Genomic DNA, 270030 nt, shown 5'->3' with positions numbered 1-270030 from the left:
CCCTTTAACTTGTCAGTGCCCCAGCTCAGTACATTTTTATTTACAAACCGTTACAGTTCTCTCACGTTTCTTAGAGAGAGTTGATCGGCGATGGCACCTTTTTTTGGGTTTTACAACTGGATTCTAACACTACACATACCAGCTAGATCTTGCAGTGTTTCTATCTGGTCATTGTTTTGCCGAAAAGTGACCGCATCGGGGTCTCGTGAGAGGGGCGGTAAAACTTTGCATTCAGCACTAAATGTTTTCCTTTGTTTATTTAGATCCCAATACATTTAACATGTGCCTGCAGGACCAATTATTCAGTAGATTTATGGCATCCAGGAGTTAATTTCTAGAAAAGTGACTTTTTTGCTATTCCACCAATTAGGCCAGTTTTGTGGTGTGCTTGGGAGATTGTGACATAGAAGCGAACCTCTCTTAGACAGATTCACCTACTCCTTATAGCACTTTCCTGATCTTAATAATCATGAGTGCGTTCCAAAGTATATTCCAGGCCTAAAATTATTTTCCACAGCCTTTTTTTGGAGTTTGAATGCTCCTTAATGCTCATGGTTGAGTTGCCACCTCATTCATCTCCGTAGATGTAGGCTGATTGGTTTAATATGATTTTGACAGTAATTGGTCACACCTGAGCTGGTCTACAGTCATCGCTACGAGGGGGCAGGGTGTCTTCTTGTCAAAGCTACTTCAGTTTTTAAGTTAGAAATAATGTTCAAAAAGATTCCCGGATGCATTTATATTTCAACGCACTTTAATTCTAGGCTAATATGGTGAAAATATGAGAATATATATATTTTGGTTTAGTTCTGTCACATTCGTCTTTTTCATTTATGCTGGCAAAGTCTCCAGTTGCATCAGTGACATTTGAAAATGAGCATTTTCTGGGAAATGAAGATGAGAAGAAAAGGTGTAGATGATTCTAATTAGCATATAAATACCGACATAAATGGCTAGATTCATAAATTCTGCATGTGTCAGGCCGAGAGAAAAATACATGTAGTGAAAAAGGGAACCGTTCACATTCACACACACTTAATCGAAACAAGGCAGCAGTGGTCACAGCAGGACAGGACAGAGCGAACTGAAATGTGGCAAAAGCCTGGTATGTAGTTTAAACCTTATATTCGAAGCTCTGTCTAATGTTATCTGTGTTCAGTTATTTCATGTGGAGGATTTCCATCACATTTTGCTGTAATGCCAGACCGCTGCAGTAAATGGCAGCTAGGAAAACTTTAAACTAACAAGGGTTCAATGAAGAGCAGAAGTGCGATCTTCAAAGCGAATATCAAATGAGCACATCTGACCCTTTTAAGGTGATGATTAAAAATACCACAACGCTACGTTGAGTGAATCTTGGAGAATAGTGGTAGTGCTGTTGAGGTGAATAGTGGGTTATGAATCTCTGTGATTAAATATGATCCACATGGCAAAATGACATCTTAAAATAAATACCTCGTCATATTCATATGGCATTGGCCTTGGGCTTCCAAATATATTGTGCAGGCCACAGACAAAAGAGTCCAATTTTCCATGGCTCAGACTGGAAAACAAAAATAGCCATTTCATTTGTCAGCAGGAAAATGAATATTTGAGAAGCACTTGCAGGGAATACTGTCAAGTCCACACATTTCATATATTAAGCATGCGTTACGGAGCCTAACTAGAAATGAAAATCCTTGTTCAGACCACATCCTTACAAGTGATTCTGCAACTGATTAGTCACTCTCTGTAGCCTTATATGAGATTACATTGGTTGCCATTGCATAACCAGTCAGTGATCCAGTAACCACGATGGAAATGCAATGTTGGTTTAGTACTATCCTCTTGTGTATTTATTTTTTTCCACAGTAAATGCAGTACTCTACATTTGTGTCAGTAGAACTAGGATTTCCCCAGGAGCAGAAACACTGAGGTGTCCTAGAGGAATACAGAGGAGAGGAAAACTGGAAACATGTCGACATTGCATATAAATATTGACATAAATGGCAAAAAGGCTTAGTGAAAAGTGCATTCAGCTTAAATGAACTGTCTGAACATCCCTGAGTGATGTGGATATCGTATTGGGCCACAGTGGTGATGGAAATACGAGGCGGCAAGGACAACAACAGAAAAATAATGATATAAAAATAGGGGACAGGACATTTACATCAGGAGATCCAGGACCAGAGCATTCAGGATGGGCAGGGACTGTGAAATCAGGCAAACATCTTAGGAGTATTATGGTCAAAACATAGACTCAGAAGGAGCTTCTATCCTCAGGCCATAAGACTTCTTTACCAGAAGAACTCCATTCTAGTTCATCCCAAAGGTGTTCACAAGGGTTGAGGTCAGGAGTCTATTCAAGCCAGTGAAGTTCTTCCACACCAAACTCGACCAACCATGTCTTCATGGACCTTGCTTTGTGCACTGGGGCACGGTCATGCTGGAACAGAAAAGGGCCTTCCCCAAACCGTTCCCACACAATTAGAAGCATTGCATTGTTCAAAATGTCTTGGTATCCTGAAGTACTAAGATTTCCTCTCACTAGAATCAAGCAGCCTAGCCCGATCATGGCTGGACATCATGGCCGGCCTATACACTGGTACAGTGAGTGCTGTGCAGAGTGGAGGGAGAACCTCTGCGTTCTTCCCAGTTGATTCTGGAGTTCGCCAAGGGTGTGTTTTTGCTCCTACTCTGTTCAATGCTTGTATGGACTGTGTGTGGGCCAGGGTCATGGGGTCCAGCAGCTGTGGGGCATCCGTTGGTGAAGAAAGATTGACTGATCTTGACTTTCGCCGACAATGCTGTGATCTTAGCGGAGTCAATGGAGGCTCTGATCGGGGCTCTCGAGAGACTGAGCGAGGAGTCTGAGTGTCTGGGATTGCGGGTGTCCTGGATAAAGATCAAGATTCTTCTTGGGCACAGCCATCAGTAGTGTGTCTGTCTGCGGGGAGAATTTCGACCTTGTCAAGAGATTTACCAACTTTGGCAGCGACATTCATGTCTCTGGTGACTCTTCCTGTGAAGTCAGTAGATGGCTTGGAAGAGCATGGAGGGTTATGAGGTCGCTGGAAAGGGGTGTGTGGTGTTCCTGATATCTTTGCAAGAGGATGAAGGTCTAAGTCTTTAGAGTCCTGGTGCTCCCTGTCTTGCTGTACAGCTGTGAGACATGGACGCTATCTAGTGACCTGAGACGAAGACTGGACTCCTTCAGTACAGTGTCTTTTCAGAGAATCCTTGGGTACCGCTGGTTTGACTTTGTGTCGAATAAGTGGCTGCTCAGGGAGTCCCGAATGAGGCACATTACCTGCATTGTGAGGGAGCGTCAGTTACGGCACTACGGCCATGTGGCACGATTCCCTGAGGGTGATCTGGCTCGCAGGATCCTCATTGCTGAGGACCCAAGTGGCTGGACCAGGCCAAGGGGATGCCCACGTAGCACCTGGCTGTGGCAGTTGGATGGCCATTTCCGGAGGGTGGGACTGGACCGTGTATCTGCCTGGGGGATCGCTGGCTGGGATCCCGAGGAGTTTCGCTGTGTAGTGGGTACGGCAACGTGCTGCACCAGCGCATGCTCCCCACCCTGACCTGACATGACCTGATCTGCCTTATCCCTGAAAAACAACCCCATACCATTATCCCTCCTCCAGCAAACTTTACAGTTGGTACAATGCAGTGAGGCAGGTAACATTCTCCTGGAATCTGCCAAACCCAGACTCATCCATCAGACAGAGAAGCATGACTCATCATTCCACAGAATTCCACACTACTCCATAGTCCAGTGACTGCGTGCTTTACACCACTCCACGTGATGCATTGCGCTTGGTGATAGGAAGCTTGCCTGCAGCTGCTCAGCCATGGAAGCCCATTCCGTGAAGCTCCCAATACGCAGTTTTTGTGCTGGGGTTAATGCCAGAGGCAGTTTGGAACTCTGCAGTTATTGAGTCACCAGAGTACTGGTGTCTTTTACACACTATGTTCCTCAGCACTTGGCAACCCTGTTCTGTTACTTTAAGTGGTCTGACTGAGTTTCTGTTGTTCCTAAACAGTTCCACTTTGCAATATTACCACTTTACATATCTAGCAGAGAAGAAATTTCACAAAGTGACTTACTGCAAACGTGGCATCCCATGACAGTACCATGCTTGAATTCACTGAGCTCTTCAGAATGACCCATTCTGTCATAAATGTTCGTAATCCTGACTGCATGGCTAGGTGCTTGATTTTATACCCCTAAGGCTATGGGTCTGAATGAAACATCTTAATTCAATGAATAAGAGGTGTATCCCAATAGTTTTATATGTGTGTGTGTGTGTGTGTGTGTGTGTGTGTGTGTGTGTGTGTGTGTGTGTGTGTGTGTGTATATGTATATACACATACACATACACACAATGTACAATATAAATAAATAAATATATATATATATATATATATATATATATATATATATATATATATATATATATACTTTACTGTATATATATATACTTTACTTTTTTTCTCCTTTTATATCTAATACATTTCTTAATTTACGTAACATTCTTGCACAGCCTCAGGAGTATCCAGGTTTACATTTCACTACATGTTGTACTTCTATAACTATATACATGACAAATGATCTTGAATCTTGAAATACAAATTGCCATTTGTCTGCCTAGAACTGAACAGCTGAATTTTGCCTCCTAGGGTAGAGAAGCCTGCAGTTCATAATTATTGTTCAAAGGCAGATGCTTTGGCCTGGATTTAATGTTAAACAGTGACGTGATCAATGTTTAAGACACCATGGGTCCACACCCTAGCTCTGACTGTAACCTTTTCCACCTTGCAGGGTTTCCCAGTTCCGGTCCAGGAGGGCCAGTTTGCAAAGCAGCTTGCAGATTTTGCTGCTCAGAAAATGTTGTAGACTGGCCCTCCAAGGCCAGACCTGGGGGACCTGGTTTTGTGTTTCTCCAATTGCAATGCAATCCAGACCAAAATGTTCCTGTAGAAAATGTCAAAATAATAATAAAAGCGTAATTAAAGAAGCCACGAATGGTGACGTTTTAGATGTAGTATTAATGCCAATGCCTCAAGCTTCTTATGCGGAGGAAGTAAGACCCCTTGAAGGACTGATAGAACATTGCAGCCAGTTTTTTTTTCAGCAGGAACTTGTTCAACTCACCGTGAACTTGTCCCGTCCTCTACGGACCTCACTGTGCATGAGGACTGTTATTACCTCCTACCCTAAAAACATAACTCTTGAAGAAATTGTTTTCCTAGCGCTGGGATGATTTTCCAAGTAACACAGTTTCTGAAAGAACCGCATGCTGCGCTTTGCAGTTTTTGTTGTACTACAGTATTTTTATGGACTCCCCATGGGAAAGAATCACTGTATTTGCACTGACTGTGATAGAACTTCTTACTGTGAAAGGCAAGTTCTTATGCAATTTAAGACCAGAAAAAATACAATACAAAGTACAATAGTTATAAGAGTGTACTATAAACTAGTTAATAGCTGTGCTGCATGAATTACTTAGCTAATACATATAGATAAAGTAGTTACATATTGTCTAATTAACAAGTTAACAGGTCAGCCTGATGAAATTGATTAATTACTTTATAGCTCTGTGGTAATGCATTACTGTTTGTCCTTCTTCTTTGTAGGTGTTCTTTAATGTAAGACTTGGGTTTTAAAACCTGTCGTCTGCTGACAATACCACTGGATATCGGGGTGCTTGTTGAGGGTGCTTCAGCACCTCCTCTGGTTGTTGAAGGTAATGCAGTGTCAGAATACTGTAGGGCAGTGTACCTATGTGTATAGTTATGTAAAAAAAATCATTTTATTTTATATTTCTCCAAAAGCCACCAAACCACTTCCAAAAAGAGTCTATTGGCTGTTCCGAGATCTGGCATTTTATTAACAAATATAGGGTAGTCGGGAGCCTATAGAGTGGGGGCCTATCCTGGTCAGCACAGGGTACAGGGCAGGGGGACACCCAGGATGGGATGCCAGTCATATGCATAAAATGTTCAGTTTTTGAATATTTCAGCAATTATCACTGAATTCCTGCAGCCTGTGAACATTTGTGATGATTGCTCTAAATATTGCAGTAAACAGCACAGGGGTTTTCCCATCATCTTAATATTTTTATTGTCCATTATTCAAATCTGCTTATGATAAGTCCTAGTAACTATGAGAGATTTAAGACCTCTGAGCTAATATTATATTATGACTCATTTCATCTTTTAGTTTTGTGTAATGTTGGCAAACACTGTTAAAGTGGCCAAAAATATCTTTAGTCACAGAAGCCAAACAAGCACATCGCATGTTCAAAATCTCATAAGCAGCAAAGGCTTATATCATGAAGCAGGATTTCTTGAATCCGCCATAGTAAGGTTGCCATAGTTCTGAGTGTGGTAAATAGTCAATGATTACTCTACATGCATCACTAAGACTTGTTTTAATTTAATTCGTGTTCCCTGAAAGTCACATAGGGTCTAGGCGAGGGATCACCAACATGGTGCCCGCGGGCACCAGGATGCCCCCAAGGACCACATGAGTCACCCGGGGACCTGTTCTAAAAATAGCACAACTCACCAGTGAGCAGCATCTAAAATTTAATTTTATCCTGTTACTATTCTTCTTTAATCACGTTTGCATTTATATAGATTTGAAAATGACAGTATCTTAAAAAAGCATGTTTATTATACATGAAGATTAGATAAGTTTAGGAGGGCGTTTCAAACTGGTAGCCCTTCGTATGGCTCAGTACCCGTGAAGTAGCTCTCAGCTCCAAAAGGGTTGGTGACCCCTGGTCTAGGCAAAGGTGAAGTGAACAAACACATTTGACACCCGGCTTCATTCCAGTCTTACTTAAGTAAATGGCATGATTGCTATTTTTGGCACCTGTTTGTGTTACATTTTTACTTTATACTGTAAATGTCATTGTTAATTAGCTTATTTGGGCCGAGGTAAATCACCAAGAGTTTTGTTCAAATCTTTGGAGAATTTTTTATTCTCAAAAAATTGAAATCAGCCGCAAAGTCAGCAATCAACAGTTTGTCTTTTCTTCTCTCTTTTGCTCCAGGGCACAGACTCGCTTGGACCTAGTAGGAAGTCGAGGTGCTTGATAGACATTTAAAGTAGGAAAAGAAGCATAATGCCATAATAAAATACCTGAGCCAGGCCTGAATTTCTCCAGCATAACACAGATATTCTCATCCTTTATATTTCTGGTGAAATAAAAATTGTAATAAAGTGATCTATAATTGCTGGTTAGCCACAAGGATAGAGACTGAAGTTTTAATCTAAAACAGATACAAACTTTGATTTTATATATTTCATTATATACAGTATTTATTGTACACTGTCTGGAACGTTGTTTGATGAAAACTGTTGGTAATGCTGATAATATTAAGACTACCTCTATTGACAGTACTTGCAGTGAATGGCTATAAGTAAACAAACACCAGAAACTCTTAATAAAAACTCCTTTTGTAACATAGAGCCCATTACTCTACAGAAGGTAAAAATAGTTCCCATGGCAACCCTAAAGCAGATGGCATAGTTTATTATAATTTAGCTTGGTTTTACCAAATAAGTTTGGATTAAGTAGACAGTAATAACACTGTTTAATCATTGCTGTTTTTATAATGAAACAATTTTGTTGCACAAAAACTGTTGTACATTCATGTATATGTGGGGGACTACATGGCTGTGGATTCATATTCCACTTGTCACATGTATATATGCAATTTTGAGGCATAAAACCAAACGAGGAGGATGTTTTTGAAGAATAAACATGTGAATCAGGAAGGTTGCTACTGTAGACGGCAATTAGCTCGTGAAATAATGACTGTTTTTCTGGTGCTGTGTGTCCCAATCAGTTTCTTATCTTCACACATAGGACAAAACCTGACTGGGAAGCTGCTGGTCAGAGCTGAACTTACATCCTTTCTCACTGTAGACTTGTATGTGTCAGTGGCATTTCCCTTAAAATGAAGTTACAGACATAAATTTCATTATATTTAACTTACATGTCTGAAATGAATGACAATGGGATGCAAGTCCTAAACTGTATATATGCATAACAGGTTTTTATCATATTGTGGGACACACACACACACACACACACACACACACACACACACACGCACACGCACACAAACACACACACGTTTGTAATTATACCTTTGTGGGGACTCTCCATTCATTTCTATGGGGAAAACTCTAATCCCAATATGACAATCTTAACCCCTACCCAGCCCTGACCTTAACCATAAGTAACCAAACAAAATATGAGACTTCTGGCATTTTTAGTTTTTTGATTGCATTCACATATTTTTGTGACACGCACACATACACACACACATACACACACACACGCACACACACACACACACACGCACACACACACATACACACACACGCACACGCACACACATGCACGCACACACGCGCACGCACACAGTGTGGGCATGTGTCCGGGAAGATGACAAAGGTGTTGAGATATTTTAGAACGACATTTATGCTCATTATTACATCCAACTACCATCCACAATTTAAAAGGTAGAATAAATGTTCACCACAAATCAAAATGAGACAGACGTGTCCAGTAATACAACAATGTCCTCACGGGGTCAAAATGACAGGTTTTCAACACAATGCAGGGGCACAGACAGCTGGAGCAGAGTTCAAACATTTCCACATATATTAAAACGTGCCCCACACTTAATAATAACCAGCATACGTTACCAATTTTATTTTGAAACAAAATAACATGCAACTGCTACATCTATGAGCAAATGACATGACTTGAAATGAAAAATTGCAACTGTGAGTACAGCCATTTTCAGCATAGTATACAGGGAAAATATGTCTGCATGGTATTAGAAGCTTCTTGGCATGATAAGTCCATGATTATTGTTACTGTTCTGTCATGCTATTGTCTTATGGTGACTGAGGCAGAACAAGACACCATGTCAGGCTCTGCTCGCCCGAGGCGGGAGGCTTGGGGGGCAGGGGTCACCTCAGGAAAATGTGTGTGATCATCAATGATGAAACAGGGGCACTCAGTTATTAACCTTGCCAACCTGGGGGGTAAATCGGGCAAATCTTGCCCGATTGTTGGTGATCAAAAAAGGGGCACTCAGATCTTAGAAAGAAGCAGGTGCTCAGCGGGCATACACCTCCCGCGACCCCCCCCCCCACACACATCTATGCACCATCCACTCTTATTTTTACATCATCATACCAGTCCATACATACAAAACCTCCTTAGAATCTGTGTAAGGGATCTATAACAGAGGATTTTCTGCATCACCTCAGCTACGCTTACAAGATTAATGTGCATTGCACAGTAACAATGCACCTAAACCATTACTGCAGTGTTCAAACTTTCTTTTACTATAAAAATGAGCTATATTTAAACATTTGCAAATAATTACATATTGTCACATTGCTGAGGTGTCAAGGCCATATTCAGGTATCGTGGTTGATATGCGTCAAAGCCTTTATCGATACATTTTACATGCACCATTTTCAGTCAGTCACACTGACAATTATTTTTCCATCTTACTCTTATGTAAAAAAATGGAGCATAAGTAATTATTTTAGCTATGACTGAAATGGACCATGTGTCATTTGGATACCTGCGACAGAAAACTATTATTTTCAATTGTGGGACAACGATGAAAAATGTCAATTGTTTTTTTTTTTCCATTCTGAAGTCATTTGCCAAGCCATTAAACTGGCTGCTGTTAAGCAGCTTCCCTGTTAAGGTTTACAATGGTGTTCCAGCTTCATATTACAAAACCGGTAAAATGTAATGCATCAATTAAATATGTTCTTCAAGTTTCAATATTTGAAATTGCAAATAATATATTTAGTTATTTAAAATATAGAATATTTACATAATGCTAGGTACTGAGTAATAACAGATCTTTAAGTCATGACAATAAGACTTAAAGTATGGTTGCATGCAGGAATGGGTGAGGCATTACCTGAGTTGGCTGGAACCCATTCAAGCTGGTCAGCTCACAGTTAAAGTAACCCTAACAGGTCAGGAGCGGCCCGGTAGGGTTAACTGGATTATGCTGCCTATGAGATTCAGCTGGGTACCCTGATTCTGCAGAGATTTGTCTCCGTATGGTCACTGCCATAATGTTCACTGAAAGGGCCAAGCTGATGTCAGTGGTGACAGCCAGACTGTTAATAGAGGAATTAAATGAATACTAAATGAATTTTGTAACAATGCTGAAAACTAATCAGATAATGGAAATAGCAGAGGAAAATAAAATCACAACGGGTTTGCACTGCGGATCAAATTTATTTTTCTTAGCCACAAATAAACTGCTGAGTTGTCATGATGAATTTTCATGTATCGGCTCTCACAATAAAATCTAACACCTTTTATAAGACCACTTAAAGCCCCTGTAAAAGAATATTGTGCACCAGGTCACTGGATGTGTGGATTTTCTATTGTTCCTAGAGACGGAACTGCATGAACACAGTAAAGCTGCTTAAATCAGTTTTATGCATTATATATATTTGATTATGAAAAAGAAAAAGCATACAAGTGAACAACGCATCACATATGTATTGTTTAGTAAGCTTCAAACAGGGAACATAAGCCCATTACGTTAATAACTGAGGGCTGATAATTCTCAGACTTCGAAATCTGAGATTTGCCATGCATACAAAACTGTTCTGCAAAGCTGATAATACAAGCATGCAATCATTTTAAATGCATCAGTAAAGGTACATTAAGCTTCCCCTAACTACATCACATTTAACTGGAAATAGCCCCTTTGACGAGGAAAACTGGTACAACAATGATATTTAAGTAAATGGACCATCACCACCCCGCGACCTGGTAGGATAAGCGGTTTGGAAAATGGATGGATGGATGGATGGACCATCACCAATAGCAAATTATGTTTACCCTAGAATGGTCTTTTTTTTTTTTTTAAGCACATTGCCAAACTCCCATTTTGGTTACACCAGGAAAACAGGGTAGGAGAAACTCATTCAGTGCTGGCAGCTATCTAGATGGACTACAGTAGTACTAATCTACAGTATATTGTAACACTAACTTAGAAATCTGTGGGTAACTGTGTAGCATCCTGAGGAAAAAAAATTAATTAAAAATACCACGGATGACAGGACAAGTCTAAACGATCATCTAGTTCAGGTCGTTCACTTCTGTGGTTTCTGTCACTCAGCTTTATGGCTTCCTGTGATGCCTGGAAACATTTCTGTAAAGGCCAAAAAAATCCAGCACAATGAATATGGACTGAAATTTGAGTCAAGAATGAGGAAACAGACTTACTGATTACTTTGGGGAAGACAGTAGAGAGCTCGCATGCGAATTAAGATTAAAATGGATGGGGCGGTACTTTGGAGGGCAATATGATACTGGAGTATTTGCAAAAATATGATGTAAATATGAGCATAAACATAAATATAGAGCATGTTACTGCAAACTTTTCAAATTAACATGGATGCTAGAGCAAACACATGTGGAGCCGCCAAAATCGACAAAGCTACGAAAGCGCAGTTAGAAATGAACTAAATTGAACTTCTCTGTTACAGGAGCTATTGGTATCACTGCCTGAATTAAATGAATATTTTGCACAGCTCACAACTCCCGCCCCAGCATGAGATCATGCTAATAAATTCAATTATATTCAATTAGTGCTTATCACAGAAGTGACACGTCCAAGTGTGACGGGACAGACTGTGTGCGGCGCCGGTACCACAGCAGCTCAGGCAGAGCGACGCGGTGGCCGGCTGACCCACGTCAGGGATTCTCTGGCAGAGGCCTTCGGAAAACAATTTCCATTCTGTCTCCCCACACAGTTTCACTGACGCGTTACTTTCAGTTTTTTGATTCTTTTAGACCGAAAACCTCTTGAATCATTTCAAATAGTTGAATTTATAGAAGACATTTTAAATGATATATTCCTGAAGATCTACATATCCAGAGACTAGTAAGTAGAATGTTTTCCTTAATTTATGGAATTCTAGTTTTCCCAGTCTATATAACAATATTCACAATTATAAATAATAGGAATATGTGTGAAATTGACGGTAGGAAAGTAGGTTCCCAGAGATAAAATTAAATAGTGTAGAAGTGGAGAAGCTGTTTGAGAACAACATGATTTTTCCAGTGATTGAGTTAATAGGATAAGCTGTTGCAGAATATGGATGGATGGATGGATGGATGGATGGATGGATGGACAGTGATTGAGGTAAAGTAGCATGGCTCGCTTATTCATTTCATGTTGTCTTAAACTCGTGTTTATTGAAATCATAATCCATTCAGCAGACATGGATTCCTATCACAAATCCCCATATCAATCCAAGAACAAACATGTTAAATCGATGGGATAAGGAAGTTCTCTTTGAACCGGGAAAACACATTTTCCCAGCGCCCATTCATCGGGAATTGGAATCTTGAGGGTGTTCACCTGAATATGGAACATCTTTTTATATTGGTCTGATTTCCCTTAATGCAGACCCTGCTAAAATAATGATAGCAGCAGTGAGAGGAAGGCGCCCAGTGTTTTTATCCTTTATTGTGGAAGGAGATATTCTGATTTATGGTTGACTCCACACATAGGGAGAAACAGCATAGTTTGTTCTTGTGCACATTTAAGTGGCCATCCATCCATCCATCCATCCATCCATCCATCTTCTATCCCGTTATCCTGTTCAGGGTCATAGGATGCCTAGAACCTATCCTAGGTAGCACAGGACACAAATTTGGGGTACACCCTGGAGAGGATGACTGTCCATCACAATTGTTGGTTGTCAGGAACTACTAAAGGTCGGTGCTAATCAAAGATAAGTAAAAACAGCTGAAGAAACCAACAAAAAAAACCATCAGCCCAGCTCTCAGAAAAACACTCACAAAACCCCTCTTTCCCAGAAGTGAAATGGACGGTCTGAGCAACTCAAATTAGTTGTTTGTTTTATCTTGCTGAAAGAGGAGCCGCCGCCATTAATCAGTGCTGTTCCTGAATAATCACTGAGGTCACTGCCAGTCAGTGACTGCAGCGCATTCGCCCGCTTCCTTCTAATGGAGTGGCTTGACTGAGCGGCCCGGTCACGCTCTCCAGGATGCTGGCCCTCATAGAACCCCCCCCAGGCCTGGCTGCCCCCTGTCACATGGCAGCAGGGCGACGTGATCTACGGCTTCAGAGCTCAATCAGCAGACTCTTTGTTACTCTCCGAGCTTTAGAATATGATACATTTTCACACGTGTAATCGCAGCACTTGAATTCCAAGCCAGACCTCACATTTTACTCCATTTTTTACGTGTTTTCTCGGCACACTCCAAAATTATAAAAAGTATGTAGCCGAGATGCCCAGTTTATCTTAAAGTTCTGATTCATGAGTGCGTATAGGAAAGGGTAATGGACAATTTTTCATATTTAGTTAACAGACTTCAATAAAAATGGAAATAAAACTAATATGCATGCCGGGTCTACAATGGAGTATTTCATTTTTATTTCATGGGGCAGCAGGACAAGACGCGGACGATGAAGGGAACATTCTCTGGCGTTCCCTGCCTTCTTACAATCAGTCACAAGGCAGCAGTGAGTGAGGCCATTCCTGACACTGACTCCCATCCTCTGCCCCCCCCCCCCCAGACACACACACACAGAGTCCCAGAACAGGTGATGCAGAGAGAATGAAACTGGCCACGTCTTTGTCCCTTACTGGGTCAGGCTCCACTCGGTGGGCTGCTTTGTTCTCATGAAGAATGAATGCTCCTGAAAGGGGGCAGCACAGGTCCTATGCTTCACAGTTCATCACATCAATGACCCCCCCCCCCCCAGAAAAGTGATAAACATCCAGCTCCAACAACCCCTTGATCTGTTTTTGTGAATTTCAGACCCCACGCACCCCCCAGCTGGGCTTTGGTTCTTCTGGACATGCTGAAAATAATGGTCAGGGGGGTCATGTCTGGAAAAGAAAATGACTGACACACATTTTACTGCCGTGGATGTTTTTTTATTGCTGACACATTTCACAGGGCCAGTCTCACATGGCCAGTCTCACATGGCCAGTCTCACACCAGCAGCAGGCAAAGGATCTATTTAGTACCTTTGCCTTTCAGTTTCTCAGTCTGCAGCCGTTTGGATCTGCTGAGAATCGATTTGGAGGGAAGTTCCACAGGACAGGGAGACTGGAATTCGGTAGTGTTTACGGGGAACACATCTTATGCTTGTCAAACTCATTATGAACACAGTCTTTCTCCTACTCGTGTTATTATATGCTCACGGTAATCTCCTGCGACAAGAAACAATTTTCTGAAATTAGGTTGGAATGAAGATAGTGCTATTCAAGGAGAGAAATAATTTAAAATGTCAGTTTATATTTTTTTTTCACAAACCATTTTTCCCTGCAATTATCTCTTCAATCAGGGAGCCACTTTATGGAACCCATTTATGGCAATGCCAGAGAAAAGTATCGACCATAAACCCAGTTTCTTCTTCACACATTGGTGATCATGACTTTTTCATGTTTTTAATTTTCCTAATTCTTGCTCTAGCACTAGATGACATTGGTTAAATCTCTTCTGCCTTGCCAATATGCCATTTCTTCATACTATAATTATACTTCATATTAGTTTAACACATACAACTGAACTACTGAGGCTATCTTTACTTACAGTGCAAACAATTTAAGACTAAATCCAAATTAACACAGGGATTAGAAGAGTGATACTTTATTAATCCCTGTGGGGAAATTCTCTTTTGCCTCACCCTGCCGTCCGTACAGGTGAGAGCAAGTTTGGGGGTCGCAGTGAAAGGGGGCAGCCAGCAGGCATCACCCATGGAGCTGGAGATTAAAGGCCTCGCTTAAGGGTCCAGAGACATGTGACTATTCTGCCCAGGCTGGCCTCGATTCAGCAGCCTGCTGAACCTCTCACCACCAAAACTGCCAGTTTGATTTCTTACCTTGAATTCTTAATCTCCCCATAGGACTAACCTTAAATTTAACTTATCTTCTCTCTCCGAAAGACGATAATCTCCTCCCTCGCCCCCTGCACTCTCACTACCTTCTCTGACCTTACTTTTCTTAATTCGTTTATGCAGCTTTGCCTCAACTTTCTGTTCCTCAAATATTAAATTAAGAAGCATCCATCCATCCAAATTAAGCAATGACCTCATGTAACTGGCACCATAACTGATTGCCTGTCAGCATCGATGCATTCGCCAGAGGTCCGTGTTTTTCCCAGGGCGACGTATTATTGAAAGCTAGCTACAAATTGTTTTAATTCAAAGCATTTGTTATGGAGGACATTGCTTATATAGAGTGCTACTTGTTTTATTAATAACAATAATGATATCCATTTTACAATTAGGCCTTCATGGCCACATACTGCCCAACAAATGGCGTGAACGACTGCTGTACAGGATAAAGTCCAATCATTTGTGGGCAGCATTGGCAAGAACTGCATATTAATTCTATCTTACACTATAAATTAACTTCAACAATGTATATCATATTAAGGGCTTTAGATATAAAAGTCAGTTTATAAAAATGGATTGTTTAAGGGAGTGTTGTGCTAGCGCATGAATCTCCCATAGAGTGTAGGACTTCTGGTTAGGGGATCTAAAAGAATCCTGGATCAGATCTCTCCATGCCGCCTACTTCCGGCTACTGATGCTGAGATCCAGCGACTTGGCATGCATCAGTTCATCCTCTGACAAGCTGATGTGGAGACAGGTCTTGTGAGCTAAGGAATAGAGAGACGATGGGCTTGCTGGGCCTCCAGGGGTGACGACAGGACTTGGGGGAAGAAGGGGAACTGAGGCACTCCTAAAGGCAGCAGGGTCTTCTAGCCGGCCGCTGCAGCTGCTGGCGGCAGACAGGCACGGCCCCTGGTTCTCAAAGGGCCCCTCGTGTTGGGGCGAGTGGGGGCACTTCTCGCTCCTCACCACCCCAGAATCCTCGCTGGTTGAGCAGGATTCGCTCTCGCTGTTGCCGAGGGAGGAGGCATCACAGGGCTTGATGTCCTGCAGGTGTACCCTCTCCTCCATTTCGATGGCTACAGTCTTGGAATTAGATTTGGTTCGGCCCAAAAAGTTTAATTTGTTTGCCCGCTTGCGGTTCATGATGGGGGGAGGAGGATTCAGCTTAGGGACAGTGTGATGAAACCTAAAAAAATAAAACAGAGAAACGACACTGACATATAGTGCATTACAGTGGATATGTCAGCACCAATGTTGCTGGGTTGTCCTTGAAGTTCGCAGGTCTTCCACATCTCCAGAGCTCCCCGTGAGCCAGCACAGCTGCTTACTGCAAACAAGTATTTTCAGAAACATACCTCTTCAAGAACATTTCTATATCACTCCACTGCATATGTCTAATACATATTTTGAAAAACTTATTTTCTATTATTTATGCTTATACCTATAGCCATGGGTGCCATTGGGTCCGATCACTCTGGGCTGTAGCCCCCAGTATTTTAGCCCTGATGCCAATCCAGATAAACTTGACTTAACCCCCCACCTTTTCGATAGCTAGAAACACCCCTACCTACAACACATTTGTATAAACACACATGCATATATGTATACACAGTTTTTTCTTATCTCTATAGGTTTGTGGCTGTCAAAAGGCTGCAATTGGAAATTCAAAGCACGCGCCCTTAGAGGCAGCACCTAAACCTGCACATACTCACACCATCACGCACAAGACACAGGGCAGAGGTGGACACTTTAGGTCCAGAAAGTAAAAATCCAGGCCAAGACTTTGTTTCAACCACCTAGTTGAGTATAAAGAGTCACAGACACAGAGCACTCAACATGTTGGTTGAAACAAAATCTTGGCCTGGATTTTTACTTTCTGGGACTGAAATTTCCACTTCTGATACAGGGTCACTAGTTCACCTGACCCGCATTCTAAAACATAGAAGGACGGTGACGGGATCATTAGTAAACAAAACAGAAGCTAAAATGTTGGTAGCTGGTGTGTGAACCAATGTCATGTGGCTCTTCAGGATCCTGTGCCCAATGGATCCTGGGATAGACTCCAGGCTCTGTGTGACACTGTACTGGATAAGTGGTGGGATGTATAACAACCGTTAATTAGGAATGATTGCATATGTGTGCCTTTGTGTATGTTAATAAACAGCCGTTTTCAATATAAGTAGACAATGGGATGAGTTGTTGTGGATATACACAACATTTTAACCCACTGGACTTCAGCCCTCTTTTAGAAATAGTTGAAAATGGCTTGAAATGGGTTGGAAGCAAAGAGGAATCAATAACTGAAATATGATTCTGTCAAGACACATCATTCCCATTGTTTGTCTGCTTCATTTCCTTCTGCTATAGCAGCTTTTTATCACAAGGATCACTGACAAACAATATCTGAGGAAAAACATCTTTTTTTCCATAAAAGGCACAAATTAAGATTTTACGACCTTTTTTGCAAGACAAATTAAATTATTCGAACAGAATATGAAAACAAAATACTTTAGGGGACAATGGTGGAAAGCCTGTTCATTTTCTCGGATTTTAGCCTGATTTTTAAATCCAAGTTCAGACATTTGCAATTCCACAGCAGATCTGAGAGTCTCTGCCATGCTCTGCATCGTTCGCTGCCAAGCTGACTTAGTTCTTTCTGCAGTTCAGGAAATTTTAAAAAGTTATTGTTCCCTAAATATCACAGGACACCCCATCCTAAGAGCTCTCCAATTTTTTTTCCAGAATTATAATTTAAAAAAAATCTACCCCAAATCACACTTCTCATTTAAAAAAAACAATCTTAGGACAGACAATGACAGTTGCACATGTCTCCCAGCTGAGCATGTGCCACAAAGCCTGCCAGCAAATATGAAGGAGCACAAAAACACAGCACTAATGAGATTCCAAAGACTCTCCAAAGCCCCTTTTCTTGATTACTGGCTCTCGGGCTGGCATTCTTAATGCCTTTCCTAGTGCGGTGTCCCAAAGATCACATTGTACCAAATTAATCCACTGTTATATTGGCAAGAAATCAAATTGTCAAAACGACCCTAGTGAACTTTTTGCCAAAACAACTGTGATGACCTTAATGATAAACATATAAAATAAAAACATACATGAACAAACAGAAGATTACACCATGGGCAATTTCCAAAGGCAAATTAGCCTGATCCTCTCAGCTCACTGTGGAACTGGTTAGATGATGGCCACAACCTTCAGAAGACTAACAAAAAGGCAGAATGATGGAGCCTGCAGCCAGCTTGCAGGACGTATGGGCTCTTGGCTGTTCCTTGTATCAGTATGTCCTCCACGGCTCTGCTCCTGCCTTGTCCTGCCAGAGATTGACTAACATTTGGTCTGTCCTCCATGCTAAGGCTGGAACAAATGCCTCCTTTTGGGTGAAAGCCACCCCTATGCATGTACTGTATGTCACATTGCATAACTGACCTCCACAAAGATTCATCCATGCATTTATCGATCTTCCACAGTTGCCTATTCAGCATAGGGTCACAATGGACCCCCCCCAAAAAATAAATAAATAAATAAATAAATAAGGATAAGCAATGAAAAATGGACGGCTGGATGGATGGATAGATAGATATCTGTTATAGTATAATACAGTATAATTCTTTTCTTACGATAAGTAGATATGCAAACATGGCCAGTAAGTTACACACTTGCATGTCCATTGGAGAATATTATTTTGCTGTAGCATGATGTCACTTTAAAGGAGAAATACTACAGGGCAACATTTAAGACTGTAAAATCTGTGCCCAGAAGGTCGTGGGTTTAATCCTATGAATCACCGCAACTCTGTTATATGCTGCCCTCTTACAGTATGTGATCTGGCGAAAAATGTCTATATTTGTTCATAGTCACATGGATGGAAATCAGGGGAGACAAGTTGCACTCTGGGATGAAATGTACAAAGAAATACAAATGCATTACTAGGAAAACTGATTTTTGTGCAGCGAAGCCAGATTTCCCTGTATCACATGGGAGGACGAGGAGAGCCTGGGAGCTCACTCTGCTTCATCTACATTCTGATCCGCATCAGACATCTGGTTGGTTACTTTGGCAGCTGTGACTAAGACCTGGGCCAACCAGGAGCCAGTGGGTGGGACCCCGCCTTAAATCTGGCTATTTATTTTTAAGATAGAAGGCAGCTCCCCAGTTCAGTCTACTTTTGGCAGATTTACTGGCTGAGCCCATGAGCTGGCTGGAGCAGGTCCAGTTACCTTGGGGCGACCCTTTAACACATGAGCAGATAAGGAGCACCTTGGGCCAGAGAGAGGTGTGAGTGTTGTGGACAGCTGTGGCGCCGCACGCTTTCGGATCCCGCGGACATGGAAACACAAACCGGCCCGTGGGAGTGGGAGGCTGGATGTGGCTTGATTTCATGGGTTCTGCTCAGAGGACACAGCTGGGATCAGTTAGTGAACCTGTTCGTCCTCCATTCTCCTTACGGTGCGAGTACAGGGCACTCCGCAAAGGTAGAACCATAGGACAGACTGGGCCACCCCTCCACTGCACAGGAATTTAAATGCTGGAATGTACACATACTAGGCCCCGCCCCACTTGTTTTTGAGGCAATGAAAACCTAGACTACTACTGTATGTTTTCACTTCCGTTTCATTACGCAGAACGTTTGGGGCTCAGTTCATTTCAGCTGTAATGGAAAGGGAAGAGTGATACTTTATTAATCTCTATGCGGAAATTCTTTTTGCCCCATCTTGCTATCCATACAGGTGAGAACAAGCTTAGGGGGGGGTCACAACAAAAAGGCAGTCACCATACAGTACCTGGGGAGCTGGGGGTTAAAGGGGCAGGTCGCCCCAAAACTGAAAAAGATACTGTATGTGTTAGGGTGGCTTTAGAGCTATATATCCATCCCCTCTAAAACATACAGTTAGGGCCATATATATTTGGACACTGACACAAGTTTTACTATTTTACCTGTTTACTGAAATATATTCCAGTTGAAGTTATACAATGGTCATGGACATAAAGTGCAGACTCTCAGATTTCATTTCAGGGTATCCACATTCAAATTGGATGAAGGGTTTAGGAGTTTCAGCTCGTTAACATGTACCACCCACTTTTTAAAGGGGCCAAAAGTAATTGGACAATTCACTTAAAAGCTATTTCATGGACAGGTGTGGGCAATTCCTTCGTTCTTTCATTATCAATTAAGCAGATAAAAGGCCTGGAGTTGATTTGAGGTGTCTTGTTATATTATTTTGTCCAATTATGAGTCCCTGAAAGGGGGGGATTGCGTTAAAAAATTACTTTAGTTTCCCCACATTTTTATGCAATGTTTTTGTTTTACCCCCTGAATTAAAGGTGAAAGTCTGCGATTCAACTGCATCTGACTTGTTCCTTTTAAAATGTATTGTGGTGATGTACAGAACTTCAAAATTCAAAAACTTTGTCTCTGTCCAAATGTTTATGGTCTTGACTGTATATTCTTTCTGTTTTGGAGTGAAATGCCCCACGAAGGTCCTTGTGCAAGGGCCTACAGACACACGACTATTCTGCCAAGGGCAGGTTTGAACTGGTACCCTTCTGCTTACAGACACAAAGGCTTAGCCCACTTAGCCGTACACCACCCCCAAGAGCTGGCTGCTGCTCCAGTACGCAAACAACAGTAATGACTAACAACCTAGTGTATAGAGAAACTGACATGCTGTGTCATAGTGATTAAGATTAGCCTCTATGACCATGAGTGATGAGTGAGTGGTGGGAGAGAGAAAGATGAGGGAAGAAAGACTAGAAGACACCCTGCCTTCCTGTCTTTCATCTAAGGCTGATGAGGAAACCAATATAGCTGGATCCCTTGTGTTTTTAATTCCCAAGCAAAGCTCACCCAGAAAGTAAGCCGACAGCATTTTATAGCTCGTGTAACACCATAAACGCCTAGTTTGTGTCTGACCACATAGAGTGCTCAGAAAAGGTGTAATTTAATTACAAAAGTTTGACATAAGACTAGCTGTTGTTTCTCTCTTCATTCTGCCAGTCAGCTGTGACATTGCTTATAGGAAACCTCACAAACAGCAGGCAGAGTCTCTTACCATTCAGTCACTCGTCTAATGGTGCGGGAGTTAATCCGCACCGTCTCATTTCCGGCGACGCCAGGGGTAACTTTGTCCTGCCTTCCCCCCGATCCCACCGGCCCGGTGTCTGCTCTCCTGGCCTCCGTCTGGGCCTCGTTCTCCAGACTGAGGAGACTGAGGTAGGACTCTGCCAGGGCCGCTGGTGCTGAGGGGCTTGTGGGGTCCTCCGCCAGGCCGGTGGAGGGGACGGCCTCGTCGTTCTCTAGGCCGTGGTTTCTTAGGATGAGAGACCCTGCAGACCCCCATCTGGAGATCCCCCCATCTGATGACAGACAGCCCAAGGCACAGTCACGCTAATGGCCCAAACATCAGCAAGCCAGCAGCCTCAGGTGAGAGCCCAATGAAGGCGGGACTCACCCTGGATGGTACCGGGGACTCTGCTTTCCAGGTCTCTGAGCTGCTTGACCAACAGTGCCACATGCTGGAGCAGCTCCCTGTTATGGAGCTGAAGCTGCTGTATCTGGCTTTCAGCCTCCAGCCGGGCAGCGGCCTCAGCAGCCAGCTGTCCTTGGAGGAGCTGCACCTGTGGAGGAGACAGAGTGTGCTGTGGGAGCCAATCACTGGCCGTATTAGTGTGCAGAGTGTGCTGTGGGAGCCAATCACTGGCCGTATTAGTGTGCGGCGTGTACTGTGGAAGCCAATCACCAGCTGTATTAGTGTGCAGAGTGTACTGTGGGAGCCAATCACCAGCTGTATTAGCGTGCATGTGACAGCTGCGGGGGATATTCGCCTGACAGACTCCGGATTGAATGTGACAGCCACATCTGAATGTCCCTATTATTGTTATACAAAATGAAATGCACACTTTTGTCCTCTTTGATGTTATTGGGTGCAACAGAACAAAAGGTAGTGACCTTTTCTACATCTAGCCATAGCACAAACAACCTGAGGAGAGTCACTCGCTAAATCATTTGACCATTAAAAGAATACAATTACAAACACTATCCAGAGAATAGCATGTCTGAATATTACAGGAGACACAGTCATGTTTTCCTCAACTTATCCAGCTTTTTCCAATGGCACCCTTTGAGGTAAGTGCTCCCTCTACTGGCAGTCAGTGATCACCGTCTGAAACCTCACAAACAGCTGAACGCGTGTAATTTTTGGATGTACATCAGGTGACGGCCAGCTCCACACAGTAGATTGATCTGGCTAATATCACTCGGTCTCTCATTTGCCTACTGCAGCATGGATCTGGTCCGGTTAATTTTGTATGTTGATTTAAGACATATGGAATTACTTAAACAGTGCCAGAACAAAACACTTTTAAAACAATATAATGATAATAATAACCACCTATCCAGAGTCATCAGGGTGCGGAGCTTATCCTGGAAATGACAGGCAGAAGACAGGAAATAACCCAGGACAGGACACCAATCCATCTCAGGGCACATGCGTACGCATACATACACACACACACACACACTTTGGCAACTCCAATCAGCCTCAGCATGTTTTTGGACAGTAGATGGAGCCAGAGAAAACCCCCCAATAACACAGAGAGAACATACAAACTCACGCATGCAGAATCAGGGCGGAGATTCGAACCCGAGTCCCAGAGGTGTGAGTACTCACCACTGTGCCGCCCCCAAAAAACTAGTAACGCTACTACTACTAATAATAATGGTTTTGAAATCTCTAAAATGCTCAAACATTAATTTGCAAGATTTATATAGTTTTTTGTCATGTGAAAGTCACATTCAAAGGTCACAAGTTATTACTTTTTAGAACCGTTATATACCAAATTTACAGAAGACAGGCAAGTTAAATGGCTATTATGCACCTAATCCAAGCGTACCGCACACGGTCACAATCAGTGCCATAATCATTTATTAGATTATCAGCTCATACATACCATTACGACACTTATGGAACGTGCAGACATGAGAAGACCGATAACAGTAAGCCTCGTTTCAGCTCCAACAAACAACACCTCCACAGGCACCATGTGATTCACGCGGCCCTTCAGCCAGTTCATTTTTTTCATCTACCTGGGCGAGGGCCACATGCGTCTGAGTTTGCTGCTGGAGGAGCTGGTGCTGGAGAAGGTGCAGGTGGTGCTGGTTGGACAGCGAAAGGTGAGTGGAGGCTGCAGGGTCCCTGGGAGGCAGGGAACACAGGGCCCCCTCCACGCTCAGCAGATCCTGCTCGCCATCCTGAAGGCCACAAATCTGACAATAATTTTAAATCAAATGAAACAAAACAGATTTCCTGCAGCGGCCGCTCCGACACAAGTGATATGGAAAGCAGTCGGTTTGAATGCCCCCTCTCCTGCTGTGTGAAAGAATCAATGAAACACAGACAAGTAGTATACAGCATTAAAGGTGTGCTAATGCGATACGGGCCGGCGAATGGTGGACTGTGGATGTGGCAGTGAGGATTCACAGGGTCTGAGTCAGCCAGCCGCGTCTGCGGGATGACAGGTCATCTCTGCCTGTACTGTAACAGCGATGTTCCCCAGCACACTGGGGTTTTCTCTCAGTGGATTTTTTTGTGTCTCTAAGTATTTGACAGAGTGTGTGAAGCAGTAGTTTTTTTCTTTTCTTTTTTTTCCCCCCAGAGGATCTAAGAACCAAATCATACCACCTCTCATGCTAAAAATATTACCTGCTGACTTGTTATGAAATGCCTGGGTTTCAGAGGCGAATGATAATTGCAGGAAACACTGAGATGACCCTGTACTGGGTGTAGCTGCTCATATCCCTCATTGTTACACTTCATAATTTAGAAGCTAAACTTGCAAATACAACAAATATATTCACAATAACAACTCCCTGAATACAATGACTGATGTTGTACATCTACTACATCCTTGAATATCAAACATCATTACACTTACTATTGCTTTGAAACTGTAAAAATTGTCAGATCTGTAACTACAGCAAACAGATCTATGTCACACAAGGCTTAAAAGAACATGTTAAAAGTTTAAGAAGTAAACACACCTCCAAAACTCTCCTTCCCAAAAGACAAGAACCTGTTTTATTCCATTCGCTCATCCTAAATCATCACAGGTCAATGGTCATTAACCAGTAACCAACAACTATTAATTAGCAATGACCGGCTTACAGTTGAAGGGCAGACTTGACCCGGAACTCCAGTTCGCCCTGTGACATCCTCACCCTCCGCACGGCTTACAGACATGACCTAAGCATTGTCCTCTGACACACCCATTGTATTTTTTGTACGGTAACAGACGATGGGCTACCAGTGCACTGACCCCCATCGGCCTCCCCACAGCCTGATCAGCACGATGATCTGGGGGTCACCAGTGGTCATGGTCACCTCGTTCACAAACTCCTTGCAGGGCCTTACTGCTTCCGCAGTTGTGCACCAAAAAGAAGGGGGCAAACTGCCTATGTTTTTGCTTTCTGCTACTCTGGCATTTTTCAGCTCTCCTCAGCAGGGAGACGGAGAAACGACGGATGAGCTGAAAGCAGTAAAGTGTTAATGAGTGGGGTCAGCGGGGTTCTCAGGCAGCATCAGCATTTTTCATAGTGGTGGGCATCTCTGCTCCATGCCAAGACAATGCAGTCTGCTAAGCTCGCCAGGGCTGTGTGCCTGAAGCATGGTGCAGAACTAGGCAGGGCTCAGACCTGGAGTAAAGGTCAGGTATAGTTTAATTAATCTCTAGTCGTGAGAAAATATGGGTCAGTTTAACAGAATGGCATGTCTGACAGCATGCATTTTCCCCTGCAGTCTCAGGTGCAAAACTCCCATAGTAGGTAAATAACAGTCAGTGTTACAAGAGTCTTTCCTGTCGCTTCATACCTCTAGGGCCCTAGCTCCATCTGTGAGGCTGTTTTTGCAGTAAGAACCCCTCTTTCTGTTTCCATCCCACAGCCCATCATGCTGAAAATGTTCACATGCGCCCTCTGCTGGTCGAGGTGGGGACTGCTGGGTAGGAACTATGTGCATCTGTGTATGACATATAGTTAGGCAAACTAGTGTCTCAGAATTGCTCTTAGTGCATTACAGTATGTGCGTGACCAGTGATATTCATTGCGGAATGCTTCTTTGGATTGGCTCCCTGTGACAATGTACTGGAAAAAGGGTTATGGAAGATGGCTGGTTGGGTGGATATTGCACCACATAAATTCAGAATGGATATATGACAGAGGAAATTCTGCACGGGATGCCAGTAGCACAGCAATATTCATCCATCTTTCTTACTGCGCGTCAGTACAGGATCATGGAGTCATAACCACTTATCCAATAGATGGTTCCAGGCCAGTTGTGACCCATTACAACAACAATATACTCTTGTGAAAATTGTACCATTAGTAAGATGCAAGATTGACCGTAGTTCACGAACTGTGCTTGCTGTAATGAGCCAGCAGATGGCGCTGTAACATTGTACCTAATCCTAATGTTGCACCACTGAGCCAGCATTATACAGAGAATCCGCCATTGGGCACAAAAGAAGGAAGGGAAAAGAGACAGATGGTTTTAGACTTCATAACAGGTATCAAAAAATGAGGGGCAAAGTGTCCTGCCGTAAAAGGTCAGGGATGCTGGCTGAATACAGGGATCTCAACCTGAATCAGCACTCAACTCTTGGACTAATACTGCCCCAACTGCCAGATGAGCGATTCAACTGTATCATGCAATTCAATTTACTTTACGAGAGTGAAGGAAGGCTGATCACTGTCCAAACTGGGTGCCAGATTCACTGAGGGTGGGCACCTCCACAGGGATCCATCAAAGCACACAATGCCTGGAAGTTTCACAGCTACTTTAAGCAAATGTAAACTGACACATGGGCCATTTTCACAGGGCTCTCTAGGTCACTCACCAGTAGACACATAACGATGAATCGCGAATCGGTTAAAAATTGATGTAAATGTATGACGATTTAAACCGGTTGATGTGGAAAATGAATGGCTACTTTAGGAGAACTTCAACTTATTACATTTGATCTCATGATCCCAGTTCAACGTCAGACGTCACTTCGTACTTTTTGGTTTTGACCGAACGCGAGATGGCGAGCGAATTTGAAATTGTGGACACCCCCCCCCCTCGATCTTAAATCGGCGGTGTGGCAGCATTTTAGCTTTCCGATAATCACAAACGAAAACGGCGAGAAAAGCACAGACAAGACACAAACTGCGTGCAAACATTGTAAAAGACCGATAACATACACAAATAGGACAACGAACATGCTTCACATGTCCACCGGCACCACAGTGAGCTCAGTTCACCACCACCAGAGCGAAGATTATTAAAATGGCAAACCACGCTAAAAAGCTGCACATGCAAGCCTAAGTTTAGTTGGTAATGCTTTATATTAAGGGCACCTTCATAATGCATTCATAGAACATTCATGAGCAGCATGCAAGTATACTTTAACATCCTAACATCCCTTAACAGCTTTAATATTCATTAATAACAAACATTATATGATTATACAATTTTACTGTTTGTTATTATTATATGTTTGTTATTAATGTATATTACATGATGTTTATGAATGTTTTATGAATACTTAATGAATACATTATGAAGGTGTGCTGAACGTTTTATGAATGCAACATAAAAGCATTATGAAGGTATCGTGAACTCAGAATCATCGAACCATGAGTTGAGTGTATCGTTACATCCCTACTCACCATCAACCCTGAGTACTTCCCATATATACCAGCTTTATTGTGAGGGAATTTGAGGAGAACCTCAAAACAAAGATGTTTGTTACGAGATAATATACATGTGATTCTGCAGGAGCACCACTGGAATAAAAAGGCCTGAAAAAAAGGTGCAGTGCAGCACCATAAGTATCCCTAATGTTCCTTAGATTCAAATGTTATTGTCAGGTTGTGTTTAATGGGATTTCAGGTAATCCCAGCTTGTTACCCGTAACACCCTCCTCCAGTCAGCTCTCCCTGCAACCACACGCAGCCGACCACACCCCGCCTCTCCGGAATGATAAATACACATGTTGCACATTTAATAATTAACAAGAGGCAGGCCTTAGGATTAATTCTGACAAAGGCTCTTTGTGAGGTATCAAGTCTTCTGTTGTCTTGTTTTTCCTGAATTGTACCTGCTTCACTTGATTTGTATTTGGTATCCATTTTGCTCTGGACTGGCTTTGCACGATGATCCCTAGATTACAATTTGGTGCTTATTGTTCCCTGTTGTGAATCATTGGAACTGGATCTCAGAGCTACAACTAGATCTCTTTTGTATTTTGTATTACCATTGGTATGTGCTAACAGAAGAGGCCTCACCTGTAAATCCCAGTCTTTAAGGACATAGCTAGACTCCAGGATCCCGGGAACTTCTCCAATAAGCCCTTTAAGAAGCTTCTTCTCTGTTCCGTTTTTTTCATCATTTTCCCCTCCAGTCCACTGATGACCTTTGACCCAGAGTAATATCTCTGTAAGAATCTCCTGTATTTAACTTGATAGCTTTTCTCAAAGAATATTTTACATTCATTTAAGAGAAAACAATGAATAAAGGAACTATAATTTCAAAAGAGTCCATAAGAACCTGCTCTGTATCGTATCACTTTGACTATCAGTTCCTAGGATCGTTCCTAGCTGTACTCCTTTCTAATAGGCACTGGAATGTTCTTACAGCAGGAGGGAGGAAAAGTGGAGAAAGCCCCCTCACCCTCTGTGGACGCCTCGCCGCTCTCCCCGTCAGCCTGGTTCTCGCCCTGCTGCTGGGCTCGCTGCAGACTCAGCTGGTGACAAACCTCGAAGGCTTGGCCCAGCGTCCGCACGATGCACACTGCCTGGGCCTAGGGGTGACACAAGCACACACACGAGTGTCATCCTCACCTGTGCGCTCCAGGCCAAAGGAGACTGCGTCTAGCTGTCGCAGCAAGTGTGCAAGCCCTTACCTTCTTCTTGGTTTTGAACACGTTGCATCGGAAGGAGCTGCTGGATCCATCCCGGGCAATGTAGCTGAAGATCTTCAGCTCACGGGAGTCATGGGACACATAGAAAATCCTATAAAGGGTTTTAAGAAATCTCTGCAACTGTATTTAATTTGCTGAGCACATTTCCATAATACCATAATACAACCCGCATGGATAAGAATGCCCACCCCTGGTTTATATAATACAATGTATGCACTCCCAAATGACATGGTATTAAGTAAAAAAACTGCAACCTGCAGCACTATGATCTTATGTTTTTCTCTCATACTTTCCACTAGGGGGCAGACTAGCTTAGAGGGTCAGTGTGTCACACGCAAGAAACAAGAAAATTCAGTTGCCTTTTGTCAGGGTCTCTTTACCCTGTTCAGTTCTGGTAGAGAGCATCCCCCATAAAACCTGCCATCCAACACATATCCAGTGTGTGAAATAAAAGCTTACGATAAGCCCCATTACAGCTTACTGAATCACATGACCACGCTCAAAATCTCACTTTGCCAATATCTGACAAAAATATAGACAACATGCCAGAACAGACCATCCCACCCTTGCTGCCAGGTTGGCCAACCAATGGTTCCTCATTCCATGGACTGAAAGCCATAGGAAGAAGACAAATGCTAGGACTCGGGCCTGCTGACTGCACCAGCGGCTCCAGACAGAGAAACGAAAAAGGAGAACTCGGTGTGGAGGATTAGAAAAGCCCAGGGACCAGAACCAGGAGATAGAAGAAAATTACAAACCCAGGAATGAGACCCTAGAGGAGAAGAACTGTTGTCTGCAAATGGGATACAAAATGGCAAAATAAAAACCTGGAGAGGAGTATTAGGTCTGCTCAGGTTATATCAGGGGTGGGCAATCTTATCCGCAAAGGGCCGGTCTGTATGCGGGTGTTTGGGATAACCTTTAGGTCAGCTGTTCACAGACAGGTGTGGGGACTCTTCAGCCAATCAATCCTCTAATTAGTAATCTAATTAGGGAGTTGCAGCGAAAACCTGCATATACAATGACCCTTCCTGGATAAGATTGCCCACCTCTGGTTTATATGAAGCCCTGAATCACACTTCCCGTTCAGAATAAGGCCACAAGGCAGACCACCAAATTCCCAGTAATAATCATCACACCAAATGTGATGCCATGCAGTCTTACCGAAGGCTGTTTTCCAGTAACTCCACCGACTCACCTGTATACTGGGTCATGCATCACCAGCATCTTGGCCTCGTCCCAAGTCCACTCCTTCCTCTATGAAGACAGAGTGGTGTTAATGGCGTAGGGAAATAAACATCAGAAGCCTTCGACAACGTATGCTTTCCAATTTTAACCAGGCAACAGAAGGCAAATTATTCTCTGATACAGGTGCTCCCCAACTTACGAACAAGTCAAATTCGCAGGTAAGTCGGAAAAATAATACAATGCATAATAACGATAATAATTATGCAGTAATAATAAAAGCTGCTATATACGGTACTGTACTGTACCTTGAGCTGGTGAACAACTGAAGCTGCGCAAAGTACTGCATGTGTTTGCTATAAATCGACAAATTGCAAACGTTATCTGTCATCGAGACCCTTCCCGCGATTCTGACCACATAAAAGATTATGGGCCATTACACCATTACATTCTTACCACCTGACTGGCGAGACCATACCTTCTGTTTCTTCCAAAGAACTACCTTCACTCCATCCACAGATATGACAATGTTCACCTTCTTCTTCTTAATGCACTTTGCTTTGAATTCATTCTAGGAGAAAAACACACCGAGGAATTTGCTCTATTTGAAGATGTAGCAGATGGTCTGCAAGAAGGACATGTCCGGTACACCAGTGACATACATGGGGTGTTTCTCAATACCAACAATGCAAAGTACTTGTAGTCTTAGCAACTTGATAGCTTGTCTGGTAAGAGAGAACATGGGATGCAAGGAATCATGGGATTTGTCTCATTTGGCAAGCAATCAATGTATCTTTGATATTTGGAGGCGGGGCAAGAAGAACATTATGGATTTTTACCATCCCCTGTACTTTTGTTCTTGAGTATTGGAACTGGTCTTCAGCAATGGAAGATGATGTAAAACACGCATATTGAGATTCACCCATGATGTGACCGGGTTCATAATGGGAAGCAGAGATTCTGTTGTCACCTGCTTGGTTCCTCTGATCTCTCAGCTTCATCTTTAAGGTTTAAAGGCATCAAAGCAACTTACTTGCTTTTCCCAGCAAACTGAGAACAATTCTGCTTGTCTGCCATTTAAATTTTCCTTTTAGCCGATCGTTTCAGACAAGTCATATTTCAATACGTTTCCGGAAGTTGTGTGTGTCAATTAGTGTAAATTATGTATGTGTGTGTGTGTGTATGTATCTCAAAAGCAACAGCACTATGTTTTTCAGTTCTGTGTGGATCATCTTGAATATTATTTTTTATTGCTCGGTTCAATTCACTAATGAATTCACCGGCAAGTCACTGAGGTGAGCACAGCCTTGTGGGATGCTGGCAGTACAGAAGCACTGAGGCCATAAATGGGAGCTGCCAGGCGATTTACTGAATTAGTGCAGCTGAAAAGAACGCGGCGGACTGCAGCTGCCAAAGTCACAGCGTCTCACAAACAGTCAAGGGCTGGCTTTCAATTCGGTGTCATCTAGTTTATATACTGTAGTGAAAGTGAGATTTCATCTGTAAATCAACAAGAAACCAGGTTTTAAATTCATAATGTAACTACTGTTGTACGTAAAAGTATATATAAAATCAACGCAAAATCTTGTTAGTCCATGCAAGTTATTAACTAATTCAGTATAGAATTAAATACAGTTGAAATACAGTTGGTCATCACTGCACGCCTCCCGAGCTGAGGGTTTGAATCCCACCCTTTCTGCAGTGTGAAGTTTAAGTTGTTCTCTGCCCTGTGATTGGTTTCCCCCAAAATATTTGCAGCTAGGTAAAGTGCTACCTATAGATTACCCATAGTTTGTGTTTGATGGACTGTTATGTTTTCCAGGGCTTACTGCTTGTGATAGCCTCCCTGTGACCTTGTCCTGCATTGGCAACTGGAAGATGGATACATATTATTTCTGTTAACCTAAAAGGCATAATAATTTATTTATGTCAGCACATTTTCTTAAGACACGACAATATTAATCCAAGGTCTTAATGGACCTAATGTATTGCCTGTCCTGTCATTTCAACACCAGTAGCTGGTAAAACACTGAAGGATCAGGAGGGTAAGTGATTCTGGTCGTCACCTGCCTCAGGACTCCCAGAGAACAAGCAAGTGAGGTGTGCGTTGCTATTTCCAGAAATATCCAACAACCACGCAAAAAAAAGGAAAAAACACACACAAGTATGCTAAGTACAGTACTGTGAGGGACGTTGATGATGGTCATCTGAGCATATACTGATCCGCAAGAATAAGCCGGGGAAAAATCTCTGGGCAGTCATCATCCCGATGTGGAGAACTGGAGGCTGTCGATATGGCCGTGGATGTTTTCAGAGGCAGTGCACGAGGACTAGGCAACAGCCATTGGCACAGCGGTCACTGGCTGAGGAGGGCGGACAAAAGGAAGCTGGACGGGGCTCAGATTCAAATTGTGCTGGCGCTGGTACAGCTGGGGGCAGGGCTGGGGCTTGGCGGATGGGGGCTCTGCAAATCTCAGTCGAAAAAGACCCCTAAACTGTGCTGCAGCTGATCCCGCGTCCCTTAACAAGGGCAAACACAGTAACTACTTTCATCACATGAATTAACTGCAGAGGAAAAATACTGACACCAAAGAATGGGAAATATTTACTGAGCTATGATAATCAATAAAGAAATAAAACTATAACTGCAGAATACATCTTTTTTAGGCTCTGCTGGATTGTATAGTAGACATGGCATAGATGACATACACTGGATGGCCTGCAAGATGAAGACGGTATCTCGGTGTGCATGACTGTCAGCACACAGCACTGGCAATGCGCACTGGGAACGAACAGAACATAAAGCTAGCTGCCTCTAAAATGCCTTTAATGCCAGTTGTGTCATAAATCTACAGGGGGACAATAATCTCAGTTAGGGGGCTGTTCTCAGCAGAGAAGGATATTGTTCGTGTTGCATCCTGCATGTAGCATTTCCCATCTAGGGACACTTTACTGGAAACACTTCAGACGATGTGCTGGATCTTGATGAGAGACCGTGTGTGTGTGTATGTGCGTGGGCATGTGTGAATTCCTAGTTTGTACTCCCCCCCCCCCCATTTTCCAGCTAGGCATAATAAAGGAGCATAGACTATGCTAAGACCACTCCTTCATGTGCAAGATTCAATCTCATTAAAATCAGTGGGGCTCCTTCTGGGTATGGAGGAGGCCACCGTGCTTGGAATGGCAAACAGCGGCTCCTGAAAATAAACTAATGTCCTGTACCATGGTACCTTACAAATAACACAATACTTTATTAAAGCAGAGCAGTTTTAGTGAAATTAAATCTATTTATCTTTCCACGTGGCTTAAATATGAATTTCTCTATTTTGGAATTTGGTCAAAATAATCAAACATTGTAGACACATCAGTATGTTCAAGTAATCAATGCATCCACCTTCGAAACACTCCAGTATCAGGTCGTGGTAAAGTAAGACCCTATCCCAGGCAGTGAAACAAGCTGCAAGCAATATTTTAGATAAATGTGGGTTATCTTCCGTCGTTATTCAGAAATGACACCGGTGTGATATTACGCAATTTACTTAAACTTCCAATACATCGCAATGGACCGGTAAAATTGCATGGAGAGTGGATGAAATGGTAGTTGGTACACCTGTAGCGAGGGTCTTTGCGGGTGGGACTGCGCTTACCCTGATCCTCCGCATAGCCGCCACGATCTCCACGCGGCTGCCGGGCCTCGGCATGTTCAGGCTGCCCACGTACTGCAGAGCGAAAGGGGGAGATCGAGGGCTGCACACAGCAAGCACACAATCCACTACGGTGTGGCGGTGGGCACATGCAGCCTGACCTCAAACACATTTTATAACACCAAATACTTCAGCCAACAAGACGCACAAATATTTCTGTAAGTGTTAAAGAAATGGTGCACCATCTGGTCGCTCTTATACTCGACAAAGATATCATGTCTGGGCATCCTCTGAGTTATCACAGTCACAATGCATGGAACATTAAGGGCTGGGAAACCTTAAGAGGTTTTTTAATCTACGCCTTTCTATTGAAAAAACAGTTTTGATTATATGTATACTGGAACCCAGTATCTGCGGTTTTCGTGATTGTGGTGTCAGTTATCCGAAATAAATGGGAAAATTCCATAAATGAACGGTTCATAAGTTCACGGCAAACGAGTACACCCAGTAATATGGTCAAATCCTCAGCCTTCTTGAGAATTAGGCTAAAGAGAGAATACAGTGCTGTACAGTACATTAGGCCTATAATAATGTTTTATTAATACAGTATTTGACGTTGATAACGTCTTGTTGTGTGTAATTTACCAACTAAACTATATTATACGTTTATGTACACGAAAATCACATGCGCGATACGTGTTTCATATACATAGCAGCCGCGGATTGTTACAAAGTTACAGTACTTGGAGCTGCTCGGAGAGCCTTATACGGCTCAGTGGGAAAAGCCTGCTGTCTATTCAGTTAGCTACTGGTTCGAATCCCATCCTCGGCTCCAATGGTCCTTTAAACCTCTATAATGTGATTGACTTAAACTTAAATAATGGTTCAAATGACATTTATCCCTTCATAAATGGCAGTATGCGCCGTATGGTTACTTACGTGCGGTACACCCGTATTTTGGTGCCTCTCAGTCCAAACTGTGTATCTAGCCTCAAACCTCACACATAAATTGATAGGAGAATACGCAGCTGCGCGCTTTCTCTGCTTAAGTGCATGGGAGAATAGATAACCAGCCGTTTATTAATTTGTATTTGCAAAATTCTTGGGAACCTATGGGTTGACTGTCAAATTAACTTTACTTTGTTTTGAATGTTTATAATAATGGCCACTGCAAAGACCGAATTTGGTTTTAGATGTTTTTCCTTTCATTACTCTACTGCCCATAATTCAAAAATCTAAACTAATAACCAGATTTTTCTGTTAACTTGACGGTAAATATCCCGACAAATTGTTGTGCAATATTTGACACTTTTTTCGCCTAGGCGACTATATTATTCCGCTTTGCAAATTCGACACTGTAAAAATCAAATTCATAATTACTTCCCAAGCAAAAAACTAAATTAAAAGGGTGTGGTGGTGCAGGGTTTAAGTTACATGCAGTCAGATACACTCATTAATAGGCCTATGCCAGTGTTTTATATTTACACTTCAACGTTTCTACCGTCATCGCGATATGCCTGTTTCTGCCTCTTTTACATTTACCCTTAAATCAAACTCACCAAATAACTATATTCATACTGAACACCGTGTATATGCATACCCGTTTAATCTGCAAGCAGTATTAAAACCGATGCTTTCGTCTATTCAATCCTAGTGCAACCAGCATTTAAAAATCAATCGAAACTGATCAATGCTTTTTACAGTTACTGCAAATCAGTCTATACTGTTCGTGTTGGATGTGACAGGTTTCGTTAAAGAATACATTTTATGAAAAGGCACCAGTACAGGATAACATATGGGAAGCTCACCTTGGCTTGAAAGTGAATGCCATGCTGGAAAGCCTCTTCATTGTGAACAGGTACTTGCGAGTCCCCTATGTCATCCACAAGGTTGTATCCGTTACGCACCGGCATAGTTTCTCTTATGAGCTGGCACCTGTATCATCACTGGCAGTTCGGTAATAATCAGCAAAGCACAAGCGCAATTACCGACGCTTTATTATAGGGTGATGCAGCACTGTGGCCGGCAGCTCCAAAACGGAAATGCAGATCTCAAATAGAAAGCAAAACGCGTCCATCAGGGCGTCACGATCGCCTTGTTTAACTGATCCCCGTTTACTTATTGATCTTACATTTCAGCAAAGCGAAACAGCGCGATCCATACCCGCAGACGTGTCCGCGGAACCCGGAAACTACTAATCTTACATTAGTTAAATGCTTAGTGGAGTTTAATAACGACAGAATTAGGCATGTTCCGCTCTCACGGACCAGTCTCTTGAATCACATGATGATAAGGAAAAAAAGATATGAATGTAAGCGAAGACTCATTTTACACTTTGTTGATATCATTATGCCAAAAGACGCTCATTAATAATTTGATGCTTTTGAGAGTAACTATACAGTATTTCGACATTAAGCCTTAGCGATTAGGCTTGCTTGCTATTTTATATAATGATTATTTATTTTGTTTATCGTGTCTCCTTGTGTTCATTTAATGCATTTAGAATTTCCTAAAGGGCAATACTACAATACAAAACATTTATTGTACATATAGTGTTGCTTATAATATAGTATGGGCTATGATGTAATAACCTTTACGTAATTTTCAGTAAGCGCTCCCCCTGTTGGTTAAAACTTACCACCCCTCCGTGCTGTGCCGGTCAATCAGTCACTCAAACGGCCATATTAAAAACCACCGGTAAAATTCTGGCCCGACGTGTGACCCAAACTCTGCAGTTATTTGGTTGAATTCTTTTCTATATGTAAATAAAGTTTACAAATTTGGACTTTGTAGTAAACATCCATCCATCCATTTTCCAAACCGCTTATCCTACTGAGTTGCGGGGTGTCCGGAGCCTATCCTGGAAGCAATGGGCACGAGGCAGGGAACAACCCAGGATGGGGGGCCAGCCCATCGCAGGGCACACTCACACACCATTCACTCCTACGGGTAATTCAGCAAGTCCAATTAGCCTCAGCATGTTTTTGGACTGTGGGGGGAAACCGGAGTACCCAGAGGAAACCCCACGACGACATGGGGAGAACATGCAAACTCCACACACATGTGACCCAGGCGGAGACTCAAACCCGGGTCCCAGAGGTGTGAGGCAACAGTGCTAACCACTGCACCACCATGCCGCCCCATACAGTGCTAACCACTGCACCACCATGCCGCCCCGTAGTAAACATCATTTCTGAAAATTCTCTTTTTAAAAAAGTGGATCCTTCTTTGAAATGGCAAGAAATCAAACAACCAGATTGCAACTAGAATGTCTCACTGAATTTCATAGCTCACTGCTGTTGAACTTGTCAGTGGGGGGAGGGTTGGAAAGAGGAGAGGTGTGGTGGCGGTTTGCACCGGATCGGGTGCATCTGATACAGTCTGCATGCCCTCGGATATATTGTGGTCACCACCTTGCATAATGCCTGAACCGGATAATTACCAATGAATATCAATGCTAAAAAATATCACTGAAAAAATATATAATTATATAATTTTATTTTGACAACAATAAACTGCATACCATTACAGGGCATCCTTAACATGGATACTGTTCATCTTTCGGACACATCCGATGACTGCTACTTCCTGGGTAGGGCTGTGCTGGTACACATATTTGCCATATACCATTCAATCACATAATTTTCCATCTGGAACGCACAACGAAACAAATTAAATGCATTTCTTGACATGAGCAGAACCTAAATTCATAAGCAAACGTTCAACACTGAAAACATTATGGTAATTGTGACTGTGAGTTGGTTACAGCTATTGCTGGTTACAGCCAGTCATAATCAGCAATTTGGGAACATTTTGCTTTTCTCAATAAATTACACCAGCACTGGAAAGAGAGCAGTTGGGAAGACCAAGACTGTCTGTCGGCTCTGCGATACCAAACTCAGATATGTTGCTGGAAACACATCCAATATGCTCACTTAGATGAGATGACACAATTCCGAGTGTTTGTATGACCGGAGCAAGGCAGAAACCCCGTGACATTTAAAGTGTTTTGCCGGGAAATTCAGACTGGGATAAAAAAAATTTAATTATTATGGTTATCAGGGTATTTATCAATACAGATTACTGTGACTGCTAATATCTGCTAGGTAGAAAATTTATTTTAGAAATTGACCTCAATGCACTCACCTGGATTCACATCATGAAAGATCCACAATGTTTGGGTTACGAAATGGTCTCTTGCATTGCAACCGTTTCACTTCCACATCCAGCAAAATGTAGGACAGAAAAACATAATGGCTGATTATCTTTCACGATTTCCCACCTTGTGTTGTCCAGGAGAGATGGGGGGGGGGTGGGACAGAACAGGTCAACAATACACAACATCACCATAACAAAATCACACTGCCAGGTTAATCTCACCTCCCAGTTCTGTCCCTGCAATAGCTCCCCAAGTAGTTTGTGTGTTTTGGTTTCTCCAGCCTATATTTTCATACTACAGCAATTTGCTTGCAGTCAGCCCAAATAGCCTGCCAGATTATGCACTTTACTCATTATAACTAATTAGAATAAAGATGACACCAGACACATTTATTTTCTCATTGCAATTTAAGCACTTTTTCGACACATTCTGCTGTTCCCTGGGTGGGGTCAGGATCCTAAGGACTCAAGGGACCTATTTGGGTGGCCTAAATACTGCCTGGAGCAGGCCAGCCAAACTACTTGTGGGGGGGGGGGGGGGGGGGGGCTTCTTTAGATGTTGTTATTCTTAGTATTATGTTTGGCATATGGGACACGATCTCTGGTGGTTAACATAACCTTTTGCATTGTGTGGGAAGTTGGATTTTAAACATGGTTGTTTTATTTATTTGTTTGTTTGATTGTTTGTCTATGAAGTTGTATAACTGTTCTCCCCCTTTTCCCAAATAATGGGAATTTTCTCTGTCTCAGGAGTCTGAGGAAGAGTATGTGACTAAAGGGGTCAGGCTGAGGATGCAGCGGGATCCTGCTGACAAGCCAGCGAAACCTTCTGGAGGTTGTATGAAGATCTTGCCCCCATGATACCAGACACCAAAGATGTTATCCAGATGTTGGAGATATATTAAAGGAAGGTGGGTGCATTTTTCAAAAAGTTCCTCATATAGATGTTTGAATATGCTGGGGCAGTTTTTTTTGCCGAGTACCCTACCCTTTGTGTTTGTATTGCTAGATTTTAGAGCTGTTCTCTGTGATACTTTGTTTTTGTGGGTTTACAGTTTGTATGACTCTTCTGTCCTCTTTGATCAGCTCCACCATCACACTTGTGATCTGGTTGCTTTGTGGTTTTCAGGTCGGTTTCACCATGAATGGAGTGTGTGTGTGTTCCTCTCCCTCAAAAAGGCTGCTAGTTTTAGCCTTTGGTGGTAGGCCTGTAATTCTTGTCATCCATTTCATTTGTTTTTGTTATTCCTGCCATGGGTATAACAAATTATAATATATTAGAGGGCTGCAGGGGAACTGGGAAAGCAATAATACCACGGATATCCATGGTAAGGTGAACTTCCTTTGTTATCAAGGTGGTGTAACCACCGTTCAAAAATAATATCAGAGATAAAACCCTGATGACTCTAACTGTCGCTTGCCAAGACTAGTAACTCTCTTCAAAATAGCAGATAATTTGGCATTTTTAGGGTATGGTCCGGTACTTTATGCTTAGGGTTACGTTTGACCCCAGGAAAACATTCTGTCTGTCTGTGTCTGCTTGTATGCGCTTGTCTACTGTATGTTCTATTGCAGTGTAATAACATGTTTTTAATCCATTTTTACATAATTTGATTATTTAGAAAGTACTTGTCCTGCTCAATCTTACAAAAAACACATACAGTTTAGAGATAATTCTAATAAAATCTGTTTTTATGTGATATTTTAAAGGAATCATTTTTATGAGTACTTGTATGGACTCTAGTGCCTAAATATTTAATATTTCTCATTCTTCTATGGTGACACCATTTGACATTTTCAAGCACATTCACTCTTTTATTAAAAAAGGGTGCAAATGTCATGAATCATGATTTCAAAATGTGCATTTAAAAAGAAAATTGATGCATGCTTTCAAAATAAGTTTGTGAACGATTTTTGAATTGCTTATGTTACTACTGCATGCACTGTTTTGGATCTATTATTAAAAATGCAAAATTACACGCAGTGAAAAGTTTTAAAGATACTGCAAGAAACATGAGATTCCATGGTCACAAAGACATGAGTGAAGCTGGTTGCTGATATATAACTGTGTGGCATACCCAAGCCAAGACTTTTAAGAGCAACAAAATAGCATGCACTTACACTAACAAATATTTTAAAACAATTTTCAGTATTGTTTTTGGTTTATGCATCATGTTCACATTTCTGCAATCTTACAGCAAGCTCCAAAACCATTCACGTTTATTCACGTTCACGGCCAACTGACAAATAACTGAAATTGTGAATGTCAAGACCACAAATCTGATGGGGTTGTCGTAGTAGCTTTGGAAGCTGCTTTAAACATTCCATCATGCATCACACCTGAAAATGAAATGAAATTATTTTGGCTAAGATTTGTCTGTGAGCCAATATCTGTTGATTTTGTATTGTTTTGAACCGAAGAATAAGTAATGGGCAGTATCTGCACCAGAAGAAACCTGACAGGTGGGCCGGGGATTTTAACAGAGGGGTGCGTGGAGGGGAGGGGGTTGGAGAGTAGTTAGAATCGGATTCCTGACATCAGAAATTGGTATTTTAACTAGGGCGAATTCCAAGTCACTTTGAAATAAATGAGAAAAACATTTCATCTCACTAGTAAAACAGAATTTCTGATATGAAGAATTGGCATTATAACCAGTTACAAATGAATTTCTCATATCAATAATCTGGATTAGAGCTAAATTTGTGATATCCTCTAGGAATCAAATAAAGCTAAAACCGCTTGCCCTAGCTGTCTAAAGTCATTTGTTTGTTTCATTTCTTGCCACAATTGCAGACTTTTGTTGCTGCTGTTGGTATTTCTGTCCTGTGGGCAGCTAAATAAATAAAATTGTGTCATTATATGTTATTGTATTGTCGTTTTCCTCACTTAAGACAGTAGTAGCCTGATGTTGGAGGTTTCACCTTTCACGATCTCATGGCACAGTTGGGAAAAAGGCGACAATCCACTTGTAGGTCTGAGACAAACAAGAGTTTATTGAATTAAACAGATTGTGCAAGGGAAACGTACTAATTAAAGGGACTATAAGGGGTGAAAAGTAATGGGGAAAATAATAAGAACCAAATAAAGAAACAATAAAACACCAGGGAAGAGAGCAAGACTAAGAAATGAGCAGAACTCCTAACACACAGTGGAATGAGTATGAACACAGACAGACACAGAGAACAGAGCAGGCACAGGGACTTAAATACACACAGACAAGCAAGGCAAACAAGGGCCAGTGGTACACGATAATGAATTAACCAATCAGAGGCATGGGGCAACAAACAAGCATCAGGTGAAACAAATTAACAATAATATGCCCAGAAACAAAGGAACTAAACAAACAACAGAACTAGGCAACATAACCATTACTTGGGAATACAACACTAAGATAATAAACATGGAACAGAAATACAAAACAAACCCAGAACAGAATACAAGCAGGACAATCTTTCAAAAGGAGGCACATTAGAACACAGGGGAACAGAAACCCATTAATTGCAAATAAACAGATGAGGCTCATCAGAGACAAACCTTGACCCCATGACTCAGAGTTGTAGTCTTTGGCACACACTCAGCCCAATGAGCCACGCAGCACTCCAGGGGGCAGTAGAAACACACAATAGTAGAAAAGGCAAAGTGACCTGCAATGCCTGCTGGCCAAAGGGGAAACCGGAAGGTTCTTGAAGCCACACACTCATCCCCTTGAGCAGTGCAGGGAAGGGAAAATGCAGAATGGCCTGGAATGCGTGCTGACCAAAATGGAGAGGAGGGGGATAGGATCAGATGGGAACTGTCCGTGACAGTTAAATGCCAGGTGAACCTTTTATTAACTTGACAATCGGAAGGGTTTTTACAGTAAAAGATTCACTGTCTATCTATCAAAAATTGATTGACTGTATGATTAATAGTTTTGTCTCTCAATTTTTCTAATGCTTTTTATGTTCCGTAATTTGATATTATTTAGCTCAGGGGTCTTACCCGCAAAGGGCCACTGTGTGTGCAGGTTTTCGCTGCAACTCCCTAATTAGATTACTGATTAGAGGACTGATTGGCTGAAGAGTCCTCACACCTGGGTGTGAACAGCTGACCTAAAGGTTACCCGAAAAACCTGCATACACACCGGCCATTTGCAGATAAGATTGCCCACCCCTGCTTTAGATCGTGGAATTTTGAATAAGCTATAAAAGAAAAACTTTCATCTTGAACTTGTGAGTACGAATATTTTCCAAGGTAACAAACTTAAATTCCACAAATGTTGCTACCAAAACATTGGGCTGGTTCCCACAGAAACACATGAAAGACAGGAGTGTAACACGTTACATGAGCCAAATTGTTTATCTTTAGGTATGCTTGATGATTCCCATCAATTCCCATCTATTTTCCCATATTATGGGAACAGTGTGTGGCTCAGCAGGTTAGGATGCTGTAACTTTAGTTGCTGGTTTGAATATCAGGGTTTTCAGAGTGATGTCACCACTGAGCCTGTGGTCAAGGCCCTTGACTTACGCCAGGAACTTTCTGAATAAAAGTATCAGCTAAATAAATGAAAAGTAAGGACAGGGCAAAGGATATCAGGCCTTTTGTGCAAAACAAACAAAAAAAGTTGATCAAAGGGGACACAAGCTGAGTGTGTTATGTGGTTAATTATGTGGGGAGAGTCTCACAGTAGAACATAAAAATGTACTGATGACACCCAACCATCCATCTTATGCATATGTAACCTACCTCATTCAGCACAGGAGAGGGGTCTCCAACTCCGGACCTGGAGAGCTACTATCCAGTAAATCTTCCATTCTACCAGGGTTCTGATGAGCCACACTTCCTGGTTCCTGGTATTTACCTGAGAACAGGTGTGGTTCGTCAGAAGTCAGGTTGGATAGAAAACCTACTGGACAGTAGCTCCAAGAGGGTTGGAACCCCTGGCATAGGATGTTGGACGGGGGTGCATCCTGGATCCTGGATCAGATGCCAGTCTATGGCCAACATCACAAATTCATAAGAACTGCATATGTCCTTGTATTTTGAGGGGATACACTCAAAAAAAACGGAACATATAAACCATGCACAAAAAATCTGCATGTGATCTCGCAGTCCAGGACATGCCAGTTAACGGTGCTACTTCTTGAGCCACTCTATCACGTCCCCTAGTTAATAACCATTCCTGCCATTAGATGGCAGTATAAATACAGTGATGCATCTCCCTCACCCATAAACGATCATTTAGAAATATGGAAATCGAAGAAACAAAAAGGCCCAGAAAAAGGTGAGCTTCATTTTCTTCTCCATGCGCCAAAGTATTTGTGCAAGAATTAGATTGCTTTATTCAGACCTCAGTTTCTTTCCTGCCATAAGCTATTGACTGCCTGCTTATATACAGAGCCAAAATTATAGTGTTCAGTGGCCACTTCCGGAAAATAAATGCTGGACACGATTAATCTTTTGAAAAATGTATAAAAATGTGCATTGAAAATGTAAAATTTATGGGATTTCAAAATGTAGTTCCAGCAAAATTCAGATCATCTAGAGCAGGGGTAGGGATCCTGATCCATGGAGAGCCGGTGCGGGTTTTTGGGATGGCCTCTCAATCAGCCAATAACAGTGGATTTCAAGGACTGGAGTTGAGAATCGCTGCTTTATTATTGGCTGATTGAGAGGCCATCCCAAAAACCCACACCGGCTCTCCATGGATCAGGTTCCCTACCCCTGATCTAGAGCAACATCTCTGAGTCAATAGTTATTTGTTTACACAGTGTAACAGATAATTAAGGCATGAGACACATGTGGTGGCAATTGAACAGTGGTGGTGATTGAAGTTAAACTATTGAAAATCTGGAGGATAGTTAGATGCTAGTGGACAGTGTTTAGTCAGCAAAGTACATTGCAGAGGGTAGCCTAGTAAGGATTTAACTAACTTTGAAATATCCAAATAATAGTTGAGTGAAATTTATTTTCTTGTTTCTAGCCTCAGTGTGGCCTGTTTGTGTCTGTGCCCCTATATAAAGGCTCCCCCACGTTTACCACCTGCAGTGACCAGCAGCAAACAGGGCTGATTAAGATGCTGCCATAATTTGAAATTGCAATGAATGAAGCGAAGGGTCACTTATGGAGCAATCTGTGATGGAGTTCATAGGCGATTCTAGGCTTTTCTCCGAGAGCATGCAAGGCGGGAGATCCACTCAGTCATTCATGCAGATAAATAATTCAGAAAAAAAATGAAATACTGTACATTTACAATAAATTATTATCACACATGGATATGACTAACACAAGCCATACATAAAATTTTACAATATTATTTTACTTTTTTTCACTTAATGTGTTCATGTTCATCTGACGATTAGTGGGTGGGTGCAATACCCACTACACCCCCTGGAAAAATCACCCATGATAGTTTTATTTTACCAAAAGCCACTTGTAGCCATTAAATGGGCAAAATCCTCAGAAAATCAAACCAAGACAGAACCCAGCGCAGAATTGTAATCCAAAGATATAAAGATGGGCAAACTGGCAAAATGCCAAATAACTTGGGTAATAAAAACAGAATTAATCACAGAGGGAAACTTATATCCCACACTTTGCTGTACTGTTGTGCATTTGATAAATAAACCTTGATGTGAGAATGCTCAGTACGGACTAGATCTCACGGTACCGCACAATGAACTAATGGAAACAAGGAGTATTTAACTAGTTTAGTAAATAGCAAACAGGCAAAATCACTATCACTGCAGAAGACAGAGAGTAAGTAGCAGGTTGTACGGAAGATCTGGGCTGGCTCACAGATCCTGGAGTCAGACACCTAGTAGAAAAACAGCACAGTGGGGAGCGCTGTTTCCTGGGGGGAAACTATTCACAGCCGGAGGGTGGGGGGGGGTGGCCTGGACACTTACTTTACAGCATAACACACGTCCTGCCAGTGCCGCCTTTATGTAGCATGTCGTCATACAGGTATATCAGCGACACCTCGCAATTACGAATTGCTAGATTAAAAGCAGGTCACCTTGCCTGGAGACACCCAGCAGTCAGGATTAGTCACTGGGTGTTCTGCTTTTCATCTGACTCCCCCAGAATGCTGATCAGAGAATAAGGTGACGAAATGCTTCCACGTCTCATTAAATTCATCCTGTGTCAGCAGGGAAGTAGGCACTACCAGTGTCTAAGTGGCAATAGATCCTGCGGTCATTTATACAGAGTCTGCTGTAGAGCCAGGGACGCCAGTGAATGGCAAAGGGCTGTTATACACCTTCCATGAGAAGCGGCTGACATGCCTAAGCTTGTATCTGAAGGATACTGGGAAGTCTAGTATTGGTGGTTCTATGAGTCAAAGATCAGTTCTTTGTTCTGACCCCCTGTATTCCCAAGTCTGATGTTGTTATAGGAAAATGTCAGTATAAAATGACTTTACTGAAAATGAGGGCAGTTCGTACATGAAGCAGAAATACTGGAAATGCTCCTTGGCTAATGGACTCATGCGTCTGTTTTTTTTTTTTTTTTTGGTACATTTGGAGTCTTCAGACCAAGCCGAGGAAGTGAAAAGAGGTGTTTGATCATAATTGCCCCGGTACTTGGGCAGGGTAACAGGCTGAACATTAGTCATGCTACTGTAAATATGCTGGATATGCTATGTTGGCAGGTGACCTTCTTATAGCCTACAAATGCTTAGGACTAGTTGTGTGCAGAGGGCTATGATGGACGCTCTTGTGGCCGCCCAACCTTCTGCTTGACTTGCAAGGCCCTCATCCATCATCAGGCTACCACAACTGTGCTACCCGACAGGGACGACTCACTTTCCTCCACGAAGTTTAATAATGCATGACCGGGTTCTTTCTCATTAGTCTGTTAAATGGAAAATTAAACTCCTGAAATACTGTCTTGGAATTTCACAGGTGACAGTCTGACACTTAAATCACTCCACTGGCTTTGCGACAATGCGATATTTTGGTGCCAAGAGGAAGGGTAATACTGTCCCAACCCACTAATGCTGTGAGAGCTCTCTATCCTTCTTAGATATGTATCCCAAGCTTTTATTATTGTGGTCAAATGTTTTTCTGATAGTTTCAGCAAATTCTTGTGCCATATGATCTAACTGCCAAAATAACAATAATGCACTTTATGTACTTTTTAATGGGACTTGCAATGACGCAAGAAATTCAGATTTAAAAAGTTAACATATAGATGGAAATATATAGATGAATATGGTTATAATTTTGATTTGTGTGATCGTAATTAATGATTTCTTTCATTGCAGTGTTGATTTATACCGTAAACTCACTGTGGCAGGTATGATAAGTCTGTTATGAAGATGCATGTGATCAAAGTCCTGTGCAAGATATGCTGTCTTGGTCTAACTCTAATTTCATGCTAAACAATGAAATTAATAAGGCTCTATTTGAAATGCAGTAGTCATTATGAAATTCATCAGTAAGACCAATGGGTGTGCATTGTCTTTAATTTATGTAAATCTTTCTCCATTGCTCATCTGGGAAATGGTATTAAGTAATGTCATAGGGGAATTCATATACTTGTAGGAATGTATCATTTTCTAGTCTTTCTTCCCCCTAAAATACGTCAAGCATGATTCATTACAATTCTGTTTTGATATAAGGAAAATGTGTTGATGTGTTATACACATGCGTTTTCCCAGAAGCCCAGTGCCAGCCTTACTGAAATGCTTCACTTAAAAATACCCACATTTTGTATGAAGATGAATGTGTATAGTTACAATGTGCAGTACAGATGTTAGTGCGTTGTATCAGTTATTAGTTTTGGTTAAAAATGTCACTGCTCCCTTGTGGGGACTGAATCTGTTGTCCTGGCTTCAGGTCGACTTCCCAGAATACATTTCTCTTTCATGCCACGGTTTGCCATATGGAGTCATGGAAGGTTGACAGATCATGTCAGGATGATGGCTTGGGCCAAGGGAGCTGGAGCAAGCTGAGTATGATCTGCTATTGCTCTGGAACTCCACACAGGAAATGAAGCGGCAAGTGATATATTAAGTCCGTCTCAGCAGATGCACCTCGGTTTCATGACAGGCTTGTGTTGGTCTGCTTGGGCTTCTCATTGGTCTGAGTTGGAAAGGTACCACTAAACAACACTATTATTTCCCTCTACACTATTATTCTCAACAAGTAAGCTTTTCGTTTTTGTGTCTCTTCACAGACAGGGTGCTGGACTTATTTCAATGGCTCGTTTAATTAAAGCCATGTTAGTTGTCAAAAGGCCTGCATGGTACAGATGAGACCGGGGAGGGACGCAGGTTCTCAGTGAAGACGTATCTGTCTGGCCTGTAGGTACCTGTGTTCTTCACACCCAGGAGCTCAATTAAGAAAATGCATAATGCAAATCAGGCTAACCAGATGCAATGTGTTGCTGATGATGATGGCTCAGAGATGCAGACGAGCGCACAATTAATATTTCATTTTTCACATATATTAATTGTTGCCATCACCCATTCTGAGCAGAAACAGCTGTGCCTGAAAGATTCAATGGCTGCTGGTGAGGATTAGTAATTTCATCATTGTCGTGTAATTTCTTCTGAATTAATGTTTGCTGTATCAATTATCATTAAATATCACAAACTGCATCGGGCTTTATTTTTTAACAACATAAACAAGGAAACATGCTAATATTCAAGCCACAATACTATTTTGAACTATTTGCATAAGTGTATCCATTTTAAGAAATTGCAAATATTGAAAAAAAGTCACATGGCTGCATAGGACCAGTTTAAAAACACACCTTCACTGACAAGTATGTCTCCTGCGTTTATGGGTTTAGCTTTAAATGGCAGGTTAAAGCATATTTCATATTGACTTATCCTTTTCTTAAGGCCTTTGACTTGAATGTCAGGCAGTAGCCATTTCCTTGCCTTCCACATATCGCGTTAGCGATTAGCGTGAAATCTGCTGTTGCTGCGAGAACGAAGGCCATCAGTGTCGCTAATGTCGGTTAAAATGATACAAGCAGAAAATGAGCATTAATTAATTTCATCTGTTGCTCTGCATGCCGTGTTCTTTGGGGTCGTGATTATAGCTCTGATACCAAAGTCACTGCTATAGCTTCATCAAACTCAGAGATAGCGAAGATGGCCGGCGTACAAATGTTATTTGACTTGCTGGTAATCGACTCAAAATTAGAATAAATGAAGCTGAGAAAAACGATTAGAGCTTTGGGATGCATCATTTCAGCCCCTTATTACCGGGGAAAAAAATTAACAAATCGGACGTGAAATAGCTCATTAATTTATTTGCGCACGCAAGGCGCGACTCTGGGTGGGATGTAATCGGTGACTCATTGCAAGCCGGAATTCATCTTCGCTTTCATGTTGTTAAAATCCTCTGTTTACGTTAAAAGCTGTATGGTGATATATCTCACGGACTCTTTGAGCCAAATTCATGTTGCCATGCCGTCTGAGCACCTACAGCCAGAGGTAGACTTTAGGAAAGAGACATGGCAAACAACTACCCTGTGATGGACTTAAATCCCATCCTGTGCTGCCTGGAATAGGAACAAAACATACTGTGACACCACATTGGGTGGTTTTGTGAATAGATGGGTCAACTTGGCTAGAGTTCTATCTCAATAAATAAAAATTGCACACTCAAGAACAATGGTGTCACCGAAGCTAGCTTTTCCTAATAATGATATGTATATAAGAACATAAGAAATTTACAAACTATAGGAGGCCATTCGGCCCATCAAGCTTGTTTGGGGAGAACTTAACTAGTAGCTCAGAGTTGTTAAAATCTTATCTATAGTAGCTCTGATTTAAAACTGGCGCTGCACTAGTTCTAGTATTTCAACTAATATTGAAGTCGCCATTTGACTGAACAGCATCCAGACCTGCTAGAATCTTATATACCTGGATCATGTCCCCCCTTAGTCTCCTTTGCTCGAGGCTGAACAGATTCAGCTCAGCTAACCTCTCCTCATAAGACATTCCTCTAAGACCAGGAATCGTTCTTGTCGCCCTATGTTGCACCCTTTCCAAGGCAGCAATGTCCTTCTTAAGGTATGGTGACCAAACCTGCACACAATATTCTAGGTGGGGTCTTACCAAGGAATTATATAATCATGACATCTCCTCCCTTGACTTAAACTCCACACACCTAAAGATGTAACCCAACATCCTACTGGCCTTTTTTATTGCTTCCCCACACTGGGGAGAGTGGGACATGGAAGCATCAACATACACACCGAGGTCTTTCTCATAATCAGCTACCTTTATTTCAGTGGAACCCATAAAATAAATGTACTTTATATTTCTGCTCCCTGCATGGATTGCCTTACATTTATTTATGTTAAATTTAATCTGCCAGGCATTAGCCCAGTCACTAATTAAATCAAGATCCCATTGTAGCCTCTGTGCTGCTAGATCAGCATCTGCTACACCACCCACCTTGGTGTCTTCTGCAAATTTAAACAGTTTACTGTATGTATTGGTGTCAATATCATTAATGTAAATTAGGAACAATAGTGGTCCTAAAATTAAACCCTGCGGTACCCCACTATGAATGCAGGCCCACTGTGACATTGTGCCTCTAATAACTACTCGCTGCTTCTTGTCTGTTAACCAGTTTTCGATCCAAGCTATAGTTCCTAAAATCCCTACAGCTTTGAGCTTAAGCAAGAGCCATTTGTGGGGGACAATATCAAAGGCCTTCTGGAAATCTAAGTAGATCACATAGTAGGCCTTTTTGTGATCAATTTCTCTTGTAGCTTCCTCAAAGAACATAAGTAAATTACTGTAGTTAAACAGGATCTGACTTTCATAAATCTATCTCTCAGAATGTTATTTGAATCCAGGTAATATTCAATTTTCACTTGGATTATTGCTTCCATTACTTTTCTAGTTATGCAATTTAAACTGATTGGCCTATAGTTTCCTTGGATTAATTATAACCCCTTTTTTGACTGTGGGCGTTATATTTGCATGCTTCCAATCAGAAGGTACCACACCAGCAGACAATAATTTCTGGAATAGTAAAGTTAAAGGTTGGCTGAGAATATCTCTCATCTCTTTTAAAACTATAGGTAAGATGCCATCAGGGCCCTGCGATTTATTTATTTTGAGCTTAGCTAGGCTTAGAACCACATATATTGGTCATAGAGGACGCTGTATTCATACTAAATGTTGGTAAGTTACTCGTGTTCTCTACTGTGAACACCCATGTAAAATAATCATTAAACTCATTTACTATATCGATTTCATTTTCAATTACAAGATCCTTACTATCCTGCAAATTAGTGATTTCAGCCTTTAGAGCTCTTTTGGAGTTGAAGTATTGGAAGAAGCTTTTAATGTCATCCTTAGCCTCCAATGCAATCTTCGTTTCGTCTCCTCTTGGAGAGTCTAATGTTATTTTTTAACTCAACCTGTAGACTTAGATACTTCTGCTTTATTTTGAAATTATTAGTTATTTTCCATTTGTGGAGCAGGGGCCTTTTCCTCCTGACTTTATTCTTAATCTCCGTAGTAAACCACTCTGGTTGCAGTTTCCTAGATTTAGTTTTGCTGGAAACAGGTATGAAGTCCTCTTGCACTTGCAACAATGTGCTTTTAATAAATTCCCATTTCTCTTCAGCCGTTTTGCTGTTTAACTCCATCCAGTTTACAGTTTCTATTTTCAGTTTCATACCATTAAAGTTAGCCTTCCTAACACTGTATATTTTTGTTTTGGACTCTGCTCTTCAGACACTAATATTAATCTCAAATTTAACCATATTATGATCACTACTGTCCAGTGGTACTAAAACCTCTAATTTTCCAATTCTATCCTGGTTATTAGAGAAAACAAGATCAAGAAGGGCTTCTCCCCTGGTAGGGATATTAACAAACTGAGTAACAAAACATTCCTGTACTAATTCCACCATCTCGCGTTCATTTACAGAAGAGCCAGAGACTATGTCCACAGTATCCCAGGTAAATTAAAATCATCCATAATCACCACATCATTTTTATCACTCATAATCCTGATATCGTCATGTAGCATTCTGCTTTCCTCTGCAGCTACATTAGATGCTCTATAACAAACACTGACAATTAGGCCATTTGAGATTTTAGCATCTAGTTTTGCCCTTACAGCTTCTGTACTTTTATTTTTATCAGTGAGCTCCCTTACCTGCAAGTTTTCTTTTCCGTATACTGCAACACCACCTCCCTTCCTGCCTATCTGGTCTCTACGGATCAACGTGTAACCATCCATATTATATTCTTTTATCCATCATTGTCACTCATCCATGTTTCTGTTATTCCTATAATGTGTCTCATGAAATTAAAGCCTGTAAATCATGAATTTTGTTTCTAATACTCCTCACGTTTAAATACAGGCCTCAAAGGGTAGGTCTATTACAGTGCCCACTTTTAATATTAATTGGGGCTTTTCGTCTCTCCCCACCTATATTCTTAACTAACCTCCCAGCCCCCCCAGTCCCTAGTTTAAACATTCCTCAACTACTCTACACATAAGCCTCTCCAATACACTGGATCCCCTCTGATTCAGATGCAACCCATCTGGCTTGAACAGGTCCAACCCGTTCCAGAAGTTCTTTCAGTGCCCAGAGAATACCACCGTAGATGCTCTGCTTCTAAGCTTATCCGCGACTTCTTTAAATTTATCCAGCAGAACAGCCCTCCTACCCTATCCTATGTCGTTGGTGCCAACATGCACCACGACCACTGGATCCACCCCGGCTGGGGCCAAAAGCCTGTCCACCCGATTTGGAAGGTCCCCTACCTGGGCACCAGGCAGGCAAGACACCGTACAGGGCCCTCTATCACGGGTGCACACATAACTATCTACACCTCTAATAATTGAATCCCCTACTACCACAACCTCCCTCCTCCTGGGTATAGGGGGCTCCTGAGTGCCCAAGGGCCCACCTCCCCAGCCTCTTCCGGCTCTAAAGCTGGAAGCACCTGAAAGCGGTTAGACACCGTCACGTCAGGTGATGCCATCTCTGTGAACTGTGTACGCCATGTTCTACGTCTATGACCTGCGTTCGCCCAGCTCTCTCAACATATCTGTTCTTCATTCTCCTCCCTCCCCGCTTCTGACGTACACACCGTCTCCCTAAAAGGCATATTAACTCTCTCCTATAACTCCTTGTTGTGTCGCATGAGAGTCAGTTGCTCCTCGAGGTCACGAACCTTGACCATGAGTGAGTCCACTAGCTTACATCGCTCGCAGATTAAGTCCGACTGGACGCAAACATCCAGAAGGGCAAACATCTTGCAAACACAACACTGAGCTGACCGCATAATTACCTAACTCACTATGACCCCGTCCTTTACTACCAGCCCAGTATAATAATATAGCGCATTTAACTTTTAGTTAATCTATAGTTAAAACAATAAAGGGCCAAGGACAATAAAACACTAAATTAACACTTGCGTTAAAAGGGAACTTTTTTAATTATCCGACAGCGTCAGAGATAACAGCCTTTGAAATTAAACTTTTAAAATAACCAAAATAATAACCAAATTATCAATTACCTACGCAAGACTAACTTCCTGCTGAACCACGTTTAACTGAAATAAAGCAAAGTTTCTCCAAGGAGGCCGAAAAACCACAGAAAAACCCTCTCAAAGCATGCTGCTGCCGGAGTGGGAAAAAAAGTGGAAAATGTCCTCCCAGCCCCGACTGGCGACCGAGCAAAGCACAGGAGCAACTGTCCTTTTCCGAGTTAATGTTACCGACGTTAGATAGTATTACGCCGCGTGTGTTTGTTGCGAAGGCACGCAGACAGAAACGCCCCTCGCGCGACACCCACAGCCGTATATACATGTTAATTACATCCACGTAACAGTAATGCAGACAGTGGTCCTTCAGGAGAAGGGCCTTTTGAGAAAGTAGCACACAGAAGTAAGGAATGTTTGCCCTGTTTAAACAGCCTTTTTTTCAATCAAAATCTTTTTAATGAAGCTTTATAAGCGTGGCATACAGAAAGTTAGAAGGGTACACAGAGGGAAAGTATGAGCGATCATTGGGTAAGTCTCTTATAATGCCTTATATACAAAATCGGAAATAAGAGAAAATGATTTTAAAAAAGTAAAAAGAAAAAAAATAGAACAAAACCCAACCCCCCCATTATCACTGCCAGTAGATTGTATACAGAGCAACCCATCTATTACTGTCAACAGATTATACACAGAGCTATCTATCCGTCACCTCTGTAACCCGCATTACATTGGTAGGTAACATACATAAACAGATCTTAATAGTCGCATCTTCATAAGCTCTGGAATTTATTCAAACAGGGACACCATACTGTATTAAAAAAAAAATTCACTTGAGTGTTGGCGTGAGTATCTGATTTTCTCTAGTTTTATGCAGGACATAATGCCTGTTAGCCACTGAGCATTAGTGGGTGGGGCAACATCCTTCCATTTCAACAGGAAAGGCCGTCAGGCTAGGAGGCAAACAAAAGATGGGGCACGACGTTTTTCTGGAGTCAGTTGTACCTCCTATAAACCGCAAGATGGCAAACAGAGGGTCTGGCTTCAAAGTTACACCAAAAATCTGAGACAGGGTGCAAAGGATCTTCAACCAGAATTTGTGGAGACAGGGGCAAAACATATGAACAAGGGAAGCTTCATTAATTCTACATTTATCGCAGTAGGGACTGACCTTTTCATATGATACATATGAGATAATCTGACTTTGGAGACTTGAGCCCTGTCTACCACTTTGAACTGAATCAGACAGTGATGAGCGCATAAAGAAGTTGAATTGACTAGCTTAAGTATAGAATTCACCTTGTGTCATCTGGTACTAAAACCTAAGTTTCACAATTGCCTAAGCCTGTCCACAGGTATATGTCTCAAACCCATGACCACCCCATATACTGTATGGGGATGAGATAAGTCTTTGGGTCTAAGGAAAGGATAGTGTCAACGATTGTGTCCGTTGGTACAGACAAGGTGGGTAATACAGAAAGGATTATAGCCTTATCTGTTGATACCTTAAAAACAGGCTCCTGGGTGGATGGTTTAAACAAATGATTTGATTCGATAGGGGTGGAAAAGGAAAAGTCACATAGTCCAAAGCATTTCCTGAATTGAGCCAATATTCTTATGGCATGTTTGACCACTGGCTTTTTAATAGAGTTCAAATAAGGAAGGGATAGTTGGATTTAGTTAGACGCCCAAACCGATTAAGCAGTGAGAGGGCGTAAGGCAATGATGTGGTAGGGTTGGAAATAAAGGGCAGTAGGTCATCAGCATATCATCAAAATTTGTGCTCCACATTGTTCCTACAGACACCAGTTATGTCTTTAGTTACGAAGGGCTATGACGAGTGGTTCAATAGCCAAATCATAAAGTAACGGGCTCAGTGGACACCCCTGACGGGTACCCCGGTATAGATGGAATGGTCTGGATTGCTGAGCATTAGTACGGACTGCGGCAGATGGATGCGTATGGAGTAATTTGATCCATGAAATTAACTTTGGACCAAAGCCAAAGCGATCCAGGACAGAAAATAGATAATTCCATTCAATGTGATCGAAGGCTTTCTCCGCGTCGAGAGATACAACACATTCAGGGACTTTCTCAACAGGTGAGTAAATGATATTAAATAAGAGTCATATTAAAATAGGAGTGTCTGATTTTAATAAAGCCAGTTTGGTCTTTGGATATGACAGTGGGGAGAACGTGTTCTAAACTACAATTCAGGACCTATGCTAGGATCTGAGTGTCCGTGTTTAACAGAGCCTTAAGTAAAATGCAACATAACATGTTGAGGGATGCCCTGCAGCATTCACCAGCATGAGTCTCACACAGACGTGGTTTTAGGGAGTGACGTAAGACCTGACATCATCTCAAAAAACGATCAGTTACTCACAAAGGTTGAGCGGAGTTTTCTCAAAATTCCGGTCAGAGGCTGAAGGAAGCTGTGCATGGAAAAGAAAATTGTAGCCAAATGCCAAGTATGACAGAAAATAGCAGAAGTGGTGCAACCCTTGGGACACTCTGCACCCAGACCAGATGGTGTCCCACTGGTGGTCCTTAAAGCAGATTCAAGCATGACTGCTGACATTCGTGTGACATCTGGGACAATGTGGAGCCGGAAAAGGAATGGATGAAAGGGCTAATTATAAACCCCCCCAAAGGGGAAGTCCTGTATATGGACAATAGATGCATCGTGTTGCTATTTTTGTCAAGAGGAAACGCTCTGAATCACAGACAAGATGTGGGATGTCCTAGACAAAACTCCCCATAATACTAACCAGCCATTCAGCTGCACACAGAGTGATTTATTTCAGGTCTAAACATCTTTCATTTAAGCTTCCTCATTTTAAGTGATACTGTGAAGGTGCAGTCTTCATATAGCATAATTCTTCCTTTCAGTGACTGGCTGTCAAACTCAACCCAATCTTGTTAGCAGTAGTCATCTCTGTCAGCTTTATTCAGCCTGACTCTAGGCTGTAGTGAACCTGTGTGTGGGTCAGTCTGTGGCATTTGAAGTTATGTTCATAGAAAGAATTTTAGCCTAAATAGACTTTATTTATACTTTTACAGCTTATGCAGTACAAATCTATCCATCCATCCATCCATCAATCCATCCATCCATCCATCTTCCAAAACCTGCAAAGCTGTGTTTATTAATCCAGTCCTCGGAGACCCAGAGACAGTCCACATTTTTGCTCCTGAGCTGTGAGGGAGCAAAAGTGTGGACTGTCTGGCAGGGAACTCAGAGGGAGCAAAAACATGGACTAACCTTGGGTCCCAAGGACTGGATTGGGAAACACTGCTGCAAAGGCTCACGGAGCCTGGAGCCCATCACAGGAAGCACAAGGGGGGGTCATTGATAGAATTCCAGTCTCTCGCAGTTGTAGTTCACTATATTCACAATACTTAAAAATTTCATTCAGAATTAATTGTCAACATCAGACCAGAAAACTGCTCCATGCTTCCTGGAAGGGTACATACAGGTATGTCTGCTTTTCTTTTTCAAATCCAGTTGTACTGAGGAGGCTTTGTCTATGTTCAGTGCTGTCAGGGCTTCTGTTTCTCCATAGTGTAGTCGAATATCACGCCGGCTGATTTGTAGAGCTTCAGGGAGCAGAAAGACAGTGCACAAGGACGGAAGAAAGGCGGATGCAGCGGGTCTATTAGGTTTGGATAAATGTCAGCTGAGCACTGGGCCAGCAGTAATTGGGAAAAGGTGCTGTGTGAATCAGACGAGGGATCTGCATCGTCGCCGTGATGCAGGGAGGCGCCAAGCCAGGCTTTAATCATCACGGCGACAGAATGTCATCGCTAAGGTCGGCCATCAGATCGCTAACTGCACCCGACAGGCGTGGCGGCGTTAGTGTGGAAGTTATGAGCTGCAAGAGGGCCCTCACGGAAACGGGAGCCAGTTATGCCATGATTAATTCATGAGGACATGGATTTGCTCCTGGTTACAGGGCACAGAAGAGCGCTGCAGTTTGGGATATTTACATCACGTTCCCACTGAGCACCTGGTCCACTCAATTTACATTCATGTCTCTTCTGACAAAACTTAAATAGAGTGAGATTTTTTTGTTAATCTTTTTCTGCCAGCCAGAAGGAGAAGTGTAGAGAACACACGAAATGCCATTCTTCAAGGTATTTGTAGAAAGGTTACTAAAAATAATGGAAAGATTATTACGAAAAATAAGGTGTTTAATTCTGATTTATTGTCTGATTGCATTAGAGAGTCATGCAGTTTAGAAAAGGTTTCATTTCAGACTAAGTCTGGGGAGGCCAGGATCATTATGTAATTGTGGCAAGATTAATTTTGGCCCTTTAGATGAAAGGTGGTCAGATGTTGAGCTTGATTAAGTGTTTATCGGTGATCATCTCAGCAGCTCCAATTTTTCAAGCTCCCTAGGTACTGCTCCCCTGTGCTCTCCCATCTGGACTTTGGTATTCAATAAACATGTTGGATGTTAATTCATATTCCTTAACAGACATACTTGGATGAATCAGCATCGGATTCCAGACTCGGTGAGGCTGGCCACTTCCTGATCTCGTGTGTCCAAATGTATCCCATTCAAATATTCGCTTATCACACGTCTCCATACAGACTAACATATGTGTTTTTTAGCTACTTATGGAGCACAGGGTCACGGGGGGTGGGGGGGGGGGGGGAAGGTGCTCAGAGACCACGACTGGCACAAAACAGGGGACTCCCTGTATACGATGCCAGTCCTTCGTAAGGTTCAAACAATCGCTCACTATGGGCAATTTAAAGAGAATAGTTAGCCTGTGGGAGAAAATCCATGCAGCACATGTGAATTCCACTCACCGAAAGCAGGGGCGCGATTCAATAGCATAACCCAGGATATGTCAGGTAATAGTTATACTCACCGGGTCACCATGTTCCCAAAAGCATCAAAAGTAGCCTTTGTCAATGCACCCCCCCCCACACACACACACACTTGAATGCCAGATGGGTTAGCTGGGCACTCCTTCAGCAAGCATTCAGTCAGCCTGACAGCCACCCCTTTGTACACTGCAGTTCACTCAGCTCTGTAGAAGGACAGTACAGAGCTAAGCCAGTGACACCATTCAAGCCCAAGCTGAGCTTTGAACTCTGGATGCGTGTTTTTTCAGGCAGGCCTCCCCCAAGCCACTTAGAAGCTCCTGGAAGTTCTCATCGTACATGCAGTATTGTTAGCTAAAGTCACAGCCCAGTAAGTTAATATGGCTGATCGATTGTCTGTAGTAAGCACTACATAGTAGTCTGCAGATATCTGAGCAGTGATGCACAGTAAGGAATCTGACTCATGTTCTCTCTTAAGCCAAGCATCTATAGGTCCATGACATATCTCACATTTCAATATGCAGCTTGTATGCATCTTTGTGGCCATAATCTGCGCTGAGAAACCCCTGTGCACCCACGCTGCAGTCAAGTGAGGTTTCACCTTCGGCATGAGAGAGAGCGAAACCCGATAAGACGCTGGCATGAAATAAGAAAAACATTTTTGGTTCCTTGAATCACTTAGTGCTATAGATATGTCTGTCTTATTAAAAGTAATGAACCCATGTTAAATGTGCCTCCCCAAGACTTTATCTGAGTTGGGGGTGTAAATGGAAAGGCAGGCATTGTGCTGTACATCTTTACTTCTCGTGATTTGACGGAAGTTGATGCAGTGGCAGATGGGCCCCGGTTAGACATTAGACATTAAGACTGTGACATTTTTTATGTTTCTTGGGGTCTCCATTAAAGTTTCCCTGCCCTACTTACACCTGGGTTTTCCATCATTTCCAGTAGTTACATAAATCTACCAGCGAACCAACTAGCACTGAATCATTCCAGTAAAAAAAAAATCCACTTTCTTTATTTTTTCCTTTAAAATGAATAAGCTTCCCCCTTGGCGTCGGCTGTCACTTTCAATTTTTCCAGCTCTTGAAAGGACCTTTACTCACAGTGTACTATTCTCTGCTGACTGCTTGATTGCTCTGGGAATGTAGGATCTTTTCAAATGATTATTTTTTTTCCTCTTCATTCCATTCCTTATGTTATAGCGAATTACTTTCGCATGCTAATTGTCAGGCTCCTTAAGGATCTGGCCCACATGCTTTAGGAAGATGCTTCTGGCAAAATCCGGGTCAGAAGGTATTTGTTGCAAGTCCCACAATCCGCCTGAGACTTACCATAGAATAGAAAAAAAATGGTAAAAGGAGTACTGCCCTGACGATGGATGGAAATAATTCAAAGTCACTTTATGCAAAAAAATAGAGACAGAAAATGCTTTGGTGAGAGTATTGAAGTCAAATGAAATTTACCTAGAATCCTATCATGGGTGATTGACCACTGCTAGAATGTGAAATAGGGCACAAAGCCAGAGTTGACTGAGGTGGCCTTGCAAATAAGTTGATGTGTATGTGTGACTTGACAGAGAGTGAGAAATCCTGATTCAGCAGTTTGGCAGTTTGTAAGTGACTCTTTATCTCAGCCCTCGCCTGTGCATCTCCATCTCTCTTCTCCACTCTTTCCACTTCTGCCGCTCGCTGTTTCTCTGCCTGTGCTTGACGTACATCACCTGCAGAATCTGTTGAATCTGATCTGTACTATCTTTCCTCACCTCCGTCTTTAGAATTTTTGGCCCCATGGGATGTCTTTGAGCCGACACAAAATTAGCAAGAATGGATTTTCAGACCGCTGACGTTGATATGACGCACTGTCATTGCATAATGAGGCTCAAGAAATGGACAATACTAATATTCCAAAAATGAGATGTCTCTCTTTATGAGATTTCGGGCTACCTTGAGTTTCAGGTTCAGTCACTGTTGTAAATGCACTCTGTGAATCACCCGTTGCTGCTCCAAAAAAAATTATAAAAATTATAATATATAATATAATACTGTCAGCATACTCCCAAAAACTTGAGAGCTGCTATCATGGAAAACAACACGCGCAGTATGTGGCAGGGAATCCAATGTGTCACCAACTACAAAAATAAAACCAACAAAGATGAAACCCAACACACCACTCTTCCGGACAACCTTAATGCATTCTACACCAGATTCGACAGAATGAACAGAGACACCCCCTCAAAATTCCCCAGTAATCAGGCCGAGACTGACCAAGTGAGACACGCAAAGGTTCTTAGAGCTCTGAAGATGGTAAACCCCCCCCCCCCCCCACAAAGCAGCGGGACCGGGCGGAGTGTCTCCGAGAGTTCTGAAAGCCTGCGCGGAACAGTTAGCTGGTGTCACGATCGGGTTGGTAAAAGCGGGCGATCGCGCTGGCAGGCGTACAGGCGAGCAGGCAAAGTACGGGGACGCCAACTAACATCAATGACAGACAATGAACTCAGGCAAGACATGGACTGAAATAGACAGGACTGGGCGAAAATAAGTGGACACAGCTGGGTACGATCGGGGAAGCACATGTGGGTAATCAGGGGGGCGTGGCACACACGAGGAGCCGGGCATGACAGCTGGAGTGTACATGGACATTTTTAACTACTCTCTCTCACAGGAAATAGTCCCATGGTCCTTCAAGTCCTCTGTTATAGTATCAGTCCCTAAAAAACCTAACGTCTCCACAATGAATGACTTCAGGCCAGTGGCGCTCACTTCAGTTGCCATGAAGTGCCTGGAAAAACTGGTGTTAAGTTCTATAAACTCTGTCATCCCAGACACAGCTGACCCCCTGCAGTTTGCCCACCACCCAAACAGATCAGTGTATGATACGGTGGCCCTGGCACTTCATTACACACCTCAACACTTGGATGGAAACAGAACATATGTGCACGTGCTCTTCTTAGATTACAGTTACACCTTTAATCCAATCAGGCGAATGAAGCTGATTGCTAAGCTGGCAGACCTGCGAGCACCAACACCCACCTGTAACTGGATATTGAACTTCCTTACAGGCAGACCACAGGTGGTGAGGATGGGAAATAAGGTCTCGGCTGAGCTCACAGTCAGCACAGGAACCCCTCAAGGCTGTTGGCTGAGCCCAAAACTCTTCTCACTATACACATATGATTGTGTCTCAAATCAGGACAGCAATATAATAATCAAATACGTGGATAACACGAGTCGTCTTTCAGGGAAATGGTGAACAGAATTATTGTTATGGTGAGGACAACGAACTTGTGCTTAACAGAGATAAAACCAAGGAACTGATTCTGGACTTCAGGAAGGCATCTCCCCTGCATTCTCTTACCAGCAAGGGGACTAATGTGCAGCGGACTGACGATTATAAGTTTCTAGACCTTCACATTTCTGAAAATCTAAGTTGGGCTAAAAACACTATGACAATTCTGAAGAAGGCACAGCAGCGGCTGTACTTCATCAGGCTGCTGAAGAAGACCGGACTCAGATGTCAGCCCCTCACACAGGCCTATAGAGGACTCCTTGAAAGTATCCTTACCAGCGGCATCACTGTCTGGTTTGGAAATACCACACAGGCTGAGAGGAAATCTCTTCAACAAGCTGTAAAAACTGCAGAGAGGATCATAGGCTCCGATCTCCTCTTTTTGGACACATTACACGCTCAGCGCTGTAGGAGGAAAGTTTAAGACATACTCAGTGATCAGCATCACCCAGCATTCTGCCTGTTCAGGAGGAAGAACTTAGGATACAACCTAAGACACCACAGGCCAGAGAGCATCACCACCTACAAAGCAGGATTCTACAGCAGCTTTTTCCCAGCCACAGTTAGACTGATGGCTAAGGACATTAAGATGGGTAAGAAATACAGCCCCCCCACTTCCCCTATGGACATTACCTGGACAGTTAGCACTCCAAAGAGGCAATCAGACACATCAGAGGACTACAACCTCACTCTCATTCTCTGTCTTCCTCTTAGGTAGTCAAATAACTCTTTTTCAATGCAATACCCTAACAGACATGCAATATTCCACTTTTGTGTGCAATATACTGTCTTGATATTATTTCTGTGAAATAATTCACTCATCCACCCAGGCCATGCACTCTGTATCCTGTATCTGCATCTGTACACAGTGTGTATCCGCTTACCTCGTCCTACAATTAGTGTGTTTGCTGCTCTTATTTTATTTTATTTTATTTAATTGTCTATTCTCCCATGTCTATCTATAAAAATGAGTCTGGGAGATACACTCAAGAATTCCAATGTACTTGTACTGACCTGTACCTGTGCAAATGGCAATAAAGATTATCTATCTATCTATCTATCTATCTATCTATCTATCTATCTATCTATCTATCTATCTATCTATCTATCTATCTATCTATCTATCTATCTATCTATCCATCTATCTGTCTATCTATCTGTCTGTCTGTCTGTCTGTCTGTCTGTCTGTCTAATCTGCTTTGAACCCGGCACTTCAGCGTGAAGAAGCAACCTTTTATTTGCGGAAGGCCTACTCAGGATTTATGAAGTATTCATCAGGACGCAGTGACTCTATAATGCACAGCCACTGATCCTTGTATGCGCTGCATACATCTTACCAGGAAAGCCATGACTAGGGAGGGAAATAACTGAAATTTTTGCCTTACTCAGCATTCAGGTAGCTTATTTGGTTTGGTCTTACTTATACAGGAAAGCAGAGAATAGATTTCACAAACTTATTAATTAATGCAAAGGATGTCTGCAAGATTGATAGATGATAAATGTGGAAAAAATGACATGCACCATATTTGTGAAAACCACATTAATTCAGAGAAATAATTATGCAGATCTATTCCTTATTGCGTGAAACAACGACAGGATATATATAACTTTAACATTTTTCTCTTCAGGGTTTGATATGGATCAGTGACGCCAATTCCTTCAGCTGCCCTGTAACTAACCACCTGACTCAAAGCTGTGGCAGCTGTCTTTGGGAGATAAAATACTGGATCCACCGCTGTCCCACCTCACCAGCCACGAGATACCCAGTGAATTCTGAGTGTGCTGCAGGTCTTACCATGTCCTGTCCAATCATCGTCGTATGTCAATGCCTGTCCTGTTTTTCTGACCCAGTTTTTAATCAAAGGATTTCATATCCCAGATACTAATGGTTGTATTTTGTTGTATCTCCAAAACGTCTGTATTGTGGAGGAGCCGCAGGACAGTTGAACGCTGACTGACACACTCATGGCTTGAAGCTCACACTGAAGGGAAACATTACAGAGAGCTGGTCACTGTCCAGATGGATCCAGTGCTACTAACTAATAGTACTGCAAAGTTTGCCAAACAAAGCAGACAGGCTCTCACCCAGGAAAACACTAATATTCCTAAAGGTTATACTAACAAACAATAAAATTCAGCCCAAATATTACTGATAGGGATTCGAAGAAGTTCTTTGTTTCATAGGGCTTAATGTTTATTTTGATTTGAATTGTAGACAATATATATTATGTAATATCCATGCTTCTATCCATGCATCTTCCAATTTCATCGGTTGCTGGGGGTCCTGGGGGTCTGAAGCCAAGAAGAACAGGCTGCAAGGAAGGCGGCACAATGCAATGGGTGCTGGTCGATTGTCGGGCACACACACACACACACACACACACACACGCACACACACACACACACACACACACACACACACACACACACACACACACACACACACACACGCACGCACGCACGCACACACACACACACACACACACACACACACACACACACACACACAGGTTTGTAATTATATCATGGTAAAACCTCCCCATTCATTTCTATGGGGAAATCTCGAATCACAGCATGAGGACCTTAACCCCCACCCAGGCCTTACCTTAACCATAAGTAACCAAACAAAATACGAGACCTTTGGCAGTTTTAGTTTTTTGATTGCATTCACAGATCTTTGTGGGGACCTGAAAATTATCCCCAAAATGTCAAAATAACAGGTTTTTATGACATCGTTGGGGAATTTGGTCCCCACAATGTAATATAAACATAATTTACACACACATACACACTTGATATTTATATTCCATTTTCTCTATGTTTGATGCAGACTGCTAATTTTGTGATATTAGTATTGCTTATTCGGTATAAATATATTTTCTACTCAGACACAGTGAAAATGTAACTTTTATCAGGAAAGCATGGTATTTTCAAGCACTTAAACTGTTATGTTAATGACATTGCAATTTCAATATACGGATCATTAAATCTCATAATCTTTCAGTGTCAGAAGTAAATTCAGAATTAAGGTAAAGTAAGGTAAGATATACTTTATTACCTGAAGGAAGCCACTGCATCACACGGCACACTTGTGGATGAAGTCATAACTGACAAGCATGCAAGCACATAGATCATACATTCAAACTCATACAAAAACGTGCTTAATTTCACATATTAAGTGCAGTGCCACCTTCATCTTTTAAACACAATTAAACAGAATAAAAAAAACTCTGGAACATAATATGACACATAGCTATTCTAGTTTCTGTCGTTAGAGTCTGTCTACGCAATATAGCCAACTTGAACAAGTATAAGTACCTTCACTCTCTATATAATGGCCTTCCCCATTTTTCCTTTTCCCTAACATCTCCTTATAATCTAAATGTGTTCCAAATGTTGACAGACACAATCCCCACTTAGCCTCCCTCCAAAGTAACATTTGAGGCTTGTCCTGAACTCCGGGTGTCCCCTCTTCTTCTGTGCTCTCAGATGAATCCCCATCTCACGTAAAGTGCAGCTCCCCTCTTTGAAGCACACCATGTAGGCTACCTGGTCCACAGAGCCCTCGTGGGTGGCAGTCCCTGGCACGTTCCGAAGAACCCGCACACTTGCCAGGTCTGCTGCGGGTTTATCGCTGACATGCAGGCAGTCAAATATGGAGTCCAAAGGTCACCGTGTCCACCTTGGAGAAATTCTTCATTTGCTCTGTACAGAGTTTTCGTGGCCCTGGAGTCCAGTTTCCTGTCAGGAGCAGGAGAAAAATCCTCAATCTCTCAGATAGAACAGTCGACATGGAGCTGACACTCTTTGTGCAGTTGTCAGGGCACATGGGGTGATTTATGGCTTTTCAAGTGGATGGCAACTGTTCAGAGAGCAGCGGAAACAGCAGAAGGGAGACCGTACTGAGGATGAGAGCCGGGCACTTGTGTATAGCAGTAAGGAGGATGCAAAAGCAGGAGCTCAGCTATCATAATGGCGACATTTTTAAAAGGGGATTTGTTCACATGTCAGTAATGGTTATACCGTACGCCTCTGATGTGAAAAGATTTACAAAGTAAAGCCAAACCCTGGTCATGTTTTGATTTTTAAAAAATATAAGCAACTACAGTATATATAATATAATATAATATACTTTGTAATATAATATAATATAATGCATGATAGATTGTTTAAAAATCGGCTGTTGATATTGTGACTCTTGATTTGGCTTATAAATATTTGAAAATGGTTTTGAATACCGTGTCAGAATTGGCTGAGTATGACTGGATACAAGTGTCATTGTTTGAAGAACATGTGCGACATTGTAAAATAGTCTCTTAATTGGTTTGCAACAAACTACAATGATGTACAATGTGGTACAATGAGACTAACACACTCTGAAATACCTTTAATAAATTTTTGCGCACCTAAACAAAATACTTTTGGCCAAATAATGTACTTTTACGAACCAGCATTAACAATACAGGATGTCAATATTGGAATCCACAGCTAGATTAATGGGCTAGCATGTGTAGAATATAAAAATTCGGGAAATTACTTGGGAATTCTGGAAGAGCAATTCAGTGACCGGGTTGAATGCAGCGTGAGTAGCACCTGTGAAAAATGCAACCTGTCACAGAGACAGGAAATTAAAATAATTTAAGGTGCTCAAACAGAGCAATCGCTGGAAAATGAGCAGACCTTGGGAAGGTCAGGTGATATCTGCAATGCAGAACCGAAGATAGCAGGTGAAGATTGCCAGTGTGAGTGATTTGTTTGTGAAATAACTGGGCAGTTGGTAACAGCTTTAAGGTTTGAAAGGGGAATAAGTATGCAACCATCTCATGCTTTGATGTTTCGTAGTTACGTTTTTCATGCAAGTCAACAGAACTACTGCAACGTCTAATTTTTGAGTTGCTGATATGCATACTGTATGCTTCTTGGGATTAACAGATTTTGATACAGGTATGATTTGTAGCAGGATCCAATACTAACACTGTAAAATTGACCAACTGAGGGTAAATTTGATCCCAGATGGCTCAAAACTGGCTCGGTGTCAGCATAGTGTGGCGAATATATATGGATCAAACCTGACTATTTAAAGAGGTGTTGGCAACCTCATACTTTGACATCAGGCCTGGAGAGCACTGCAGAGCAAACCTGAGGCCTGTTTCATGAAGCAGGATTTCTTCCTTTGCTACATAACTTGTAGGTTTTAAGGTAACTTAGTTTACAGTAAATAGGTTTTATCTTAGTTCACTTACATTTCACCCAGACTACCTTAAATCCAACAAGTTATCTTGTTATGCAAGAAATCCTGTTTTGTGAAACAGGACCCTGGTCTTAGAAGTTATGTTCATGAAGCATAGTGCCAAAAATAGCCAATTTTTAAGCTGACATTGAAATGTTGAATTCCTCATTCCTGGCTTTATTTGTCCCAAATGTGCAAATTGTTCCATTTTTATAATTACTTTTTATGTAGGATAATACAAATTTGATTCAGTGTGCAGGTTTCTCTTTAATTTCATGACTGACAATTTAAATCAAAGGTCCCATCCAACTAAATTCTGCAAATGTCTGAAAAAGTCACGATTTGGCTTTACAGTTCTTTCTTGAGTAATGCATGTAGCTCATATAAATGGAACCACAACAATTTGAGGTAGGATCAGGACATTAGAGACGTCCATCCATTTTCCAAACCACTTATCCTACTGGGTCACGGGGGTTCCCAGGGTCTATCCTGGAAGCAAAGGGCACGAGGCAGGGAACAACCCAGGATGGGGGGCCAGCCCATCGCAGGGCACACTCACACATCATTCACTCACACATGCACACCTACAGGTAATTTAGCAACTCGAATCAGCCTCAGCATGTTTTTGGACTGTGGGGGGAAACCGGAGGAAACCCCACAACGACATGGGGAGAACATGCAAACTCCACACACATGTGACCCAGGCGGAGACTCGAACCCGGGTCCCAGAGGTGTGAGGCAACAGTGCTAACCACTGCACCACCATGCCGCCCCATACTAAACATCATTTAAGATACAAACCCAGGCTGGGTTATTTTAGTTTTCTTGTTCCATAAAGAGATACTGTATTTTAATTAAATTTTTACTTAATTAATGAGAAAAGATCTTCTGGCTGACATATAACAAAGATGCATGTATCTTCTAAGCAACTGAAGCCACATTTCAAATCCCCATGAAGAAAAGAGAAAAAAAACTCTGAAGTGAATTATTTTCTCTTCGTTAGAGCAGTTAAGAACAGTTTGGCTAATACCTAATCCCAACAAGCTTATAATTAGCGTTCTACTACTTCAAACTGTTGTTAACAAAGGGCATCCCATTCAGGTCATCCCAGGCCTTTTGCTCTCCATGTCATAGGTTCTCGGTCCCCTCGTGACCTGAATAAGGAAGCGTGGAAGATGGATTGATGCGTATTAGTTATAAAGATGTTTTCTGAAATACATTAGAGTATATCTTGGTGGACTTCGCAATGGCAGTGTATTAAAAAACATATAATATGTAACCTTGACAGACCAAAGTGAATAAACCTCAGCTCCATCCTCTTTACAACATTTTTAGCAATAATATCCATTAAGGATGTGAAACTGATATGCTTACAGATAAGGACTATTTCCTTTATATAGGATTTCACTGGAAGCCAATGCAGAGAGAAAAGTAGAGGACAATTACATACTACAAGTAGAGGAAGTTCACATATTTGTATTTTAATAAATACCTTCCAGCTGCAATCTGTACCAGCTCCGCACATTAAGGCAGGAAGCACTTCACAGCCCGTTTACAATAACCTAGAAGCTATGAACAGGACCTTCTAGTATTTTATAGAAATAGAATCTCTCAGACTTTGGTGGTATTCTGTAGGTGAAAGAAAGACAATCTAGGCTATGAGCTTTTGTCTTTGAGAGTCTCAAGCTGTGCTGGTCTGGCTCTTCTCTAAAGGCCTCTGGACCTCAGACGTCAAGGAGAGGAGGTAGATAGCTCTGCTCTCAATGCATATCTAGTTAAACAATGTATCGAATGCCTTCCTGTCAATCACACAGTGCATGCTTTGGTCCAAAGTAAGAAACAGTTGATGAAGGGGTTGGAGTGCTGGGACAGCCAGCATCCCTGGAGCAGTCAGGGTTAAGGGCCTCGGTCAAGGGCTCAACGCCGATACAGTACAATTACTCTGACAGCCACGGGATTTGAAACCACAAGCATCCACACACCACCCATAGTAGATCACAAAGCATTCAGAAGCTAATAATTTACTTGACATTGCTCTGATGGGTATGTTTACAACCAAAAGGACACCTATTTACACAGACCAGCAAAATTTTATACTCTGTCCATGACAATATATTGATCTATAGCTTGAGAAAATGTACATAAAATACCGACACCAGAGCAAAGCTCTGCCAGAGTCCCTCATAGAAAGGGATCTTAATCCATAATTTAATATGAGCCTGTAGCAAGAAAATTAGGATCCAGATTAAGCTGGGCTTAATTACCGTTTATCTGACATGGGAACATACAATATGGAATATTAATTTATAGTAACATAGGCTTGCTCATTCACTACATTTGAGGGCATTGAGTGAAGAGGCAAAATATTTAAAAGTACAGTTGAACCTCGTTACTACGTACAAGACGGGATATCAAAAACATGTACGTTATAAACATAGAACGTTGTAGCCACTTAGTGCAAGATGGATGAAAGAACTCACGAAATATCCATGTAAATGATAAAACTTTAATAGAACAGACCCTTAAATTGACTACAAAACAAACAAACACATTATTACTTGTTAAATAATTCGACAAAGCTCATTTGGATCCTTGAAATTTTCCTTAAATTACTCACGATTATTTAGTGCTGGCCGGCGATAAACGGCAACGAAAATACACAACGGCTGGTCAAAATGGATTTTTAAAATAAACATTCGCATCCAAATTGGCATTTGGCCTGAAAATATTAATGAAATATTGGTCAAATTAAATAATAAAATCTTTTACTTCCTTTATTATTCTGAATTCACAATTACCGGCATTTCACAAGGTTTAATAAACAAAGAATACGCACACACTTAAGCTGTATGTTGTAACGATGGTTAGTTTTCGTATTTTCTCTAGAAATTTGGATGTTGTATCAAAGTTTACGCTGTAAGGGTGTACGCTGTAAACAATGACTGCTATTGAAATAATACATAGGCTAAAAACGGGAATTAGAAACCTGTACGTTGAAAAGGTGAAAACGTTGTATCCGGGGTACGTAGTAACGAGGATAGTAACTGTAGTAACTAATGTAGCTGATTCATGGGGTGTGATAAGCTAATGAATTGAGAAAGTCAATAAGTCTCCCAATAACATCAAAATGGGATTCTTTGATTGGCTGCCTTGTGATAACTAGCTCAGCAACTATACTGACGAGACTTAAGACTGATTTAAGGTTGTTCTTGTTCAATGAGGTTAGTGAAATATTTCAGCTAATGGAGGTTCTGTTTCTCCAGGCTGAGAAAATGAAAGACAAGTTCTACTTTCTAACCTAGAGTGAGCCTTCTGTAACTCCTTGTGATGGCTACAGCCACACAGAGTAAGATCTCAAACATTATCTCACCTTCTTAGTTGATTACTTGTATACAGTATTTTCTTTAACCAAACTGCTTTATTTAGAATGACATAGTTTACAGACTTTGTGCTTTACACCATCGATTCCAACGCTTTGCATTGAACTTGGTGATTCAAGGCTGGGATGCAGCTGCTCGGCCATGGAAACACATTTCATGAAGTTCTCTATGCATGTTCTTGAGCTAATCTGTAGGCAACACGAAGTCTGGAGGTCTGTAGCTATTGACTCTGCAGGCAGTTGGCAACTTCTGCACATTTGGGCATGCGTTGTACCCGCTCTGTGATTTTACATGGCTTCGTGGCTGAGTTGCTGTTGTTCCCAATTGCTTTTTGTTATAATGCCATGAACAGTTGACCATGGAATATTTAGCAGCGAGGAAATTTCACGAATGGATTTATTGCACAGGTAGCATCCTATCACAGTACCAAGCTTGAAGTCAGGGAGCTCCAGAGAGCGACCCATTCTTTTGCAATGTTTGTAGAAGCTGCCTGCATGCCTAGGTGCTTGATTTTATACACCTGTGGCTATGAAAGTGATTGGATCACCTGAATTCAATGATTTGGAGGGATGTCCGAATATTTTTGGCAATATAGTGTATGTCGCATATACATTATTGAATGTAAAAGTAAAGTAATAATGATCTGTGTGTGAGAACAGCAGCAGTCAAAATGTATCCAAAAGATATTAATTTTGTGTACGCTGAACAGGGATGCCCTAGTTAAAGACAATATCTGGAATACAACTACAAAAGTATTGGGGAAAATCATGACAGTTTGCCAGTGTATAACAAGTATGAAAGAAACCTGTAAACAGAACTTTCTGTTGCTTTAGATCGGAGCGATGCACAACTCAAGCATCACAAGCAAGTTGGAGTAACATTTCAGTCATAGTCCAAATTTTAAGTGGAACCTGCATTCTGCGGGATTTTCATGGAGAGGGTGCATAAGTATCAGCTGTTCTTTATAGATAAAGCAAAAGGAGAAGAAGCAGGAACTGAACAGTGAAAGCGGTAGGCAGCTTTTTGCTGGTATCCAGCTGGGGACATTGAAACATTATAAGCACCGGGTCAGCTGCTGTAGACTGTGATTACAGCTGGTGATGTGCCACCCACATCCGGATCGGGAAAGAGCAGAGCAGACTTTCTTATGTTCTTCCAAGGTTTTATGAGAATTGTTTATTTTCTAGATTTATTTGGCAGTTAAAATCAGTTAAATATATTTCAGGTCCAGAGAGTACAAATCCAAACCACGATATTGTTTCAACCAACCAGTTGAATATAAAGAGTCACAGTCACAGAGGACTCAACATACCTGAAGTTGAGCTGAGAGGGGAGAAACTCAGTATCATGGGCTGATAGGCATGACTACTCATAATAACTCATAATTATCAATTTATGTCCTGTCTGAAGCGGACCAGAATATACATTATTTATCAAGGGTCCTAGAAGCTACACAAATGTCACTGTAATGTAAGAATCTGAAACTTGGATTGTTAAATCATTTAATTTTGTTTTTTTTTTTAATACTAAACTGTCAGACATTATTATCTTTTATGTGTCCTTATAATTGCAAAAGTGCATCCTTGAATCAGAATAGCTTGCTTCATTCCACATACCTGCAAATCTTCTTAATTATCTGCCTGAGGAGACCATTCTAAATGAAAATATAAGAGTAAACAACAACAACAGTATGGTTCCTGGTACATGAAAGCTTTTCCTAGAAAAGCTTTTGCGAAGTCTGTTTCTAATAATAGCATGCATTGCTGCAGTAGCATGACACAACTCCAGTCTGTCATTGTACGGCTAAATTACTCTGAATTGTGGTCTGAAGTAGTCCTCATGCTGTTTAATGAACCTGTAAAAGTCTAGATTGCCTCTTTAAAACTTTGTTTTCCTCATGAGCAACTGCAAAGACGTATGGTTCCATCTTAGGTGAAATAAGTTCTATGCTCTTTCCGGAGTTCTGCATTCAAACCTTTGTGAAGTGCAGTCAGACCATCCGGGGGGTAGGAGGGCATGATTTCCTCCTCTATACTTAAATGCAATACCCACACACAATTACAGGCTCCTATTGATTTAAGGTATTCATTCAGTTCACACAGAAAAGTGGTGTGGCTAAAAAAAAAAATCCCTTTTCTGATTATCCTTTTGTTCCCGGGAAACATGGAATTTTAATGAAACCATTACCTAGGCGCTTGATGCTGAAAGCCAAGCAGGAGGCCGAGGGTGTGGGGTATTACATTTTTGCTATGAACATTCACAGATCTTGATGGGAGCGATCAGTTACCCGGAGCCTGAAAAGGACCATCTCATCAGTCACTGGAAATCTCTTACAGGTGCCGTTGAGATGGCAGATAACTTACAGCTGATTTATATTAGCAACAAACGCAGCATTCCACAATTAAAAGGGTAAAAATTGTACGCATACATGTGGTTGTGAGACCAATATTAATCATACTGGAATAATCCTGCCTTGGACTTTTTAACATTGTGCTGAACTACAACATAAAAGTTTTGTCACAATACATTTTTCTAGAGGCAGTCTAATATTTATTTTGAAGATATTGGATAAAGACTTTATAGTTGAAGACGTTTTGATCCGGAATTAAATCCCCGCTTTCCCTGTGCCTCTCTAGGATACCCACTGCACTGCAATACAGCCATTCCATGAGGGAAAGCTGCAAGTTATAAAGCTGGCCAGAGATTCACTTTTCAGATTATCCTGCCGATAGATAAATCTCTGGCCAGCTTCATAACATTTGCAGATTAAAGATTTGATGCTTTTTGTCGGCTTTGCTGACAGGCGTTCCAGGCCCCCTGTCAAAAAGCACCCCCCCAAACAGCAGCTGGCCTCACAGCAGGGATGCTGCGACCTGGACTATATGCTGCCTTGGCTTTGCGCAAAATAAAACACCCTGTTTTAATTATTTAATATTAATATTAATGCTAATGCATTAATGCTTTTGTTCCATCATACTCTACCATTTAACTCTTACTAAACATTTCCACATTCTGCTATATTCTCCAAATTTCAAACAAAACAATTGTAAAATAAATGCATCATGTATTATTCACTTCTTAAATGCAGTCAGGCCTTCCAGTTCCTACTTATACAGAATATTCATATACTTATGGAGGGATTTGTCTTGAAAATAATTTTCCTATCAAAATATGTCACACTATATTGCAAAAAAAAAAAAAAAAAACTTATCGTGCTTCAAAGTCCATCATATGGTATAGTGGGTTCTAAGTATTTCCTTTTTTCAGGGTTACTAAAGGATCCTTGTGTCTGAAATCCATCCATCCTGAACATGGTAACAGAATTCTGTAAAGCAACGGAATTATACCAACATTGTTATGGAAATCATTAATAACAGAGCGAAAGGTATGAATTACTAGATTTAACCCCACCAGTGGTTGTGATGGCAGGTAGAGGACATAGTTCATTTAGCTCCCCAAGGTTCATAATTTCTTCTTATGCTTGACAGACGGTTTGAAAAACGAAGGGAGTTCAAGGCCAAAAGTTTTAAAAACTTTGTGGCGTTTCCAAAACCACCATTCAATGTCACCCCCCTTTCAAAAGTGTTTTTCAAGCAGTTTTTCAAGAAAAGAAAAAAACTTTCTTGGGTTTATTTACAACTGCAAATGTGTGGTACAATCAGACAAGATAATACTGAGTTTTTTTACACATATACAATAATGCTGTATTTGGCCTCAGACAGACAATCATTCTGTTGTGCAAAAAAAAATTAGGGTAAAGATGAAATATAGCTGAAGGCCTTTGTTGTTTCCGGACTGTTTGACGTCCGCATACCATGGGCTCTCGTTAAGACAGATGGCATCATGAACTCGGCCAAATTCCAAGACAAACAACTTCTTCCCAAGCTGCCCACAAAGGGACCTCCTAGCAAAATAATGATCCCCAAATGCATCAAAGTCAACCAAGAAATGCTTGGGAATGGGAAACCAAAAGATCTGAAGGGTATGTATAAATTCTGAGGGAAGACATTCAGAAAGGTTCCAGGAGAGTAAAACACCACAGAAATAGCTTCTTGGTGTAGTCTTAGCTAAGAAAGTGATGAAAATATAAACACAAGGATATTACAGTAATACAATATTTTGTATATTTTCCCAATATATTATAACTTATACTTCACTACCTGAGTATTTTCCACAGGAAAACACCATTTAAAAAAAACAATAAAAAAGTTTTAGAAAAGTATAGAAGCAGACAGCAGACTTGCTTTTGTTCTTAGGTCTGTTGTAATGTTCAAAAAAACATCCGAAACTTAAAATAGCTAAATAAAACTTTAATAACTCTAGGTGCAAATGTACATAAGTTGCACTGCCACAATTTATCTGAAACACAGAAAAACCAACTCTCTTTTTGTACATCGTTTTCTTTTCTACATCAATATTCAGCAAATATGTCACTTTTAACATACAAAAGTGCTTCTAAGAGATTATAAAACACATTACTTTTATCTTCGAACACCAGCAGGAAAGAGAGAATTTTTCTCTTATTGGGATATAATACTAGTTGCTTCTCTCATTTCATAACAGCAGGAGTGAAGATGGAGAATAAAAAAAATGCAGTAAAGCAGTGATAGGATATGTGAAGGAGCCAGTCATTTCCATTCAGTTCATGCATGCGGCAAGTTCAGGTGCCTAATCACAACAGGTTAAATAACATCTCACAGTTGCATCATTCTGAAATACAACCAAAACTGACAGGATTTGATATTTATGGTAGAAAGCATGAATCGATGTTTCCTGAATTTTTTGAAGAAGCCCAGTTTTAGGAAGAGGAGAAGAGCTGCACCAACCACAATTATACTGCTGTATTTGCATTTTTGCCTGTTACATTCAGTTCATTCTGCTGCAATTGTAGTAGCTTGTCTATATGGTGGAATCTAAGTATGAAATGTAGGTTAGGTAAATGTAAATATAATGTAAATGTACATTTAGTTTAGAGTAGAATGCATGCATTTTATGTCACACATTCCAGCATGGAAATTTCAACATTATGAACAGAAGGATGTTAACGCATGTAATGCAGATGTACGATATGCTAACTGGGTAGATGTGAATGTTAATGAGAAGGGGTTTCAATAAAAGGAGTCATTAAATCTAGTAAATTAGAAATATCTCTGTACATATGAGCTAATCTGAAAGAGTGATGGAAGAGACAACCAGGGAATTAAACGCCACAGTGATTTTTGATTATGCCAGTGATTATGCAGTCAGCTGCTCACAAAGGACGTCTCCTTCCTCAAAGGAAAACACTGACGTCATGTCACACGCTCATCACACGATAGGGAGGTTCCGCAATCCACATGCCAGGGTCTCACCAGAAACTCCTTAGAATATAAACCACCTGGTGTAACGTGGACCTGTCAACGTTTGTCCAGTGCAGATAGAGTGCTACCGCACAGTCACTCTCGCTTCACGAGCTTAGTGACGCATATGCAACTAATGAGTTTCAGATTCAGGTGTCTAGAGCTCAAATAAGTTGCTCGGAATTGTATAAAGAATGTCTATACAGGGCGACATTTTTAATGTTTCATCAGGAAGAAGTGTTCGCGTTCCAAGTGTCCAAGCAAATATTTTGTGCTTTTTCCTTGGTCGAGTATGTCTAAGCTACTACTCAGTAGAAAGCTATCTGCCATTCAAGACATGCACACACAGGTTTGTATTCATATTTTTGTGGGGACTCTCCATTAATTTCTATAAGCAAAACGCTAATCCCAGCATGACGACCTTAACCCCCACCCAGCCCTGACCTTAAGCATAAGTAACCAAACAAAATACAAGACTTCTGCCATTTTCAGTTTTGTGATTGCATTCACAGATCTTTATGGGGACATGAAAAATTATCCCCACAACGTCAAAATGACAGGTTCTTATCACATTGTGGGGACCAAAGGTAATATAGTATATACATATCTACACACACACATACACACACACACGTTTGTATTCAAATCGTTGTGGGGACTGTCCATTCATTTCTATGGAAGAATCATAATGACAACCTTAACCCTTACCAAGTCCTAATCTTTACTGTAAGTAACCAAACAGAATAAAAACCTTTGACATTTTTAGTTTTTTGATAGCAGACATTGATTTTTACAAAACTTTTTCCCCTTATGGAAAAATTGGTCCCCACAACCTAATATATACATAGACACACACACAGATTTAAAATTTTATCTTTGTGGGGACTCTCCATTCATTTCTATGGGGGAAACTCTAATCACAGCATGAGGACCTTAACCCCCACCCAGCCCTAACCTTAACCATAAGAACCAAACAAACTTTGGGACTTTTGGCATTTTTAGTTTTTTGATTACATTCATAGATCTTTGTGGAGACCTGAAAAATGATCCTTACAATGTCAAAATAACAGGTTTTTATGACATTGTGGGGGAATTTGGTCCCCACAATGTAATATAAACATAATTTACACACACATACACATTTAATATTTATATTCTATTTTCTCTACATTTGATCCAGACTGTTAATTTTACGATATTAATATTGCTTATTCAGTACAAATATACATTGGTCCCCACAATGTAATATAAACATAATCTCCCTACATACACACACATACACAGAATTCATACTGGATAGAACAGTGTTTTCCTTTGACCTAAGAGAGCCTTCATGCAAAAATGGTAAAACAAAATAAGCTTCAGAGGGATGAAACTGGAGCAATCACTGTTGTACCTTTTTACAATAGTACCATAATATGCATTTTGCATTAAGAATTAAACACAGGGAACATTAACTGTACAAAAAGAACTTTTTTTATAACAGTAGTTAAAAATATCGTTAACATTTTATTTACATCTTTGAGGCTCAATACCTCTAAATACATGAATCTTTATAGTTAAACACATACAAAGTATGCAGCAAATAAGGTGGTATTCTTTTCTTACCATTGGCAACTTAACTCTCTGTGCGACCGTAGCACTGGGCATGAGACATGCAAATGATAAAGAACAAACACATACAGAAAGCTGAAATGCTGTTGCAAAAGAATTATAATGAGGTGCCAGTAAGACATTCTTAAACGAGTCAGATCAGCTGGTCCATCACTTAGGTGTACTGTGTGATGCACCATATGAATGCTAAATACAAACGAAAGATCACATTTCCTGAAACTTGTCTCTTCACTGTCATGAGAGAGTTACATTTAACCACGATCACAGGTCCAGTGTATATTTCCTGTAAAATCTTTACCCAGTTTCCTGTGTGGATTCTGCCCTGCATTTTCACATTTCACTTTCCCTGGAACGCAGCAATCGTTAGGTTCCTGATTGGAGTTCAGATTTCATGCAGTTTTGTATACAGCTGGATGCGGCAGTTGGCCAGAATTCACCATGGGTGCTGATAAACATCTCTGAAGCCAAAGGTCAGAAAACCAAAGAGGATGGGGTAATGGTCTCCTGCTCATTCAAACTGCCATTAAAGAGTTACTTTGAGACGTACAGTTGGTTCATCACCACAAAAATTAGTCTGACCTCAATTACTAAATTTTTTACACATTATAGCAGTAAGACACATTGCCGACTGTAGATAAAATATAAACAACATAGGTATAGTGTTAACAAGCGACTCATTTTCAATAAACTCTGATACGGAATTCAGTTCATTCGATGCTCCAGTAAAATTTGATGAGCCAAATAGCATATCAAAGTGTGCAGCGATAATTTAAATGCAGGCCATCGCTAGTCAAAACCGAGCAATACGATGGAGTGTAAGGACTCTCCTGTCAAAAACACTTCCTTGTTTTTACGTGCTTGCAGTAAGCTGGTGTCGACCAAAATATTTCCCTTTTGCGGGGCACATGTAAAATACAAATACATCATACTGGGTCTTTCATTGTTCTCGACCTCTGCATTGTATGATATTTACAATCGAAATAAGTGCATCTCGCAGGTTTGTATTCACAATTCAATACATCCCAGAAAGATGATGCAATAATCAAGCAGAACTATTACTGTGGCAGCCAGCTTGATCAAATGAACAATTCGAAATAAATAATAATCATTTAAACACCACTCTGACGGTTATCATTTACATCCTTGGAGCCATGGTAGTTCACTTATATCCACATATGCTTTTGATTTAAATAAACAATGACTGAGAACTTTGTTTCTCAAAGTTGGATACCTAAAGCAAGCACATAAATGACGGGATTTAAATATTACCGCTTAACACCCGTACAGTGAACCAGAGACAAAGAAATAATTTTTTTATTTTCGCTTTCTCTCTGGATATATCTCGCTCTCTGGCAGTCCACTTTGAAGCATGAGCACATTTAAAATGAACGCCGCTTATCTCGGAGAGACAGATGGGAGTTTTGATTATAATTCTCTTTCTAGAGGGGCTACACCTTCCAAAGAAATGCTGATTGTAACATACGTGCCCTGTTAATGCTGCACCAAAAAAACAACAACATTCTATCTGCAGGGACTGGCCATTAGCCTTAGCTAATTCGTTAATTTTTTACTCGCATTCACTTGTTTCTATTTGTTTCAATAATGGCAATTATGCTAAAATTATGTGCTTTTACAAATTAGATGTATTAATTTAGATGCTAAATATAGGCTGCCTTGGCATAACACAGTAAATGTAATGAAGAATTGATATGTATGAGCTTAGATACTGTAAATATATAGCATAATCGGTATTTCGGAAGCCGATACATGAGATTGGGTGGCAGAGATTCAATTGGAAAAGTAAATGTAGCATATTGAAAACGATAACGTACATTGTATTTGCTGATTACATATATATTATTTATTCTATTTATGCAAGTATTACTGTGATACACTGACGCCGCGCATATTAAGCAGGAGCTACTTTCACATTTCAGCCCACAGTACATTCCGGAGAGTTTCCTGACTTGTTTTGTGCAGCACATGGATGTCATTGTGTGATGTTCAAGTCACACCCTGAAGGATATGTGTCATTCCTGCTCTTGGGGCAAAACAATGTGCCGTACGACCAAAGGAGCGCAAAAAATAAATAAATAGAAAAATGATTTAATGGCATTGTTCCACATTAGCCCTAATTTCAGGAATTCCCAATGCAGTATTTACCCTGCCCCCACTCTGTAAGTCTATGTGTCTTCTAGGCCAACGCTGTATGGCACACAGCAAAATCAGAATGTTTAGAACTGACCCTGATTAACATGCAATAAGAAAAGCCAGCCAGGGCTACTGTTCATATTCAAATTAGACAGCTGGGATACCATTCATAGTACACAACTGGATCAAGTGGCGTGGCCAGTGTCAGTCTATTTTTCACATGCTGGAACGCTGCTGAGACACTGGTTTGACTAGTAAACCTGGGATGTAACTCAAGGGATTGTAAACCTGGGATGTAAAATCAGCTCGAGGTTTATAGTACAAACTAAACCATTTTAAATTTCATTGTAATGTTAAAAACGTGCATTGCAAAATATATTTAGCTTAAACCGTCCTGGTCACTGAGACCTGGGACAATGACATAAAAAGTGTAACACTGACATGAGAGAGATACCACAAACTGTTGAGGTTTCCGCTTAGTAGAAAAAAACACCTCTAAAATACAAGACTCTTTACAAGACTGATCTTTTTTGTGTTTCGTATTTAAATGAGCACAACCATACCCTGGCTAGAGAGAAACATAGTTAATTGATTCTAAGCAAAGATGGTTGGATTTCTCTGGATGGGTGGATTTCGCTCATTACATAGTGGTTTCTCACAAGCTTGAACACAGATTTAGAGGGTCTCTCTTCTCCTACGGAGGGAGTGAGTCAACCCAGTCCAGGTCACCCTCAAGTGCTTGAGAGCTTGGGAGAGCAGATCCAGCCCTCAGTTTTAACCCAAAGAGCCATAAATAACAGTGACCAATAATAAAAAAATACTCCCTGCTCCCAATGGAACTGACCATCCATTGAAAATAATGGAATTCTGCCACCGCATCGTCAACGTGTGCAGCACTGCCTGCACCCCCGATGCCCGCTGTACCCTGAAAGAGCTGCTGTCCCACCCATGAATGCGCCCTGACAATTGGCAGCTCTTCACGCAGCTGCCCTCCTGAGCCCCAGTCCAAGGTGGCGCCGTGTTGTCCCGTCCATCCTAGCAGTTGCTGCTGTTCCGGAACTCTCCGTTCTCTGTGATTTGCAGCTTGGTGGGGTTGGTGGGGGAGATGCCGTTGCGGGTCTGCATGCTGTAGCGCTCCTTCAGCTGCGTCAGGGCGCTCATCAGACGTGCGTTGGCTGCATCCAGGGATGTGATGCGCTTCTCCTACAGGACAGGCAGATGGAGAACCAGATCATATCTTTGTGGGGACTCTCCATTAATCCCTTTGAGAAAAAACCCTAATCCCAACAATGACAACCTTAACCCCTACCCAGCCCTAACCTTAATCATAAGTAACCAAACAAATACACAACTTTTGACGTTCTTTGATTGCAGTAACTGAATTTTTATAAAATTGAGTTTATGGTGGTCCCCACAAAATCAAAATGACAGGTCCTTTACCACATTGTGGCATCTGGCCCCCACAATTTAATGTATACATACCCACAACCCCCCCCCCCCCACACACACACACACACACACACACAACACTATAGGCAATTTAGAGACATAGACTGCATGTCCTTGGCCGTTATAAATGTTGTGAGAAAATTGCTGTTCTGTTCCTCCATGGAGCCTGACATAATATAACTGTTTGCACAAAGACTGTGATTTTTTCTGGATCCAATAACCTTCAGATAAGAAAAAAAAAACACTAACTGTCTTCAGCAGAGCAGAGCCTACAAAGGAGGAATATGTATGTCACCAGAAAACCTCTAATGAACAGATAGTATTACTCTGCCCTTTATGGGAAAAATAGCAGTCAACAGTTGGTATGTAGTTTACTGAATGATGTTCTATGCCCACTGAAAAGGTTTGTGAATTTATAGGCTAAAATCCCACAGACCAGTTCTGAGAGATTCCACCCAGTGCACTGAAAAGGTTCATGATAACAAAAGAAATTAAATTACATTCTTTATGTGACACAGGGCTACCACATTTACCCACTGTCACAACCTATGTAGAGCATATATCAGAGTACATAAAGCTCCCAGGATGGGAGGAGCAAAGAAAGAAAGATAAAGGTGCTTTATGACATCATTATCCGGAAACGCCTGCGTGGGGAGTCAGTTCTGTGCTGATGTAAGCACATGCTGCGCCTTTCTGGTCTTTGTCAGGCTGGGGGAGGCGAGGTGCACAGCACAGCATGTAGAAAATCTCACGCCTGTTTGCAGAAGCCGCGAGAAATTTCCCAAGCAATGAAGTTGCTGGGAATTGTCCCAGTTTTTTTCCGAGTGTGCTTTCTGAAGTTAGCCTGTGCTCTTTTGGTCATTATGAGACTCTGCTCCTGGAGTCCGATACAATGCAGGGCCAACGGCAACATCTCGGGCTGACATTTCATATCGTACACCCGACCCTCACCTGGGCCTCGATGATCTTCTGCTTGGAGTCCACCACAGCCTGCATGTCCGAATGATCCTTTTTCAGTTCTTCCTCAACGGACATTAACCTGGATGGTTTAAAACAGAGTGTCTCATATTGGCCGTCCCTCACTGTCCTACATCACGCCCGCCCCCCCTCTTTACAAGTATGGTATTTTCCCAAAGGGGCACGGGGTGGCGCTGAAGAAGCCAACCATAATCCCCTCCCTCATCCTGCACAGATAGTGTGGAGCGATGTGGGGATACTCGTTAGTGACGAGTGTGTGATGTCTATCGCTGTGGCGAATTGCTGTGGCGGCGTCTGTGAAGTACGACTGCGATAGCAGCTAAGTCTCCGTGTGACTCCGTGACTCGGCTCTCCCAGTGCTGCCACAGGGAACCCGTACCAAGTGTGGGAGTCAGGGAGTTACTCCACACCACACCTCCGGAGAAAACAGCATGGACACTCAGCTCAGTCTGTGAGCCTCCCAAAAACAAGGCACAAACTCTGCTCTATCCACGCTGTAAAGAGCATTGAATATGCTGTCTGTGTGCTAACATCATTATTACATTATACAACTCATTTAGGTAATAAGTGTGTTTATACGCCAAGATGAAAACAATTACTAAAGCTTTAGAAATCAAACACCAAAGAAAATTAAGCAGAATTTTACCAAGGCGATTGTGTTCAGTCTAGTAACGAAAAAGAACTAAACTTACAAACTGGTTCCTTTGTGCAATACAGGAACTGTGCTGTTAATAGTACCAGCTATTTAAGCCTAAAACGTGCTACACAAAAGAGGTCAACCTGAGTAAGGAACCAACCAAGCGCATAGTGGAAAAAAAGACTTTTCAAAAAAGGAAAATCCTTTCAGCCGTAAACCTTGGTAATGGATTACTATTTCAGAACATCACTGGTCAAACCTGACTCAGCAAAGTCCTTTTCGACAGTCCCAGAAGTGGCGCTCTCACCTGCTGATGATCCCTTTCATCTGCAGGTCCTTGTCGTCCTGCTGCCGACGCAGGCGCTCCTCAGACTCCTCCAGCCGCGCCTGGTACTCCATCATCATCTTGTGGGAGTGCTCGTCCTGCTCCTTCAGCCGAGACTCGTATTCCTCCAGCTTCTTGGCCGAGATGCGGAGTTTCTCCTGCAGGATGGCGATCTCCTGCTGGTACTGGGGGCAGCACAATGGCGGAGATCAGAGGGCAGATACACAACCCTGCTAATGATGATGAAAATAACCAAGACGGCCAAGAGGAACAGACCTCTTAATCATTACCTCCTTAGACTGCCTGCCTGAAATATCCTATTGTTCAACTTAGATTTGGTTTCACCCTCCTTATTCTGCTTAATGACTATGCTCCCAGGAACAACTAATTTGAATAATTAGGCTGTGTTTTTCTTCTACCTTAATAATTTCATGGGTTATCTTCTGTGCATCATCTCTATAGTCTTCCAGATGATAACTCTCAGTTTTCCAGTTAAATGTATCTATGTTTAGGGAGCGTACAGGAACGAAGGACGCTGCTTGCATAATCATGCTCCTGCTCTATAGTTAGCCCGGCATTGCTAGCGCTAGATCCTAGAATCCTTTTCAGCTGGAAGGTGTATTTATGCTTGTTCAGGCAAACTCTGTAAGTCAGCAAATCCCTAATGGATTTAGAAGTATATATATATATATCTGGTGGCACTGAGGAGCAGTGATTCCAGCCTCTTTCATAAAGGCTGACTGCAGAATATCTTTACAAGAGTTTCTGAAGACCTCCCAAAGGACCAAATTTTATCCAAGACAGGGTTTACCTTGCATGGACAAAGCCCCGTTATTGAAGTGTGGCTCTCTACCAGAAGGGGATTCAGAGATGTACCATCACAAAGGTTTATCATATACACCAGTGAACCAACAATGAAACGTTTTGCACATTAATAACTTCCATCTTCCGCTGGCAAATAATTGTTTCCTAGCCATCTTACCCAATGGAATTCACACAGGTTTGACACCCCCTCCCCATAGAGTATGAAAGTAAGAAAAGCAAAGCCTCCTAAATGGATGATCTTAACCATCTACAGTCAGGGCGAAGTGGACGTGCTCTGGAGAACCTGGAGATGAGCACACAGTGCAGATTTCGACAAAGCAAACCGACCAGGGCAGCTGACCTCAGTATGGTATGAGAAGGTTTCTCTGTAGCGAAACGGGAAGAGAAGATATCAGACAGTGATGTTTGTCACACCGTGTCCCTCATCAGTCACATTTCCCTCCCTACGAAGCTGTCTCACCTTGACCCTTCTTACATCTGCAGCATTTAGGAAAACCTCTACATCAGAGGTCACTAAGAGGTGGACCGCGGTCTAGGTCTGGACTCAGAAGCTGTCCCACATGGACCTGGACCGATAACTAAAACTAGAAAGTTATGATTTAAAACCTGACGGGGCGCTTCTATTTTAATCGGAGCAGCTTTTGTAGTCTTTTCGGTAGTGGTTTAGCGCTAGAACCGCCATTTTCCACGCCAACGAACGTTAACCGCCTTTAACCGCCAAGCAAGACATAGTTCGGCATATGCAGCCCTTTGTTTGCGCTAATGTGCCATTAGTGTTAATAACAGCAGCGAAGGTAACACCCTCAACTAAAAAGCCATAATGTTCCTAAGAGAGTGGTTGCTTAATAACAGCAGCGAAGCTAACACCCGCAACCAAAAAGCCGTAACATTCCTAAGAGAGTGGCTGATGTATTCTGAAATCATAAAGCTGAAAAGTTTTCAAACACAGTATGTATTATATAACATGTTGAATAAATAGATGTAGTTTATTGGTGATTTCATGTTCGTTGAAGTTTCCGCTTTTTAACAACTGTATACAGTAATGTTATTTGTTATATAAATCAGCTCAGGTGAAACAAAAAATGTAAGTTTTCAGGGTTGCCAAATCTCATGCATCTGGCATGACACTCACACTTTCAGACTCACGCAGGAAATCTTACGGCAAATCTATATTATTCCATCATAAAACTAAAATTACCTACGTCAAAAGTGTATTTACACAGTTATATACGTGAAACAGTCAGGTATTGATTACATGCAATGTTTATACTACTGTATAGGCTAGTTAAATACATATCACACTAAATAGTTGGACATTATGATCTTCCGGACCTTTGCTTTAAGATATTTTCTCTAACTGGACCTCTCTAAATATTAGTTGAATACCCCTTCTCTACACCATGTGTACTAATGAAGAACAGCAAAACCAGCATCCCCTGACTACAGCATTTAAATTTTCTTAATTACATATAAAAGTATCGAAGCGTAAGGCTGATGTTCTTGCTGATAGTGTTTTTTTCCCCCTCTATTCTTCTTTGCATGGGTGCTAATCCCATTGCCTTAATAACTCTTACTATGCTTGCTAAGCAAGGGCCATCAGCACCAGTACTGCTCGCCAGCTTCCCACGTGCTGGACAATACGGCTGCACGCCAAGGCCGAGCTTCTCCGGATCCGGACAGTTTGGAAACATGCCCGTCTCCTTAAATACATCACAATATAAATTGTGAAAATGCTTCATCTACTTATTTTTCATTAATAATAATAAAAAAAAGGTTCAATTGCTTTTAATTAGGTGGCGCCAGGGTAGCCGAGGGAGACGACATCCCATAGCAAATTGCCAGCTACAGGAGACCTGCACTGTCCCACAAAGTCTGGGCACTCACATTGTGCAAGCAAAATGTTTCTTGGTAATACCTGCTGATTTGGTGACTAAAATAGCTGCTCTTTGTTTCTCACTAGGAACTAAGTGCTTGATTTTAGAATGCATGGAGTATCCTACGTACTTTCCGCAGTCTTTAAATAGATGAACTATTACTGAATTTCTCAAATATAATCCAGGCCCAAAAAGTCCCCTGTATTATGTGGTTCCGTTTATATAGCTACATAAGAAAATAATAGAATATGTAATACACATGCTTATTTGTAAAGAAAGTAGTAAAATAGCAATAATCTTAGCATTTATCAAAAGCTAAAGATCTATTTGCAACTGTTAACAACATAATTAGTGACTACTGACATGAAATTGCGTTAGCACTGACTTATTTAATACGCCATATCGGTGTCTAGCACACTGCAATCAGATCCCACAATATTGATGTCTTGGTCACTATCAGTAAAACGCCACTCAGACTCCACAGATAGTTCTGACATCATTGCTGCTGTGCAGCTGTGAGCATTTAGTGTGTGTGCAACACTAGTGCGGTTCATCAACCAATCAGCAGCAAAACCACTCAGACATCTGATTTCAATTTCCGGATTCCCAACCCATAAACATAACATTCGGGAGGTCCTGGGGACAGAAAGTAAGGAGGTCACAGGAGACATGGATGACCTGAATTTACCCTCTCAGTAAGTATTTGTATGGCGTTTCCGTGGGAGACAAGACCACAATCACAGAATTTCCAATCACCAGCTCCCACTAAAGACCTTTTGGCTTAGTATCTATAAAGAAGCAGTTCTCTATATGACATTATTGCAGTTTTTCTATAAAAATTGCAAATAGAGGATCTTGTTCAAACTGCCCCAAAAACTCACAGCTAAGCAGAAGAGATATTGAGAAAGGTCTTGAGAAAGGTTTATTTTAGATGTAACCTTGCCTATATATGGCAAAACCCAAAAAATAGCATTTATCATTAAATACAGTCAGGTTTTTGGGATATTTTAAATACATATTTGTACTTGTGAAATGAAATGCACCCTATCATAATTTTCTGAAAGTGACATGAGTGCCATATGGGGGGAGGGGGGGGTACCTGTGATGATTTTATGGGTAGGGGGTGGGGGTGGTGGTGACGTTACCTTCTCAGTCTGTGAGAGATCGTCTCGGTTTCTGAGGTCGTCCCTGTGCTTCGGATCCAGGTCGAGCCCCTCGTGCTCCAGATACTGCACATTCATATTCAGAAGCCAGGCTGCCGTGCGATCCAGAGCGTTGGGGTTCACCGGGGACGGGGCCTGGCAGGAGTGGCATGGCAGCAACGAGACGGTGAGGAGAGCAGGAGCGACAGCGATGCAAAGAAAGGTGTCGGTGAGACAGTAGAGAATCCATAAGAACAAAAGGCTTTCTCTAATTTCTCAATTTATGCCACCTGCAAACATCCACAAAATCAGTGTAAAAATCCATCCATCCTTCTGTCTTCCACATCAAGCATATCTAGTAGAGGGTGCCAGGACCCTATCAGAGTCAGCATGGAGCACAAGGCAGGGAAACAGTCACAGTAAAATTTATTACAGCAATTGCAGGTTGAGATGAAAAGGTAAACATGAAGTAGCTCACTGAGGTTATTTGAAATGGGCTGCAGGACATGGTTAACTGTGGAAGAGAGACAGTAAGGGCTTTGCTTTCTGCCCGAAGCCCACCCCCTCATGATTACAAGCCTATATCATAATAACCTGCTGCGTCTGGGCATCCTGATGATTCAGTCCCACGTCAGCCAATAGCAGGAAGATCACATGCTACATCTGCAGCCTTCATCATGGGGCATCGCTCACTAAGCAATAAGCCGTTTATGTCGATAATTACTGCCAATTAGATCTCACTGCTGTGGACCGAGTCCCACACGCACAGAGCAGTAATGCACACACAGCTGCACCTGTTCAGATACAGGGGTAAACACATGCACCTATCATCAGAGATCACCCAGCCAGTGCGGTAGACAGATGAGAGACCAGCAATCCTTTTCCATACTGCTGAGGATGGACTTCTTCACGTCTTCCCTGAGATCTGACACAACAGTTTCTACGCTTCTGGTTTCAGCGTGCGCTTTACAGCGAAACACTATGCAGCATTACTCTGTTTCCGATTAACAAGCTACGCAGCGGATGGGTCTGCGTCACCTTGATCTGCCGCACTGGAGAGACAATGGGGACACAGAGAGCGATGCAGGCCACTGTCCTACAAATGCCATGTGATTTTTGCTAAGTTAGGAGGCACTTGATTAATTTTTGATGAGGATCTATTTCAAAGCCTTTTGAAGAAGCATCTGAACATGAACAAGCGGTATGTAATCAGCGCTCTACTGTAAGCAATTAATTTGGCGTGTCCACTTAATTCCCAGAAAATCTGTGACAAAATGCTCTTTGAAAGCAACTTTGCAGGCTGATTGATTATTCTGTATATACTACAGCTGTAATGATCTCATTTTTAAACCGTGACTCTTTTTTGACCCTTTTTTAGAAGTTAAAACAGCTAAGCATTAAAAAATGGAGGTAGAATGTTAAGCCTCAGGTGCGCTAACCTGCTTGTGTAGGGTGCGTTGTTTGGTTTCTGGACTGTCTCCTTTCGAGAAGGAGGACTGCTGACATAGTCGAGCTCCACTGCCTGGCCAATCGGGGGATGATGACATCATGCTGCCGCTAGAGGGCCGAGGGTAGGGCGATGTGTTGAGCAGGTTGGGGGGAGTGCGCCCCCTGGTGACAGGGGGCGGTGGCTGGTCGATACGGCGCTGAGGTCCTGCGCTGTTCTGCCGCGGCACGTTGGGCTGATTCTGGGATTCGTTGAGGGACAGCTGCCGGCGGTTAAACTCGCCGGAACGCCGCACAAAGTCTTCGCCACTGGCCGCCACGCTGGCCGCGTGGTTGAGGAAGGCGTGCTTTCCTGCCGTAACATCCTCATTGTTGCCCTGAGAGCTGACGGAGCTGTGACACTCTGACCCAGAGTCGGCCATGCCGCGGGGCGAAACTGGCAACCCAGCGGCCATCTGGTACACTGGGTTCTGGAAAGACAACGGGGCCAGCAGCTGAGGCCGTCCCGGAACACCCTCTGCGTTAGGCGTTGTTGGGGTTTGCCCCACCCTCCTTAAGGTATGGCCGCCGAAGTTGCCCTGAGTAGTGCGGGCGGACCACGCGCCGTTGCCCCCGGCCTGTCCATCGTTGAGGCCGTCGCTGGACGAGGCGTTGGGCCCGTTCTCCAAGCTTCGGCTGTCCTGCAGGTCCACCATGGACAGGCTCTTGTTGCCGTTGGATACCTGCATGTCGGGTTCGTTGGTCTCCGAGTAGCTGGAGCTGCGAGCCGGAGACGCCTGCACCCCAGAGGTCCGCGTCACAAAGAACAGGTCCTTGTTCTCTGGAGTAGGCGACGGCAGGCGTGTGAAGTCAACCAACCTGCAGGACCGTCAGATGTGGGCCATGAGCACCGGAGAACGCACATTGAACGCGTCATTTATTTTTGAATGTGTAGAACCATCCATCCATCCAGCCATCCATCCATCATCTATAGTTTCGATTCAGTGCAGTTTGTATTCAATGAATATCCATCCATCCATCCATCCACGCTAATCTATAGTTTTAGATTTGGTGCGGTCTGTATTCATCCATCCATCCATCCATTTTCCAAACCGCTTATCCTACTGGGTCGCGGGGGGTCCGGAGCCTATCCCGGAAGCAATGGGCACGAGGCAGGGAACAACCCAGGATGGGGGGCCAGCCCATCGCAGGGCACACTCACACACCATTCACTCACACATGCATTCCTACGGGCAATTTAGCAAGTCCAATTAGCCTCAGCATGCTTTTGGACTGTGGGGGGAAACCGGAGTACCCGGAGGAAACCCCACGACGACATGGGGAGAACATGCAAACTCCACACACATGTGACCCAGGTGGAGACTCGAACCCGGGCCCCAGAGGTGTGAGGCAACAGTGCTAGCCACTGCACCAGGTCTGTATTCAATGTATATAAATAAAAAACCTTTCAATGTCAAATATATTTTATAAATGTATTTTCTTTAACATGTTGAAGAAGCTAAACATTTTAACGAATAAGGGCAACATATAATGTCAAAAAGCAACAAGTAACTCCTGTCTTAACTGTAGTAGTGTGATATTAATGCCAATAAGAAGAAAAAAAAATGCAAACTGATGAACACACAGGTTAGACAGACATCAACACAGTCAGTCGGAGTATGACTGCAAATCAATCGCTATAAAACCACCCAGTGCTTTTTTAAATAGTTTTGTGTCGATCCGAGTTGAAGTTAAGTGGCTGTTTAACAGTGGCTGCAAGAGTGAGCTGTATCTGTGCAGCGGCTGCCTCTCCTGCTACGGCTACAGCATCTAACATCACACCAGGATGCTTCTGGTAAATGGACACTCATTCTGCAATACAATTCTATGTATTGCTGCTAGCATAAGCATTGTCTATATACAGTTGCAGTTTTATCGACAGCGATATCGACATAAATTATGAGGAAACCAAAATGCTCCCACGCTCACCATATTTGGTTTTTCCTTATCAAACTGGAAACAGCTCACAAAGCATGAACAGGCTATTGATTGGCTGCAGCTCTCAAATGGGTGACACCCGCATTTATGTACATTTTTGCGGCTAAGCTAGCTCACCTAAAAACGTTTTTAAAGCAGAGATCACAATGATGAAATTCGCTAATTATAACTGTCACTGGGGGCAGCGTTTGGCTCAGTGGGCTATGCCTCTGTGCCTGTGAGCAGGAGGTCATCAGTTCACGCCTAGCCTCAGCACATCTGCGGGTCCTTCAGCAAGGCCCATTAACCCCCAGGTGCCTGGGTGCTGAGGGCGGGAAGCGAACCCACAGGTCTCAGTCACACGGCTGTATTATTTTTCGGATAAGACAAGCATTGTCTCTTTCCATTAAAATTTTTTAAGCTGCAATATTGCAGGAAGTTTACATGGATCATGTTAACAAGTGCAGAAAGTCCACCGATATGTGAACGCTTGTTAGAATATATATAGAATATACATCGCATCTGACAGTTGGGATAGCGATTAAAACATCAGTTTCACTCAGCTGACAGAGACTGGGTGTATTCTCCTAGACTATGTGACCTTGACTGCATAGACATGGTGTGTGTGTGTGTGTGTGTGTAGGAAGACCAAGCCGCTGTGACCTGCCATGCATTATCCAATATTATAATATTGATCTGAGTTTGATAACATTAATAGACGGCATTACCTCCGAGCTGAACAGCTTAACTCACATGGCATTTTGCAGCTGGAGCTTAGAGCAGCTTTTTAAGTGAGGGGGATCTGAATCTTATCGTTTTCTCAGAGATACTAACCTGTCATACTCCCAACACCAAATACATTACTATGTTTGCTGACTGACTGACAGCATGCTTTTGTGCTTGATCCAGTTAGAGAATTGGATATTTAAATTATGTGATTCAAAGTACGTTAGGATTTAACATCCCTTACTGGGAACATAAAGGAATTATGGAGAGAGATTTCCTGACATGTGTCCACGGTTCTACTGACTAATGCTGGGGACCCAATATCAAACTGGCACTGGGCCCATAATGGAACCAACCGGACAGACCGGGGGCTCATGCCTGACAGACTGCTCCGGGATGAGGTCGAAGCGCCTTCTTGTACTAGCGGGGCATATTCCCCTTAGGTGGCCACTGGGTGCCAACTTTTCCTTCCCAAAAGAATCCTAATATGCCCCATTTTGTGATAATAAGATATGGCAGCGGTGCACATTCTGCTATGTAGTATGATGCCATGATGCCCAGAACCTTAGCTGGAAGTATTGCAGAGATACTTTTTTGTTTCTTCTTTTAGGTCAGAATCCAAAGAATAAACTGACAGGCTGAGGTCCTGACGGTGTGAGCCCACAGCCTTTTCATAATCCCAATATGCTCCTTCTTACCCCGGCAGGTCGTTGTCGATGACCATTTTCGGCAGGCCGGTCGAAATGTTGCAGCCAATTGGAGGAGGCGAGGCCATCCGTTCGGAGGGGACGGGCACAGGGGGGCCAGCAGGGTTGGCCAGTGCCACATTCACGTCCCTCAGGATCCGGGGCAGCGGCCCCAGCTTGGCAGCGGGACTCTGGGGGAAGGCGGCCAATATCAGATATTGTACACCTGCCAATCAAGCCTCAAAGCCTGCAGGCATTCAAAAGCCACAGGGATCTGTGTGCCTCTTACATTCTCAGCTTACACCTGCTTAACGTCTTTATCCTGCTCTTCTCCTTTTTTCCTGCTTGCTATTTGTTTACCACTGAAGATGCAAGCCTGGTATGGCTTAAAGTGCACGCTTATAACTGAGCAATGGAGGAAACTGGCGCGTCATGGGACCACTGTACCTGTTCCATCTGAGAGACCACCTCTGCCAGCAGGGAGTGGAGGGTGGACAGCTCACGGCCCAGATCGATGTAGCCCTCGAACCCGGCTGTGTTAGAGATGGTCTCAGGGTTGGAGATCTCCAGCAGGAATCGCTGCATGTTCGTCCACTCATGTTCCAGGAACTGGTTCATGAAGGACATGTACTCTTCTTTACTGCCAAACCTGTCACGGGGAATCGGTCAAGGGAGGGGCCAGTTTTAGGCTGATGCAGTGACAGGGATGACAAGGTGGGGGGGGAGGGAGGGGGCTCACTTGGTGAAGTTGGCCAGGTTCTGCGTGACCTTGGCGATGAGCGTGAGCGTGCGGGCCGTGCGGTCGTCCGGGTACTCCTGCATCAGGCTGAAGAGCGACGGGGACATGATGGCCGGGCACAGGAAGCGCAGGAAGAGCGAGGCGCTGATCAGCCGCTCGCTGATGTCCGGTCGTCCCCGGTTACTGCATTCTTGCCTCCATGACGCAAACACCTCCTTCAGCTCCCGGGGGAACACGCTATCGACAAAGGGGGGGAAACATGCAATGGCGTTGGCGCCTTTTTTTAGTGAAATAAAAGCAAATCATTGTCTTGCCCGAGTGGAATTCCAAGCCAAGAGTCAACATACACAGTAATTTTAACAGAGGGAATATGCCCACTTAAGCATGTGAAGTAGAGCAGAGATCTTCCAGGATAGTATGTGAATTATCGTAGCAAACACCACTCAGACAGTAAGCTGATAACACACTCTAAATGAAAACATCTCAGGAAACAGGGCTGCTCCCTGAAAGCCATCGATTTTCACTGATGGATTTTGGTGAGAGAGAGTGCAGGAGCAGGCATGGTCTCCAGGGATGTGGTGCCGGTAAATGGTCCTGGTGCACAGGCTCATACGCACGGGCATTCTCTGCCCTCGGCCCCTGCGTCCCTCAGCTGGAGACGACGGGGGCTTTTTCACAAACCCGGCGTTTTCGGCCATCGTAATTCGTCACTCCTGGGGTTGCCATAGTTACCAGTAGGAGTTGATGATCTTGCAGAAAGCCAGCTCGCAGCACATCTTCAGGTTGCTCTGGTGCTCGGGCAGGTCGCTGGAGGAACACTTTGATGGGTCGACTTCACAGTTCTCGTCGGACTCGTACAGCGCTTTGATGAACTCGCCTGCGGGGAGGGAGCCACAGTCAGGGCGCGTCGCCACTCAAACCCTGGCAGCGGAGCGACTTGCACCAGAGAAACAAGGCCCCACACCGCTCACTCCTGCAGTGCTCAGAGAAAATATTCCCAAAATGTTACACGATGGTTTATTTTTGGGCAAAAAACTTAAACTACCACAACACCTCAAAATAAATATCTTCTGGGAATGATAGTCCAGTGTTTTGGTTGTAAAAGCTGGATTTCCCTGAGAGACGGTCCCTAGTCAGACAGTCGTCAGCCTTCCTGATTAAGTCACATTGTTTCAAACAATCCTGTAGCTGCAGTATTAAGTGGAAATTGTTTCCCTTGCTTACAAGACATACGGCTCTTTGTCTGGGGGACCTGTCTCCCGCATTCCCTCACCATCTCTCATTCATCGAGGTCAAGACCGAGGCCATTCTTCTCATTACAGACGAGTGCACCTACCACACAGAAACATCACGATAACCGGAAATGTGAGGACCATGTATTAATACCATTAATTATTAAAGAGCTACTGTAAGACCACAGACTCGGTAGGAAAGCCCAGATTACCCAGCATGCCCAACAGCATCCTCCTACACATTCCATCCTGCTGGGGAGTGAATGACCCTGTGGGTTTGACCTTTGTGAATGCATATAGCTACATCCTTGGTGGCTCACACCTCATTTGACGGCCTTGCCATCCTCGTAATGGTAATCAGACCCCTTCATCATATTGTCTTCTTTTGATTTCACAGGGGTTGCTCCTGGCTCACTTGGGGCCTGAATTCTCAGACTGCCTCAGCGTGAAAATGTACTCTGCTCTTAGAAATGTAGCCGTGTTTAGTGGTTAATCTCTAGTTGTTTTGCTATGGCGTGCCTTCATGCCCAGGCAAAAGGGACCGTGTATGAGGAAGGTTAAATTTTGGTGATGAAGATGAGTATGTGAGCGTCAGCTTAATTAAAACACAGAGTTAAATCATGCTGTAGGTCACCATCATGCATCACCCCACTGTGGGACTGTGGTTCTTCCTCATAGCAATAAGCATCTGAATTATCTGAAGCATTAGGAGCAGAATATTAACAAACTCGTGTTTGGGTAGGATCAGTCCCCACACTAGCTGTGTAGAAGTATGTGCTTCTGCTAACAGTGCAATTTCTGTGCTCAAACACATAGACACACAAAGGGCACACTTACAGTCTACCTGTGCAGCATACATGGTACTGGAGCGTCCCAAACCCCCCACGTGTACCCCCACCTCTTCCATTTAGCTTTTGTCTTTCACTTCCAATACTCCTTATTCAGATAATGTTAAATCTGAAGATGACTGGCTGATTTAACTAGACTGTCTGGTGGTGGAACCTGCCCTTTGCTCCTATCCAGAGTGTGCCCTGTCTCATGCCCTGTCCTTTAGGGTACAGGCTCCAAGTCTACAGCACCCTAGAATCAGTTAGAATATGGATGGATGGTGGTACAGTAGAGTATATACATGGTTGGGGTGATTAATGAGTGAACTGAGATCCACTACTCTGTCCTTGCATGTTCACCTAAGTGGAATTCTTCTGTGAGATTTTTGGCTATACTAAATAAAAACAAAAGTTCACAAAAACAAACGATCCAAATACGACAGAACTGCTCATTAATTAAAATATTTTATCTCACTCTTTACACAGAACTAAGAAAACATTAGAATATTAGAACCCTGAATTTAAATAATAATTTTGTTATTCAGTTCAGTTGGATTTATGTGAAGTGGTAACCTCCATGCTTATTTTCCAATTAATAAGTAATTATTTGCATAGAAACTGATGCTTTAAAATATAGTAATGAATGTACACTGATGTTATAATGTATTTGTGCATATTCCATAATTGCGAATAATGGAACATATTTATCAAAGCACTCTCCTCTGACATCCTGGGATATTTGGGGGTTGGTGGCAGGATTGGTACTCCAGCCACTAGAAGAAGCTCACATGAGTCCATTGGACTAGTGTGGTGCTGAGGTGTCACCCATTGCATGGCTGCACTCAGGTTATCATCAGGGGGGTGGTCTGTTATGTGGTGGGTGGGGCAACGCGCTGTAATGAGTGGCCACCCTCCTTACCTTACCTCCATCTTCTCAAGCAAAACCCCAGAGCTAAAGGTCACTTTGATCACGACTTGGTGAAACGTGTGACAATAAGAGCAGAGCTGCAGTCCAGAGTGTTTTATGGCAGAGCCGAGTAACACAGACTCCAGGGTTTTGCTTGAAAACTTAAAGGCCTTTTGGCGCTAAAGGTGTTATTGACTTTTTCCCTGTACGGCCTCCAGGGGGAGACTAAAATGTCAAACAACAAAGGCAGGAGGAAAATCCATCTCCATATGGTGAAACAATGTTATCACAAAGACAATGTTGTGTTATTTTTCCACTGGCACCCCTTCCTTAGACAAAGGCAGCAGCTTCTCGCTGCTTCTTCTTACCAAGTGCATCCTGTAGGTACTTCTGGCCAACCAGCTTGAGATACTCCTCAATGGCCTTGGTGGCCAAAGTGTTCTCACGGAAGATGAGGTGCTCGTTGTCCCCGCACCGGTCTACCTCGGACATCATCAGATCCGTCAGGAAGTCCTGGGTGCACGGTGAGAGCGATATATTGTGGGCAGTCAAAAACAACGTAACTTTGTTTTAAGGTGTATGACCATTATTACCTACTTCTGGAATTATTTAAATGAATTACTAAAGCTACACGAAGGCTTCGGGTGTAGTTCACAGCCAAATGCCGCAATGTTGTACAAATGTTGTGTAAATGTCTTGTTTTGTTTTGTGTTGCAGCTTTAACGCAATCAAAATCGGTTTATAATAGTATACACTTAAACAGATGTTTAATTGAGCTCATTATTAAGATTCAAGATGTTTTCCTGGCCATATGCAAGTATATAAATGGAGTGCTTACTGGTTCAGCCACACTGAGGGACAATTAACAGTAATCAACAGACAACAGATATGTGAAAATGCAGTAAAAACAAGTAACACTTTGATGTTACAATTCAAATATTTACATCCAACACATAATGAAGTTGCCTTTGAGTTAGGGAAGGTTCGCCGCTTCACCGCAAAACAAACACACCCACACACACACAGATACGCACAAACACCGTCCCGTTCTTTTAAAGATCTGTAGGACGTGCAAGCCGACATGTTTGTTCCGACAGGACAGGGTGCGGCCGGGGAAGACTGGCACCAGGGCAGAGCTATGACTGACTCTCAGCCATATCTGAGGCACCCACCTCCTTTCTGTGATGAAAGTCCCGCAGAGAGACTCCACCCCCTTTTTAAGAAAACCCCTCCGCATCTGCATTTTGCAATCTGCTTTTGCTTGAAGGTTAGGCATGAAGGTGTGTGTTCCCCTTTTCCCAAATCATTTAAAGTTTCCAAACAATTACTCGCATCTAAAACAAGAAAAACTGACAACCAGAACGTCCTTTCACTTAAAATAAACCAACTGAGAATTTCCAATTGCCAGTTCACTATTTATTACTTTAAAATGCAATTTCTGATTCCCCCGCAAGAACAGCACTGTATCAGTACCTTTCTTAAATATCAAATTAACTTTTCAATCCTCAGTGTGTCCTGTACATATGGCTTTTCACTTGACATGACTTTGACTGAACTTTGGTGAATTTGATCGAAACAGCTCTCCATGCTGAGGCCAATGTCAACAGGGCATTGTGGAAACTCCAAACCCCTTGACCTTCCCAGGCCTGACCAATACTGTGCCTGCCAATATTTAACAACAGGTTACTCATCAAAGTAAGGAGGTGAACCTCCTCTTTGAGTCCTCCAGGTCACTGCCTCTGAAAGATAGACAGTATCGTTCAGCCTCAACTAAACCGTAACAAAATCATCCGTCGCAGATCACTGTCAAACAGCATACTGATGCTGCCTTTTATTCCTTGCTCCTGAATGATTTAATGTCTGTCCTGTAGATCAAAACATATGTCAGTAAGGTTCTATAAGAATACCATTATACGACAACATCTACAGGAGTCAGTCTCTTTAACATCTTACAAATAAGGAGGCTTTATGGAGGTTAAAGATAAAAAAAAAAGGACAAAATTCTTGGCTCAGAATTTTCATCCAGCTGCTTCGCCTCAGAGCAAAGCTCTCACCAGAGATCACCAGCATAATTAATGTCCACCACAGGAGATCAGGAGACCGAGATGATAGGCCTGAGCGGACTCAGGGAATCAGTGCAGAAACAAAGGGAGGAAAAGCCAGCATCTCCTGATATTTCACATCTAATTATGTTTGTTGAGTGGGGAATGCTTAGGAGTATAATTGTCCTGTTGCCTGGGGTGCCTGAGAGCACAGAATGGCACAGGTCTAAGCCATCGTCAACTGAGAAGACGCCCTGGATGAGGATGACCAAGCCTGCCGAGTCCTACCAAACAAGCCCTGTACTCTTTATTGTCATTCCAGCTAACAATTTTTTTATTCTTGCATTCATGTTTATCGAACGTTGCGATTAAGGCATGGAAGCATTGTGTCCAGTCTTCCTGATTTTCCAAGAACTACTATTGCTACAACTAATAAACAATCATGCATGTTACACATTCACAATAGTATTATTATGAAACAATTTTTTTCAGCATTAATTACGTTAAAATAATGTTCAGGGAATAATATTATCGTGCTAACATTGACAGAACCTTTGTAAAAATGTAAAACATTCCATTGATGTTACGGTAAGAATATTCTCCGCTAATTTTGAGAAGATCTTTAAACAACATTAGCTAAAGTTACAAGAGTGTTTCCTCTTAGCTGGGATAGAGCATGGTACAATTTAAAAAAGCCAAATACATCAGTCTGAGGCCAAGGTCTCCACAGATTTGCATGAAGGTAAAATTAATGACACTGTGACACGCAACATGTCTGAACCTGAGGCAAACAGACGAGCAGGTAGCCAGATTGCTGGCTCTTTGAGGTCTTCACTACAAAAGCCCCCAGTGTGGCATCCTGACAGAAGCCGACCCAACGTGATGAAACAGTCACTGTGGGTAACGGCGTCACCTCACGCCTCTGTGATCGGGGACTCAAATCCCATCCCGCTCTGTGTGTCTGCATTAGAATATTAATGCATCAGCTTGTGCTAGTGCAAAAACCAGGAAAACTCTTAACCCATTCATGGTACCATATGCTAATTTGCACATAGTGATTGGCATACAGCCTATTGACTAGTGGGAAAAATGCTATGGGAGGTGGGGTGTTTAGTCATCTGTCTTAAATAAACTTCAGCGGATTGTCCAGTTGCAGTAGGTCCAACGATGACAAAAAACAAAATACCAGACCACATAGACAGTACGACTCTACGCAATGCAAAATTTAAAACCATACTTATAAAAAAAAACACACACATAGAAAAAATATTTGGCTAAAAGTTTCATACTCTCAATCATCTCGGTGTGCCTCTTGCTCTTTGATCCTGGGCAATTTAAACAAAGTAACAAGAAAACAAATAAAAACTGTCAGTAAGAACTCTGGTTTTGGGAAAGCTCAGGCACCTGAGAGCGCGGTCAGGGTGTGGCCCTCTTAGGTGTCGCCGGCCTGATTTAGCTTTTCAGTAGAAGCAGTGAGAGATTCACCTCAGCTGACTAATGAAGTCGCGAATGCCAATGGCTGAAGGACCAGGGCCATGATTGGGGGGCAGAGCCCATGGAAGGAAGCCTCGTTTCAGCCATGGTGCTAAATCAGAGAGACACTCCCCGGCTCTTCTTGGACATAAGCCACTCAAATCTCTTTACTGCGTGCAAATGATATAGAACTATAGTTTCCCGTCTTCTGCATGCAGCATGCATACATGAGATACGGCTTCGGGATTAAGGGGAATGTAGAAAGGAAGGCTGCATTGGAGGCTAAGGATGACATTAAAAGTTTCTTCCAGTACTTTAACTCCTAAAGAGCTATAAAAGCTGAAATCACTCATTTGCAGGATAGTAAGGGTCTTATAATTGAAAATGAAATTGATATAGTAAAACAGCTTAGTGATTATTATACATAGGTGTTCAAAGTAGAGGACATGAGTAACTGACCACCATTTAGTACGAATACAGCGTCGTCTATGACCGATATATGTATAACTGAGGCTGATGTGGTACTAAGCCTAGCTAAGCTCAAAATAAATAAATCGCAGGGCCCTGATGGCATCTTACCTATAGTTTTAAGAGATGAGGGATATTATTAGCCAGCCTTTAACTTTACTATTCCAGAAATCGTTATCTGCTGGTGTGGTACCTTCTGATTGGAAGCATGCTAATATAACACCCATATTAAAAAAAGGGGATAGAAGTCATCCAGCAAACTATAGGCCAATCAGTTTAACTTGCATAACTGGAAAAGTAATGGAAGGTATAATCCAAGGGAAAATAGTAGATTACCTGGATTCAAATAACATTCTGAGGGATAGCCAACATGGATTCAGGAGAGGTAAATCTTGTTTAACTAATCTACTTGAGTTCTTTGAGGAAGCTACAAAATAAATTGATCACAAAAAGGCCTATGACATGACCTACTTAGATTTCCAGAAGGCCTTTGATGTTGTCCCCCACAAACGGCTCTTGCTTAAGCTCAACGCTGCAGGGGTTTTAGGAACTGAAGCAGCTTGGATTGAAAATTGGTTAACAGACAGGAAGCAGCAAGTAGTTGTTAGAGGCACAATGTCACAATGGGCCTGCGTTCATGGTGGGGTACCGCAGGGTTCAATTTTAGGACCACTATTATTTCTAATTTACATTAATGATATTGACACCAATACATACAGTAAAATGGTTAAATTTGCAGACAACAACAAGGTGGGTGGTGTAGCAGATACTGATCTAGCAGCACAGAGACTACAATGGGATCTTGATTTAATTAGCGACTGGGCTGACACCTGGCAGATGAAATTTAACGTAAATAAATATAATGTAATCCATGCATGGAGCAGAAATATAAAGTACAGATATTTTATGGGTTCCACTGAAATAAAGGTAGCTGATTACGAGAAAGACCTCGGTGTGTATGTTGATGCTTCCATGCCCCACTCTCCCCAGTGTGGGGAAGCAATAAAAAAGGCCAATAGGATGTTGGGTTACATCTCTAGGTGTGAGGAGTGTGCAAGTTTGGTCACCATACCTTAAAAAGGATACTGCTGCTTTGGAAAGAGTGCAACGTAGGGCGACGAGAATGATTCCTGGTCTTTGAGGAATGTCTAATGAGGAGAGGTTAGCTGAACTGAATCTGTTCAACCTCGAGCAAAGGAGACTAAGGGGGGACATGATCCAGGTATATAAGATTCTAACAGGTCTGGATGCTGTTCAGCCAAATGGCGACTTCAATATTAATTTAAATACTAGAACGCGTGGCCATAGATGGAAATTAGCAGGAGAAAACTGAGTTTGAGAAGACACTTCTTTACGTAGCGTGTAGTTAGAGTATGGAATAGTCTTCCTGTTCAAGTAGTGCAAGCTAAAACCCTGGGTTCCTTTAAATCAGAGCTAGATTAGATTTTAACAGCTCTGAGCTATTAGTTAAGTTCTCCCCAAACGAGCTTGATGGGCCGAATGGCCTCCTATAGTTTGTAAATTTCTTATGCTCTTATGTTCTTATTAAGGGTTGAAGAAAATGCTACCCGAGGTTCCACCTCCAGGGGTATTTCTCATGATTTGTGGAACACACCTGGTTCCTTATGAACATCTCAAATGGGCAGGGAAGGACCACAGGACCACTCTCCAAAAAGAGCAGGGGGCACTTCAGTGCCACCAAGCAAAGGTACAATAAAAACTCCATTCCGAAAGTGAATGCCATTTTGGCATTTTCATTTAATATAGGTGCAAATGTACGTGACCTCCCTGTTATACAGGACTAAAGGACAAGTGCTGTAATAGTATCCAGTGGGACTGCATTTAAGTCAAGACAATTACCATAACTTACATGCTTTGCTCTGTCTATCCTTTAATTAAAAGAGGTTTTTTTAACATCAGTAAAATAAACCTGATTTACCCCAACAACGCAGAAGTCGGAATTCAGCCATAAACACAATATCGCTTGAGAAAGCTGGCATTTGAGAAACGGAATCTCTCCAGAAGCTACCGTAATTATTAGGGGCTGCAACAACTCTCACATCCATCAGTATTAATCTGATGTCACTCTGGGTCCTCAAAGATTGATCAAATTTACAGTCGACCATCCGTCCTGCCTCTGACTTAGTCCTGTTCACCACCTATCACCAATTTCCCCACCAATTTAGGATATGCTGCTGCTCTTCTTGCATTGAGATGATGTGATTCTATACAATTAGGCAATGCCGAGAGACCTCACTGCTCCCAAAAGGTTCCCGGCCAACAAGCATTTACCGAGGTAGAGTAGGAATGGGCTGTCTCAGTGCCAATAAACAATATGTGACTGACCTTACCTGTGTGAAGAAAAAAGAACTCATCAAAACACCCTCAAATCATGGCAAAACACACTGGGGTAGCTGCTATGTTTTAGCTAGATGCATATTAACTGACAAGCACCAAGAAGTCATGCTGATTTTCACAAAGTGATTCATGAAGAATTCTAACTGGTGCTATTTTAAAAAGTGTTAATATTTTATTAATAGCAATTTTACACTTAATGGCCGCTTGCAGGATCATTAGTTACAGCAGACCGCACAGAGACCCAGTTTATGGTAGCATTCTTGCCTTCGATACCTTGAAAAATTTCACCTTCAACGAAGCAAAACCAGTTGTGGGTAAACAACCGTTGTTTGCTAGTCTATAAATAACTGCTTATTTAGCTATTTATTCGGAAGAAAAAGCATCTATTTAGCTAATTGCCGTGATCTGGTAGAGGGCAGGGTCTCCGGGAGTTATTAGCCAGCCACGGTTTTTTCTTGAACAAGGAGAGCCTTCTGCCGCACACGCCGCTAATGAGAACACAGCCGGCATGCTCACTGCTGACATGGCGCTCGTGAAAAACGACCCCCGCGCACGCTAGCACCTGCGAGCATTACAGTTTCACAGGACGCCGCGGTCAGCTGACCATCCCAGGTTTGCCGGAAAGTAATGAGAACTAATTAGTGCAGTACTGGCCATTTCTCCAGGGCATTGTTGATAAACAGCACCATCTAAGGAGTAACGCTAAGCCCGGCAGAGGGAGGGAGGCAGCCTCTGTTTATCGACCCATGTGACGCCTCGCTGCCTCGCACCCAGAGCTGATCGATAATCTTCCCCAGCAAGCTTGGCAGCGAGGTCACAAAGTCAGCGTGAATCACGTTTCTAATCTGGTGATGGTCTCAGATATTGATTTTCTTCATACGTGGCGAAGTTGCCCACTTTGACAATACGGGGCTTTCAAAACAATCCTTCCATAATGGAAAACCGGTTAAGGAATGTTCGCAAAAAACAGCAGCGATGGTGGGAGACGCCGATGTCTGCTGCGGTTGGGCGTTGTTAATGGCAACCACAACAGTCTCAAGCATACTGATCACACAGAATAGTCAAATAATAATAATGATATTACAGACTTTTAAAGAAAACAGCTACCCGAAAAAAATCAGAGACTGCTAATTCACACGGCATGTTAAAATCTTTGCTGCCTTTTTCCTAAAAATGACGAGGGAATGATCGCCTTTAGAGCACTAATGAAGAGCCGACTTGCATTCAAAACAGGCATAACAAATGGCCACAAATTGAGCAGAAAAAGTTACATACAGGGAAAAACAGCCAATAATGTTTACTGAATGGCATTTCAGGAAGAGAACTGATTTTTACATGTGTGGTGACCATGATACAGGTGTGATAACTGCAACACAATTTGTTCCAGCAAACAGATATGTAACGCTGACCTCTCCTATGTAAGAAAGTGTGTGTAAAATGGGCAGTGGGCAGTGGGGGTGGTGTGTACATCGTGAGCTCATGATGAAGAGCTGCCTGCCTGGTGCATCAAACCCCCCCCCCGCACCATAAGAGCACAGCAATTATCTGGGCCATTTCCCAGTCATGGCTGACACAAAATGGAAGATAAATTCTTTTTTTCCCTCTTGTGAAATTTTACAATGGTTGATGGTGCCTGAATTCAAATATGACTTCCAAAACAAAATGGCTGTTTAACACTCCATTAAAACTGTTTGAACAACATGAACATTGTTTTGTATTGAGTGGTAAATCAGCCTATGAATGCTATGCATTTACCAAAAACCACCAATGCCATTACAACGCCACCAACGCCAATATATATTTGGGAGACACGTCCTCCGCAATATTCAGATGAGCTCACAATGCTCCCCCCCCCCCAAACATATATTACAATTATGGCCTTGTTCCCCCCCCTCCCTCCCAGTGTTGACTCCATGGCTACACCCTTCAAACAAAGAACCCTCAAAAGTGTCACTTTCCTGAAAGTATACTATTGCGTGTCAAGTTCATGTTCGTCATCTTTACCTAACCAAATATTCTGTGTCTCGCTAAATTGAATTAAATTGAGATGCAGTTGATTCAGCCATGAAGATGTCTAACTGCAATTGCGTATGAATACTTGTGCTGGAGAATAATGGGTCTTGTGGGGGGCGAGAAGGCACACCCTACCTTGGCCTTCCCAGTGCTCTGCAGGATGTGCACCAGAGCGGATGCCATCTCCTCCTTGCTCTTGACGCTGAGCACGGGCTCCAGAACGGAGCACAACAACATGTAGTTGTTGGTGACATACTCTGCAAACTCCTTATACAACTCCATGGGCAGGATGCTCATGCTCTGGTAGCGCGACTTGAGGCGGATCATGGGTCCCGGTGCCTTCCCCTTGGTGGGGTTAGGCGTACTGACAGGGTACCACTTCTCCACAAACTGCCGCCCCGTCACTGTGCCCATCTGGATGTTGACCAAGCCTATGTAGTTGTTCTTGTCCTTCTTCTTCTTCTTGTCGGTCTCCTTGTAGAGGTGCACGGTTATGCTCTTGATGCCCGGCAAGTTGTTGAACTCAAAGTGCTCGCCCCAGAAGACATTGTCTGTTTTGAGCTTGCAGGTAGTCCGTGCGTAGAGGGTGTCGTCCAGACATAGCTCGCAGTAGTACTTCTTTTTGGCCGGCAGATCTTTGGCCTCTATGATCCACAGCTTTAGCAGGTTTTCCACTCGACGGCTGTTGTCCTGCGAAGTCAAAGTACTGCTACGTAAGATGAAGTCAGAAGGCCCTTTAACAAAGCTCACTTATTTTTGGGAATAAATGGAAATCATAGTATTTTTACCACAAATCTATGGTCCAACACATGACTACTTGTTACCCATCATTAAAAGAATGAAACATAAATAAATTGTGAGGCATAAAATTAGTTTAAAATATAAAGATTTTGTATTTAAAAATGTTATAAATTAGAATGAGTTTCAGTAAAGCTGGTTTAACCAGGCATAGAAACCCTTTTGAACCAAGTAGATTTATTTTTACTAGGAAAACTACACTGAAAATATTGTTTTTATGGAGGAGTCACGTATATTTAAATATTACCTATCAAGTCTTGAACATTACGGCAAACAGAGTGCAAAAGTGCTTATATTTTTGTATATGTGGTATGCTCCTTGTCAAGCTAAATAAATATTAAGTCCCTGATTAATGAAAAGTAATTATATAAGCATTAATTGTTATGGGGGAACCTGTTATTAACCACAAACCCAGCTGTCAATGAAATAAAGACTGTACTAGCGCTGTAATAATACATAAAAGTATGAGCATCCATCAAATGAACTGGGTCTTTTAAAGGCCTGTGACTGCACTCACTCACTCACAGTCAGGATGGCATGACTCCCCAGAGAGTCGGCCCTGAGCGCGGCAATATGGGAGCCTGATGCCGGGGCCCCGGCCTTCTGCACCTGCCCCTCCGTCTCTGCAGAGCTCTCACCTTGTTCGGGTGCACGGCTCTTCTCAGGTTCTCCATCCATTTGTCTCTTTCTGCCGATGACCGGCAGGAGAAGCACTTGGTTCCATTTGAAGTTGTTACCTGCCATGGAAAAAACAAAGCATAAGATATATGTACTAGCGCTGTAAAGCAATTGTTAAATCTGCGGGAGACAGTGATGCATCGCATCAGGGGCCTCTTGGAAGGAAGGGATTCGATATCCAGTGAAGAGTATGTAGTGCAGGGGTGAAGGACATGGGCACAAAAATGCAGGAAGGTTCCTTCTTTAAACCCCGGGAGTAGCGCAGTTTGAGCTAGGTGCATTGGACAGCCCCAGAAATATATCCCATTGCATTATTTCTACTTTATATAAAGCTGCGTGTTTATCTTCTCATTAGTGCTTTTACTATATTTTAGTGATATTTTAGGGTTTATGTGTTATTTAGTATGATTTTGTGTTTTTGTGTCTGAGAAATTAATTTCCCATATAAATTAACGACAATTGCTTCTTCACTATACACCATTAATCATAGCTAGTAGTAGCAGAAATAGTAGTTAATAGAAGATAACAGCAATGACTTAATTTCTAAATGCCTTGAGAAACTGTGCAGATAAAGTTCTCTGGTAGAGATGTGTTTTGCTAAAAGATCCAGAAGAGATTTTCAGATATTTCAGTGATGATTGTAGATTAAAAAACGTTGTTTTGTTAACGTTGCTCTTGTACGTTCCTGCGAGAAACAAAAACACAATGATGTTTCCATTCCTCCTGGATTCCTCTTGCATTACTAAGGAATTTCCCCTCCGGCTAGCAAACAAGAGGAAGCCATCTTCAGCAAGTGTCCCCTGATCAAGTGACCTTGTCCTCCGTCAGACAGGAAATCTCATATAAATGCTTTCTCTGAGCAGGGCGTGAGACATAAACGATAAAGGACATAATCACCGGGATGTGACTGTCTTGTCAGTTTCCATCTCGGCAGAGAGCATGTCAGGATTTTTCAGCACGCAAAGGCAGCTAAATTGACTGTTAGCGGTTTCTGATCTTTTGTCAACATCTGATGTCTCCATCTATTGTGTTTTTCTGTCATTTTGTCTCCACATTACTCCTTTAGAGTCCTCGTTCCCTGTTTGTTACCATTTCATGGACGCCCCCGTATTAAATGTATGGGGTCATGTGATTGCTTTTGTTTCGCCTTGATGAGCACAACACTGCTGTTCCCTGTTACACTGTCCAACACTGTAGACTGTGGCCTTGTGCCATAATCTGGTGTACAGAAGCCATAAACGCCATGGCAGATAAACAGACTGACCCTCAAGGGTGAGTGTGGCTATTTTTGGTTGAAAATCTGATATCTGACAGTTACCCCAAAATTAAGATTAAATGACATTTTATCTGCATGATTTTCATACTTGCCTTGAGTGAAGTTTGAAATTACAGGGCCAGTTCCACCTAAAATTTAATTTACCAGAGAAACCTAACATGATTATCAACTCAAAACAAGCTTTTTCCTGCTTTTACGGCAAGGCTTAAATGATGTAACTTGCCTCACTTATTTATGTATCAGAATCATAACTGGCTATTTAATGCTTAAACACAGTCAATTAAGAGATTTTTTTATTTATAATAAAAAACACTAAGGAACTTTAAACGTGAACCAATAAGAAATATACTTGAATGTAAACTGCTTTACAAGTTTATTTATCAAATAAAAAAGCACATTTTACCATAGAACATAATGATGTTTACAGTCCTGAAATCCTTATGTAACCATAATGCCGATGAGAAAAATGCCATGACAACATACAGCTATTTCTGCTGGAATACAACAATCACAACAAATAAAAAGCAAAAGATTTTTGAAGCTGACCGACAAAAATAAAATGTACAATTCTGAGTGCCAAACCAATGATAATGTGGCAGCAATAACACAGTCGTATAATTGCAGTAACTACTTTAATTATCACCACTGAAAATGTAATGGAATGCTATGTCAAAAAATGTGCTTTGGTAACTGGCTATTAAAGTTTAATTATTAAAACAAATACCACACTAGGCTAATTGATATTTTATGCTTTCTGAAGTCAAATTCGCTTAGACAATTACTGCAGCTTCACGCCGCATCTAATCATTTTTGCACCAAGATGCTGCCTGTCGCTTTGTGAGGCACTTCGCCAGGCTACCAGGGGCCCGACCGCCAAGACAAGAATAACGGGAGGGACGTCAAAGGTGGTAAAGAGAGTGACGTCAGCGAACCAGTGCTGCACCAGCCCAAAGCTGGGCAAAACACCGTCGAGTGCACACTAATAGTGCTGCCACTAGAGATTTTGGGCCCCATAAAAATATCTCATAATTGGCCCCCAACTCAGACCAATTCTATTAAGCGGCAAATTTTTAGTGGGATTCATCCTAACTGCTCCCTCCCCACCTGCCCCCCGCCCCTGTCCCTGAGAGCAAGTACTGACTAAAGGGCTATACCTGTACGATAGCAGCTTTTATAGCAATGCATTAAGTAGATTGCTAATGCAAGCATTTATTTCACAGCATAATAGCTAATGGTTTCTGTGAGCACGCTCTGGACTAATTCTGTGACTAACAACACCCTTCAGCTGTGACAACATAAAAGGCAGAAACGGACCGCCGTCTCGTGCCACAACCCTTAAATATAGCTGCGAGTGCCAAATTCCAGCAGCCTCACCAACCAGCCACCATGCAGACATTTATGATTTATTCAAAAATGAGCTTTAATCTGCTGAAACACCTCAGCTTAACATTTCTGGCAAAATGGTGTCAGGCAGTAAATTTGGATTGAAAATGCGACATTTGGCATCATTTTGGAAAATCATTTTGACATTAAGTCATAGAAAAAGAATTTTTTAGTAGTTGTATTAATGGAGTAATGCATATTATCTGGATTTATGGGATCCTATGTAGCTCTGGACAGCAGTATGCCAAATAAAAGAGTGATTACCTGCAATATACCTATACAAGGCCTAGGTGGTTGGGAAGGAAACGTAACTTTGTCAGTGTTATTGACCTTGAGCTCTTCTTACTGTGAATGTATAAGAGCCTTCTATCCATCCATCCATTTTCCAAACTACTTATCCTACTGGGTGGCGGGGGGTCCGGAGCCTATCCCGGACATGGGGAGAACATGCAAACTCCACACACATGTGACCCAGGCGGAGACTCGAACCGAGGTGTGAGGCAACAGTGCTAACCACTGCACCACCATGCGGCCCCAAAATTAAATATTAAAAATCTAAAATGAAAATGCATGTACCATGATTTCACTGACTTCTGCCAGATATATTGCCTAATATCCATGTACTCAGGTTACATTGAAATAATTCACAATCCTTCCCGGTGTTAAAAATAATGCAGTTTTACTAAAATCAAGCAATCAATGCAATACGTACACAAACTTACTGCCCTGCTCCTGAGGAGCTACAGAATCATGTTTGACATACTACTGCTGCAGTCATTGTGCACGAAACCACTTTGATTATATTAGCAAATACATCAGTAGGGTCTGTGTGTGAGACGGCGTGCACATGGGGCAAATGCCAGTTTTTATTACTTCTATTAGATGTTTTTTTTAAGCGCAAACACAAACAATGCAATGTAAACACACTCCTGGTATCCCAGCTGACATCCCCAACAGGCGAGAGAGCAGGAAGACAAATAAAGGACCGCTGACCTATGTAATGGGGGTGACTAATAGCTGTGGGCTTACAGGGGAGGGAGCATGCTGAGTAATCCCAGGCACATACAGGGAGATACTGCTGAGAGCACGAGATGCCTGAGGACCAGAGGAACAGCAGCTGGGCTCCCAGACAGGCCGCACGCCTCACACCAGCATATGTACCAAGTCTGCAGGAACGGTCTGGGTTCTGTGATTACTGATTGTTTTCGGGGGTCACCTGTTTTGTTATCGCACCTGACGAACAAGATGAGAAACGTCACCGCTGATATTGCATATGCACAGAATTGGAAATTACTTTATAGCTCCAGGGTGATTTAAAAGTATATAAAATCACAATAAAGCCATTTCATGAAGAGCTCACATGCAGTATATGACAGTCTGATGTGTATCTTCCTGAAATGTGCCACCTTCAAAATCACTACGGATTTTAATCAATAATTTTATATAATTAGACAATAAGGTTCTTCGTGACCCTGATCAAGTGCTTGGAAGACAGATGGATGGATGGATGGATGGATCCACCATCCACTGATGCGTCAGTGCTGTCACTCTAGCCTTGCACTAGAGTGCTGATGTTCAGGGAGTCCCCATGCCTGTGTTCCCGCCTGTCTCTCCCTCTTTCTCATGCTGCTATAGCCAGATCTGCCGGAGCCTAGATGAATATTGCACTCAATCATTTTGCTTGCACTGCCTCTGGTTTCCTCAACTCTGGCTAATACACTATTTTCTTACTTCCTCCCCCACCCCTTCTGGGGTGTGCTGCCCGGAGAACCATCACATCGAGGAATTTATGCTTCTGCTGCCTGCAAGACCACTACCTCCACTTCCGGCAACTACCCTCCAGCCTGCCTGCCCTTGGCTCACGGATGCCTCTCCTTCCTCCCCTGCTGCTGTGCCACTGTTGATCTTGCCATCATGCATTAAGCACCCCGTGCCTGCACCGGTCTGCCCCTGCATCGAGACTGAAATTTCAACCCCTGTATTAGCTTAAATTATATAATCTTGTTTTGTTTGACTCTTCTGCCGGCCCCTGGAGGATGGGCCCCCCCTTTGGGTCTGGTTCCTCCCAAGGTTTCTTCCTCTTAGGGAGTTTTTCCTTGCCACCGTTGCCTTTGGCTTACTCACTGGGGGGTCTTTACGTGGCAGAAATGTAAAGCGCATTGAGACAATGTAATGTTGTGATAATGCGCTATATAAATAAAATTGCATTGCATTGCATGGATGGATGGATGGATGGATGGATTTGTAAATATTGTGGCATTGCGGGCAAGAGTACTAACAGTTATAATGGGGGTTTTTATATAATTTGATATTGTCTGCTATGATCACAAATGTGTTTGCAAATGTACCGCATACCAATAATTACATCAGTTACAATCCAGATTTAGCTGGCATCCCAGCCGGCGTGTGCCTGTCCTGTGCTGCCTGGACCTGGCATAAGCCCTTGGAAGGTGGATAGATGACCAGTACAAATTTAGCCGTGAACAGCTTCATCTGCAGGTCATAGCTGGAAAGTTATCTTTCAGCTAAATAAGATTGTAGCCTATAATATGCAGATTTGCATATAAATTTCGTTATGGGGAGAAAAACTGATGTTTCATACATTGTGCCTGTAAACACTTTGCCCATTTCCACTATGCAAACCTTAAATGCCAATAAAAATTAAGCAGATCCACCTTAAAAACAACAAACCCCACCACATTACATTTAGTTATGTGGAAGACACTTCTGTCCAGAGTGGCGTGCAGACGAGGTCGGAGATGCATCTAGCAAACACTGCAACATCACAAACACTGTCCGTAGACCAAATAATAACCTGATAAGGTAGTAAAATCCAGTCAGAAAAAACTAAACTACTGCTGTGAGGTCATATTCCAGACACCTGACTGACCTGTTCCAGTATGGTTTATAAATCATAGGCAACAGAAAAGGCATTTATGTAATGTTTGGTTTATGTATTTGAAAATTCTTATTTATTCATGTAAATTCATGACATACACCAAACCAGACGGACTTAGCAAAAACATACTGTAATGTATCAAAAGAGCTAAAGTTCAAAATACAAAATGAAGTCATTAACGTCACAAACAACATTTCCATGTTGTTTTACATATGCTGCGGTCAAATGGAAGCACCAATGCAAAGTGTGTGTGTGTGTGTGTGTGTGTGACTCTGTGTGTTGGCGGGGGGGGGGGGGGGTGTCAGGACAAACGATGGGGTCTTCAGGGCTCACCTCAAAGCAGTAGTCCTGGCCCAAGATGCTGCTGTGCACAGGCTTGATGAAGACCTCCTCCTCCATGCTGAGGTCCAGAGCTTCCACCGCACTGCTTGGACTGAGCAACGACTCGTGAGACCGTGACTCCTTCAGCCTCGGCATCAGATGTGACCTGCAGCGAGGGGAGGGGGGCAGGAGAGAGAACACAGGCAATTTGAGGAACTGGCAATAACATCCAGATGTCCTTCAATACTGCAAAAAAAGAGCCTGCCATCCTGTATACTGTATTTATCATTCAGTTAATGCAGGACATACGGATTCAAAAGCAACTATTTCTGCATTATACTACAAAAATAAAACATTTGCACAATATTACAACCTAAATCCCAGTGCTGAAGCTGAAGATCAGAGTGAGAAGAACATTAACATGTACCCACTGACATCCATACAGCACAGACAGACAGACGGGCAGACAGACAGGCAGGCAGGCAGACAGACAGACAGGCAGACAGGCAGACAGGCAGGCAGGCAGGCAGACAGACAGGCAGACAGGCAGGCAGGCAGACAGGCAGACAGACAGGCAGGCAGGCAGACAGGCAGGCAGGCAGACAGACGGGCAGGCAGACAGACGGGCAGACAGGCAGGCAGACAGACAGACAGACAGGCAGACAGACAGACAGACAGACTTGTATTCATAACCATATGGGGACGTCCATTCATTTCTATGGGAAAAACCCTAATCCCAAAAATAACAACCTTAACCCCTACCCAACCCTGATCTTAACCATAAGTAACCAAGCAAAATACAAGATTGCAGTTTTAGTTTTTGACTGCAGTCACAGAGTTTGACCTTGTAGGGACCAAAAAAAAAAAAAAAACAATCCACATAACATCAGGATAACAGGTTTGGTCCTCAGAATGAAATAATTACAACTCTCCATTCTCCATTCTCCTCTGACCTGCCTGATTTTCATGTTCCACACTGACTGGATGTTTTTTTACATACATACATACATACATACATACATACATATATACATACATATATACAGTACTGCGCAGAAATGCTAGGCAATGAAGATGCCTAAACGATCTTTAGATTGGGGTAAAACTATAATATGTCGTTCAAAATGTATCACTTTACTCACTCAAGTATTTACAGTAATCATCTAACAGGCAAACCTGGAGGCCTGGAGTAGAAAGCAATGTACAATTTTACAAAATGTCCAATAAGTTTTGAGTGCACATACATCTGAGCAACTCAACTTTGCAAGCTCTGTTTGTGACAAAGAAGGTGTTCTGTTCTCTCACTTGGCAGTTTGAAGTTCTCTGGGATCAATATAATATGCTTGCTTTTCTGCTTAAGTTCACCAGGTCGATGCAATTTCTAGAGTCTGGCTATTTTATCTTCTGAATAAGACAGAAGAAGTCTTGTGCTGTACAATCTACATTTGGGCTGATGTGACATTACTGAGGAAAGCATTCGAAAATACGGGAAAAATTCTGAGGCATCTATAGCACATACCATTGCTAAGATTAATAAATACAATATACCAGTCTAAAACCTACTGGATTTTCACACAACATTTTCAGGTTGTATTTCACATCACTCGTGTCAGTGAAATTCTCAGTAGATTTAGTGGTACCAGCGACATAGCTAAAACCAAATCGTGAAATTCTGACAGACTCTGCAAGCAACCGAGGGTAGCTAGGTTCACTTAGATTTCAAATCCATCACATTATCCATTACCATCACTGTCAGCATCACGCCAGATGCCTTATCGTATGACCTCCTCTTATAACTTCGTTGTGCTTGCCAACAATCACTGCATGGAAAGTGTTTCTTCAAAGCTTTGCTGGTATCACTCTTACCATCTCTTGCCTGATCTCTTTCTTGATCTGACAACTGCCCAAAAGATTCACTGGAGCATGTTGGACAAAGGGGTGCACTATCTGCGCTCAAATTTTGTGAACAGAACAGCAGAAGAGTCGTATATATCATCACTGGACAGGGAGCAAAATTAATAGTGCAGTGCGTAGAGATACAAGCTTCACTGGATACAAACACGTGATAAACAGGCTCTTGGGATAGAGATTTTCTGGCAGCTTGATTTGTAAACAGAGTACCACAATGAATTATTATACCACTGTACTACCATGCACTGCACTGGCATCCCACCAGTGTACTACCAGAGATGAGCTGCAGGTCCCCCTTAACCTGCTGGAGGGATAGATAAATACCATTTCACTCATGAATATTATCTGGCTATAAACACATACAAGTAATACATCTCAGCAGACATGCTTCTAAAATGTCTGTATAAAATGATAAACTAGTTGCTGTTATTCTTCCCGAATCAAAAACAAAAACATCTTGAGGCAACCATTCGAGTATGACTGGTTTTTCTTAAGTATGATTAGCTTTAATTATTCCCAAATCGAAAGGCTTTGTCAGACACAACTTGAAAATTATGAATATGAAATTTGTCCATGACAGAAAAAAGTTGATCACTATCAAAAAAAAATAAAAAAGAGTACTTCACTAACAGCAAAGAGCTGTTCATCTTTGTCACCTAATAGAGTACATTCATGGCTTTTTACAGTCGATGTCAAAGGCTGGACTGGACGATTAAGCACCGGCTGGAAGGCAAACTGCAACAGGGACTCTCAATGGTCCTTCAGCTTGAAGTCTGCCTATTAATTAAAGATGGCTCTCTTTCCCAAGTCCTTGAACTGCAAAGGTGAAATGTGACGCCCCCACCACCTTCTGTCAGAATGGTCAGTGCCAAACCCAAGACAGAAATGGACAGATAATGTTCCATTGAAACACGTTATAACAACAAAGAGGAAGTGACGCTTAAAGGGTGTGAGCTCCTAGCAGTTTAGAGGATGTTTACAGCAATGGCAAAGGAAATACACTGCAGAGAATGTGGGAATGTTACCATGTGGGCCAAGTAATGGCAGCTATTAGCAGAGAAAGGGCAGATCAGATACATGTCCAGGGAAGTAAAACTGCTTTTAAGGAATCAACAGTACAAAATATTCTTCTTGTTGATTAGCACTATTTTTTAACACCTTAAAGGTTGGGGGTTTGAATCCCACCTCTGCTCTCGGTTTGTGGAGTTTGCAGCTTCTTGCCTTGTGCAGTATTCTTAGGAGTACCCCGCATTACTCCCACAGGCCAAAGTTAGGCCAACTGTCATCTGATTGTGACTGAAGTATGACAGCATATGAATGAATATGCCCCATGATTGACTGAGTGCTTAGAAAACTTACATGATCATATGGGATCTCAGCCACAGAAGACGTTCTCCACAGAGGACGACAACAGAGAATTATTATACCTTGAAAGACAAAAGCTAAATTTTATCAGCCTCATTAACCCAAACTTATAAGGTCAACATAAAGAGATGTGGTAAACTGAGCTGTTAAAACTGGCCCAGCTAACTCTTCCACAAGGTGTGAGCTCCTTCTGTACCACAAACAAATCCCTATTGGTGATTGAAAGTGTTGAATGAATTGTCTTAATTTTTATGAAATTGCTGATGGTTGGCCTAAATTCTGGTAACAGAACATGGATATGTTCTCCATAAAGTCAAATACACACAAAATACACACTATATTAAAGTCTCAAAGCAGTTAAATAAATATTCATACCTCTAATCTCACCTTGATATTTAGCTTAAATAAGACTAACTAACCTTCAAAGAAACTCAAACGGTGCCCATTAGATAAGGACTAATCAGTCCTGCAAGCATGGTAAGTTATTCAGAACCAGCATTCTCGGACCTTAAAAAGCATCTGGTATCAGAAATCTTTTACACTTTCTTCCTTGTCACCCCGTTAGCAGTTTAATCCACAACTATGTTCCAGAAATGCTGCAGAACAGTGAGCTCTTTAACTGTGGCATATCTTAGAGGCCGACACCTAGGGTCGACATAGACCATGCTTCCCCAGGGTCAAGAAGAGTGATTATGCAACCAAAGTGTAAACTCCTGAGAAACACAAGGTCATTTAACAGTGTTAGCCTGAGAGAGTGTTGGCCATAACAAATCCTGCTATGATTAATTTAGGCCTTTTACTGTTCCGTTCCCAACTGTCTTATTTTTACACAACAAACTATGAAACAGGCATCGAGAAGAGGCCATTTTATGATTCACATTTAATCCTGCAAGGTTATAAATGAAGGATCAAAAGAATCATTTTCAACCAGCATCAACCTACCTCCGGAGCAGCACAAGCCTGCCAAATAATGCCTTGACAGGCAACCATTTGTTCTGGCCTCGACCGGCAATTTTCTGCAACTGCCACGCTAAATGAATCTAAGACCATCTTAGTGCTCCTTTGGCTAACTGAGTCTAACACCAACGTTTTCAGGTAACAAACTAAATTAACACCATCTTAGTGTTTCTTTTATGAATTGAATTTAATGGCATCTTAGTGTTGCTTTGCCTACCTGAATGTAACACCATCTTAGTGTTGCTTTGCCTACCAGAATGTAACACCACCTTAGTGTTCTTTGACTAACTCAACGTAACTTCATTGTAGTGTTTGTTGGTCACTTCTCTGACTGTCAAGGCACAGAGAAATTTCATGTTAAACACCAGGACAGAGCAAGTTCCAGAATGTGCTTTTATTGTCTTCATTCGTCATGCCCACTCTCTCCATATAAATATTTTTTCCCACAGTAGATAGGAAGATCCCTCTTTTATCACAAAACTGCAACAGCTTTTCCCAACCCTTAGAGATTTTTTCAAGCGTTTTATAATATTTAGAGTCAAGATTTTTTTTAATTCTACATTCCATGAGTAGGTCAGCTAACTGCAGATTGGTGTGACTAACAAAATCTATTTGATATCTAACATTTTTTTTACTCATGTAACTAGGTAAAATACTATGCTATTTATTATAAAAATAACCACACAGACCGAGCCATCCTAACCGCAATGCCGGCACACAAAAAAACCAGAAACCTGGAGACTAAACTCTAGTAGACAAAAAAAACTCCAAAAGCCCAGCAGCTGGATTCCAGACAAAAGCAAGGTGAGCGACAAGCCTGAGCCCGAAGCAAAGCTCAGAGCTCAGTCTGAACAGAATGGAGATCTCCTGCTTCTGGGTTCAGGACTGGGTCGGTCTGACCTCACTCACTATTCTAATCACCAAAGTGGTGCTGCAGGTGCGGCCTGCACTGAATCACCACAGACAAACAGATGTCAGTGAACCAACGAAAAAATACCCATGTTAATGACAAGAGAACAAAACCCCTGAACTTAATTAGAAGACTTACATAGCTGGTTGGACGAGGGTTTGTAAAACCACGGAAGTTGCCACCAGCTGACAATTTGGCAAATACAATTTTGGAAATAAAGGAGTCTCCCAATAAAGGAGTCTCCCAGTAGCTGCCCCCAGTGCTCAGAAGAAGATGGGGTTGGGGGGTTCCTTAACTATAACTATGATTGTTAATACTTGCGGGACAGACACTTTCAAACCGATAATTAGCCACCTCTACAGAGTGAGACAGAAGATAATTTGTTTTTTTGAAAAAGGATATTGGCAAGAGACCAGACAGCTGGAGACAGCACAGGTATGAAGGTAAAGCAAATATTGACGGAAAAAAAAACTCTGGAGTGTAAAATACCAGACCTCTGACATTATCTGCTTTCAGTGGCTCCTCTACACAGAGAAAAATCTGAGAAATGACTTCTCAGTTTGTCCACTTTCTCCTTTAACTGCAGTCTAACACAGAGAGATGCTTATATACCCTCCTGGCTGCATTTCCACATTAGCATTGTCTGCCTCGTCCCTGACCGTAGCTCCGCATGTCTTTTCAACCCGTACGGCAGAAAAGTTGAATTCATCCCTTGCTTTTCTCCACACTGATCTCGAGAGTCATGCGGGTCTCCACTCACTTCGCCTGCCAGCCATCCTAGCAAATAATGCAGTTTGTCTGTCACATCAGAATGAAGCAAATGAACACATCATAGCAGAGATGACTGGACTCTGCTCATCATCTCAATCCCTTCCCATGTGTGAATAAATTTAACAAAGAGAAGTTCTAGAAGGAAGCTACCATTTAATATGAAGGTAATGACCCCCGCTCCCATGACCCTGACCAGGGTAAGAGGGTAAAGGATAGACGGATAATGAGGGCTCTGCACTGAAGGGGGGTTGGAAGCTGCTGAATGTCCAAATGGCCGAAGGGTGTCCTGGGAAAATGGAGATGTGCAGATGTTTTCTTTGGATGTGCTAAGAGGATGGTAGTTCATCACAAAGAACAGCGATATGGTCAATTTAAGTGTCTGCCTGCATTTTCTTTGGGCATGTCTTCCCACCGGCAAACAAACCCACCAGCCACTTTCCCACACGGCGAATTTGACATGGATCACGCTGGTGAGCCCAATGCTGAACGACAGAAACACAACATTCCGAACTGCCCTGCCAAAGCTGGCTTGCAGAGGGGCCGACAATAGGCTTAAAGACACATCTCACCGCTAGGGCTACAACATGCTTCCATTTTGTCTGTGGAAAACAACATCTCAGAATCCACAGAGATCTATCTCAGTCAGATCTGTGGCCTGTAGTACAATGCAGGGTTATTGGCTTAATTAGGTAACTTGTCGGATTTAAGGTAGTCTGGGCAAAATGTAAGTGAACGAATATGAAGTCCATTTAAATTGTGGTACCTTAAATCCGACAAGTTACACCGATAAGCCAGTAACCCCACTTCATAGTACAGGCCACTGATTTTTTAAAATCCAGCCATAGCCTCAATGAAGGCTAGACACGACATCCGTTAAAACACAGCATTCGTAAAGACAACAACAGGAAACTAAACTGTGACCCTTAAATGGAGAAGCAGAACAGAATGACAGACAGATGCATTCATAGAAGGATATAAAAAACATAGTTGCCGGCTGTTTGTTTGAAATGACAGGTTGTCTAGAATGAATGTGAATAAAATGGCAAAAAATGGCTTCAGAGGAAACTTACTGGTGCATTTAAAGCCAATTCACTTCCCACTAATGCGACGAGGCCACAGGCAGCGCTGCCACTGAAGGGACAGGCGCAGTCCTACATCCTACAAATGCAGCCCTCAGACAACAGGCAGCACTCAAAAATAACAGAATCATCCATAACAAGCCACTTAAGATGTTTCATTTTCACAAGGCAAAATATTCTGTCACAACTGGCGAGTGTTTGTCAAAATTTTTCTCTGAGGTAATAAGCGCTTCTTGGTGAAATATGTAATTAAATAGTCCAGAAGCGTACGCTTACGTGATGCACTTATCAATTTCTGTGCATTTCACTTTCTTCAAAAGGAGTAGTGGACAAGGACAGATTTACAATTATTAATATATTACAATCAAATTTAAGAATAAATATGTTGGAGAAATACGCGGACATTTCCATAAATAGGCCAATGAGTGGTCACCTTCCACAGCTTCTTGTTTTGCAATTTTGGTAACCAAAAATAAGTCCAAGGTAAATATGACCCTGTAATGTAGACTTTCTGTGTCGCCATCAGCCAATCCAATCGGACTGCAGGAACACCCAGTAGTGTTTAACCGCACATCAGAGCCCCCCCCCCATCCTCTGTGTAGCTGGGGGGGGGGGTGTTTTCTAACAAGGTCTCGGTGGAGAAGCGACGCCGAGTGCACGCAATCTTGGCAGCTCCGGAAGCTGTTTCCTGAAATATAAATGATGTCATGCCTGGGGAGGGAGGGTCCCATTTTCCTGTCGGGGAATTCGGCCATACAATGGGAGACGTGGCTTTTAAGGAACAGATATAGGAAGACCTTCAAGCCACACAGGTCTAGAAGAATCATGGTGTCTTCATTCAGTAAGACACTTGCAGAGTATTTGTTATGCAGCAAATGATCTGACTTTTAAAAATACTAAAATGTCCTTTTGCTCACTAACCTTCATGATATGGATGAAGAACTTTAAGGTGTTGTGTAATAGCAATGCTAGGCCTGCGATTCGAAGACCTCCCTTCTCGGAGCAAGGAGGCGTAATGCGACGGCGACCCAGAGCCATTCTCGGAGAGGCAAGCCGACGGCAATCCCAGTGGACGCTTTCACAGATGGCGGGATCAAGAAGCTGAGAAAATGCCCTATTCCCCGATTGTATTTTAACAACTATGGAATCCGTTGCTACTACCACAAGATTTCTGTTCTTTTATTTACTCATGTGGGTCACAATGAAGTCGTAGGATGCTCACTGGCAGAAGGGAAATGACTCGAAGCAAGAAATTAATCACCACTTACTTGCTTAGTGCTAAAGCTGCTTCTGTTTAATGTCCTTTTGGAGTAGGTAGATATTTTAAATTAAGAGAGATTGTTCGGCAATGTACCAGTAAATTAATGGTATTCCCGTCTAAGCCAAATCTAACACACTTACTGGTGAGAAGGACAGAGCGGGTTTTTGCTTTATAAATGTCACTGGTTTGCAATGATTTGTGGCTTAAACACGGCAACGGTGCTCTGAGTCTGAGAGCAGAGTAACATCCCCCATAATGCCTAAAGGTAACTTTTCAACATTAAAAATGAAGGAAAAATAAAAATAGATACACGAGTCAGAGATTTTAACAGAAGAGCACACCAAGCAAGCATGTTATTCGGTTGTGTGTCGTTTTGTGTGGGTTTGTGACAGAAACCATCTATCCCCCCAATGTGAAAGAATGATTCTGCATCCCACCAAAGGGCTGGTCATCGTACAGTAGCTGTGATCTTCTCACCAAGTCCAGTACAGAAACCAGCTCAGAATATCTTACTATGCTTTGCAGTTCTTTCTTAAACTAGGGCCTACGAGATCACTGTAGGCCTATCACATTCAGCTGCTTTCAAAATCAAATTCAATTCAGTACAAATTCACAGCATTACATTGTCTCAAAACGCTTTACGTTATGTCAGGGATAACAAATTTTCATTAATTGCAAATTATTGCAAATCTCCCCTATCTGAATCACTGGAAAATTATCAATGACAATCAGCAGAATGTTTAGAATTTACTGGGTCGTCTCAGTGCACACATGACAGCTGTCCCTCCAAACAAATCTCATAAATCTTGGTTTAGCATTGACCTGCTACTGAAGTAATCCGCAAGCCTCCATCCATGCTGAGAAAAGAGGGTGCTCGTGGAGACCTTGTGTGATTTGTGCGGCAGTAATCACACAACACGCACCGTCCTTCACGTCACATGAGAGGTGAACAAGCCTTCCGGTTTCTCGGTCTGTCACCATCTGTGATTGAGCAGGGCAGCGAGGACATCATGATGACTGACATTTAGAGATAGGAGAGACGCCTTAATGACTTGCTAATGGAGATATAGCGAACGGTGCTAAGATACACTTAAGGGATGAACAGAGCACATGCTAATGATGTTATAAGTAAAAATGTTCTCTGGCTGAAAGTGACAGTAATGACCTCCTACAGCTAACACTGTGATGATCAAAAGCAGCCCATCCCATCATCAGCTGAATATTATCTTACAATTTTGATTTTTCTCCACTTTAAATAGTTTTCTGACTTTTTAATATCCCCCATACTCAACTATAAATTCATTCTGTCAACAAAAAGCCATTAGCAAAATTATGGTCGTCTTTTTAGAGAGCTCCTGGTATACCTTTAGGATAAATTATTTAGAAAATCAATACATTAGACAGTCAACTTAAATATTGTTATATAATCTCATATGCTATTCAGAATCTACACTATGCATTCGACAGATATGATTATTGATTCAATAAGAAAGTTCAGGCAAGTTGCTCTCCCAGTGACAAGAACTGTAAAATTTAATATTTATACTCTATGGAAAAATGTATACAAGCATGACGTGTGTATGAGTACAGCACATGTGTATGCGCGTGTGTGCATCACTACTTTACCCTTTGTTTTTGGACATTTAATCATTTAATTTTGCCATCATAAGTCTATTACTGTTTATAAGGAAGTTCACTTTGCTGAAAACGTGCCTTGTTTGCTTGATAGTTTGTTTTTGCAGATGCTTTGAGGCTGGTGCAATAAACTGGTACACTAAAAATATCTGTTATCCATAGGCCTCCCCATATAAGGTTTTTTATAGAATTATCAGTTACGGATTTTACACCATACCTTCTGCATTCCTGTATAGTGGGTATACTGTATTCCATCAATTCATCCATCCATATGGGTCATGGGGAGCCTGCATGCTATCCCAGGCAGCACAGGGCACAAGACAGGGGACACTGCGGGTGGGATGCTGAACCACCATAAGGCACACGCTCACACGCTATGAGCAATTTACGGAGAGCATCCTAACCGCATGTTTTTGGACGGTGGGAGGAAACCCGCGGAAACCCAGGGAGAACATGTAAATTCCACACGTATTCACAGAGCTGGAAAAACCACAACACTGGAGGTGTGAGGTCACAGTGTTCCCCACTATGTGAGCACACTGCCCTGCTTACCATCACACAGGGCTTTTAAAACTCATTACGGAGACACTATGAATCTTTAAACTGAATACTAAACCTGAAACAATGTTACTGTCAAAAACCTCTCTAAGTACTGAAATGAGTATTTGAACTTCAAACAGAGTCCTTCTGTATTAAACTGCTAGGAGACGGCAAATTAATTATATTCTTTACACTGGAAGACATTGTGGTGGTAAGAAATATCGTTTTAATTAAGGGCTCCGGAAGCATAAAAAATGATATTATTTATTTTGAGGAATTTGATGAAAAGTTTAATGCAAACAGCCAGTGAATAAATAAAGCTGGACCCCACAACAGGATATATTTATGGGTACAGTCTGTCTGCCAAAGTCACGCAACATCCTTGCTGGGAAACGAGTGTGTAGTACTGCAAGGTACTGAGCTGGGATCCGACTCCTTTGTAATCTACATGAATAACATAAGTTCTGGAATATTTAATAAACTGGTTACATCTCTGTACAAAATTTGTGCAAAGATCCAGACAAAATGATGAAACAGACAGACATTGTGGTAAATGATTTTGGAAATGAGTGAAAATTAAGAGTGCAGGTACTTCAGACTAGTTATAAAATGAAAGATTTCCGAGAATCTGGGACTGATTTAGCAGACTTTGTGTTTATGGCATGTCACTGTTTAGAAACAGTCAGATATACATCCATCCATACATTTTCCAAATCGCTTATTCTTCTGGGTCGCGGGGGGCCCGGAGCCTATCCCGGAAGCTATGGGCACGAGGCAGGGAACAACCCAGGGCGGGAGGCCAGTCCATCTCAGATATACATGTGTATACATATACAAGTGTAAAAAAGGCCAAGAGGTCAGGCAAACCGACAGTAATACACCAGGAACACTGTTACTTACATAACCTCATTTCAAAAGGACATGAGTACATTATGGAGAGTTCAGAGAAAAGGAATGGGGGAGATTAATAGTCTTGAAGTATTGCCAATGCAAAGAGGTTATGAATGTTAAACCCTTTTAGCCTCAACTCAGATGACCACTGTTACTGTACTGATTCAAAAATAGAAAACCAAGAAGGGAAATTACTTGTGCACCAGATTATATCAACACAACACATATGAAGATTTAGGATATGAATTTTCAGCAGAGACAAATGAGTTAATTTATTAAAGCTTTAGACAAAAACAGTAAAATACATACAATGTTCTTCCAAAGCCTATGTGCACAAAGGGAAAACACATAAAATGTGTTCATATCTATGGAAATAACAAGTACAGCTAATACTGCGTATACTAATCCATAATAATGTTTTAACAGCTAACAAATCCAACCAATTACTCTAAGAAGCTGCCCATCTTCTGAACAATCACAAATATGACAAATACAATGATATGAAAACATTGTTTCAAAGATCACAAAGATGGCAAACTCTTTTAAGATATATTATAATAATGTTTATACTGATTGTTATTATTTTAGCAACTGACAGTACATTTCAAGAACTATGAATGTATATAATTAAGATAACAATTACGACAGTGAGATCCATGAAAATACGGATTATTATTAAATCATTTTCTCTTCCGTGAGAACCTGGTTATTTCAAACCTCTTCAGTGTTATCGCAAACAAGAATAAGCACCACTGAGTCATGTTTTACATTCCTTCTTTCCCAGCCGACGAGCAAATGATCCGCTGCATAGAACAATACATATATATCTACTATTTACAGAAGATTACATAGACATCTACTATATATAGAGGAATAAACCACAGCGTTGAGATCTTCCCTAGTAACAGATCAGCAGCACTTTTAAAAGCACAGGATTCATTTAGAAGGGGAAAAAATACAGGAAGAGAGAGGACATCCTGTCGGCACTGATTTACCCACACTCGCAACAAAGCTGGAAGCAACTTCATTTATCTGAATTCTACAGTGAAAATATCAGCGGGTTACTGACATTGGTGTTTCGAACAGCGAAATCAGTGTGATAATCGACCGTCGGCTTCTCCGGCTTTAGCAGCTGCGCCAGAGGATCGGAGGTCCGCATGGGGACGAGCGACTGCGCCGCCAAGTTACAGACAAAAGCCTGCGAGCGCAGTATAACAAATAAAACAAAAAGGGATATATTTATCTACGTGATCATCCAGGAAACTGAACACAAATAGAAAAAATTAAAAGGCGAAATCATCCCCCTTCTCACACTCACACAGCAGGAGATGAAAGTAAAAGGAAACTCCGGATCCTTTACCTCGCGTGGCTCGGTAATCCGACAGATCGAAACGATAAACGCCGCAAACAAGGAAAGCAGAAGGACTAATGTACTTACTGTTTACTAAAGCGGTGAAGCATGGCTCCATGCAAAAGCAGAAAATACGCGGAAAGCACAAGGCGCCTGTCCCCATACACATCGCTGTGTTTTAGGAGCCGTCCCCGATCATTCCGGCTACAGGGGCCGGCAGGATATCTAACAGGCTACTGAGCAATACAGCTCTCACAGAGGACCGTCCCTCCGCCTATACAACACCCCTGGGAATAAACTGTTGCATTCTAAACACACCCTCCATGCAGGCGAAGCCACCAGCCATTTAAAATGACGGCGCACTTTAATAAGTGCATTGCATTTTATTACCGCTATATTTGAGATTTGCCTGTGCTTAGCTGCCAAATTACATGGCAAAATGCAGAAGAATATAAGTTACAGTATGCGATCACGGTATAATCCATTACCTTCCTCTCTCACCGGCAACGTGACAAACCACAATTTTGGGGTATTTATGTTTGAAAACTAAAAGTCTTCCTTTACCAACAAAGGTTTGCAGCAAGACACTGACCAACAAACGTACAATTGGTTGCGATGGGTGAAAACGAAGGAGAGAAAAACGTTTTTTCCCTTCCGAACCACTTACAGGACTGAATCAATACCGCGACGCTACGTGACACAGGGGTGGGGGACACTGAAATAGAGTGAGGGCATTTCTTTTTTGCCAGGGGAAATCGATAAAACTGTTTTTGGACTTTATCAATAACGGTATGTTCCAGAGGTCGACCTCTCATTAACTCGGGACAGCGCTGCCCGTACCTAAATAAACCAACCGCTACTAGTTTACGGCGTCGAGCCACATGCCAAGAAATACAAGAGTATATGAATTGGTATTTTCTAGGGAATTACACAAGTGTAAACATCCTAATAAAAAACAGAACCATACGACCTATATTGTTTTCCCTGATCTAATACTAAACACCGATTCATAGAAATTCAGTAACAATTAAAATGTTTATTCTACAACGAACTAAAGTAGTTCTGTGATGGGTTGACGCCCAGTCCTGGGTTGTTCCCAATATAGGCTCCGGACCTCGCAACTCTTAATGAGATAAACTGTAGAAAATAGATGGATGGATGGATGGATGGATGGATGGATGGATGGATGGATGAAACTACACAAATATCACAAAATTTCAGCATTCCGATGGACGGTTTTAATGTTCAAAGAACATAGCATAAGCCTTATTCAGTGTAAACATTCACTTTTCATCAGAATTTTCATTTTAGCCCGAAAGCCTCTTTCCCATTTATACAGAGGCGCTGGATTTCATGAGCGTAAATGGTTTATTATGACTGGATGCTTAACTGCACTGAGGTCTTCATTAAATAAAGACATATGTTGTTTACCTCCACAAACTAAAAACATCTTGAAAAATGAGGCATCGACATCCTTCAAGCATACACATTTTTAATCTTAGCATTGAGGCAGAGAGCTACAATATATATGTACAAGGCCTGCTGCTGAAGAATCCTTTTTCAGTATAAAAAAGAGGGGAAAATAATTGTTATAATTGTTATGGAACAGATTTGAGTTTCATGACCTAGTGCAATTGTTATACACAGAACTCGTTTTATACTTTAAGAATTCAACTTGCTGTAGCAAATTATTGTAGATCCATTAGCACAACTGTATAAATAACATTCCTGATGAAGAATACTGAGTTTTTTTGATACTATCAGCTCTCTGATCTAAATCTCTGCAAAACCACTTATCTGGGGGAGAAAGTTGCTGGTTTGTATTGCAGGAGGTGGCAGCCTGTACAGGATAATCCAACAGAATATTCAGATGACATGAATGCATAAATTTAGCATCATACAGTCAGTTAAGCAACAAAAGCATAGCAGCGCTTTATCTAAACATCATTAGAGTACTTAAACATTGCTCAAGGCTCGTTCTGATAGGCCCATCTTCCGCAATTCTATAATCAAATTCGACATCGGTGACAGTGTTGTGCATTAGACATGGCTGGTGTGTGTCAGCTGCTGATCACTGGCAGTGTCTGCATGTTGCCTCCCCTTGCATCTTTACAGGTCCTGCCTACGGGCTTTTTTGGTCTGAGGTTCTAGCTCTTCCCGCCACCGGGGCGGGCTTGTCCTTTTATTTTCTCTCGGCCAAATAAGCGAAATGCACACAGAGGGCAGCAGTGATCTGGAGTTTAAATGGAGCAGGGCGGCATCACCATCATCCGACGCCAAGCCACAGTCATTCTTCATCGTTTCTCAGCATTTGTCCAAAAGACAACGCCAGGTGGGAATTCCTCTTTTTTGGCTTTGTTTGGAAGCCTCTGAGTGTACCTCTACTGCCCACGTGGTGTTGCTGCACAAAGCCACACATTACTGGAAAGGCGGAGGCATGCCGATTCCCTTTAGTCTGCCAAGATCTACGCTGTCCCTTTTGCTGTCCAGAAAAGGCTTTTCTGTCACCTTCAGATTTCACACAATTTCCCACTGCCTCTACGAACGGGAGAACTTCCTGCCAGAGCTGGTTTAGCTATTGATTTTTGCAATCTTGCACCTGTAAAACATTCCCTGATAATCTACTGAATTACAAAAATAAATAAACAAAGAAACAAATAAATAAATAAACCTCGAAGGAAGATTTTTAACTAGACTACAGACATTTCCACTAAGAATTATCATTTCTTTATTTCATTGTTAAAGATATTGGTTTTTTCACTTTTAAGCATTTTTTTCTTGAATTTTAAATCTTCATTGTTATAAAAATTAAACTGCTTACATTACATCTGTACTAGTTACTATTGGTACATTTTGAAAACATATAAAACAATAACTTGAATATTTCATCATGATACACAAGCCACACACTAGCAAAATGAACAAAACTGGCAATGGTGTGATGGTAATATGTGATGTTTGTAATAACGTGACACAACACAACATATATCTCTTAGACAGTAATTACTGTCCATGAGATAATGTTTAAAAAGTCATGCTTCATTTTAAATTATTAAACAATCACAAGGCTACCCTAAATTAGACTAAGTCCAATGACCACCTGACCCTCTGGACTTGGAATGTCCAAAGAAAATTTGTTTACACTTTTTCCAGATATGGCAGGATTCAGGATGTGACGCAGCAGTTAATATAATTTTATCCCTAGAAATAATGTGTTCAGATTTGTCCTTTAATATGTTCTTAAAGTGTTTGTAACACTGCAGTGCTTTGTTTATAACTATACTATATAAAATTTTTAAGGCTTGTTGGAGAATCGACTAGGCTAACAATGAAAGTTACAAATACCAGGACTTAGACCAGTAGGGGGCATATCCTCGGGTGTTAGTTTATCCGTGTTACATGGACCCAGGGTACCCACGGTGAGTTTGGTTTCAGTGATACATCTATCTGCTTATTCTTTTGGCTAAATCAGCTCCTGCCTGCATAACTTGAAGCAGTTCAGCTTCCTATATTCCTTTCTTGGATCATTAGTGAGAAAGTTCTAACAGTAACTGTCAGGGAAAAGAACCTTATGGATTTGTGACTGCTGCTTACTCGTAATGGAATGCAAAATAAAAAGGTTTAGGTTCTATCCTATAATCAATATGCAAATGAGAAGGCATCGCCACTCTTCTCCAGTCACAATGCAATCAGTACAAAAAGAAAAGCTATTTGTAGTTATCCCACAAACACATTTCTCATCTGCACTATACATTTTGTTCATACGGAGCTAATTTTCCAGGTACCATAATAAAGATGGTTAACCGCTTTTGGGTGGAGGGTGCCGTTGCGTAGTCTGTTTTCATTATGTCGTCTCAATTTGCCACTTCCGCTTTTCTTTTAATTCGCCCTGGGAACAAGCTTCTCTTTCACAGACATACAAAAGCAAACACACAAACAGATTCAGCTGACAGTCAGCATTCCTTAACGGAAGAAAAAAAAATGCTTAAAATCCACCGATTTTAGTGATGAGAGAGTGAGAAATAATTGCCTCAAATAAGGTCATGTCTCAACAGAGAGGTGTCTGCGGCTGCTATTCCAATGTTATCTGGAACGTGGTAATTGTGTCCAGTGCACTAATGAGACATGACTATATTTTTAATTTTCGCCACCATGGTCACACTCCAGATTACATGCAGCCCCCCCTTCCCAGCCTGCCTCAGTTCCTGTGGATTTTTTACCGACCCACTTTTCACTCAACTGATGGTGGCCTGCCAACCAGTTCCAACCCCCAGTGTTTCCCAAAACACCCCCCCCATCACCACCACCACCCGGTTCCCACACCACCGACAGGAAGCATGTCTCCTTTGGGTCTCCTTCTCCAAGAAAAAAAATAATATCTGAACAAGGCATGTGTGGCAAAACAACAGAAGAAAGACAAAGAGTATCAGAGCAGAGGAGTTTTTTAAAACTGTGTTTCCCAATCCAGCCCTTTGGGGCTGCCTAGACAGTCCAGGTTTTTGTTCCCTCCCAGCTACAGACAGGGAGCTGGGAGGGAATAAAGATGTGGACTGTTTGTTTGAGAGTTGGGAGGGAGCAAAAACATGGACTGGCTGGGGGGTGTAAGAGGACAGTGTTGGGAAATAGTGTCTCAAACCACAGCTACACCCTGTTTCAAAGAAACCCTGCCTTATATTACATAAAATGGATTTGCTTCTGCAAACTGAACATCTGTTTTAACATTAAGGGAAATGTTACAAAGCCTACTGACAAATGAACAAATCAATTGCTCTTTTAACTGAACAGTTACTGAGATCCAAATGGAATCCAAAGGGATTAACCATTACTAGTCAATTGCAATCAGTTATAAATAATGTAGGTAATGCACACAATCATAGAATTTAACATCTTAGCATTATGCTGATCTGGTGTATGGTGCAATTCCATTCTAATGGACAATGCACAACAGCCTTAACTCAAACTAAACTTATAAATAGCCACCATCAGTAATATTTTAATCTATGCATTGCCTAAATACAGTGCCAGGCATTTTATTGAGTCTGATAGATAGCCTCGTCAAAGTAAAATCAAAAATACCTTAAGATTCATCTAAACACCAAAAACAAGATTCATCTCAGACTTTAGCAACATCCAATAAGATTTTTTCCTGATTTGATCACTTAGATACAAGCATACTTACATTCCATTGAGATGAAAGTGTTAGTACTGTGAGATTAAAATGACTTCAGACCGAAAGAAGCCAGAAGCACAGAGCTGTTCCTCACGTTCACTCTGCATGTAGCGGGACACTCTCTCCCTTTTTCTGTCGGGGTTCGTCTCCCATACTTTGTATGATTCTAAATATCCCACTGAGCATTTCGCCTCCATCCACATTACTTATCTTTTTATAGCACTGGTGATTCATGGGAAGCTTTCGGATTTTTAGACATTAGCAATGTCTTGTATTTTCCTGCTAAAGTCCGGGTGGTGTGACATAGGTTTTTCTAGTCGATAACACCATTTCAGAGAAGATAACCATAGAGGCAGTGACAGAGATCGGCACGAGAGCTGGAAAGGCGGACAGATTGCGGAGTGCACATATTTTACTGTCTGTTGAGTTCCATGCAGTTAAGAGAAAAAAACCTAATATGATTCTACAGGCAGTTCGCCACAGGGATACCTACAATACAATCAAAATGTAAGGAAAGAAATCTGAAAACAGTTTAACAACAGAAACCTGAATGATAGATCATGTCACTTAGAGTTATGATGCAAATGGTTTGCCCCCCCCATTAAATTTCAAAAGTACTTTTTTTTTTCATTTGTTCATAAAAATCGGTGGGAATATCCAGACATTCTGCCTTTCTGTCTGCCTAAAAGTAAACGGTTTTCCATTTGACCCACAAGTTTGCTTCTCGAACCCCAAACAAAGAGCAGCCCTTCCTCTCCTGTCTTATCTAATCAGACCACGCAACATCATGGGGGGTGGGGTCACCCCAGGAACACAATAACATCAAGCAAGCCCGTTAAGTCATATGCGTCGGCAGGCAGTTGCATTGGTTTTACTGCTACAAAATACATTTTACTGCCTTTTATTTAGAACGGTGTCCAGGCTTGGCCATCTGTCACAAATGTAACCTCTTCACCTCAAAATGTAAAATACTGTTTAAAATTTCTTACTAACAGACTAATTAAGAAACTGCTGATGTTTTACAGTGCTATATATTAGCATTTAGTGCTTGCATGTGTAGAATCCCATGGGAATAACAACCAAGGGAAAAACTGTTGCTTTACTTATTAACATTCTAGGCTCAGCGCTGTTGTGATGTTTAGATGGGACTGGAATAAAGACATAAAAACGAGCCCCCATATTCTGGGACGAAAGCATCAGTGAGCACTGGGAATTCAGCTGCATTAAAATGAAAATTAATGCATAAACCTTGGTAGAATTCAGGCATGCTGAAACACTATTTTTATTTTTTCCTGGACAAACAAATAAATCAGTTTTAAAAGCTAGCATACATGCACAGACGCATTTTACGGGAGACCACAGGTGTTCTTCTGCACTAACCAGCCTGCTCACGGCTCCCATTTGTTAATTGCTATGTTCTTGATGCATTCGTTCTATTACACCCGCAGGTCTAACTGGAAAGTTGCTTATATTCATAAAGCAAAGTAAAAATAGCAAAGATACGGAATTTGTCAAACATCTCCGGTGATGTAGTGAGGCAGAGAGAGAGGGAAAGAGAGAGTGGCAGTAAGTGGAAGAGGTGTTTACTGCACGGGCATGACGTTCCCTCTCCACTGTAACAGGTGTGTTCCATTCCAGCGGTATACAGCTTTAAATAAAGTCAAACAAAAACAGGAAGTGAATCCATCACAAGCTCTTTAAATTCTGTGCCAGCGACTGAGAAGAGGTCTCACTCAAGCCTTGCACCATTTCCATTTGTATTTCTAGCATTCATTTGCATTCTCCCTTCATATTTTCACAGGATTATTAGATTAAAGCCAAATCTCCTTGCTGTGATTGTCCGAAAGCCTTAGATTTTTCTTATTTATATATTTTTTTGATGTCTCTGCAATTCTGAGTACTGGTTGTGGCTGTTTTTGTTAGAAAGAATTCAGAGTGTCCAAGACGCAGCCTTATTCTGACATTCTGCGAGTTCTATGCGCCCTTTCAATTCAGATGGCCTGAGAATTCCTGACAGAGCCGGACACTGGGGCCTCCCAGGAGGCTGGTCTTGAGTGCTCACAGAGCCGTGGATCAGGAGGCTGGCCTTGAGTGCTCACAGAGGCGTGGACCAGGAGGCTGGCCTTGAGTGCTCACAGAGCCGTGGACCAGGAGGCTGGCCTTGAGTGCTCACAGAGCCGTGGACCAGGAGGCTGGCCTTGAGTGCTCACAGAGCTGTGGACCAGGAGGCTGGCCTTGAGTGCTCACAGAGGCGTGGACCAGGAGGTTGGCCTTGAGTGCTCACAGAGCCGTGGACCAGGAGCCTGGCCTTGAGTGCTCACAGAGGCGTGGACCAGGAGGCTGGCCTTGAGTGCTCACAGAGCCGTGGACCAGGAGGCTGGCCTTGAGTGCTCACAGAGCTGTGGACCAGGAGGCTGGCCTTGAGTGCTCACAGAGCCGTGGACCAGGAGGCTGGCCTTGAGTGCTCACAGAGGCGTGGACCAGGAGGCTGGCCTTGAGTGCTCACCGAGCAGTGGACCAGGAGGCTGGTCTTGAGTGCTCACAGAGCCGTGGACCAGGAAACTGGCCTTGAGTGCTCAGAGAGGCGTGGACCAGGAGGCTGGTCTTGAGTGCTCACAGAGGCGTGGACCAGGAGGCTGGCCTTGAGTGCTCACGGAGCCGTGGGCCAGGAGGCTGGTCTTGAGTGCTCATAGAGCCGTGGACCAGGAGGCTGGCCTTGAGTGCTCACAGAGCCGTGGACCAGGAGGCTGGCCTTGAGTGCTCAGAGAGGCGTGGACCAGGAGGCTGGCCTTGAGTGCTCACAGAGCCGTGGACCAGGAGGCTGTCCTTGAGTGCTCACAGAGGCGTGGACCAGGAGGCTGGCCTTGAGTGCTCACGGAGCCGTGGGCCAGGAGGCTGGCCTTGAGTGCTCACAGAGCAATGGATCAGGAAGCTGGCCTTGAGTGCTCACAGAGCCGTGGACCAGGAGGCTGGCCTTGAGTGTTCACAGAGCCTTTAGACCAGGAGGCTGGTCTTGAGTGCTCACGGAGCCGTGGGCCAGGAGGCTGGCCTTGAGTGCGCACAGAGCCGTGGACCAGGAGGCTGGTCTTGAGTGCTCACAGAGCCATGGACCAGGAAGCTGGCCTTGAGTGCTCACAGAGCCGTGGACTAGGAGGCTGGTCTTGAGTGCTCACAGAGCCATGGACCAGGAAGCTGGCCTTGAGTGCTCACAGAGGCATGGAGATGAGTACTCAGCATCTTCATTGTCTGGTCGGCACACTCTAATCCCATGCTGCACTTTGCTTTTAGGTCCTGGAAGAAAGAGCACTTTAAGATTGAAGCGATACCTTTCTCTGCTGTGTATTCTAATCTTCAAATGCAAACAGCCTGTACTTATGAGAATATTATGAGCACTGGAATCTACAGAGTATTGTATGTAAAGACTCATGAGTGCCCCACTCAGCTTGTGTTTGCATGTGTTTTTAAAAATGAAAACCATCAAAAATCAAAAGAAATGAATAGACTCTAAGAAGAAGAGCGCCTTCTCCACGCTCCTCCATCCTGTCACTTTGACTTCGCGTCTTTCCTATCCTTCCCTCCAGTATCCCCCCTCCCCCTCTTTCATTTCCCGTTCTTTTGAAGGGGTGAAAATGGCGCGGAAAATGCCAGTCTGCCTTCCACTTGACTGACGTGCAGAGTCTAACTGCATCGCCTCACACTTTTAGAAGACCCTTGAGATGGTGCACAGGAAAGAGCCCCCCCACCACACACACAGACACACTCGCATGCATACAGACACACACACAGATACATACACACACACACGCTCACATACATTAACATATATACACACAAATACACACACACACACACATCCACAGGACAGATGTACAAAATTAAAAGTATAGAGAAAAAAACAGCATGAGGAAAAGCATTGCTGTAGCACTCCGGCTAGCAGGAGGCTATTAAAATGTTGGATACATAATGATATCTTCATGTATTTTTGAGTGTGTGCCAGTTGTAGGGCTACTAAACAGACGCCTGGCTTGTTTTTTCTTAGGCTTTCAGCAGTTTGCACTGAAAAGGTCTAAAACCAGCCCAACTATTACACGATTTCAAATATCACCTCCACCGTTGTTTAGAGAAATAATGAGAGCTGAATTTGACTGACAGTCATGATGCTTCTGCCCAAAGTGGCACATAATTGCTAAAATAGCCCAATTATTGCATTATTTGAGCTTCTTGACAGTTAGAAATTCATACCCCTTCAACCATCTCAGCATGTGATCACCTCCAACGTTTTTATCAAATGTTTACCAAGGACAAAGGACGCGCATCGACGTGTCAGACACCAAGCCATCCCCTCTCTGTCCACCCTGCCATAACAGGCATGTACCACAGACCACACAACACAGGAATTCTTTTTAAGTTCCAAAGCAGGTCCCACAGCTCGGCTGCGAAGGACCAGATTTGGCACTTGGTTCCGTTCACATGGTCGCCAACAGAATAACCGAATGCATGGCTGACGAGGATGTCTGAGCACGATGCAGAGGTGCAAAGGTCCAGTGCAGCCCCATTAGAATGGGAAATACTGCATAAAATGCAACGGAGACAAAGCCATCAGCAGCCGCTGTCTTTGCAGCTCCTAAGATCTCGCTTCTGTAATCAATGTTCCACGCTCTTGCATGTACTGCACGCCATGAAGCGCAAGCCAGATTACAGCGCACCTTAGCCTCTTTTTTGTGCAACGTGAAACTAACCTTTCCAACCCAACAAAAACATCTCTTCCCATGGTTCATGGACCTAGGTTAATGCTTTTTGAGATGAAAGTGCTGGTAGTAAGGAGTGTAGAGCTGCTGCTCAAATGAGGATGTACAGCGGGCTGTTTGAAACAGCTGTATGAACTGTCTCGCACACATCACCCTCAGTCACAATCATCAGATGACCTCAGAAAGCCACAGTCATGTGATCTCAATCCTTCCAAAAAGCATGGGCTCCCCCATTGGCCCATGGAGCACGGTATCTTACCCATCGTTGGCAATTTCCGAAATCAGCCACGATGCTCAGTGCCAGCGGGGGAAACGGCGACACTCAGCACAAGCAAACGCTGCACAGCCCTTCGTGCAGAGAACAGGCGTCAGACAAAGGATGCGAAGCAATCCAAAAGCTCAGTCTGCCAGCACACGCTCGCACGCACACGCACACACGCACTCGCACTTCCCTGCGACCGGCTAGTTGCTCACCAGGCATTCCGTCGAGATTCGGGAGAAGGATGAAATGACAAGGCACGCCGTGCAGGAGCTGCGCAGGAGAGAGAGAGAAAGCGGAGGGGGGGGGGCTGCGAGCCAGCCTTCCCTCAGTGCTCCATGATCCACTGGCCCCCGGCTGCACTGGCGAGGGGCTCTTCCCGGCGACCCTGCTGTATTCGCTCCCTTATGCTCCCCCCTGCAGCCCTAGTTCATTCCCTGCCTTAAATGGGCCAAGGCTCCCTGTCTGCCTCTCCGTGTCTGCACGCTGAACTGAGCCAGGGATCTCTCTCTCTCTCTGTCGCTCCCTTGCTCACCAGCCCCTCCCACCCTCACTCGTTCCTTCTCCCCCTGTCATCTGTCGCTCTGCCTCTGGGAGCCGCGTGCAGTAAAGCAGGGGGGTGCTGCACTGGCCCAGCCCCCTCACCGTCCGTGGGGGTGGGTGGTCTTTGTCCTCTCCTACTAAAAGCAGCTGACTTCTTCCTGAGGTGGAGGGGGGAGAGAATTGACCTCTCAAAAGGGTTTATGTGTCGCTAGTGTGCTGGGGTATGGGGGGGTTGGGGGTGGATACAGGACTAGGGGGGAAAGCAGCTCCTTTGCTACCTCTCCACTCACCTTGCTGCCCCCAGAAATTTCAGCAAGTGCTTACAGGTGCTTTCTGGCTGCTGGAGTCAAGCTCAACGTGATGTTTTGAGAATTAATGAAATACGAAATTTGTGAGAAAAATGACAATGGCTATTTTGTTTAAATGATGTTTACATGTATTCATTTGCAAAATTCTACCCCTACCTTTGTTCTTCCTATATGATTACCCAAGTTGCACTCTCAGTGATGTCACCAAACACCATTGCTCTTAACCACTGTGACACCAAAGACCCCCTCTCTTATGCATCATGACATCACCAAAATACCCACTCTTAACCATCATCATGTTACCAAAGGCCCCCACTCTTACCCACTGTGATGCCAAAGACCCCCACTCTTATCCATTGTGACGTCACCAAAAAAACTCCACTCCTAGCCATCATGAAGACCCTCGTACATAATCACTGTAACATCACTGAGGAGCCCTGCTGTTAACCACTCTGACATCATCAAAGACTCCTACTCTTAACCATCGTGACCTCACCAATCCTGACCCCCAATCTTAACCATCGTGACATCATTGAAAACCCCTGCTCTTAGTCGTTGTGACCTCACCATATACCTCTGCTCTTAATCCTGATTATGTCACCAAAGACCTCCACTCTTAACCATCATGATGTCATCAAAGACTCCTGCTCTTAACCTTCATGACCTCACCAAAGACCCACGCTCTTAACCACTGTAACATCACTGAGGAGCCCTGCTGTTAAATACTCTGACATCATCAAAGACTCCTGCTCTTAATGATCGTGACCTCACCAAAGACTCGTGCTCTTAACCGTCGTGACCTCACCAAAGACTCGTGCTCTTAACCATCATGATGTCATCAAAGACTTCCGCACTTAACCACCGTGACATCATAGAAGACCCCCCGCTCTGAACCATCATGTCACCAAAGACCTCCACTCTTAACCATCATGATATCATCAAAGACTTCTGCACTTAACCACCATGACATCATAGAAGACCCCCTGCTCTGAACCATCATGTCACCAAAGACTCGTGCTCTTAACCATCATGATGTCATCAAAGACTTCTGCACTTAACCACCGTGACATCATAGAAGACCCCCCCCGCTCTGAACCATCATGTCACCAAAGACCGCCGCTCTAATATCTGTTCCATTCTGGGACTTTCATACTCATGGACACTCATGGAAGTCAAGGTCTCGGGCATCACAGCTATGTCCGGCTCATAAAGTGGCTGTACAGACGGAATGCGTGGGGCTACATTACCCACTCAGCTGCACAGCAAAAGGCCGAATGAACCTGAAGACAAAGCGCGATAGCGTAACACAGCCACCTCGGCCACCACCGTAAGAGCGTGGCGGTTTCTCTCTGGCGTATGCCTCAGCTGCTCGGCTCCTAAGTACTTTTCAGGCTGTCGGACCTAATGGCTGACGAACTTCAGCCCATGAGACTGTGATAACAACGAAAAAGTAAACGATTTATGCAACCAACTTCCGCTTCACCTCGAAATGCGGAAACAGAGAACGGGCTAGCGGCAATTAGCATGTGGCTCGGTGGGCTAAGCCTGTGTGCCTGTAATGACAAGGTCACCGGTTCAAATCCAGCCTCATTATGTCTGTGGCCCTTATCCCCCCAGCTCCCAGGGTGTCCCAACAGCGGACAGCTGCTGTCCCCTTTGCGGACAGCTTACTCTACAAAGAGCAAGTTGAGGGAGGCACACCCAGCTTACTTTAGGGTCCCTATAGATATTGAACATCCTGGAACATATTTTGTCATTTTAATTAAGTCCACATCTATGTCATTGTTTATGTAGCATGTATACTAATGAATTCATGACTATTTAATCTTTAAAGTTAAAAAGACGTTGAAACGTGCTTTATACGTTTCCCTCCATACCAAAGCCACTGATTCACAGAAGGTACCTTCTTCATCAAGGCCTTATTTGCTCCCAACAGAAAACAAACGCAGGTGCTGTCAACCCACAACCCCTCTTTAACATGCCTCTTCTGCTCAGAGTTTACCACTATTCTCCTGATTCGTTCCTCCTGCCCACGGGCCTCAATCCTGGTGACGCACCAGATATTGCAGCTTTATAACTGCAAAATAACAAGCTTTATATCTGAAATACCTGCTATACACAAATAAAAAAAGCATGCAGCAAAAAAGTGACTCCTGCCAAGGTCTGCTTTGGTAAAAGCACTTAATATCAAGTCTGTGACGTGATGTACTTTAAATATATCCAACAAGCATACATTTCGCATGCCAGTCACATAAACTCCTGCTGGTGTCTGCATTCTTTGCACACATACTGTGTCCTATTTGCTCTGGTTATTCTGTTCACAAGGTAACTGTGGTTGTTGTAATTTATACTTTGTGCCACTGGTGGGGGGGACTCCTATGTAAGCTAATTACACACAGGTATCAATCGGCAGAAGGTCCCCCGGGGAGATTTATCAGAGCGCATCTCGGTAGAACAGTTTTGTGCGCCCCCCCCACCCCCGACCCAACACACGCGAAACATGCAGTACATTAAGGCAGATATAGCAAAGACAACTGCTTTGTTATGGAGATTGTTTCGTGCAGAGGAACTAACCTTGGGTGGGAGGGGATGGGAGAGGAGGGGAGGGGATTTAAAGCAGTCCTTCCAGGGGGAGTGGGGAGTATAAAGAGCTTGTGGCATCACATGACACAGACTGAAGCACAGCTACTTAGCTATACTCCCTTACTATGGACGATGAGGACCAATAGTGTCAAGACCTCAGCCTGGATGGACAGATGGATGGATGGATAAGTGCATATACTGAAAGTGGATTAATTACCATCAAAAAGAAGGTGAAGTCTCCTATTAGCCGGTTTGCTGCAGTCTTTGTAATTGAGAAAACACAGGATATATAATAATTACGGTTTTCTTTTTTTACATATAATTTTTAAAAACATGATACTGCCTACGAACATCAATTATAATAATTTATGCAGCCCCGTTAATAAGAGCTGTAATAATTCTACATGCCAACACTCCCTAAAAGTAATTAAAGAGGCATTGTAGTTCTATTAATTGCTAATTACCGGGAAGCCCTTTCTTATGAAATCGTACCCTCTGGAAGATCCCATTATTCTCAGAGTCACGTGGCCTCGCACCGTTGGCATTTCACGGCGCTGCCGCCACACTCGGGTGAACAAGCGCTCATCTCATGCTGCGTCAAAGCTCCCTGATACCACGCTTTCATTTCCTGTTCTTCATCTCCTATCACTCAGCACAGACTGCCCCTAGTGCATAACTTGCTATTGTCGGCACTCAATGTCAGCATTGTGCCTTTCAGCAAATCCAGACATCCATTTTACCCCCTTAAATACACATTTCTATATGTTATATAAGTAGGCAGGGCTGCTGAACTGGCTGCATTGACTTCAGATGATGAACATCAGCCCACTTCACTTGGAAGAATGTGTATTGTAAGACATGGATGGAAGGTGGCTGATGAGGCTTGTCTGATTAAATTGCATGATGTGAGGTCTAAGAAAATGCCAATGGACTAAAATTGTCTGAAAATAACAGTTATTTCTATCATCCCATGAGCTCCCCAAGAAGGTTCCTGAGGCAGGCGACCCCTGAAGAGTTAATCGGCCCGATAATTCAGACCGTTTGTAATGCTTTATGAAACAGCAGAAAGACGGCGGCATTTTAATCCACATGGAGTTTAACAAATTCATTGAACAAGCTCTGAAGCACATGTTTATACTGAAGAAGATTAGACAATGAACAGCAAGAGGACGAATAATCAGTAAGTAAGAAGGGCCCAAAATTCCCAAAATGCAATACACATACTGTATAAATATGGGAGTACTGTCCAGAGAATAGCATAAAACTTCTGTAAGTGTATGCGTTAAGTGCTTGTCGTGCAATGCTGTTACATATCCTGCAGTCCTGCACCATGGACAAACTCATTACATCATCCCCAAATGCTTACTATTAATCTCACTCAGTTTTGTGACAATTCATCAAGTTGACATGTCATAGAATAAAAGTCACCTTAGCATTTCAGATATTATAGTCTTAAACATTGATCCTGTTTTTTTATATGTTATTCCAACCCCCGTGATTTTATTTTTGAGATACTATTTTTCCTTCAATATAACACTGAAGTCATGTTGACTTTAACATGAACATTTGTTCCTTTTAAAATTAAAGTTAGCACTCATTCATTATGACTTGTTCCAGTGATTTTCTATTTCCCAGTAGATACTATCAGAAAAGAGTACAGGGCGAATTGCTTCTCACTCTTGCGCAGTCCCAATTTCCCAGAGTAGCCGGCAATTTTCTGTTTATTGACCTCAGAGCGTTCAGGTTTTTGAGAGCAATCAGCCAGCGATTCGTGTGATTAGCGCCACAAAGGGAAGGGCCTGGGGATGTGTAACTCAGCTCCTCACCCACTTCCCAGGAGAAGCCATTAATTCCTGGATGCTGCCAGGGGTCCCTACTGAGGATGGTCCTTCCCTCAAAAGAAAAAAGTCTGGAACTGTGTCAGTTATATATCTCATACATTTAAAATACGGCTTTTCATACAGAGTGAAAAATGTATTAACGGGACTCTTCAGCCTCTTGCAGAGCCTTTAAACCAGCTGTTCTGTTCTCATGACAACTAAACAAAAAGGAAAAGTTAAGAGGCTTTTTCTGCACTGGGGGTACATTATCACCACCCGATGATGTTAGGAGACTTTTCAGTGGCAGGAGCTGGTTATAGCGGGCAAATTCATTAGGAAATTTATTGCCTAATGAGAAACAAGACATTGCAATGGATTCTGCAAATGAATAGAGATAACAGTGATAGGAAGGGGTTGCTGGAATACAGAGTGGCATTTTGGCAGGGTGGTCTGCTTGGACACAAAGCTGCGTTAGAGAAATGTGGTCAGGGTGACCGTTCTGCGATAGCATTAAATCGTAGGCGCAGAACCCATCGGAAGGCATTTTCATTTACAGTTTCTTATCAGGAGAAGAAAAGACTTTGGCTTATAATCAGACATAATCGCAGCTCACCTTCATGATGTAACAGAGCTGGGAAATAACTCAGTACATGGTTCAGTCGCTTGATATGCATCTCTTCGGGACCAACAAAGCACTACAGTCTTTGCCATGATTGGTGCTGGCATCCTTTCATGTGTGTGTGTGTGTGTGTGTGTGTGGGTGTGGGTGGGGGGATTTTCATTTCAAAATGTCCTTTCTGGTCCTTTCATAATAGTCATCCAGCCAGGTGACCAAATTATGAATGCTGACGTTTTTTATGCCACCAATGCTGCCACTGACCTCTCAGATCAATAACTGTTGGAGATTCAGCATTTAAAAACTACTGGTGTATGACAAATATGCTATATGAATCTTATATATGCCTGTACTAACCCCTTGCTTGGTGTCTGTGTGTCTGTTCGTGGGTGTTGCAGACCTTTTCGCTGAGCTGCAGGAAAGGGCGACCTTATAGCTCTGGGAAGGGGAGTCTGGTTTCTGTCTGTCTGGAGCGTCGTGTCCACAGCAGACCAGAAGAGCTCAAGAAGAAACACGCTGCACTTAAGACTCAGGCACTTGGCCGCCGTATTCGACCCACTCCTAAAACATTCATACCAAATAGGGTTTACAGGAGTGCGAGAGACACCGAACATGCATCCCCTAGGATCCAAATCGATGAGACAGCGGATAGGAAAACAGGGCTGGGCGTCTGAACAGAGGATCAGAGAGCCTGGGTAAAATATTGGCATGCAGAATGAAAATGCGGGGCTAAAATCTGAGGTGATGGCCTGTCAGTCTAAATGGTGTCTCTGTGGGGTGTCACAAGGCAGAGCCCTGCCATCACACAAAGAACAGTACATGACGCAGTAGTTATTTTCCGAGAATTTAATATCGCCCCCCCAAGCTGCTTGAACTTCTCGGAATGGCAGTGTAATCGCCATATGCCAGAGGATGATCCTGGAGCAAAATGCTCCGCGACGGCGCCGATCTCCCATCCCGTGACCCCAGCACCACCTGCATGAGGTGCAATAATTCAGCACCAGCCGATCCTCAGAATTGAGTCTGCGGAAAAAAACACCTTAAAGCAGCATTTTAAAGGCACGAGATTATGAAGATGCAACCGCCTGGGAAATATGTGCAGGTTTTAATAACTCTAAATGCCATGTTTGGGGTGCTGGATTTTGTACACTGACACCTTCCAAAGAATGCCAAAACGTCCTTCGTCACAACCCCTCCCCCTCCCCCGCCTGTTCAAACCATGTGCCCCATCTGCTTCACTTAACCCCCACCCAGCCCTAACCTTAACCATAAGAAACCAAACAAAATACCTCCACAGAACTACCACTTTCTGGATGTTTTTTTTTACACACATACATACATACATACATACATACATACAGTTCTGTGCAAAAGTGCTAGGCAATGAACACTATATTTACATTATCTTTATGTTGGTGTAAAACAATAATTTCAAGTCTATCCAAGTGTGTTTAGCCATTTCTGAAACTCTCCGAAAGTCATCCAAGTATCTCCAGTAATCACCCAATACTCCCATAAATTTGTAGACTTAGGCACCATCACACCCTATTTTGCTAATCAATACTTCATCAAGATGTTAAAATAATTAAGCCATCCAACAAGATATCAGTAGCTTACTGGAGAACATAAGACATTCTTGTAATTTTTTAAATTTCAATTCATTAAAATTCAATTCATAGTTTCAATTCATGTGCTTACATTATAATGTTAAATTGTCTGTCTTTCAGAGCAAATCTGCAGTTACTACCCAGGTAAATTGCTTTAAACATTCTCTTCAGGATCAGGACTTTTGCACAGTACTATATATACACAGTACGATTTCAGAACATTCCTTTGACACCATGGAAATAGAAATTACTGATCTACTTAGATACAGTCACAAAGCTTCAAAGAGTGACCTCCCTGGTCATTTCGATATTCTTAATTGCCAAGTCATCTCTCTCTCTCTCTCATCTGATAACTGTTCTCTGCAAATGGGCCACCTACTGCCATAAAAGTCTCTTCTGGGACAACTTGCTTCATCACCTTGGCCATTTATGATCTGTGGCTTAGTTATCTTGATGAATGCCTATTATCAGCTAATCAGAACACAACGGATGACGTTGTAAGTCTGTAAAATGGATTAATCTGAAGGGTAACTGATACAGTATTAATAACAGATTAATCATGCAAACAATGGCATCACAATAAGTAATGGGAACAAAGTATGGCAGCGAAGGATGTTACTTAGAAAACTTAAAAATAATACAAATACTGCAGCAGTATTATCTAAAGAGGTGACACTTCATAAACACAGGGTTGTGAAGCTTATAATAAAACTGCTGAAGTAGTAGTATGGCAATATACCTCAAACAATGCTTTTAACACTCCGCACTGTGTTTCTTCTGATTACATAGCGGGAGATGATGCAGGCATGTCTCCTTGGAGACACAATAAGGTTTAACAGTTTGGCTCCTTCAAGCTATCGACATTAAAGACACATCAAACTGTCTCCCGACGCACCGCGGAGGAACTGACACTTCCTCTCGCGTGAGCACCTCTCTCTGAGCACCGTTGCGTTTGCCGCGAACACCATGTGTTCACTCTGAGCTGAGCCTGTTGCCATTGGTTACTGAAACTTCATCAACCATGCCACTTTTGAGCCAAACAGTATGAAAAGTTGCAGATTTTCCTTGTTCCTTTGGAGCTTGGAATAGCTCACCATGTCATATTGACCTTCAGTTTTCTGCATGACACACAAGGATGGTGCCATTCCCCATCCAGCTGTTTGTGGATGTCTGAGTGTATGTATTACACAGTAAGCCATGGAGTTAAACAAGGCTGTTTGTAGAAATCGGGGCTTCAGAGCTGATGGATCTGTATTGTTTTATCTGAATGCGGTGTGCTGATGGTACAGCCAGTTGCTACTTTCTTACTGCTTCACTTTCTTCCACTCTTTCAAGGCTCTTCTCCTTTTAATGGATTGCCGCTTGCTAGGGAGACTGAATATTATCCAACCTTATTTCATAATAAAAAGTAAATTTTTTACGCTATCTAGCTTTAAACGTATGTTGGTGGTATTTCTCAAAGATAGCCAAGTACACACCGAGCTTAATGCATACTTTGCATACAAAGTGCTAAGAGGCAAACTGTACATATTTTAGTTGTGAGATCAAGTGCATAATACATTTATACGTCTGACATAGCATGTCATACAGTTTTGCATAAGGCACTGCATGGCATTTTCATACGCTCTTATTTATAATTTGCCAGTGTCACACTTCAGACAGTTGAGAGTGCTGTATATTTTAGTAAACAGCACTTTGCACTTTCATTAAACAATAACTCTCAGTGTTTTGCAAAGGACAGCTGCAGACAGATCTTTGTATAACACATATCACAATATCAAGAAACCTTACCAAACACATCCAACAAAGCCCATCTGTAAACTGGCCAACAGACAAAAAAATGACACAGAGAAATCTATCAAATTCACTTATGAAAGTCATTCACTTTCCCCAGATGGTTTCATAAAACAGGCAAATCAATCTTTGGCCCTCAAACCTTCAATAAATATGTTTTCAGCCATTTTCTGGACTAATTCCCATAACGGCCGTGATGCAGCTGGTGCCTCTCTAGTTTCTGATATATTTCACTCAGGAGTTAATTTTTTACATTTTTTTGGCTTTAGTTGTTATTATGTGCCAGCTCAGTTTGGCTCCATGACCTTTGGGTGTGCTATAGTGTTGTGAGTACTAGAGGTTTTAGGGGGTTTCTATTAGAGCAATACATACTTGTACAATACATACTAGATTTTAAATTTAAATTGTAATTCTTAAAACTCTTTTAAACCATAAATGCAGACCACAGGAAAAATGCAATGCAGTATACATGACCATACTGTGCCTTATCGGTACGTTATCATTTGGAGAAGCACATGGACGGGGGAGGGGCTAATCAAACTGCTCGGCCAATGAAAATGCCATATCAGAACATTGCGCGGACTGCTTACGGCATGGTCCAAGAGAAGGCTGCCAGGTGACGGACAGACAGTTGGCATTAGGGGAGCGGATACAGGGTTAATAGGCCGTGCTCTGAAGTGGACAGTCACAGGAGAAGGGGGGAGAGTGGGGGAGGCAGGGCTTGTGCCAGAGGACCATACCGAGATGAGCCCTACTGCTAATAGCTTAAGGACCAGGTACCGATTTAACAAGGCTAGCTATTCTGGTGCCTACCACATGGTCCACAAAAGTAGAACATAACAGAACAAAGGATGGGATTATGGTTAATGTGAAAAGCATGCATAATATCTTACCAATGTCTAAGCTAATTGTTTAAGGTTATTTTATGCCCCTCAGAAGACCACGAGAAGATCCTCAAATCAATTAACTGTAATCTGGTATAAACTACTATACTCAGGGAGTTCTACGCAACCTGGCTTTGCTCATTTCATCCTGTACTTTGTCCTCAGTGATTATTACTTTATTAGCTTGTCTTACTTACATCATCCAGTATTTAATTTACATTTTTGTACTTTGCATTGTTGTACAATGTAAATTATGTTGTATTTTGTGGAATTACTAAGTTTTGTGGAACTATTACTATCTCTGTTATACTTCTTTACACGTTTTTTGTTTCTATCCATCCACCCATCCATTCATCCATCAACTCTTTATCCCAGTCAGGTTTATGGGAATATCTGTTTTATGTGCGTATAAATGGAAACTGCCACACAACCACATCAATAAATAGACAATAAAAAAATGTGATCAAAAGATCTTCAAAAAACAAGTTTGAAAGACAGGCAGCCAACAATCAATGTTCCCCCATCCTCTGCCTCACTCCCTGCCAGTGTAACCTTGCTTGGGCATTAATCTGATGATAATGACACAAGGTGCTGCTGCAGTTGTTGCAGTGAAACTCTTAAGCTCTGGAACGCAGTGTCAGAGAGAGACAGCGTCAATATGAACAGGCACTCGACACACAGAGAGCTTTATTGCAGAGTCGGCCAGTTCAGTTGAAGGCCCAAGGCACACTACCTTACCTTCACAAAGCCTCATTGCATTAGTGCCACTCTCCTGGGGCCTGGCTGCTGTGCTATTCTAAAGGCAGTCCAGGCTGTAATTAACCAGGACACCGGTGTCCTGCCCTGAGCAATGGGCTGAGGTGTCCTGGAAGCCGCCCTTTGTCAGACTGGCTGATTGCAAAAGTGACCCCATTAGAGACATAGCCAATCCCACTCCCCTACTCGCTGCGGAAAGGTGACCGATGACCCACGATGCACTTGGGATCGGGTGGTAAGATGCATGCGCACTGAGCACCTGCTGGGTGCTGGGACAAACCATTTCAGAGAAATTGTCACTGTGACAGCAAACGCATGCGTACAGACCGGCAAAAAGCAAGTCTGATTCACTTATATGCAGAGTGATCTCGGAAAGCAAAATTCACTGCATACATAAGCCTGAAGATAGTTATTAAGGAGCACATTGAGTATATCAGCAAATGCCATTAACTGATTTGGACCAATTTATATGGCCAATGGATGCACAGGGAGTTAAATTAGAAACCTTTCTATGTGTATCTACTGTAAGTCCCATGATCCTTGTCCTACTGGAATGACTGTCAGCAACAGCTTTTTCAGATGTGCTCTGGTTCTGTCCAAGCACTAGGGGGTGTAGCTCCGTGAAAGAGTGCAATGCTTTGCATGTATGAGGCCTTCGGTTTAATCCCCCCCATCACCAATGTGGTTTATTTTCAAAAATCTCTTCCTGGAATCACTAAAGTTTATCTAGTCTAATAAATACAAAGGGAACAAACTTGGTTCCTGGCCTCTGATTTAACGGGACAACAATTACAGCAACCTGTTCAAATTTTCATGTGCTTGTGAGAACGACCATAATAGAAGAAATTTAGAATGCAGAAGTTAAAAATAAATTTCATCCATTCACCCATCTTTAGACCACTGATGGCCATGGTCCAAAATTGTCTGTTTCCATTGGAAACATTTGCTCCTTGAGAGTCATTTATCCATCCAGCTATCCATCCATCCATCATCGTAACCGCTTAATCCCAACTGGGGTTGCGGAGGGGGACCGGAGCCAATCTTGGGAACAATGGGTGCAGGCAGGAACCAACCCTGGGCAGTCACTGTCACAATGCAGGGTGCACACACACACACACACACACACAGGCCCAATTTAGACTTGAATAATCAACGTGCTCTGCACGCTTTTGGACCGATGGAGAAAACCGGAGCCCCCAGCAAAAACTCACCTGAACTCCATACAGAAAAGTCCTGGGACCAAACCCAGGACCTTCATGTTGTGAGACAGAAGTGCTAACCACCATGCCGCCCCCCACCCAAGAACCATGCCACATATTTTAGATGTAGGTTTTACAGGATAGTTGTCTGCAGGAGAGATATCTGCTGCATACTGAGCTGTATTTGGATGTAACACAAATCTAAAAGGTCCCCATTCTTTGAAGGGGGAAGGGAGGCAGTTCCAGCTGAATCGTCTGCTTGCTGCATTGCTAAACCTGATTAACGCTTATTAGGATTTCAGATCCGATTGCTTTTTTAAATTCATAAAGAATACAAGGCTCAGAGACAGTTTGTGTCAGAGGAACAACATATGAGTTCACTGAGGGTTTTGAGGCATCATGACAGATGCAAATGTTCCTGGCCTCACAGGCAGGGGGGGGGGACATTTGCATTTGCTTATGCACTCATTTCCTGTGAATTCACACGCACTAAAAATATCATAACAAACATCACAGAAATGTCATGTAGACTTAAGTGCTGCAGAAAAGCTCATTGTAACGCTCCCAGGAAATGACAAGAACAAGATGCTGACTTTGGTATCTAGGTCTGGCTTCATAGACTTACTGTAGATGTCAGCCTTATAGAACTTGTAATAAGTTACAGTGAATTAGCTCATTGCCTGACTTCACCCACATATGGCAACTCATGGACGTTTTACTTACACAAAAATGTTCTGAGGGCAGAAGAAAAAAAAAAGATTTTCAGAGAGATAACCAATCAGATTGCAGAGGAGGTAGATTAAAGCATCTAGAGGAGGCGAGACCAACCAATCAGATGTCTTGGTCCCGCCTACTTTGGTTTCTTGGACCCATCTCCTCTACAAACTCCACAAGCCGAATGCCACCTGATGGCTACTGGAGTCATCCTGAAAGACACTGCTTCACATGCTACCTTTCTGTGAGTACCACCATTTGCCATGAACATCCAGGGAGGATCAATATTATAAATCTTTTGTGCAATCAAGCAAATGATTACACCAGAAGAACATCCTCTGAGAGGCTGTATTTCTGAGACTTAACACCTGACCTGTCATAGAAAAGCATTGTTTGGAGTTTGCTTATGTTACTTCAGCTTTTATCAGATAGACATGATTGTGGCTCCAGGAGAAAGTGCGAGAGCTGTCACTTGTACATCTGTAACCACACTGTCATGCCTTCACTTTTCTGACGTGTGGAGGATTCAAGATGCTTCTCTTGTAGAATGTCTTTTTAAGTACACCAAGTCACACTGATCAACTAATCTGTAAGCACATAAACAGGCAAACCAGAGTCCTGTATCACAAAACTGGATATTTGGTTTAGCAAGATAATTTGTTGGATTTAAGGTAATGCAAGTAAGTGAATGATGATAAAGTTTATATTAAACTGGGGAACCCTAAATCCAAGTTATCTAGCTAACCCACAAATCCTGCTTAGTGATACAGGCTCCAGGTCTGCAGGAGGTACAAAGACGTGTTGGGATGGACATCTCTCGAGCACATTTTATGGTACTTCTAGCTCTCCTGTTGCCCTGAGGTTTGAAGCTTCTCTCAAAATAGCAGCTCGGGGAGTGCTAGCACCCATGGTCCAGGACAGCAGGCCTGGAATCCCAGTGGCTTCAACTAAATCCATGTAGTAACACTCCAACTGTATGAAAAGTCCAGCGGAACAAGCTGAGATCAGGGGATGTCGATTTTGGAGGTGGAGAGAACATGTGAAGTATGAAATCTTCTGTCTTAAAGAATTATTCTTCACCCTTAGATCCAGAAGCCAAATATATCTTGGTTGACAGGGTCTCCACCCCATTCTACAGTAAATATAACTGTGGAATATTACTGGACGTACAACAATTGCATGTAATGCTCTTAATATTAAGACGCTTCAAGGCTGCTAATACAGTAAAATGCATGGTTCTTTGTAAGGTTTATTATATGTGTACTGATTATAATATTCTGAAATTGATCAATATCTATTTCCATTTTCATGTAGACATATGGTATTGTGAATAACCACTCACCGCAATCCAAATAAAACAGATCATATCTTAATACACAGCCCTCTCTTTGGTACCAGGTTAACTTGAGGTGAATTACACAGCATAAACAGGAAAGTAAATGGTAAAACACAGAGAAAAGCTTGCAAACCGCAGGAAAACTATACATGGAAGTGTTTTGCCTGCCTGGTCTCCTCAGTAATAACTGAATATATGTCAAATAATTTGGCTTGGATTTCGACGTGACACCTGCATGTTGGCCAAGTTACCAACTGTGATGGGTCCTTGCATTGCCGAGGTATATTTAGATTCAACTGGGAACTATTTCAACAAAAATGAATAATAAAAAAAAAATCAGTTCAGCATTCCAACAAATGCAAAATGCACAGAGACAGTGAAGAAGAGAAAATCAGCGTTTATTTATAGCAGATATCCAAGATCTGGCCTGCAATATCACAGAACTCAAGTCACCTGCATCTGTTCAAACGCAAAACACTTTTAAAGGGCTTTCTCTTCATTTAAATTCAAACATCGGAGATACCTAAGACAATGCATAACATATAGCATATGGCATTTTAAGGAGAATCCACCTCCATATGAATTTTCAATGCACTTTTCTTGCAGCGTGATGCTGTTTGATTGCCAGCGTCTCAAGTGTGTGTGAAACAAGCCAGGAAAGGAGGCATTTTGTCACCGCTGGGTATAGCTACCAGGCAGATGTCATTTCAGAATGATGACATTTATGATAATGGCACGTCAAGTAATGACATGGGATACTGTAAATGAGGGTAATAACTCAGAAAAAGGCTGCAAAATACCTCTAACCCATCCACTGGCACATTGTCATCAGCACACACACAGCACTGGGCAAAAGTCTTAGCCAGTCAAAGAAAATTAAGCTTAAATGATCTTTATATTGGTGCAAAACTATGCTATTATGCCTGTCAACATGTGTTAGCTTAGCCGTTTCAAAACCTCTGCTAAAATCACCCCATAATTTCCAGCAACCATACAACACACACGTATCACACCACTAAAACAGCCGGATCATTCATGACTTCGACAATGATTAGCCAGCAGGTAAATAACTGTAATGAATAGAAAATGAAAAGGAACATTTAAAAAGTCTGTTAAATTGCATATTAAAGGAATTCTGAGTCATATTCAATGTATGGATCACTCTCTTTATGGTATGGTAAATTAATGTGTCATAACTCTCACTATGTCCACAGCAGACTTTTCTTTAAATTAAATATTGTGATTCTGTATTGATTTCATGTCAACAAGGCCCTGGTGTCAAATGCAAGTTAAATTACCAATCTTTCCATAAAATGCTCTGATATAACTCAGTTCATTGTTAAGCTTTTTTATATTGTTTCACAACTGTCAAAATATTCCTATTGTTTGCCCAGACAGCCAAGTAGTGAATCTAAAAGTGGGGTGCAGAGCAAATGAATGTGCATTGAAGTGGCATGTTCAGGAGTCACTCTCAATGAGATGTGTTCTCGCAGACCTATATTACCGCTGTTATTTGGATCCCACATCTATTGGATGCGGGGGTGCAGCCAGTTTAATGAAAGTAGTTCCAAAGGATGTTTTTGCTTCTGTGCAAAAACAATCGAGTTCTCGTTCATGGCTGTGGTCTTTGTTGAAGAACACCCACTGTGACATTACACCTTGAAACAGGACTCATGCAAAACGTAATGGTGCCAGAGCTCTGTTTTCCAGTTAAATCTAGGATTTACTGCCACATTCCAGCTGAACTGGACACCTCCTCAGTGTGTCATCAATGAGGACGAAATAAACTGATGATATGAACAATTTCTGTCCAAACATATTAAAAATTTGACCATTCAAATGCTGGAAAATTCTGCAAAGGCCACTTGTAATAGACGTTTTCAGACTAGGGGTGTATACATTGTTTAAGAGTAGAAAAGCCTTTAAAAATGTTAGTCTTTCAACAGAACTGTACATTTCCTCTGCTGATATTTGCATTCAATAGACAGTTTTTGAGCATACGGCCTTCTGATTACAAAATTTTTTGCTTTTCTTTCTATTTTTGTATTCTGCTGAAAGATAGAATTGGGATAAAATAATAATAAATCCATCTCTCATATATATGACAAGGCGTTTTGTAAAACGCTATGAGATAAATGTCAAGTGAAGGTCTGTGCACGTTAACTGGCCACAGTCTTCCTTACAGCGACCTTCACACTGCACCCAGGTCAGTAAATGACAGTGCAAACAGGAAGCCCAGGAGAGGCGTGAAAGTATGCCGACATACACTACCCCCGTAGGAGCCAACCGGCAGGGGAAAGCTCTGTGTCCTACCTCTCATTCTCCATGGCCCGGAAAGCTGGAAGTATGTTCCGGAAGCTGCTGTTGCGGTCCAGTTTGGGCTGACTTTTAGTGCGTTTGATGGAGCCCTTCAGTCTGCGGCTCAGGAACCCCTGTGGAGGTTGGGAAGAACAGAGAAAGAGGCTTAAACATCACTGCTTATTACAGGAGAATGGGAAATCCATACAGGTTCCATTAAGGGTGGAATTTACATGTACGATTTCGCTCCCTCACATCAGTGTTAATTCAAGGACCCTAGGATGCAACATGCGCAACAGATAAACGGATGATATCAGGGTTAGCCACCCCTGCGACCAGTTCACCATGGAAACCGCTGCTTGGCATCCACACATTTGCGGTTAGAGACTGATGAGAGACGCTATGACTCTGCAGCATTAGCAAAGAGGTGGAGGATTGTTTAGCACTGTGGCACATTCGTTGGCTGAAAATCCCTCTTTCTTATGAAAAATAGGCCCAGGTTACTCCCAGCAGGCCTGGAAGTGTCTGCAAGCCACGGGAAGAAAACAAGCCGGGGTCAGCTTGCTGCTTTAGCCTAATTTCAGGGCTTCACTTCTGGAAGCAACCGGTAAAGGTGTAAAGCCAGATTACAGGCTACAGCTTATCTAATAGCTTCAGAGAGCATTAACACCTACAGTATAGACTAGGTGAGCCACCTGAAGCTAAGCAGGTAGCCATTACCTGGATGGGAGACCAACTAGGAAACCTGGGTTACTGCTGGATGAGGTGTTGCTGTGGCCAACAGGTTAGCCCATCCTGTGGCCTGTGTGGATCCCAATGCCCCAGTGCAGTGACGGGGACACTGTGAATAACAGGTTAGCCCATCCTGTGGCCTGTGTGGATCCCAATGTCCCGGTGCAGTGACGGGGACACTGTGAATAACAGGTTAGCCCATCCTGTGGCCTGTGTGGATCCCAATGTCCCGGTGCAGTGACGGGGACACTGTGAATAACAGGTTAGCCCATCCTGTGGCCTGTGTGGATCCCAATGTCCCGGTGCAGTGACGGGGACACTGTGAATAACAGGTTAGCCCATCCTGTGGCCTGTGTGGATCCCAATGTCCCGGTGCAGTGACGGGGACACTGTGAATAACAGGTTAGCCCATCCTGTGGCCTGTGTGGATCCCAATGTCCCGGTGCAGTGACGGGGACACTGTGAATAACAGGTTAGCCCATCCTGTGGCCTGTGTGGATCCCAATGTCCCGGTGCAGTGATGGGGACACTGCTGTAAAAATGGTGCTATCCTTTGGATCCTGTGGCCCTATCAGATCTGACCTCCTAATCACCCGCCTGTATCTAATTGGTGAATTCTCTCCTGCCCCTTTACTACGGAAGCTACTGTGTGGTGAGCTTACTGGTGCAGAAAGGCTGCCGTCGCATCATTCAGGTGGGGGGGGGGGGGGGGGGGGGGGTACACAGTGGTGCTGGTTGAAGTGGCTCCCTATTGCTTGTAAAGCGCTATATAAATGCAACTTACATTCATTTATTAACACATAGGAAAATGACAGGAAGAATGACAAGCATATAGCAAAGGTCAAGGACAGTGAATATTTATAGATTACACATGCTTATATCAAACATCTACTCTTTCTTTGTATTAGTTCCTGCAGAGATTAGTCTGTAAGTCTATAGGCATGTCTGTGTCTCCTGTAACCTTCCACAGTTTACAACCGTAACTAATTGCATAATAATTTTGATTTGTTTGGCAAATTATTTTTTAATTCATATTTCCCCATTATATCATATGTAATCATGCAGTCATGTAAGTGTTCATCAGAAATCTGTCAAGTAGATCAAGAAGCAGCGGAGGGTCAAAAAACTGAATCGAAGCCCTTATGCAACTACTGTAAGTGGTTAAAGAACAATAACGACAGTAAGTGAAGCGGCAGGCAGAGTGATTTCAGCATAAATGTGAAAACTGAACCAGCGTGGAAAACCTCTGTTCTGGCTTCAGTGTATCGATTCCACAACAAGCTGCAAGCCGCAGGACGTGCTGCAGCTACATGTTTCATTTAGGAAAAGATGAAGTCAAATCCAGCCCCTATTTATATTTATCTTTATCTAGACTTGGGTGAATGTATCCCCAGAAGAAATGGAATGTAAAGCAAACTCCATCACAGACTCACACACACACACACACACACACACACACACACACACACACACACACACACAGACACCCGCACATGTAGGGTATACCTATCTTTATGGGGCCCGCTCATTCACTTCTATTGGAAAAATGCTAACGCTATGATAATGCTATGACAACCTTAACCGCCACCCAGCTCTAACCATAACCATAAGTAACCCAGCAAAATACAAAAGTTTTTGCATTTTTTTTCCCATATGGAAAATAAACGGATATTTATCACGTTATGGGAACATTGTCTCCCCATAAGGATAGGTATACCCACTCACACACACACACACACACACCATGAGCTTTAATTTATGCTAAATAAACAGAAGTTTGTACTGTTCCCATTGGCATAATTCCCTTAATAAGAGATTTTTCTTGTTCTTTGAACAAATGCCTTATCAAATATGACTGTTCCCATTATTTTGTGACATTCTGGGTTATTGGCTAAAGTAACCATATATTTCATCATGACAAATGTCGTGTTGGCCGGGCTCCGTCTGCGTCAGTAACTGAGACGGGGAGCCTGTGTGGTGAGATTTCCAGAATATAAACAGGGTACCTCACGGCTTAAGCAAAAGTCACTATTGCTCCAATCAAAGACAGATTTTCATCTCCATCTTACGGGCAGCTGCCTACAGAAAGGCAGACCATAACTTCACCCCGTCCATTTGATAAAACACATTACATTAGACTACCATACAATATTGCTCTAGTAAACAATCACTACAGTCTTTTATTATGAGAAAGATAAATATTAATGTCCCGCTGATGTACTTAAAAACATGTTTTACATGCTTAATGAAGGCTAAACAAGCACATTTTTTCCCTTTTCATTCCTGTTCGCCATAAGCCCACCTTCATGCTACTGAAAAGAAAGTGAGAAGCCAAACATCCCTGTGACTAAATCGCTATTAAATATTTTTTTCAGAGTTTTTAAAATCTTATGTAGCTCTGATTTAAAGGAACCCAGGGTTTTAGCTTGCACTACACTATCAGGAAGACTATTCCATGCTCTAACTACACGCTCTGTAAAGAAGTGCTTCCTCAAATTTGTTTTAAAATGTTCTCCTGCTAATTTCCACTTATGGCCATGAGTTCTAGTATTTAAACTAACACTGAAATAGCCATTTGGCTGAACAGCATCCAGGCCTGTTAGAAGGATCATACCTGGATCATGTCCCCCCTTAGTCTCCTTAAACAGATTCAGCTCAGCTAACCTCTCCTCATAAGACATTGCTCTAAGACCAGGAATCATTCTTGTAGCCCTACATTGCACCCTTTCCAAGGTAGCAATGCCCTTGTTAAGATATGGTGACCTGCACACAATATTCTAGGTGGGGTCTTACCAAGGAATTGTATAATCGTAACATCACCTCCCTTGACTTAAACTCCACACACCTAGAGATATAACCCAACATCCTATTGGCCTTTTTTATTGCTTCCCCACACTGGGGAGAAACATCAACATACAATCCGAGGTCTTTCTCATAATCAGCTACCTTTATTTCAGTGAAACCCATAAAATATCTGTACTTTATATTTCTGCTCCCCGCACGGATTACCTTACATATATCTATGTTAAATTTCATCTGCCAAGTATCTAAGTGTCACTAATTAAATCAAGATCCCATTGTAGCCTCTGTGCTGCTAGATCAGTATCTGCTACACCACCCACCTTGGTGTCATCTGCAAATTTAACCAGTTTACTGTATGAATTGGTGTCAATATCATTAATGTAAATTATGAACAACAGTGGTCCTAAAATTGAACCCTGCCTATGAACTATGAACGCAGGCCCACTGTGACATTGTGCCTCTAATAACTACTCGCTGCTTCCTGTCTGTTAACCAGTTTTCCATCCAAGCTACTACAGTTCCTAAAATTCCTGCATCTTTGACCTTATGCAAGAGCCGTTTGTGGGGGACAACATCAAAGGCCTTCTGGAAATCTAAGTAGATCACATCGTAGGCATTTTTGTGATCATTTTGTCTTGTAGCTTCCTCAAAGAACTCAAGTAAATTAGTTAAACAGGATCTGCCTCTCCTAAATCCATGTTGGCTATCCCTCAGAATGTTATTTGAATGCAGGTAATCTACCATTTTCACTTGGATTATAGCTTCCGTTACTTTTCCAGTTATGTAAATTAAGATGATTGTCTTATAGTTTGCTGAATTACTTCTAACCCCTTTTTTGAATATGGCCGTTATATTAGGACACTTGCAAACAGAAGGTACCACACCAGCAGATAACGATTTCTGGAATAGTAAAGTTAAAGGTTGGCTAATAATATCCCTCATCTCTTTTAAAACTATAGGTAAGATGTCATCATGGCCCTGCGATTTATTTATTTTGAGCTTAGCTTGCAATTGTTCCAGCAATTGTTAATTCTTGAAACTGTCAGGACTTTGGAGAAATGGGGTGTATTTCATCTCACGACCTTCTGTGAAACGGGCGCATTTAAGTCTATGAGAACCTTGCGGTTTTCCACATGGCCCAGAGCCGAAGGAGTTGCTATTGCAACCATTTGTCAAGAGAATGAAAAACTGTGACTGAGACCACAGGTCGTCCGTCATCTGTGCAAAACAGTAACAAAAGTTATTTGTCCAGCGATTCAATAAACGCAGTAATCCACGTTTTTATTTACCAAGTGCGCTCCTTTGTTATTTATTGGCTGCATGCCTTAAAGGTATCTCTTTGTAACAAGTTTCTTTTTCTATAAATAAAACATTTAGTTATGCCCAGGTGTGTTGAGAAATCGCAGACACATGTACACCTTTCTGTTTTGATTTCAGAGATTCCATGAATGGTAGCCTAGCCCTCCTTTGGGGTCTAGGGCTGGTTCTGAAGCTTTTCAGCAGGGTCTCTGCCTCCAGTCGCCAGTTATTAAAGTGACCTAGAATGTCCAGTGTATTTCCACCAGAAAATTCAGTTGTGATTCAAAGAGAAAAGGCGAGTCTTGTGCTTCCCTCCAGAAAACTTTTTTTTTCTTGTTTTTTTTGACAGACGGGTTTAAGCTTGTGGGAGATGTATCGTCTGCATTGTTTTCATCTTTGACGATGTTCAAAGGATGAAAGTCGATGGTCCATCTCTGCTGGAGTTGGAAATGCTTTTTATTGCCACGGGTGGGAAACAAGAATTCAGAATTCCGCTTGGAAGCTGGAGGTCAGAGGGGTTTAATTAAGCTACAGTTTAATGTGCTGTAGATAAGCTGTGACGTTCGAGTAAATGCAGGTGTCACGAAGGCCTGAAACATGCATCGGGTTTAACCCGCTTAGCAGAAATAAATCGTGGGGTGCAAAAAAATATATATTTACAACTTCAGTATTTCTATAGTTTTAATTACATATGATGCCTGCAAAGGGGCTAAAAAGATGAAAAAGTAAAACAACAATTTTTGAAAGAGACTAAGGTGGGCTGCAAAATCTGTTACAAAAGACCATTAAATTGGATACATCCCATTGGACTGGGATATATGGAAGTTCTTGGATCTTATTTGGGGACCAATAAGTCTTGGAGGTGGCAGCAAGAGCAAAGTGCAGATCACACCAGCTCATATCTCAGCTACGGCTCTGAGAGTCTCAGCTATGAATTCAGCTTAATCCCTGCCAAGTGCTCTCCCTGGACCCTGCAAGTCAGTATGTCATAAGTGGGTTCAGTTCTGACAAGATTAGTCCTTTACAGAAGTTACTGTTCAGAAGTTGCCCTACTCTCACAATCAAAGTTTTATTGCTAGTTTGTTGCATGAGCAAATATTCCTTAGTCTGTGCAGATGAAGAAGTTTATCTACGAAAGACTGTCATCCATTAAAATGCCAACAGGAAACATGCCCAGTACTACCATTGTAATGCACATGTGCTAGGATATGCAAAAAGGTCAGTCCTGAGTTTTGATGGATGCAAGTATTGCTGGTTTACAGTCTCATTGTTATCTTTGATTTGCAAATAATTACTTCAGTGACGACAGAATAATCTAGACTCATCAAACTTAATACCTCACTATTAATTAGATTGTCATTACATTATTGCATTTTTCTCATATATCTATGCAGCATGGAGCTGATAGCAGTGTGAATATCTGCAGTTTAAAAGTAGATGTCATTTAAAAGTGTTTCAATATAAAATAACAGTAAAAAAAATCACAATAGAACACTAACGGCGTAAGTATTAGAACTGGGATATTGGAGGTGGAGCAGGAAGAGTCTGTACTGTTAAAGCCACGAAAGGTTGATTACGGCAGTTAAACACTGTCCATTTGTAGGTGTCCACAAGCAAAGTAAGAGCATTTCATGAAGAGAAAAACGAGCAGTAACAGGCTACTGGAAGCGGTGGTAGGATGAGTGGGAGTACAGACAGATCAGAGATAGTGTGTGGGGGGGGCGAGTGTCTGGTAGGGGAAAACCGCATAGCAGGGGATAGTGAATTAGACTCCCAGAAAGGCAGAGGTCAGCTGGGGAGATGAGAAAGAAGCCTGAGAAAAGCCGTCCCACCTCCCCTCCCTGAAGGGGAAGAGACCCTAACGTTGTGCCCGATTCCTAATGCTGGAAGCAAACCTATAAAATTATCACAGTGATGTAATTACAATTCAGTCAAGCTCTGCTTTAATTGGTTATTCTGATGCAACTAGCATCCAGAGGGAAACAACATTAAAATAGGTATGTTGACCTCTAGGAATCTAATTACATTTTATTCTTCTCACAAATGTATGCTATTCTAACTTATGTAGAGTATAATTAATATGTTTTCTTTTTGCAGTTCTATTTTAACTGGAGCTGGAGACATTAAAATGACACTTGGGGCTAAAGTAATCGGGTTATGAGTAGCCCTCAAGTTACGGTACCAAGAGAGAGCTTCATTAGTGAAAGCAGTCCACTTCTGACCCATTACCGCTCCACGTTTCTGAGTGTTTGAAATAGTCCTCACCCAAAAGCTGCATGTTCCCTCACTTTGTTCCCTAAATATTGGTTACAGTGCATATATATGTGTGTGTACACAGACAGACACACACACACATTCCTGGAGTGAACTATTGAACTATAATTACAAGTAGAGCTACAAAGGTTGCTGGTTCAGATCCCGCTGTTGGCAGAATGGTTTCAGCATTGGGCCCTTGAGAAAGGCAATTAACCCCAATTGCCCAAGAGACTGTCATACCCTGCTCTGTCAATCATACTTTGCTTTGGATAGAAACATCTTATAAATAAATAAGTGTTAATAATTTAAAGGGAAACAGTCTCAAAAATGACGACAGCATATGCTAAACACAAACAAGCTGCACTGGCAAAGACAAACATTGTTCGCAAGCTGAAGCTCATTGATGAGGACAGACACTTAACAGGATAGTTGCCCACCACATCACAACACTATGGCTTCAGAAATACCACAACCTCAGTGACTGATTCTGAGCAAAAACTGTAAATTGTGAACAAAGCTATAATTTAAGTGAGACTTGCATTTGGAAACTACTTGTATTCAAGACCACCTCACAAAGGGGCATTACTTGATGTATTGAGCACAAAACCTTGACCTCTGAGCAACTGAAAAGGAATTTTGTGAGTCATCTATCACATTTTATGCACCTAGATGCGTATACATAAGCTAATGGAAGCCAACGACTGCATTCAATCTAGAATGTCTGTTGGTGTGAGAAGCCACCTTCTGGAAGTCACTCAGTTTGATAGTAGTACTGCATGGTTATCTGAAGAATATCTATAACATGAGTTCTTGCTATTGGAAATGAATATTAATAAATCAGATTTAACAGGAAAGGAAAACAGTATGGTACAGGATGCCTGAAACGTTTGTAGACCCCCCCACCACTAGGGGCTATGGATCGACAGGCCAGAGCAGTGGCCATTCCCAGATCCACAGTGTACCCCCCCACTAGAGAAAACTTAGTTTTATAAAAATCTGTGACTGCAATCAAAAGACTAAAAATGTCGAAAGTCTTGTATTTTGTTTGGTTGCTAATGGTTAAGGTTAGGGCTGAGTAAGGGTTAAGGGGGTCATTGTTAGGATTAAGGTTTTGTCCATAAAAATGCATGGAGAGTCCCCACAAAGATATGAGCATAGGTCTGTGTGTGTGTGTGTGTGTGTGTGTGTGTGTGTGTGTGTGTGTGGCTTTTTCTGCTTCATTGTATGAAAAAGTTAGTGCTGGTATTGGATTGCCAAAGGTTGCGGGGACTTAGACAGCAAGAAGCACCTCACATGATATGTGGTTCCTAAAAGCAGGGAAAGGTTAATATGTTTGTATTCATAGCCTGATTCCCTTTATTGGTATTGAATTCAGGGCACTTCTTTGATGTTCTCTGTGGTGACGTCATGACTGATTACACCACTTGAGGAAGAAGGAGATTCCTTAATGTGTAGCGATTTCTTCGTGAGATGATGCGCATCTCTTGACATCCCTCTCCTGTCCCCTGATATCAGGCCGGATGTTAGGAATCCTGCTGTTTTGACAGCCGCTCAAACAAAGTGCACAACAATGCACCAGAATACAGGCCTCGAAATGTAAGAAATGCACTAAGCATATTCATTGTATTGTCATGTGTGCCTTTTTTCATGGCTGTCATTACCAACAAAAATGGGCATTTATGCAGACATCCAGACAGTTATTCATGGTTCTGCCACCACCAGACTGCATTTCCTCTAAACAGACTATATAGCAAACATTGCACATATTCTTCTGGTGACAGTAATCCATACTGAGTTGTAGATCTGACACAAGATACATGTAGAAAAATTATTAACAGGACTGTAATCATCCAGGGCCTTCACCGCGTCTCCAGGTAACAGGCCGATATAACATGTGCTAAAGATTCTAGTCTTATACTGCAGCACAGGAAGTTTGCTTTAAACTGCAAGCAAACACGGAATCATCCAGTTAAACTATTACAAACATAAACCTGTGAAGAGTCACCCTATCACAGGCATGCAAACCATGCAGTGTCAGGCCCTCACATTGATTCATTCATTGACACACAGGTGATTGTAAACAATGAGCTTAGGAAGAGTGTATTGGTCACTGAGTGACCAAAAGAACAGATTTACCATGCTAATTTACCCCTCACTCGCCATTTGGTTTTTCTGAGAAACGGCTCCACCAAGTGGATGCAAGGGGTACAGACACCTAGCGACAGAAACTGTGAATCGGAGGCAGTCTAAACAACAGCTTCAAAATATGGGCTGCACTTGGCAGCCAGTTCTGACCCTGTGTTGATCTCAGCAGTAATGTCTTGTTTGGTTCAGGGGTTCCTGTCTTAACATATTGTCTAATTTTGTATCTGAACATCCGCCCCATGCCTACGAGAAGCAGATACACCAAGGTGAAACAGGACAGCTGTGTAATGAGGGGCGTAGTACTGTAGATCTGTTGGCCTGGGCCTGCTGACCACATACCCCTACCCCGTCACAATGACAGCAGATCCATGGCAGATGTTGCCATCCCAGCAGCTGTGCTGTCTGTTGATGGGTAACTGGGCCCATGGCCACGTCAGTGCCCCCAGACCACCGTAGTCAGCTGTCGTGGACAAAGGCGCTCCCACAGGAGCACAGTGTCATTCAGTCAACGACCTGTGTGTTCAGGCACTTTGGAGTGCATTTCTTCCCGGAGATTTGAACAGACGCCCTGAGCTTTTTGCCATAACAGGGAATATGCTCAACAGATCAGCAGGTCAAGACCGATGACGTCATGAAAGCTGTGACAGAGTTTAAAAGCACGACTCCATAAGCAAGTCAAAAAAAGATGAAGCATGATAAAGATTAAATCGCAATAAGCTCTTTCTTATAGCATTTAAAGGCTGTTTACATGCAGAACTGCAGTAGTTGGTTCCTTTCCTGTTGCCTGTCACATCTCTTTAGGTTTCCCCAAACACTGCCTCCATCATGAATGCCACCAAAACAGTAATTAATGAAATGCATACTGTATAATTTATCACTGCCAAACCCCCTTTTCAAGCTGGAGTAAAAAAAAACAAAAACCTTATAAAATATGCATATCCACATAAAAACGTGGCAAGCTATTGTAAGACCGAATACTGCAATGCTGTAAGCTGAGCCCCACATTTAAAGGGGCTCATTAATCGAACGCAACAGTCTCCGAAACAGAGACGGGATCGGCTGGGAAAGACCGAGGCTTCCTTTTCTGCATGTGCTCCACCTGCTGCCAGGTAGGGGACTGTGTCAAGGGACTGAGAGGGCGGCTGGTGAGCAGCTGCCGGCTGAGGAGTGCTGCCAAGCCATTACCACAGACAGGTGACAGCTCTCCTCCTGAGTGGAGCCAAATGCGATGGGGATCCGGCGATAAACAGAATCCTCTGTGGCACGCGATCACTGGATGGTCCCCTTGTTTTTAGTGAAGACTGGTACAGAGAACCGTGTTAAACCCATCAGTACAAACAGCCTCAATACATGAGAAAGGTCTTGGGTGAGACAGAGAGAGAGAGACAATTACTCATTTACATCTGATATATCCTCTTTTGCACTTTTTGCTGTGACTACCCACATTTAAATAATTGATTTTTTTGGGTGACAGATAAAGCGTCATGCACCCCCTGCCCTAGCTCTGAGAATCACAGATGAGGTGATGCAGAGCGTCTGCCTTTGTAGGATGAACAGCGGTTGTGGCTGGAGGTAGACAGTCAGGGCGGTCCAGGGTTTTTTGTGAGTTCCCTGACAGCAGGGGCGTTCCAGGTCATTCGTTTCTAACAGGAAGGAGAAGTTATGTCATTTGTGACTACAGCTTTATCAGAGAAGCCCTCATAGCTCAGTGCGATGGTGTGCATATGGTTATATTGTACAGCATGAGTGGCTTGTCCTTTATGTGGTATAAGTCAAAGTGTGCATTGTACATTCTGCAAAGGGTCCTTTTGCTTCTTCATTGACCATGTTTAGCATGCTACAAATCAGCCACATAGAGACGACCATCACATACCAAAATAGCCGAGCCCATAGTGACCTGACCAACGTGTCGCTGCTAACGTAAGCTAAAGCATTAAGCTATTGAGCTGAGTGTTCAGGGCACACGCCCTTCTCCTGGTAGGCGGTTGTCTGCTTCATTGAACCGCTAAAGGCTACGAAGTCAAACGCCAACAAACGGGTCAGTACGAATGTGAAAGGAAATCTGATTTTAGATATCGGAACGAGCTTAACAATGAAGTCCCACGGTCCATACGGCTGTCCAAAATCATTGTCAGAAATTGTCTTTGTGCGTTCTCAAGTTTTAATTAACTCTATTATTTTATTTCTGGCTGATTGCAATATATAATTACTGGCTGTGCCTCAAACAATGAAGCAGATAAATTGACAGTTTAATTTAAATTAATTAGTGTGGCAAGCTGTCGGTTCCCTGAAGGAACCGCAATGGCGTAGCGCTGCTGTGCCGGAGAAGGGCAATGGTAATGTGCTGTGAATGTACTATGACTTTCTCTAATAGTAACACAGCAGACAGTTATTATTTTTATGGTTCTACAGCTGGATTCATCAATCGTAAAACGGAAGGTGTCAGACATTCAAATATGCAAGCAGTAAGAATGGAAGAGCATGTGGGAGATGGAAAGGATTCTCTGCAGGGCACAAACAAGAAACACACAGGCTGCCGACAGAACAAATAAACTGTATCCCTATAATTACACCAGTGCAGGGAAATTAGAAATGAATTTGTTTTACCTAAGACCTTGTAGCAGGTAATGACCTATTGACCTGAAACAGCGCATGACAAATGGGATTCGGTGCTCTCCCAAACACTAAGGATGGTTTGGTTTCATAATTTAGCTGCTATTTGTCAAGCCAAAGATCCTGGCGTAAAATTATGTAGAACTCCAAAGGAACATGGGTAATTCAATGTGACATTTATCTCATGTGCATTAGAGTTTAATTACTTCTTAAACCATAAAGGACAAACAAACCCCAAGGTTATTTCAGAGTGCTGGGGCAGGCGTCTGGTTAGGGACGCCCAGCAGTCTGAGACCCCAAGCAGTCTGATGGATTCTTTGAAACAGAGACAGACGTAACGATTCCCTTAGGAAGGAAAAGTCTCTTAACCTATTTTAATCCTGACTCTCAAGAGCTTAAAACAAGCCTCAGTTAATTTAACATCAGTAATTTGATTAATATTCACGCAGAGACAGATATTCTTGAATTCAGACAGTAGGCAAAAGTCAAGCCTTGGTTTTAAATAGTGTTATACATACATTCAAACATTTTCTTTTGCTGGAGTAAGTATTTAGGCGCAATGCCAAAATTATAAAAATATCTACTTAGGACAAATAAAACAGAAGTTCGAACAAAGCCAGCTCAGTTAATCTTCCAGGAGTTCGAGAGCACTACTCTACTTTCTATTTCTCACAACACAGACCATAATGCCAAGTGAGAGATTTAGACGCGTCTCTCTCTCATCCGAGTAGCAGCCAAAGCTGAAAAGTCAAAGCCGGAAAATCAGATGTGTGGCCTCAAATCTCTTTTCAAGTAGAACAAATATGGACCACGCCATCCTAATTATGCTGATGGGTCTGGCTCATTAAAAATTCATAGCAGGCATCTGTATTTGCTTTCCATTTGTAACCTGACAGAATGGTACATCCTGAACTCAGTAGTTAGGTAGAAATGTAATTAAATTACCCAGCCTGGAAAGGGTTGTTAGGGGGTTGGTGTTGCATTTTGCTCTCTCCAGAATGCCCCCCAATCCCTGTCCCATACACTCCTCTGCACTGAAGTAGCAGGTGCAACAGAGCTGAAGCACTCCTGCGAGGCCTGCCTTTACTGCCCTCTCAGCCCTGCTGTTAGCGTAAATCTCCTCTCAGGGCCTGCAGCAATCAACATTCTGCCTATTTGTTCCTTTAGAGGCTATTAAACAAATAAAATCCCAAGTTTATACACTCATAATCTTACCTTATCATTAAATGGCAGGTCTGCTTTGCGAAGCAAATTGAACAGGCATCATCACTGAATAATTCACAGACACTGGTGCGGGCGGATTGTCTGTGTAAAGAAATCGTCCTCATTATTTTAATTGACTCAGCACCCACAAAAAGTAGCTCAGACGTCTGCACATTATGCCTGTATATGTCACTAGAGTGCAAATGTCACTGAGAAAAGTGAACAATGAATGAACAGTGAAATTATAAAAGTCCTGGCAATTAAAATCTAATTTTAAGCTGTGAGCTGCATTACTAAATGCCAGTTCTATACGAACCATCACCTATGTATAAATAGATTAGGGATATCCAAGCAGCAGTAAAGAGTGCCAATTAGTTGACTTGTTGAGTGTCTGCTGAGAGTGGCAAGGAGAGGACAGCCAAGTCTGAATTCTCCCCTGCCAGTCTGATTGCTTGGCAGGACAGTCACACGCAGGACCCTTCTGCAGCAGTAGCATTGTGTTGTCCTGTATTAAAATGCTCCCCCACAGGCATAACACCTGTTAGAGGGAGGAAGCCAAAGTTGCTCCACTGGAAAGGTATACTGACCTGCACTGACCTGACTGAACTGTATGTTGTCTACTACCTGCTTACTGCAATAATAATAGATGCTGCTTTTCGGGAAAAACACAAAACATGACATTTATACAATGGGAGGCAGAGATCCAAAGCACCTTCAGGGTTGCATTTATAGACAGAATACCGGCGGACAAAGTGAGCAACCAGACCGAGGACCAAAGAGCAGCGAGTTCTGCATTCAACTCACAGAACTGTTCGTATCTATAGCTGGAAATTGTGATGTACCTTGCTGACAAGAGGACAAGAGAATCTATGAAGCAAGTTAATAATAAAACTGCATCTCCATCAGGAAGCTTTGCAGGAACCTTGTTTCTCTCTTCCTACCACCAACAAGCTCAGAGCTATGGAGTAGAGCGTGGGTTTTCGAGCCATCGGAAGACCCATGTAATTCAGAGTAGATTAGAAATCCACAAAACAGACGGACTTTAAACCTTAATAATATTATTGTAGTCTGGTCTTTCAGAGAAACTACTTACATAATTGCAGGCACAACTCAGCAAGATGGTGGCAGACTACAGGACTAATTTAAATAATGTTTCAACTAAAAGATACTTCAGTATCAAATGCATGTCTGCTCTCCAGTGAAATAAGAATTTGTCCCTAGTACAGCGTACAATGAACTCAGCTCTCTGAAGCCAAGCTCACATCGATATATTAATATACAACTAAGCCAGCGCAGGCTCAGGCTACATAACAGTAAACTCATAATGAAGGCGTTCCTAAGAGCAAGGCGACTGAGGAGAGGGATGGGCCTTGTTGATCACCTCTGCCTAATGAGTACCATGGGGCTGAAGCAGACAGCTGGCACCATCAGACTGCGGAACCCCTGTGGCCAGGGCCCCTCCACATCAAACACGGGACAATACTCAGCTCATTATGGGTGCGGTGGGGGAGTTCGGTTCCCCTCTCTCTGACGTTACGCGAGGAGCAGCGGGCTAAGAATGCATTCAGCCAGCCAAGAGTTACTACCACAAAGACACTTCCACCACTCCATTCCCAAAGTCCACTCCAAAGTGTCTCTTAGGGCGTACTCACACTTGGCCTGGTTGCCATGCACGACTGTCCCCCCTCCTCACTCCCTTGCACTTAAAGTTCCAGGCCCGAGCCCCATCCTCTTCATCGTGCAACATTTTTGTGTTGAAGAAAACAGAGGAAAAAAAAGCGCAGCACAGTGGAATTCAGGATCAATGTCCATGTTTCGGGGCTTATTTAAAGTAGTTTTGGGTGCAAGGACACACGGCCCTCTTACAGATTTATCGAGCATGTAACGCAGCAATTTTCATTTCATCATGCTGCGCATATAAGAAGACAGTCCCATATTTTACCAAATATCTCGTCATTTTTCTGTGTTGCATCCAGTTGTTTACGGGAAACTATCGGCAGCCCAAACTTTCAACAAACTCTGCACCTCTGCTGTAGATCAAAGTGATCCCTTTGCCCCCAGGTTTGTTAAATGTACGTCACTGCCCTATCTGTACAGGCTACCAGATCCGTTCTTTCCAAATGGGCGCATGCCTTTGCCAGTTGCGTCATTGACATCATGTCCGGGTTCTGTGCTCAGGCACGATGACTGATCATACTAGATGCATACCGTGCCCGAGTCTAGCTGAGCCATACCGTGGTTTAGCGTGCCTGGGCATGGTATGGAGCAATCACTTTAGTCAAAGGAACTACATTTTGGGGGTCAAATGTGCTTGAGCATGGTATGGATGACCTAGTGTGAGTACACTCTTAGCCACCATGTTCTTCTGTGCATCTACCATTAGCCACCATGTTCTTCTGTGCATCTACCATTAGCCACCATGTTCTTCTGTGCATCTACCATTAGCCACCATGTTCTTCTGTGCATCTACCATTAGCCACCATGTTCTTCTGTGCATCTACCATTAGCCACCATGTTCTTCTGTGCATCTACCATTAGCCACCATGTTCTTCTGTGCATCTACCATTAGCCACCATGTTCTTCTGTGCATCTACCATTAGCCACCATGTTCTTCTGTGCATCTACCATTAGCCACCATGTTCTTCTGTGCATCTACCATTAGCCACCATGTTCTTCTGTGCATCTACCATTAGCCACCATGTTCTTCTGTGCATCTACCATTAGTCACCATGTTCTCCTGTGCATCTACCATTAGTCACTATGTTCTCCTGTGTGTCTCGGGAGTGGAAGAGGCCTTTCTGCCTGCTCCTGGCTCTGGGTCTGGCTCCATTGGGGCCAATCACACCCCCTGCTGCTCCCCTTTCCCTGATGTACCGGTCACATGGCCTCAGTGAGACGGCACCGCATTTGTATTCGGGCTATAAACGCAGCATAGTGCAGGACCTTTGAACTACCCGTCTGGATTCGCTCTGAAATTGCGCCATCACTTGTCATTCAGGCTGAGCGCAGGGGGACCCTGCCCCCTGCTGATAGGACGAAAGGCAGCACAAGGCTAAGGCTTTCTGTGACTCCGTCCGTGTACGTACATGTCTGCGTGACAGCCCCGGGTTATGAAAAGATAATCAGACCTCAGCCTTCACCGTCGGCCTCATTAACATGAGCGCGAGGCTGCAGCGGATTCGCTCAGTCGGCCCACTTATAAATTCTGACAGAGCCCTGATAAGTGTTTCAGCCCAGGCCGCTGAGTAAAGTCAATATTCATTATGGAGGCACAGTCTCACAGACGCTAAGGGAGACACACGTCTGGACCAGAAGCAAATCAATCTGAGAGGATTACATATACGCAGCGCCAGCAGGCCTGCTGTCACTGTGCTCATCTTACAGCAAAACAACACGCGTCTATGAATTATTATTAACAGTCATTCTCAATTCAACATAGCAAATAACTCCAAATTCCCCCAACATTTCAGTCTGGATAAACACATTCTATTGTGATTAAAGATATGCTTTTAATTTCTTTTCACAGACATCAACGTGGGAAATTCTTGCATCAAATAAGTAATATTAGTATCATCTGGGAAATTAATTATTAGCTATCGTCTTGTCTACTGAGATAATGCCCTTCTATGACAGTGGACATGGTAGCTGAGTGGACATCACGATGACTTCACACCTCCAAGGTTGTGGGTTCAAGTCATGCCCTCAGGTCTATGTGCGTGAAGATTGCATGCATGTTTGCATAAGTTTAACACGCATGTGGGCGTGAGCCCAGAGACAGACCCATTCAGGGTATCCACACCTTTGAACTCCCTGGAATAGGCTCCATATAGGGCCATGCACTGTTTCAGCAGTTATGAAACACGCATGGATGGTGACAGTGGACATAAACAGTGACACTGGGACTTTATTGAACAAACCAAATATATCTGAAGTGTAAAAGGATACGCTGGATTCACTAAAAACGAGCTTTTTGCAGACTAGTTCACAACCAAAGATATGCATTTCCAGCTCTGCTACTGGCTCCTTTGTTAGACTAGTAAAGCAGAGTAAGAACTAAGTAAAGGAGTGTTTAGGAGACTGTAGGCACTGTCACAGTACCAGCACGTCAGCCACTGAGCATTTCCAGGATCACCTCACATGTATACAAGGGCTCCAACCACATTTTCATGCAAATAAACATTCCTCTGAATAAGTGTTACTTCCAACTAACGAACAGAAGTTTCACTTGGCAACCCATATAAATCAATTAAATGCTCTGGGAGCTGCAGGGAAATACAGCCTGTCCATTTATAAAACAGCTGCTCTATAATCCAGATCAGCCTTGGGAATGCATTCCATTATCCCACCAAAACTGGGACCAAAGTTAATTTAATATCATGACCATTAGGGAAAAGGTCTAAAATCCAGGCATGTGACAGAAATCAGCTGGGTAATTATAATCCTGTAGTAAGATGACTGGCTATATGGCCATTGTACTTTATTGTATGCTGTTCATCCCATTTTCATTAGGTATGGATAATATGTGCACTTGTACTTATCAATCACAATAGAAATATTAGCAAACTGTCACCTACAGTATGTACAAGGTGTGCTGAGGGTGATTTTGTTACATTGTAATGACTCCATAAAGGTCTGAACGATACAAATTCTTGCTTACTTTCATGTCAAAGCCACATACAGTACACACACACACACACACACACACACACGCAGACATTTGTATTCATATCTTTGTGGGGACCATCCATTCATTTCCACTGGAAAAACCTAATCCCAACAATCACACCCTTAACCCCTACCCAGCCCTAACCTTAATAATAATAAGTAACAAACAAAACACAAGACTTTTGGCATTTTTAGAATTTTGATTGCTATCACAGATTGCTTTGATGGAGAGTTTCCCCTTGTGGGGAGCAAAAAAATGGTCCCCATAACGTCAAAATAACAGGTTTGTACAGTATCACATTTTGGGGATATTTGGTCCTCACAGTTTAATACATTCATATGCCACACACACGCGTGCTGAAGTGAAGTTAGTGTCTCTATATGCCGTACATTCATCAGTGAAATTTTCGCTTGCAATAAGTTGTCATGTTGGAGTCATTTTGTTACGTACTGTCACCATGCCTAAACACTGACATATGTTTGCTGCTACCGCCTCTGCTACTCAGACAGCTGCCGGGAACATTTACATTCTTTTAGACGAGTCAAGGTAACAGTCAGCCAGTTTTGACAAAAATCCCTGGCATCCCTGAGCTTCTACGGCGCCTGAAACGTCTTTGCTAGTCCTATGCAGGGATCCGAGATGGCTGTAGATAAAGAACTCAGACAAACAATATCAGCTGGCGGGTGGCGCTCACCGTGACCCGGAAGGGAGTGGAGGTGGTGGTCTCCATGCTGGGGGTGGTGTCCTCTCCGGCACCGCCGGGCATGCTGCAACGCCGGCCCGCTCGCTCCGTGGGGGGCTCTGTCAGAGACACATGGAAGGCTGGGCTTAGACACACGGACAGAGATTCTGAGGCAGAGCTCACTGCGCTCTGGGCAGGTTAAGGCCAGCTCCCCGACAACATCTATGAAAAATGCATATCAGTCATAAGCAGCGCGAGCCGGGGCACATAAGCTACTCACTAACGAGCCGAAGTGTTACAGATCATAGCCCAGACGCAGACTGGCATTTCACCGTGACAAAGCGTCTGAAACGAATTTTGGGCAGTGCCAGGGCCACACAAAGACATGGATGGACCCCTGAAATATTCTAGTAAAGTGGGTCCCACGTCTCCAAACCAAATTACCCACGCTCACCCACTCTTCCCCCCTTGCCCACCAATGTCTGGGCCCCTGAAAGTCTTCTGTTTTCTCCCCTCATATGGGCAGCCCTGAGCAGCACGTCCACACGAGTCTCTCGGGTTGGCGCGTCTTCAACAAACACACAGAAGTTTCACGGATGTCAAGCTGAAATCCACAGCCCACAGTCACTGCTTACGGCTTCCGTGCTACGCAGCCCACAAATGGATGCTGTGTTCAACAAAGTCGGCTTCTGGCTTCACTCCTACTTACAAATTCTATACTGTTTGTTTCTTTGAATAACACCAGAAGGGGGCTTCCCAATGAAACACTCAGTGGTCAATAGTGATTCAGTCCCAAAAGCCAGCGGAAACACAGGAGGCAAAGCCAAGAACAACAAGAGTAATGCAGTTCACCAGAATCATTTCAAACTTCAAACTATGACTGTCGAATTACATCACAATTACATCATCGGCAACTGATGTTTCACAAAGCTAGTTACTATGGAGCTGCCTGTACATTGCGCCTAATCACAGAACGCCGAACACCGACACTTCAAACATCCGTCCCTGACATCTCCTTATCCTCTGGTCTAAATTGAGTGTATAGCTTCATCCGACTCCCTGCCTCAGCATTATATCTATTCTAATCTATTTAACAAAAACTCGTTTTTACAGCCTAATCAAATGCCTCACTGGAAAACTGAAAATAGCAACAAAGGCCTAAAAGCAATAGAAATTAGACCTGCCTAGGCCTCCAAAAATATCTCCCTCATCAAAGTAACACAAATCCTGTCTGTGACAATGTAAATGTGACAATATACAATGCAATAATGGCATGCTGTTTTTTTAGCAGTCTATACCAGTTGTGTAATTGCTGATAACCACAGGGAAAAAAACCACAGCGAATACTGAAATTACTGCCTGTTAGGTAACGTTCCTCAAAATATTGAATAATTTCCAAAGCAAGAATGAAAACGGAACTATTTCCTAAAAGACGGTGATTTAATATGTACACGTCATATGAGCCTTTTACAGCAGGCTGAAGCTGACTTTTCATTCCTTCTCTGCATTTCAGAAATACGCTGCTCGTATAACAGAAGATGAAGCTGGATTTAAGACTTGAGGTATGCTGTTAGTTAGCTGATTATCTCAATCCCACAGTCTGGTTAAACCTTTTTTGAAGGTTCATATAATGTAAACACAAACATTCCAGAACTTGCTCTCTATTTCTTCTCGTTTTGACAATATGGCCTCCATTTTTTTTTCCCCAAAAAACTCCACCACCATTTTAGCCTCTGACACCCATATGATCCAGCTCATTCCTAAAACCCACTCACCAGTCTTCGTAATTTGGCACGAATGCTTCAAGGTAAAATAATTTAGAGTTAAAAACCCACTGAAGGAGAGCAGCTGTGTGTGATTCCATTCCACAAGCGTGCGGAGCTGGTGTTGTTATCATCTGCATTAACAGGTTAAGCGTAAACAACCCCTGGAGGGGGGGAATTACGAAGAGGTGTGTAACTTAGATGACAGACACACAAATCCCACAGCTCTTTATATGTCTAATTGCCATAGCCACAGTCAGCCATTGCATTCAACAGAAAGTTGGAATAATGACGTACAAATAAAGGTCACCAAGGTAGCAGACATGCGAGCTAATTAATAGTCGCATCATAGATTTACTTATTAATGTCACTGGGGTGATTTGTCTCTCATTACAAACAAGGAGAATGGATCGGATTTGGGACATGAGAAGAACAATCTACAAATATTTTTCGTGACATTAATCAGGCCTACTTCAAAACGTAGTGTATGGCCAGGCTAGAGCACTTGGGAATCACGCGGATTAATTATTTATACATACTGGTATGAGATTAATAATTCTTGTATGTAAAGCATTCTTGACTGACAACTGATAAATGATTATTTCAATTGGAGGTAGTTGCCATGTTTTACATATTCAAGCTAACCAGGCTGGGGGGTGGGGGATGGTGCCTTGGTAATCTGATGAGAGACAGACAAACTGTGGCATCAGCCTGGAAAACAACTCAGCAGACAATCAGCAGCAATGGAGGAGAGGCTGGATTTCTGTCTTGGTGTCATTCATATGTCATAAAGACGTTTATCCATACAGAGCAGTGTTTCCCAAACTGGAACTCGGAGACCCACAGATAGTCCACATTTTAGCCGGGAGCTGGGAGGGAGCAAAAATGGCAGCAAAAACTTGTACCGTCTGCGGGTCCCTGAGTACCGGGTTGGGAAACACTGATTATAGGAAATCAACAGGAGTTGCACTGAAGGGTATAACATACAGTACCATGCACTGGTCCAATCTGATTTACAGTAGCAGGCTGGTTTACTGTGCAGCTCACTCTCATGTATCAGGTGCAAGCGAGTATGAGGCTTGTAATCTGTAACTGAGAGTGATGTGGGGGACCTTGACCAAAGCTTCTTGGCCTGCATATCTGAGAGGAACTGACATGGCTGAGATGAAACAATGTCTGCAGGAATCCAAAGTGGGAAGGTAGACTGAGTGTACAAAAGGATGTCACAACAGGACTCCATGCTTGCCTTCTTTGGAGTTCTCTTTGTTTCCCTCCAAAACCCCCAGAAATCAGGCAAAGCATCACTTTTATTCCACATGTCTACATGGTGGAATTGAAGTGTTTATTTGAAGTTCCCTTTTTTGTTCACCTGGAAATGGTTTGAAGGATTTTAACACACGTTTTTATTCATATCTTTCCCGGGACTCAATGAATTTCAATGGGAAAAAATCCTAATCACTACAATGACAACCTTAACCCCTAACCTTAATTAACCAAACAAAATACAAGTGTTTTGACATTTGTATGAAATTGAGTTTCCTCTTGTGGGGACTGAAAAAATGGACCCCACAATGTCAACATAACCCCCCAATGTAATCTATATATGACCCACACACACAGACACATTCAAATCACTGTGGCTTCCCAGCAAGGCAGCAAGCCCCCTCCAAGGAAGTCATAAATACTTATTATTCACTTCCATCCTGCCATTAGTCTCACTTATTAAACAGTCTGTGCTCAGCCAATCAGAGACAGAGTGTGTCGTGACTGTTGCTGACTGCTCATATAGCAGAGGGGAGGCTTGGGTTTCACACCATTCAGAGATACTGGACCCCCCCCCCCCCCCCTCCCGCCCCATGCCAACCACTGCTGTTCAGTTACTTCCTGACCCAGCCATGTAAAAGCTGAGTGTGAAGGCCTGATTACCCACGGGCTACATCCCTCCACAAACAAATCCATGAACTGAAAATCAGTCAGCATGGCTTATATGGCTATGGATGTTTCCCATATCCATTCTTATAGTAAGTATGTCTGAAGTGGAAAATGTAAAAGGAAAACCATGAGGAATGATAGCCAGCAGTTTCCTAAGAATAAAATGAACACTTTTCATAATGAGTCTGGTACAGTTTACATGATTTTACTGTGGTTGGCCAAGAGGAGGAGCACTGCATCCCAGTCTCATTACCAAAAACTTCATTTTAAGCATGATGAAAAGACATGCGGCTTCACGTGGGCCAACAGACTTCACAACAGCTGTGCGTCACCCCAATCAAAGCTACCATTCTGCCTTCTGTACCCTTCATGCTGTAGATACGCTGAATTATGCTATTTACACTTAGATGGTCTCCTGTCATATTACACATGAGGGGAAGATACATCTATTCTTGTCACTCCATTTTTACCTGATTTTGAAAGAGACAGCTGCTTGCCTCAAGTCATGCCCAGTTTAGCCCGGCTGTTCAGAGAGTGCAAACTCATTTCAGCCATCACACTGACTGTAAGAGTGGGGATGGAGCGCAGCGATAGAGTGATACCTCTCAGAGGAAGCTACTACCAGCCATGCACAAGCATACATGTCAGCAGCTACAGACATCGAGACTTTCAGATAGTGCCCCTCAAGAACACAGTAACGTCATCATTATATACTGATTTTATATGGCTCAAGGGAGTTTTACTTACACAAAAATGTTCTGAGGGCAGAAGGAAAAATGATTAGTTCAGAGAGATAACCAATCAGATTGTAGAGGAGGTGGGTCCAAGCAACTAGAGGAGGCGGGACAAACCAATCAAATGTCTTGGTCCTGCCTCCTCTAGTTGCTTGGACCCAAGAGCATTTATATGCAGATACATCTGAACTCAATTGCCGCATTAATTAGGTAAACCTGCTTCATAACACAAACAGCCTGCTGTCCATGCAGCGAATCATGTTACTGCAACTGAATATGTACGGCATGCAGACAGGGTCAGGAGGTACAGTCACTCTGCAGCTAAGCATCTCAGGAACAGCCAGATTCCTGGGTCTGAGAGCCAAACACAAAGACTCCCAAGAGCCTAGTGAAGAGCAGCTCCTGACCACAAGGTTAGAAATCGCCGTCATGACACCCAGCTGACTCCCACCGCAGCAGTGTTACGGAAGCAAAAATGCACCAGACAGGCTGACTTGAAGTCAAGCACAGTCCAAACAGTCCAGGAAGTAACAGAAAGCTCCTTTGGGACAATGGAGCCACTTTCCACATACAGACACAGTGTGCTTTAGACTGTTTGGAGACTTAGTCCTGCTTTCGTCATTTTTGTTTTCATCCTTAATGTGATCGACTCACGGCACACAGTGGAGGTGTGACATGGAGCTCCATCCCTCCCTGATGGGGAGGTCTTTCATCAGCTTTGACGTATTGCTCAAGAAGACCGAGAGCCTTAGGAAACCTCCAGATCTCTTATTTGAGCCTATGTGGGCACACCTTAGTGTAACGCAAGCAAGGACAAGCCCAGTCATGGTGCTTTAATAGAGAGAATGAAGCTACTGATTCCACACCTGGAACAACCTTAGGGAGGCAGTGTGTTTTCTGGGGCTCTACCAACTTAGATTAGCTTGTTCAGCCTTGTTTAATACGTCAAGAGAATCTTTTTGATAAGCTCTCTTTCACCAATTTAACACAGACGGTGTGCCCATTGTCAACCGTCATACTCTTTGCATTGGTCTGCAAAGAGCCTGCAGGCAGGATGTGGAGGATTTGGAGAGAATTGGCAGGTCTTCTCCAGAGGACTTTCAAAGGGGGACTACAATCTAAATCATGACCCCCCCCCCCCCCCCCCCCCATGAAATGGAGTGGATGATGTCCATTCCTAGGAAATAGAAGTCAATAGGCCTGGCTCTTTATGCATAAATATATACCTATATAAATATATACATAACATTATAATGAATATCCTATAAATCAATGATTTCCCATACTGTATCTGTTACAGTACATACTATAGTATTTGTACCATACTGTTACAGTACATACAGTACTATTTAATAGTGCTTAATCTGAAGAATCTCATCATTAAAGTCATCAACGTCACGTTTCTAAACAGTGTTTCCTCATGCTGAACTGTGATATCAAGCTCATGGAATCACCCAAGTCTTCTGCTTGGTAGAATCTGGTAGAATGTTCCAGCTCTGTAATTTTCCTTTACACACTGCTTTCCTTATATCATCACAAGATAGGTTACACTCAAACTTAACTGGCACTGTTAGACGATTACAGCTAAGGTTAATTGCTACACACATTTCATTGCATAAAAATCTCCCCTTCAATATGTTAAATCAAGAATCACTAACCTGACAGGTGATTAGACTGGTCGAGTAATTATTTAAAACCAGTATTGATTTCAAAATGAGTTTTATAAGCAATAATTGGGTACCTGTTATTGGTAAAGTGTAGATACTATAACAAACCTAAAAGATTTTATTAGCTGGTGAGAAATATGTACCAGATCACCTGCACAAAATGCAATATTCCTGGAATTCTCATGGCAAGTTCCCTTTTGACAGCGTGCTATACACCAATTAACCATAACATTGAAACCAATGACAGGTGAAGTGAATGACATTGACTATCTCGTTACAATAGTCCCATCAAGAGTGCCATTATATATTAGGGAACTTAACAGTTAGTTCTTGAAGTTAATGTGTTGGAAGCAGAAAAAATGGCCAAGCATAAGGATCTGAGCAACTTTGTCAAGGGCCACATTGTGATGGCTGGAAGACTAGGTCACATCTCGAAAGGTCTAGGTCAAGTGGGGTGTTCCTGATATGCAATGATCAGTACCTATCAAAAGCAAAAATTGTTCAGGAATGGTTTGAAGAACATGAAAAAGAGTTCAAGGCATTGACGTGGCCTTCAAATTCTCCAGATCTCAATCCGATCAAGCATTTGTAGGATGTGCTGGACAAACAAGTCCGATCCATGTAGGCCCCACCTCACAACTTAATGGACTTAAAGGATCTAATGCTGCTAATGTCTTGGTGCCAAATACCACAGGACACCTTCAGAGGTCTGGCAAAGTCCATGCCTTGACGGATCAAAGCTGTTTTGGTGACCCAAGGGGGACCTACACAATATTAGGCTGGAAGTTTTAGTCTTATGGCTGAGTGGTATATAATAATTAATACCTTTGTCAGTTGATTTCAACTTATGTTAATTATAGACTGGCTCAAATTCCATGCAGAGAAGATTAAAGTCCAAGTAGTGAGGTTTAGAAGTTCACACACGATAAGCATACTACATACATCTTTTATTATTCTATGTGGTTTGATACGGACCTCAGTGTGATGCAATCCTTTGTAAGTCAACAACATAAGAAAAAGAAAACAAAACACACAGTTTGAGGTACTTTGACCAGGGATTAGACATGTCAGTGTCCCTCTGTTTTTACACCACATTCATATACACTTATTAAGCATACATTTGGAAGTGCCAAGTGTAAAGCAAAATATTCGAAAGCATTTAACATAAATGTAAGACAGGAAAAATTATTTCTTAATTTGTTATAAATACGCTGCTGTTGCTGTGCAGAGTTTTTGCATTAGTTCTTTGGCACCTACTTTATACTAGACTATCAACTTTTTGGAAAGATACTACAAAGTTGTAGGCTGGGTACAGATAAAAACTAGGGAATCTTCCAAGTGTAAACTTTTGCTGGAATATAAAATGTGACAACCGTCACATTGTGAAATAGCAACAGACATTATTCTTGCCTCAACCAAAAGGTGGAAAAACATCTGTGCCGTCAGAACATCCAGGCTCTGGCGTAGCGGGAGTGACTAAAAAAGCGCGACACGGTGGATTAGAGAGGATGCCGACGGAAGAGAGAAATGAGAGACAAGCTGTTACCCCTGGTTGTGGTTCGGTTCCGGCTGCGAGATCGACTGAGCCGCCTCTGCAGCCGGGCACGGCCCAGCAGCCTGTAGTAGTAGAGAGGTCTCCCCCAGCCTCTCCTTGGACCACTTAACATGACTTCCCAAAGAGTTCCTGACAAAACACCTCTGAAAATCCAGACCAAAAATCCAGACTGCCTGTCTGTCAAAGGAGTCGAGACTCCAGCAAGTCAGAACGCCTCTCTCCTCTGGCACCAGCAAGCCTCACCCAGAGAGCGAAAACTCTACCCTGAGGCAGATGCAAAATCAAGTGCCTCAAGTAGAGGTGGACTCTTGGGATGTCACTGGGAAGAGAACTGTGACAGGGCTCAAAACTGCTGGCTCCGCCTTGCAGGAGGGCAGGATCAAATTAAAATGTGTGGAATGCATTCATAAATTCCTTAAAGACATAAGAGCCATCTCTATGCACCCTCCCCCCACTGGGACTGTTATAATCTATTTTAAATGTTATTCATTACCTGTACATGCATGAACATACAATTAAGTCTATTAGGGCCAAGAATCTGAAAGATGTAACATAAATATATGCTGATAAAACCTTTTTCACCTCTGTAAATATAAGACAAAAATCATCACTGAATATAAGCCCCATGGTGCATTTATACTTATGTGTGAATAGTGACTAGCGGGCCTCCGAGTGCAAGGCCAAGCTGAAGCAAAATAACTACAACCGTATCCCCTCGCCTGCCTTCAAGCACTATATTCAGCTGTGCTTTCACATCCCCTGGGTATTCCTTAGTTTTTCACAGAATAACCACCCCCAAACTGATATTGTCCCTTATTCATTGTCAAAGGTAGAGGGAAATAAAAAAAATAAAAAAATAATAAAACTGATTGAAAATGAGTGAAGAGGCAGAAAATTGCATGAACATGCAGAATGTGTTGACAGCAAACAGGAAAATCAGTCGGCTGACTGTAGATCTCCACGATTAATTAGCATGGCGTGCTCTTGTCTCCCACATCACCTCCCCTGGTGTTATGCTGGATATCATCCCGCTGTTACTCAGAATGGGTTGCTGATCAACATCTCAACTGCAATCAATGATCTTTGGAACTTGGGGTGCAATTTCAGAACTTATACATTTTAACTGAAAAACCATAGTCCATGGCTTTCTAGTAAGCTGTGCAAAATACATAAAGCAAATAACCCACCTTGGTCACCATGTACTACACACTAACCTAATGCCCAAGAACTAGTGTGGACATCCGTGTGCTTATTTCAGATTGAATAGTGATTTTCAGAAAACTAAGTATAAAACAAATAATCCATTTTCCATAACCACTTATCTAGTGCAGGAAGCACAGATCTCACCATCAATAGGGTGTCAGTCCATCACAGGCTGCACACTAATAATCAGATTCCCAGGGTGATGAAGGGACACCAATCTAAGTAAATGAGATGCCATTGGACCACAGGAGGTCATGCTACAAACCGCAGGGCCACTTGCCACCCACTACGTGAGTGACACTTATTCACAATGAAATTACGAAAAAAGTTGACAGTGTTTCAACTCCAGAAAATAAAAGTACAATTAGTGTGCAAATATAAAACAACACACATGACTCTCTCTGCACTTAAATGACTGATAACTTGTCAAATTACATCACATTAGAAATAGCCTTTCCCAAAAGATTTTTACTTTAAACCAAGCAAAATGCAACAATTAATTAATCTACATTACAGGTAGGGGTAATTGCATTATGCATCACAAGTTAAGGGAGATTTCACTTTCAGTTATTAGATACCATAAAAGTGCCTATGGCAGCTACATGCAAGTCTTCTCATGCATGCACCATGCATACACCGGTAAATTATCCATTCTGGTGCATTCCATACAGCTGCAGTCTTTTTCATTACCATGGTAAGCTGAGAGTCAGCATCTGCAGTGTTTGCAAAAATAAATCCCGGCAAATGAAAAACAAAATCCCCTGAAACAAACACAATCACCTTTCTTTGCAGGTGCCTTATTTTTAGCCTTTGCAGGTAACTGATATTTTCCAGCTGGAGGTATTAATAATCCGTGACTTTCTTACCCATAACTTGAAGATCATCATTGGGTTGTGTACTGCTTGGTAAACTCCTGTGTCCCCCTTTCCTGCATTTAATATACCGAACTATACTGCACATATTTCAAGTCTTGATGTCTGAAGCTCGAGAGAGAGAGGACGCCAAATCACTTTATGCTAAGAAGGTTCTCCTGGGAATTCATTATCGGAAATTCAGTGTTCAGGTCACATTCAAGTCACCCAAAACCCAGTGCCAAACAGTGATACCTGATTTTTTGTTGTGTTTATGGTGTGTATGTATCATCATAAATAAATATTTATATAAAAATGTGTATAAATGGCTCAAATGGTCATTTGATCCCAAACCCTTCTTTAATAATGTAAAGATACGAATCAGGCAGCTTAGCACCTGTTTCCATACCCTCTGTCTTCAACACATCTGCCTAATTATAGCTTCCAAATTTTGTTTTAATTCATAAACAATTAAAAAACATGAGTCTGGGCTTGGAGGCTGTGGCGTCCTACCCAGTGTGAATTCAGAAGGCATTCAACAATGAAGCCAACATCCATCACAAAGTGCTGCTCTTGTACAGTTGGCCCTCTGTAACTGCAGGTCCCGCATTCCTTAGATTCAACCAACAGCGGTTTGAAAATATTCGGGAAAAAAAAACCCCTGAAATTCTCAAATAGCAAAACTTGAATTTGCGGCTCGCTGAGCATTACCCTGCACCCACACAAATTAAGTGATTTCTTAAGAAATCCAATTAGGGAGGGAGGGAGAGAGAGAGAGAGAGAGAGAGAGAGAGAGAGATGGATTTAGAATGAGAATGCATTTATATTTTCTCTATTTATTGCTATATTTTCTATATGTACTATGATGGCTGCATCTGTACTGAACATGTACAAACTTTTTTATTGTGATTATTCCCACAACAACACAATATAACAACTATTTACACAGCATTTACATTGCATTAAGTATTGCGAGTAATCTAGAGATGATTTAAAGTATATGGGAAGTTGTGTGCAGGTTATGTTGAAATATTACTCTCATTAATACATGAGGGACTCAAGCATCTGCAGAATTTGGTATCGGGTGGGGGGGGGATACTTCAATTTTCTCAGGTCTCATTTATGACAGACAGCAGAGGTGCAGTCTCATGCATTTACACTTTTTACTAAAGCAATGAAAGAGTAAGGCAGAGAGTACTTCATGTGTTAAAGGGTAGCAATTCCACATGGATAGAAGAGAAACACTAAGAAGAAGAAGAAGAGAATTTTGCTTCCCAGCCAAATACACTCTTAAGGGCTTGATGCCCTTAAGCACTAAGGTTTTCTCATCTGCAAAGAGATACATAAGGTTACAAATGATGACTCTTTGCTTATTTCAATTGCAAATATAGAAACATTTCACACCACAGCCAAGTACCTCAGTCAAGAAAAGAGCACAAAGGAAAATATATAATTTATTTTATAAATTAACAATCCACTAGTCACAGCACAAGACAAATACAAAAATACATCACATGCATGATAGACGCATTCTTTATTAAGTCATGCTTAATTGGTAAATGTGCCATGCACCCTTTTTAATATGTCATTTTGGTGAGGGACCATTAATGCCTAGCACTATTGCTGCGGGTAAGCCTTGATCCACACAGACACTATATATAATTTCAATTTTATGTAAGTATTCCTTAAGATGGCCAAAAAAGCACCAATGAAGTCTGGATGGATTCCGATAAGGGCAGCAAACATAATAGTGTCTGAGTGCTGCCTAAAAGCTGAATCAGACTTGCTCAAAGGAAAGGCATACATTATGCTCGATACTACCTTTTTACACTAATGGCTGAGTGGCAGAGATGAAAGGCGACGGGCCCGTAAACAGGGCGACGTGCTCGACAATGAAAGAGCAGGAACGCCGGGGCTACACTTCAGACTGGCTGTAATCTCTCATTTTACCTGTCGCAGGTTTCGTCTTGCTCCCTGGAAGTGTTGCACCATAACTTTACAAGTACACAGCCGCATTCCTGCACCTTTGTGCGCTACATATCTATTCCATCAAAGCTAGAGACCTATACAAATACCTGGAAATGGAAAAGGTGAAATAAACTCTGATGAAATGCAAGTCTAGTAGGACATAATGCTTAAGAAATCGCATTGCTTCTATTTAACACATTGAAATCCAAGCCAGCTTACTCATACTACTGCATATTGTTTTTGCTTTAGATGTATATTCACTCCTTTGTGTGCTGCTACCACAACATGAATTAACACAAGGTAACTATTTGTTTAATGCAAACCTATTACAGGATAACACAAAAATCAATTTTGCTCTCAGTAATTTACCTCTGCATTGATTTTACATAATAATCCTGTTTATCACTCTGTGTATTTTGCATTCCACATACGCCAAGAGAATAACATTACCGGCATGGAGAACAGCATCCCATAATTTCTGTTATCAGCGATCTTGTTGCCCTGTTGTACCTAAGGGACCTTACTCTCATTACAACAGAAGGAGACCACCTGTCATTCCGATACATTTATTGTCAAGCAGGTGTAGATGGACATAGGTGTGGAATTTATCCTGTAAATGGTGAAGTCACAGAAACAATGTCTGAAGCTCCATTTTAGACTTTCACCGAGGTCAAGCATTTTTCTTGTACAGAAATTCTGTTTACCAGTGCTACTCTGGATGTGAAGAGAAAGTGATGCTTCTTATTTCCACCTCAGAACACAGATGTGTTATGCAGACCATTTTATTCAAACTGGCAATCCTTTCATTTTCCTTGTTGGCTTACAGGCTGTCTATAGTGTGTCCCAGGAAGCAAAGGGCACTGACCACCATGAACTTTCAACTGGAAGCAGTGAGACCATAGTGTTCAGTCTGAGTCACAGTACTGCCATTACAGTCTGAGTCTCAGTGCTGCCATTACAGTCTGAGTCTCAGTGCTGCCATTACAGTCTGAGTCTCAGTGCTGCCATTACAGTCTGAGTCTCAGTGCTGCCATTACAGTCTGAGTCTCAGTGCTGCCATTACAGTCTGAGTCTCAGTGCTACCATGGCAAAAACGACAACGATGACGACAACAACGATAATAATAATCAGATGTATTTAGGGGATTAGTAACCAACTAATTTTTCTCCCCTTCTGGGAAATATACTCATGTAGACGGTCAGTATCTGGAAACAAGACGTAGCACATAATGACTGAATATGTCAGGAATTCAGCTGAACAGTCTGACCAAATCCCGACAGTAAAACTGAAAAAGCCTGATCTCAGACGCAAAGCCCAGCACTTTCTTCAGCTGCGACTGGGATGCCGGAGCAAGTTCTGACAACACAGGAGGCAGACCTCTTGTGGGGGCAGCTGTGAAACCTCATGAATAATGAAGAGGTAGGAGTGAAGCGACGCCCCTCTGCGGGGACGCCGGCCTCTCTGTGAACTCCTCTGGCACTGAGGGCTGCTGGCTGAACTGGAGCGGTGCTCGGAACTCCAGCTTGGTGCCTGACAGACTGTTTTCCCCCAAGGGAAATCTTCGCATGGTGGACGCGAGCTCACTCTGATCACTGACGTGAGCGGCAGCTGTTTTATTAAGGGATCTCGGCCCGCTGGCTCCCCCCGGCTCCCAGAATTCACTGATCTAATCTGTTGCTCTGTCACTGAATGCATGTATACTGAGTTGAAAAGATACAGCAGAGTGAATTTCCGTGCTCTAACACTGCTTCGCAAAGTAGACATGCAACTCCGGAATATACCGCAGAGGTATGTCATGATGCTTCTGCAGGACTAACAGATACTCAGACATTTGTTATATATAAAAACACAGCCAACTGCATTATTATGTTTGAAACCACAGGCAAAGCAGCACAGTCATGTTTAAAGGCGTATATTAAAATGTTATTTAAATGAATAAAAATGTATTTAAAAGCTTTTAGAATTCACTAGACTATATACATTATATGGGCAAAAGTACTGGGACACCTGGCCATTACATGTACAGGAACTTCTATGACATCCCATTCTATATCCATGGGCATCAATATGGAATTAGTCTCTCCTTTGCAGCTCTAACAGCTGTCACTCGTGTAGGAAGGTTTTAGGAATGTGTTTGTGGGAATTTCTGCCAATTCGTCCAGAATTGGACATGGAGGCTTGGCTTGCAATCTCCATTCTAGATCATCCCATAGGAGTTCGATAGGGTTTGAGCTCAAGTTCCAGTGTGGGCCAGTCAAGTTCCATAACACCAAACTCACCCAACCAGATCTTTATGGACCTTACTTTTGCACTGGGGCACAGATATGCTGGAACAGAAAATGGCCTTCCCCAAATTGTTCCACAAAGTCGGAAGCATGGATTTGTCCAAAAAAGTCTTGGCATGCTAAAGCATTAAGAGTTCTCTTCCCTGGAACAATGGGGCCTACAAAACATTCACGTTCCGTTATCCCTCCTCCACCAAACTTTACAGTTGCTGGAATACAGTGCGGCAGGTAACGTTCTCCTGGCATCTACCCAACCCAGACTCATCCATCAGACTTCCAGACAGAGAAATGTGATTTGTCACTCCACATTGCGCTTGATGATGTGAGTCTTGTATGCAGCTGCTCGACCATGGAAGTCCATTCCATGAAGCTCCCAGTGCACAGTTTTTGTGCTGGGGTTAATGCCAGAGGATGCACCTACTGAGTCAACAGAGCATTAGTGACTTTTACGCACTATATGCCTCAGCACTCGGTGCCCCCGCTCTATTATTTTACATGGTCTGCCACTTTATGGCTGAACTTGTTCCTAAATGCTAAATTCCAAAAAAACTTTACAATAATACTACTTACAGTTGACCATGGAATATCTAACAGGGAAGAAAATTCACAAACTGACTTATTACAAAGCTGGCATCCCATGACAGTACCGTGCTTGAATTTATTGAGCTCTTCAGAATGACCCATTCTGTCACAAATGTTTGTAAACCTGACTGCATGGCTAGGTGCTTGATTTTATGTATGTGAGGCAATGGGTCATAATGAAACACCTGAATTCAATGATTAAGAGGGGTGTCCCAATACTTTTGTCCATATAGTGTACATTAAATGTATTACAATAATTACTGTTGTCGTTATTACTAAATGAAATATCTTCTCACACCAATCTGGACATGATTCACAGTTAATCCAATGCACACTGACATATGAATCTACTGGGTCTCAGGAGAGGATTATGTGATTTTTTTAGACAAGTGTGGGTGAAGAGAATGATACAGAACACCTGACTTCCTCCTCATAAAAGACACCACTCAGCCAATAAATAACAGCTCTCAGAATAAAAAGTGGCCACCTTCCAAACAGGAATCACTCGAGATTCCAGTTCCTGGATTCTGACTGTGGTTCAGGGAGAACAGGTACGAAATCCAAGTGTCCAAAAAGGTACTGGGCGTACTGGTCCTGCACGGACACCCAGGTAGATGAGTGCAAAGCTCTGCTCTTGACGGACAATCAATCTAATCAAAGCAGAAATGAGATGCTGAAACAGCTCAGGCAACTATACTGACATTAGCCAGAATCAGATCTCTAAATGCAGTAAACTGCATTTGATCCTAGATGACTGGACCCAGAGCCCATTAAAATTGCAAGCTGAACCCTTCAAGACTACTGCCACGTTTCATCTCCCCGCTTGTGTGCCGCCCTGAGAGAAAAACCCATTACACACTCAGCAACACCTTCAAAGTTACCAGATGACAGTGTCTACTGTCAATCACTTTTTCCTTGGGGTCTATTCAATCCAATGGCAAGGCGCAAATGAGGGTCTCAATAGAGATCAGCTCTCATATAAAAGCCGCAGAAAATCCCTCCCTTGAACAGAAGGCAGGGGGTCTGAGGTCTACTGGGACAGCCTTCTCTAGGGACCAATGACAGCTTGTCAGCTTGTTTGGGTTTCACTTTTCTGTGCAAGTCATACAAAAATAACGACCCCATCATCTGTCCTATTGGTTCTAAAATGCTCAATCAATTATGGTCACAACATCTTCAGTTTCAGTTTTTTGATCGATAAATAACATCATTATTTGCAAAACAAAATGAAAAAACATTTAATGTATAGTTCTGTGTTAACATTATTCCTCTTCCCAATACTGGTAGACTTTAATAATAATATCACAATACGTGTGAAAATGTTCCAGAGCTGGGAATCAAATCCGCAGCCCTGGAGGTATGTGATGTGTGACCACTGTGCCAATCACACACACACACACACACACACACACAGAAAGACTGCTAATCTTATCATTGTTCTTCAGCCTTTATCAAACAGTCAATGGTTGCCAGAGTCCTGTGCTAATTGTGCCTATTTTTGTGGCGCTATTAGTCACAAGCTCTTCAGTGCATCCCACCCTCTCTTCACCTACCCAGAGGAGGGGAACAGACAGACCCAGCATAAGCCATGGGGGCGGATGATCCTCTGACTGCCACGTCAGCCTGGACCACACCGTCAGAGCGAGGCTGTCAGTCAGGACCCATCATTATCGCTGCCTCTCATACGACCAGCTGCTAGTTATGTCACAGAGGAAGCTCAGCTTGACGCTAAATGAAACCATCTCATACAGGACTGCCTTCAGTGTTTGCATTCTCATAGTCAAACATTTAAGCACACTGCCCCCTTCTGGCCAAAGGCTGGTATTTCAGCTAACACGAGGTCTGAAAATACGTTCTTCTTTATGCTCCATTCCTATGACACATGGATTGAGATTCCTTGAAGGTCCCAGACATAAATCATACTTCACGAAAGTACTTTTCTAAACATAATACTGGAGCTACTCAAATGCATCCAGTGTCTGTCCTTTTCGACATTACAGCTTACATAATAAATTTCACCTGACAATTCCACTGCTCTCTGTCAAAATTTGACCATAAGAACATAGAAAACTTACACATGAGAGGAGGCCATCAGTCCATCAAGCTTGTTTGGGGAGAACTTAACTAATTGTTAAAATCTGATCAAGCTCTGATTTAAAGGAGTATAAGGTTTTAGCTTGCACTACACTGAAAGACTATCCCATACTCTCGCTACATGCTGTGTAAAGAAGTGCTTTCTCAAATCCAGTTTAAAATGTTCTCCCGCTAATTTCCACTTATGGCCACAAATTCTTGTATTTGAACTAATATTGAAGTAACTATTGGGTTGAACAGCATCCAGACCTGTTAAAACCTTATACACCTGGATCATGTCCCCCCTAGTCTCCTTTGCTCGAGGCTAAACAGATTCAGCTCAGATAACTGCTCCTCATAAGACATTCCTCTAAGACCAGGAATCATTCTTGTAGCCCTACGTTGAACCCATTCTAAAGCAGCAATGACCTTTTTAAGGTAAGGTGACCAATTGTAGCATCAACTCCTTTGACTTTAACTCCACACACCTAGAGATGTAACCCAACATCCTATTGGCCTTTTTTATTGCTTCCCCACACTGGCGAGAGTGGGACATGGAAGCATCAACATACACACCAAGGTCTTTCTCGTAATCAGCTATCTTTATTTCAGTTGAACCCATAAAATTTATGTGCTTTATATTTCTGCTCCCTGCATGGATCACCTTACTTCTGTATACATTAAGTTTCATCTGCCATGTATCAGCCCAGTCACTAATTAAATCAAGATCTCGCTGTAGCCTCTGTGCCATTAGATCAGTATCTGCTACACCACCCACCTGGGTGATGTCAGCAAATTTAACCAGTTTACTGCATGTATTGTTGTCAATATCGTTAAGGTAAATTAGGAATAACAGTAGGCCTAAAATTAGATCAATGAAATCATGCATATTATGTGAGATCATGCAATGTGCACATCATGTGACCCCCAAATTATTACTCAGGGGCACACCATGTGACCCCTTATTATATCACTCACTACAATTGTATTTCCAAACCAACCTTTTGGGTTTGATGACCAATACCGCAGTTGGCCAGGAGAGGGAGCAAAAAGCCCAATGACCAAATTGCACCCCAGGTCATCTTCTTATACAGACAAGTGAATTACCTTCATCAGTCTGACTAAACTCACTATTAACAGGGTCATCTTATATATCCATGGGTGTAGCCTTATAAGATCATGTCAATCAATTTAACTGATCTCAAATTAAAGAGCCCACACATGAAAAAGGGTTATTAAGTAAGGGTTAGGTTAAAATATTTAATTTCATATTTTCAAGTTATCGAAATTCTGACCCTTCAAGTGTTCAGTTGTGTAATGCAAATGAAAGGTATTTTTATGCAAAATGAATTAGTTTTCAGTACTTCAAGCCTGAAACCTCTGTCCAGATGTAGTACAAATGCTAACAAATAAGCACAATGCTGGAATTCCATGGATCACACGGCTGTATCGCTCTTTATTTTGCTTCTCTTCCCCACGCTCCTTTGAGACGAACAGTTGTCCTAACTTCCCTCCCACCCCCCGCCTCCACACAGTAAACACGTCATCAGTCTCTCACAAAGAACGTCTCTCAATCCTGAGACGGTTTTCAGACTGGGGAGCGCGGTCACCCTCGGTGCATCACGATGACATGGAATAAGCTCGGATCACATAGCATAGTGGCGCACCCTGCCCGTCATACCGTGAAAGGTACATTATACACTCTCTGACTCGCATGCGCATTCGGCTTGACTGCTTTGCGGTCGACATGACCTTTACAAGTCATTATTTCTGCGCATTTATGAACAAGCAATGCCCCTTCAGCTTTGAGGAAGCAGCTGCCAAAGCGGAAGGTCAGACAGATCTCAGCTTAGCCACTCTCATTCAAACAAGGGCCTCCACATTAATAAGACGTGCCCTTTACTATGCGAAGAATGCATCTCCTTTGCCAAGCGCTCATGACGAATCTTCCCAGACCTTCAATCCCTCTCAGAAGATATACAGCAACTGGGATAGTAGCTATAGTATTAAACTCGTAATCCCTCTCTCCTAAAGACATCACCCCCCCATTTCAGAAAGGTACTTAATTAACCTGAATTTTGCCAACATTATCCGGCTATAAGCATGGTTAAAATGTAAAACTTAGCATAGAATTTCACAGTAAAGAACACGCCAAGCAATTAAATAACAAGAATTACCATAACTGCATAACATTAAAGCATACTAATTATATATGTACATTTTCAAACAATCAGTTAAATGCATTTATTTCCTGTATTAATCAATTCAATTCAATTCAATTCGATTCAATTCACTTTACTTTTGTATAGCGCATTTTCAGAACAGTACATTGCTCCAATTCGCTTAATTCCCTGCCCAAAGCCCAGAGAGTAAGTCAGAGGCAACAGTAACAAGAAAAACCTCATAGTAAGAAACCTTGGGAGGAACCAGAGTCAAAGGGGAAGCCCACCCTCCAGGGGCCGGCAGAGAAAGTTTAAAATAACAAAGTCCCCATTTCCATCCATCCATCCATCTTCTGTAAAGATTTCTCCTATTCGGGGTCACATGGGGTTTGGAGCCTATCCCAGGGGCTATGGGCACAAGGCAAGTTCAAATTTCTAACATAAAATTTTGCATTGCGGTATCATCACAAAAGACCATGTGGACTCTTACAGGATATTAAACCTTGTTAGTCGTCCATTAAATTTTGCAAGCAAACATGTGTGTTCTGTTAATGAAGAGAACCTTTACGTTGATTGTCCTGTTTAGTTCTGGAAGTCACTCAATTGACTATTACTAATATTTTAACATGAGAAATACGTTCTAAAGGTAGTTTTGGGGGGGAGGAGACCTCATGTTTAAATCGGTGGGGGAAATAAACACGGTGTTTCTTTCTTGCACATCAGCTTCCTGGGGTGTGAAAAGACTAAATAGTCATCAAAGGCAGTATATTTGGGTTGAGTTTGTCTAAAAAGACACAGAAAAGTTAGGGTAGGGTTTTGAGCAGTTGTCCTCCTCTCGTTACCTCTCAGGAGCTGCAGGCTCTCATTTTAACATGCATTTTGGCATGAGGATCAGCAGAGAAGTGATCTGAGCCTCCTTTGGATATATTACACCCAAGCATGAAAGAAGGTGTCAAACTCAGATACTGCGCTGTTCCACACATCTGCCACAGCAGCCAGGGACTGAGAACAGGCAGCTACAGAAATAAGTAAAAAAAAAAAAAAAAAAAATCTTTGCAGAAAGTAACATTTGTCTAATCTTGATTCTTGCACTGCAAAACGTCGTTGTAGGCAGAGCGTGATGTGCTGTGGAACAGCATAGTGTTCATCCGTAAAGACCGGAGGGTAAACATTCAATATCGACACACATCGCAATTTGGCATGTGTGTGAATTCCAAGGAACGGCATACATCTTAAAGCAAATATGGCATTGCGAATAAGAGTGAGCCCTAACCATTACAGTTCAAAAACCTTTTCATTTGCCAGTTGTCCCTTGTTAAAAACAAACAAAAAAAAACATTTACTTAACTGTGCCACGTCTTCTCACGATGGCATTCATTGTACTCTGCTGTTACTTAAAAATAGCTGCTGTTGTTTTTATTGCCTATAGAAACCAGCATAAATACAGACAGAAAGAAACTTTAGCGTCAATGCAAGTACAAACAGCTAAGTGGGAAAAAAAATGAAAGAAGTCAATTAATTCAGTGCCAAAAATCTGTTGTTTATCTTAGACATGTTCATTTCTTTTTCTTCTCTCCCACAGCTGAAGAGCTGGCTGTCATTGTGTGAACAGGAACTTGTGTGAACTCTGCTAGAGCGTAGCGTCTGAACAAGGCGCTGAAATCCTCACCTTTCCTAGAGACCCTGCATCTGTGTAATTAGAGGGTCCTTCGGCAGTGCAGGGACAAGGGCAGCTCCCCTAATGAGAGGATCGCTGGTCTGCCAGCACTGAAGGGAGGCATGCAGCTCTCAGCCATTTTGTCAGACTTTGTTTTGCAGTAACAAACACTTGCGGGGGGGGGGGAGCTGACTACAAAGCCATAAACACTTCCAGAGCTGCCTTCTAGTGCCCTACAAATTCCTTCACACTGTAGGAGGCAACAACAACTGGGGGCAAATCAAGGGCCTCAACCCACACATAGAAATCCTACCAAAAAGGTCCCAACTTCGTTATGGGACTTCCCAGTATAATGATTCCACTTAGAGATAAAAAATGACCCTGTACCACTCAGGTACCACATGGTTGTTTCCTTGCCTCCATGATCGGGGGGTGTCAAGTAACATTAACCCTCCTGGGACAAAACGCACATTCTTAAGTGAGTCTCACAACATGAGGGACCTGTGAGGTAAACATGTGCGTCATGGAAACCAACAAAACATGCATTTATCACATTAAGCACATCAAGCCTAGGACTCTGGCTGACAGCAAACAGCAAACAAGCACGGAAGCTAAGCAGTAATTAAACATGCCTATTCTCAATAACCGTGTGAAACAGGGAGGCGGAAACAGCAGTGGAGTGAGGGAGCACATGCCCTTTCCCAAACGCACTGGCACACATCCAGTGACGTGTGCCACAGTGTGCCCATGCATATGACAGCCTCATCCATCACGTCTCGCTTTGTCTGCTGCGGGAATCGTATCTCTCCACCACCGTCTGACAGGGTAATTCTGCCCGGGCCGGGGGGGTGGGGGTCGGCGAGTAAGGTGATAACAGCACATCCTTTCAACTCCTCCCCCACCGCAGTAATGTCATGTGATAGTGTGATTCTGAGAGAGGGTGCTCTACTGGTGAAGCACACACACACACACACACACACACACACATCACCAGTACATCTGTTCTGATATCTTTCTGAGGACCGTACATTAATTTCTTAGTGCATTACCCAAATCCCAACAATCACACCCCTACCAAGCCCTAAAGTTAACCATAAGTAACAAAAAAATGCAAGTGTTTTGTTTTTAGTTTTTTGATTGCATGCACAGATTTTTATAAAATTGAGTTTTCCCATTGGGGGTGGCATGGTGGTGCAGTGGTTAGCACTGTTGCCTCACACCTCTGGGACCCGGGTTCGAGTCTCTGCCTGGGTCACATGTGTTTGCATGTTCTCCCCATGTCGTCGAGGGGTTTCCTCCGGGTACTCCGGTTTCCCCCCACAGTCCAAAAACATTCTGAAGCTAATTGAAGTTGCTAAATTGCCCATGGGGGTGCGTGTGTGAGTGACTGATGTGTGAGTGTGCCCTGCGATGGGCTGGCCCCCCACCCTGGGTTGTTCCCTGCCTCGTGCCCATTGCTTCCGGGATAGGCTCCGGACCCCCCATGACCCAGTAGGATAAGCGGTTTGGAAAATGGATGGATGGATGGACGGATGGAGTTTTCCCTTGTGGAAAACAATGTCAAAATAAAAGGTTTTTATCACAATGTTGGGACACTTGGCCTCCATTCCTTTCTCCCCACCCAGGGACGAGAAATGCTTGACACTTCTTCTCATGCCATGCTAGTCAGTTATGCTGTTAACAGCACTAATCCAAACGTATCATATAGAGGCAACTTCCTGAGCAGAGTGTAGGAACAGATACACCCTTTACCCTACTTAAGGAGAGAGAAGGAAGAGTGAAGAGCCCCTAATTCTATGGAAGGAAACTAACAGCATAAACTTGAGGGACGTCCCCTCTTTACAAAAAGGGGACCCGTGTCTTACTATTCATTCTCTGTTGTCTTTCTGGAGAAGTTCCAGGTGGAAAAGGCATGTTTGCCTCTATGAACATTTTCAGAAGTGCAAATCACTTTCACCAGTCCACCAAGGAGCTCCAGAGAAAAGCAAGTTTTAGAAAGGCAGTAGTTTTTGAGCTATTAACGCAAAATATGTGAAAACAGTCGAAAGATAAGCAAACATGAACAGACATATACAAATAGTTTCTTGATGGATTAGGAAGAGATGCTATTAGTTATTCTACAATGTGCCATGATGATGATGGGGGAATATACACCCATTTTCTATAACCACGTATCCAGTGCAGCTTGGTGCTGAGACCTGAGCTTCTTCCACTCAGGGGGCAACCTGGATGGGACTCCAGTCCATCAGAGGGTACACACTCATAGCCACAGACTAAGGGCAGCTTAGAGATGCCAATTCACCTAATAACATGTTTTTGAGCTACAGAAGAAAGCATGAACAATTACAGGGTGACCATGCAAACATGCTGACTGAAACTATGGGAAGACGACATGGCTAAGAAGAGTGAGTGAGGGCGGGCCTCTCTGGAGAGCTTCCACCGCCAGACCTCCTTCGATCCACCACAATGCGATGGAGAAGCAGAGCCCAGCTGCTGTCAGATGGCTACCTTGCACAGCCCTCTCTGACTCACCCCTATGACAATGAAGGACTCCGGTGCCACTAACTCAATCTAAATGAACGGGAACAGCATGTGCACCATGGCTTCCTCCCGCCTAATAGCTCCATGATACATTATTCCCATGTGGGTGGTTGATATTACATTAGTTATCTGCTTAGTAAAGGTCTGCATCCAGAGTAACTTACAGCACTCACAGTCTTTCCTATAAAACACTTTGTGATGAATCCATATGGCTGGAATTTTCCAGAACTCAACCGGATCCTGGCCAGAGTTACAGCGCATCCAGGGTCCTGTCCTCCAAGTGGCCCTGTGCAAAGCAGCCCAATAGCGACATGCTAGCAACCTAAGTGGATTATAGGGCAGCACATTTTCTCTAATGCACTGTGGCACCGGAGGGGAGTATAATGGGGTTATCACAGTGCACAGACTTCTCGGCTACGAAAAAGCCGCTAAAAAACAGCTACGCAGGGTTCCATGGTCGACCCGCAGACAGACCCGCAGACAAACTCACAGACAGACCCGCAGACAGACCCGCAGACAGACTCGCAGACAGACCCACAGACAGACCCACAGACAGACACAGCAATGTGCCAGACCCACAGACAGACCCACAGACAGACACAGCAATGTGCCAGACCCACAGACAGACCCGCAGACAGACCGGCAGACAGACCCGCAGACAGACCTGCAGACAAACCCGCAGAAGACCTGCAGACAGACCCACAGAAGACCTGCAGACAGACCCGCAGACAGACCCGCAGACAGACCCGCAGACAGACTCGCAGACAGACCCGCAGACAGACCCATTCCTAAATTCTCTTCTGAGGTATCTGGATGAAATATGTTGAAAACTGATTGTTGTCCAAGCTAAATAGATTCAAACATCATCATAAAGGGTAAAATAAAGAGGGCTGCTGTATTACTGGTGTAAAGAATTACCTCTGAGGGGAACAAAACAAAGGGAAAAGCACAGGAGAGAGATAAGACTGACTAATGAAACCCTGCTGATTAAAATCAAAAATTACAGGATGCTGCACAAAGGAGACAGGGATTTGTATACAGACAACATGTATTTATCAAATGTGTTGCTGATGATGCAGTTTGAAAAGCACCCCCCCTAAACAGAAGCTGGGGAACAAGCCGTACAATTAAGCAGCAGTCAATGAGTCAAGGAGGGGCTTGTTTGCAGGGCACGATTCAAAAGGGGGGGGGGACTTTAATTCATACTCATCATTCCTCCACTGAGCCAGAAAGAAATCCTGTGAAAAGAGAGCAAAAAACTGAAAGTGGAGGGTTGAGAGTCACAAAGAAAGAGTTAAAAAAAAAAAGACAGTAAGAGAGGCGGGGCAACACTGTGAGAGCTGACATCATCGGGGAGATTTACAAAGGCTTAGAGAAGCGAGTCTCAAAATTAGTGAAATTTATGCCTATGCTCCGAATTCCAAATTCCGGTCACAAATGTAGCCCCCGGAACACAATAGCTTTCGATGCATCACTGACAAATATCCTGTGGCATCTAATGTGAAGAAAGGAGGGGAAAAAAATCAGTAAGACTGGGTCATACCTCAAACAAAAGGTTTATGAAACAACTGGGAAAAAAAACAAACCTCAACTCAAAATTCTAACCACCACCTGCTTAACCCAATTAGTATTACCCACAACCCATCCTGGGAAGAGTAGGTTGAAAAGCGAGGTAAACATCAAGAATTACACAACTCTGCCATAGGGTACACTCTATAGGCACGACTCTATAGTACCAAGCAAGACACCACTCTATGGGAAAGTACGCATCAAGCAGGGCACCCCTCTGTCGTAGGGTACATAGCAACAGGGCATTACTACATTAGAGAGAACATATCAAGCAGGGCATCACTTTATTGGATGATACACAGCAAATAGGGAGGATACACACTAAGTAGGGTACCGCTCTATCGGAGGGTACATATTAAACAGGGCATCGCTCTGTCGTAGGGTACATACTAAACAGGGCATCGCTCTGTCGTAGGGTACATACTAAACAGGGCATCGCTCTATCGGAGGGTACATACTAAACAGGGCATCGCTCTATTCGAGGGTACACATCAAACATGGCACCGCTCTATCATAGGGTATATACCAAGTAGAACATCGTTCTATCAAAGGGTACATACCAAACAGGGCTCCGATCTATCGGAGGGTACACATCAAACAGTTCAAGACACCTGTAATTGTTTGCAAAGGGCGACATGACCTTTATAATCGGCGAAGGGTCTTCCTTGAGTTGCCTTACTGAAAATATATCATACCTTAAAAAACACTGCAAAAAGCCTGAGGAAATTGCTGCACTTTGAAAAAATAAAACAATGGGAAATGTCATAAAGACATAAAAACATGACACAAAGAAGATTACCAAAAATTTCCCTCTTTCAATTTATCTAGTTGAAATTATTGGAATGTGTAGCAGAGACATAAACAGAAAGCTATAAAATGTACAAGGGGGTCAGTCAATACACTCAAGCAAAAGACTGAACAGCCAAAATGCTAAAATCACACTAATTTGCTGATAACGCTTCTTTGATTTTGGATGTATCCAATTTCTCGAACGAAGTAGTCCTTACTTTTTTTGTGCATGCATTTGGAGGTCTGGTCAATAACAACTTTTGGTTTATAAAGTAACGCGTGACCACTGACGGGTGAGGCGGTGAGGGTATCAGCTGACTGCTGTAGAAGATCCACATGCAGTTGGTCGGCGGAGCTTCAAGCCACCAGTTTCCTGCGCTGGCACACGTACCAGACAACCAAACAACCCCCCCCCCCCGAGGTATACACTCAGACCCTCGAGATACGAGAGACATCTGAAGGTAGGAAAACAGCACACCTGACACCTGTTATTGCCCCGGGACAGACAAGAAAGTGAGGTCGAAGGAGAATTATCACAAGCAGTAAACACACCGCACAGTACACAGAATCAGCAGGAGACTGAATTTAACATTTCGACTTATGAAAAAACAGTGAGGCGACCCAGAGACAGCAGCTCACAGGACTGAGCCTGTCATGTTTTTCTGCTGCATAATGCACACGTGTCACCTGAGCCCTTCACCTCGCAGGTGTGCTATGCTTTATGTGGGGGTGGTGGGGTTATGTGGGTGTGTATGGTATCCATGGTAAAACCGTAACTCTAAACTCAGCATGGGTCAATGCAAATATCTGCTCTATCATGCTGGATTAAGAATCCTAACCAGATTAAGGTCCTCGAGACAAACCAATGCTGTGACCACCTGTTCAGAGTTTTTCAATATCTGTTTCCAGGACCCTAAAGTCACTGTCCCAACCGTGCATCTCGATTTTGTTAGTATCGTTTTTCCCGCATGTTCAGCTCGACATGTTCAGCTGGCCTATGAGATGCAGGCTTAATAGAAACCGTGGCTTCAAAAGTCAGGCGCAATGAGGCAAAGACGTCCCAGTATGTCCTTTGCCTCCGAGCCGCTGAAGCAGCCTGGCAGCCACGTGTCTGATCGAGGCAGGTGGTGTCCTGCTTACCGAATTTTCCGCTGCCTCACTCTAGGACGCACTCAAGTCGCCCAGCTGCTTCTCATCTGATGAAGACAAAGGGCTGTATTTAAAGTGACAGCATATCCCAGGCATGTCAGCACTGGGTCCAGGCCGGCAAGGCCTCACAACCTGTTTGTCCACCCTAAGTAGCTGATCTGTGTCTTCTCCAAACATCATGTTCATATACAATGGTAACCTAATTCGTTCCAGAAGACTGGTCGAGCTGCAATTTGGTCGAAGTCCAAGTCAGATTTCCCCATAAGAAATAATATCAATGAATTTAATCCATTCCAGACCCCCAAACAATTGCATGCCTGCCTGCCTACCTAATGATTAAAAGCACTGACAATCAATATAAAACTAATACATACACCAAAAAGCACACATACAAAAGCAATAAACAAGAAATAAATGACAATCCTATACACCGAAGCAAATTTAAATTCTACAGTTACCTTCACTACTTTAATCTTTGGTTTGCTGCTATCACTGCTTACTTTCTTAGGGGCCATGATTACTGTATCACTTAGTGTACTGTAGACAAAGCACAAAAAAATTCACAACAAACACAAGAACTGAGACTGAGAGCGATTCATAGGCAGAAGCATCCCAGTAAGTCCGTCTGCCTTTGTTTCAGCCCATCAGAGACGCACCTCGATCTGTACAAGTTTTAGCAGATCTGTTTTGTTTTGTTGTGTTTTGAGTTTTCAGCTCAGTTGCGGCTTGTTTCCCATTCAGGATACGAATTAGTAGAGCTGAATGCGTCTCGACCCATACTAGTTTTAGGAGAAACAGTTGAGGTCCAGGATTTCGGGCAAAAAAAACTCAACATATTCGTTCGATGTCCGAGTTGGTCGAGTTAAGAGGCGTTCGAGCCCCAAGGTTCCACTGTATTTACAATTTTTTTATTCAGTTCACTTTGGAAGGTCACAGACAGACCTAAATATAATCAGATAAGGTCTAGCATGTATATCAATATATTGGAAATACAGTAGATACAGTTTGTTCTGAATGGTGTTCATTAGTATTACAGCCAATATCTAGCGCCTACTGTAATTTGATTGAAAATACAGTCTTACACAGACAATGGAACAAAGTGTCCCTTGTCACACAGAGGTGACGTTGTGCGATACTCTGCCATTAAAATCTGTATCTGCAGTGTGTGACACTCACAGGTGAAGTACAATCAAGACCTCAGAATCTATTTAATTGTAAATATACTGTGCATCTACTGGCGTGTTCCAAACTAAATCTCATTGTACATACAATGACATTAAGGCATCCATCCATCCATCCATCCATCCATCCATCCATCCATCCATCGAATCACCAGTCCTGGAGTTTTGAGGCAACAGTGCTATCCACTTTCACTGTGCAGCCTTTTGACTTCTACTGAATAGTATTAAGATGTCTATAGTATAGTACACTATAGTATTATGATGCCTATAGTATAGTACTATTATGATGCGTCTGTCTATACATTTCTGTGAGCCGAGTTTAGGGGTAAGTTTAGTGTGCTTTCCAAACCATTACCTGCGATACTGTGGGTTTGGTGGCAAACTATCTTCTATATGGTGTTTCTGCCTTGAAATGCGGTTTTGGTAAAATCAGAATAATGAGAGATGTGGGGCGCCCTGAAAACTCCCAATCTGCTCCTCCCACTTTCCAGAGACAATCACAAAGGGTTTGGTCCCTCAGTAACCATCCAGCTGAGGTCCTGTCCCTTCTGCATGCTGGTCTGCATGGGGAAGGCTATAGTGGACCCGTATTCACCGGTCTGCAATCTCTCCGGATCTACAGAGCCAGAAGAAGACCAGGTTCTAGAATGAAAAACATCTGCTAGATGTCAAAATAACCTGATCACTCTGGTATCCAAGTGCACTAATGCGATGCACATGCCCAGTGTGTTCAACAGCACGCACCTCAATCCACTGCAGTTTACTACGTTTGAAATACGGTACTATGCCCATGCAGATGGACAAAATTTAATCGCATTTTGATGGAGAAAGAGAAAGTATGCTGCTGAAGGGAATAAGTGTCCCTCTCATGGAATCTGAAGTCCTACTCCCCTCAATGACATCCCATTTGTGAATTTACATTAACACTTTCTTCCTGTGATGTGTGGCATTCAAAGGTCTGCAACAAACAAACAAACAAAAACAACTCCTAATTATGCACTCAGTATGATGGAGATCAGTGGGATTTACAACAGGTACCGGGACGAGCTCCAGAGACAAGAGGTTGGAGGTCCGTCTCCTTATTAAACGATCTGGCTTGGCTCCAGGCCGGCGGTGTGTGTTACGAGCCCAGTGATGGCAGCATAATGCATTCCTGATACTCAGCCCTCACTGCTAATGAGCCCCACACTTTTATCATGCTTTGTTCCTTAACATAAAAAATACCTTGAGCAAAACTAACACCTGCTTTTCCTGCAGCCACTGTGACTCCTCCCATGATGCATTAGTTCTCTTCGTAAGCTAAATGGAGTCAAGCTTTTCATGTCTTGTCCATTTTTAACACCTGCAATCAACTAATTCTACTGGCCTGTACTGGCTCAACAGTAACTATAAATAAGGGCATAAATTATACACATACATGTGTTCCTTAGAAATATTTACAACCAATAAGGCAGGCTAATGTCTAGCTGTTCGTTACATGACGTCAGAATCCAGGCCGTGGTGATCCGACAATCTGGAGCAGAGAATACAGCAAACAGCACACTCCTGGATATGTTAACCTTTCGTTTACTTTCACAAACAGCAGAATTTCCTGCATTCCGCAAAGTTTCCTCTTATGTAAACTGTATAAATTAACATAAATTAACTTTAATTGTCAGTCTTGAGAATTTTGTTTACATGAACATCACAATCACTGCACTCAAAGGACAATGACTGTCTTTTTGAGATTCAAACTGGAACTTTTTCGTCTATTTACTTACACATCTGTGGAACATAATTTAATGAGTCTAAACCTGACAATTAGCATATTGAAGGAATAATGATCATGCACAGTGGGGATGTCTAGGTAGTGCTGTGAAGCACTAAGAACGACCCTAAAATGATGTTTAAAGCTTGTTTGTAGGTTGCAGAAAGTATAGGCGAGGCTGACGACCAAATTCAATCATAACTCATAATCAGAAGATGGGGGGAGGGCGAGGGGGTGTTATCACATCTGATTAATGTGAGCTGACAGTAAATAACAGTATAGGCGTAGGGCACGGCCACTGGACCAGTGCTATTCCACACACACTGAATGACCTTCCAGCATTTTCTCTACAAAAACATGACTAAGCAAATAAAGTATGGTTCCCTAAGTAATATCAAAACATCCAATAATATCACAGCTTAAAAAAACACCAGACACATTGCAAAAAAAGCAAAAACACAGAAACAGTGTGACACTAGCCTCTTGGCTGATGTCCTCTCGCTCACATTGCCACCGTGTCACTCTACCTTATTGCAATGTAAAGCTATATGTAAACCTGCTATCCAGATTTGTAATGTAACATGGAACTCTACTGTATCACTCATAGTTAAATTAGAAGTTGAGCTTGTTATCATCACTCATCATACAAAACCTGGAAAAACATCTGGACCTCAAGATCTGAACTCAGATCTGAGCTCAGTCAGCCCTAAAACCACCACCCTGCACTGCGATCCCTCCACTGGTTTATTGTATTGCCATTTTTTTTCGCACATTGTCTTTGACTTGAACATTTGTCTTTATATGTGTTGTCAGTTCTTGCTCCAGTGCTAACTGGCACTTGTGCCTGAACACACACTGGAAGCTCAGCCTAGCTGCACATATGCCTAATCAGCTCCCTGACTGCTGTATGCTTCTGACTTAGCGTCTGCCTCACTTGTATGTCACTTTCGGATAAAAACGACTGCTAAATAAATAACTGAAGATGCGATGTAAAATGCTAGCTGTGCGACTGAACTTTTTCTGTGCTTAATGTTGACACTAGGCTGAAAAAGGGCAGCAGGCGGTGTGATACTCGCTGCGGTCTCTACATCTCCGCTTTGTGAGGAAGAACAGATTCGCTTGGTTTCCAAAAACACAGACCCTGACGACCGTCTGAATAGCAAATAAACCTTGAGAGTTTGCAGACACCGATCAGAGGAGCCCACACGGGTGTCTCTTTTAAACCAGAAACTTTTTCAAAGCGTGTAGTGAAGGCAGTGCCTGTCTGTCTGTCAGTCAGCGACTTGTCGCAGGTGGATTTCCTTCATTTCCCTTTGACTAACGAGGGGAGTGAAGCTGAGGCGGCAGCCAGTGGCAGCCTTTATGTGTCCATGTGGGCGGCTGCTCAGGAACTGGGGTAGAGAGACTGGGGGATGGGCCTATAAAATGTGTGACTTCAAAAGATTCTTCCAGAAAATAAAAGTACCAATGCAAATACAAGGAGCAGTTACTCATTACTCAATTTTAAATCTACCTGGTGGACTCATTCACTGACATTGTTAAAAAATAAACATTTTTAAACAAAGTAACTTTAGCTTGTCATCAACATTTCTTTTTTATAACTAGAGCATGTTCCAAAACCAGATGGCATCAATTAATAGTGTTCAGAATATTTGATGAATTTATGTTTTTCATGTTTTAGTTAAGCTTATGAAATCATTTTAGATGAATCGTAGGCCCCCCCTCACCTGCATATTCCCCAGACTGTATAAATGAACAAAAATTAAAACAAAGTGTTCTACAATAAACATACAGCAGCAAGCAGATGCTTTGGAGAACAGAGGAAACGTTATTTTAAATCCTTCTGTTCATGTTCAGGCCTAGAGCTAGAGGGCATGATCTCCAACATAATCATGTAGAGCAAAAGTATACCTCTCGGGGAAAAAAAATCATTTTCTGATTCGGTTCAGTGTGTCTGCGACCTTAATTCAACAACAAATAAATTCTGATACACAAAAATCAAAAATGATCAGGTGTCCTTCAAAGGAGTTAATATTACTCTCAACCAGAGCTGAAGAATCCTGAAGCAAAAATCGATGAGGCCTATCTGTGTTAACTATGCACAGAACATCAGGAACAAGGAGAGCAATCAATTCTCCTTTGTACTCATTAGAGGAATAAATGTTCCTGCCACTGGTCTAAGAAAAACATCAATACAACTGCAAATTCTGGAATAATGATATCACTTTCCTTATTATATCACTTTCCTGGTCATAAATGTGTCAATAAACCAAAGCCTAGTTTAGATATTGGTTCTTTGCAGCTCAGATAAATGAGACCACCATTTGTTCTGCAGGGCAGCCATGAGAGATATGGCGGTTCTCACACTGGGTCTTGTGCAGTTGGTCTGACCTTCTGCATTCTCTTGCTCTGAAATAACGGCCATTCTCATCGTTCCATTAATGATCATTACGGCACCAAGCATCTTGTAATTAACTCTTGAAACCTCTAGGGAGATGACTTGGGTGAAGCAATTAATGAATAGAGAACTGAGGAAAGAAAAAGTGTAATTAGTGCCAGTGTTGCAAAATCTCATTCTGTTGAAAGGCATCGTTGATGCCAAAAGACGCAAAAATCAAAGATCTTTTGAGAAATTTGACTTATTGATTAGCTGATGGGCTAATGTTATAGAACTGTGACTTTTTTCAACTAATTAGACAAGCTGTGCATGTGCATCTGTGAGTGCTTCGTCAGGAACAGGTCCGGTTCCACAAAAGGGGCTTTACAAAAATACAGAGAAATTAGTTTATTTCGTGAAGCTACAATTTATACTCCAGATTTAACAGCATCCAGCCTTGGCAAAGTTATACTCTGCAGTGCTAGACTTGCATAGATTACATTAGGACACCGCAGCCGTTGGCTTGTAAACAAAGCTTAACAAACAAAAATGATCATTTCTACAAATAATTAAAAAAAAATGCCATTTCTAAAATCATGGAGTGTTGGCTCTGAGGCTGGGCATCTGCACCAGCAACAGGAAGATCGGTTTGAATCCCGTCAATGTCAGGAGTCATCCTACTCCATTGAGCCCTTGAGCAAAGGCCCTTAACCTGCAACTGCTCTGTCCTGGGTATGATGTTAATCTACATCCAGCCCTGTGAGGAGGTCCTCCAACTTACAGGGGAAATTTGGAGGTTGGTGGCAGGATTGGCACTCCAGCCACTGGGAGAAAACCTCACAGTGGTCCATTTAGACTAATGTGGTGCTGAGGTATCACCTGCCACTAGGCTGCACTCAGGCTCTCATCCCTGAGGTGCTTTGTCATGTCGTGGTTGAGGCAGCACACTGTAATCACTACATGCTCCTTACCTCTCCTAATATCTAAAAAAATATCATTGACCGAACAGTCAGTAAAAAGCAATAACCATTTCAGATTGTATTTCTTTTTGTAAAAATCATATTTTATCATAATCATATTTTTCGCATTTTTGTAATCAGCAGAAAAAGTAAATGTTTCCTCTTATTGTATAACTTAACATAAATTAATTTTAACTATCAGGCTTGAGAATTTCACTCATATAAACACGACAATAACCATGCTCAAAGGACAATTATGGAGTCATTCACTCTATTGCTTAAACATCTTTAGAGTGTTATTTAATGAGTCTGTGACAATTAATCAATGGATTAATGAAACAATTAAAAATGTTGCGTTCCTTTCATCATTTTCAATTTAATTATTAATGCAAATGTTTATTCCCAATCGGGTCCTTGGGCACCCACAGAGAGTCTTTGGTTTTAGTTCTTCCCAGCTCCTGGTAGGGAGCAACAATCTGGGCCCCTGATGACCGGACTGGGCAACACTGCCTTAAAGCGATGGCTGCTCGTTTCTTGCACTTTCTTCCGCACGCTTCGTCTTCATTATGCCTCCCCCAGCAACTACTGAACTAAAGTTACCTTCTGGATAAGAGTCATCTCATATGTAAATGTCTCACTGACAGGGAAGCTCAATGTTTCAGAGCCTTGCAAACCAGAATGGCCCACCTTTGCTGCCCATGGGTCACTTGAGTTAGTCAGAACTCTATTCTCTCAGAGTTTCTCCTCTGCTTTCATTGGGAAAGGACGACCGATCACCTGAGCTAGCAGCTGGCATCCAGGAAGAGCTGCTATCCCCAGCCATAAAGGAATCCCTGATGCAGAAGCCACCATTTACTCTGCGGTTGTTAAATCAGCCTGTTTCCCAGTGCAAAACCAATTAGAGGAGTTAAAGTCAAGGTAGCAATTATTTTTTCAATAAAGCCAGTTATGCCTGCCAAGTAAACAACGTTATTTAAATGAGAAAATATTCTAACAGAGAATTCACTACAATAGGGAATTTTAAGACATTAGTTTCACTCGATTTAGATTCTCTTACATGCCAGTTTAATAAGCTGGATTGCACACAGTTGTATGCAAATTCAAATTCTGTTATATTAATAACATATATTATTTTATTTTCATGATTATTTAAATATTTAATTGAAATAATCAATCAGTAATAAGTATAGATGAATGAATGAGTGAATGCATGAATGAATGAATGATTGAATGAATAATCAGTAATTCTCTGTATTCAGAAACTCTATTTTTACAATGTTTTGTTCCATTATTTAGGAAAATGTTATTTCCATTAGCAAGTAAACTAAGTGTTGTTCATAAAACATTTTTAATTTCTACGCAAATTGAGTGAAAATCGGACCTTTTATTTCCCACTAATAGTCAGAGACTGTTAGAGGCTGACTTGTTTCCTCAGAGCCAGGACAGTACAGCAGGCCTGCTTCTCCACAATCATGCTGCACATAGTCACTGGTGTTTTAGCAAACCTTTACCCAGGATTCCAGCTGTCATGGGATGCACAAGGATGCCATCCCCCCATGGGACACAATTACAAAGAACATCCCCTTTCGAAAATATACCACCCCGCCTAACCCTCCATCTAACATTTTCTGTGCAATTGTCTCTCACGTGAAGGTAAATCAACCGTTTCAGGGGCACTCAACTGGCAGATTGCAGACCAAACCAATTTAATCAAGGCTGAGCAAACCTGCTCCCTTCCCCCAATAAACTTTCTCATCCCTCTAGTTAATGTTGTCATCGGAGACTACCCCCAACCCCCTCCCATCCATACTCCTTGCCTGTGCCGGAAGGCTAAGCATCTTTCCTCATTCTCATGGTGACAAAGCAAAGCGTGTTTTGGTGACGCGGGATCCAGACGATCACACCAGCTGATATTTCACACAATCGGTCCCCTTAGGCGAACACGACCTAACGTACCAAATATTTATAATCGAACCTTTTTCACTCGACATCAAACAAGCCTGAGCTATTCATGTAAATTCCAGCCAAGTTCTCGCAACACAGCTTGCTATGCCTATGCCATCTCACCCATCAGAAGGAAAATACCAAATGGTGCCAAAAGCTATAACAGAGCTCAGCAACTATCTGATGGCTTCTTTCAGTGCTTAATAAGTACCAGCCTGCCTCCCTTGGAAAACACATTAACATACAGGCGTATAAACAGAGACCCCACAGTGCGTTGACCCAGCAGGGCAGCTCCCCTGTTTGGGGAAGGTAATGGAACCACCTGTCCAGCCAGCTCACAACGAAGGGGAAGCTCACTGTCACATAACTGTCACTTTACTGCAGACAGCTTACTAGCCAGCTTCTCTCGGATCCTGGGGAACCCTGCGCTCAGGTAGAGTTAACAAGTGTAAGAAAAGTACTGCAGAATGAACAACTCAGTGACATTCGGTGTCATATTTAGTCATGCAGGGAGACAATCACAGTAAAAATAAACCCTTCAATTAATGACCAGCATTCACGGAAATAATGTGCAGAATTTAAATTTAGATGGAAGAAATAGCTAAATGACAACACAAAATAAACAGAAAAAACGATGCACAGCATACAGACCTATACCACCAGCTAAAGGCAAGGATTGACACAAAGAAGCACAGGGGATTCTCGCTTTGAGGAATTCTGCATCAATGCCCATCTGCATCAATGATATCCATCCATCCATCCATTTTCCAAACCGCTTAGCCTACTGGGTCGCGGGGGGTCCGGAGCCCATCCTGGAATCAATGGGCACGAGGCAGGGAACAACCCAGGATGGGGGGCCAGCCCATCGCAGGGCACACTCACACATCATTCACTCACGCATGCACACCTACGGGCAATTTAGTAACTCCAATTAGCCTCAGCATGTTTTTGGACTGTGGGGGGAAACTGGAGTACCCGGAGGAAACCCCACGACGACATGGGGAGAACATGCAAACTCCTCACACATGTGACCCAGGTGGAGATTCAAACCCGGGTCCCAGAGGTGTGAGGCAACAGTGCTAACCACTGCACCACCATGCCGCCCCCATCAATGATATTTCATTGATTAAATCAAATGAGTTTCAGTCACTATGCATTGAACCAAGAGCATTGCTAGCATTAAGTAGCAGCTAGAGGAAGTTGCAATCCACAGGTGGCGATCTACAGTGACAAGTACTGCTACATGGATGGCTTGACCCACATAGGCAGTTTGGTCAGACCCAAGGCTGTGGCCATCATCAAACACACCAGGAACTCACAGAACCAACACTACACACAGCTCTCTACATTTGGCCATAGACAAGCAGCACTTTGGACATCAGCAGGGAAGCCCCGGGATAGTTACTGTTCATTCATTATCATTATTATTATTTTATACCTCAGTTCCCTGAACAGTTACCTCAAAGCAGCTGCTTGGTTCATAATACATCAGCAGCAGTTCATTGTGAAGCCTTATATATTATATAGATTTAGGTGAAACATTGTAGAATCAGAAATTAGAAATAGAGATCAATTAAGATACGTATAACACATAAAACCCACATTAAGCTTATTTTAAAACTGCCAAAGCTAAAGGTAGCTAAAGAAATCAGATGCATCTTCATCACTCATCGTCAATAAACTGGAATCACTCTTCACTTAAGCTACAAACTAATCTCAAGCTTCCCCCGACTGAGGCCGTTCCATGAGGAAATAATCAAATCCTGTGCTGGACCGACGTCTCAAAGTTCAGTGACTATCTTATCATATACATCTTCACACAGCCCGATGTTCCATGGTAAGTGAGATTAAAATGTACAGAAACCCAAAGTTTGGTAAGTAAAGATGCTTGCAGTGAGAGGTGAGAAGTACCTCTGTGCTTCGCACAGGGCAGCCTACCTGGGTACCTTACAGGCGTGCTTTCGTGCTGCCCGGACGCCTCCTTCCCACAGCACAGGGATGTATTGCCTTTGCAGATGGCAGTCCCCAGCACAGGCAAGCCAGAGAGAGCCCACCACAGAAGCCGCCCTGCTCAATCCGGGCCGACGGCCGCCAGCTTCATCCTCCGCGCGCTAAGAGCCAAGAGCAACAAGTTGTAAGGCTCCGCGGTTTCCCTTCCCCTTTCTCCCCCCTCCCGCCTCCTCTGCACCGTTCATTCAAGTTAAGGGTAGCCACAGGAATTCCAGCCCTCCATAGGCTTGACCCAAGTGGAGCTCTGTTCCTCCCTCCTAGAAAAAAAATGCTAAGAAGAAAGTATACTGGCAAAAAAAGACAGTTTTTCTTTTGTGTCGGGTAGCCTGAGAGCTCGGCTATGGCATGCTCTTTCGCCCCCCCAGGCACTCTCTCTCTCTCTTTCTCTCTCTCTCCCTGGGAGGGACCCCCCACCCCCGTCGGGCAGATGAAGAATAAGCCCCTCACGGTGTGAAATTCCAAAGAGAGTGCCGGCCAATCAGAGCGCAGGCTTTGGTGAGGGAAGAGCACCCAGCTTTAACTCCACCCCTTTGAGAAATCCTACGCAGGACAGTCTTGGGGTAGGGGGGTCTTATGAGGATTTCAGAGTTTTGGGAAAGAATGAAGCCTTCTCATGTTCCAGTATTCACCTCGGTCATGGCCTTCAGTGAGCACAACCCAGCCCACCTTCCTCATTTTTACCCCCATATCACAACAAATGCTCTCCAATCTCTCCACATTAAACTCAAGTAGCCATGTCCAAACTAAAATCACCATTTGGCCCAACAACCCCTTCTGTATTCTGACAGACTACAGCCACATATGCTTCCATTGGCAAACAAAGCTTTAGAAATTGGTCAGTCAGCAGCAGTCTGAAAAGTGAGAGAAAGGCTGAATGCAAATCCTTTGTACATCAAGTGCCGGAAGTCCAAGCCCACGGGCTCATTCACAAGCTGTGGACGGGTCACACCCATTTCAGATGCACACACACACCCAGAGGCAACTGCCATGCAGAACACAGGAAGAGCCTTCAGGTCGACTGCAAGGCCAACCTTCACACGTAAAGGCCTTACACCCCTGTGCTTGTTCGTCACAGAGCTCAGGAGAGCCGGCTAATTCAATAACACCCACACACAATTAGCACACGCTTCCTTACCGTACTTATGACGGGGTGTTGTTATGACAACCGGAATCTGACTGACACTTACCCTGTTGGTACTAATCTACATCTCTGATCAATCCTCTCTTGATACAGCCAAAGCCCACCTAAGATTTGGGCTATAACACGTAGCTTAGGGTCTATAAGTTGTCCTTAGTGTGCATGTATGTGTGTCAGCGTGTGTCCTGTGATGGACTGTGTGTCCTCCATTCTGTGAGATGGGCGTCAGGTTTACAATGAGCCTTTACTGGATAAGCAGTCATAGAGTTCAGATGGAATAAGGGAAGGCCAAAGCAAAAATGCTCAAAACTCAAAAAAAAATAAACTAGCATAAGAAAAAAAAACTCACCAGCTTATTTTCAACATAGGGCCGTACAAAAGTGAAGTATGCTGTCAGTCTGCATCATGACCAAGATCTGGGTGACTGGGCTTTCAAAGTCTCAAAAACTATGGGGATCACTGACTGGCAGACTGAAGCAGGGCTCTGACATCACAGCCCTTCCTGGGGAGAACTGTAGCTTTTATTCACTTTAAAAGGTGGATGTTCAAAGTACATAACAGGCTTCATCACAGGGGCTTTAAGAGGATGTCATAGAAATGCAAGCAGTGCAAAGAGGAGCACTGTGTCTATACTGCCGAGGAGACTGTGTAGGATGAAAAGGAAACTAATTTCACCCTGTGGTTTTTCTAATTATGTAGGACAACGTTAAGACTCAAAAGCTGTCAGCGTAAATTGACCCACTTTAAAACTGTCGTGGCAACTAGTCAATGCTGGTTAAAAGTAGTCAGTTCCCATTGTTTTACTCCTAAGAAAGGCATTCATGTAAACTGAACTTCTTCAGTATTGCAGCCAGTTGTGCGGGCAGATAAAAATTCACACTAGATGAGAGAATTATCCGAGCAACAAATGAATCAATGTCCTGTAAAAGAAGGCATCTGTCAGGTGGTCGAAGCCCATGTGGAAGAGAAGCTCCATCGCGTTCACTTTCACTTTGTCTTGGGCGGTGGGTCCCAGTGATGAACCTGGTTGTAGGGGGTGGTGCTCTAAGCCAGTGTTTCCAAACCTTTTTCAGCCTCGGCATACTTTTCATAAGGTAATTATCCCAGGGCACACCACTGATTACCACTACGAAACTTAAGTAGAGAAATTCTATCATGGGTGTTAGATCAGACTTAGGGGTAGCTTAGAAGTATGGAAAAATGTTCTCAGCTCAGACTGGACAAATACTGTAATATTATTAATATTGTTAATATTGTAAGCTGGTAAATGTCTAATGAGTGTGTTTCCCAGTTTCACGGTGATCCTTCAAAAGAACAGTCAGAGCGATCCATAATACCTACCCCCTACTGTATGAAAAAACGGAAAATGAAAATGAGATTCCATTACATTATCATTAAGATATGTTCGAAAATCCCAGGACCAAAACCTCCAGCCATCTTTGAGTAGTGATCTTCAACGTCACGTGCACACTTGGATGTAATAGCTTTTAGTGCCACCCACGCATTGCGACAAAACGCTTCCATTCAAAGGGAGAGTCTTTCTGCATTTAGTCAGATTCCGAGCAGGTTCAGTACTTCCATGAGCCAAGGACAGGCTCACCTTATGTACTCTGCATTGAGCACAGACAAGAAATGCTCACTAACTGGGAACCATTTCTTCCCACTTAATTGGTTCCGTTTAAATCAATTGTTATCTCTTGCACTTGTCAAAAGCTTTAGATACTTTATGAGTGTCACAAATTGGAACAGTTATGCAACACTGAAGTTCTCAAACACATTATTAACAGTTAAGCTGCAGCTGCTGTTTCAGAAAACAGCTGCAGGGAATAACTAGCATCACTTTAAATGCGTAGAATTGGAATTTAACCAAGGGTGTCTTGTCACAATAACTTTACATATGGATGCAAAAAAACATAATTAAAGGTGTTTGAATGCCAAAAAAATGAGCATAATTAACATATACAGCCAAATCATGTCTTTAATTAGAGCGATGCTTTGGTAACCAGTGTACACAGTATGAAGGTGGTCTCAAGCTTTCATTAAGTTTTATTGGCAAAGGATTAAAGACATGAAATTCTGTATTGAAATTGTTTAGTCTAGACCAGTGTTGCACCGTGTAATGAGGCGCATAATGGCTTGCATTCTGAACTCCGGCAGTGTAACTTTCCTGCCCCAGACATGACTTCCTGGTCCGAGAACGGCTAGTCAATGCCACTTGTGTCCAGTGTGAGGGATGAGTTAGGATCCCTTCCAGGCAGCCCAGTTCTGTTCCATGGAGACTCGGGCTTGAAATTCCACAAGATGACTGCAAGCTGGCTCCAGCCCCCCTGCCCCCCCGCCCCCCCCAACCTCCACCCCTTACCCATAACCCAGTCTGGTGTACAGGGTTTGCCATTTTATAGGAACTGAAAGGGCTCACTTTCAGAGACCACAGTCCGGCAGGCATATAATCTCTCTTAATCAAAATAAGGCTGGCGCTCGCTCAGAAATCCCTAGATGAGGCAACACAAGGCATGAAATAAATATGAAATAAAGATGAAATAAATCAAATGGACACGGCTGCCGCTGTGGTCTTTTTTTCCCCTGAAGTTCTGACTTTCCAGCGCTCTGACCTTGCGAGGTCTCCTCTCTCAGCCTTTAATTTTCAGTCTCTCCGGCAGAAGGTTCCGTAGGCTAAATCCATCTGCGGTGACCATGCACCAATCAGTTTTGCTCATTGTTTACAGTGACTTCATGGTGCAGTAATATTTTCCCTCCAAAAATGATTGTACTCCAGTTACTAACCGAAAATAAATCTCATAAGCAGATTAACTGAACAACTATCGTTTTATTTGTAATGTCCAATATCACTGGACAGGCTCTGAATAGGTGAATGTTCCTTTAGGAAAAACGAGCTACTTTAAGAGGATTCTGGTGCTGCTAAAAGGGTCAGGGAAGTAGTATCATACTGTGGTAAATTGTTCTAATACATGATGACGTGCAGCCGTCATAAATCCATAAAGGTGTTTCATTTAACAGGATGTCAAACAGCTGCACATTATGATATTTTCCAACACATTGACTGTCTTACACAAAGTGAATGTTGTGCGGAGACGGCTGGAGTGTCAATGCTTTGTTTTCTTTCCAAACGACCCAGTTTTTTTGTGATAAGGGGGGATGACGTGTCCACTGCAGGCTGATATAGAAACTGTTTGTTTGGCTCCGCTTTCCTGAAGGGAAAAATACAAACCAGAACCAAAAAGATTTAACCGCGCTGCCTTTTCTTGCTTCTACACATATTTGAAAAATTACCCGCAGAAGTAAAAATGCAGTCCATTTAACAGATCCCACTTACATATTAAAAACCAACCTCAACACAGCTGAAGTCAGAAAGCTCGAAATTGATTAACCCACAAAAAGGAAACTTGCTGTGTTTAACAGGCAATAATTCTTATTGCGGGGAGTGGATGCTCATTCAGAGAATGAACTGGTCCTTCCTGTGCACACGAGGAGTGGGTGTGGCCTGAAAAGTCACACCAGGGGAGGATGAAGACGGAGCAGTTTGACGGGAGAATCAGCCATCAAGTAGGAGGGACTCGGAGAATTGGCTTGGAAACCAGCCTTATGTCAAGCTGGGCTGTAAAAGGGTGCAAACTCCAAGCGGAGGTTTCAGTAACATTCAAAAAGCATTTATCCCCCAAACCCCTAGAATCCGGAAAACCCACTATTCCAGTGCAACCAGTTACCTCTATTGCCAAGCCTGCCAAGATTAAATTAGGCAAAAGGGACTACTGCTTAAGACAGAGCTCAAGAGTGTACTAGCATTTTTTTCAAACAAGAGACTGACATGAACGTTGAAGTCCGGATTAAATACAACCGTGCAGCCTGCAGCACAATGCCTCAAGCTGGGACATCGGGAAGGTGTGAGAATCCATGGGGCAGCTTTCAGACACCAACGGGGACTTGACATACAAAACTAAACATATAATTGATCAGCAACAAAAGAACCGCGAGGGCTCAAAACAAGAAGGAATGAGGACTAACCTAAACACAAAGGAGACCAGTTTCATGGGATACTAACAGGAGACAAGCAAACCACAAGCAGGACCAAACACACAGTATGAAGAATACATGCACAGATGATGAGGTTTGAACGAGGGACAGTTGTGAGCCGTAATCAATTAATCAATCACTAAGGGCAATGGGTAACAAGGAACTGGTGAGGAAAGAACGAGTCACCTACTGGCCAAACCAGGACATGACAGGGACACATCCTGACAGTGCATAAAATTTTTAGGCTTTGTGTAGTTGCTTCAGTAATAGCTTGACTGTCAAAAATGCATGTAAAAAAAATATGCGGAAGGTCTGATGTATAATGATCTGCCGCAAAAATATACTGAATTATAGTTTCATTTGGCAGTACCATCATTAATGTAATCCAGAACCGTTTCCAGAACTTGGTAAAACACCCAGTGTAATTGTCAGCTCAGGATAATCAATCCTGAACCAATATGGAGGGATTCCTCCTCTGTCATGGTGGGTGGCTTGGTGCCTGAGAGCTCACTGCAGGTCCTGATCTCTCTCACAGACAGGACTGATGCTCTGCATTTTCCCGATATAAAGGTTATTTCACTCACTATCAGCTTGCTAGTTTAAACAGGACAAGTTTACAAATTGTACCCCCCCCCCCAAATCAGTTCCCAATGGCACTTTGTCAGGAAAATCCTATTATCACCTATAATTTAATAATTGCATTCAATAATAATTTGTCTCTTCGTAGAGAGGGATACAACCCAATTAAGAGCTTTGCCACCTCTGGGTTGATTTGTTTCACTGTTTCCCCTAAAAGATGGCTACAGAGTAAGAGTGCTGCTAGTGACGAAGCAGAGGAGTCCCGCTGCTCAGTGGGAGGTGTGGTAAGTCCGAGTGTGTAGTATAAAGGTATTAACACAGTGGAAACACGCCAGGTGGGAACAGAATGGAGTGATGTCATAAACTGGTGTCCCCCTTTGCTTGAATGACAAGGACAGAGATTTAGCTAGAAACCGCCTCACACACGATATTGCCAAAGTGGGTAGGACTTCAGCTATTTCGGCATCCAATATTTGAAAATACTTATCATCTAAGGTGATCTGTGTACCCTTGACAGTTTATTAAATTTAACTGATTTAAAGCACTGACAGTGCACCAGGTAGCTTATTGTCTACAAACAGGTAATGACTCCGGCGGAATCTGGACTATACCAAGAGGTTTCATCAGGCATACTGAAGATTATCTAGTATAGGGGGATCTGGAATGCACTTAAAATTAATTCTCATTTTTAAGATGTCATCATTGTTTATATTTGAACAGGTAGTATCTCCCAAATTAGATTTTTCTATTTAGTTACTCCAGGAATAAACCAATCAGGAGACACTGGATAACAGGTTTGTTGTAAACTTCTACAGGGAAAAAAAGCACGTTAACAAAGTTCATATGGAGCTCGTTCTTTGGGTGTTTAAATCAGACTGCTGAATACAGTGTTGACTGGTAGATGCTAAATTATGCCGGTCCCACATTTCAGAAGCTTAAAAATCCCAGCTGCAGTGACCATGCCCAAAGATGACTCATGACAATTACATTCCGCCACACGGCCCCGCAAGACACCATCAGAAACAAGCAGGACATGCGCTGGCCGACTACGTCGTGTGGATGGGGCCCCTGAGCAGAACCCTTAACCATTAATAACACCTTAATGGGATGGTGGGATGCCCTGCTCACAGGTACAGTCCTTCACTGTCACCACGAATCTCTGCCACGCTGTCAATCTCCGTCCCAGATAATCAAGACAAATCAGGCAGGAGTTCTGCTGGATTAGTGCATTAGCCACTGATTAATACATTCTCAGCCTTTTAAAATAAGCACTTTTTCACCCACAGATCAGTTTTATATTCCTCCTACTCAATGTTAATACTAAACCGGCATTTCTTGAAATGGCCTGTTGATATTCAGGAGCATGACACACAGAGGCAGTATCAGGACCCCCCTGTGCTGGGCGTGGATTCATGTGAACATTCATGTAAAGCAGCCCCAGGTCTATGTACCCCTGTGAGCGTATACCAGTATGTACCAGTTGCTAGCCTTGGCCAGGTCTGGTGAACCCACCAGCTGGAGCCAGCAGCTGGTCAGCAGCCCGTCGGGGGCGGAATACCCAGAGGATTTCCTTGGCTCATAGCAGCAAAAGTGTGCACAGTGTTTAATGTTATCAGCTATGCAGATAAAAATATGCAAACACTTTATTTTTCACATTCTTGGGAGCAGGGCACAGAAATTGAACTGGAAGAACGATGTGGAGACAAGGCAGGATGCTTCCGTCGGTTAGTCTTTAAAATGCAGCTGCTTTTATTAAGTTGTTGCAATTTACACCCCACATTTCACAAAAATTCAGAAAAAATTACCGCTTTCAGAAAGTGCAAGACATTATGTTATGCGGCACAGTGCTATCTGGCAAGAAAAAAATCTGAGCTGCCCCATGGCCAAGTGACCAATGAAGTATGATTTTAATATGCGAAGCATCAAAAACGTATCAGAATTTAAAACAGGCTTTATTGTATTAAATATTCATCCATCAATTTTCCAAGACTGCTTCCCCAAAGCAGGGCCAGGATGAGCCTGGATACATACCAAGGAAGCACAGGACAGTCCAGATGGGACACCAGGCCGGAAACACCCGAGTCCACTGCCAGGTCCATACTCACATGCTATGGGCAGTGATTCACAGACATTCACGGGGAAGAACATACAAGCTTCCCAACACCGAGCAGCGACACAGGAATCAAACCCATAATTCAGGAGGTCTGAGCCTGTGGAGCTGCCCACTGAGCCACCTAGTGCACACTTGTCTAAGTGATAGGCATGCAACGATAAATTGCAATAAAATTCGATGTTAAAAATCGGTGTAAATGTATTCTGATTTAAACCGGCTGATGTGGAAAATGAATCGCTACTTTAGGAGAACTTCACGGTACTTTAACAGAAAAACTGGTGTAATATTACATTTGATTTCACGACGTCAGTTGTCACTGCATATTCACGTCGATGTTGTATGTCAGTTTTTGGGCGGCATGGTGGTTATCGCTGCTGCCTCACAGTTCGGTCCTGGGCCCTTTTTCTGTGGAATTCACATGCTCTCCCCGTGTTCACGTGGGTTTTCGCCGGGGGCTCCCACCGTCCAAAAGTGTGCAGGATAGTCTTAATTGGCCCTGTAGTTGTGTGAGTGTGTGTGCCCTGTGTTGTGTTGGCGACTGCCCGGGGTTGGTTCCTGCATGTGCCCATTGTTCCCGAGAAAGGCTCCGGTCTCCCCCGCGACCCCAGTTGGGATTAAGCGGTTTCAGAAAATGGATGGATGGATGGATGGACGCAGCGCCCGATCTTAAATCGGCGGTGTGGCAGCATTTTACCTTTCCGATAATCACAAACAAAAACGGCGAGAAAAGCACAGACAAGACACAAACTGCGTGCAAAAATTTTAAAAGACCGATAACATACACAAATAGGACAACGAACACGCTTCACATGTCCACCAGCACCACAGTGAGCTCAATTCACCACCGCCAGAGCGAAAATTATTAAAAGGGCAAACCACGCTAAAAAGCTGCACATGCAAGCCTAAGTTTATTTTTTTTTTAATTATTATTATTTTTTTATTATTATTTTGATTTGGGATTTTTTAAAACGGTATTTCTTAAAATTTCAGTTGCAGTTAAGAAGAGGACACGTTCTGCACAGTTTAGAAAAATAAAGGAATATTTTTTAATAAATTTGTCTGCAGCTCATTCTTTTAAAAAAAAATCACATTGTGAGCTCAGAATCATGAATCGTATCGAATCCTGAGTTGAGTGTATCGTTACATCCCTACTAAGTGACACAGAACTAGTAACAGACCAATAAATACAGATTTTTTTTTTTTTTTATGAAAATAGTAACGACACCCGTAGCTTTCAGGAGAGGCTCCGTATCCCTACCACCCAGCATAAAACAAGCAGGTATAAAAAATGGATGGATGCACAGTAACATGATCAGAATCATTTCAGAATATGCATCAACACCGATCAACACTGGATCTTTCGGTATTTGTTATGGTCTGAGGAATCTTATGTGACTATATTTATGTGAAATTTGACAAAACTGCAGTCAGCTACAAAAAAACTATGCTTATGAAACAGCATTGAACACAATCTGAAATGATACATAATTCATAGATCTGTGATTGCCTTATAAGAGATGGATACACAAAATCGCCCCCTTACTAAACTGAATGTGGGCAAACAAAAATACTTGCTCCAGCTGTCAAGAATCAGTTACATATTTATAGCACTGCTATGGCATTTTTTCATATTTCCTCTTTATGTGTATCAAGACATTAAATTAGTAGGCAGAGATTTCCCACAAAAAATGAAAATGTACAAAGTCTGGTGTCAAACAATCGTCTGCCTCAAGCAAATAATATTTGTGGAAAATTAAGAGGATGACAAGAAAAATGTGGCAGTACACACTGCTCTTGACAAATGTTTGCACATTTAGGTTATGAAGTATGACAGAGATCCAGAAAACGTCAGTTCATGTTTTAGGAGATTTAAAGCTCAGCTCTTGGCTGCAGTCGTCCGTCCATCTGTATCATCGGCAACTACAAACTCTATGGTTCCTGATAGGGGTTAGTAAATACGGGAGTTGAGTGATTTATTGCTGATAGACAGACCAGCAGAAGCAGATGACCAGCTTGCAATAGGAGGTGTTGCATTCCCTCATGACAGCCCTGCGTTTGCCTCCCTTTTTACATAATGTCACTCTACACACAACATTTTACAGTTTCCTTGGGCTGTTGATACGTGGTAGTTTCTGACCCGGTTCTGGCTTTGTCCGGTTTATCTGGTCACTAGATTCTTTGGCTCCCTCACTGGGCGAGTGGACAGAGCAGCAGAACGAGGAGGCGAAGTCTCCCTGATGCCATCTTCCATAAGGAACACAGACATTCAGCAGAAAAGCAGACCTCAGACCTCTCTCCACGATCATCGAGCAATATGTCATCTTCTTCTGAATGAGTTACTCACGCCATGCTCAGCTCCGAAATATTCTGTGTCTGTCACTACATAAAAAATAACAGTTTGGAAACAAAATGCATTTTGGAAGCTTCAGAGTTTAATGAAACATTCTTTGCACCAGTTGTGTCGCTCTGAGAGAAAGCCCTAACCCTTCCCCATTCCAAACTGGCCGTTATGATTTGGCAGCTTTCTTTGGAGTCACACTAAGCCCTAAACAAACAGCAGTAGCAGCTAAATATCGGCTTTTCCAGAGGCAAACCCAAAGACCCAGAGAAGATGAAACTTTCACCATGGGCGCCCACATTCTTCATAAACGTACACTGTGAGGGTGCTGCCGACTTCCCCCGCTTAGCACGACTCCGCAGCTAAACGGAGATAATGACAGACACAGCAGGTCGGAATCCATCACATCCACGGTGTGTGTGCATGTGTGGGTGGGTGGGGGTCATGTATACATCGCGGGACATTATTTTGACCCTTTTGATCACCCCACAAGGAGAAACTCAATTTTATAAAATGTGAATGCAATCAAAAGACTAAAAAAAGACTTTATCGTACCATATTGGTCTAAATATAAGACCGCCCCAGTTATAAGAGATTATGGGTAGGGGTTAGGGTTGTCATGGTTATCACTGGGATTAGGGTTATACCGATAGAAATGAAAGGACGGTCCCCACAAAGATATGAATACAGGTCTGTGAGTGTGTGTGTGTGTGTGTGTATTTACTGTAACATACTTATTTATACAGACGGAACTCCCCAAAGGATTGAGAAGACCACGACCTGCTGCTGTTACTGTTAGTATTGTAGTCACTCAGTCATTTTGACAAATAAAGCTGCAGAAAGAGTTTGGTATCATCGGAATGACCACTGGGCTACTGAGGGACAACTTGTGATTTTGGTAAGATAGAGGGTCATTCACTCATTGTGGCCAAGAGTCTGGGCATCTGATCTGTTACACATATGATGAACTGGGTATTTCAATGATTTAACATCTAGTATATGTGTTTCTGACCCCGAACAACTGAATGCAGCTTCTGAACCCGCACAGGGTAAGAACAACATTAAACATTTAGCCACAGCTAAAACAGGGTTAGGGTTAGCTTTGATTGGTTATATTCCGAATGTTTTCTAACGAACAATATTAAAGAACATTTGTAAAATGACAAGTAATATTAAATTAGAAATTATATGCTCCACCTCACAAACGACAAGCATGCCGACAGAAATAAACATAATTATTTTTTTTTTACTAGCTAAGAAATAGCACAGAACACTGCCAGTAAAATGGGAGCAGCTACAAGCAAATTGCGCCTTCTGAAATATTTCAGACACTGACTCATTCTAGTAAACCCCACTCAATAAAAAAGGCAGCTCAGTCTACTACGGTCTTGGAAAGCTTTTCTGTGGTTATTCCAAAGCATGCAGTCCGTTTCACAAACTTAGAGTGTTTGAAAGACATACCCACCCTTAGAACAGTCCATTTGGGCCAATGCAGATACTCATTTATCTTTCCAAAGTCCTGACGGATGCAGTAAAAAGGTTAAATCTGTAGATAATACGACATTCCAATCACGATTCTCATTTATTCAGTGGCATTATGCTGTAGATTGTAAATTCCTCCCGTTACTCTCTCCCACCTTTACAAACAAAGGATTATATGGACTTAATCTACTTTCTGCAGATCCATTTTAATGCCAACCAGTCCAAAAGTAAATCAGAACTCAGAATTTTTATTGTCTTCACAAACAACGAACAGCAGCAAAAAAGTGCCGGAACACCTGGACCCCAACACATGTTTCTGCCTCTTTTTCTGGTCCTCCATGCAGCTTAGATGTATTACTGCTGAAGACTTTTTTTTTTTTTTAATTAGCAGACAACGTCAATGAGGACTGAGAGCACTCCACCGGTAAGCTCGCAAAGGCTAAATTGATTAAATGTGTAAAGGTCCTGAAAGCACTACAGACTTCTCAGCCCAGCTGAGTCCCGACAGTGTTGTCGCTGAGACGCACTAACGAGCAGGAGTCCGTCTCATTGCCTTTAAAACTGCAAGCTTTTGTTTGTAATAATTCTTAATAAAGCAGAAAGAGAAAAGTGTTTGCCCTGCTCTCACCATCGTGAGGGTCCTGCTCCACTATGCTTGGCTCCATAACTTCTCCCCGGTGCGGAGATGGGGCATACTCCAGTGGGTGGCCAGGAAGTGCGGAGCAAAGCCTCGTCACCTGATGGCTGGACGGGCGCTGCCGATGCTCGGGCTGATGCGCTACATCTGGCTTCTCCGCCTGAGAGACGGGGACTGGAGCAGTAGGCAGGCCCCACGCCAGCCGACTCCTCTCGCGCCTCTTAAAGACACAGCGCCTTTTTTTCCTGCACACCCACTTTTCCCCGGTGGCCGCTGCTAACTGAAGCTCACATCTCGCCTCCCACTCTATTCTCATATGTGCCCTGTGCCATTCAGAAAACCCCGACAAACGGTCCTTGTAGGGGGCCGGATTTCCCACAGAGTTCTGGGCATCTCTGCAGTTATAACTTTAAACCAGGTTTCAGAAAATAAACTTTTAAGTGGCTAAAACTCCCGTGATAGTTCAACCGAGCACAAATTGCCCACGAACAGCTAGAATAATAATAATAAAAAAAAAAGTCGCTTTGAGCACCTGCAAGGTATATTTCAAGACAGATCATGGGAAAAGGACACATATTTTTAAATAAGTGTTGGACGCAGCAGATCTTACACTGACCACGTGCTGATGCTGCAGCACAGTGAGACAGCCTGTGATAAATGAGGGTAAAACTGCACAGCCTGCCAGGTGAGAGGGCAGAATCCTTTCATAGTTATATCTTGATGAGAATTATCTATAGCATAAATAAAAATTTTATGTAATAAATTAAATATTTCATTAAAAATGTGCATGTTACACAACGCAAGCTGCCCAAAAATGCCGTCCGTAGCCCAACAGTGTTCAGACAACTTTGTTTTGTCAAAAGCGCATGCCCGATTTGTAACTTGCATATCTGCACATGCGCAGCATTCGTATTTTATCATAGTGCTTGATTTGTACCACTTCGTTTCATGACCCAGCCTGATCCTGTTAATATACCAGGTTCATTTCACATACGGTTTGTGAGCGATCTCCACCAGGCCTGATTAAGATACATGAAGAAAAAAACACCCCCATTTGCTGAAAGTCAAAGTGACCAAAATGTACAGTGAATGCTACAATTTTGGCAAAGAAGCATTCATTTTCATTTTTTATTTTTTTTTTCATATTTTTGATGAAATGTTAATTCCAATTATATTTTTGTGTTTCCTTTCTATATTTAGCAAAATTGTATAATTTTTTATTTATTTTTTTGGCTGGAACCACAGTCATCATTTTTATAACATTTCTATGAGAACATATCTTGCACTTTACGGGTTCTCAATTAACAGGAACTACCTGTACTGATAACTGCTTTCTGTGGGGAAGGGGGGGGGGTGTAGCAGTGAAGTACATATGAGGGGGAGGGGGGAGGTAAACTGAAAAAAAAGGCAAAGTATTTCTGAGCTACAATACAATTTTGGAAAATCCTAAGCGTAAAAAGTGAATCACTTCTACAGATGATCTTAGTAGGGGTGTGGAAGCAGGCAGCCAGGGGAGAAGAGGCTGGAAAACAGGCTGTCTTCTTGTGAAAGCAACCATGAGAGGAGGAAGGCGTGTCAGGGCTCATAATCACTAAGGGCTCTTAAAAACTGCCACAGCCTTGAACTCAGGGCAAAAGCAACACACTTCCATCACACAGATGGCCATTATATTGATCCTGCGCCTGACAAATAGGGGCTTTTAATTCTATGGGGAAGAGTGCTCTATTCAGCAAAAAAACAAAGGTATCTTTCTTGACACCGTGGAGAATTTTAATTTTTTTCACAACCCAAGACAAACAGGAGTCCTGTTTACTTCGGTGACACTGACTCATTGGAATAATTTCGCAGACCTTTAAAAGCAGACCCTTCAGCCTGCCTTTGAAATGTAAGTCTCCGTCCGTCATTTTCAGTAAAAACCTTCATCCGAGGACTTCAAAGACGCGCGGAGCAGACTTCGGCAAACTCGCCATCCTGAATACTGATGGTGAGGTTCCTGCAAAACAGAGCTAAGTGGTGATGGTCTTCACTGTATTTATATTGCTTATAATGCTATAAAATTGACCCTTTATTGCACTGCAAATATATATACATATATAAAAAATAAATCATTAAAACCTCTCACAAACATCATACCAAGAATCAAATTGCACCAATATGTATAATGACCCAACCAACTATTGTGTCCAAGTACTAAATATGAACTTAATGGCTCGATCAATGTGAATGGGCACACTAAATCCACTCATGCAAATCCTTAATAACCGTTTATCCAGTACAGGATGACAGGGAGCCTGGAGCCTTTCCCAGCAAGCACAGGGAACACCCCGGACAGGCAGTTAGACTGTTAGAGTCAACATAACACAACGCTACTGCCTGACTGTTTTTGGAGTGGAGGAGGAACCCCATGCGTACCCAGGGGAAACATGCAATCTCCACACAGAGAACCAGGTACAGAACCCCCTGACAATGAAAGCGCAAGGTGATGGTGCCGCCCCTGTAGCCCCCATGCCCCCAAGCATGCATTAATGCAAACTGAAATGGTGATTATGTGAGATTCACTTACAAAGCTAACTCAAAGCGGAAAACTATGGTTTCAAAGCTATTCAAGCCAACAGAAAGGAGGGGAAGATTAGACCCAATTACCAAGCATGGATGCACTGCATCTGTCAAATGACTCCCAATCAGGATGGTGAGAAAGGAAGTCTGCATTTTTAAACATTCCCTGTGATTTCGCTTTAGTCCTACTGCCGCATTAGCATTTCTGTTTTGTGTTGTTTTTTTGCCCCGCTTATCCTGGGTGTAACAAACAGTTCCAGTTCAATTTCGGAGGAATTTTCACCTCAGTGAAACTTTCCCCTCAGACTTTAATCTGTTTGATTTTTCCCTACGCCCATCGGCCTGCCAAATGAATTTGTAGAGCCCTGTCATACACATACTCAAAATCCCGCCAATAGGCCTGAAACACCCGAGGCAAAGTCATTTCTTGGTATACGTCCAGAATCACTGATGAATTGTACACAGTCTGCTTTGCAACTGCTCTCTTCTGAGCATACATCCTTAAGACAGATTTGTCCCTTGACTCAATTACATGTCTGGAACGGACCATAAGATGGAACGCCAAAACGGAGCCTGGAGAAAATGGGTGACAGCCATAATGTGAATGATGGAGGGTGACAGACACTGAGAGCCATCAGAGGAGAAATAAAGCCGCAGTTTGCATGGACTTAACTAATGGACTTAACATGGACACTAATGGACACCTGCAACTGTATATGTGCACATCAAGGTCGAAGACATTACAGAAAGGAGACAAATCTGCATGAAGCTTAACATTAATGAAACGAATCCCAATAACATCCAAAAATCTAAGAATCTCAAGAACATTCAAATATTTAATTACTGTACCATGTACTTTCTTTTGTAAGGATTTAAGTGCCAAGGACTCTCCCACTACCTGAAAATCGGTCTTCTGCAAGCTAATGTTGTACAAAACAGGAAAAGGTCTCACTATCGTGTCAGGAGTCAGAAATGAGGGGGCTGGCGGAATTTCAGAGAGACATGTAGCTGGAAACTGCAGACAGATTTCAAACAAGGCCACTGTAAATTCTTAAAAGTGGTTCATTGTGCATTTACTTCTTTAGTTGTGCAGCTGCATCTTTAGTAATGATTCCTGTCACAGTTTCCTGTCACCAATACTGTTAGCCGCTTTATATTTTGGGTGTGCATTGTCAGCCGAAACAAACAAAACAATCTGGATGTGGTAAAACATGAAAAAATTCCAGTTTCCCCATTCTTCAAACAGAAGACCTACTCTAAAGCCCTTAATCTCCAAATTCCCAACTCTCCCAGTGTACTTCATCCTTGACCCCCTGGGGATAACGGAAACTCAGATGAAATGTCCGGTATGTCTGCTGCAGCAGGATTCTGTATTTCACTGCTAACTCATCAGGGAACACTGGTTAATTCAGCATAATCAGCCAACATCCGGATTTACTGTGTGTCTCCAGGACATTGCCGCACAAACGGATTATCCCTATTGGGATTCTTACTCCCTCTCCCAAATTAGACAACAGGGAGGATGGTGCAGGTGACCTCACAGCTGTTACTGCATGCTGAATAAAAACAAAATACTTTCCATATCTACACATATTATTTTGGAATGAAGATAAAAGTTGCAAGCCTTTTCAAATTCTAAAACAAAAAAAATTGGTCCAGTCATCTCACCAAATGCCCCTGACAAACCTGAGTTACAATGCTACAGCTCAGGGACGTGGTCCACTGGCTCTTAATTCAAATATTTAAAAAAAAACTTCCATAAACCATTAAAGTTTTACATGCATAAATTACTCATTACCCCCCACAGTCCAAAGACATGCTGAGGCTAATTGGACTTGCTAAATTGCCCGTAGGAGTGCATGTGTGAGTGAATGGTGTGTGAGTGTGCCCTGCGATGGGCTCAGGGACGGATTATGGGTTGTGTGGGCCCCTGGGCAAAACGTTCGCGAGGGCCCTCCCCACCCCACCACCCTCACCAGCACCAGCACCAGCACCACCACCACAACCACCACAATTCAAGGGCCCTTGGCAGCCAAACGCCCTCCCTATAGGGTCAGGGGCCCTTGTAGGCAGAGGATTAAAGAATGTAGGCCCTCTAAAATAGACAAACAAAAATACATTGTTGATAAGCGTTGCAAATTGTTTTGGGTTAGGGGCCCCACGGGCCCCCTGCACCCCAAGGGCCCCTGGGTAGCGGCCCCGCTGGCCCGGTCCGTAATCCGTCCCTGGATGGGCTGGCCCCCCATCCTGGGTTGTTCCCTGCCTCGTGCCCATTGCTTCCGGGATAGGCTCTGGACCCCCCATGACCCAGTAGGATAAGCGGTTTGGAAAATGGATGGATGGAAATTACTCATTATCACTAACATGCAAATAAGGTATAAACTGACATAGACGAAATGGCCACTACCCTGACTGATATCCTCTAACGCAAAACAGGCAGATACCATCATGGCTTCCTTAATGCTGTGATATTTTCTCTTCAGCTGTAAGCACAACATCATGTGGGTTGTAATCAGATTACCCAGAACCATACTAGAGAACCAAGTGCTGTTATTTTAATTCAAAGGCCTCTGATGAATGATCCAATGACCAAGTTGAGATTCTAAATAGCAGATGTTAAAGGTAAAGGCTGTACGACAGCAGTGGTGTCTGTCCCATGACCTGACCACTCAGTTCCCCTGTAACAATGACAGATTCATGTTCAGCCCACAGGCTCGGCCACTGAAAAGCTCTGGCTAATTGAACACATTAGATCGTGCTTCATTAGCCAGAGGAAGACCACGTTCTCAGTAGCAGCTCTGCTCTGAAAGCCAGTGTAATGGTCTGCATGGTTACATAAGTCCTTTCCCATTGCTGCTCAATCATGAATCATAGGAGAAATTAGGCTTGGATTTCAACAGACGATTAAGAAGAGGTAGCAAATGCAAAAAAAAAAAACTGAAGTCATTATATCCTACTTCTTTTCCTAAAACATTGTGAGAGACTGGGCTAAAAATATTATTCCCAAATTACATCTTCCAGTCATTATCATATTTTCAGGCCACTGTGCTACATGAAGCTTCAATCATTTACATGAGCCAAAGAAAAAACCTTCCATGAAGTCTTGCATAATCATACGGAGCAATCACCAGCGCAGAATATTATGTATCTCCAGAGGAAGACAGCACACATGACGAGAACCACACTCACGCTCCATTTAGCCACAAATAATTCACAGCAACCATGCTGCTCTTTCCATGCAGACAAGGGACACTGCCTCTTTTCATGTTGCAGGGCTTAAGGGACTTCAAATAGCACTTCTCATTCAGAAAGCACTGCAAGTGAACGTATAGCACTGCTAAGTTACAGGAAATTCTGTGAGAAAAAAAAATCAGTAGATCTGGTTCAAAGCGTCCCGTTATATCAGTAACTGGGCGTTTATTTCCTGAGCTGATGAGTCATTTAACTGAAGCCCTTCGCCCCTCCTGGTTATAAATTTATAGCAGAGCTGCTCCTCACATCTGGAGATCTATAGTTTCTGAATGTGATGCATACCAGATAAGTCAAGAGCATAAAACGGAACCTGGCCCTTCACATTCCTTGGCCTGCAGACCGCAGATGGATTCCTGACCATGATTCAAAGACATCATCATTATAAGGGTGTGACCTCAGCTGATTTCATGTGAAAACTCTAATATATAGAGACGTACGCTACCGACACTGTCACATGGAGAATAAAATCTGATCGAGTTCAATACTTTATGACAACAAAGGTTTATGAAAAGAGTGTTTCCATAAGGAATTGCAGAATGGATAAGCTGTATTGGTTGATGTTAGAAAATCTGGTAAATCATATTTGCAGACTGAGTAACTGAATAACTTTGCAGAAGCATAAAAATAATTATATGTAGGAATGTGCATTAATAAAATTTGTGTGTGCAGTTTGCCCGCCCCAAATGCATTCAGTAAATAAAAAAACAGCTCAGTGGAAAAACACGGGGTTTCAAGCTGATCCCAAATATATACTGTCATGATATTGAGCTTCTGTAAGCAACAGCTCCAATCTGATGACTCATTTCAGATGCAAGACATATTTCAGTTCTCCCCCAAGAACCAGACTGCTGTAAAAGCTCCCGTGCTCCGCTTGAGTCTCGTTGCGTTATATATCCAAAGTTTGTGTTCTTCTCAGTGACTTTTGGACCCACTACAGGCTGTAGACAAGAAGATGATGGTGGCAAAATTGGAGAACATTGGGTAGGGCTGCACAACCTCATATTGCAATTTAATCGCGATTCCATGGCATATTCGCAATAATCACCAGGGCTTTAGATAAGTGAACCACTTATGACACCGGCTTTTCAGTACATATGGACATTTACTTACGCCCACAGTTTGGTAAGGAGATTAGTGGTTTGCCTAAAATATTAATGAGATGTGTACAGTCCAAAAGTTAGGTAATCTGTATACATTTGGCGTATCCTTAAGTTTATTAAATTCAGTTAACGGAGCCACATGCTACTGTTCTGCTGTATCGTGGAAGCAATAAACACTGAAAAGTCAGGACATTGCCGCCATAGTGTTTGGAGAAACACTAAATCTATTTAAAATAGGAGATGTTGGGGATAAACAAGGTAAAAAGACATTGAAGGCGTGGCGGGCCCTTTTGCAGTTTCAAGTCCGTTTAATAAATTTAGTATGTTTAATAAAGATACTCCAAATTTATACAGATTACTAACTTCTGGGCATCATAATACACCTCTCATTAATATTTTAGCTGTACCACTAATCTTCTTAGCAAATTATGGGCGTAAATAAACATCCGTAAAGTACTGAAAAGCCGGCATCCGGACAAATGTTTCACCACGTATCTAAAGCCCTATCTTGGAGCACGTTTAATCGGCTGCTCATTCCACCATGGTGTATTAAGAAGCACTACTGAGGGTCCTTTCCGCCTGCTGCCATCAGCCTCTGATGTGGCAGCCTTCACCCCAAACCAGAAGAGATACCAGGATAACTCTAACAAACAGAAAATGACACGCTACACAGCCATCCGCGCATATCATGTTCCTTTGCTGTTGTTTGCAAATTAAATCTTAATAAAGTACATCTGTTTTGTTTTTTTGATTCCTATTTATATTCTTGAAATGTAAGAAGTCACATTATATATTTTTCATTTATTCTTTTAAAACATGTCAAATCATTTCACATCTTAGTCACAGAAGCTCATGGACTGGACTAGATCCAGTCTATTGCAGGGCACAAACAATTGTGTACATTCCAAACATATATCCACTACAGGGATACGTGGAGATATTAATTATCCACAGTAAAGCTGCAAGGTGTTACTTGGATCTTTTTGCAGGTTTGCATTACATGTCGTTCATTCTCCATATATTATACATAATGTACAAAGGTGAATGACATGACAAGCAGATTTTTTTGTCTTTTTTAATCCTTTAATAAATCTAACGTCACTGATTGAAACCTCTTTAATGTGAAAATATTTTCAACACATTGAAATACTATGCAATTTCAACATTTTTGTATCTCAAAATCCAAAAATTTCAGGTGGTGCAACCATCCTGAGCAAATGAGTATTAATATTGATATTTAGGTAATTAAAAAAGGAAATTACTTAGAGTGACCTAAATTTCTGTTTAAAACGTTTACACTCATTAAAACCATTTAAGCAACTGACAAACATTCATCTGCAAATTATCATTACCTCAAACGTCAGGCAAAAAGGGAGATTTTATTTAGAAGTTGTTTTACAAAATAGTGAATGGGTGTTATATCATAAAGAAGACCTCAAGGGGACAAGAAGATACAAAGGATCAAGGACAAACATTTGTGCAGGTGTCCAAGCAGATATCTGTTACATTAATATCACTACTAATCATAAATGCAAAAAAACAGACATTAATGTTTGATGCACTGCAGACACCTGAATTATGAAGGTTTTATTTGGAAAAATAATTGTAAAATATAATATCAGGTTGCACCAGCTGACATGTCATTTTGTCACCTTTTTGCCATTCACCCGTAACCCACCAAACTGATTTGCTATTTTTTCTTTTCTCATTGCACGCTGTATTTTGCCATAAATTACGTAATTTTAAACAGACGAATTAAGCTAAAATAACACTTTTATCAACAGAGCTGAATTTTGACCATTGCCAATTTATTTATTTTTTTGCTAAACGTTGATCATAGGTTGTTACTAACAGACAATATTTTCTTCATTTGAATTTGTAAACACAGAGGATCTGTTAAACTGCAGATTTGCAAACATGAAGTTTCTGCAATGGTTGCTATAGTATGTAGCAAAGTTTTTGACAAGATCAGAAAGTGGCACATTGAATAATAACTATATATATATGTATATATCCAGACCAAGATTTTGTTGAGTACTCTGTGACTAAGACTAACTGAAGACAAAGATCACATGCAGGTTGAATGCTTTAGGCAGGCTAAGGCTAATCTAAGCTAAACTGCTCCTCCAGATGTTAGCAAGGTCGTATAAGGAAGCATGAAAGCAGACCACTAAGCTTTCTGGCTGAGTTTAAAGCTGGGGACAGGGGGTCAGGGGTAATTGTGTGAAGCACTGCGGTCAGATGTAGTGAAAGATCGTTGCATTGAATAACAATGACAGACACAAAATGGGACTTTTCACGCCATCTTTATGCAATACAAAAACATTTGTTGTGGTCATACACATCCCCAGTCACTAAATTGAAATGTTTCGAATGGGCATAGATCAGAGTAATAGTAAAATAGCAGCCCAGAATCAAAAGGTTGCAAATCCAAAAACCAAGTGGTTTTGCTGTTTGACCATTCTAAAGATACTTAGTTTGAACTGTTTGAACTCCACAAATGTATGAGGCAATATGCACTGCATTCGAGAATCTAAGCAACATAATACAACACCAACAAATTTATTTTTGTATAGCGCAGTTTCACGACATTCCATCGTCTCAAAGCGCTTTACAGCATCCTCACCCAAAGCCCCCAGTGAGTAAGCCAAAGGCGACAGTGGCAAGGAAAAATTCCCAAGAAGGGACCAGACTCAAAGGGGGAGCCCATCCTCTAGGGGCCGGCAGGGAGAGTCAAATAGAATAATCAAATAGTCAAATAGAATAATCAAATAGTCAAATAGAATAATCAAATAGTCAAATAGAATAATAATCCACAGTCAAATAGAATAATAATCCACAAGCCATTCACAGAAGTCATGGGAAGTATGCTTGTTAATTATAAATAATTGCCCATACAATACAAAATAAGCTGTACAACATACATGTAGTTCTGCCAATGGGATGATACGAAACATTTTGTGGATTTTGTTCTTAATATATTGCTTTGATATTATGAATGTGAAAGACAAATACATCATATAAATATAAACAAGTATTAAATAAACCCCCCACAGCAAACAACAGTTTCTTTCTGTTCCCGATACATTAAATAATATTTAGCTAGCAGGGATGGAAAATGGATGACAGACTGCCCATCACTTGGCAAAACAAGCATGCATCGTCTACCAAATCAAAATAAAGTTTTGCTCCCCTGTAAGTTTAACAAAACATTAATGGAATCCTAAATTACTTGTCAGTGCAAGGGGAGGAAACCACACAGTTCAAGTTAATACATTATAAAACTAAAAATACATGTTAAAAGACAGAAATATAACTGTAATGCCAGATGCAACACATCAGCTATAGTAATGATAGCTGTTTACTTGCCAGCTGATGAATCATGACTCGTCTGTACCTACCTGTGTCATTAAGTCTGTCTTGATAGAGAGGCCCTTGTTGGGATACCAGAGGGTTAATTCAGTAATAACATGCGAGAGGTAGTGTACTCCAACGTATAACGCGTGTGAAGATAATGACAAGCATTATACATCGGAGTACATCCGTACAAATTCCAGTATGTCATTGCTTTTATTCAACAGTTCATTGAGCAACATTTATAAGGTAACAGTAATAAGCCACAACAGATAATACTTTGCTTGATTATTTATTCAAACATTTACGGTCCTCTGCAACAAAAAAAAAAAATACAGTAATGTAGTGGGAATGTAGTTCCCACCAGCCAACTGTTGACTGTTGCCAAGCAACACAAAGATTCCAACTATTTTGCATCATTTATTTGTATGTTTCCATTAAGGGTTTTTAGTAAAGCAGAGTGATACATTTGATGTGAAATGTCCGAGAGCGGTTATACAGTACTCTGATAATCAGATTTCCAAGTGCGGTTATACAGTACTCTTGTCCAATCAGATTTATTAACTTACTGTTGTATAATATTACAACACAATAAAAATGCACTTTCAATGTGGATAGCGATGTGGTCAAGAATGAGCCTGCTATCATCGCAGCTCACATGAGTAGATTCAATACAAGGCCAGGAATCTGTACCCCATTCCACCCAACTTTGTTTAACAGGACACTGGAATGCCACTTGATGGCACTTGAGGAGAACGATCTTTACGACATGGCTGAGTACAGAACACGTGTAATTACATGAAGGGTAGAAGGCTAATCCCTTAAACTCTGTTCGAGACATGCCAAGCACCCAAGCAGTTGCAGAACTCCTACAAGGGATAATTATGCGGTTCCGAAATGACGCCTTTCAGCTTAATCAAAAATAAACATGCCAGACGGGAGTAAATACAGGCTTGTGTTTCACAGGCACTGATCTGAAGTGAATTCATTGAAAACGGAACTGATTACATGATGAAGAGTCATGCACTATATTTAACATTATCTATTGCCTTCAGAAAGAAACCAGCATTCTAAAGAAATTTCCTAAGTTGTATTGTTTCATACTATCAAAAAATTGTACATATCTAAATTGATTATTTTCTGGAAAAATAATGTATGTAAAATTCAAATGCTCAAAGGATTCTAAGCATGGCTTTTTAAAAACAGACTTTCATTGCAAGGGAAAAAAAATGCTGATAGCAAGTATTCAGAAAGTGAGAGATGCGAGACAGGTGGCCGAAAGCCCAGTGAAGACGTGTGCACTGCCAGTCAGCTGCTAATCATCACAATCCCACCCAGTCTAGAATGTGAAGTCAAATTTTTCCTATTACAATCCATCACCCTGGAAGTCAAAGCAGGATAAAAGAGGACCCACCTCAAAGAGGAAAAAAAATATTCTGGAATGTTGTAACAAGTTTTCCATACAACTTTCATTTTTGTCCAGTCTTCGAGTGATCACATACAGATTTCCAAACTTCCCACGGCTTCTCAGCAGGATTAATGCCAGAGCCCTGAATGGTCCTCAGGGATGTTCGCTTTTTCATTCCCCGCCAAAATTTTTCATTCTGGGAACTTTACCGAATGGTATAATTAAAGTATGGAAACGTTCAAAGTGTCGAAATTTCCTGAAGTTCCCAGAATGCTGTACCACTACTGCAACTAAGACTAATAATATAAACACAAATGAAGGGCATGGTAAAGCAGGGGGGCACACTGCCATTTATATGTGAAAGCTCAATCCCTCCAACACGCCTTGCAATGAGGAAGTATGGGGACTTGGGGGCGGACTCACCTATCTCTGGGGTGGAGGTCGCTGAGGTGGTTAAAAAGGTCTGGGGGTGGATGAGATCCACCTAGAGTTCCTCAAAGCTTTGGATGTTGCAGGGCTGTCCTGGTTTATACGCACCTGCAGCATCGCATGGACATCGGGGGAGGTGCCTCTAGATTGTCAGACAGGGGTGGTGGTCCTCCTCTTCAAGAAGGGGGACAGGAGGGTGTGTTCCAACTATAGGGGGATCACACTCCTCAGCCTCCCTGGTAAGGTCTATTCGGGGGTCCTGGAGAGGAGGGTCCGCCGGATTGTCGAACCTTGGATTCAGCAGGACCAGTGTGGTTTTCGCCCTGGCCATGGAAAAGTGGACCAGCTCTATACTCTCAGCAGGGTCCTGCTGGGAGCAGGGTCAGAGTTTGTCCAACCAGTCTACATGAGCTTTGTGGACTTGGAGAAGGCATTTGACCGTGTCCCTCGGGGAATCCTGTAGGGAGTGCTCCGGAAGTATGGGGTGCCGGGCTTCCTTATAAGGGCTGTTCGGTCCCTGTACAACCGATGTAAGAGCTTGGTCCACATTGTCGTCAGTAAGTCGGACTCATTTCCAATGAGGGTTGGACTCCGTCAGGGCTGTCCTTTGTTACCGATTCTGTCCATAACTTTCATGGACAGAATTTCTAGGCGCAGCCAGGTCGATGAGGATGTCTGGTTTGGTGACCTCAGGATTGGGTCTCTGCTTTTTGCAGATGATGCGGTTCTGTTGGTCTCATCAGACCGTGACCTTAGGCTCTTACTGGAGCAGTTCATAGCCGCTTCAAGCTGCTGCGATGAAAATCAGCACCTCCAAATCCAAGACCATGGTCCTTAACAAATATCTTATACATCTATAATAGAGAAGCACTGATCATGAAGTGTGATAAACTCCGCAATTTTGATGCCACACTGTCTGCGCTGAATTTTCTTTTCCTATCAAATGCTTGCGTTACTGACAGACTAGCGTCATTCGGCAGTACTGCAGCCTTCATCATTGCATTTGTTTTTCCAGAAACTCTTCACGATCTCGCCTTAAGGTGAACAATCAAATTTGTTGTTTATGAGTAGATCCTCCTTGTGAAATTTTAGCAAAGCAATGTTTGCAAAATGCAGTTCCAACGTCATTTTTATTAATATTAAAATAATTCCATATAGCAGCGTTTTTAAAAACTGTAAATACTATGCAGGTGTACAAAGCAATATGGGTCACAATTTTAAAGGGAATTATGAGCCAACTGTTGCTGTATCAGCTGATACCAATAGTTGACCGATATAATTGTATCTCTAGACATAATGTTCTTTTTATTTTACAATAAGAATGTTCTCTGCCAGTTTTGAGAAGACCTTCATATAAAATTGGCTAAAGTTAGCTAGATTCCTACTCTTGCCTGTATGCAACCCTTAGGATATTTTGTCAACATCCTCTGAAATACTAGTACCCACATCCCTACTTGAGGTGCACCTGCACACATCAAAAGGTCTGTAAGCCTCTTGCCAAAGCTTATCTTGAAGGTTGTTTATATACTACAACCATTGAATATTAATCAAATATATATATAACTTAAAGTAATTTAAGCCAAATTACTTGCTGGCATAAAGTAGTTGGAAAGCATAGCGTTTGCATTGTGTGCGACATGTTTCTTGAAGGGGTGCGGATACGTGTGCAAATCTCCCAAATGATTATGCGACGGTATTTAAGTGAACATTTATTTGTCAGGTGACACTGCATGCAGCCCCTAGACATGAGAATTCACACACTAACTTGAAGTGAAAAGTTAGTCTTGAAAGCCACCGTGCAAAACGTACAGGTTGTTATCTGGCTGCACTGCTAGCATACAGTCAAAGCTGAAGTCAAAGCAAGGTGCCTCAATGACAAAAACGGTCTCTGTGATGGAGGGATTTTCCTTAATGGACAATGATGAATCAGAGAACAAACCGTCCTTTATCTGTGACTTTCCATCATCTTATACATTATTCCAGGAACTCGGCTATACGTACCATGCCATTCAGGATATGGCATAACAATATCCTAAATGATAACAGTGAGACCGCAGAAGTAATACTATAAAACATGGCCAATGAAGACCGTGCATTGAACATCAGGAGATCGATGACTTTATACTTTCCCTTTGGATCTGTTAATTCCATTTGCTTTCAAAATATACCTCACTGGTAAAAATCTAGGATATAAGAGAAGGTTTATGACTAAAGTAGTTCCAAGTCATACCAACTGTGGAAATTACAGGAGATTAATGAAGAGGCTGGCAAAATGAACTTTTAAAAGGGGGAAAAAATGTGTGCTTTCATTGCATGGCATGAACAGGGGTACCTCCAACAAGAGGCTGACATCCTGAACCTGCAGCTCCAGCATTAATTCACTACATATCTCATGGTGACAAAAGAGACTTCACCTGGGAATATGAATCCAGGGCTATAGGTATTTGTAATTAGACCGTAACAGAGAAATTAACAGCTCTATTCTCTGAAATGATAACAAGGGTTTTTAAATGACTATAATGAATCAGTACATGACATAAAGATCCATTAGCATAGGGAAAATTACATAGCTTTTGTAGTTCAGATGACATAATACATTAGTCCAATGTTCCCACAACATGCCTGGAACTTTACAATCACAGATCCAAGGTATTTTTGCTAATCCCCCTGCCGCCACACCCAAGTCACAGCAGCTCACTAAACTGATGCTTTCCCATCATTGCAAGGGAACGTGAAGTTTATTTTCCATAGGGAAAAATAAGATCTAAAGTTAAACCGAGGCTTGAAATGTAGTCCAGCTGTTCGGTAAATATTTTCACAAGGCGGACATTAATGCAAGACATCAGCATAAACGTTAAGCTGGATCATTTCACAGTGAAGGACAAATGCATTAAATGGAAGGATGAAGGGCTTTAAGTAAATACCAATAATCACTACTCTTCGATTTAGGGAAATAGAAAAACATCCAGGAAGTTTTGTAAGGGAGTCACATCCTAGCAATATTCTTTGTATGATTACATATGATTTATGAACACACACAGGGAATATAAAATGAGTTTTGGCTAACATATTCACTGCTGAAACAGGCTTCACTATTTTCAGTTTAATGTTTATGATGTGTTGTTCGCCTCTCTGCCCAGCCCCCATCCATCCCTGTTGCGGGGAAGCAAAACCTTTAGCTTGCTGTCTAGTTCCATGTAGCTGTTTGCTGTCCCTCCCAAAGACACAGCAGAAATGCAAAAACTAAATTTGCTTGACTCTACATCCCAGACTACCTGAATCAGTAAATCTCTGCCTCAGTCAGAGGAGACCATAACAGCTACATGCTCACCATAAGTGACAACAACAGGTATCATCAGACACGGATTCTATTGTAAAGTTGTCTCAGTGGGTTAAACCCATTCAGAGTTTCCCAGTTAGGCCCAGTGAGCCCTGAGCACCAGGAGCGAGGGAGACACACCAGCTGCTGGGAGCCAAGAGAAATGGTGGAAATGTGGACAGAGGAGAGCACTGGCTCATCGTTTCCGAACGACGGCGAGGTTCCGCAACGGCAGGTGATACCCCCTGCTGGGGTGATGCCGCCATGGCACATGGACCTCACAGCACATCACTGGGGCTGCTGCTTCCGCGGCAGTGGGGGGTGTCTGAGAGGACTGGTGGCACGGGGAGATTGGTTTTGGGAGCAAAGGGAGACAATAAGCAAATATTAAATAACGCAGCAAAAACTACCATAATGGGAAGGCAGGTGAAATTATATTTCATCTGATAAAATATCGTATCTCGTCCTTCGGAGATGCAGCAAACTGCCCCACTGAAGAAAAAAGAGACTATTTTTTCTTTGTTAATACATTTATTTTAGGCTGAACCTAATGTTAAACCCATGCTATATTAAAACTCTCAGCTGTGCTGCAGTCAAAATGGCTAACATCAGCATGACCATTGCAGGCTGACCACAATATGCTTCATTGCCAATTATTTGCCCATTGTATGGAGGTATGAGACACTCTGCACATTTCCTTTCAAAAAAAGAAGCCTGCCTACCCGTTCTTATACCATTATAAACATTTTGAAAACACCCCCTTTCAACAGAAAGCAGCTTCATGCTCTCTGAGGTTCAAAGGGCTTCTATCTGCTGACCATCTGCTGGTACTCTTTGACGGAAGAGCTGGGGACAAATATCACTCAATCCGTTCAGAGGTCGCATAGAAATGCTAAAATGTTAGTTCTTGCTTCCCTAGGATACTGCACAGATGTGAGTTTGATGATAGTACAGGGCAGGTTTGTGTGGGATGAGGCTTTCCTCTTCAAAGTCTGTTAGTGGGGGCCCAGCTGCGGATGTTCAGTGCATCCCTAAGCCCAGTAAGAGTGTGCATTTGTTGTGGAATCTGCTCATGCAGGGCAGCTCAATATTCAGGTGCCTGTAGCACCTGGGGGGGGGGGGGGGGCAGGGAATCTTATCTGCGAGTTCCAGAGTGTATGCACATTTTTTTGGGATAACCTTTAGGCAGGCTGCTCAAACCCAGGTGAGAGGACTCTTCAGCCAATCAGTCCTCTAATTAGTAATCTAATTAGGGAGTTGCAACGACAGCCTGCATCCACAACGGCCCTTTCTGGATGGTTGGCCACCCCTGCCTTAGCTTCACCAACCTGAAATGTGAGTGGGGCTGACACCTGGGGAGAGATTTATCAGCTCGTTTACCGGTACTGTGGTTTCATACAAGACACAGTGCTTGTAAAGGGCAGACAATTGAACAAAACTGGGCCACAAGCTAAAAACTAGCCTCATATGATAAAACATGTTAATTACTCTGTGCACATCTACGTGTTCCACTCTGCTGAAGGGAAGCCACCTTCTCCTGAACATAATGTGGCCTTCAAGGGTTACACATCTCCATATCCCATCTTATATAGTAATCTGATAAAATGCACAGCTTTAGGAGCCTCCTTGGGTGTAGAGGAAGCAGATAACAGAACATAGGCCTGTGTATATGTGTGCTTACAAGCGAGGGAGCTTTATGAAGATAAACACCGGTTGGAGGGTAAGCTAGACAAATTTCGGGCTACGGAATGCACACTGCTCAGTACTTTCAACTTTATAGACCTACATATTTATAGTATTTTAAAAGAATGCAGTATATTTCTGGATGAAATTAAATCATTCTTATTATTGGTGTTATTAAGATACAGAAACACTAGGGGCGGCATGGTGCTGCAGTGGTTAGCACGGTTGCCTTACGCCTCTGGGACCCGGTTCCAAGTCTCTGCCTGGGTCACACGTGTGTGGAGTTTGCATGTTCTCCCCATGTCATCGTGGGGTTTCCTCCGGATACTCCGGTTTCCCCCCACAGTCCAAAGACATGCTGAGGCTAACTGGAGTTGCTAAACTGACCGTAAGAGTGAGTGTGTGAGTGAATGGTGTGTGAGTGAGCCCTGCAATGGGCTGGCTGGATAGGCTCCAGACCCCCGCGACCCAGTAGGATAAGCGGTTTGGAAAATGGATGGATGGATGGAAGATAACACTTTATGTTAGGGGACACAAATAATGTAGTACACTCTTACTTAACCAGAAACTAAGTGTTAGTTACATACTGATCCCATGTTGGTTCATCGTTAATCAGTCATGACGGTTCATCTATTCCATGCATTTACTATATGTGTTCATGATTTGTACTTGAGTAGGAAGTGAGTAAGTTGGGGCGGCATGGTGGTGCAGTGGTTAGCACTCACACCTCTGGGACCCGGGTTCGAGTCTCCACCTGGGTCACATGTGTGCGGAGTTTGCATGGTCTCCCCATGTCGTCGTGGGGTTTCCTCCGGGTACTCCGGTTTCCCCCACAGTCCAAAAACATGCTGGGGCTAATTGGAGTTGCTAAATTGCCCATAGGTGTGCATGTGTGAGTGAATGGTGTGTGAGTGTGCCCTATGATGGGCTGGCCCCCCATCCTGGGTTGTTCCCTGCCTCGTGCCCATTGCTTCCGGGATAGGCTCTGGACCCCCCGCGACCCAATAGGATAAGCGGTTTGGAAAATGGATGGATGGTGAGTAAGTTGTGTGCCCCCTGAGGTAAAGTGTTACTGTTGATAATATTAAAGAGCAATGTCATCATCATTGTCATTGTTGGAAGGGTACATTTTAAGAATTAAGAAAATCTATACATCACTGTTCATTTCACTTGTAAATTACAGACATTTTATTGTTTATTTCATTTGGAGGAATATTTATCAGTTTCACTGGTTTGAGAGCCATCTACTGGTAGAGTTGTGGAAATGTAATTCACAACACAAAAAGCAAGTACACAAGCATACGTCACCATTCATTGCATCTGTGGCGTTCAGCCGTAGATGGGACACTGAGCTAACCACCATACTGCCCAGTATACACACAGGATACGTTTTGTTTGTTCAGTATTAGTGTCTGGCACCCAACTGCTGTGCAGAATCTGAGGTTCCACACCAAAGCCTTAGTAAAGGGTCAACCACAGAAAATCCAGCTAACTGGGGGCATTTTTATCTGTATACACATATTTTATATATATTTATTAATATATTTTTTTCAATTCTGTGGTTAAATATTATTTAATAAGTTGTTTTGCTTTCTAAATAAAATACAAAATTCAATACCGTAAACCTGTACTGGACGGACAGTTTTATTTCTCTAAATGTCTTTTCAAAAGTATAATAAAAAACGTGACCTATAGAAATGAAGACACATATAGAAATGAAAATCACCGTTTCAACTAAATGTACAGACACAAAACACAGGAAAACTGAAAAGATCCAAGTACACCCCGAGCTCCTTCAGCGGTGAAAGTGACATCTTAGGAGAATTTGTGGTTAACTTTAAATTAGAGGAGATTTCAATCCCAGAGTAACAGATGAAGTAATTTACTTTCTAATGACTGTGATTTCAACACCGAGCACAATTATCAATCCAGCACATTCCACACCCCCACTGCCTACACCTGCTGTACACTTTACACTTTGCATGTTCGTAAAAATAGCGCAAATAATAATTTTGATTAAAGTCATTTTTATTTGGAAGGACTAAAACACTACCATCTATAGACCAGTCTTACAATCTTTTTCTCTTATTATGTTACTTTGACTGAAGGGATTCCCACCTTTAACAGCATTATCAAACTCTCATCTCTGTTACTGTAGACAAGGGAGTGGTATCATTTTCACGTTTCGTGTTGCCCTAGTCCACAGCCAAGTGCCGATTGTACCTCACAGGTTCATGAATGAATAAACCATACAACTAGAGAGATTAACATATTCTTGTTAGAAAATCCAAATGTGAAAAGCATCTGGAGGAATGCATCATATATTTATCTACTGTAACTGATACTATACAGCCAGGGTTTCCTGCAATAGCTGTTTTATCAGTCATCAGTCATCATTTACAGCATGTGTGATGATGGGTGAGTAATGCAGATTAGGAGTCTTCTATAGACTGCCACATATAAAATGTATAGTACAGTTGCTTTACCAGACTTTTGTAGTGGGGGGTGAGAGGCTCTATGGGCTAAAGCTCTGTGCCTGTGATCAGATGGTTGCCAGATTGGTCTCAGTAGAACAATCATAGAACAATCATATGTACATAGGCCCTTGAGCAAAGCCAATAACTGCCAGCTTGAGGGACACCTCACGATGCCTGACTTTGTGCTGTGACTCCCAAGCTATGGTAAACAAAATGGGGCAGGTGAAGAGAAGAACTCCAGTGTACCTGTATTTATACTTGTGCAAATGACAAATAAAGGATTTATCATTATACAGTGGGGGACAGTGATCATTGTTCCTGTAACATTACAATGATCATGAAGTTGTCATCATAGCCTTGTGCACCATGCAGAGCACCACCTGGCACTCTTCTTGAATTTAGCACAAACCCCATTCCTGTAATATCGTAAAAATGGGAGAGAAGCTAATCTACAAATGACATCGATTACAGGGTGAGTGAGTTGCACTTGCAAGCAAGTCCCTTTGTTATGCATCCAGCTTGGTTATTTCCCATTTGCCAGCTGAAGTGCTTGTGGATTTTAGAAAATGGGAGCCGGGTTTCAATACTCACACAGACGCTACCAACCTTGTAAAAACGTCTGAATGTTTCTGCATCCATGGGGTGGCAACAAGATTCTCCACAGGCTCCCAGCAACTGGAGAACCCGAAATTCAGAAGGAATGTTTCCATTGTGCAAAACCTCAGACACATTTTATGAAAGCCTGGTCATAAACATTTTATGGTGCTGTTGCAAACTAGCAAACCAGACTGAAAATAAATAATTATTGACTGGGGGGGGGGTGCAGCAAATTACTATCCTTCTTCCAAAGAAAAGGGATTTGTTGCAATTCATGAAAATACCCAAAAGTCAACAAAAATGATTTTGTCTGGGATGAGTCAAAAACAATACAAGTGGAAATATCATACAACTCAAGAGAACTGCTCAGCTTCCAAAATGACTTATTCAGTACAGGGGTTTTCTCAGAAAGCAGCCAACCAATGTGGAAAACACTTCACACACAGCATGGGGGGGATTCAAATACACAAACCATGGCAGTGAGGGATTTAAACTCTCTCACTATTAAACCAGCCTGCTGTTAAGAGAAATGTGCCGCAAATAACAATTAACTTCTTAATAACACATAAATTGGTCAGGGTCAGTATCCGTCCAACCCTACCCTTTGTGTCTTTACCATGTTTGGCCATGTTTTATTACCTGTCTAACCCTCGTGATTGCCTGTGCCGCAGGCTGCTGCATAGCTCAGAGGGCTGAGTGTGTGGCACAAAGGCTGTAACCCTACAGTCAGGAGTTCAAAACCAAACTCACCTGTTTTGCCTAATTATTGGTGGTTGTTGTTATTATTATTCCTTGTGTTTGTTATTGGTTCTTTGCTTCCCTGCTTGAGTCCTGTTTGATTGTGATTTTTTTCCCCCTCTTAGTCTTTCCTAGTGTAGTCAGCCCTCTGTTACATTCCGTAGTCTCTAGTACTTCTCTGACTTGGTAGTTCCCTAGTCCTTCATTTAGTGTTTCCATTTCCACCTGTTTCTCATTGTTCCTGTGTCTCTCTTGATTGGTTAATTGATTATTAATTTTATCTGTTCCTGTGTATTTAAGTGCCTGCCTGTGTTCAGTTCCCTAATGAGCCATTGTGTGTGCTAAGTAGCTGCATGGTTTTGCTCTGTTAAGTGTCTAGGTCTGTTCACTGTGTTACCAAGATCCCAGTCTTTCTTTGCTTGTTCCTTAATTGTGTTTAGTTTCTTGGTTCTTTAAGTTAATTCCTTATTTTTCCCTATTTCTTTTCTGACCCCCATGGTTTGCTTTGATGTATTCTCCCTGGTGTGTTTTTAGTTGTATTAAATAAACCCCTTCTTGTCTCGTGAGCCACCAGTGGATTGTCACCCTCGGTTGCCTGCCCCATGCCACTCTGCGTCTGTGACGCAAATTACTGTCAGTTTTAAGCAAATTATGCATGTTTATCTTTATTTATAGAAACAAAATGACTCCACTTAGTAGCTTATTGTATTCAACATATTCAACAAATAATATAGGCTATGCCTTAACTTCAACCTGTCTTCAAAACGCTTCATAACTGGGGTTACAACAGTTCCACCAAACAAGGCTTACTACTTATTAAATGAACAGTATACCTCAAAGAAGATACACTCAGTAATGTGTATCCCTGAGCTGGTTACTGATTACCTGCTGTAATCAGGCAGTGCTTTGAAGCACAGCAGCATTGTGGGTAATCAAGCGCTGTTGCATCCTTGGGATATATATATAAAAAAAAAGCCAGGCCATCACAGGTCATACTGACTTTGCTCTGTGTAATCCGAACTTTCCTGAAAGACTAAATGACTAACATAGTAAATCCTAACTTCTCATATAAATGCCTGTGGCCATCAGCAAAGTTAATGGTCTGGTTTCAGGTGCAAAACTAAGCTCTGATCAGTTCAATAGCTGTAAATAAATTGTGGATATGCTCATTAAAGCTTTTAATTTGTCAATGATCAAAGAAAAAATATGCTGCCTAGACCAAACTAAGTCTATTTAAATATTATACTAACCGACAATAAAACACTACAAAACTATCATACTGTAACCCTCTTTGCTAAGAGGAATCTCCCTGGAGAGGGACGTGTACTAAGCAAAAGGTCCGTAAACCAGATCGTGTTTAATAATCATGTTTGAGGTGCATAATTATTTGTGAAGATGTTAACTGCATGTAGGTAATACAAAGCTGTTTATGGTGAAGCAGCAAACATGCATTTGGCTGTATGGACCGAAATCTTAGCTGGAATCCTGGCAAACTGGGTAGTCGATAAAGTCGATTATTTTACTTTTTGCAAGATTTTCTTTTAAAGGCAAAGACGTGCGAATGGGGCAGGTGGGTTACACGACAAAATTTTCCGGCATATCTGTAAACTGCACCACGGCTTATGCCTAACTAGGCCACTCAAAAAAAGAGACGAACATATCGCTTACCATCACCATCCATCCTCGGCGCTGACAGTGGGGCCGACAGATCATGCCGTCCGTCTCCCTCCGGAGCTGTGATTAGCTTCATCGGCCATCTCTTCTCCACTTTGATACCTGATCAACTCTGGCTTCGCTTGTGCCCAAGGGAGTCAAGGTTGATCTTCCGAGAAGAAAGGGCAACTTGACCACGTCGCAAGTACATTAACAAAAAAACATTCCCCAGGTAGTCAAATGTGCAGGCATTGGTCTGACCCCCCCCCCCCCCCCCCCCCGAAGGTAGCCGATTGCATAGTATATTGCAACGACACATCTGATTTATTTGTGTATTCTGGTTTTCACAAAAATGAAAATTAAGGTCTTGTGTTTATTAAGTTATGTTTCTTCATATTATTAATTTATAAATGTTGTCCTACCTTGTCCAGTTGTCCTACTGTAGCGCGGTCTGACAAATATATGCATCAATCTGTGCTACCCCATGGAAAAATGAACGCTAATGTCATTTTTATTATCTGAAACTGAAAGCGGATAGTCCTAAAAGTAATAAATAAGTAACAATTAAAAAAAAAAAATAAGTCATGTATTGTGAGTAGCGTGTAGCATGGTAGTCTGAAATACCTTATCACATTGTATTACTAGCCTTAAAACTACAGGTAGAACTTCTCGATAGACTGAAATAATTTATCTGAGCATCCTACCTTTATAAAATATGCAATATATATGCAGGGACAGTCAATTTCCATAAACTAAAATAATTTGTATGTATGTAGGCAATATTATGGGCAGAACTCATGTCAGGTAATGCAATATACAACATACAAAACACTGATAGTAAATCAGTGTGATACTGTTAGTAAAGTGTGATACATGGATTTAAGAAAGTATTAGAAATGTATGAACATTGAAAGACACAGAAATACGAAAAAATACACAAGACAGCTCTAACGCCAACGCAAGGTAAGATGATCGATGGGCGCATGCGCAGTACCCAACGGTAGGACGTTTTGATAGGTAGGATGAAATATTAGAACACCCCCTGCTGAGGGGGAGTTGGAGGGTCCCATGGATTTTTTTTTGCCTGGGGCCTCCAAAGTCCCCAAAATCGCCTCTGCTCCTAGTGCTAAAGCACATAGAACAGTTGGATCAGTTTGGCTTAAATTCCAGGGAAAGCTGCTTAGTATATAGTCTCAGCAGCATCGAGTCGGTTAATTAATCATCTGATATGACTGGCACCACCGGATCACTCTGGGGTCTAGGGTACGAGGCTCCGCTCCTTCCTCTACACGTGTGATGCCTGCATGTTCTCCCCATGTCTTCGTAGGGTTCCCTTTGGGTTCTCCGGATTCTCCCCACAGTCCAAAAACAGCTAAAGTCTCCTACGAACATAAAAATGTATATAACGTATATGAATTATGTAAGTTAAATATATTTTAATAAGTCTATTAAATATGTAAAGAATACATTTTTAGCAACTCCAGGTGAAATGCTATTTTTGGTTTTTCTTTGCATATTTTAAATCCTGTGTGTGTGTGTGTACTAATGTTGATATACAGTTTGTCTTTTCCACAGCTCAGGAGAGAACAGTTTAAGCAGCGTAGAATGGTAGAAGCCGTGCGTAGGACGTAAAAGATTGATTCAGTTTATTTTGTATGAAATATAAGTTGAAATATAAAACATTTCTTAGGTATTGCGTGTAAAACATGTAATTCTACTTTCAATTATACAGAGTTCCCATATAAAATTAGTCATAAGTCTGAATAGTATTTTACTCTTTATAGTTATTCTTGAAGGTCTGAATGGAGGAGTTTAAGATACTTAATGACCTCAGGAGTTTTCTGAACACCAAGTAGCAACTCATTTCCTTTTGATGCTGCCATTTACAGTTGTGACACCGTTTTTTTTAACGATTGCATTTTCTAATTTTTTGTATGAAAAACTATTCAAAAAAAATGTTTAAAGCTGTAATAAATTTCTCAAATCACACAATATTTCTCATCTCCTTTGTGTAAAGCACTTTAAGTAACCTTTGTACAGGAAAATTTGCTATATGAATAAACTTGACTAAATTACAAAGTCACATGTAATCATTTTTATTGAATTGTTCATTCAATTGGACATAAATCAGAACATGTACTTTCAGGACTGAAAAATCACCACAGGTTCATGTGCTGGCTTTCATCCTTGGAGGCATATGGAGAGGGCATATACTCCTAGCCAGGAAGTCCATAAGGTTACAATAAAACATGTTAGTGCAGTAGTGTTGTGCAGCTTATAGCTGCTCATAACCACTATGATGAAAGGACCAGAGCAGTCAAAGATTTCAAATGCTGTATTTTATTTGCGGCCTAACTGAACTATGCAAGTACAACTCAAAACTATGTGTCATCTATGGTCATTTATTTCTTTCTGTAAGGAAAAAAAAAACACAACAAAAACATTAAGCACATTTTATGTGGCATTCAGAAGAGATGAACATCAGCTTGATTATTGCTAGGAGTTTTTCCTGCGTGATTTGTTTACATAAATACACTGGACTTCTCTAACAAAAATTCAGCTAACCCTTCCTAAAAAAGGTGCATCTTCCAAACATCCAATTACTTTAACTTGTTAGAACTGCTCAGGGTCAGTACGGAATCACGAGGGGTAACACAAATTTGTGTCTTGCAACAAGATAATGTAATACACAGGCGGAATTGGTTCAGTGAGTATTATAGGCAAATCAGGCAGGAGAGAAAGGCGTAACAGAATATTGATGTGGTAGCGTCCTAATGTACGTGGCTGAAAACGTATATTTAAAGCTTATTAACTGTAGCTAGGTTTTGAGTAACCTTGAATATCACGATTTGGAGAAGGGATCATTTGGCATTGTAAGTTTTCACCAGGTAGCTTTCGACAGAAAAAAAAAAAAAAGAGAGACCTTCTCAAGGCACCCCGGTGCACCTTCTGACAATCAGTTTATTGCCCAATTTGACGTCACTCTCTCAATGTGCTCTTTGCCACCCTCTGCTGGCTATTGGGCCACACAACATTTTCTTTTGGTTCACCTTTGACACCACAGACAATTGTCCACGAATGTATTTCATGCATCTAAGACACATTAAACATAATGGGCCAAAAGTAACATTCAAAAACATGCTGACATGTAGTATTTTAATGTCAAAATATGAATACTAATGGAGTGGTTGTAAATAAAACCAGATTTTCATTTACACGTATTCATAAAGAACAAGAAAATAATATTTGCAAAATTGAGATTTAAAACTGCAAAACGTGTATGCTAACATGGTGAATTTACTGTGCTTTTAATTTTTACAATGAAGGTACATACAGTCACATTACCACCATAAAATACAGCCTGGCTTTAAAAATGCTTTAAATGGGTAATAGGAGATATGGTTCAAACTTGTTCTAACAAGCAAAGCAGGAAATGTTAAGAAACACAAGGTCTTTATATACAAGCTTAGTTTGTTACATGTTTGTTAAAAAAACTGTTAGACAGTTTATACTGTTTAACATCCTCTCGTTGTCTTCAATTTAAATACCACATACATCAAGCATAAACCACATGCTTTTTATGCCTTTTAAAATAATAATCAGGGCTTATATGGAAACAAAATATTTGGATTTAAAAAAAAATCTAATACTGAAATGAATAGACAAAAAGCATGAGGTTTTAAAAACAGATCAGAATAGACATAAATATTTAGATTTTGTTTTACTTTAAACTTACAGTCATACTGTAATTTTCAGCAAAGTAAGTGCTTAAAAGGTAATAGATGGGACAAACTGCATACATTAAACAATAACTAATGTCAAGGCCGGGGGGAAACAACGATTTTTGTAATAATTTCTGAAATGTGTTTAAAAACTGCTTTGGTCTTACAAGTACCTTTAAATCAGATTGCATAGATGAAGCCGAGTGTCTTAAATAGTGCAACAAAGCAAACGATGGGATTTGACTCATAGCAGTGATGAGTGTCATAGTGTAGCTTTTTATAAATTCATGTACACACTGCAATCCAATCAGAATAGCAAGTCACGACACACAAATGCTGGAAGAAACAGGTGTGTGGTGTGAGGGGACAGCGCCTTCACACAAAGGTGTCTAAAACGAGCAGAAATGTGCGGCACGAAGCTATGGGAAGAACTTTTTTTTCCTGGTAGCCCTGTGTGAAATCTTTAACCAAAAAAAAAAACAGAGGGCTATTTGTATAAAAATAAAAAAAAAACCTTGAAAAGATGAAAAGAAAACAAAAAAAGGGAAAGTAGAAATTGCTTTGGAAATGAACAAGGGAAAGTATTAACAGATTTTCCTGACTGGTACATCAATCATTCGAAGGATTTCAAATAAGATATAGCACTAAATAAGCTATTGTTATTTATACTCTATAATAGATGACACTAAATTACAAAAACAATGTATTGCCCTACCTTGAAGTCAATTACTACTCGTATTTCGGTGAGGAGATCTTTATTTATACAGCAAAAGACTCCACATTAGTCTTTCAGACAAGTCACTGTGTCCTTTAAGGACATGACATCATGTGTAGGTGGCCCAGCCAAAATAAAATAAAACAACAACAATGGAAATACTAAACCAAGGCTTCTCCACACAAAATCCACATTCCTTTGGTCTTCCTGCTTTTTTCACTTCCTGAAATTGCCACATCAAAATTCATACACCCAAAAGACTCAGGGTGCCAGGACAGAGGCTCCTTTCGGACAGGGGTCCTGATCAAACCGCAACTGAAATAAAACATGGAGTGCTGGTAGATTCATGAGAAGTTGAGGGAACCGAGAGAAGCGTAAATCTGGGGATTACCGTACACTAGCCAGCCGCTGAGAGAGTAACAGCAAACATGGAGAAAGACGTGTGAAAGGCTTCCATTAAACACGAATAACAGGACGTCTTACGTTTGCGCTGCATCAAACGATGCCCAATGGTGCCGAAAGAAAAAAAAAAAAAAAAAGTTGCTGAAATGCCCCAGAAAGACATGCAGCATCATAAACACACGACTTCACCATGGTTACCTCAAACATAACAAGGCTGCAGTGTGGGAAGTAGATTAAAGAGGAAGCCCTAAGGTTGGTTTCCTTCGCTATGGGAAGCTGCCACCTTACAGGAGGAGTGAGCGAGACTGACGTCACTGACCCACAGCGAAATCGGGCGTCTCACTCCTGCATCCCACACTCCGAAGTGGAGCCGAGGGTCACCACAGAGAAGAAGTACATGATCCAAGCATCACTGCCACAAGCTCCATGCACTGCTGCTGAAGTTCCCCATTCAAAGTGCACGCGTTTCTCCAGCATCCCAATAATCCTGACAATTCTGTCACTTCATATGGCAGCTTTCTCTTTCTGTATTAGTTCAAGAACCGCAGATGGTTCCTGCTTTTGAATTTCCAAATAGTTTTCTGTTTCAATGATATTACCATAATGGCGATTCTCTGGGGGGGGTGGAGCAATATGACTGTTCTGGTGTGGGTCTTTTCAGGGAGAAAAATGTGTAGAGATGGCCCCACCCTTTAGGAACATCATTTCAAAAGGCTCAGTTTAAATCCACCATTTATAAATTGCATTGTTGTTTCATGACACCATTTCTCAATGGCTTTCAAGATAAGCAAAAGCAGTCACATGATCAACCATTAGCAAAAAAAACAGGCACGGTACGGGTGCTTATTATGCCCACTAGGGGGCAGCAGCGCATCACATACCCTCGCCAACACCTCTGACGTGTTCCTCTAACAGGATATGAAGAGGAGGGGCTGTGCGATGCTTTCTGTGAATACATTACAGAACGTGCCCAGAGACCTAAGGCTCAGAAGTGGTGAAGTTTTAAAAGACGAAAGAAAAAAGCGAAAAAAAAAAAAAAAGGTGTAGAAAAGGCAGTCAATTTATTACCGGAGCCCATGGGATTTTTAAACTGTATGGCAGCTGTTTCTCCAGCTGGGTCAGTAGGGTGTGGTGCCCTCCCACTCCACGAGGTACTGCACCTTACCCTCGGGGGTGATTCGGCGAGCCAGCACCTGGTACCTCTCGCCGCAGGTGAGCCGCCCGGCCGCCCCGAAATAGCTGGTAATGGAAGACTTGAGGTGGGATAGGGAGGAGTCATCCTCGCTGATGCTGTCAAAGGTGTGGCTGTCAATGGCGCCGTCGAGCGCCTCGGGGGCGTCCTCGGACTCCAATGCGCCCTGGCCCAGCTCGCTCTCGGCCGCCGCCTTCCTGGTGGCGAGCATGGCATAGCTAGAGGTACGTAGCTTCCTCTTCCTGCTGCCCACGTTCTTCCTGTTAATGGGGAGGGAGGAGCCTGTTAGACCCTCAGATCACACGCCAGCTGCCACTCAAATTACAGTCCATTCTTTATTTTTATCATGCTGGCTGAAGTGTGCAGTTCAGAATGGGAGCTCTGCACAGCACGTGTCCAAGGTCACACACACAGACAGCCACACAGTGTCACCACGTGGGGCACTAATCAATACCCCTTGGGTTTCTGCAATAAGTAAACTCAGGGAGTGACGGATCTCGAAACCTTGGCATGGAGATTCCAAGAACAATTGAAGCATGGAAATTATGAGAAAATTAAAGTTGCAGCATTTTGTGCTGCCGTACCGATAAAAAGGGGTCCACCTGCATTCGCGCGCGCACACACACACACACACACACACACACACACACACACACACACACACACACAAAATCAGATTGCTTTCTAATGGCAGGAATGAGGAACTGATTGTAGCCGCATCTGTTCTGGATTCTGCCAGCCCGTAAGGCATTCATTTCATGAAAATACAAAACCTGGAAAAATGACGTGATAAACTTCAGGCCTCTCATTTGAAACACTGTCTTGCCTTTCAAGAATTTCCATCTCGTACCCCCCCAGCAGGGGGCGCCATGGGGGCTTTCATCTAAAACAAGCACTGAATACCCCCGTGTTGGGAGTGCTAATTTGGGAGCTTATCAGAGCCCCCAGGCAGAGACACTTCTGTCATAATACTGGAACATAAAAGCAAATGGGGAGGGGGGGCTACTTTAAGTGGCCCGTTTGATCTGCTCCTTAGCAGTGTTGCACAGCAGGGATGCTCCCTCAGTTGCCATGGGACCGGGCCGTCCTCGGCTGGAATCTCGGCATCCACTCCCCCCCGTACACCGCCTCTCCAGAGCCCGGCAGGATAATGAGAGCGCAGATCTAAAATAAACCCTGAGAGGGGAGAGGTGAACGGGGGCTGGGTGCCCCAACTTGCGCGCTTGCCCTTTAAATTCCCACAGGAGGCTGCGAAGAGAGGCTGCGAGGTCGTGCAGGGCGGGGAAACGCAGGCACGCCGCGGAAAGGCCCGCCACCCCCCAAGATGGGGTCCTCATTACTGGGGAAAATGAAGAGCTTTTCTGGATTCCTGCATGTTCCGGCATGAATGGCTAAAAAAAGCGTGAATGGTTTACAGGAAGCTGGCGTCCAGCTTGGAATCTGCACATGCTCAGTGCGCCCCTGACCTTAACCTCTTCCTCTCACTCCTCTCTGTCATGTCCGGATTTTATACCTCATCTCATTTTCCACCCCGGAATAAAGAGGTCAATCGGTTTATGGGCGGGAGTCCAGCTGGCACCAGCGATACGAAAAGGTTTTTATTACCAGGTTATTTGTCAGCGTATCAAAGGCCGGCAACAGTGCTTATGATTCTACTCCGTTGCCGTGTACGGGCATATCGTTAAGGAACCAGGAGCGCCGTGGAGGTAATGCCAGTTAAAACTGAAGCTCAACCCGTCAGTAATGTTTAACTTGGCCACACTGCTAAATGCGCCATTTCATTTCCTTTGCATGCCTGACATACCCTAACGCTAACAATTATGCAGCACGTTAGTAAGTACAATGGGCTGTTCGTGGCTCAGCAGCCCCTCCCCTGCAAGACTCGGGGTCGAATTCTATCCTCAAGCTTCCTCCTGCAGTTCACAGTGATGCAGTCAGGTTACCCGGAGTCTGACCTGCCCACAGTGCGCTCACATGGCCGGCAATGGACTTCCCTCCCTGCTTTGTGTCCCGGAATAGTGCCTGACCAACCCCAAACTGGAAAGGAGGTTCAAAGGTTGATAGAGAAGAATAGCATTCTAACAGTATTTTTATACTTGATAATTACAGTAGGGTTGGAATTGTAACAAGTTGTGTTAATGTATGTACACAGAAAGTGTGTATATACTTTGTAATTTAGTCAATACTAGTAACTGGAAGATAGTAAAGATAATTATGTAAATTATTTACTAGAATTTTTATATTCCCTATGTTGTACCTTTCCTAAATATTTAAGTGACAGGAACCATATTCAAACCACAGTTTTAATCCTGAAGAATACGCTGATCATGCTAAAAATATCTCTACTGCTAACAAGCATTAGGAAACTGACTCATCCATCAGTCTTACAAATGCAGTATTCGCTGTGGGATCCAAACATACAAAATGCTGTCTGCATGTCCGATATCATAACCAATGAAAAGCCGGGTGTTATACGTAACACAGCAAAATCCTGCGCATATAAGCTCCGAGTCGAAAAATGTAACGAATCCATAACCTCTGGTATCTCCCTCTACTTGCCATTTATGGAAGAGTCCCTCATTCATCTGTGTTAAACCATTTCCACTGCCTTTGTGCCCCTGAGCAGAGGCACTGTCTGAAAGAGGCAGTCAGGGATCATCACCTCCTGTTGGCTAATGCCAACAGGTCTCCCATCTCCCAGGTTACTGGTCAGGCGGAATACAACCCCAAGCAGCAGGACATGTGGGCGGCTGGGGGACTTCTCTAGGGTCCTCAATTGAGGTGTCCGTTGAAATGCCTGCCCCCAAGTGAGCCGCTCGTCTCATCAACAACGCAGCTTCTTAACAGCAGCGTTCGGCATTTCAGGTCCAGAAGTTACAAATCCAGACCAAGATTTTGTTTCTACCAACCTGTTGAGTATAAATAGTCACAGTCAGAGAGTACTCAACTGATTGGCAGAAACAAAATCTTGGTCTGGATTTATAGCTTCTGGATCTGAAATGCCCAACATTGCTCAAGAGACTGCCCAGTCACTAGTCCGCTAATATTTCAGTGACTTCAAATGGTCCAAACCGGGCGCCAAGACATTGGGACAGTCCGTACCGGAAGTCATAGGACACACTTGTGGTGGCCGACCCGGAAGTGCTTGCTGCGTCTGTGGAGTCCAGGTCCAAACTGAAAGTCCGGCCGGAGCTAGTGCTGGAGAGATAAAAACAGTGGAGAAGGAAAAATACACATCATACATGGCAGGTTAAATCCCGAATTCATTCAGGCTCGTGTTTGAATCCCTCGTCAGAGCGACTCCAAACCCAGCTCGCCATCCCAGGTCACGAAGCTGCCGTGCCCATGTTCCGCTGGCTTACACCTGAGCCGTGACCGAACACAGAGAGACAACAGCGGAGCACGACCGCCGCTCATCTCTATCCCGCTATTTGCCGCTCCGCCGAGGTCGCTGATGCGAACGGACTTCGAAGAGTGTGAGTTTGGAGGAAATATGCCAAAGGCTTGGGAGACAGACACAAAGATTCATCCAAACCTGGTGCCCCCAAGTAACCGTTCCTTCACTGACCGGCCATCTTGTTGGTTAGGGGTTAGCCCTGGCTGGCAGCTGGAGGAGGAGATGCCCTCAGTGAGGTTGGCAGGGTGGGGTGAGGGTGCAGTTCCTGCTCATTTCCCATCTCTTTCTCGGGCATCACAAGCCCCCCCCACGCCTCCACAGCTCATTCTCGATCTCATTCCTCACGCTTTTTAATTGTTCCCGAAGCCAAAACGCAGCCCCTGTTAATTATTCGGAGCGAAGCGTCTGAGCGCCGGTAACCTTTACCTTGAGATACAATTAAACTAGTTCAATTAGCACTCTGCTGAAAAACTGTTTCGACGGAATACGATTTTATGGTCTTTTTCGAGGAAATAAAAAAATAGAAACACAAATCAAGGTGACGGCACGAGGGATGGCGTCTGATTTAATAAAAGCAAGGAAGTGGCTTTCCAGTGATCAACAGGCTCCGCTAATGTTTGTGCTGGTGTTACTGAAGCGTATGGCACCGAAGGTTGGCATGGCCGGTTACCCGGCACCCATCCCCAGTACCTACAAAGTGGCCGACAGCAACAGGTGAGAGACTTGCAAATTAATTAACGTTCAACAAAAAAACCATCCATCCATCCATCCTGTAACCACTCATCCTGGTCAGGTTGGAGGGGCCTGGAGCCTATCCCAGGCAGCACAGGGCACAAGGCTGGGGTAAACCCTGGGCAGGATGCCAGTTAATGCCAAAACAAGCACAGTAGAAACCTATTTATTTAATTACGCCACTCTTTCCCTTCGCAGCCGTTCAGGAATTCCCACAATGAAAGGCCTGCTGTTTTTTCCCCCTGCTCACAGAAAATCAGAAAACTAATCAAGCCAAACAAACAAGAATCAAAAATGATGCATCTCCACTGTCAAGAGCTTTGTTTATTTATCCACCTACCCCCCCCCCCATCTGAGAGTCAAGGGGGTCCGTCATACGACTCTCGATGTTGCACCTCTGCCCTTTTGAAATATTTATGGCAATGGCGATCAGCCACCCCCCCCCACCAACCCACCAACCCGACGGCCCCCCCTCAAGCCAGGGAGAGTATAGTCTTTAAAGTGGCTGCGACAAAGGCCAATAACAACTCTATAAATAAATGATGAGGTGCTAGCAGCAGGCTGGGGAGCCTAAGAAGGGGTGAATAATGGCTTTAGAACGGCCGAGTGGCCCCAGTGACCCAGAGGACCCACGCCTGTGGATTTCAGTCACGTGAGCCAGTTCTGGCTCACCTGTTCATTAACCATTACTTGGTTACTTTGATACATCCAGATTTTTTTTGAGCTATTTGTTTGTACACTTTGTTTACACTGTCATGGAAACAAAACAAAATGAAAGCCTGCAAAGTTTCAGTGCCAGCCTAGGCTGCGTAAGTAATACTCCTGGCAAAGAACTGCATGAAACAGGTCTGAAGGCCATTTCAGCTGCCTGGGAAGAGTTTATTTTTCAGGCAGTTTACTGGCTGGCAGAGTATGCAGAGGGTTAGGGTAGATGTCAATGCAGGACGGGATTTCAGATGAGTATTGACTTTTTGTCTACCATTCACAGCTTGGCAGATGTTGCCTGACACGAAGCACTATGCATTCATGGCCTTTGCAGCTTTATTCTAATGCACCTGCTGTGCCTTCACACCGTCTAAAAACCGACAACTGCTCCACTAATTAAAAGGGAATGTAGGAGCGGTCGATGGACTGGCTGCACACCCAAGGCGTAGCAAGGCCTTGCGCCTGGGACCGGCTCTAGGTCACACTAGCGATCCTGAGTAGGATGGTTACATGATTAGATGGATGGATGGATGGATGGATGACTGTAAGAATGGCAACCATCTGATACATCAGTATCCCAGCAAAAGAAAAAAAGAACACAGAATTTAAACCAGACCCATACAAAAAAAATGCAGTATTAAAATATTAGATTTTTCTTAAAATCTCCTTCACTTTCGTTTTGACATTACACATGCATATAGAAGAACTGCTGCAAAAAAGATGCATAGATATGAAACTTCGTGACCTGAAAGTTTAAAACACAAAAGAAGTGCAGCCGTCCCTCGCCACTTCGCGCTTCGACTTTCGCGGCTTCACTCTATCACGGTCCTTTGAATATTCATTAAAAAGTTTGAGACAGTGAAAATGATACATCATTAAGTATCAGAAGCAGCTTTGCTCTTTGTAATTAAATGTACAATAATAATATGAAATTTTTAACGTCTAATATGTCTTATTTTGTCTAATATATTGGGTAATACGATGTAATTGTCATGACCTGCCTGTATGATCCCCTTGTGAGCCACGCCCCCTTATTAATCACGCCCCCTTATTAACCACGTGTGCAGCTCCAATCGTTACCAGCTGTTTTCTGTCAGTTTGATTCCTCCGGTGTATTTAAGTCCACGTCAGAGTCTGTAACCCCAGGTCTGTCATTAACGTTTCGATGTTACATTTTCCTGTATCCTGCATTTGGAGTGATTCCAAATAAACCCTTCGATCCTGATTCCTCGTCTCGCCGTTCCTGCTTCCGTGTCCAGCAATCATAACAGTAATGGTGACTAAAGGGTGTTATTTCATGTCTAATAGTGTTAAAAACTGTATGTCGAAGGTCATGAACAGGTTTTCTATGCTCTAACTACGAAAATATTCAATTTATAAATAAAGAATCCTACTGAAAATTCACTTATCGCGGTAGAGTCTGGAACCGATTAACCGCGATAAAGGAGGATCGACTGTACATTGTATTGCCTGTATGTTAAATAAGTCTAAACATCTATAATCGCTGCCTCTGTTACAGCTCCTCTGGGACTTGCAATCCGTTGGCAATCCACTTTTCATCAAACCAGGAGACACTGCGAATTAAGCAGAAATGTTACCTCTTTAGGCTCTGCAGCTCGTCCAACGTGAAGTCGAAGATGCTGGCCATGTGATGGTTGGAGCTCCAGGAAGACGTCAGATCATTCTTTACGGACAGGGGGACAGACAGACGGACATCGCGCTTGAAAGTGCTCAGGGAAAAAGCTACCTCCAGATGTGCCACTAGGCTTAGACAGACGCCGCTCAGCCCGACTGGGTTCTGATGGCACTCAAAATCGGACAGACCCGTAGATGAGAGGGCATGCTGGAGGGCTGCTTACACACTATAAATAAAATAAAACGAAATCAAATACAAATAGAAGCTGGTGGGTCACGATGTTGCCAAGATAGCAAAACATGACCCGTCTGTGGACTGAAAGCACCGGTGTCATTGGCAGGGACAACAGGCAGAGGGCGCTCTAAGGAGAGGCGCAGGCAGGCAGTCATGCTTGCAGGTATACCAGACACATCACGCCATGGGAAGCAGAGAGGGAGGAGGGGAGAGAAGGAGGCCCAGCAGGCAGACAGCACAGCGAGAGGCGGCTCACATTGGGGATGGCATCCTCCAGCAGCCACTTGGATCTCTTCTTCTTCTTCCTCCTCCTCTTCTGAGGCAAGAACTCTCGCGGCACCGTGCTGCCCCGCAGGGAGGAGACAGACAGCCTGAGCACGCTTTGACCGGGGTGTCACCCCATCACTGCCAACCCCCCGCCCTCTGACCTCCAACGAAGCCTCGCGCTTCCCCCGCTCGCCCCCTCCGTTTCCGTGCACCCGGTTTAACAAGCTCTGCCACCAGATACGCCAGAAAATCCCATACGCCCCGTCGGTTCGACTCCTGAGGCGTCCATGTGTTATGCTCAACAGCGCCCCCTGCTGGGGGTCACCCGGTACGCTCAATAACCATCGTCACGTTTGGGTGATGGCCAGATAAATGGCAAAAAAGCGACGGCCGACACCCATGCGGGTTTCTCAGGGTGGTGCTCAGGCTTCTGGGAAGCCGAGGCAATGACGAGAGATCAGTGAGCAGCCTGGCGTTCCTGTGACAACGTCGGCACTACAGTATGCTTGTCTATGCTTTATGGACTGGCGGCCATATGCACAATATTGCACAATTTCCCTATGGGACCAATAAAATTAATCTAATCTAATCTAATCTGTCACCCCCTTACAGCCATGTGGACGGTCAACTGGGATGGGGCTCTGGCTTAGGAAAACACAGCTTGGAGTGGAAACGATGTCATTCTTACAAGATCAAAGATTATAAAATATCTAGGTCTGTGACACTGTAAAGCGATAATTGTTTTCTTACACTAATAGGGTAATAGCATGGTAAACCAGGCAGTGACTGATCCCTACCCCCGAAAGACCAGCCTTACCTGTTCTTGCCGCGGCTGCTCTTGCGGCCCTCCCACGCCTCACCGCCAGGCACCCTCTCAGGGAAGAGCTTTGAGGGGGGGTTGGGGGGAACGCGTGTCCGCAGACGGAAGATGCATTTCCTTTTTTTGATCTCCTTCCCGCAGAGAAACCTACGAGATTTCAGCCGGCATAAACCCACATACCGACTTACGGGAAAACCGGGAGATCCTGACCCCCACATCACGAACCAGAAGGTTCTGGCAGAAAAAGGCACTCCAAAACACATATGTAGGGGCTGCGAATATGTGCGGCAGCTTGTTATCGTAATAGCCCCACAGGCACCGTAAGGGCCACCACTGTAATGCGATGTGTTTCAATCTCACTGCCTCGGGGTCAAAATGTATCTTACTTGCTTTTATAGTTGTTGAGAGCATCAAGGAGGTGCTGGGTCCTCTCAGACAGTGGAGTATTGGAAAGCTGAAGGGGGGGGCAAAAGAAAACCTTAGAGGGAGGGAGGCAGACGGCCTGTCAGCTGACGCAGGGCTGCCGGCGTTTCCATGTCACGCGCATTGCTCTCCGTTACACTGGGCCTTCCAGTCGGGCCCCAGCGGGCATTAAAACAGGCCACTCTGCTGACACGCTTGGTGTGACAAGCTACAGGCCCGTACAGCCCCATAAAGGGCCGACCACATCAAGACGTCCCCAGAGGGGACACAACTGACAGGAAGAGGAGCTGTAGCTTGCGTGACTTTCATTATAAATACGAAAAACTGCCCACTCAGATCCGAATATATATTACAGTGCAGTGTGGAGAAGATAGACAGAGCACTGTCAGATTTAAATTTAATTTAAGCTTAAATTCTAGAATCAACGAAAAGGGAACAGTTGGAAGCCATAAAAGATGGTTTGGTCCCCTAAATTGTTCCTGAGCTTCATTTTCATTTGTAGATTTTTACGGTAATCCATCAATGATTAGCGCCAACCTTGCCCAGTTGGAAATGCTCCCAGTTGGTGGAGACGAAGCTGAGGATCTCCTCCAGCTCAAAGTACTTCTTCTTACTCTGGACGCCCAGGTTGTAGAGGGCGAGGTGCACCACGTCCACCCTGGGGAAATCAGGGGTGTCACGATCAGAGAATAAGCCAAATGAAAGCGGCCTTCCGGAAAGCTCCACAGCGTCAGGGGGGCCTCACGTCGGACGTTTGTTAAATGGAGCCTTTCCTGGGTCTTGAGGGGCTTCAAGCCACCACTCTCCCCCAAAGGTAACCCCGGTGCCTGAAAATACTGCCTGCTTACCAATGCAGTGAGGAAACATGTTTTCTATTGAATTCTGACAGGTTGGAAAGCCGTGATAATAAGCAAGATCTGATTAATATGATTTTTAGCTTGATACCCGACTTGATACCCAAAAGGTCCAACTGCTTCCACGAGACTTCAGGCTGATTAGTAACATTTTTATGCAAACAAAACGAAAAACCATCTAAGCGTCACATGTGCATAAGTTGTTAAATTATGTGTTTCCAGAATATTCGTATATTTCACACTTTATTATTTTGTTATTAGTGCTGAAGGAAACAGTCTGTGAGCAGATATTAATGCAGTAATTCCTATTAAGGCCCACATGGTAGAAAGGATTTGCAAGAAAGCAGCAAACTGAAGGAAGACTAAATGCGGTTCCCCCGCGTTACTCTGACAACGCTAGAAAAATAATATGAATGAACCATGAACCACCATCTACTGTTCCCCGATCAGGGTGCCGACCATTAAGGCACATGACAGAAAGGTCACGTCACGGGCGCAGGTTACATGTCGGGCGCGTAGAGGCGGCCGCTCACCATCTGAGGGCCAGGCGTCTGATGTACTCCACCCCTTTATTGCACACAGCGCAGATGAACAAGTAAAACCTGGAAGAAAATGGAGGGGAAAAAAAAGAAAAAGAAAATGAACTCATGTACGAACCAGACAGGAACTGCAGAGACCCTCCTTCATAACTCCACCTTGACATAAAACCTTTCAGAAATACCCCCAAGCGCATCCTCAGCAATTAAGCAAAAAGTGACGCTTCGTCTCTCATGTCTAATGCTTCCGCTCATCGAGTGAAGACACAGGATCTTTAACCTAAAGCTCAGTCTTGTTGTGGAAAAAAAAAACTCCTCTCAGCTGTCCAGAGGAAAAAGCTAAACTAAAATTATCCAGATAACACAGAAGAGCCACTAAAGATGCCTTTTCTTATCCTCTGCAAGATATTTTTTTCTGATACACAATAGTTTAGTTTGAATAGCTGTAATGGAACATGTACAGATAGCAGAGGGACAAAAATGACTGAGGCTGCGGGTGACTTTGATCCCTCAAAGGCGGCTGAATGATTCTGGTTGCCTGTTCATTTGCCCGGGCCTCGCCGCTCACATACCTGTCTCCGAACATCATGGACTCCTGCAGGCACTGGATGCAGGCCTCGTGAAACCACTGCTGACACCGGAAGCACTGCAGCATCTTCAGGTACCACCTGGGCAGAGCACAGAGCCGGGATCAGATACTATGGAGTTCCTGCTGCGGGACCCATAAGGTTGTGGGTTCGAAGCCCCAGCCTGTCACATGTCCCATTGAACTATCCGACTCACACCCTTTTCAATATTTGACCGCTGTGTCATAACAAATGTAAATTACTCCACAAATTCCATCACATACTTCTAAACACCTCACAAACAAAAGTTGGGGTTTAAGTGCACTAATTGGCCTGCTGAGCCCATAGCCATGCGATGCACATGACCACTGGAGCCTCAGCGTTTCAGGGCAAATTCATTGACTGTCACTCACAAGCCCTGCCTATCAACCTGTCAATCCCACTGGCGCTGAAGGATGTGGGTATGAAGGCATACTATGAACCCTAACCCTATACTGTCTGTAGCACCCCGTCATGGTTCCTGCCTGCAGCATGCTGGTGCTGGAGAGTCTTTATGCGATTAAAGACACTCATAGCAGTACAGAGGGAGAGCAGTGGGCAGGAACAGTGCCAATCGATGGCAGATTTCCTACAACTAAGAGCCGTGCGACCATGAATTTGTTACACTGTGAACATTAATTTGTTGTTTATTTTTCTTAGTTAACCGAAACATTTTCCTTTTTTACAAATAAAAAGGGCAATTTGCTGCCCTTTAGTAAATCACATGCAGAATGAAGAGCAGCTTTTTAAAATAAAATTTAAAGCAAGATATCTTTAAAAAAAATGTACAACTGATCAATACTCAACACTGTCTGTTGTTCAAGATTCAAAATTTGGGGAACTTTCTGTTAATTCGCAAATATTCCTGGTACTTCCCACTTGGAATATTTCCAAAATTCCCCAGCTTAACTTCCCATTGAATGGAAAGTTTCTGGAAATTTACTGCCCCTTTGCAACCCTAGTCCCAGGTAAGCCTGGAAATTACTATAGTATCTAGTTGTATAAATATGGAACATATGTGTGTCACTATAGATAATGGGGGCAGAGTGTGTCTCAGTGGGCTAAGCCTCTGTGCCCGTGACCGGAAGGTTGTCAGTTCGGACACGGGCTTGACACATCAGCGGGTCCTTGGGCGAGACCCTTAACTGACAGCTCCCCAACCACCGCAACAGGCGGCTGCCGTTTGTGGCCAACTTGCTCTCACCTACGGAGGGCAAGTTGGGGGAGGGGCAAAGAGAATTTCCCCACAGGGATCGATAACGTATCCCTAAAGGCTGCACTTGCCTTATTAGTAGACAGCAGCACATTATTCAACATGCAGAGAGCAAATAAATAAGGTAAATCAATTCAGAGGTTGATGAACGAACGTACATTTAGATGTTCATGTTGATGTTCAACACCAGCACCTCTATTTGCTAATTTTCTGATAAACGAAAACAGTGAAAAGAAAATGCATTTATTAGTGCTGCTGTTTTTTTCAGCAAATCCATGGAGTGTCTCCAAGTTGAAACATGACAGTATACAGCTTCAGGGAGACAGTGAAAGCACCAGAGTAAGTGGAAGTAAGTGGCAGGTCTGTAGATGCACAGCAGGAGCCCAGGAGTGGACAGGTGTCCAGCAGAAAGCACACTTACTCCCCAGGTCCCCCACAGTAGCAGTAACACTGCTGGTGATTGGTCCTGTGCAGCGAGTCCCACTCTAGCTCGCCTGGGTTATAGGTCAACACCTGCTTCATCGCCTGGAGAGCTTTGGCTATGGGACCCTTTTTCAGAGCGCCCCCTTTCTGCAGGGCAAAAAAAAATAAACACTTCATGATAACATGCCTACCAGAAGTGATCCTAATAGCTATGGCTAAGTACTGTATTAAATTCACCTTACGTAGCCAGAATCTGTGGCAGAAGTGTCTCCTGTGCCGAGCAGGATATTTTTATGCAGAAGTGCCGACCATGAACACTCACCCGCACGGCCAAGGCAAAGATGCATTTCCTGCAGAACCAAGGTGACGGATCCAGCGGGCTCTCCACCCGCGGCAGATGGCACTGCTGGTGGTATCCTGGCAGGAGCGGAGACGGAGTGAACGGTGGCCACTCAGACCCACATCCCCAGTCTAGCTGCCACTTCAGCCTTATAAAAATTAATTACACCCACGCATGTCGGCCAGGCTCATTTTTCTTTATTTATTCTCCAGTCTGCTGGGAGAATCCAACTGAGCAACATGAATGTTACTTTATTCTTCTGTATGTTAAAGGTACCAACTTTTGTATTTGCTAAATCGGAGGATACCTTTTTTAACCCTACCGATTTCTCATTCACGTGTTAAACGTCTCCCAAGCTAAACTCGTAGGCAATCCGCATTTAACAAACCCAGAGCATTCACCTGTCAAACTCAGCTTCAGCGTTAAGACACATGCATTCGACACAGAACAGACTCTCCGTTACCGCAGCGTGCAATTTCCCGTAGACAGTGCCCCATGAAATGGAGATGCACGATCACGAAAACGCACTTCAGGGATTCTGTTTTTTTAATAAGGTCATGGGTGCCATCCAGGAACCACCATGGGTCCATAAAGAGCGAGTGCTTGTGCAATTGGGCGTTTTGCCCAATCCTACTGAACACAAACCTGGAGCCAAAACTGAGAAATCAACCTACCTATGCCACACTTGCCGCAGATGAGGATCTTGTTGTCGGACATTAGCACCATCCCGGAACACACGTAACACTTGGGTTCCTCCCCTGGAACGCCAGCTGAGCAACGCGCAGAAATGGAGAAGGTTCACGTTAGATTTACACAAAGATCACCAGATGCCTCAAGCCCAACTCTTGAACCACCTGCTAGTCTGCTATTCCGATGTAGCCTCCACACTCTCCTAAGAGTAAAGGCCAGTTCAAACACCCCCCACCTCTAACTCTGACAAGGGCACATTATGCTTAAAACATTTTGTTCGGTTGTCATGATTACTGGTTAGGCACCCAGTGATCCAGACTATTAAACTTCCATCATTCTAGGACTGTTTCCTCCATAACGCCACAAATCAAAGAGCATGGATGAATGAAGCAAGTCCTGTAGGTAAGAGTCCCCTTTGCCTCAGTAAACTTCCACACATTATTTGTCTCTAGGCAAAAATCACAACAAACATTTTTTCTTCATTTTGACCTTTTCTAAATTCATTTTTAAATTCTACCCTGTAAAGAAGGAAAAAAAATTACACGATTTCTCCACCTTGATGATATTCATAAATAAAAAAAAAACAGACAGTTCCTGCCAAGCAATAATCTCAAACATCAATTTTTAATTTAGGTTTCCAGGCTGCTGTGAACCAGCTCCCCTAATTGTGTGCAGAATCATGCCTGTCTTTCATGCCACCTATAAACCATGTCTAATATTCACGGGAAGGAACAAACTACGCTGCTGACAGCTATAACAATCCATATACCTTTCTAATAACACACAGAGGCACACTTTCAGTACTCCTGCCAGCTGATGCATATGCTTAATCAGGCATTTGGGAGGTTTATTCCTGGCTATTTCCCAACCATCCATTTTTGGTAACTGCTTATTTAAACAGCCTTAAAAAAAGTCAGCAGGCTTTCTCGGGAAGCGTGCTCTCACTGGGACACCCAGGCACACTCTGTGGGAAAAGCACTGACCAGTTTACCAGAAGTGGGAGTCAGCCATGGCTCGAGAGCAGAAATGCCAAACTTAACAAGCACACTGCTGAAAACAAAACCAAGACAAAAACCAATAAGGACCCAGCACCACTAATGTCTGAAACTCGAAGCTGCAGAGTGGTGGAGACTGTGAATATGACTAATTCGTCTTCATCATTTTGCCCTCTCTCAAAAATATCAAAAATAATCCTCAATCCCAAGTGCATTTTACAAACTCTGTCAAATAAATTACACATATCCAGACAAACCGAGCAAATTAAAGTCACTTTTAGAATGTGCAAACCTACCCAAAGGTTTTATATGTTTATCATTAAGCGGAGGGGATTTGCCTTCAATGAGGGAACTGGATTAAGCCATTCATAGCGGGTGGGGATGGTGATCTGGTGAGATGTATCTGGACTAATGTTTTTATGTGTTAATATTACATGATTCATTTAGTTGGGAGAATTTTCCATGAAAGTCCCATGGAATCCCCTCGGCCCCCCAAGAAGTTATTATTATTTACTTAGTATTATTATTTTATTGTAGGGGATTTTATTGTGAGGTCCCCTGCAAAACTTAATCAATTTAAAATTCAGGATGGGCCACCACAAAAAAATACACAATATTAATATTAATAATATTAACCACAGAGTTGTGCGAATGCATCTATCCTATAGCTATCCGTCAGGGTCACGGGGGTGGGAAGGGCACAAGTTAGTGGTACACTGTGGATGTGATGCCGGCGCACAAACACGCTCACACAACAGCCTCCGGAGCGCCCTGAGGAAACATGCAGCTGACAGGGAGGTCACACAAAAGCCACTCGCATACAGCAGGCAGGATCCACACCGCCAGACCTGGCAGGTTGAGGTGACATTGCTACACATGAGCCACTGAGACACCCTTGTTGTGTGAATCCTGGGAGAGCAATTACATTGACACATCACAGTCAAAGTGGGGACGAGATAATCTGGCAACCGTTTGTTCCACAAACCTGCACAAATAAAGCCGGATTCTTCAACAACACGCTGCATATTTCACAGGTGACATGTTTGTTGACACAGTGCTCAATATCTTACTGCAAGCATCATTAGAACTTAATTTACTTAAAATACCTTTAAGCTATTCTGATGTCACACAAAAGAGGAAGGACACTGGTGGACTGCAACTAACCCTAAAACTGAATTATACAGCTTCAAAAGGGAAATCTGGGAAGGAAAAAAATCTCAGAGCGAAGGAAAGTGATCAAAGTGTGAGAGAGAGAATGTACAGGGTCTCACCACAGTGTCAGGCATACTCACCATGCTGAATGTCCTTCCACAAAACCCAGAATTTGGAGTTGTCCTCAAAGGTGACAAAACAGCTCTGCTTGGAAGCACTTACCTAGTGACGAAGAAAGTAAGCATGAAATGAAACAACATACACTGATAGCCAATACTTACACCCAGAGTAACAGTGCCACACACCTTAAAACAAGGGACCACGGAACATTTCATCGGGTCATGGCTTGTGTCGTTATATTGAAATTTTTCTGAAAAATTTTGTAATGTCAAACTTTTGTGGTTGCGAATGCTACGGAATGTCGTCCTGGAATTTCTTATTTTTCTTTCTTATTTTTACTACCAGCCACATATTTTGGTACAATAAACAATGGATAAACAAATAAATACAAACAAAAAACTTGGAGTCATGACTGAGGAATAATGTGGGTTCTGAAGCTAAACCAGTTGCCATAAAGCTGAAGCTGAACCACTGCCTTAAAGAAACTACAGTAAAACAGAACATGATAAAAAGTAGAACCATTCCTATGGTTCCCTCTAATGGTGAGCTTCGCTAACTGCAATGCCAGTAATATACTGCAGGAGGCAGTATGGAGGTTTGTCTTACATGCACTGGTAGGTCTTCATGGTTCAAAATTGCTTAAAAACATGCCCAGTTCTTAAGCATCTGGAACACTAGGAACGCTCAAAAATGTTGCAAAGTGCACTTGTAATATAAAAGAAAACCAAGCACTGTAGCCAGTTCTCCTTTGCACAAGTGTTTACCTTACAGTGAAAAATGAAACGTTTGTTTATACCACTTTTCCGCCCTCAATTCAGTTAATAGTATTTGCATGATTTACAATCTCATGTCTTTTCCAGCTGTTACAAACAAACGATACATCAGAAATAGCAAATTAACTTCTCAAGTTTTTCAGTAACAAAATACTAAATTGGGGATAGTTTTCCAGCACAACATCAAACGTTGACTTCAACACATCGAGTCCGTAGATGGCTCACTCTCACGATCTTGCCCAGGTAGTACAAGCCGTCGGACCATCGGCACAGGACGTACTGCCCCTCAGTCAGGCTCTTCTCCAGTTCCATGTAGTTCCTGGCCCTGTTCTGGGGTAACTGCTTAGACTGCAGCTGCTCGTGTCCCGCAGAGCAGTACATATCCCTGTAGGACTCCAACATAGTGATGTCCATTCACACCTTCGCTTCCTGATGTAGCAAGAAAAAGAAGGATTTAGTATGAAGAAGCTTAACCATATCCAGTCTCCTCCAACACCAAGGTATGAAATTTACATACCAGAAAGTACAGTTCGTTTTTTTAGCTTTTTTTTTTTTAAATCCAGCTATAACTTACTTTTCAAGGAGCAGTACCATAGCACTTCACAAAGAATAATAATAATAATAATAATAATAATAATAATAATAATAAATGGCAACACTATACTTGACACACAAATAATTCAGTATTTTGCCATTACTTGTATATGAATTAACTATAAATTAAGTGTTTGTTCATCGTTAATAAATTGTGACGCATCATTTATCTCAAGCAGTTACAATATTTGTTACTGTATCTGTTAATTCTGTAAATCTGAGTGAACTACTGAAGGAACGGGTGAAGAATAGCAAAAGTTAAATATTGATGTTATATTTGTTCATCATTAATGAATCGAGATGCATCTTTCATCTTAAGCAGTGACTATATTTGTTCACGATTTGTATTTAGTAACCGATTTACTATTTGTGTCCGCTAAAGTAGTGCTACCAAAAAAAAAAACCTTGTATTTGTGTAATCATTTAACATGTTATTTCTGAGTAATTAGACATTCCTTAGCACGAATCGAATGATAAAGATAAACTGTAAAAGTGTTTATAAAAAACATTTTGTCTAATTTAAGAGAAACAGTAATAAACCGCAGGAGCCAAGCTCCCACCTATTGTATGCAAAGCGAGACAGATGTCGCGTTATAGGCAGGATGTGCAAAACATTTCTATTCTTTCATTTAAAAAAAAGAAACCGATTCACCAGTAGAATCGTCTTAAACTCTGACCACAATTTAACTGCAGGCAGGAGCCAGCTTTACAAAAGTAACGATAAATTACTCAAATGGAAAGAAAGCCTAACCGCTGGGGCTACAGGGAACAGAACGCACACTTTCATACATCTTTCAAGGCATCTTTCATACTCCAAACCCTATTATTAGTGTTTATTACATACAACTTGACAGCTACAACTCATACATTCAAATACTAAAAGATGCACGCATTTCAAGAGCTCCGCCCGTCTTATCCGTACCTTCTGTCACCAGAAGGGTTCACTCACACCCGGCACGAGGAAAACAGATTTACTTGTAAACCTCACTTTAACTTAAAATGATTCTACACTTATACTGTACTTGCATGCATCATGATGCATGCACGTCGTGAAGGGCGCATTTCTGAAGCAGCGATACAGCATTAGGCGACTGCAAACTGAATCGAAGTGAACATAAAACCAAGGCATTATGACGTATATATAATTATCAAGATTAGTCCCGATTACAAGCCAGGTTTTCATGGAAAGATATGCATGATGATATCAGCTGCATGGGACCCTGTTTTTCTTCACTAGAAGTGCTGGCTGGCAGCGGAGAACGGGGCAGCCAGATAACCGGAGGGCTAACAAACTTTTCCTGTGACTAAGTTTAAGAAAAGAATCGCCTATTAGGGGGGCTGAGAGCAGACCACCATCACCGGGGTTGCGGGCATTTCCAACGCCAAAGTACGAGGCTGGAAAACCGTGATTTACCGCATCAATGCCGCTTCCAAAGGGAGGAAAGGCGTGAATCAGAGAGCCAGCCCGCATTTCAGTGATCAAGCAGCCCGCTAACTAGTAGCCAGCTGCGGGCGGTGCGCGGGTCGCCTAAGCTAAGCGGTCCGCTAGCACGCCGGCAAACTGCTAGCCGACTACTCACCGAGCAGAGCTAAACTTGGCGCGATCATTGGAAAGAGCAGCCCGCTGATAACCAAGCGTCTTGCTAAAACATCCAGTCCATCAGTCGCATGCAACAGGAGCGAAAGGCTGCCCGGAGTTACAAGCCGAGAGGAGTCACCCTCCGGAGCGGGACGGCTAGCTTTAACACGCCGGGTATTTGTCGCTCATCTTACCGATGCGATTAGCCTCTGGTGCGGAGGAAAAGAGACGCGAAGATCGCCTTTAATCTCGTTGCATAATGTCCCATTAATTGTACTCGTAGCTAGCTATCTAGTGGTGTAGAGGCAAAGTTTCAGACTGTGCAAGTCGCCATTTTTTTACTTTTTCCCGCGAATCATTTACGTTTTGCTTATGTAATTAACATAGCCCCATCATCACCATCATCACCATCATCATCATCATCCAGGAAGTCAGAACTTTCTCCGAACTAACTGTACGATCATACATCAGTGGAGACTGCAGCTAAAAATTATATTAATATATATATATATATATATATAAAATTATGTCTGATTACAGGTGGTAAGCTGAGATTGATGTGCAATATGTGACTGATATTTTCTGCCGTTTTGCAGAGATTTCTTTATAACGAAGACCAATATATTGATTAACACCACCAAGGAAACTGTCCTTCATATTCAAAACTGAAAATTAACTGGAGTCATTGATAAGACAATGTAGTTCGTTTACATTTCGCAACAAAGTTTCGACTATTTGTAATGGTGACAATCACATCCCCTGGTATATCCTCACCTGTATTTTTTTACTTGTTCATACGTGTATGTCACTCATACATGTCACATATGTTTATGTGTGTGTGAATAACTTGTTCCATTTTACAAAAATGAGATTCATGGTGCATCATAAACAAATTTTACGCGGCTTTAGCTTTAGTAGTTTTACTTTCTGTGAGCAGTGAACCATGCATGATTCAGCACATCCAAAGAAGAATGCTCTGGGTGCTAATAACATACATTTGCTAAAGATCGAAGTACCGTCATGTGCAATTAATTTCAATGTCAGGTTTTCTTAGATGGACGTTTAGAATCGCTCTCCTCTAAGTTTCTACAACAGTGACATTAAAAAGACATGCAAGCTATAGCTCATTTACATTTAAAAACTGTAAAATTAAAACTTAAATACAACCGTGTAAGTTAGTATACAATTGCTGTTTGTTCACTGTTATTCTGCAGACAGAGCCCATATTTGGATAAGAACAGTTTAACATCTGTTTTATCAGTTTCTACCTTGAAAGTAATTTCATAAGAGTTTTTAAGAGCAATCCAAATGACAAAAACAGCAAATATTTTCCTTTCCTTTACAAAATTGTCCTCAGCTGCAATATGTTTTATTTTTAGTAAAAGGAAAAAAAAGCCTTATGATAAAAAATTACAATTACCTGGAAATACTACAAGATGTCAATATTGTAATTCATTGAAGAAGCCTTCATGTAATTTTTAGTATAAGATAAAACTCCTTTAGTGTCGCACCATGTGTCACTTTTCTCTTCTTCTACCCCCCAGGTTAAATATGGGATGTTTAGGTGGCCTCATTGTGGCCCCAGTATAAGCCTGTAATGTAAGTCTACTGTAAGTGCAATGACAGTATTAGTGTGAGTTCCTCCTCATCATCTGTTGTCCTGTCCAGGATGTGTGGTGTATCCTATATGGCACCAGATTACCTCTAGGCTAACTGGATGAAAATGGATGGCTGTATAAACCTTCTTTGCCCTTGTTGCACACATCTAAACATGTGTGCAATATTTCACAGGTTTTTTTCCTTTGTCTTATATTTATAGATTATAGATATATGCAGTATGGTTATATATTATACACACATACAGTATGATTTTCTTCATTTGGGGAGACCAGCAGGAGCAAATGCTTCTCATTAGTCTGATAGCTTTTTGAAAGGAACTCTTCAGGGTGTGTGGTGATCTGAGGAACAAGGCACCACGATCTCAGACAGGTACTGCCTCTTTCACATCCCTGCTTTCCCAAATCTGGCTGTGATGTCATTTGTCTCAGCTGAGCCCTTTGTAAATTAACTCTATTCCTACTGAGTTTTTACAGCACAGCCTACATCACAAAAAAAAAAAATGACCACCTTAGCTGAGGTCTAATTATTGTAAGAGAACTTTAACGGGTGTGCTTTGCCTTTTGAAACAAACATGCTGGAATAAATGTTTGATTTAAATGACTTTCGACTATATAATCATTTTGGCTTAGTTACCTATTCGATGACTGACTAATGGCGAAGCAGCAAGAAATCGACAAAATAATGAACAATGACCCTGTGACCCTACCGATCACTGAAGGAGCGAAAATATGTTCAAGAACTTAATTTTGTCGTCAAACCTCGAAAGAAATTTGATTTAGAGGGGCTAAGTGATCAAGTACCTGACTAACGCATTTGGTTTAGTTTAATGCAATACTGCAGTGTGCAATTAATTCAGTTAACAGCTCAGTCGAAGCAAAAAGGTTAATGTGTTGGGATGTCGGGTGGAACAAAATCTAGCACGTCTTTTAATCACCTGGGGAGTGAGTTAAAGACTCAGCCCTCGATATGAAGTCTGAGCGGGATGCAGTTTCCTTCTGGCTTTTACACTCCAGCTACTACCATAATTCAGGCTCAGTGACTGAATTGTTTTCCTTGTTTTATTTGAGATAAGCCCTAGCATATACATACTTTATCCAGCCTTGCCCGAGTCTCTTTGCTGAAGCCTCAGGTATCCCCAAGCCCCGATCTGAGCTCCATATTACTGTAGTACTTGAGGGGGGCGATGGCCTTTTTGGTTGACAGGTGCAATACCAAAAATGAGCACAGTAAAGAAAATGAGAATCTCACTGTGAGAAAAATTACAAATGAAAAAAATAACTCCAATATCATATAAAACAGATCAGCCATAGTACCTCTCACCAACCATGGCAACATTTCTTACTAAGATCAAATAAGGCCACTTATAAGATCCATTGTAACTTTTGGGTCAGAGGTCATAATTAGTCAAATGTAAATTGCATTCTTGGAGGCTGGACACAGAGTAATGGAGGTGGTGTCTCTCTCCTAAGGACTAAATACTGCAAAACAGATGGGGTCAAGGCATAATTAGCCTGTTAAGATGTTTTAAGTGTGGTGCTAAGGTCAGTTGTTGTAGATTTTGCCCTTTGTATTGCCAGCTTTCAACCTCAAACACTGCCTGCCTTTTTATGTACATCTGGTCTTGCTGTCCTTAGATCAGACAATATGTGACTTCTCAGCTGAGGTGGTGATCTCCTTTCAAAGGACCATATGGTAGCATTGAAATATCTTAGCATTGAAAAAGAGCAGAGACTTATACCATGAAATACATTTGGAAGATGTATGGAAGAATAGATGGATACTGTATAATACTCAGTATAATTGTAGATGCTTTTAAAAACATACCAAGTAAGAATAATGGGATTGATTTCCTGGTGTCTTAGCTGGTAGTACTGTGTCTCATACTGTGTCATAGCTCCAGGTTGGGTGTTTTAATCCTGCCCCGATTCTGTGTTTACATATATTCACTTTGGTTTTCTTTCAGCTTCTGGTTTGCTACTGCAGTCAAAAAACAGGTAACCCAGGCATGCTATTTTCTGAGAATCGCTCCCAGTGTAATATTGTGTGTGAACGTGCGTCCTGCAATGGACTGGCATCCTATCCAGCATGTGCCCTGCACTTCCTGGAATAGTCTACAAGGATAAAGTCACTCTTTGGCTTCATATAACTAAGATTCTATTCTTTAAGGTAGAGGCCTAGCATGCTGTAGGAAACTGCACTCAGACCTGATAATGTTTTATACTGACAGGTGCATATAGGGTGATTACAACCGAACTGGGCATTTGTTATGAGCTCAGCCAGTCCATGAATTTTGTAAATAAAAATAGGGCACAGCATCCAGCATTACTGGGTGTTATGAATACTACAGATATTTATATGGTGACACCAGTGGCGGCTGGTTACTAAAACAATTGAGGCGCTAAGATAATACATTTTACAATATTACATTTTTTTTATAAGAAGAGAGAAAAATGTGTTTTTAAATGAAAATTGTAATGTAAAGACTTCTTGCAAAGTTACTTGTTTCATAAATTAATCTCAAAAATGGAGGAGGTACTACTTCCCATACCTCCAGGAACCAACCACTTCCGGATTGCACATTGTGTGGTATGGTTACTTTTTCCTTGTGACAGTAACTCTTGCTTTAAAGTACACCCCTGAAACTAATTTCCTGCGACTGGACAATACGGTTATTTCCAACCCCCCTGAAGTGGATGCCAGCTCCCTTTGATATTTAATCTCAATGCAAGTTCAAACATCCCTTGGAAAGTCCATGACTAATTTCAGCCCCTTGTGTTAGAAGCAGGACCGTATCTACAAATTCTGGTCCCCCTGACAAAATGTTACCGTGCCCTCCCCCTCACCGATTTTTATGTATAATTTTACATGTTCAGGGGCCCCTGTCAAGCGCTGGGCGCCCTGAATCTATCAGGGTGCCCATGCCCCTCCAATGCCCCAGGTTAGACTGTACGGCTGAGGAAACTCCCCTACCTGTGACATTTTATTTTATCGGACCTCGTACCTGATGACAGAAAGTACCACTCACCATTCCCTATAGCATTAATTCCCCTGTTAGGTCTGGCATGATGCAGGGATTTTCTATTAATCTTCTGCCCCCTTTTCAGTACCTGTAGCTTTATATCTATGCAAGCCAGCAGAATATTTACATCTCAGGTTACCCACAAAGATCAAGTACATGAATAGCATTACAATTATCAACACAAACAACCGCTTCCTGCTCCACCGGTGAAGATAGCAGCTTATGGCTGTGCGCTTAGAGGAACCCCATCCCTGTCAGCAGGCGCTGATGTTCTCTGTGCCTATCCCATCCTTAGACACACCGATTAGTTAACACCTTCACCGGCTGCTGTGTTGAGCTGCTGGAGATTAACAACAAAGCATGACTATATCAGGGAAGGGCATGCTCCCATCTTAAGGTAACTGCCGTTCTGATACTCTGATGTCATGTGGGGTGGAAAAACAGATAACCCTGACAGTATTTTGCCAGTTTTTTTTTGGTATTACATGACCCTATTCCTGAGACCTATATCCAAAGACGCAACTACTCACTTTTTGGGGGGGTATGCAACAACATGACAGGACTTACAGTTCACTTCTGTGAAGTTCATAGCCTAACCCCTGACGCTGGGCACAAGCTTGTGTCACATAAGTGACATTTGTTTCCATCACAGTTCATGCCTGTTGCTCTTTCACCCACATCAGCATTTTTTTCTGCATCCCCTCACACGCCTTCTCCTTCTCTTTTTTCCCTTCCTGCCTTGAGCACCTGATAACATTTTTGCTCCCCCCATCCTGCCGCAGACACCCCACCACGTCAATGAGCGACAGGCTGCTACCACCCTGGCTCCTACTAAATAGACGCTCAGCAGCGCCCCCCCCCCCACTGGGGTGAAGAAGCACTGAGGAGAGTAAAGGAGACGGTGCCAGTCGCAGCAACATCGCTGCTCATAACATCCACTGCCAGTGACCAGGCCTTACGTTTCTTAAATATGTTAAACAACATATTTAGAGCATAGTCATGAGTTAAAAGCACAAGAACAGTTTTAAAACATAGATGTCAATGATATTTTTTTGTCCCTCCCTTGTTTTGGCGCCCCTCCCCCCCGGCGGTGTGCCCATATGCACCGCATATACTGCATACCCCATTTTTGCACCACTGCCTATGTCACATTTATTAAGACACCCAACATCCTGAATGGCTTGTGCTGCCATAATGGAGAAATCATGATGTAACATTTCATTATGAAGGGGCGGCGATTCTTCTGCAGGCTGAAAGGACCACACCTAGAGGGATGGTGGCCATAAGAACTTAACGAACTTCTAAAAGGACAATGCAGATTTTTGATTCATTAACCAATTAACCTACCAGGATGCTGTGCTACAGCTGCCTTCAGCTGGCTTTGTGGCTGCAAGGCGTCGCTTAGTCTTCTCGTGACAGGCATTATCAGGACTGGGCCCTGGAGCCTGGACATTTCCAGCGGCTGAAGATACAGAGGTCTTTGTTTTTACTTTAATGGAGGTCAATTGCTTTTCTGATCACTGGACTAAGTTCATCCCAACCACCAAGGGAAATCTATAACAACTGAGGGCTTTGATCAATTAACAGCATTTTTTGTTTCTGAAAAAATCCTTTAGATGAATTAGTCTTTCTAAATAATTTTTATATGCTAATGTATCCATTTAAAATTCCATTTAAAAAGGAAGTAATACTGACTATGGTCCTTTCTGAATTTAAATGGTATTAAATACAATAAGACTTTTGGGTTTGGTATTTTATATTTATTCTATAAAAATAATGATCATATTACAAATTTTCCAAGACAGTGGTCAAATACCTGAAATTAAAGCAAATTCTTAAAGAATACAATTAAATATCCAATATTTACTTATGAAGCTGCACCAAAACACAGATAAAAATTTGTGAAAAAATATCACTCTACAAACACATGTAAATTACTTGAATCTATCAGACAGTTTTCCAGAGAAGTTTCGAGGAGCATGATGGGTAGGGAGTGATTTTAATTAGGCTGATATCTGAAGATGTCTCTTCCAGCATCTGAAGATGAAGATGCTTCTTCCAGCATCTGAAAATGAAGATGCCTCTTCCAGCACAGCCCGAAAAAAGCTTTGAAGAAGTGTCTCTGAACTCAGGAAGTGGTGTCCACAACACACTTGATGAACAGTGTGTCGTCCTTGCAGTACCCGTGCCTTGGGGACCACAGTTTCCCCAGCGGGCAGAAGGAGGGGCAGCCGCTGGCCAGGTTCATTTCTGTGATAGGCCTCTGAAAGGAGCTGGACGACAGGTCCGGCCTGAAGGCGTCGATCACATGCTCCTTATGGTTCTGATCCAGCAGGAAAAAGGTCACCTGAAAGACACATCGATCTGATATGGTTACCTTTGGATAAGCAGAAGATGGCCTATTGACTGCCTAAGGGATAAGCAAGATCAAACTGGATTTAGAAAATATCTCGCCAAGGTTTCCCCCTCATTTTCTGGAGGGCTTTGTTTACACAGGTCTTTATGGTCCGATGAGTTTTCTTAATTACTTAATTAGCATGAAGAGGAGGATTTCAAATATCATAACCTATTCTAAGTGCCTGCAGATGTATTAAAAGAAATACCAAATTGGAAATCACTGATTTTGGAGAAAGGCATACACAGTAAATTGTACAGATTAACAGTTGGGGATGCACAGAGCCTTGTGGGAACTTCTGGAATACGTAAAGCAGATAACAGATTTACTGAGACTTAAACTTGGCAGAAATTAAGAAACTCTGTAGCACAAAGTGCCAAGTACAGAGCTCAGAAAAAAAAAATAAAACACAGCCAGGGGGGGTGAGTTTGATGACCGTAGCGTATAAATGTCAGTTCATGCAATATAGATGACATTTTATATCAGGAGGGTTTTGTTGAAAAGGCTGCACAAAAGGCACATGCACGCTTACAAAACCAGCTGCGCGCTGTCTGGTGGGGAGAGAACGATATCTGCAGGGAGAATCACTGCCCTTATCTAATTACAAATTCAGCAAATCACTGGGTTCGCCAGGAAATGATGTTCTATCCTATCTACTGTTCTGCATGCTTCTCTGGTTCAAATGCATTTTTGTTATTTACATTACTTTTGCAGGCAGGGACAATGGAAGACAATTTAAGACAATCTACCCCTCCCCCTTCCTGAAAAAAAAAAATCCTTCAGCAGAAAGACTAACTCTATATAGCTCTCAAACCCAAAGGCCAGGTTCTGAAAATACTGTTTGCAAAAGAAGCTTGGGTGTTTTCCTTTTGTTCAGCTAGGGTGTGGTAAAGGGCGTACGCTTGGTTTCAACATCGGTAAGA

General features: G+C 42.5%; 4 protein-coding genes and 1 long non-coding RNA gene across 13 annotated transcripts in view; all 5 read right to left on the bottom strand.

Moving 5' to 3' along the window:
* Positions 1–15280: 15280 nt before the first annotated feature.
* Positions 15281–35039, bottom strand: LOC125713921 (carboxyl-terminal PDZ ligand of neuronal nitric oxide synthase protein-like). Of its 2 annotated transcripts, none has more exons than XM_048984786.1 (11): positions 34562–35039; positions 32757–32828; positions 29588–29680; positions 29123–29181; positions 27907–28015; positions 27675–27804; positions 27290–27417; positions 23054–23233; positions 21420–21585; positions 21021–21324; positions 15281–16135 (listed from the first exon to the last, which is right to left on the bottom strand). In XM_048984786.1, exons 1-11 carry the CDS (start codon positions 34664–34666, stop codon positions 15625–15627), a joined length of 1857 nt encoding a protein of 618 aa, XP_048840743.1. In that variant the 5' UTR covers positions 34667–35039; the 3' UTR covers positions 15281–15624. The 2 variants fall into 2 exon arrangements, with proteins under 2 accessions (XP_048840743.1, XP_048840744.1); XM_048984787.1 differs by having other exon boundaries at positions 23054–23218.
* Positions 35040–39885: 4846 nt separating this feature from the next.
* Positions 39886–53944, bottom strand: LOC125713947 (uncharacterized). Its single transcript, XR_007383635.1, has 3 exons — positions 53760–53944; positions 41641–41755; positions 39886–40664 (listed from the first exon to the last, which is right to left on the bottom strand). It is a non-coding gene; the product is annotated as an uncharacterized LOC125713947 (long non-coding RNA).
* A 23566-nt stretch (positions 53945–77510) lies between these two features.
* dab2ipa (DAB2 interacting protein a) lies at positions 77511–215561 on the bottom strand. Of its 6 annotated transcripts, XM_048984781.1 has the most exons (17): positions 215380–215535; positions 202998–203170; positions 166384–166490; positions 147989–148107; positions 108680–108833; positions 102749–102847; positions 101448–102002; positions 93327–93471; positions 90725–90869; positions 89993–90229; positions 89701–89902; positions 89266–89444; positions 85879–86743; positions 84443–84595; positions 80581–80783; positions 79610–79697; positions 77511–78412 (listed from the first exon to the last, which is right to left on the bottom strand). In XM_048984781.1, the coding sequence occupies exons 3-17, from the start codon at positions 166453–166455 to the stop codon at positions 78245–78247; spliced, it is 3384 nt and encodes a 1127-aa protein (XP_048840738.1). In that variant the 5' UTR covers positions 166456–166490; positions 202998–203170; positions 215380–215535; the 3' UTR covers positions 77511–78244. The 6 variants fall into 6 exon arrangements, with proteins under 6 accessions (XP_048840738.1, XP_048840737.1, XP_048840736.1 ...); XM_048984780.1 differs by lacking the exon at positions 202998–203170 and having other exon boundaries at positions 215380–215561; XM_048984779.1 differs by lacking the exons at positions 202998–203170; positions 215380–215535 and adding an exon at positions 174014–174290.
* Positions 215562–240034: 24473 nt separating this feature from the next.
* On the bottom strand, positions 240035–262526 carry phf19 (PHD finger protein 19). Of its 2 annotated transcripts, none has more exons than XM_049001666.1 (15): positions 262268–262526; positions 260126–260329; positions 259148–259229; positions 256845–256940; positions 256153–256247; positions 255829–255977; positions 254162–254257; positions 253587–253655; positions 252737–252857; positions 252163–252230; positions 251774–251923; positions 250946–251033; positions 250418–250503; positions 247088–247183; positions 240035–244245 (listed from the first exon to the last, which is right to left on the bottom strand). In XM_049001666.1, the coding sequence occupies exons 2-15, from the start codon at positions 260312–260314 to the stop codon at positions 243912–243914; spliced, it is 1719 nt and encodes a 572-aa protein (XP_048857623.1). In that variant the 5' UTR covers positions 260315–260329; positions 262268–262526; the 3' UTR covers positions 240035–243911. The 2 variants fall into 2 exon arrangements, with proteins under 2 accessions (XP_048857623.1, XP_048857624.1); XM_049001667.1 differs by lacking the exon at positions 262268–262526 and adding an exon at positions 262075–262220.
* A 5931-nt stretch (positions 262527–268457) lies between these two features.
* Positions 268458–270030, bottom strand: part of traf1 (TNF receptor-associated factor 1) — a 12860-nt gene continuing 11287 nt past the window's right edge. For both annotated transcript variants that reach the window (XM_049003105.1, XM_049003104.1), the window contains exon 11: positions 268458–269059. In XM_049003105.1, the coding sequence (XP_048859062.1) occupies positions 268841–269059 (219 nt within the window). In that variant the 3' untranslated portion in view covers positions 268458–268840. The remainder of the gene's footprint in view (positions 269060–270030) is intronic.

The sequence above is a fragment of the Brienomyrus brachyistius genome, chromosome 2 (genome assembly GCF_023856365.1).
Source record: "Brienomyrus brachyistius isolate T26 chromosome 2, BBRACH_0.4, whole genome shotgun sequence".
In the NCBI taxonomy this organism is placed as follows: Eukaryota; Metazoa; Chordata; class Actinopteri; order Osteoglossiformes; family Mormyridae; genus Brienomyrus; species Brienomyrus brachyistius.
This window is presented reverse-complemented; position numbering and strand designations above follow the sequence as displayed.

What these genes read in the sequence shown, in the direction of transcription:
- LOC125713921 (XM_048984786.1), bottom strand. Translation starts at nt 34,666, where the DNA reads ATGCCGGTGCGTAACGGATACAACCTTGTGGATGACATAGGGGACTCG. An exon ending in TTAAAGACTGGGATTTACAG is followed by an intron (nt 23,234 to 27,289) that starts GTGAGGCCTCTT and finishes AATTATTGTCAG; the next exon opens with ATTTGTGGCCTTCAGGATGG. An exon ending in AGTCCCCGGTACCATCCAGG is followed by an intron (nt 21,325 to 21,419) that starts GTGAGTCCCGCC and finishes GTCTGTCATCAG; the next exon opens with ATGGGGGGATCTCCAGATGG.
- dab2ipa (XM_048984779.1), bottom strand. Translation starts at nt 174,134, where the DNA reads ATGTTAAGTGGTCCAAGGAGAGGCTGGGGGAGACCTCTCTACTACTAC. An exon ending in AACGCACCCTACACAAGCAG is followed by an intron (nt 84,596 to 85,878) that starts GTTAGCGCACCT and finishes CACTCCTGCCAG; the next exon opens with GCCCCGTCCCCGGTGAACCC. An exon ending in ATGAAAGGGATCATCAGCAG is followed by an intron (nt 79,698 to 80,580) that starts GTGAGAGCGCCA and finishes TAAACCATCCAG; the next exon opens with GTTAATGTCCGTTGAGGAAG.
- phf19 (XM_049001666.1), bottom strand. Translation starts at nt 260,314, where the DNA reads ATGGACATCACTATGTTGGAGTCCTACAGGGATATGTACTGCTCTGCG. An exon ending in CTCAACAACTATAAAAGCAA is followed by an intron (nt 251,924 to 252,162) that starts GTAAGATACATT and finishes GAAATCTCGTAG; the next exon opens with GTTTCTCTGCGGGAAGGAGA. An exon ending in AGTGTGTCCTATGACTTCCG is followed by an intron (nt 244,246 to 247,087) that starts GTACGGACTGTC and finishes CCCCATTAACAG; the next exon opens with GAAGAACGTGGGCAGCAGGA.